Genomic DNA, 288,358 nt, shown 5'->3' on the forward strand with positions numbered 1-288,358 from the left:
GCTGTTCCTCTTGGACGCTTGGCTGGAGGGGCTCATCCCCACCATCCATGTCCCCAGTTTTCCAATTGGAATGGTGCCCCACATTGCTAATGGAGAACCTCACTGTTCTTTCTGAACTATCACAAACCGGAGGTAAGGTGTTGGGGTTCAGTGGGGGATGTATGACATTACAACGCATGCTTTTACATCGCATGCCTTTACAACGCAAGTATTACAACGCAGTCCATTACAACGCATAGTGCTTTGGGGTGCTGGATAGTGAATAGTTTAATTTACTATTCCAACTCCAGTCCCCGTGGACACTAGGGAAGGTTATTCGATAGTAAATTAACCTATTCCCTATCCTAGAGCGCCCCCCAGAGCAATGCGTTGTAATAGTTTGCGTTGTAATGGTTGCGTTGTAAAGGCTCTGCGATGTAAAAGTTGCGTTGTAAAGGTTGTTTACCTTCAGTGGGTGATGTCTATTAGGAGCACCTTGCACTATCTTTGAATTGGGTTCATCTGTGATACAAATCCCCTTTCATGATAAATAATGAGTATCCAAATGTGGCCCACTGGGTTAGGCAGGCCTCACTAGTGCCCCTCAATGACTCTTCAGGCCCAGTGCTATGCCCTTTCTACTTTCTTCACTGCGATTGGGCCTATAAAAATAGGGCAAAATGCTACTTCACTCTTCCAACATGGCAATCATCTTTGGGATTTGCTGCTGGAGAGCCCCTCCCCCACACACAACCGCTTATGATTGTGGCCATTTCTGTCTCTTATGCCCCCTGCAGTGCTACTGTTATTCTCTTACCACAGGGTGAGCTTCAGTTCAGGTCAATCAGTCTGTGTCAGACTTCATTCACTGTCAGACTAGGCTGAACTTTCAACTAGGTGCTTCTGTTTGCAGCGCCGAGTTTCATAGACTCAGACTGTTAGCACTCTCCAGCCTGAATAGTGGCCCGCTGCGTCCATTAATGAGGAGCAACGTCCTCTTCTATGCTTCCACAGTGCTGCTTTATTCTCTAGTGAGGGGGAGTACCAGCCATAGGAATCAAGCCATCCCCTACTGCTCCAATTCTCCATTCCACAGGCATCAGCCGTCTTCCTCCATGGCCCGCCGCATTAAGGCCGATCTTCTCAGAGACCGGCTACCAGTTTCACCCCGCTGCAGTGATGTCTATATGCAGCTTTCAATGCAGAGTGCCACCACCTCAGCTTATGCCTCATAAGGGCAGCAGGAACTTCTCTACATTCACTGGCACCCAGCGGTTCGGGCATCTAATATTTGTGCCCTCAGCAGATATTTTGCTCCTGGAAGTCCTCTGCTGGCCCTCAGCCCCGAACTGGCCTGTCTCCATCAAACTCGGCACCGAAAGTTTCAGCTGGGGGCCCCCTGTGTCTGCAATACCTTGATTTCACCTCGATCAGCAGCAAAGCCCCCAAGATTACCCATTGGGCATGTTCTACCCAAGTAGTGGCCAGGGGGTCAGTTATTTTGTTGGATTAGGCCAGGTGTTTCCAGCCTGCCGGACACCAATTGAATCGCTGCCTACCCTAAAAGCAACCACGTCCCTATGTGTTCTTTCTTGCACAATGGTTTAAAGTTAGAAGCGAATACCACAGAGAAATTCAATCAATAGTAATATATGTTCTACTATTCTGTTTTTTCACACCCCTCCAATTAAAGCAGTATCCCACTGATGCCACCACTACATTTGTTATCCAGAATGCCCTGTAAATGTTAAACTTTGGCTAGACTCATGCACTTTCCACATATTTCTGTGGAAAATCCCTACCACCCAGCGAGCCCACACTTCACCCAATAAAAGCAGTATCCCACTTGAGTGGTTGGACCGATTGCCCCGGACAGGAACTGATCAAAACATGATCAGGGTGAAGCAATGTAGTGTCAATGAGGTCTACACCTGGATAAAGTTTTGCCCCATTCCAATGGCATACATTAAATTCACCCACTCAGGAGACATTGTTTGAATTAGCAGAAGTGGTGGTAAGACTTTGACCATTGGTTGGAGGTGCCGGAGTTTTCTGTCACATAAATATGGGACAAATTGGCCAAGTTGACAAATACTGGGATATTGGCTGGGCATTTTCATTGAGAAAACATACTAAGATCCACTTATGCTACAAAACGCCCAGATTCCCATGGGTCTCGGGGGTTCAGAAATGGCCAGGGTGGATAGGGTTCCCACAGTTGTCAGCTGACTCAGAGCCCAAAGAGTACAGCCATTCACCATTGCAAGTGATAGGAAACTAAGATTTACATCCTGTAGCTGGCCAATTTGTCAAAACTATCACCTAAAGAATCTCGGAGGATAGAAAGACTGTTAGGGCTTTATGGGTTGCCAACACAGACAGCCCTCATCTCATTCTTTAAAAAAATATCCCTGGCTTCTAATGGTTAACCGCAGAGAAGCCCTGCTGAAGTGGGGGGGCTTTAGGACCTTTGAGCTTCTGTTTGGCCTTCCTGTGGAAAGACCTTTCAGTCAGTCTTGTGAAAGAGGGGTGCGAGGCAGCCATCAGGAAACCTTCACAAGACGTGGTAGACTCTATGTTAGCCCTTAAATCCAAGATTGGGCAACACGTGATTGAGGCTACCATGAATTTGGAGGCCAACCTGAAAATGATTAAGCAGTGGTATGACCAGAAGGTCACTCTGGTAGAGTACTAACCTGACCAAAAAGCATGGGTGATGGACCTTATGGAGCCTGGGGCCCTTCAGAACCAGTGGACAGGGCCCTATGAAGTCAAGGACAAGAAGAGTGAGGTCACCTACCTGGGGGACCCGCAGACTCCTAGCAACACTTTAAGGGTTGTGCATGTAAATAGACTCAGTCCACACTTTGAGAGGTTCAGGATAGCCGTGTTTATGGTGACAGATCATGGAAAAGAAGACGAAAGCAAGAACCACCCAGATCTCCTTACATGCAAGGAGAAAGATGGATCAGTAAAGGGAGTAGTCCTCTCACCAAAACCAAAAGAGCAAATTAGGGAATGCCACCAGTTGCTGGGACAATGCCTCATTGTTCTCCTTGGCCACAGGGCTCAGCACCTGGTGTACCCATGATATAGACACAAGGGACAGTATACTTGTTAATAATAAAATTGACAGACTTTCAGACAAGGTGGCGCTAACATCAAAGATGAAGGATCTAAGATGCTGCGCATGGGGCTGATTAAGCCCTCCAGCAGTGCCTGGTCCACCCACGTGGTCTGGGTACCAAAGGCTGCCCTTCTTGGTGGTATCTTAAAACTACAGTTCTGTTTGGGCTCCAGGGGACTCAATTCAGTCACCAAGACTGCTGCACATTCCAAAACCTGAGCTGATGAGCTCGTCAACAGGTTAGGGGCTGTCAAGGTCCTCAGAACGTTTGACTTGCACATTGTCCTAACTGAAGGCGCAAGGGATAAAGCAGGTTCCACTGCTGATGATGATTTCCACATCTGGGTGATGCCTTTGGATCAAAGAATGCTCCCGCGGCCTTCTAGAGGATGGTCAACTAGTTCCTGGCTGTATTGGAGGAGTTCACTTCTTCCGACATGGATGACATTGTAGTCTGCAGTTCTAGCTGGGAAGACCACCTGGTCCACCTTCTGGAAGTACTTAAGGGCTGATGAACAAGACATACAAATGGCACAAAGAGCAGGGTTCTGGGGTATATGTAGGCCTACAGTGCCACAACAAGCTGCAAGAGGCTATTTTCTGCAGTGCCCAGCTGATCAAGGCCAGTTGGACCTGACCTGGACCCTGCTTCTGGCCTCTTCTGGAGTCAGTCTTGACCCCCACGTACTGTGCCTGAGGTTCTAAAACTCTTGGCTGTGTCCAACCGGACTTCCCCTACCACAATTGAAACCTGGGACTTATAAACATTGTGGACTTCCAAACCTCCAGAGCACCTGGACAAACCCCCACCCAACTGATCCAGCCAATGTGCAAGTTCAATGGGCTAAGGAATCAGCAGTAAATTCAATTCAGAAAACCTTTGGTCAGAAGATATCTAGACTCGTGGAGATGGTATCTGACCTCATGGTACTCATCCTCAATACAGCCATAGCCTAGCCCTGCTTTAGGATTCAGAGTTCAAAAAGCAGAATAAGTCTGAAGATAAAAATCTTGGCCAGTTGAAGGCACCAAAAGTATCCAACTAGTGAGAGGTCTTCTCTTGGTGCAAAATTTTAATTTTTCACACTCCTGTGAAAACCAATAGCTTCAGCAGGACCTCATTCAATGCTTATCTGACTATGTGAGTACTTCTTCAAATACAGCCTGCTGCCTGGCCCTGATGAAGTATTTTGACTTCCATTTCAGAGCCAAAGTTCCAGGGTAAAACTTCGAACTTGGTCAAACCTGGTAAAGGGATATCCGACCTGTGCGCCATTGCGGTCAGCCTGAAACTGCGCCCATATCCCGGTCTAACTTGACCATGGACTACCATTGCTGCTTTCTGGCAACATTTTCCCTTAAAGCTTTAAAAAGTCATATGTTCGCTTACCCTTATAGAATTTTTGTTGTTTTGATGTCTTTCTAATTACTGCATACTAGCAGCCCGTCCCGACGTTGTCCGGGTATGAAATAGAATGTGTGTAATGTGTGTATTTGGCAAGGGCAATTTATTTTAAAATCTCGCGGTAGACAATATTTTTTGTTTCATTAGAATAGGGACGGAGAAGGCCCAGCTGCAGCCCTGGTTGATGTTAGCAGGCACGTGTAATTGGTGTAGTGATCCGCCGCCTGAGCCCGGCTACATCCCTGGTTGATGTTAGCAGGCGCGTGTAATGTCATTGAATGAGAGAGTTATCAGCCGTGGCTAAATCCGTTTAATGAGAGAGTTGAGTGACAGCGAGTAGGAGACGCTGCAGTAATTGTCCCCGCAGACACGCTCATTTGCGTGTTCCCCTGCTGGAGGCCCAGATGCAGGCCTGTTTGATGTTAGCAGGCGCGTGTTCCCCCGCTTGAGGCCCAGCTGTAGCCCTGGTTGATGTTATCAGGCGCATGTAATTAGTGTACTGATCCGCCGCCTGAGCCCGGCTAGAGCCCTGGTTGATGGTAGTAGGCGCGTGTAATTTCGTTGGATGAGAGAGTTCAGTAACAGTGCGCAGGAGAGGCTGCAGTATCGTTACTTACCAGGCCTCCAGGTGAACGCTTTGGTCACACCCCCAGCACACGGCCACAGCAGACGATCTTCTGATTAATGTATGACCCACATGGCATGAAGGGCGGAACGTAGCACACACCCCAATCGTTTCTCACGCCCCCAGCGTGCCACTGGATGCAACGCAATTGCATTCACATGGCATGAAGGCCGGACACACGCCCCCAGCGTTTCTCACGCCCCCAGCGTGTCACACCCCCAGCGTGTCACGCCCCAGCGTGCCCCTTGATGCTGCACAGCAACGTAATTGGCGCTTGTATGTTCGACTCACATGGCATGAAGGGCGGACACACACCCCGGCGTTTGTCACGCCCCCAGCACACGCCCACAGCCTACAATGTGATGGCCGTACCACACGCCCCCAGCCCACGACCACAGCACAACGCAGACACGCCCACAAGGGACTACTTTGCTGGCACGATTCTTTTACCTTTTAAATGTATAGAGGAGTTGGCCTAACGGCTAAAGCGCTCGACCTCGGACCTGGGGATCAGGGTTCGAGTCTTGGTAACGACGCCAAACATCCTGTGATTCTGGGCAAATCACTTAATCTCCCCGTGCCTAACAAAAATGAATGTGTGTCCTCATGTAACATAACTGATGCTATGTAAAGCGCTCTGATACCTGATACAGTTCGGGTCAAGTTTGCGCTATATAAAACTCTGCAAAAAAAAATATATATATGGTGGCCGTCTGCATAGCCTATGTCCTTCTGCTGCAACTGCCCTTTCCAACGCTGTATTGGGTGTTGTGATTGGTGCTGTGGTTACTGAGATTATCCGCCTCAAAGGTTTGGGCTCTCTTTATAATATTAGTATGGATGGATAGTATGGATTTTTTGCAATTTTGTTATACATTTTTTTATCCGTCTCCATAGCTTAGGTCCTTCTGCTGCAACTGCCCTATTCAACGCTGTATTGGGTGTTGTGATTGGTGCTGTGGTTACTGAGATTACCCGCCTCAAAGGTTTGGGCTCTCTCTTTATAATATTAGTATGGATAGTATATACTGCAGTGTTTCCCAAACTGTGGTCCACGGACCCCCAGGGGTCCGTGACACATTCCCAGGGGGTCCGTAGGCAACAGTTTTAAAAGCACAAAAACATTTCCTGTATAATTAGCAGCTTTCCAGCAACAATAAAAGTGTCAAGAGAATGCCAGTGATTAATGAACCTGCTGGAGAGCAAGGAGAGTTTTGTTCAGTGGCAGCTTTGATTTAACTAATGTAGCACAGAGGGTTAATGTGCCTACTGGAAAGAACGTGTAACATGCATCTTAAAAAGCAGCATTTTATGTGCCTAGGTTGGTGGTTACTGCTTTTGTCACAGAGATTCCTTTATTACTGTGCACTTCATAAGTGACAATTGTAATCTAGCAGAGGGACCTATAAACTGTCATCAAAGAGCTGCTTGCAAACTGCATGGTACCAGTTAGTAACTTATATTTTGTCCCAGTTATTCATTATCCTGATGCTGCTAAAAAGATATATTTGGGTGGAAATACATTTTTAATGATAAAGTCAATGCTAGCCACTGTGTTATGCTCTGAATCCTGAGTTTGTGCTTTTCCAGACCAAGCACTCTTTAAACATGTTATATACACACTGATTTACATGTATGATTCAATGTCTCTATATGTGTGTGATGTAAAGTGATCTGACATCCTATAATGGTGTGAGAGATGCTACAAAACAAATGAAATACATGTGACAGAGGGGCTATTACTTCAATATAAAATACTAAGGGCCAGATGTACGATCTGTTTTTATATGCGCGAACGGGTTCGCGAACCCGTTTGCGCATGCAAAAACCTATTGGGCCATGTACATAGCCTATTTAGCGGGTCGCAATTTGTTTGCGACTCTCTAAATAGGTTTTGCAACTTGCTATTTGGAAGGGGCATTCCCTTCCAAATAGCGAGTCTCAAAACCATGTACAAATGTTTTGCGGTCGCAAAACAGTCACAATTACCACCTACTTCAAGTAGATGGTAATGCATTCGCAAATGACCCCTTCCCCTTTGCAAATGCATGCAAAGTTATTTTTAAGGTCAGGCAGTGGTCCCAGGGACCTCTGCCTGCCCTTAGAAAATGAAACGAAAACGATTCATTTTCTTTTTTTTTAAATGCATGGTAAACAGGCTGCATTTGTTTTTTAAACTGCTTTATTTAAAAACGGTCCGAGACATGGTTGCCTGCAGAGCCCAGCAGGTCACCATCGCTGGGAGGGCTGGCATTCCCAATGGGCTCGCAAATTGCGAGAGGCTCATTAATATTAATGAACCTTGCAATTTGCGACCCCATTGGGAATCCCAAACAGTGTTAAACACACTGTTATACATTTCATTTAGTGACTCGCAATTTGCCAATCGCAATGTGTCGCCAATTGCGAGGCGCTAAATGAAATGGTCGTACATCTGGCCCCAAAATCCTGAGTATTTGTTTTGTGTGCAGATGTGTGTATTTTTTTCGAATTACTGTTTTAATGTTTGAAATTTAACTCATACAAATTGCTTGGGGGTCCCCGGCTTCCAGTGGTGACTCAATGGGGGTCCTCAGGAGTCAAAAGTTTGGGAACCACTAGTATATAGTATAGTATGGATTTGTTGCAATTTTTTATACATTTTTTATCCGTCTGCATAGCCTATGTCCTTCTGCTGCAACTCCCCTTTCCAACGCTGTATTGGGTGTTGTGATTGGTGCTGTGGTTACTGAGATTACCCGCCTCAAAGGTTTGGGCTCTCTCTTTATAATATTAGTATGGATAGTATATAGTATAGTACGGATTTTTTGCAATTTCTTTATACATTTGTTTATCCGTCTGCATAGCCTATGTCCTTCTGCTTCAACTGCCCTTTCCAACGCTGTATTGGGTGTTGTGATTGGTGCTGTGGTTACTGAGATTACCCGCCTCAAAGGTTTAGGCTCTCTCTTTATAATATTAGTATGGATTACCCTTTTTTCTAAATTTAGTTTGGGCTTTTTATTGCTTGGTGGTTTGACTTTATTACTGTTTAGGTAGTATATAAAAACTTTTCACATCACCCTAAATTAAGCCTGTGTGCTCTGTACCATTGATAGCGGGGGGGGGGAGCTCATGTTATTTAGTGACTTTGAAGGTTCACCCTGACAAGGGTTGTGATTAGGAACATTCACTGTTTAATTTGAGCTGGTGGTTTTCGGTGCTCAGCACCGGCACTTAATTGTCAATACCAGCACTTGACAGTCTGCCACAAGGTGGTGCTGTCTGACCAATTTAGAGATGACCAGAACAACAGTTATACAATAATTCAATTTGCATTAAAAATGACTATTACCTGCCACCCAAGCCATTCTTATAGCTTTGGGGGGCCTGAAATAGTGTGAGTTGTCACGCTTGTAGGAGTGCGATGATTAATAGTTGCGTTGTTACTATCTTTGGCAGAGCTGGGAGGGGCAATGTGCGGTGCAAGCTGCAGTGACCTCCTGACGAGAGCCCTGACCCTTATGTTTTTTTTTAGAAATTAAGCTCTGGGAATACTAACAGGCGTTCGCTCCTTCAGCTTCTGCCACCTACATCAAGGAATGCACTCTTACACCAGATTTGCCCCCCAGATTCACACTTGCCGCTGCAGAGGGATGTAAACAGGTCACAGAACTCTCCACCCACTTGAATAGTGGAAGATGGATGTCACTTTCACCTGTCCCCTTCAGACTGGTAGTATTCAGAGCTAAGCAGCCTGGAGCTTGAGGCCGCCAGCACTCCTGTCTGCACAGATAGCATATGTAGTCCAGGCTTGTCGAAGGATTGTGCTGCCCGTCAGTGCTGCATCTTCTGAGACGTGGCCTGGAGGTCCTCAACCTCACATCCATGATCCTCTTCATCCTAGAGGAAAGGCGCGGCTCACCTAGTGATGATGCCGACTTCCATGTCCTGCATGGGCCAGGAGGAGTGACAATCTCTAACACAAACTTGTATTTCCAAACATTTCCATGTCTGAATCAAAATCCACCATTGTAAATGAAGACAAGAGAAACATTTATAAATTAAAACTCGCAAACCTGGTTTAGAAGGTGTGTTCTAGCAATTTATGGTAATGTTAGTAAATGTCAGTAAGAAACTATATAAAACACGGAATAAAATAAATGTCCTGCTTGAACATTGTTATTGTTACTTTCATATTTAACTTGTCGGTACATTGTGAGCCTCTGCGCTCCCAAGGATCTGTACATCCAATGTGACAGGACCACATTAATGGGACCTATCTATAATGGGCTTGGGATAAATGCAAGAAAAGCCTATACAGCTATCACCAGACATTTGGAAATTAATAGACACATGAATATCATGAATTAATCTGAGAAGCATTCAAAAACAGGACGGGATGCAATATTAGTTGCAAACGTTTTTTTAATATACACATCTTACTCCTGTGTAATTACACATCACGAAACTCTACTTATAAACGTTTTGAAAGGGTGCAAAGTTTCACTTATCAACGCAGATTTACAGAATATGTGCAAGAAAATTGCTGGTAAAAAGCAGCATAATGGTAAAAAGATCCCCATCTCGAGGATGCAAAAATACTTCTTTTGTACAAACATTTGTGCATAGAAAACATTTCTTTTTCACATCTATCTAGAAAACACATATATATATATAATATATCTTTGTGCAATAACTAGTTCTAAGGATTGTTCAGGGAAACAGAGCATGTATATCTATAAATGTTCTATTTAAACAACTAGGTAACCATGACTATAAACACATTGTGGTATTACTACAGCACTTCAATAAGTTAGCACTACATTGCCTGTGGATTAGCTATGCTTATCGACTACTTTAGACAGTACCGGTGCAGGGTGGGCATTTTTCCACTCTCACTCCCTCACCTCTGAAAAAAACAAATGCAGGGTGTTCTTCATTTACAACAATTCAGTGATGGGAAAGTATTCATCACTAGGCCGCACAGAACCATCCATTTCATTTATCCTACTGCCTTTCATTGAGCTGGGAATGCTGTCAGCCCCAGGACACCCGAGCTACTTCAAGCTGACAGTGAGAGAAGAAAAGGGGAAAAAGATGGCTGACAGTGGTGGCTTGTATGTATCATGGGATTCAGAGATCTAGAGGGACAGGTTAGTAACTTGTCCGCACCACTCATCATATGTGGCTGAATTTCATAGATGGCAGCGGCGTTGCTGCAACTGGGCCCAGTCATCTGGCAGACATTTGTGAACATTTTCAGTTCCGTTCTGAATCGGTGCAAATGTTTTTGCTCCTGTTGGGAGCTGAGAGGGTCAAGGTAAAATTAGACAAGAACCAGTGCAAAGCTCTGTGATTCTGCTCATGGTGTTTGCAGATTCCACTCTCTGAACGTACTTTCGCACCAGTATCTTGGAGGTGGAAAGAAGCAGCAGGAAAGGCTTTGCAGCACTGCAGTGGCAGCCCAAGTACCCATGCTGGTAAAGTACCAGATTATTGATGCCAGAATGTGCTCTGAAACAGCACAGCACACCACGGCCTACACATCATCTATCAGAATATCACCCCACAGTTTTAAGCAATACTAAAGACAGACTATAAGTCTAACAGTATATCTGTATACAGTATTCTGACATACAACCATCATTTCTAGACTCGGGCCATTGAGGTTGTATTTACAGATGTACAAAGTTGTGTTTCTGAAAAAAAAGCAGATGTTGTCTGCTTTGATCTTAAGGCATAAGGGGTAATGAGGTCATGAAAAGTGCCGTGGTACGTGGTAAATGGGCTATAATGAGAATAAAGAAAAATACATGTTTTTGATGCAATACTCCCTATGATAGCTTTTGTGAAGAAAGTCCACCCCTCCTCCCTTAAATATGGAGTCAGGGGCCAAATGTACGACCCTAAATTGCATGTGCAAATGGTTTGCAACCCGTTTGTGCATGCAAAATACTATTTGACCATGTACAAACCCTATTTAGCGAGTCACAATTTATTTGCGACTCGCTAAATAGGATTTGCGACTCTCTATTAGGAAGGGGCACTCTAAGGGCGTCCCTTCCTAATAGCGACTCTCTACCCCGTGTATGAATGTTTTGCGACCGCAATTGCAGTCGCAAAGCACTCACAATTTACCGCCCCCTTCAAGAGGGTGGTAATGCACTCGCAAATGGGAAGGGGTCCCCAGGGGACCCCTTTCCCTTTGCAAATGCAGGGGAAAATGTTTTTTAGGGGCAGGCAGTGCGTTCTGTGTTACTATAAGGAAAACGGGCTGCGTAAAAAAAACTGCTTTATTTAAAAGCAGTCCCAGACATGGAGGTCTGCTGAGCCCAGCAGGCCACCATCCCTGGGAGGGCTAGCTATTCCCAATGGGGTCGCAAATTGCAAGTGTCTCATGAATATTGATGAGGCATGCAATTTGTGACCCCATTGGGAACCGCAAACAGTGTCTCAGACACTGTTGTAGATGGCTTTTTGCGACTTGCAAACTGCGATTTGCAATCGAGCGCAATTTGCGAGTCGCAAATTGTCATTGCCGTACATCTGGCCCCAAATGCCTGGGCAAATATAGGGGTGAACTTAATTTGGGTTTAGCGCCTAATGGTCTGGAAAGGCCAATTGGAGCAAATAGTTTGCATCTTTTGTAGCACTGCCCACTCACTCTCTTCCCCTTCCCTTCCTTTCCCTCTTCCCTTAATTAAATGAGCACATTGGAGTGGGTTAAATCCAGAAAGAACCTATCTCCGTTGCATTAAAAATATGCCAAGGACTCTGTAAAAGTAGTGTGGCTGGATTTTGGTGTTAATGCACAGTGACATTTGCATACTTTTTGGAGGCCAATTATGCGGCTTTCTAATAGACACCAAAATGCCACATACTTGATCCCTTTCTTTAAGGATGTGCTGGAGGTACCCTAGGGAGCAGCACCAATTATAATTAGTATCAATATTTTCCTACTGCATCACCTATATTTTATGAACGTCTTGGGTCTCTTAAAACATCGATTTCACAACAAATAAGAGAATGGTAGATAACAATCATAATTCTTTTTCCGAAGACCTGCAAGGCATCTTCCATAATATGTGCAGTGATATCCACTAGGTGGCAGTGAATAATCAGGAAAAGATGAGGAAATGTGTAATGATCAAAAATGACTATATATACACTTATTTTGTTATTACAAAACAACCCTAAATAGCTCTAGGAAGTCTTTATCACTGGATAAACAGGTTGTAGATCACACTGTATAGTTTTAAGAGCAATGTGGCTTGGGATAGGTTAATAAAATATTTGGAACAATGCAAACGAGAAATGTTGTAGTTCTTACATGTATTCCTACCTTCTTAGGCGGCTCAGTGAGCTAAACTCTTGCTGCTGTCATCTTTTTCAGAACAACAGTTTAAATCATGACACAGCCGACTCACAACATCAGCCTTCAGGGATTAATCAACTGGGAATTAATTAATTGTAAAATGGTAGGCACTGGTAAACGTTGGGGTGACCTGTATCCTACAAAAAGTTTGTCATGATTTCTTAATTGAAAGTGAGTTACAAAAATACTGCATCACTTAGGGGCATATTATCTAGGAAGTGGCGGTGAGAGGCGTTAGCCTCCTTGGCTTAACGCCTTCTCATCGCCACTTCGGAAATGCCAGACTGTACCATATTACCAAGGATATGGTGCAGCCTGGCATTTCCCCCTGCGATGGCGCTAAGACTCACGACTTAACGCCAACACAGGCACCCTTGCACCAAAGTGCAAGGGTGTCTGCGAGCAGGGAGGTTTGTTTATGTACAGGAAGGTGTCCCTTCCTGCACATAAACAAACCTAAAATGCAATTTTGTGAATTACATGTGTGCTGCTACATGCAGCACACATGAAAGTTACAATGACATTTTAAAAAAAGGTTTGTTAATGTATAGGAAGGGACACCTTTCTGTACATAAACAAACCTTGGCATTTTGCCATTTCCATGTGTGCTGCACAAGGCAGCAAACCTGGGGAAAGCAAAAACGAGGAGAAATGAAGCATTTCTCCTCATTTCGCCACCTTAAGACCAGGATTTTCCTGGTCGTAAGTTCGGCGCTGCCACCTATTATCGCCTCTCTTGATAATAGATGGCAGCGTCCAAGTGAATGGGTGTTGCGGTGGAATGCCCACCGCAACACCCACTGTACGCCCCCTTTCACGCTAAGGTTAGTGTGAAAGGGGCCCTATTCACAAGGCAGCGTTAAGCCAATGAACGTGGCTTTTAGCCACGCTATGTGGTTTAACACTGCCTTGGTAATAGGGCGCTGACCCTATCGCCACCACAACGTCACAAAAAGTGACATTGTGGTGGCGATAGAGGCTTGGTAATATGCCCCCATGTGTTGTTCACACAGTCCCATTTTAACGAGTGGATGATACAATAATGGTGATCTACATTTCTGTTTGCCAGCGGCTTCTCGAGTAAAACACAGCTAGAGACCCTTTTTACACGTTAAAATCACATACACTTTTTGTGAGCTACTTATGAAAGCAGTGCATACATTTACACTGCTTATTGTCTATTGCTCTTAGTCGTTCTGCACTGATCTGTCACAAAAAGGCAAACAGCTCCTAGGCTAGGGTTAGAAGGGCATTGCAGAGGCACCACGGAGACGAGTGTGTCACGCCTCTTTGCAAGCGCTGTTGTAGTAATGAGCTTGTTTTTTTTTTTGCTTTACAAAAAAAGGGAAACATAAAGGTATGAATCAATGGACTGTCTACGAAAAAATACTGATAGCAGTGATGGTCCCACTTATTTTTCTAATAGTCCAGATTTTGAATAGGCTACAGAAAAGCCCATATTTCAACCAAGTATTGAATTTCACGATGATAGTGGTATGCAATATTTTATCAGTGATCTTAGGTGTGGCTTCATGAGTGCCCTTGGTAGTGTCCACTCATGCAAAGGCTGCTGGAGAGTAAGCAGTAGGGGGCGCTAAGACATTGACTGTGCAAGAAAGGTTTGCAAGCAGAGATGAAGTCTGGATGTTTTACTGTGTTAATATGTCATCGGCTGTTACATGGATCCTGCAGTTTAAAGACATGCATGTCCACACAGTGGTCATGCAGTGGTCATGCTCATTCAGTTTGTCTCTGTGCAGAATACACGTGTCTGAGTCACAGAAGTGTGTATGTATTCCCTGTTTCCAATGTGAAGCAAATGGCCTGTTTTGTACAACAGCTGTTTATGCACTTATCACAACGTATTGCATACTTTCTTTGCTGAAAACTCTCTCTGGGAGTCCATCTATTGATCTTAAGAACCAAAATACCAGCGTGGGAAACGTATTAAATCCCTAAAGAAAAGCAAAACAAGGAAAAAGTCATATGGGAAACATTATAAAGATCAGTTTGCAGTTCTAGTTTTCATTTATTCTCCATTTGTAATCTGGATTGCTGCTATGTGTTGCTCACCCTGTATAATATGGGCCTAAAACATCAACCATGCAAAATGGTATTGATCAAAACCATGATCCTAAGGTGATACACGTGACACTAGGCATCTCTGCATGTTGAATGAGAGCCGCGGCACCTGTGTAGCCATTGCGCCTAGGTGATGTTCCACATAAGGGTGTTGTTTCCACATAAGGTTTCTTGTATGTGTTGTTTGTGGATATGAGTATCTGTTGCTGTGTTTCACTGTATGCACGCCACTGTGTCTGTGCCTTTATATGTATCCATTATGCAAACGCCAAACTAAGGGGCCTATTAGGATCGCGGTGAATCCGCATCCTCCGGGCCGGCGGAAGCCACCGCCGGCCCGGAGGATGCGGATTCACCGCTGCGGAGGCTCCAAAGACCCACCGCCAGATTAGGATGGCTGGTAGGTCAGGAAGACAGTCCGCCGCTTTTCCGCCGCGGTCGCATTCCGACCGCGGCGGAAAAGCTCTGATATGGTGGCGGTGTCTATCAGACACCGCCAGCCATATTAGGATGGGGCAGAAGACATGCTTTTCCGCGGCGGCTTTTCTGCCATGGAAAAGCATGTGGTCTTTCGTTTTTGTGGGCTCGTTGCGAGCCCCCAGGTTGTTGGGGGGTGCACATGGGGGGTACCTATGGTACCCCCCTGCATATGCATGCACAAAGCGGCAGGCTCCACGCGGTGCCTGCCGCTTTGTGCATGCATATGCAAAGCATGCACTTTTAACCTTGCGGCGGGCGCTGCTTCAAGCAGCACTCGCCACAATGTTAAACATAGGGTATGTGACCGCCAGGGTGGCGGTCACATCCTAATCTGCATGGAGGGAACGCCGCAGCCCCTGCGGACGTTCCCTCCACCTCAGGGGTGGCGGACGGACGCTGGTCCGTCCGCCATCCTAATAGGCCCCATAGTGGCTAAGTTAGTGCTTATTACTACCGTAGTTATTTTAGTTGAAATGTACATCATTTGAAGTGTTTTAGGCTATATGGGCACCAGGGTCTCATCACCAGCGGTTACTCTGGGCTGCTTCATCCAAGTGACCTAAACGAGGTAACCTTCCGCTAGCGCCGCCTTCGAGATAAGAGGCCCGAATCGTTGCAGCTTCCATCGGTTTCCGTTTGTTCTTGCCCATGTCTGAAAAATATATGCATTTGTAATTGAGTAAATCATAGCTTAATTGTCACAAAATTGATGCTTTTTATCATGGCATTTTTGCTCTGATATATTGAAAAACCTATTTCTTTCAAAAGTTCATTTGATGTGTCATAAATTACAAAGACATCCATGTGGAATTTCACGAAACTGAATTGAAAATCACCTTAATAGTTGACACCATATTGCTTCATCTAGTGCCATTTTATTTTTCGTATTGTGTGTATGTATTATATAGCTTGTCCTGCTCTCTCACTTCTGACATACATAGCTTGTTCTGTTCTCTCACTCCTGACGTTCATATCGTGTCTTGCTCTCTCACCGACATAGCTTGGCCTGCTCGGTTCTGACCATTGTATTTCTGTCTCTTGCTGCGTTTTTTTTACCTCTATTTTGCCTCTTTTTGCTCGTCCTCACCTTTATCTTGCCTCTCTCTGCTCGTTGCTGACCTTCGTTCTGCCTCTTTCTGCTCGTTCCTGACCTTCATTCTGCCTTTTTTCTGGCCTTTATTTTGCCTCTTTCTGCTGGTTTCCGACCTTTATTAAGCCTCTTTCTGACCTTTATTTTGCCTCTTTCTTAGGGTGACCAGAATTTTAAAGCCAAAAACCTGGTCATTTCACGAACATAGAAGAAGGACTATAATTTAACTTCAAGTGAGCGCACAGAATGACATTGCTTCTCAGCAGAGAATTACAGAGCAGGCAATTAGAAAATACATAAAATGCTATTTTTAAACCCAGTAGCTTACCTGTTAATTAAATTGCTTTCTTGAAACAACTACTAATTATCCCTGCTTTGTAAAATATAAAAAAGCACCTCCTGCCGTTTTCAGTCGACCCTCTCTAAAAACCGGGACAAGAGCTAAATTTCTTGAAATCTGCCAGGACAGGTGGTGTAAAACCGGGACCGTCCTTGCAAATGCGGGACGCATGGTCACCCTACTCTTTCTGCTTGTTTCCGACCTTTATTCTGCCTCTTTATGCTAGTTTCAGACCTGTATTCCACCTCTTTCTGCTCGTTTCGGACCTTTATTATGCTTCTTTCTGCTCGTTTCTGAGAATTATTCTGCCTCTTTTTACCCTTTATTTTGCCGCATTCTGTTCATTTCTGACCTTTGTTCTGCCTCTTTCTGCTCCTTTGTTCTGCCTCTTTCTGCTCGTTACTGACCTTTATTCTGACTACTTCTGTTTGCTTCTGACCTTTGTTCTGTCTCTTGCTGCTCGTTTATGACTCTATTTTGCCTTTTTATGCTAGTTTCCGCACTCTATTTTGCCTTTTTCTACTTGTTTCCGACCTTTCTTTTGCCTCTTTATGCTAGTTTCTGACCTTTATTCTGCCTCTTTTTTGCTCATTTCCGACCTTTATTATGCCTCTTTCTGATAATTTCTGACAATTATTCTGCCTCTTTCTGCCCTTTATTTTGCTTCATTCTCCTAGTTTCTGACCTTTGTTCTGCCTCTTTCTCCTAGTTTTTGACCTTTATTCTGCCTCGTTCTGTTAGTTTCTGACCTTTGTTCTGCCTCTTGCTGCTCGTTTCTGACTTCTATTTTACCTCTTTATGCTAGTTTTTTACCTCTATTTTGCCTCTTTCTGTTCGTTTCTCACCTTTATTTTGCCTCTTTCTGCTCATTGTGATCTTTATTTTGTTTCTTTCTGCTCATTACTAACCATTACTTTGCCTCTTTCTGCTCATTTCTCACCATTATTTTGCTTCTTTCCACTAGTTTCTGACAATTAGTCTGCCTCTTTTTAGCCCCTTATTATGCCTCATTCTGCTAGTTTCTGCCCTTTGTTCTGCCTCTTTCTGCTCGTTTCTGACTTTTATTTTGCCTTTCTGTTAATTTCTGACCTTTGTACTGCCTCTTGCTGCTCGTTTCTGACCTCTATTTTGCCTCTTTCTGTTAGTTTCTCACCTTTATTTTGCCTCTTTCTGTTCATTGCTGATCTTTATTTTGTTTCTTTCTGCTAATTACTGACCTTTAGTTTGCCTCTTTCTGCTCATTTCCTACCTCTACTTTGCCTCTTTATACTCATTTCTGATCTTTATTCTGCCTCTTGCTGCTCATTTCTGACCTCTATTTTGCCTCTTTCTGCTAGATTCTGACCTTTATTCTGCCTTTTTCTGTTTGTTTCTCACCTTTATTTTGCCTCGTTCTACTTGTCTCCAACCTTTCTTCTGCCTCATTATGCTCATTTCATACCTTTATTCTGCCTCTTTCTGCTAATTTCTGATAATTATTCCGCCTCTTTCTGCCCCTTATTTTGCCTCATTCTGCTAGTTTCTGACCTTTGTTCTGCCTCTTTCTGCTTGCTTCTGACTTTTATTCTGCCTATTTCTGTTTGTTTCTGACCTTTGTTCTGCCTCTTGCTGCTCGTTTCTGACTCTATTTTGCCTCTTTATGCTAGTTTCCAATCTCTATTTTGCCTTTTATCTGTTCGTTTTTCACCTTTATTTTGCCTCTTTCTACGTGTTTCTGACCTTTCTTCTGCCTCTTCCTGCTTGTTTCTGACCTTTATTCTGCCTCTTTTTGCTAGTTTCCGACCTTTATTATGCCTCTTTCTGCTTATTTCCAACCTTTCTTATGCCTCTTTATGCTCATTTCTTACCTATATTCTGCCTCTTTCTGCACATTTCTGACAATTATTCTGCCTCTTTCTGCCCCTTATTTTGCCTCATTCTGCTAGTTTCTGACCTTAGGGTCTGCCTCTTTCTGCTTGTTTCTGACCTTTATTCTGCCTCTTTCTGATCGTTTCTGACTTTTGTTCAGCCTCTTGCTGCTCGTTTCTGACTTCTATTTTACCTCGTTATGCTAGTTTCTGACCTCTATTTTGCCTCTTTCTGTTTGTTTCTCACCTTTATTTTGCCTCTTCTGCTCATTGCTGTTCTTCATTTTGCTTCTTTCTGCTCATTACTGACCTTTAGTGTGCCTCTTTCTGCTAATTTCTCACCTTTATTTTGCCTCTTTCCACTTGTTTCTGACCTTTATTCTGCCTCTTGCTGCCCATTTCTGACCTCTATTTTGCCTCTTTCTGCTAGTTTCTGACCTTTATTCTGCCTCTTCCTGCTCGTTTCTCACCTTTATTTAGCCTCTTTCTGCTCACTTACTGACCTTTATTTTTCCTCTTTTTCCTTGTTTCTGACCTTTATTCTGCCTCTTTCTGCTCGTTTCTCACCTTTATTCTACCTCTTTTCTCACCTTTTTTTGCCTCTTTCTCCTCGCCCTGGGATGCTGGGGAGGCCCTTATGGTCCCAGCCGGCTCCCCGCCTCCTGCAAGAGCCGGCATTGCTCTCAGACAAAGGGAGCTGCTGGAAAGGCAGCTCCCTGCATGGAAGAGCAATCTTTCATCTCTTTTCCTACCCGCTTGTCTGTGGACAGGAACAGAGATGAAATCTCTGCTTCCAGCGGGCAGGAGTACTTTGACAGCTCCATAGCTGCATATTGTTTCAAAAATGAACACTAATCATTGCACATACTACAAATGTGTATATGCCGCTAAATACCTACATTGTATTACTGAAATGTAGATCAATTTGCAGTCTGGGTACTGCCATCCTAGATTTCAAAGTAATATTTCAGAATGTTCACAAATGTTTAACTCTATCTTAAATCTATTCCTAAATGTTTTTGATCCATTTATCAAACTCTTTAGAAAACACCGTAACTATTTATCCATCAGCTTACTCCTAAAGTGTAGCAAATGGCCAGCATTTTAGGATTTCACAAACAATTCCTAGAATATTCTTAATAATCATATAGTCTCAGATTCTGAGGAGCAAGCAGATGTGAAACCATTTTCATATAAGGAAATCAAGCTGTCGTACATTTTGGCATGCAGAAATTTGAGTCAAAAGTGTTTTTGGATGTGTCAACTTCTTTTTTGTTTCTTCATGGGGAGATATTTACCCCGTTACAGAAACTATTTTCCCAAAATCCAGGTAAATTCTGGATGTGCACTTTCCCTATTCACACCCTGAAAACAGACAGGAGTAAATGTGCAAACATTTTTAAGGAAGGAACAAAGGAAGATGCATATTTGACTTTGTTCACAAATTGTTACAGGTGGACACACCCATCGACTCCGATAAATCCTGAAATGCAACTGGTTCTGCTCACAGAGAAATTCAATTTCACTGGTAGGATATACTTTCATGTCAGCAAATGTCTTTTGTGAGATTAAGATTCCCGCCATTCTTTACTGTTTATCCCTTGCAAATCAATTTATTTGAATATGAAAGTAACATCTTAAACCCTAAATAGAACTGTGAATATTTTTGTTCACAAAATACTCCCGTAAGTATCCACTAAAGAAACTAACCTGTTATGGCCATAAGCATTTTTCTTCTTGCACCAAATGTCGAGATTCCAAGTTCTCTCAAATCCTCATCGGTTAGTGTTAGAAAGGTTTGAAAATCAATCTGTGAAAGAATCACAGTGGGTGGTAAATTTGTTGCTATTTCTACCCATCCAAAAGTTTGAAACAAGACTAAATGATTTACAAACTCCATATTTTGTTTCAGAACCTCAAAATCATAACAGGCATTAAAGTGGAAAAGGGTGTATATGGAACTGAGGGAGGGAGCATGGGTAACAACTGACATATAAACAAACTTTGCAACAACCATTACTGTGAGTATACAAAACTTGCATGAAAAGTTCTCTCCCCCCCCCCACAGTCACAAATCCTTTATTACATTCATGTATGCTAAGTTCAAAGAAGCACTCCATGTGATCAAAGACCAACATCATGCCTGTCTTTTTGATTACATTAATCTATTTACCAGATAATTTAAAATGACATATCCTTTGAAGAGGTGCTTCAGTATGGTCTCATCACCTAAAATTACAGCAAACACTGTTACATGATTTGAAGTGTGGTAGATGATTGCCGTTCAGCATTCATTTTGGTCAGGGAGGAGATAATGAGACTCGATACATTAACAGACAGCTAGAAGTGGTCAGAATATAGAAATCCTGCGCTCCTCCAACATTGAAAGGACACTTGAAATCTTGAAAATCGGTCCAAAAGACAGAATTCATTCACAACTTCCCAAGCTAATAGCTTGCATATATGAGAACAGGATTTTCACTCATTTTTGACGATAAACGTTTAATTGCCTTCGGATCACACACACAGTGTTTGACTTAAAGGATCAATTGCTTGCAGTATTAGAGTTATGGTTGTTCCAGTGCATGAGCTACTACAGAGTAGAAGGCACAAACATGTGAGTTTCCCAGAAGACCACGTCCTCATCGAGAAGCAGAGTTCACCAGTGAAATATACCCAAGTTGAGTAGTAGAGGGCAGTGTTTTTTCTAGTGGAAAATTAGCCTCTAAATGTTGTAGTTCAAGTAAATGGCAGTTTGTGTCAAAAGCTATTTGTGTTTCATTGATGTCAACTTTCATCAAGAGAAGTTTTTATTAGGGACCCACAACATTGTATTGCAGCCTCTTAAGACAGCAATGATTATTAATAACAGCAGTAAGCTCATCCATTAATTGAAAGAAGAATTGTATACTATATACACTGAGCCACTGGCACACAATAATGAGTTATAAGCAGAAGCTGACAGATTCTATTTTACAAAGATACTGCTAAATGTTCTTGCTTCCTATACTGAAACGATGTCCTCAGCAGAAGATGTAGAAACTGCACAGTGTGGTCAAACTACCAACCCTGAATTAAGCAAAGAATGAAACTATCATTTCGCCATATTAATTCGTCAGGAATAAGATGTTGAACCTATTGATTCTTAAACATCACAACTTGTGAAGTTTACTGCCCCTCGAGACGCACATGAAGGAGGTAAAATGCAGGTGCAAGTTCTCCCTACGTAACAGATAAAACCTGTACTGATGTTTACTTGCAGTTTTCCTGGAGCAGTGATTGAATGTTTAACATTAATGGAACCAACATATGTCATCTCCTAGATGAATACCTAAAAATAACAATAAGATTATCCATTTCCAAAGGCACATTAGGGTGTGTGAAACATGTATTGACATTTAGCACCAGCATGCCATTTCCATAATCAATTACAAAGATCTGAAGCCTAGAAACCATTTTCGAATAAAAAATTACTCATAAGACCCAGACCATATCTGTAGTCAGCACATCCCAGTGCTTCCTCAGTTTAATGTATCATCTCTTTTCCTTTATCCACGTAAGAAAACTGAATATGATTTGTGGGAACTCGCAGAACTCTTGCGTTTATAAGCAAACTCACTTTAATTTATTCTGCCAAAACTCCTGCCGCTATGTGGTTCACAACTTCAAAGTGATGTAGAGCTCAATTCATTTCAACTGTAGGGTTGCATTATAATCACACGTGCAGAGTGCATCCGCATATAATCCTTTGTCGTGTTAACATGAAGTTTTAGGATTTTGAAATGTAATAACATAAAATGTGATGTATTTAGGATGTTACATAGAAAACATGAAGAATGAATGTGGAACTCAAATGTAACTAGCAGAAAACATTAACAGGAAGAATTTGTGTTGTGCAGCGGACGACCATTCATTATTACATGTGTTTATTAAACGTGTCACTTTATATGTAGGTAGGAATATTAACCAAGTTTTATATTCTATGAAATTACATAAAGCCCATGCTCCATTTTTCTTATGTTAGTTGAATCTTGTAGGCCTGAAATGCATTTCCCTGGAAGTTCCCTCTTCAGAATTAACAGTTTGAATTTCATGTGTGCTGTGGATTTCGTTCTTTTTCACGTTTGTGTTGCAGGTGGAAGAAGCGCACTTGTCAGTTTGAATAATGTCTTTGTTTTACGAATTAGGCAAGGAGAGAAGAGGATACATTGAGAGTTAAGCCCGATAAACAGAACTGTTGTATTTCCACACCAGAGAAGCCCTGGTAATCAAGGTCAAAATGTTCCTGTTCAGGAACAATGCCGTCCTGTGGAAAAATACCTATGAGAATGTGGTCAGAGTAGATGGCGTGACCTGAAAGGAATCCTGGGAAGATACTTGTGAAATTGGAATGTTGCAAGTAGGGAAAGAACCCCACTTCTTCTCTGCCTTTGGCGATAGAGCATTTTAGAACAAGCTCTGTCTCAGTAGCTTCATGCTAATTTACCCATTTTAGTGGAGAGACTCCTTAGAAAGACTCCACATGCTGATACCTTCTTATCTACTTTACCCTGAAGAACGCTTAAATAGGGATCACATGTTAGCATTAGTGTAGCGATAGATTGATGCTTTATATTCATCAGCCCCCAAATGAAGGGAAATTTGGACTCATGCTTTTTGATCCTCTGTATTGTACTTCTTGAGTTAATTGTCTTGTGCATTCTGCAACAACTCAACTTTATTCGCAGATTTGGATTATGTTGATTCCAATGTATATCTACACCCTCACCTTGAAGTGTCTTTTGTCCAGTTATTTTGAACTTTGTAATAAATTAACCAACCATTTTTGGTGGTCTGTGGTTACTACGCCCCTAGAGAAATTGCTTCTGAACTGGCTGACTGTAATCCCGCGCCTGCGACACCTAAGATGGCCACCACTGTGCCGCGGGAGGAAAAGCCGGTTTACTTGTCAGCAGTTCAGAACGCTGACCACGTGATCGCCGCGGCGTCTAAAATGCCGCAAGATGAGGACACGGAGAGAGAGAGGACGAGAGAACAGGAGGACGTGCCGGAGACCGGGACGCTGGAAAGGTGAGCTTCGCCGGACCAAGACACACTTCAAAAAGGACCGAGTGCCCCAGAAGACGAGCCCAGTAGGAAGGAAGCTGAAAAGGAGGAGGCAGACTGCAGAGACTGCAGAGGCAACTCGCGGGACAACAGCTGTCAGTCCAACCGTCCCCGGGGAGAAGAGGACGTTTGAACTCCTTCTGCCATGACCCAGGAGGGTCGTGGCCAAAGGCAAGTTCCACTTTTTCGCTATTTTGCGATTGGGAAGTGGTAGGGCATCTAAAGCACCAGAACACTGCATGTTGTACACCATCTATAAAGCACAGTCACTTGGGTGATAAGGTGGAGGCTTACTAGAATCCGGTAGCCCTTCTCCTAACCCCCAGTTGTTTTCTTTTTGTGTTCTCTTGAGGGAGAGTAGAGAGTATCGCCAAGCTCCGCCAGAGCCAATTGGGAACCAGAGGAAGGGAGAGAGAAAGGAACCTAATAGAGGAGGACTATTTCCCTTGTCTACGGACTCTTCCCTGAAGACCTCTTATATATATTTTTTTTCTTTTGAAGAACACCAGTGAGACAGAGTTCCCTATTTGTTTTTTTTGTCTTTTTGAGGAACCTTCTGTTTAGCCTTGAGTGACCACACTGACATTGGTAAATATTTCTCTCCCCTCCATGCTTTCATGCTGAGAAAAAGTACCATTGACTTGTGATTCTAGAACAGATCTAGAATGTATGAGCCCGGCCCTTTCAAAAGCAAGACTCTTACTAGTAAGATATTGTAGGACCAACTATTATATGAATCCACTGGCATCCAGTTAACCTTCAAACCCATCTGCCTTACTGAAAACTATATCTGTGGGAAACTAACCTTATAATAATCATAATAATAATAATAATAATCCACATTTGTAAAGCGCACAATCACCCGTAAGGGTCTCTAGGCGCTGGGGGCCATCGGGAAGATTAAGTGAGCTATTGCCCAGAGTCACATGGTGCTGGGCTAACCTGCCGCCGGAGCCGGGGATCGAACCCTGATCCCCAGATTCCAGCGTCAGTCGCCCTGGCCGCGGCGCCACACCTCTCCCCTCATGGATTTTAGTGTTACCTGTGCTGACGTCAGTTGAACTTGGGAGCAACAGCATAAAAGAGAGCATGGTTTACTGTATCCAAAAACTGATTCACATAGCTTGTTTCAATCTTCAGATCCATTTTGGACCACTGAAGGTGATCTTACATAATTCGCATCAGGTTGAGGATTTTATTCAACTTGGTTGCCTTCACTTTTCACAGCAGATCAAGACGTGCCAGGAGTTCAGAATTTATGAAGTTTGAATCTGGGTCTCTGTTTGCCTCTCTGTATTTGAGACTCTTGAGCATCCTCACTGTGTCCCTCTAGCTCTAGGGCTTGATCAGGCGGAACCTGCAGACATTATGTTGCGGCTCTACTTGTGTATCTTCTTCATCTGAACCCTTGTTCTGAGATGGGGTTCAATTCGATTAATCAGTAGCCGTTATCTTCATGTCTGCTACAGTTCGTCTCACTCTCTTTGTGTGTGACGCATGAATCTACTTTGACAACCCAGCACATCTCACAGCAGTCGTGGACACAAGGATCACCTGATGCTGCCCTTCTCGTAAGGCTCCATATGGGTCTTGTGAGCGTGTTTTTTCACCAAAACCCAGTTTCCAGAATTAAGGTTGAGGCACTGCTCCTGCCCTGCTGGAAGTGTCACCAAATGGACCTAACGAGAGATAGAATGCTCCACATCAGCCAGTCCTCTGAAATACTCAAGAACACTATCACCAGTGATATTTACAAGTGCAGCTGCAGGTACAGAAGGGATTCTCATGTCTCTCCCCATCTGCACTTAATGGGAGGAGAGTCCTGCCCTTTTGCTTGGTGTAGTTCCGAGGCTCATCAAGTGGGAGTGCATCTGGCCAAGTCAGTGAGGTGGAGGCGCACACCGTCGCAATCAACATATGGCTAACTTGCTCAACGACTCCTGATGCTTATGATCTATACCTACAATTAATTTCTGATCTAATATCAAAGCTATGCGGAGTCGCTCCTTGACAACATCCTTAAAATGTATCCCACAGTTCAATTCTAGAGATAATGGAATGCCAAAACGTGGGATCAATTCCCTCAATATTAGTTTGATATATTAAGTATATTGTCCTTTCTACTTGGGTATACTTCCGCTCATCTGGAAAAAATACAGACTACTAGATTGGTATATCTTAGCCCATTACAGATGGGCATTTCAACAAAATGTAACAGCAGTGTGACAGGTCATACGTCGACACGGGTAGCAGTAGCCCAGATTGGGACCCCGGGGGAATGGTCTACCTCAGGCAGCCATACTAGTGGTGGAGCAGACCACACCCTCTCATTCATGCATGGCTGCTTATAGGCTAACCCCTGAGACAAGAGGTCATCGCAACCAGGAAGAAGTGGAAGCGACTCGGGACAGAGAAGAGGCATGAACATGGGGAGAGCAGGAGGAAGGAGACGTTGGACGGCAAAACCACACAGTGAGGAGTTAAGGGGAAGAGGACACGAGGACCAAAGAGGCGAAGGACAGATCGGACGAGACCCATGAAATGGAGCAGCAATGGAGGATTACAAGCAAACCCCAGAAAAAGGCGAGCAGGACGAGACTGTTGTGACTCACGGGATGAGTCACGGCCTCAGGAGAGTACCAGAGAAGGGTTCTCACTGGATGGTCTCTTGGGCATAGGTGTGGGGGGTGCTATTGTGGTTCTGAGGATGCGAAGGGAGTTAAGAAGGTGGGAGCGTATTGGCACCAGCGAGCACCAAACCACAAACTGGGCTTAGGGTGCTACGCGTGAATAAGCAAAAGGATCAGCAGGGTAAGGAAGGACCATTTTCCGTGTTTCTTCTGCATGCCTGATCTTACAGATAAAGAGAAAAGTAATGAAGTGATCAATACCTACACTTTACACACTGCAAACCTTTTGCATAACCTGCATGGTGTGGTGGCAGCAGCGGTGGCTCCCCCTTTGGGGCGTTGGGGGCATTGCCCCACTGCTTTCTCGCAGTGCGAGAAGGCAGAAACATAGATGGTAAAAACTACCATTTTATGTTTCTGCTTCCTGCACAGCGAGCAAGCCGAAGTGCCTGGTTGGGGTTGGGCGGTCCTGCTCGAGGGCAGGGGGGGAGTGGCTTACCCACTGTTGTGCGTACTGACTGTTTGGTCGGTCCTGGGTGACTCCCCCTGCCCTCAAGCAGGACCGCCCACTCTCCCATTTTGCTCTCCAATGCGCCTCACCAATCACAAGGCTGCCATTGCAGCGTTGTGATTGGCGTAGGGGAGGGAGGCTGCCTTTCCTGCTGATGATGATGCAGGAATTGGAAAAAGCAGGATGGCGGGAGTCGGGAGTCGGACCCATCCAGAAGCTGAGGTGGCAGCGGCACAGTAAGTTAAGTTTTATTTTATATATTTTTTAATTAAACAAACCCCTCCTGCCTCCCCCACATCCCCCCGGTGCGACCCCATTTCCACCCCCTCTCCCCCCACCCGCCCGTCATGCCGGCCGCGTCTGCAAACTGCTCAGTTTCCTCCTAAATTGAATGTAATTAGACCGTAAAAGCTGATTTGGGAACTTGGTATCCAATAAAGTTATTTCACTTGTGTTCTTCTGGCCAGTGTATCCCGTACTTCTAATGTTTTCTCGCGCTGCATTTCCGGACTAATAGGTTTAGATTCATCTTGTACAAAAGTCCAGTTGTAATCCTACAAATACGGCGTGTTTCCTCAAACGTTTGTTCCTGCCTGCTAATCCAGGCCCCCTGCGTCAACAAAGGCTGAGCCAGCCTGCCCACTTTGGTTGTTGCGTCTTCTTGCCGAATCTGTGAAACCTTCACTGGAGTTAAAGCAGTGGCAGCTTTGGTTGGAGTGGTTGCTGGTGGAATGGTTCATTTTGATACGTGTATTTTATTGCATTAGATGCACGCCCACTTCTTACAGTCTGGGGGGTTCATTCTACCTTACATGTGACGTTTCAAAATGTCTCGGCTGTTCTGTCATGCTGTATGCTTCCTGAGGAGCTGTCTTTCAGTGTAATTGTATGTCTCCCCAGCCCTGGGAACTGCACTTTCTAAGGCTATACCTGAAATGAACCAAACAAACGTCTGCTAAGAACAAAAGTACAAACAAGAAGCATACCACAAAATTAGAAAAAAATATATGAAGCACAGGACCCTATTTACTGTCTTAAGAGTTGGATGCGTTTTAGTAAAAAGAGAGTATTTAGTTGGATCTGGGACTCTTCAAACCAAAGCGCTTTCTCGCTCTCACCCGGGGTCATCTGCCTGACATGTTCACTTGATGGGCATTCACTTTGCAGGACAGGGGGCATTCCTCTTTCCACTCATACAACCATTTCACATCCTTCTGGTATGTTTGCTGTCCTCATCTTTTACCTCCTTTCTGTACATTCGCCCCCTCATCCTTTCCTCCTCTCTCTTGTTACAGGGATCACCCCTTCTTCCCCTCTTTTCCACTGATGTGATTGTCGCTCTCTTGCTCTGGTCACAGTCTGATGTGGAAAATAAGTGCCAGTCACCTTAAGTGTGTGCCGGTGGACCCCACCTCCAACCACAGGGTCAAATTAAGCACCCACCTCTACCATCTTCTGGCACCCTACATGCACATACCTCTTCTTACGCCCTTTCCGTTTATGTCCTCTACTTTTATGTATAATGTCTTCTCACGGCTCACACCTTAGAACTTAAAAAAGTGGAATGAGCAACAAAATTAAACCTTCTAAAAAAATGTTTAAAGTTGTCTTAACGCTTCTCTTTCCAACAATGCTCGTAAATGTGTTTGAAGGTAAATGCTAGTCTAATTCCACGTACTGCATTTTTCTGTGTTACCAAAGAACTGTTTTCAATGTCTGTCACCGAGCATGTGGGAACATGAAACGGATTGGCAGCCGAGTACAATCGCTGCATATGTTAAGACATGCTGGCTGCCACCAATCTTTCCGCCTTTTCTTCTCCGGTTCTCCTGTGGTTAAAATCCCAGAAACACCTATGTAAACAGCTGCGCACATTTACATCAGCATAAGCAAAGATTGTCCTCTATAGCTAAAAATAAATTGGCAATTTCTTAAATGATAAATAATTCAATTGTATTGCTTTATTAACCTCCCTGCTTCCTCAAATTTTTTTGAAAATGCACCATTTGCCCACTCTTATTTTTCAAAATTTTCTCGGAGAACCCCTCCAAACCCCACGTAGGTTGTTCAGGCGCGCTCTACGCCCGCGTGCCGCAGTGCAGTACCACAATAATTTTACGCCGCACCATTTTCAAATTTTTTATAACAACAGTGGTCCCATGCAAAAGGAATGAAAGAAAGCAATCAATATAGACACAATGGAGACTATATTAAGTTGTATGACTTGTCCAGCCGGACAGACGTCAAGAATTTGTACTATACAATTACCAAATCACAAAAGATACCATCACATTTCATTTAGAGTAGGGCACAAGCCTGTACCCTAACACATACAGATTTGCATAGTGAAAAGGTAGTCAAGAGACAGAGAAAGATATTTAGGCAGAAGCTAAGGATTTCTGTCAATGAAACAATATCAGAAATTCAATTCACACCATTACAAACATATCACATTAGGTATACATTTCATTGTATATGGTGTTATAAAAGGTCGACGGCGTTTCGATCCCATTTACAAAATCAAAGGGGTCATCATCATTGCCTAAACAATATAAGCCACAATAGCCATGGAGCTTGCACTGAGAAATAGGTCAGGCAAAATTAGGAGGGAAGGTGGGTGTCTACTCTAAATGAAATGTGAAGGTATCTTTTGTGATTTGGTAATTGTATAGTACAAATTCTTGACCTCTGTCCGGCTGGACAAGTCATACAACTTAATATAGTCTCCATTGTGTCTATATTGATTGCTTTCTTTCATTCCTTTTGCATGGGACCACTGTTGTTATAAAAAATATGTTCCCCGAGGTCCTGTGCTGACTCGTATGGGTGCCCTTGTTGTGTTAGATGCACCATTTTCAAATGCCACCAGCCACCACTGGGTGGCAGTAATATGAACCAGAAATAGTCTGTACCTCATACTCATGATTGTATGGTTTAAAACATTACATCGCCTAATTGAAATATTTTCAACCACCAAGATTACTTGCTTGTATTTGGTCAATCAGCTATTAGTCATATGCTAAATTTGATTATGAGTCAGCAAAATTTCAACTGACTGGATGAACTATCACAATTAGAGCGTAACCCATTACAATCAACTTGCTCTGCTGAATGCCCACACAGACTGCTGTGACCGATTTCAAACAACCGGGAAGTGCAAGTGCGGCTGATCGGTAGGCCCCTGGCCATTTAATTTCTCCATGGGTCTAGACCAACACAGAAAATGCACACCCATCACATTAATGATCGAACAAAAAGAAATCTTTGTCGGAATCTAGAATTCCTAGTGCTGAGGTGCTACAGACTTTGTCTCTGAGCTCTAGGAAGACACTCATGTATTCTTCATCTCTGGGTACCAGATCATTCACATAATTGTGAATAAGTCTCCGTAGAGGCTTTGCCACTAGGAACAATTTAAGAATCAACTGACGACAGTAGCCAACCACGCCCAGGAACATCCTTACTTTTGAATTGTGGGTGACTGCATTCTGAGGATTGTAGAGATCTCCTCTTTTAAGACCTTTCTCAATCTCTTTTCAATGTGGTGTACCAAACATATGACCTCTTTATGACAGTACTGGACTTTATGCCGAGTCTTATCAAGAAGATTTAACAAGGCAATCATGTCTAATCTGCAGCTTTCCTTTGTTGTAGACCCCACCAATAAATTGTCTATGAATTGAATCAGCACTGAATTATAGGGCAATTGTAATGTCTCCAGATTTTTCTTCAGTATCTGATTAAAGATCAGGGAGCGTTCCATGTACCCTTGTGGAACTCTACACCAGACCAAAATTGTATTAAAAATTTTATTAAAATATTGTATAAAAAATTGTATTAAAAAATGAAAGTCGAAAATAAACTGAGAATCTGATTTAGAGTTCAGCAGATGGGTTACTCACAAAGGTGACGGATATCCCATCCATTGTATTACAAGTTATTTTATCCAAGGGCACTTGTAATCTGGCGGACAGGATATCCGTCATGATTGTGACAGAGTAACCCATCTGCTGAACTCTGAATCAGGTTCTCAGTGTTCCTTATGTAAGAGAATGGAAAAGAATGTTTGGCACAATTCAATGACTGTGAACTGCTCCACACATGACAGGATTTGGTACCACGAAATAAAATGAAAGTACAATTCTGTTTCTTTTCTAAGGTACAACATTATTCTCCATTTTGATTTGCCTTTTAAAGTCCCACAATTGGGGAGTTGCAGGGATTGCTAATGACTTCCTTTAAAATGCCCTGGTCTATCATTTGGTTGATCACTGGGGTCATTTCTGACACTGCCTGTGTCATATTGAGTTGTTTGGGGATAAATGGCATCTGGTTTCAACACTATTTTCACTGTCTCTACACCTTTTGTCAGTCCAGTGTATGAGCCTATACATTTTCAAACCTCCTTCCTTACTGTACAATTGAAATCAGGAGGCAAGTCATGAAAACTAGGTACTTGTGATTTTATTTTGAAGTCAGCATCTTCAACTTGGGTCTCAATTGCCACTCCATATGGTGTACAGAAACTCGTGTAATTCATCTTGCACACAAGTTCTCTTCCAAACAAGTTTACAGGAATTGTGTTACATATTATGAAATCATATGTATTTTAAATACAGCCAGTCTTTACAGGCACATATGCAGAAGCATTTTTAGTAATATGTTTTTTTATATGTCTGCAATGTGGATTTACACTCCCGAAAAAGGTAGGTTTGGAATCTCCATTGGACCAACCATGGAGCAGGTAGCACCTGTATCAATCCAAAATAATACTTGGTGGCCCTTCACATCTCCTGCTACATATGGGCCATTCTGGTCTCACTTTAAAACTGCACAAAGCATGCAATCTTCCTTCCTCCTCACGCACCATCATTGTGATTGGTTAGGGCTAAGTCCAGTGGGAATTTCAGAGGTCGCTGAAAACTGTGGAAAACTGTTCTCAGTTAATAAAAGGCTCTGCTGAAATTTAGGACCCTGCTGAAAATGAAATCCTTTATTTTGCATGGTTTGCTGCATCATTGAAGCTTGTGGCATTTTTCCATTGTGTGGTCTCTGATTATGCAAGTTCTGCAAGGTCCGTCAGGTTGGGGCTGCTGACTGCATCGCCCCCTTCTGAGACCTCACATTTATGTTTCATAACTGAGGATTCACCTGAGCATCATTCAATATTTTATCAGGATTCAGTTTGCACTCTGGTTTCCAATGTCCAATCTTGTTACAAATATGATAAGGAGAGCTCTTTTTCAGAGCACTAATGCTCACATTCACATTTGAATTATTAATAAAACCTTTAACTCATAGAGAAACAATGGGGCATATGTACAAGGGAAGTGGTGGAGCGTGTCATTAGCCTCCTTGACTTAACAACACACTCTGCCACTTCTGAAACGCAGGGCTGCACCCTATTTACAAGAATAGGGTGCAGCCCTGTGTTTCCCACTGCGCTGGCGCTAAGTTTAGCAGCTTAGCGCCAAAGCAGGCACCCTTGCGCCAAAGTGCAAGGGTGTCTGCGTGCAGAGGAATATTGTTTATGTACAGGAAGGTCCCCCTTCCTGCAAATAAACAATTCTTTGCTGCTTAATGCAGCACACACAGAAGTTGCAAAACTGAATTTTTTTAAAATAATTGTTTATCTGTAGGAAGGGGGACCTTCCTATACATAAACAATCATTGGCCTTTTGCTGTTTTCATGTGTGCTGCACAATGCAGCACACATGAAAACGGCACAAACGAGGAGAAATGAAACATTTCTCCTGGTTGTGCCAGGTTAAGACCAGGTTTTCCCTGGTCTTAATTCTGGTGCTGCCTCCTATTTACCCCTCCCTTGTAAATAGGAAGCAGCGTCAGAATCAATGGATGTTGCGATGGAACGCTCACAGCAACACCCATTGCCCTCCCCTTTCATGCTAAGCATAGCTTGAAAGGGGGCCTTATTTCCAAGGCAGAGTTAAGCCACGTTAATTGGCTTAACACAGCCTTGTTGATAAGGCAAAGCCCCTATTGCTACAGGAACGTCCTAAAAAGTGACGCTCACGTGGCAATAGGGGCTTGTACATATGCCCCAATATTTCCTGATTGTGTATACTGATCACAAACTTGAACACCCACATTCACACTCAAAACAGAGTAAGGACCTAAATCTGCCATGGAAGAACACATCTGTCAACTTCTCTGTGCCAGCTTTGTCTGTGGCACCATGCACCTTTCCTTAACCTTTCTTTGTTTGGCCTGCTGATTATCACACAGTACTTCGCAAACTTCAGAATCTCATCCACAGATTGTGTCTGCCAACACATCACATGCTGCTGTATTTGAGAACTAAGCTCAAGGAGAAAACCACATACAGATGCCAAAACAAATCCACTATGGCCATCTCGAGCTGGGTGTTCTATTCTGCTGTTCTAACTGTAAATTTACATTAAACTCTCATAATGACTCTTGCTTTGCTCTCATAATTCTGGACCAATTCACTTCTTTCTGGTGGAGCTTCAGTTTCAAATGCCCACTAACCTTCCTGTATTTGGCCATAACATGAGGCAATGAACCATTTATAGCAATTCTCAAGGGTTCTTGTGAGGGCTAATTCACGGCCTCTTTGCTCTCTATTCACACATCCCTAGGAACAAAAACCTCAAACAACATATTCAGATCTCCCCAAATCATTTGTAACACAGTTGCAATCCTTTCAACTTCTTCATAGCCCTTTTGACCTGCTGTGCCCCCGCTGCTGGTCGCCCCTCCCCTGGGGGAAGGAGAGCTGACGAGGAAATCAGGAGCAGAGCTGAGGAGGATTACATCCCCCAGCCTCCCTAGAGGCTTAACGTTTGCCGGCGACGCCACGGGACCAGCTGCGCCAGGAGGCACCTACAACTTCCAACAGGGGTTCGCGCTGCGCGGGAAGCCTTTTTTGACCTGCTGTGCCCCCGCTGCCGGACGTCCCTCGCCTGGGGCTAGGAGAGGCGACAAGGAATTCAGGAGCAAAGAGGAGGAGGACTACATCCCCCAACCTCCCTAGCCGCTTAGCATTTGCCGCCGACGCCACGGGACCAGCTGCTCCAGGAGGCGCCTACAAATTCCAACAGGGGCTCCCGCAGCGCTGGAGTGCCAGGGCCGCGCCCAGGCCAAGGGCGGGCACGTCAGCGGCCGGAGGAGACCAGGCTGGGCCAGGTCCCTTAGTGTCAGAGTCCCACAAGTCTTACCTTCTACTTGTGAGGCGATCCTGCAGAGGTGACATGAACCACCACCACCGTCTCACACCTTACCCTAGAAGATGTGTGGATACTGACCAGGATAGAGGGGGTACCGGGGGTAGAAGCCAGGCAAGGGGAAGTAAAGATCTTCTAGTAACAAAACTGAGGATCTCACTACGTCTCTGGAGTCTTTCTTGACACTAAGTCTGTAATAGATAATAAGGAAATAACTATTACTTCAATGCATCCCAAAACTCACTACTGCTCTAAGGACTGTCAAACCCTATTAACTATAAGATTACCTCATACGTGAGACCAGTGAAGTCATCAGTGGCAAACAGCCAACCAGCACTCCTGTGCCAGTATCAGGAAACAATGCGTACTACAGTGCACTTAATCAGCACGAGGAATTGCTCCTGCATGTGAGAACCAAAATGAAAAACCAGTGCTCCTGCGCAAATAATAAAGAAGAACTGCACAGTAGCCCACCTAACACACTCCTGTGCCTAAGTGGCAAGGGACAAAGGAACTAGGCTTCTACTGGGATGAACAGGCAAGTAGGACGCCTGCACGTAACAACAGTCTAGAACAGTCAACGCTCTTGCACATGAGAACCAAAATGAAAAACCAGCGCTCCTGCGCAAATAATAAAGAAGAAACAATATGTACTTCGCCTAACACACTCCTGTGCATAAGTGGCATGAAATAACAGCATTGACAAGGAAAATGCCTGCACGTGAAGGCAGTCTCATAAGCACAGCTTACATGGGCAACAGCACTTGGCAGGCAGCAGATTTCATGAGTACAGCGCTCCAGCTAGGGAGTCAAAGCCGGTACCAGATAAAGGAACTACTTCTTAAAGAACGATACCTGATGGAGGACGGTCTCAGACTCGGCGTGTCTTCACTGGTGGTATCGGCGTTAATCCAAAGCACCGAGGTTGCTGGAATCCCCGTCTGGTAACCGCGTACGCCCGGAAGTGATGAGGCACGGTGACGTCAGCTTTCAGTTCCGAGGCATAGACCTCTAACACGATTTCCCCTCGGGCAGCGGCAGTGATGTAATGCATGCGTGCTGAGGTCACGCTACCAGCCCATAACCATGACAGCACCCACCACCAAACAGGACCCCCACCCAACAGCCGGCAGATCACACAGGGGTGGCAGGGTGAGGACTACCGGGATGACCCACATGGAAGGCCCGAACTAACCGGGAAGCGTGGCGGACATGCGACAAGGGCTCCCAAGACCTCTCCTCAGGACCAAACCCCTCCAGTCCACCAGATAGAAGAGCCGTCCCTGGGCCCTCTGAGAGTCATGAATAGCCCGGACCTCGTATTCTACGTGGTCACCCCTAAGAACAGGAGAAGGAGGGGAAGAGGCCACACAGTCAGGGTGCGTAGCCCGCAGGAGGGAAACGTGAAAAACAGGATGGACTTTCATGTGAGGGGGCAGAGATAGCGTCATGGAAACACGGTTGACCACCTTCGCAATGATGTAGGGGCCCATGTATCGGGGCAGCAGCTTCTTGGGACCATGAGCGTTGAAATGCCGTATGGATACCCACACACTCCCACCCGCCTTGTACCATGGCTCTGTCTGTCTGTGCCTATCTGCAGACTGTTTGTAAGATTCCTTAGCCTTGGCCAGTTAAAATCATGCTTGTTGCCAGAAATCACAAAGGAAGCCACGGTAAGACTGTACTGTGGGTAAGGGACTGTTCAGAGGCACCTCCTTGGGAACCGTACGGGGATGACGCCCCTGGAGGCAAAAGAATGGTGACATGCCTATAGCGGAATGTTTGCTGTTATTGTAGGCATATTCAACCAACCACAGCACCTCCGACCAGTATTTTTCCACTGACAGCAATAAACAGCGGATATTTTGCTCCAAGGTTCTGATTAGTCCTCTCCGCCTGCCCGTCGGTCTGGGGGTGATATGCTGTTGACAAGTGCACGTCCATGTAAATCACATCACATGTTAGCAGTAGAATTATCTTTTAAGAATCATGCTACTCTGTTAGTGGTACATTTTTATAATTATTTTTCCAGAGGACATGATTTAGAACACTTGTTAGATCCAGAGGAGTTCCTCGAACACTACGAGGAAAGTAAATTATCCTATTATGATTTAATAATTTGAGGGTTTTTTAACATTCATCAGTGCTATTCAAATTGCATTATAAAGCCAGACCAGGGGGAGACTTCCCCTTTATCCAATCATTTTGGGAATACACCCTCCAGTATCTTCTTGGAAGGCTCATAATCTATATTGCCTTCAGCAAATAGATAGGCTTGTGTCAGCACCTACTTACTTAGGGAATGGAAGGCCCAGTACTATTGACTATATCTTATTGTCTGCACCATTAGTCCCAACCATTGAGGAATTAACTGTTTCCTGGTCATGTTTTAGTGACCACAACCCCTCACACTTATAATCTACTTTCCGCCATTGAAACTGAGGAGACCACTACTTGTATTACAAATAAAGATATCAGCGTTAAAGATCAAGCTAACAGGTTAAAATGGCAAAGGATCGCCCCAGATAGCTTCCTGGATAATTTATATATTGCTCGTGCCCCTGAAATTCAATTTTGCCTAGACCCGTCTACACATGGCCGAACAATCTTAGAAGCCTTTGAAATATTAACTAAACAAATATCATCTGACCTTACTGTCGTGAGTAGGGCCAGATGCTCGAAGGCCAAAAGATGGTTCGATGGTATATGTTCAAAAACCCATAGGGAGCTTTTACAGGCCATAAAATCCATCCCCAGAGGCAAAGCTGAAATTAGGGGCAAAAGAAAGGCTTATAAATTAGCAGTCCAGAATTGAAAGAAGCAGCTAAGAGAGCAGGCATGGGAGCCTATGGGTCAAGCCAGTGTATTGAAAGAGAGTTCTAATTTTTTGTTGGTAGTCAACAGTCCTTTTTTCTCTGCTTTTCTCCAAATTCAAACATCGACTGTTTAATTCCCGCCGACCAATGGGTACAGCATTTTGGTCATATTTTTTTGTGACATTAACTTGGGAGAAATGGAGGAGCACAGGGAAGGTGAGCAAGCTAGCACATCTCTCCATTTTAGTATAGAAGAGGTCCAGAACGCAATCTTATCTACATCAGGAGGAAAGGCTCCAGGCCCTGACGGGGTTCCAGCAGACTTATACAAGGCTGACCCCAATGTCTGGGCTAGAACCTTAGCACACTTTTTTAATGCTGCGTGTTCACATGGTCTTCCACTATCCTGGGGAAAGGCAGTCATTTTTCCCATTTTTAAAAAAGGCCCACAAGATGAGCCTGCATGTTACAGGCCAATCTCACTTCTAGATTCTGATGCAAAAATAATGGACAAAGTCATACTAGATCGCCTAACGACTAGATTGGACCATTTATATGTCATCTTCGATCTGCAATATGGCTGTAGGCCGGGCAAAGGGACCTTGGACCAATGCCTCAACTTAAAATCTAGTGCTAGGAAAGTACACCATCGCCAAAAAGGGACTGTTACATTTGGCCTTTATGGACTTGACACAAGCGTTTGACTGTGTAAATAGATCAAAATTATGGTCAACTGTAAGTGACATGGGTCTTGAACCAGAGCTGGTGGTCTTTTTACATACTATTCACGAAAATAACACGGCTGCAGTGAGGTACAATAAAAATGAAGATTTTACAAATTCTTGGGATGTGAAGAGAGGGATACTTCAAGGTTGCATTCTGGCCCCCCTCCTATTTAGGCTCTATATAAATAAGCTAGGGGATTTATTAATAGCTACCTGTATAGACATCCCTAGGGTTGGTGACAAGATGATCCCCGCATTATTATATGCAGACGATACTGTCCTGCTAGCCAGAACCCCTGTGGGCCTCCAACGACTTTTAGACGGTTTTATAGTTTCTATGGACTCTTTAGACCTGTCTACTAGAAATCGCATACTATGGCCATTGGCCCTCGAAAGCCCCTAAAGACCAAATAGTATTGTAAAGGGGGTAAATTAACTAAAGTCCCAACATTTCCCCACTTGGGGGTACTTTTCGATGAGCGAGGGTCATGGGGTGCACATATTAAGCAAAAAAAGAACACTCTAGCCAGAGCGACGGGGGCTACACTAAATTTTGCCAAAAGACTAGGGTCCAAACCTTTCCCTACCCTGATGAAGATATATAAAGAAAAGTGCATCCCTATGGCAACCTACGGCTGCAACATTTGGGGCTACAAGAAAGGAAAGGATATCAAGAGAGCTGAAGATAAGTTCTTATGTAACTTTTGGCAATTCCACCCACCACCCCGGCATTTATATTACACAAAGAAGTAGGGGTGGGTTACATCTCGGATGAGTTAGTGGTAGCCCCCTTGTTGTGCTGGCTGAGAGTTTGGGCAAGTCCTTTTGTTAACTTAAACCAATTAATAATTACTGACTGTGTAGTGCTGGACAGAGCCGTGCACATCTATTGGATAAAGCATATCATGGACTTGACAAAATGGCTCGGTTGCCCAGACTTGTACTATAGCCGCAAACCCATGGACAAATCTAAAAATAGAGCCATGATACTACAGTTTTTGGACAAGCGCCAGGGTCTCAGGGAAAAAAAGGAGTTAGCAAAACCAATGGTGAGAAGATATATCACACTACCTTTGTGCAATCAAGTCCAACCATATCTACTCGTCATTAGTAATGCCTTTCATCGCTTCGTGCTAACCAGATTTCGATTACATTTGATTCCCTGGCTTCTAGCCGTACCCCAAGGATTTACAAAACCTGTCACCTTATAATCTTGTCTTTGCGACAATTTCCCTGAGCAAAATACCTTACATTTTAATTTTTTCTGTGATTATTATGTTTTGTTGCATGAAAGGTTTATATTCCCATTACAGAGAGATTGTTACTTTACTCAAGTTAGACCCGCTTTGTTGTACCTCCAAATGTTATACTCCCCTATGGTCTGTTTTGGGGTTGCAAGTTTTTTAACAGGAGCCATTAGGGCATGTATGTGCGCCACATGTGCACACATACATATTTCAGGGGTGCAACAGGGTGTCCTTGCAACAACCTTGCACCCTTGAAATTTCATTCCCAATTTGCGAGTACCTAATGGGTACTCGCAAATTGCGAATGTCTTCCCATTCATTCCTATGGGCCTCTAGGCCCATAGGAATGAATGGGAAGGTATTCCTTAATTGCGATTTGCAGTTTGCGAGTCGCAATTAAGGAATATGTAGGAATCGCAATTATCATTGTGATTCCTACATACATTGCATTTTGCGAGTCTTTAATAGCGATTCCCAAAAAATCGCTATCAAGTACTCGCAAATCGATTCATATGCCCCAAAGTTCAATAACTATTTTATATGTGGCAATCTTGAATTTCTGCCAAAATAAACATAAAACATAATGGACCTAGTCACTACTTAAAATCAATATTCATTAACATTTCAGCATTAAATGTAAAGCACATTAGGCTTTACAAACAACACTGGACACATAATATGGTGAAACCATGAAGGTTTATTACAGGATTTAAATAAATGCAAAAATGTCAAAATTAAATAATAGCATGAAACTCAAAATAAAAGTCAAATGGCAGAATAAATACAGTTCAGCTCAAATAAAATAGTCATAAATTATAAGTCAGACAGATGTAGTGTTACCTCCTAAAAGGCAAAGACAGTGACCCCCTCTCCCCCTCAGCAATGGGCTTCTTTTATAATGTCAAATAAAATAAAATCCATATATGAATACAGATTGAACCAATCAGGTTAAATGGAAAGTAATACAGTTTCTAAAATTATATATCTCAGGACTATCCCACAGATTCACTTAATGCAGCTCCCCTCCCTGGTACTCTTAAGGCACAAATATCGCTACAAGGTCAAGGTTTCATGAGAATTACAACGTGGTCTCAATGGGTGAGGCTTTGAGAACATTTGCTCTCAGTAAAGCAGTGCACTACAGAGTCCTGAGAAAAATAAACCTCATTATGAACCGGAAAGGTGGCATTACATCTCAAAGCAATGTTTACAAAGTTACTGGTCCATGAATCGTCGGTGTAGTGAATATTCAGAAATGAAAGGATGACTGTGTGCTGAAAGATGGCTGCAAGTAAAAGTTTGCTATTATGGACGTGGGGCCTACATTGACTAACTTAAGCATTAGCATAGTTCGCTCGACATAATGTCTTCATTTCAATTGCATGTTAATTTTTTTATATTTTGCTTGATGCCATTATGCATACATCTCTTTGTCAGCTGCAGCAGGCCATCATGTCTCTGATCACTTTTTAATAAAGTGAACTTTTTTTCCAAATGCACCGCTTTCCTTAAAGGATACAGGGCTACATTCAAAACCAAAAGTTTACTTTTTCAAAAGTTTGTTTAAGAGTTGGTGGTGGTTCCCTTCCTGTCTGCCTAATCCACAGCAAACATTTTTTATATTTAATTATTAAAGGAGAATGGGCCCGAAGGAGACCCATTACCTCTCCAGCTCTGGAGTTGGTAAATTTTCATTGTTTTGTGACTGAATTTAATTTGCAAACCATTGATACATATCTCACTGATTCAGTATTTGGAAGGGGCACCTGCACCACACCTCTCTCTGCAAGAACACTGAATTTTACCAACTCCTACAATGGGATTATGTAGTATCCTGCATATTATACTGTAAGGTGTTTTACCAGCCCTGCTCTGCCAGTGCCTGTGCTCTGACTCATTAGAATGTTGGAGTCTGATGATGCCTCGGAATGTTGGGACTGAGAGAGGCAGAGCGACAGTTGGTCATGGGCTGAGCAGCTGACAGGCTGCTCCTGGTGGGGCTCTGATCTACAACATAACTGGAGTGACAGTTGGTCATGGGCTGAGCAGCTGACAGGTAGCTCCTGGTGGGGCTCTAATCTACCACATATCTACATGATGTCATGTACTTTACTACCTGTTGTCTTCATGAATAAATCATCCTGAAATACTACCTTCCTGAGTGGACCCTCATTACTACATATCTTGGCGACGAGGTGACAAAGAACCTACACTTACAAGCGGATCTACGGTACCTGGTAAACACAGGTGAACTTGGAGATGGCGCAGCTAACAGAAACTACAGTGGGAAGAAGAGGTATCCGGAGGCAAGATGGTGGCCGCATCCGTGGCCGAGTGAGACGTGGTGTGTGAGAAGTCCCTCGCGATGTCCGTCTAACCTGTGTTCCGAGCTCAGCACCGTGTGGGTAATCAGTTGTAGCGGCATACTGGAAGCTGCTCTGTGAGGAGACGCTGCAGTGTTTTTTGGCGGCGGATTCGTTCGAGCGGCGCTCGATTGCTTCGAGTGTCAGGGCTGTGGAGAAGCTGCCTTGGAGTAGCAGAGGAGCGGAGCCTGCCGCGCTCGGAGGCGGTGCCTGTTGGTCGTCTTCGGATTCACTTGAAGCTGCCTCAGCTGCCTCGGCAAGGCGGTGCGTTCTGGAGCAATTTTGTACTTGTTTGAGCGCCGGACACTCAGCGTGGCGAGAGGGAGCTGCTTTGCTTGTAGATATTTAAAAGCAGTTTCGGAGACTGAAAGCAGCTGGTTTACATTAAGGTATTGTGTTTGTGCTGGTTCGCTGGAGGGGACTGTACTCAATGAACTAAAACTGAACTGTATTGAAGTTTGTCTGAGAGGTTTAGCCCTCCCGGGCGGTACCACGGATACGCGTGTTGAAGAAGTACAAATGGCTCCAAAGGGAAGGGGAGCGAAAGCGATGGCTGCCGCCGCAGCTGCAGCCACGAGTGTTAACTCGATGTCTTCAAACGCTGTAATTAATGATCCCAGTACATCATTTACCCCCGAGTCAAGTAGTACTAATCATCATAGGGCCCTCAATGGGCAGACGGGGGGGCAAGTAGATACGGGGGTAAAAGAGCGTACTGTACCCGATATCTTTAAGAAAAAGAATGTGTCTGGCGCACAAACCACCGGACAAATTAACGTTACATCTACAGGCTTAGGCATTGGCAGCAAAACCGCTTTGGAGATAAATATTGAACAGAACTTACAGCAGAACCCACACTCGCAATCACCGCCAGCATCGACGCTAATACCTGGAGTATCTGGAGTATCTGTAGAGAGGGATGCGGATGATGAGCTAGCTGAGCTTTGTCAGGCGGTGGGAGAGGTCAGAGTCTCACCAAAGTCAATGATAAATTCCACCCAAACCTTTACAGATACAGGACTATGCTTGGCTCCTGGGACTGGTGGTACTGCGGGCATGTCTGAGCCTTCTGTAATAGCATCCCAAACGAGTGGGAAACAACAACATCTTAATAGTCAAGATAAAGACATAGGAAAGATCCCGGTGAACGACGGAGAGTCCGTTGGGTCTGGAGGACAATTCTATTACATGTCAGATGTCTCTCTCATTTCAGAGAATGAGAATGAGAATGAGAATGAAAATGACAATGAAAATGATAGACTGTCTCTTTCAGGGGATTGGGCGGATGATGGTAATATATCTCCTGAAGAGGATATTGTAAGTTTGGACTCCGCCGTCAAGTATGACGATCATGGTACAGTTCGTAAGATGCTTGAACCATTGAAGTCGCTTCCTCTCACTAGACCCAGCATGCTCGAGCAACCTCAATGGGATGCGATGCCTGGGTCGCAAGCCAACCAAAGAGAAGTACCTGCTAATGCTGAACCAGAAGGAGAAATTACATTTAAGTCTATCTATAATATGCAATCATCAATTTACAAAATTATTATGGTTCATAGAGAGGAAACTAAAGCAGAAGGGCTCCAGACCCAGGGGGTGGTTCGTAAGTTACAGAACGCGGTGCGTCGCATAGCCAAGTCATGTACAGAAGCCACTACTAGAGTACAGGAAGCAGAAGAGCGGATCTCCTCCATCGAGGATGAGTTGTCCATGCAAAAATCTTCTATAACTTCATTGCAGAAAACGGGGCAGGATATTGACTGGAAACTCACCCACATGGAAAACCGGGCTTGAAGAAATAACTTACGTGTTTTAGGCATACCAGAAGGTACTGAGGGAAAAGATGTTCGACGGTTTGTTGTGGAACTATTTACATTTGCCTTCCCAGATTTGAAGGACTGGATCTGGGAGAAGGAGATCATAAGAGCTCACCGGTTTCCGTTCATGCAGAGATGAAATATAGAAGGCAGGGCCGAGAAACCAAGAGCAATCCTTATCTATCTACATAATTATCTCCTCCGGGAAATTCTGTATGATGTATCTAGACCAGCACGGCCTAGGAAAGGCAATGGTTGGGACTTTTTTGTACGGCCAGATTTTGTCAGGTGACTGTGCAGCAACGGTGGCGCTTAAGGCAACTGATATCACCCATCCAAGCTAAAGGGGGACAGGCGTTTTTGTTAAACCCTGTCAAACTTAAGGTTATTTATAAAGGGAAAACAATGTATTTTCTTTCTGAAATCAAGGCACAGGAATTTTTGGATACAATGTGATGTACATTTTTGTTTATTGTTCTGCAACTTAGCTGGATAATTTTCCCTGTGCTTAGTTCACTTGTCAGTAGTACTTGGTTGATTATTTCTAGAGATTGGAGATACGGTTAAAGAAAATTATTACACGGAGTAGGGCAACTATAGGCGGGGTGATGGGCTGTAGATAGTAACTAGGACACAGGGTTCAGGCCAGACACAGGGGGGGACACAATCACTACACGACCACTCACCATCACTGAGAACTTAGGGCCCGATGTAGGTAATCCCAGATTACCGATTCTTAAATACCGAATCATACCGATTCGGTATTTAAGAACTGGCAATCGGGATGTAGGTAATTTTACCGAATTAATTACCTAATCGGTATGATTTGGTAATTACAGAATCAGTATTTACCGATTCTGTAATTGCCATTCATTCCTCTGGGCCTGGAGGCCCATAGGAATGAATGTCAATTACCGAATCGGTAAATACCGATTCGGTAATTGGGGGAAACATTGAAGGGTGGCAGGGTGTCACTTTGACACCCTGTTGCACCCCTCAATTGTGCATGGGTGCACATGTTGCAGACATACATGCCCTTAGGGCATGTATGTCTGCAACATGGCACTGTTTAAAAAGCAAAAGAAATGCTTTTTAAAGGGTTTTCATAATTTACCACCAACTTCTAGTTGGTGGTAAATTAAGTATTCTTAAACCCCTGTAGCACTGATTACAGTGCTACCTACATGTCAAAATACAGATTCGGTAATTATACAGATTCGGTATTTTACCGATTCGGTAAAATTACCGAATCTGTATTTTAACATGCCCCTACATCCCAAACTCCAAATAGCGGTCGATAACGGCCAAAATCGGCCGTTACCGACCGGTATTTGCCTTCCCACATCTGGCCCTTAGTCCTTACGCCTCTGTTGGATGGGTTCCTTGAGGGTGGGGGGGGGGGCGGTTTGGGAGGGGACTGGGTGGGAGGGTGGAAAGGGGTCTGGTGCATGGGGGCAAGGAAAAACAGTAAAATAATGTTTTGTGCAAATCAAGTTCAAAAGCTCGTCGTTTTTTTTTTTGTTATGATGCATTTATCTTTTTAGTGAGTACTTCTTGTATTGTTCCTTTAGGTGATCCTTTATTTAGATTTGATGATGGGTAAAATTATTATTTGTTCATGGAATGTGTGTGGCCTTAATGACAAAAGAAAAAGGGGTATAATGGCCCAAATATTGAAAACAATGAGAGTGGACGTATTATGTATTCAAGAAACCCATTTACCTTGGAAGAATAGAAGCTGGTTTAAAGATATGGGATTAGAATTAGTGGGCTGTTCTCGACAGGGTTCCACTATAAGAGGAGTAGCTCTACTAAAGCGGTATGGGTTCGGGCAATCGAAACGAGTTAAAGAGGATCCATTGGGTCGCTGGGTGATCGTGGAATTAAGATTGGGTGCTACATTGTTGACCATCTGTTCTGTTTATGGGTCTAACGCTGATGATCCGGCCGTTTTGAATCAATTGAGTATTGAACTAGCGTTATGGCCCCCTATGCTAGTTTTGTGTGTGGATTTCAATCTACATCTGGATGGGACATATGATATATCTAGTAATAGTCTTTATGTGGGTAGGAAGAAAAATGTATTTAAAGCTATTAAAGGTATCATTGATGAATTTGGATTAGTGGATGTAGGGTATGTAAAAGGGTGGGGTGTCCCTGGGAGCACTTTTTTCTCTGCTCCACATCGGAAGCATTTTCGGCTAGACTATTTTTTTGTGTCGGCCGGATTCGTTAATAACACAGCGAACCTTGGATTCAAAATTATCCCTATTGATTTCAGACCATAATCCTATAATTCTTAGTATAGATATTAATGTTACACAAACTGTGAAACCTTGGCCTTTTGAACGGAAGCTCTTGTACGACCCCCTCTATATTGAACATATGAGCAAATGGATTCCGGAGTTTTTTGAGAATAATAGAGGGTCAGCTTCAATTGGGATTATATGGGACGCATTCAAATAAGGGGTTCGTGGTGAAACTTTAAGTTATTCAATAAAGAAACAGAGGGATATTAGGAAAGTGGGTGAAGGAGAGATGACCAAGTTGCGAGATCTTGAGATTAAATTGATGTTGGCGTGTAGTAGAGGGACTTGTATTGAGAACATTTCAAGGGATTTAGCGGTACAGAAAGCCAGGATTCATCAGGGCTTTGCCACAAAACTGGCTCAACAAATAGCAGCCTACAGATCTGAGTTGTACAAAGTCGGGGAAAACTTGAGAAAGCTTTTAGCTAAAAGACTAAGACAGAAGGCGGTATCAGCTAATATAGACAAAATAACGAAGGATTCAGGGAAAATACATGATAATCCAACAGAGATATTGGGGGTCTTTCGTGAATTCTATCGTAATTTATACACGGATGATGTTGCTAGAGACATTGCAGGAAAGATAACAGACTTCATTGATCCATTCTCTAATTCCACTCTATCATTAGAAGAGGCGGAACAATTGGACCTACCCATCACTTGGGAAGAAATAGAATTGTCCTTACTTTCATTAGCTTCGGGTAAAGCTGTAGGACCCAATGCTATCCCGCTTGAGTTCTTTAGGGTGTTTCGCTCCATCTTAAAATATGAGTTGATTATTTTGTTCACAGCGGCCCAAAAAGGAACGGCTCCACCATCTTGGCAAGATTCAACAATTACGGTTTTTCTTAAAAATGGCAAACCTCCCCTGTCTACGTCTTCATTTCGTCCTATTTCATTGATAAATGCAGATAGTAAAGTTTATTCCAAGATCTTGGCTTCACGACTCTCTAGGATTATTACTCCACTCGTATCGAAATACCAGCATGGGTTTATTCCTGCACGCGATACAGCGGATCACATTCGCCGCCTGATTACTTTTCTGGATTGGGCTCAGGCAACCCGCTCAAATATCGGTGTTACCCTGTTGGATGCTGAGAAAGCATTAAACAGGGTGGCCTGGGCATACTTGTGGGACATCTTATCTAGAAAGGGACTTGGTCCGGGTATTCTAACTGCGTTAAGGACTATGTATGATACCCCTAAGGCATCTATCCGTTTAAATACTGAAACTTCGGCCCCTTTTGCAATTACCCGTGGTACGCGACAAGGGTGTCCATGCTCCCCTTTACTTATTGCATTGTATATTGATCCTTTTCTCAATCGTTTAAATTCGGAAGAAAAAACAAAACCAATTTATTTAGCCCACACAAATTATCGAGCTTTAGCATATGCTGACGACATTGTCGTCGTTACTACAGATATCGAAGCTGCGTTGCCAGCTATTAATGATTTAGCTGCACAGTTTGGGCTCTTCTCGGGGTATAAACTGAACTTCTCAAAAACTCAAGTTTTATATTCCGGGGATGACCCTCCTGATAATATTCCACTTGCTTCGGAAGTCACCTATCTTGGAATCAAGATTTCACTCTCAATCTCTAAAATCCCTGAATTGAATATTAATCCAGCATTGGCTAAAACTAATTCTCTATTAGAAAGATTAGACCACCTTCATTTATCTTTCCATGGTAGAGTTACCATGCTAAAAATTTTAATTCTACCAAAGTTCCTGTATATGTTTCGTACAGTACCCTCAGAATTTCCCCTAATCTGTTTTAAAAATTTAGAAAGGGTAACTTCGAGATTCTTATGGGGTTATAAATTCCAGCGTAAAGCCTTTAAAAAAATGATTCTTTCTAAAGAGTGTGGTGGCTTGAATGTTCCTTATTTCTTTTTCTATTATATTGCGGCAACTCTTCAGTTTATCAGCCCACTTATAATGGGGGATAGAGCTAATAGCCCTCTCTGTAACACTCCCTCAATTTATGAGTTACTTATGGGCGAAGGGATGAAAGCGTGTTTCTTGAAGGTAATTGAACCAAGTTACTAGAAGAAGACTAGATTTAAGACTCTAAAAGCAGCATATGGTGTTTGGCAAAAAGTTAGGCGACATCTAAGCATCCCAAAACTGAACACATACACACCTTTTGCGGCACCTGGCTTACTACCTTCTCCTATTTTCTGTGATTTAGTAGCTATTAGATGGGGGACTAAAGGAATACGCTATCTGGGCGATTTATTTATTGATGGCCGTTTGGCCTCTTTTTATGAGCTACAGATTAAGTTTTCTTTACCAAAAAAAAGATTTTTTTTAAGTTTTTGCAAATTCGTAGCTTTTTACAGAATACAGGGCAACCTTTAGATCACCGAATGAATAAAATTCCCCTTATTGAGTATTCAGCAAAAAAGACATCAATCGGTATGTTGTACTCATCTTTGATGCAGGAATTTCCCGAGGATCTGGAAAACTGTCAACTAAAATGTATAAATAAGTTGGGGATACCAGAAATAGATATATTGGAGTCAGTTATGCTTGCCAACAGAATTCTTATAACTGGGATGATGAAATCACAATACTTTATGTGTATACATGATTTGTATTACACCTCCAGTAAGATTTCCAAATGGAGTACGACAACGGGGACTAAATGCAGCAGATGGGGTCTCCATGCCGCTGATGCGGTACACATGTTTTTTCAGTGCCCTAAGCTTGTTGAATTTTTTCAAGAAATTGAACGGTTTCTGGGGGTGATCCTTAAATGTACTATCAATATAACTGCTGAGATGGTATTAATTGGCTGTAGCTCAGGCACCGTGGGCTATCCAAGACCAAAAGCTATAACTTGCTTTCTCTTTATCTGTATGGCTGTACTACGAGCTTGCATCACTAGAGAATGGATTAATCCTGATCCTCCCTCCTTTTTCAGTTGGCGTGAAAGACTTTTATCAATGTATAATTTAGAACTGGCTATTTACAAAACCAAGGGGTTAAAAAGGAGGGATATTGGAACCAAAATATGGGCACCAATTATTGAGTGGATTTAGGTTATGTGATGCTCCCGATATGATATGTGTCTATTTATATTCATAATTTGAAATATGTTATCCATGTTCGATGAGCTCAGGTACTTGATTGTATTTTTTGTGTAAAATCTGATTTGTTTTTTTCTTTCCTCTGTTTTTCCTTGCATAAAATAAATAAACTTTAAAAAAAAAGGGAAGAAGAGGTATCCACAAGAAGGTAATAACTGCAAGGGGAAAACGCGTTTTCTACAGAGTAAAATGAAGGCAACTGCAAAGAAGGAACAAGTACTACACAGAAAAGAAAAGAAGACTTCAAGAAACAAGTAAGCATGAAGCACTACGTCTTTAAGCCCCACAAGTGTCCTCACCACCGGACAGCCCTAGCCCAGGCATGTTGTGCTCATCCTTGTTACTCATTTTGGACTTTGGCGTTACATCCACAGCTTGTGCCTACCAGCACACCAACCTCACAGGGGAAATTTTCATCTTTGTCATGCTGGTGCATTCCCTGACAGTTACAGCTAGATTCAATAAGCTCAATTGCGCTCGCAAAGGGCCAGATTCTGAGAATCTGGCCCTTTGCGAGTGCAATTTTTGCATTTGGGATTCATCATCCCAAATGCAAAATTCGCTAATAAAGAATTCGCACATTTGCGAGGAAATGCATTTAAGGAATCTCTATTTGAGATTCCTTAAATGCAATTCATTAACCATTTCTACATTGCGAATTAGCTATTTTTGGTCGCTATTTACCACGAAGTCTGACTTCGTGGTAAATAGCGAAAAAATAGAAAAAAGCACTTTAGTGCATTTTTCTCAATTGCATGTTACACACACACATGTCCTTTGGACATGTGTGTGCGCAACACCTGTGTAAATTTACATTTCAGGGGTGCTACAGGGTGTCCTTTGGACACCCTGGCACCCTTGAAATCGCAATCTTATTTGCGATTAGCTAATTGCTAATCGCAAATAAGGAATAACTCCTTATGCATGCCCATAGGAATGAATGGGGAGTTATTCCTTATTTGCGATTAGCAATTAGCTAATCGCAAATAAGGAATCAGTGGGAATCGCAATAAATATTGCGATTCCTACGAGAATCCCGTTTTGCGAGTCTGTAATAGCGATTCCTTATGAATCGCTATTATAGACTCGCAAAACGGGTCTTTCATGAATCTAGCCGTTAGTCTACGAACCTGTGGAACTACAACTACAATGCAGCTTGTAATGAAGTCATGTTGCTGCCTACGCTGTGTGATCTTGTGCACATCTACAATACATACATTTCACCATGATTTCAAAACTAGCGGTAGGAAGATGTTGCTTTACAGTATGTTTTCGTCTACATAGAGCTGTGTGATCCTGAGCACATGCTGCCAATGCTGTGTGACCTTGTGCTCATCCACTTTACTTATTCTTGGACTTTGGAATAATGAGTACTGCTTATGCCATCAAACCCATCTAATTACTGCCTTTACATTAATTTGTGTATTGTATGTGCATCCCCTGCTAGAGACACTTCATGACCCTGAGTCTACCATTCCTGTCAGCATCTTTGGAAATTTGCGCTCTTTCATCATTTTCTCTCACAGCTGTGCTTCATAATGAACATTTTTCATTTCATCACGCTGTACAAGTTCTGGCTGGTGACTCTAGTAATTCTATTTTCGTGTGCATTCAGGTTAACTGGAGTGACAGTTGGTCATGGGCTGAGCAGCTGACAGGCAGCTCCTGGTGGGGCTCTAATCTACCACATATCTACATGATGTCCTGTACCTTACGACCTGTTATCTTCATGAAATAAATCATCTTGAAATACTACCTTCCTGAGTGGACCTTTTTCACTACAGATTACTATAGTCAAAAAAGCTTTTTACCTGTTGCATTAACATCCAGGTGCTTGTAATTGTTAAAATCCTTAGTACACGTGACCCAATCTGCCTCGTTTGAACTTTTCTTGTGGCTGATATTTTTTAAAATATTTGTAAAGTTCATATACCTTTACATTTTATAGTGTGTTAGAAAACATTTGATATCCTGAAGTCTTTCCTTTCATACTTCCTGAACCCCAACATGGTTCCCATTCCAAAATTCCTTCACTTTGTAATACATGAAATCTAAAAACCAATCTCCATATTAGATAATCCGCTGTTTGCCAGAAGAAATTGAATGGCCACTTTATTGCTCATTCCCCTTCTGAGCTCCTGAAATGTTGTCTTGGAGTGTGCTACAGCACGTCCTCCCGCACCCCCACTTCCATTGCTCCTGTTCCCTCACGTAACCACTGAAGCCTAGTCAACATTTGCTTGAGACACGTGATGCAAAGTCTACCTCTTGCTGCTGAAAGATGTCCGTGTACTTGCTTAGTCCCAGCTTGCTGAACAGCTCAGGCAGGTCAGTGGTCTGTTTAAACGTTGCACTGAGGAAATGGGAGCTGTTTGTGGAAATGCTTTCGAAGTAATTACTGCTGCTGAGTAGGTGGTCATCTATAAACAAAGTAGGAAAGGAGATAAAACATCAATATAATTTTGTGATGCAGTTCGTAAATCAGAATATTCCTCATTAAAGTCAGAGCCCAATTTTTACTATATCTTGTTTTCCTAACACGTCTGTGAAGATCACTGAATTTTAATAAAGACCTTGATATACTCAAGCTCATAAAGGGTCCAAGGAGGTAGTTGGGGATCCCTGGCCCTGAAGAATGCCTCAGACACAATTGGGCTTCTAATGTGGGCAGAAACATATTGGCCTAGCTACTGTGACGGTGTAAGACATTGCCCTCAACCAACCAACCCACTTGTTTTCAATCTTTCCTATGGTTCCCCCTAATAAAGGTAATTGACCAGTGGACTATAAGTTATTTTTAATACACTGATCAAGATCCCTATCTTATTCAGTAGTTTTTAGCTAATAACTCCCTCCTGCGCCGAGACCAACAGGAAGTCGAATCCACCCTTGTGGTATTGCCCTGCTGGGGTAGGGAGAGGTTACGGCTGATGAAGCATGACACAATTATGTGTGTGAGGCTTCCTCTTCCATAAGGAAGACCTACCCTTTCTCTTGCACTCGCACAGGAATTCCATGATTGTCCTATTGGGACCTCTGGATGTCTGTTTCAGGGTAGGAATACTGTAATTTGTATTCTACCTATAGCTGCCATGCTTTTTTCTGGTGACTATGTTTCCTGCAGCAGCAGGATAGTTGGGGGGACATGCTTGGCATAACGGACACAAGCTGTTCTACTGCGGTCTAGGAGTCCCATGATGTTCCAAGTTAAGGCCATGTAAGCCATCATATATCCTCAGTAAAGTTAGCATGAGGTATCATCCCACGATGGGGTGGCTGTGGGGCTGGGGGGCAAGGTCACGCTTGATAGCTCAGACTTCTTATAAGCGTTGCTTGTGGTGAGTAGCCATTGGCGAGACAATCAGAATAAAAACTGCAAATTAACAAACTCTCACTGAATGTATAAAAAACTTTGTAACAGTGATTCTTGTCAGGAGGAAAGATAGATACACTTAGTACAGGGAGAGGCTTCATGGGTGCAAGTAAGGGGACAGGCAGGCTCCCACACAGATTTCTAAATGTGGATTTAGCTGAATTTATTTCCTTATTAACTGGAATGGTAGGTTATGAGAGTGGCCATCTAAGGTATAGTATAGAAAATGAAATGAATAAGATACACATGTTAAAGCAGTGATTAGTTTCTGAGGGCAAGATGGAAGCAGTGGGTTCAAGAAGAATACCTTTTAGGTGTAAAGAGTGCTCCCTGTGGAAGAAAACGTTTGATGTTTGTATTACAAGTGACTATAAATATCAGCATGCTTGTCTGTACCTTGCGAAGAAGATGGAGGACTTTGGGCTGCTGTGACTGTGGATTCTTTACGCTCCCTCCAGTTCCTTGATTGACTTCCACCAAGTGTTTTGTCATTATTCCACACCTTAAAAATTGAAAAATTTAAACGTTACCATGATGTGATATTATAGGTCTTAAATTACTAATGTATTTGTTATAAATATAGCAATGGTACAGTAAGTCACTCCAGGTTACTGTAAACACGTGAAAATGGAAGGCTAGGTATGAGGTTGCAGTGAAAGAAGTGAAGGTGATATTTAAAATCAGAAAATATTTTTAATGCAATGTGTGGTGATTTAATAGGAATCAACTCATGGGGAAAATAGTACATTATTACAAAAATAACTGGAGTAACATGGTCTGTTACTGAGATTTAACTCAACTTAAGTCTCCAAAACTGCTTGGCTTCAGTGGTGGAGTGGGATAAAGCGAAGAGGAATCGCTTAAGAAAGCTGCTTCAGTTTGCCTTGTGTTACCTATGAATGTGGGATCTGTGACATGATGGACTATTTTCAGGCCACAATTAATTCTGTATTTTCTCATGAATGCAAGATAACTCATTGAGAAAAACGCTTGATGCTGACCCCAGCTATAATCTGCAGGTCACAAGCTTGAATCCAACCAGGCAAAGTCAATGCAGCCTTTCTTTCTTCTGCGGGTGGTAAATTGATTACTATTAAATTGGGTAATAATTACTTGTTATTTACATCGCAAACATGTGCCAAGATGTGTTCACTCAAAATGAATTTTTATTCTCACTATTACCTTACATTTGGGGTCCTTTAAATCCATTTGGTATGAGGTTTGACTGCTTTTCTGTTTCCCTTTACTGGGAATGTTGCTGAGGCTGCCCGAGAACCAGTCTAAGACATACTAGATTGATAAGTGAGGGACTGGTAGATTCAGGGTTACTCAGATGAGAGCCCCCGCTCCAACTTTTTCTACAAATGTAAATTTTCCGATTGAAATAATTATAGCACCAACTGCAGGTCAGCCTTAATTTTAGATCTTGCTCCCCGGGCAGTGTGACTTCACCGCACTCTCTTTGGTGTAGACAAGGAATTAGGCAGCACATACACTTCTTAGAGACTTGTCTCATAGGGGGCCGGCACCATATTTGAGCATGCCTGTGGTTGAGAGGGTTATTGATAGTCTGGTTCACAAATTTGCCTTTGGGTGCACCCTTTATAGCACATGTAAATCTTGTCTTTGCTAAATCCACAAACCTGTTCTCCAGGAAGGGTTTTGGTGCATTGGATAACATTGAAAGAGACTACCAATCTATACTCATCCTTACTCAAAATTACTCTCCCCTATCCAAGTCCTAGAGGCGCTAATAAATCCAGCATTCGCTGGACCTGCTTCTGCTAGCTTAGAAACTGGCAAGTATTTTAAGATATTTTTTTCTAAAAACAATGTTATGTTTCAAGGTATCAATCTGATTGTGTGATTTTAAAACACTTATCAGCCTTGGATGGAACTGTCTGATTACTCCATTTGGGGCTTATAGCTATTGAGAGAGGCCCGCAAAGGGAGCATGCTGTGTTGCCAGATCCCAACAACCCTCTGGTGTGCTGTGGGCCATGGGAGCAAGGTGGGAGCAGGAGCTGCCTCTTACCTTAATGACAGGTTATACAAAAGTCTCCATTCTGTAGAGGCCCTCCCTGAGCCTTTCCAATGTTCACAGATGACAGGCTGTCCAAGCCCCTACCCATACTTTTAATGAGAGAAAAGCTCAATCAACAACAAAAAGTAGGAAAACATAAGCAAATGCTTTGGGTGATTGGGCTTCTATCTCAGCCATTCAAAGGAAGGAGCTGCGACAGGTATCCGTGGACTGGTAGCTGAGAAAGCACGGTGGAGAATGAAGCCATTTTATTCAGTGTCTTTAAGATAAGAGGTATCTCCTGCCCCTGCAATGCCCCTTAGCTCTTTTAGGGGGAGAGTGGTAATTCCATAATTAGACTTACCAAAAAGGTGCAGGCAATAATTCCTACATGAAGTATGATTATTTAGCTGTATATTTATGTCTCGTCCACATTCGCTTTTTTAAATTATTCTTCCTTTCTCTTGCTCTTTTGAGGGATTAGCCTGTATAATCAAAATGAGTGGGAACCAGGCTACAGATATAACATTGTTTAGCTGACCTCACACTCCAATTATTACTTCTTTAACTATTCATAGTTTTGGATTGGACCAATGGGAACCTTTAGTGATCAAGTAAAATGTGAAGGAAAGTCTCCTGGTTAACTACAGCAATTCGGAAGGCGGAAGCAGAGCACAAGACTGCCAGATCTTTACAATGGATTATGTAATCAGATGGCAAAATACTGTTTTTTACTGCTACACCCTTGAGTGGATATGTGCCATAATCAATTTACAAATATTGTCTGGAAATTCAGTTTGGTTTGAATGACTTACAGTTCCATGTAAAAATATGTTTCTAAAATGAGCATGTACTGCCATGGGCTCAGAATGATGTGTATTCCTCTACTGGGCATGGAAGTGTGTCAGCTTAGCTCTTTTCTGGGTTTTAGGACTTGACTTTTGATGAGTGGGCTGCAAAGTACTGTCCCACACCCAATGTGCTTGGTGTTTCCAGCTCTTATGGAATTCTGCACAGTGACTAGAGATAAAGGATCTGGCATTCTAAGAGTTGTTCTTCTGGTCTTCTCAAGATAACCTCTTGGCATTGCTTGTGTCTTATTAATTCCTTTATCACGTAGAGGGGATCTACATACCAACTACTTTACTATGCTTCGTCATGGGTTCCAAGCCATAAGACTCAGAGCAAATAAGTCCCATGTCTTTTACTAACGCGGAATGTCTCCTGAGGGCAGTGTCAAAGGGTGGATAAAAATCGATCTTTGCATTAGGTAATTTAAGGATGTTCAGAAGATATTTAAGGTCATTGGTCATAGCTTGCCATTTTAACCAAAATCAAAAGGGCTCATGATGAATTAAAAACCATAAACTGGATAGTCAGATTTCCCTGGCTGGGCATGTACCCATTATTTTTAGCTAGGTGACATTTAGAACTTGCATGAGGGTTTTATTCCAGGCTTCCAAACATCTCTGAGTCCACTTTTGTATTTAGTTCCAAGTACAGAGGCAAGCCACAGGTGGAAGCCTACTATTGAAGTTACTTTCTGATTATAATCATATGAGCATATTAAAATGAATTATATCAATCTATTGCAATTAAAACTAAAACTCTGAGATATTTAGAAATGCGGTTTTTTGGGCTATGCTTAAGTAGGCCTCAAATAGGCCCCAGCTCCACCTTTAAAAAGATGACTGCTGTTGTCTCATAATTAGGACTCCTGGTTTTATGGTATATATGTTCTTGACATTTCCGTCTGTATTTATCCATATTTATTTTTTGCAAATTTTATCTGTATTTATCCATTTTTATTTCAGGTTTTACAAGACAAATGAAGCAAAAATAGTACATTTCCACATTTATTTAAACAATAAATGTATACTCTTATCTGAATGTCTGGCTGATTTCAATAGTATGATTTCCAACAGATGATGAGTGACCTCAAGCTCTAATGAGTTGCGCTCCTTTCATTTCAAAGGGAGAGAACGAGGAGGTCAATATTCCCAGTGATGTAAAGTAAAATAAGGCCCCCCTGCAGAATGTGATGAGGGCCCCCCGTTTTCCTCCATATCTCCCAGATATTCATTGGGCGGTATGGGCCCACCCTGAAGTGATGAGACTCTGAAGGTTTGTGGGCCCCTCTTCACCACAGGTGCTTCAGGGCATGTGTTCTGCCCTTGAATAGTTTCACAAGTGCTTCTCAGTAGGAGGAAATACAGGCCCAAATTTACTAACAGATTGCTTGGTAGGTTTGCCTCTTTTTTTATAGAGCCACAACGCAAAATGTGCTTCGCGATTTATAAAAACCATGCAAAGCTTGTGTAGTGTACCTTTGCGAGGCTTTCTAAAAAAAGGTACTACAAGGCAGCGCATAGCGTTGCCTTGCGTTACTTTGAGTCGGCAAGCATTACAATGGGTGGAGCTTGGCTATTTCTGTGCTACCACCCATGTATTTTGACACAAACCCAGATGTAATAAAGTCTGTAAACTTTGTATTGCAACAGAATGGTAATGAAAAATACATGTATTTCTTCTAGTTATTTCTCACCATATCTGCTGCATTCTACAGCAAGCATTCAAAGAGGAATACGCTTCTAAGAATAGGTTTTGTTCAGGAAAGTACCCCTTTCTGCACAAAAACTATCCTCCCCATAACGTAGGCATTTTTGCACCATGATGAAAGGATGCCTGCGTTGACGCACGCCAGGCACAAGTGTGCCAGCGCAGGGAGAGAGCTGAACAGCGCCCTATCCTTGTAACTATGGTGCAGTTCAGCACTCTCCTATTCAAGCAACACAGCAACTTGCTTTGCTGTGCTGCATTGCGTGAACTGTTAGTAAATCTGTGCCCCAGATGTTAAAACATTAGTGCAGAACAAGGACTTTTTACAGGTTCAGCCACAGAAACAAACAGTTGTCAATACATACAGTTCTTTGGCTTTCATCAATATTGAAACATTCAGTTTATAGAGTGTGAAAATTCCCTGCAACAAATGTTTATTATTTAATGAGTCTGGCTAAGTTTAATAGAGTAGTGAGAGCTCACTTTGGGAGTGGATTAGGAATTCACATTGTAGTTTATTATCATTATAATTATTAATCATTTGCTGTGTGTTTGTTGTCAGAGGGGAGCATGAGATCGACACTGAAACGTCACCAACCAGGTGCAGTAACTAGTGATGGAAACCCACTGGAATTTGAGCATCCCCAATTTAAAACACATGAACAGGCAAATCACATACCCTTTCCAAGGACTATTTTAAAATCCCAATAACTTCAATTAACAGCTCAGTTGCCCAGAAAGAAACAAAATACTTTACCTGAGAATTCTTTGCCAGATAAGAGATGTATCGTCTGCGGTTCACACCCTGGAGCTCCTTTACCGCCTCAGCAGGCATTGACTTAGAAAATCCAAGGCCGCTCCAAGTATCCGTAGGCGTCCTCACCTCTGTGACCACGGGTTTTCTTTGCATAGCTGAATACAAAAAGGGGAAATAATTACAGTAAAATGGGCCAAGAATTTTTTTTGCTGAGTTAAGAAATAAGCATGCTTAAAAAGGTGCAAGAAAATGAGCATCCATGCAAAAATTGTATAGCTGTTTTTGACAGACTCGTTCCACCAAGGGTGCAAAGCACTAATTTCTATTTGCACTGTTACTTTAACAAGGAGGGATGGCAGAAGCAGGCTACCCTTGCGGTATGCGCATTCCTGTTCCAGTATGTTCATTGTGCTAAAATGGCAGCACAGGGAGGGTTTTTTATCTGAGAAACTGAAACAAAAAACAATGGTTTATCGTCACTACAGGAGGACAAAGCCAAAATGGCAGTTGGGTAGGACATGCCTTCCCTGCTCTTCCGCCTGCCAGCGGCCAAAAGATGATCATCGAGCATGGCTGACCTCAAAAGTCAGAAATCGATCGGAGAACAGGGAAGTACCCAGAAACATTGGCCTGCTACAACTGACCTCGGACTGTGCTGCTTGCCTGGAGTGACAGGAGCTGTCCGGTATGCAAGATGGCGGCTGCCTATGGGTTGCCACCTGGACGGTTCTCTCCCCACACCACTGGTATTCTGCTGTCCCGGTCGGTACAAAAATAAGCAAAAACCCCTAACGTCGGTATTTTTAGCCCTTATCTGTACATACTTCAAACAGCAAATAAAAATAGAAAAAACTTTAAATATGTTCCAGAGCTACGTTAACAATCCCTGCCTAATAATTAAAGTTAACACAGGCAGTGTTCATTACAAATTAATACATTCGATTTTGTTCATAGTTCTATTTGGTACCGAGTCTAGGCATTTGCACACTCTTAAAACTATAACAAATGCTCTGTGTTTTTCTTTAGGAAAGGTGGCAAATGTTACAAGGAAAAATGGGATACATTATATAAAGACCATTACAGATCTGAGGCCTCAGACCTCCATGTGAAGCTTTCAGGTTAGAGACAGTTTTAGGCCCCTGTAAGAACACAGACCTCTGCACAGAAGCAGTGATGTGATGAATAACAATGTGCAGTAATAAACAGGTCACATCACAAGTTAAATGTCATGTAACATCTTGTGGATAGTTTGCTGAGCTGCTGCCCGTAAATAGATCATATTTCCCGTCAGTCTCCAGAGCTGTGGTTAGTGCAGATCTCACAAAAATAGGACACCACAATCTCCATCTGTAAGAGGGATCAGTCAAGATACATCAATCATGTAAGAGCTCACTTCTTCATTGTGATCTGTGGTCTATCACACCACCTGTCTTGATACCTACACAGGATATGACAAGCCTGGCCTGAACACATACATAGGATGGATGACGAGGTGCACGTCCGGCCTTGGAACATAATGACGCACGTGCCTGCTTCCACAGAAACCACAGCTTCACACTTAACTGGCTAGATGGCTTGGTGAAAGAAACCACGTGCAAAAAGGTCAGATAAGCTTGGCTAATAAGCGTGAGCAGGATATAACCATGCGCTGCGCAGTTAGATAAATATATTTTTGCTCCGCTTAAATTCCAAGAACCGAGACCCGCGTAGGGGGATTCCACACTCAGCATGTGAGGCTAGGCCCACCTACATGAGCTTCTGTTTCTGAGAAATTGCTACATCTACTGATGCTATTTTGTATGTCTTGTGTAAACATTGCTTATGTCAGCAATTACCTTGTAACATTTTCCTTTGTGGTTTGGGGGAATAAATAGCGCTGTTTTGAGCTGTACTTCAGACTTCAGGTTGCATCTCCATAGAGGTGAACTGATCACTCCTGTAGTGACTGATCTTCACTGCAATAGTTTAATAAACCCATATTGCCTTGTCAACGTGTTTTCTTGGTGTTTGTTCAACAGATTTTCCCTCCAACACAATCCTAGCTACACTGTAAACTTGGTCGGGGAGCGTTAAGCAGACCTATGGCTAAGCAGCCTGTTAGCAGAGTATGGGCACTCCATTGGAATGCAACTTACCAGTGAGACACTAGCTCAAATGGAACTGTGAGGTGGGGGGCAGCCTGATTACCCTCCCCCCATCTGTGGTGCAGGGGTGTAGAAGAGAAGCTGCTGGAGACTCAAAGAGGAATCACTCAAGAAATCGAGTTGTTCGATAATAGTATGGCAGTAAGTGGTATGCTTGCTACATCCCACCATGACTGTAAGTGCCTAGTTTTGCTCTATGTACTGTTTGAGGCACTAGAGAGGTGCTAGAGTGTGACAGATCTGCGCAAAAGGATATATAGCATTCATTTTGGGAGCATGACAGCTTGAACCAATTTTGCTCATTGAGTGTGGTGGGGCATGAACCACCGCCCCATTGAACTTCTTGCTTGAGGATTAGCCCATAGCCCCCACCCACCTAACATAGCATGGGAGGGGCATGACTAGAATCACATACTTGGCCCTGTAGGGTCCGAGCGGACTGTGTAGAGGCGAGCGCTCTGCTCTTCAAGTACTATGCCGGATTTGAGAAGCAGGGACTGATGAGCTCTGAAACAGTGTTTGATTGGTTCAGATGCTCCATCCATCACCACCCCCTTTTGTACCGCTTTGTTCGCCATAAGTTGGCAGGGTATGCTCAGACGTGAGTCCCTTGCGCACTTTGCCACAGGATTCAAGCAAGCCTGGCTGAAGACGGCTGTAATGCCAGAAACCGGTCCTAGGAAGCTTGAATCCGGTCCAGGGAAGGCATGACTTGGCAGTTCGGGCTGGACTGTTCCCATGAGGCACAGGGTCAGACTAATTTGCATATGGCCATGTCTGAACTGGGGTGGCAGAGTGGGCTAAAGAACAGTGATGGATTAAACCCAGATCTGTTGACTGGGTGTGAGTGTTTGATTGGTTCAGATGCTCCATCCATCACCACCCCCTTTTGTACCGCTTTATGAGCCCTGAAACAAAGCGGCTCCCAGGCCTATATTGGACGAGGGGTGTCTGGCTCAGAGCTACCTCCCAACCTGCAGGACCCAGACTAATAGACTATGGGGATGTTCGGTGATGGATGACCACCGCAATAGTATGAGTCATGACCACACATTAAATATTCAAGGGTACTCCCAAGGTTTTACCCCAGTACTGGTAGAATATTGTTGGCGTGGGCAATCTTACAACTGTCACTCTATAATTGCCTTCGGGTACAACAAAAAGGACGCTAACTTTCACCACATGCACACCACATCAGCGCAATAAAAACTTGAGGCTGCTCCAAGGGATCAGCTCCAGCAGTAGGAGAGGGATGACATCTCACCTTCAGAGACACTTGGGATGAAGACCCCCTCGTAAAATCCTTCCTAGAATATTCATTCACTGCACTCAGAGATGATTTACAGACAGTGAAGCAAGACTTTACAAAATAGCCCAGAGAAGTCAAACAAGAGATGATGGACATAGACACTAGAGTCTCGGAAGATACTAGTGCGGCGTGGAAAGTAGTTGTTGTAATGTTGCATCAAGAGATACTCTTGACATATGGACCTTCAGTCTCAAGCAGAAGATTTGGAAAAATGCTCCAGAGATAATATTTAAGAATACGGGGGGATCCTTCCAAAGCGGAAGGCTCTAACATGCTCCTGTATGTGCAGAAACTGTTTCAGCATATTTCTCCCGTAGTACATACCAGTGAAATTGAGATTAACAGAGAACACAGATTCAGGAGATCCGTGGCCAAGAGAAAGCAAGCGCCAGACGTAGCATGCAATCATCATTTCACAGTGAAGGAGGACATTCTCCTGTCAGCACTAACAATTAATTAATTTCAATTAGTTAATTAACAAATAATTATGTTAATTGCTTAATTAATTTTAGGTGTGTGTTGTGTTGTTTATATGTGTAAATTGTGTGAAGGGTGGTAAGTAATTACATTTGTTATTGATTATTTATTAAATACTTTAAAATTATTTACCATTAATTAATTAGTAATTATTAATTGTAATTGTGCAATTAATTTTAGGTGTGCGTTTTGGTGTTAATATGTGTAAATGGTGTGAAAGGTGGTAAGCAAATAATGTTGTATTGATTAATTAATAAATATTAATACATTAATTTTCATTAATTAATTAGAAATTATCAATTTTATTGTGTCATTAATTGTAGGTGTGTGTTGTGGATTTTATAGTGTTAAATGATGGGTAAATATTTTTTTATTTTCTTTGTTAATAATAATATATTTAAAATGATATATTAATTATGTTAATTTTGGAAATTTAATTTAATTAAAATGTTGATTGTTTTGTTTTTTATTGTTTTGTGATCCTGCGCTTTCCCTACTTTTGCACTCATTGGAGTGGCAATAGTAATTTTTACCCCTGCGCTATCCAGCGCTTTCCCTACTGTTGCACTCACTGGAGTGGGAATAGTAATTTTTACCCCTACGCTATCCAGCGCTTTCCCTACTGTTGCACTCACTGTCGTGGGAATAGTAATTTTTACCCCTTCGCTATCCAACGTTTTAACTACTAATGTTTTTATTTTGTTATTAAATGTTTGTATTATTTTTCTTTAAATAGTTTAATGTGTTAATTAAATATAGAATATTTTATTTTTATTCATTTATATGTGTTTATTTTATTGTTATATAATTAAAAAAGTTTATAAATTCAATAAAGAGTATAGTTAATAAAATGTATTTAAGTACATCTATGTATATGTACACTTTTTTGTGTTTATATTTAATAAATTAAGTTTATTTGTTATAATTATTTAAAATATATATTAACATTAATTTATTTGGTTAATAATATTAATATTATTTAACCTATTTATTTTTTAAAGTCTATATTTTTCACATATATACTTTTTACATCGATATTTTTGAGACAATATTACTGTACTTACCTGTTTAAGTATAGGGATTCGATATTTTTGTAATCGATATTTTTACATCGATATTTTTTTCATCAATATTTATGTAATCAATATTTTAACATGGAACCGTGAGCAGAGGGCATGCCCATGCCAAACATCTTTCACTTGGCAAAAAAGTGAGCAGTTCTTCCAAAAAAAGCCGACTGGATCATTCCATCATGGTGCCAAAAAGGAAAGCGGCATTGGCTAGTCTACAGTGACCCAATGCCCACCTGAAGACATGAAAGATCGAATGGAGAGAGCTGGGAGCACTTAGCGTAAACGTTTGGATGGGGAAAGCAGGAGAGTGCCTGTGTGGGGGTGCTGGTGAGTGGGGATGCTGGCCACAAGTCATCTTGAATCCGCAGGTCTCCGACCGAGATGCCTTTTCATTCAAAGTATTTCCACCATTGGGTGGACCTGGACTCTATACCATCACTGGTTTGACACTTAGGGTCATATTTACGAATTTAATGGTGCAGGGCAGCACAGCAAGCCACCTTACTGCACTGCCCTGCGTCACAGGGAAAGGGCAGTAATGCACCGTATTTATCCAATACGGTTCATTCCTGTCCTTTCCCCTTGCGCTGGTGCCATTTTGTCAGCCCAAAAACAACGCAGGCACCCTTGCACCATAGTGTGGGGATGCCTCCGTTGCATGCAGGATTGTTTGTGTGCAGGACTGGGCACCTTCCTGCCCAAAAACAATCCTGAGTGGCTTTTTCTTCTTTCTATGTGTGCTGCAGAATGCAGGAAAAAACGAGGGAAAATAAAGATATTTCTCCTTGTTACACCTCACCTGGGTAGGCTTAAGATTTTTACGCATTCCCAGGTTTACAAGTCCTTGAAAATCTGGGAATGCATCAAAAATAATGGGAGTTGCGTGTGAACACCCACTGCAAAGCCCTTGGAACGCCTCCCTTGTGGAAAGTAAGGCAGCACAGCAATTTGCACTGCATTACTTACTTCCAATTTTTTAAGCCATTCAAAGCCATGCAAAGTGACTTTGCATGGCTTCATAAATCTGCCTTAGAGGCATGCATCACGCATGTACCACTTTGCATGGTGCAATCGTGACGCAAGCATCTCATAATTATACACCTTAGTCAGTGCTTAATTTGTAAAACAATAAGTGCCAGGGCTCTAGTAAGGAGGCCAATGCAGCTTGCCCCACACCTGGCCCATTGCCATGCTGCCAATGATAGTAGCAACACAACTACTAACCATCACACTCCTACAAGTGTGACAATTCGGAATATTACAGGCCCTCAAAGCTATATGAATGGTTTGGGCGGCAGGCAATAGTCATTTTTAATGTACATTGAATTAATAATTAACTGTTATTGTGGTCATCTCTAAATTAGCCACACAGTGCCACCTTGTGGCAGATTGTCAAGAGCGCGGGCGTTAACAATTAAGTGCCGGTGCCGAGAACCAGGAACCACTGGCTCAAATTAGGCACTGCCCTTAGTCCTCTTTACTTGTTTCAATGTTTGACTTGTTTGCTGGAGGGGGAATTTGATTCATCGAGATGTCAATTGATGATGAAACAAATGAGATGGACCCATTTATACAGAGGTCAAATCTCCAGGGACAGCATGAGAGAAAGCCTCTGGTCAGCATATATTGCTGAAGGTTAGACTTGCACATGGGGCTAGTTCAAATGGGCAATTTCAATTTTAGGGGATTAAACAACCCAAGGAAATGCCAAGCAGTGTTGTCTATGCCTCCAGAGACTAATTGTGACATCTGCCTGATTCAGGAGACCCACCTTATAGTCAAAGATTGGCATAGTTTCCAAACCAAGTGGTTCCCCAGGCAAAACTTCTCCTTGGGTCCTACAAAATAAATGAGGAGGTAGATGTACAGAAATCTCTTCCAGATACACTGGCAAAGTGGGGGACAGGATGTGTGAAATTCGAGAGAAAGTTTTGGCTCTTAGGTGAAGGGTGAAGGTGAGGGATTCATAGTGGCTAGTTTATACGCCCCTTTTACAGGTTAACAACCATTTCTGACCCTGTCATTAGAAGACATTCTTCAGAACCCCGATATAAAGGTATTAATTGGGTGTGGGACCTTAACATCATAATGAGTAATGAGCAAAGGAGGTTGGGACAGATCGTCAGGTGCTCTTACAATAAAGGAACTGGAATGGATAAAAGATGTAGGCTTGATAGATATCTGGAGGAAACTCAATCCCACCGGTTCAGATGATACCTATTTTTCGACAACGCATAAAATGTACGTCCAACTCAATCACTTTCTGGAGACACAGACATTACTTGAGGAAAGAGTGACCATCGATATCCACCATATAGCAATGTCTGATAATGCACCACTCCCCATAGACATAGGCTTATCAGAAGTTCAATGGATGTTAGGTCGCTGGGTGCTAAGGGATGCTCTCCTAGGGAAGACAACCGTTGAAACTGCAATCCCATGCCTTATATCAGAAAATGATACAGGGGAGTTCTCTCACACAACATTGTGGGATACTTTAAAAGCTGTGCTTCAGCTGGAGTTGACAGCCATTGCAGCCAATTACATTAAGGAAAAGAGAGACCAACACTTCAAACTCAAGCTGGCAGTCAAAAATTAAGAACAGAGGCTTAAGCGTACCAGTGTCCCCAGGATCTTGGGGTCCCTAACGGCAGCCTGAGCCAGATTGACCTCTTCCAGGCAATTGCATAAACCCACAAGCTAATTTCCGTAGCTTCCCAAATACCAAAGCAGACTCATTAGATGCACTGATTACAAAGATGGAGGTCATATCTGCTACAGCTGGACTAAAACCTAATAAGTTGCCAAAACCCGAAGGGTACACACCCTATTTTTCCAAAACATTTTGTCATAGGCTGGCTCCGATCCTCACTGACCTTTATAACTCGTTCTTAGAAAGGGGCTCTCTGACACCTACCATGCTTAACGCCACAATCACAGTGATACCAAAACCAGTAAAGACCACTCCCAATGAGGCTCATACCGGCCCATCTTGATTATCAATGTTGATGCCAAACTGTTCATGAGCATAATGGCTTAACCCCTACATGCAGGGCTTGATTGACCCTGACCAATTCCTCTTCATCCAGAAAGACGATGCTCAGACAATTCTACCAGACTCATTCATCTGTCCATAGGGCGATCCCTGGTGCTGTCCTGCTAACTGTTGGCGTGGAAAAAGAGTTTGAGAGGGCCAGTTGCCCTAACTTATGGTGCAATAACATAGCAATGTGTGAATTAATGATATATAGCTTTGATTATAAATATCAGTGATTTTTTGACAAAAACAATAGGTCTGATTTATATATGTTGATTTGTTGACCCCTAGATTAATCGCACTCTAGCGTTCCCTGGTATGGTCCGTCCCTGTTAGCACTGCCAAATGCCATTTCTCTGGGCTGATTAGTTTCAAATTTTGAACATAGTTAGAGGTCTAACTATTACCTGACGAAGGGCTCGTTGGCCAAAATGCATTGGGATGGAGTAAAGGAAAGAGGATTGTATTGAACAATATAATGGATTTACTTATGATTGCTGATACCAAGCAATGAGATGAACTAAATCAAAGAAAGACATGTAATTATTGAAACACCTTCTATTGACTGAAAAAGACCCTGTGTTTCATCTATGTTCAAAATTTGAAAACTAATCAACCCAGAGAAATGGGGATTTGGAAGTGCTAAGGGGAACGGACCCTACCAGGGAACGCTACATTGCGATTGGACATTACACTCTCTGGTCAGAGTGTAATACCCCTTGAGCACTCTAGAAACGGAGTACATTGAATATCACAGAAAAAAAGTTTTGCATGTTGTCGTACTAGATAAAGCCACTGCAACGTCTGAAATAACTTCATTAATGACATTTGCCAAACATATATATATGTTCATTGAAACAAAAAAGTTAAATGGGCGCTATATATAGGTGAAAATATCAGTTAAAAAGTACCATTTGAATGAACAAAACCACTGAAATTCACCATTTATGGTTATCTCAAATGAATATATACTTTTACTTCGCATGTGTTATATCACATGCCTTTATGACGCAGTCGTTACAACGACCGCGTTGTTACAACAAAAACTATAACATCACAAGTCATTTCAACGACTTGCTGTAGGGGGCACGCTGGACTTAGGAATAGTATAATTTACTATTCCTACTCCAGTTTGTGCAACAGCAGGGAAGGTGTAGATTCTAAATCCAACACCAGTGTGCCCCCTACAGCAAGTCGTTGAAACGACTTGCGATGTAATGGTGCGCGTTGTAACAACGCGGTCATTGTAACAACCACGTTGTAAAGGCTTGCGATGCAACGCATGCTTTGTTATGGCTGTTTCCCTCTCATGTAACTATAATTAGTACCGTAAGGCAGCTTTGCCTTGCACACCGGCCTTGCACAGTTTTGACATCAATGATTTATTCACAAATATTGCAGTGATATCAATGATGCCATAGAACATGTCATGAGCGATGCAATACACACAAATCAGCATTTATTCTGTTTTCCAAATCAGGTTTCCTCCCTGGAGACTTTGAATGAACACTGATTGGTGGAAGAGGAATATAAAAGAGCGGGTTAGAAACCAGTTAAAACAGCAGACTTGGAATAACATTACATATACTGGAGCAACTTGGTGTTTTATCTCATATTCTAGAAGTTTTCAATAAACAAAGATCGATACTAGAAGAAGGATGGGCGCACAATATGGAATTTAAAGTCATATGATTATCATGAAATTATAAGGTAACATAATATTATTCATTCTATAGGGCAGAATTGAAGAAATGTAGGGGTCTCAAAACGTATACTATGTATATGATGTAAAATCAATGAAGCAATTATAATGGTCAAAATGGGAACATTGGGTTCTATGTTTTGGAACTAGCAACTGTATTGCTTTCAACTCATGAATGAGCATGTCTTTTTGTTTTTTAGATTGGATAGAGGTAGGGAGTCTGAACAAATATATTCATAGTGACTGATTTAAAACTTATGTTATGGCATGTGAAAAAACGATTATTGACTGGCTTGTTTTTAATTTAGAGCTCTGATTATGTGTAGGATGAAACGCGTTGGCTGGATAAATTGGATAATGTACCTTTGTGTTGAAAAATTGGATTGAATAATAAATTCAGAATTGGCTTTCCAAACAAGACTCTCATGGGATTTTCTTTGTTGGATACACAGAGAATGGACAATATATGAGCTCATTAATTGGAACGCTATCATTATTTTGATGAATCACACGCTCCTTTTGTATAGTTTGTAGTTACTGTTGGTGGCCCAGTGCCAGTGGGACCACGTAAAGTAGGGCGTGATCAGAACTTTGAGGATAAGTATCCCAGAACAGACACTTGTGCACACTTTGCTTGCCACCCTCACCGCCAGTTTGTGTATAATTGATAGTTTAAACGTAATGTGTACAAAAGAAGCTTGGATGATGTAATCTGTGATGTCATCAATAATGTCATTCGAGATTTCATCAGTGATGTCATAAATGATGTCATAGAAAATGGCATCAGTGGTGTAATATGTGAGGTCATAAGCAATGCATGGTGGGGCGCAAGTTATAGTTAACGCTGCTACCTATAACTGGAGGATTTCTGTGTTTGAGTTGAAAATGTTACTGTTGTCCTAATTATAATGTTCACACCACAACCTGGGCTTCTTTGGGAATTCACAAGGGCATATTATCAAGCCCCTTATCGCAGCTTTAGCTGCAGTTTCCTGCCGCTAAAGCGGAGATAATGTTATCGCCGTTCTTGATAATTTGGCCCTTAATTTGTGGCTTTTATTGACTTCTTGAATATTCTAGGAACTGTTTAGGATTATGAATTCATTGATATGAAAACAATGGATATGAAACTTTAGAAGAGCAGAAAATTCTGACTTCTGAACACTGAGTTGATTTAATGTTAAATTTACAATAGTATAACATGCTATCCATTTTGACAGAGATGATGACTCTGAATTTCAAAAGATGTGGATGAACTAGATGGATGACAAAGTCTTAAATAGTTTTACACTCACTGCAAAAATTTCTGAATTGAATCTGAGATGGTTAATAATTATTTTCATTTACCAGTCACTTACTCACTATGCATCCATCTCTTTTCCTTCTCGGTTTCACATAATCTCTCCAACCCCATTCCCATGTGTGTTATTTATAGATACTGATTAACCGCTTCTGTGCTCATGACAGCTCCACGCTGTCATGAGCCACAGGCGGCGTGTGCTCATGACGGCGTGGAGCCGCCATCCAACTGCCGCTCTGCCCGCGCGGCACTAATTCCCCGTCTGTGCAGGCGAATTAGTGAGTGGGCTGGGCCACGCCGGCTCCACACCGTCATGGGCACACACTGCCCGTGACTCATGACGGCGTGGAGCCGTCATGAGCAAGGGAGCTCCGTATTCGCACCCGCCCCCCTCCCCCTCCCCCCCCTCTGCGCCACGGCCGAATTTGAGCCGCGGCGAAGGGGTTAAAAATCTATGGCACGTTTGTTTGATTTTTATTGCAGTTTTATTTTATGAATCACTTGTTACAGTGAATCATTTTTTTCAAAAATGAAATAGACAAAATCCCTGTATGCTTTCTGTTCATATTATGTAAAACCATTTGATCATAACTGATTTTAGGATTGACTGTTTGCAGCCCACAAATCTAAGAACAATACTGTCATAAATGCGGCAACATACCAATGATGAATACTGGAATGAATAGAATATATAACATGTTTTTACCTTTGTTTGCTAAAAGCTTCTTTCTCTCATAGTCCTAGGAAAAAAATGCATATATTAATTTACCAAAACTTTACTCATAGACGGCATCATTCACAAAGGATTTTAGATGAGTAAATATATTTTACACCTGACTTAGATGTAAATCACTCAGGTATTTCCTGGGGGAAGGCAAATTTACACATTAAAAAATTCTTTGTACTTCAGGTCTAAACGTTGAGTTGAGTGTATTTGCTTTTAGTTAATTAAACCCATTTATTTTAAAACAGTTGATATTATTAATATACGTACAGACCAAGTACATAAACAATGTAGGTGCTTCAATTCAGAAGTAAGTCCAAAATAGCTAAAGATTGCGAAACACGTCATTGGCAACCTTAAAGTTGATGGCCAGTTTGTCCACACGGACATATGGTACTGTATCAAGTTTATATCTAATCCTGAGATGCATTTGAATTCTTTGTGCAAAATGCAAAGTTCTCTAAGTGTAAATATTAATGTTAAATTGCTGTTCATGTTATATCGCCTCCCGCTCTTTTCACTGATGTGCTGTGTCTGAGGGTACATTCATCCATAAGATGTGGGGATATGCTGCAGCAAAAGCATACTGGACTCAAATTCTGGCCTGTTTGAGCCAAGTAATGAGTTTACCCTTTTCATGGGAACCGAGGTTGATCCTCCTCCATATATATATATATGGCGGAATTTGAGGATGACTGATACACAACCATCTTTCTCTGGCTAGGCCTGACTGTGGCTAAAAGGGATATTGCATGCCACTATAAAGATACCACACTGCCCCAAGTCGGAGAGTGGATGCAGGGCTCAGACTGGTGCCTGAATAGAGGATGCCCGGGGATGCCTCACAAATATGTAAAAAATCTGGTAGCAGTGGGCAAACTACAGAGAGGGCATCACTGTGCGACCTGATGCACACGGATCCGGACTAGATCCGGAAATTCAGACTTATGGTGGTCTGAACCACTGACACTGTGTCTCGTATTACTTTGGGACTTACCTCCTTCTATGGTGAGGGAACCTGCAGGCGGTCTGTGGGTGGGTGTTATGCAAGAAGCATTGCGCCTTGTTGTTGTACGTTTATCACTTTGCATGGCGCTGCATTATTTTGTTGCTGTCAAAACCTTTACAAAAAAATCCTCAATAAAATGTGTTTTCAAAAACAAAAATTGCTGTTAATTTAAAATACATTTGAGATACGCCTAGAAAGACAGACCCCTATGAACCCAGGTTGACAGGGATAGACCATCCATATGCTGGAGAACTAGGATTTACCTGTACTTGTTAGTTCAACCCTAGTTAAAAAAACAGCATCAATAAGACATGACTTCCAGCAGCACCTCTAATACCCTATCAGCATGAATAATTTATTTGATAAATCTGGTGACCACTTGAGTATAATTGCCTTGCAGACAGAAGATGATGGCTTGTTGGCAGGTGCCTATGCTGTGTTAATTAAAGGTGGTTCATAACCGTAATCTGTGCTCACTGAGTAAGGCAGAACATGTACTATGTGGGCAGAGGTTTCCTTTTGGTCATTACAGAGCCGGCATTCTTTGTTGATTGGCTTTACCACCCATTTTGGCAGACAATCAAGGGAGTCTGAAGCGTAATTGCATCAATCTAATTATGTAATATGCTGCAAAGGTTGCTGATAGGTAGATCTGTGGCCGCAATTTATCTGCTGCAAGGGCATCCCGTTTTGCCATTTTATTGAGGAGTTTCTCAAAGCAGTCATATGACAGATCTTGGTCCAACAGAGCATTTGCTCCCAATGAGGTCAACTCAGTTGCCATATGTATGCCATCAATGGGTCCTTTATGTTGGCAAGACCTAGTTGCACCTTCTCCCAGTTGTAAAGTTTAAGGGTGAAATTTGGAGCATGGCGTAATTTTTAAAACATTTTTATTAACATTGCTCAAACAAAAGACCATTCTTTACATGATTTAGATATAGTCTCACATGGTACAGCTTTGACATTACCGCTATTGCACAAGGGATATACAGGGAATCGTATACGTACAATGGCTTCAAAGACACAAGTTAACCATCAACAACATCAATAGACCAAAGGCGAAAAGGCCCATCCACTAATCCCCCGCAATTCTTATATCCGAACATGACTTACGTGTCCTATTCATCCCCCAGCCTTTCTCGGTATCGGTGCCATGGATGCCATATTTTCTCCCGCTTTTTCACACAGCCCCTACTTTTGTACACTCTTTCTTTGCCACCAGTCCAGATCCCTTTCCCACTCTCTCAACGGTGGCGGAGAAGGCGCTCCCCACCTCCTCGCAATGTTTCTTTTAGCAATTCCTGCTGCCAAGGCTGGCCATACTCCCACATGTCTAGGCCAGTCAAGGTCTCCCTTAACCATCAGAAGTAGCCATTTGGCGTCCATTGGGACGGTCATTCCAGATACCCACAACATCACTTCTGTGACCTTCTACCAGAAACGGGCAATCTCCTGGCATTCCCATAGGATATGAAAAAAAGATCCCTCTCGTTGACAACCCCTAAAACATAGCGGTGTGTGAGTTTTACCTCATTTATATAAGTGTGTATGTGAGTAGTGAGTAGGGTGCAGAATCTTAAGTTGCACCAATCTAAATCTTGCCTGGATTGCAATTTCCCTTGGCCTTTGTATTGCCTCTAGCCAATCTTCATCCTCTATACTCCCAAGATCAGCAGATCAGGACGCACGCAGGGTAACCAAGGGGTCTGGCACATTATTTATTAACTTGCGATATATTGTAGATGTCCCCTTTCCGGGGATGGGGTCTAGTAGTAACCTATCTTCCAGAGAGGAGTGGCCAGGAACAGGGGTACCTTGTTGCCACAGGGCATGCATCAATCTTAGTTAATGATATCTCTGTGATTGATTTAGATTGTACTCCTGCCTTAGAACCTCAAAGGCTATAGGGGCCTTTTCCTTCCACACGTTACCCAAGCCCTCGATTCCTATCAGTTTCCACCTTTTCCTTGTGTGGCTACTTCTTTCAGTGTGTACCCTGATCACAATGGAGTCCGGCTGGTCAATATCTCCGTCCAGCCCAGGAATTTATATGCCTCTCTCCAGCACCTCACCAATGCACCAGTGTACGTCGGCCATTCCGATCAAGCCTTTCTGGAGTACAAGAGTGGTTCGCAGTTTCCACTTGGCATGTTGGCTCTGTCCACTCTATAGGCTGGCTCATGCGCATCAGAGTACACCCAGTCATTTATGACAAGCAACTGCGAGGCCCAGTAGTAGAGTCGAACGTGCGGAACCACCAATCCCCCATCGTACACTCCCATTTGTAATTCACAGAGCACTATCCTGGGAGAACCACCCTGCCACAGAAGTGTTCCAACTTCCTGTGCTATCTTTTTAAAAACTGCTGAGGGAACTGAACAGGTGGTATTTTGGAGGACGTACAGGCGGCGTGGCTGGGCCATCATTTTAAACAGGGCCGCTCTGCCCATTAGAGACAATGGGAGGGCACGCCAGTGAAGTACGTCAGCACTCAGCCAATTTATCTGGGGCTCCAGGTTCTTCCTCAGGAATGTCTCATGATCCCTTACTATGTATATGCTTAGGTACTTAAATCCCTCCTCGACCACTGGGGCCACACATCGTGTCGGTATTCTCGGTGGAGGACCTGATAGTGGAAAGATTACTGATTTTGTCCAATTAATCATGTATCCTGAGCAGCACCTGAACAATTAAAAAATGTCATCGAGTGGTACGGCCTTGCTAGGTACAGGAGGATGTAATCTGCATATAGCGAGATTTGCTCCTCCCACCCCCCAGGTCCCTCCATGCCCCAAATTATTGGGTCCCTCCAAATCCTGTGTGCCAACGGCTCTAGTGCAAGGGCGAACAACAGTTGGGACAGAGGACATCCCTGTCTGGTGCCTCTCCGCAGCTGAAAGGGTCTGGACAGCGCCCCATTAACCCGCACACGAGCCAGCGGTTCCCTGTAAAGCAGCTTCACCCAGTTACAGAAGTGAGGGCCGAAGTCCAACTTACACAATACCATGAACAAGTAGGGTCACTCTATACTTTCAAACGCCATTGACGTGTCTAGGGCCATCAATGCTGTCTGCTGAAAAGCTGGATCCCGCGTCATGTGGAGCACTCCGCACAGTCTCCGAAGATTGTGGTGGGTGCTCCTATTTGGCATAAATCCCGATTGGTCCACGTGTGTAATCTCTGAGATGACAGGCACCAGCCTGTTTGCCAGAACCTTGGCCAGCACGTTTGCTTCTAAGTTAATCAAGGAAATTGGGCGATATGAGGCACATTGGTCAGGGGGCTTCCCCTCCTTATGTATTACCACTACTGTGGCTGCCCACTGGTCTGCCGGAAACTGACCTTGGTCTCGCACCTCGAGCAACAAATCCCGTAATGGTGGTATTATTATGGAAGCCTGACATTTGTAATATCTCGATAGGGAGTCCGTCAGGACCCACTGCCTTCCCTGAATGGAGAAGTCCCAGGGCCCCCTGCAATTCCTCTTCTGTGAGGTCAGCCTCAAGGGCCTCACTCACCTCTTCAGTTAGCGTGGGTAAGAAAAAGTCTCTAAGAAGTTCCTCACCATCGCTTTCGGATCTAGTGCACACTGGTGCATAAACATCCTCCAGGTGTGCTGCAAATGTTTCTGCTATATCAATACTCATTGTTTTCAGCACCCCTTCCTTGTCACGCACCTGTCACCCATGATAGCTCTCTAATGCGCTTTTCCAACCATGCCAGAAGTCTAGATGCTCTATCGCCTACATAATATAGGCGATGCTGTGTAGCCATGGCATATGCTCTCGCTCCATTTTCGGCCAAGGCTTGCAAGTCCCTCTGCCCAGTGCCAACCTGTGGGGCAGGTCACCAGTGTCGTTACCTGATACCTCCGCCTCCATTCGAGTGATCTCTTGCTCTAACGACCTGATTTGTATAGTATCTTCCTTCTTTTTGGCCCAATTAAAGTCTGAGATTGACCCCTATGCACCGGCTTGTAGGCCTCCCACAAGGTTATATGCAAGTCCACTGTCCCTTTATTTTCCCGAAAATACAGCTCCAAGCTCTCCTGGGTTTTATCTCTCAGTACCGGATCCCGCAGGTGCCAGGGGTCAATCCTCGGGAATGCAGCTCTGTCTAGAAGAGGGCCCCTTAAGGTCACCCCCACTAGGGAATGGTCCAAGATGCCCCTTGTCATATGTCATGGGTTTAAAAAGTCTCCCACCCCACCGCTTCATGTGAGGAGGCGATCCAGACTAGAGAAGGATCCATGGCGCGCGGAGTAAAATGTATATTGCCATGCAAATGAGTTATGCACCCACCACAAATCTACCAGGCCGAGGGCCGTCAAGAATCCCGGTAGGTCGTGCTCCCCCCTCTGGCCCACTCTGGTCCCACATCAACTAATAGCATGCCCAAAGGTTGTGCAACCAGAAACGAGCTGACCCGTGGGAAAATAACATTGTGTAGCGTTGGGGGGATGTAGATTGAACACAATACAATTAATCACCCCTCCTATTTACCCGCCACTGCTGCACAGCACCCGACTCATCTACCCAGGTCCGAGACACAACCAGGGGCAGCGCATTACGGAGCAGGATTCCCACTCCCCGCGCTCCGGTTGAATATCCAGAGTAGTCCTCTAATCTGTATCCAAAACGATCTAAAACCTTGCATTTGCTCCCTTTGAGGTGGGATTCCTTTATTAGTACAACGTCCAGGGAGTGCCTCTTAATATGTTGAAGAACCAGCTTACGCTTTATCTTGTTCCCCAACCTGTTAACATTCCAGGTCCACACCTGTAAGTTAGCTAAGTCTCCCATGATTTCCAATGACCCCTCTCCCTCGCGATAATTTTGCATCAACCTGCTGTATTGTCCGGCTGCAAGCATGGCGTAATTTGAATGCATTCTTCAGAAATGCTGTTTACCGAGTCACCTGTTGGTCCATCAATCCAAATTCTAACCTAATCTGCACTGAGTGTTGTGTCAGTTTTAACAGTAGCTTGCAAATATTAAAAATAATGTAATTGAGAAAATGTCCAAATTTTTTGGGATATGGCTCCATGCCGTATGCTGCACCTGGAATCAGTTTTGCTTTTACTACTTTGAGTATGGGGTAAATGAAGGTTGGCTAGTTTTGCACACCAATGATTGGAAGGCAAAACAGAGTGAGATGGCCTTGGTGTGTGTGAGTTCAGGTGCTGTAATTGCCCGACCGCTTTCTTTCAGCCATACACCCAAGTACTTGTATTTAGTGATTCTTTCCAGCCACCTTTCACCAAGAAACCAAGAGCCAGGTTTATTGGTTTTTTCCAGAATAATACTACTTTTTGTTTTCAAAAGCTTGCTTCCATATGTTTAACACATAGAAAAGCTTCTGGAGACTAATCTCCATTTGATGTAACAGTACAAGAACGTCAGCATACTGCAGTACAGTGGGTAGCTGTTGGCCTAATCTTGGTGGGAGCAAGTTGGTTACGTCAGGTTGAATGCTCAAGTAGGCACTGTATACGTTTAAGAGCATCAGCACGAAGGCACAGCCTTGCTTAAGGCTTCTGTGAGTGTAAATATTTGGTGAGATGGTCCAATTTGTGCCCAGCTTAACCTGAACCCAAGAGCCTATAGATAAAAACTATATTGCCTGCAAGAGATGGGAAGGGATATGCCAATTCTCCAGGTTTTTACAGAGAACATTTCTGTTCACTCGATAGAAAGTCATGGAGAAATCTACGAAACAGGAATAAAAGAGATGCTTTTTAATTGATGGGTTATCATTATTATACTAACCAAATTATCTATGGTACTTGTTGCTGCCTGGAAGCCTCTTTCATTAAATTTTATAAAATGTCTGCTATGGGCCTAGGTCTCCAGGTTCTTCAGTTATAGATTGGCAAAATAGTTTGATTCTACATCCTGCAAAGAAATTAGCCCGTAGCTGATTGGGCTAGCAGTGGGGCGCTTTTTATAAATATGTTGCAATATTACCTGCACCCTGATGCTAAGATGGATTGAGTGGTGAGACAGAATGCATATAGGCTTCAATAGATTTTGGTCAGGCATCTGGGTCCTGTTTATAGAGGACATCTGGAAGACCATTTGTTCCAGGGGCGCTATCTGCTCAACTTTTCTTTATGCATATTTTTAATTGTTCCAGGGTGTAATCTAATTAACACAAGGAGGACTGTTGGGTTCTGTATTGATCTGTATGGAAATTTGTTGATTCATTATATGGGTCCTCCGATAATGATTTGATATGATTGAGTCAACCATCCTCTCTGTTACAGTTGGCCGGGATTGGATATTTTTCCATGCAGTTCACAATCATTCAGAACTCCTCTGGTCTTCGTTGTTGGAGGCGACAAGCAAATTCAGCCATTCTTTGTTACTTCGTTTCCTCATTCCAGATTTTCTCTTTGTAGGTTTTGCGTACTATATTCACCCACATAGTCGCACAAACTCATCTGAGAGTGTATTAATTTTCCTCATCTCCCTTATTTTAAACATATATTTTATTGATGATTGATGAATCTCCACTTTCTGTAACTGAATTCACTTAGATTGAGAAATCCTCTCAGTTTATAGGCATGAGCTGAAAGCGAGAACAGAAAGTACAGAAGAGGTCCATTTCCAAACATAGCTTATCAAGTTGACATTACTAAATGTAGTGGAGTTTAGAAAATAATTTGGATAGTGTGAGAATGAGAAATGTAATTAGCCAGTCAGTCACCCATTGATCATGCATACCAAAGAGTTTCAACCAAAAAACTCACCATTAATTAATTATGTAACTGCTGACGGTTAAGAATATGAGTGGTGTCAAGAAGTATGACCAATTTCCTCTATGTCTTCCAAGCATCTTTCCACAGAAAAACTCAGTTATACATCTCAGGAAAAGCAGTTGACCATGAGCTGCATGAGATACTGAAAGATTGAAAATCATTCTTTCATTCCAAGGTTTAAATTGTAAAAGGTCTGTTCCTAAAGGGCTAAGATGGCCCTTAGATCCTCGAATCCAAGTATCGTAGAAATTAGGGTTAAAAGAAAGCTTTTCCATTGTATTGTATTGTATTGCATTGTATACAACATTTGTAAAGCGCAGCTATCACCCAACGGGTATCTTGGCGCTATAGTACGTGAATTCTCATCAGACAGTGGAGGGAGCGGGTGTAGACAAAACAGGGCAGTTCCAGAGCTGTCAAGCTCTGGGAAAAAGTCATGTTTTGATATTCTTCCTAAACTGCAGAAGATCATGGAGCTGTCTAAATTCCAAAGGAAGGCTGTTCCAGAGCTTGGCAGCAGCCGAGCTGAACGCCCTGCCTCCAGACTTAGCTCTTCGAATTTTCGGAACTTTCACCAAACAAGCGGTGGCAGAGCGAAGACATCTTGGAGTATACCCTGTAAAGGTCTCTTGAAGAGGTATTGGTCCAAGGCCATGAGGGCTTTAAAGACCAGACATAGAGACTTAAATTGGACCCTCTGCATTATAGACAACCAGTGGAGCTCTGCAAGGGCCAATGAGCCTGCCGAGCGTCGTAATTTCAACAGTGCCAATTTGGCCGCCACGGTATGAACTCTTTGGAGGCGTTCAATCAAAAATGTAGGGGCCTCCAACAGTAGGGCATTACAGTAGTCCAGTTTACTAAGAATGATACTACCAATGACGAACGCTCTGGCCATCTTTGGCAGCAGTGGGAGGATCTTCCTTAAAGCTCTAATCAGGGAGAAACAATTCCCCACCACCTTATTTACATGAATTTCCATGGTTAAGTTGGCATCAAGCATGACTCCCAGATTACGTACTACTTTAACCGGAGCCAGAGTAGACGTGGTTCGAGAAGGCCAAAAATTGTCCGGAAAAGGGGGAGGGACCTTCCCCACAGTGCAGTATAAGACTTCGGTCTTATCTGAATTGAATTGAAGTGAATTAATTCTTAACCAATGGGCAGTATCATGCATGTAGTCATGAAAAGTTGCCAAAGAAATCGACTGATTTACCTCTAGGGAGAAAAAAAGTTGGGTGTCATAGACATAGTTCACCACTTTCACACCATGCGCCTTTATAATACCAATCAAGGGTCTCATGTAGATATTAAAAAGAATAGGGCTTATCGCCGAGCCCTTAGGAACGCCATGGTGGATGTTGGCAAACTTAGGCTGATACGGCGGAAGAAAAACCGCCTGACCTCTGTCAGATAGATAAGAGCAGAACCACTCTAGGGCCGTCCCTGACACTCCAACTTCTTCCAACCTTTTCAGCAGAATACCATGATTGACCGTGTCGAAAGCGGCAGACAGGTCAAGCAAAATAAGAATGCCCGATTGCCCCCTGTCTGCCCGCAAACGAAGATTGTCTAACACGCGGTTCCTCCATGGGGGCGTTTGGGCGCCGCCCCCCCTGCTTTCTCGCCATGCGAGAAGGCAGAAACAAATGGTAGTTATATAACTACCATTTGTGATTTGTTTCTGCCTTCTCGCATGGCGAGAAAGCAGAACACTTCCTGGTTTAGAGTGAGTGGGTGGTGCGTTACTCGAGGGCAGGGGGGAGTGGCTTGGGTGAGTGGCTTGCCCACTGTTGTTAATACTGACTGTTTGGGCAGCCTGAGGCCGCCCAAACAAACAGTATTAACAATAGTGGCAAAGCCACTCCCCCAAGCCACTCCCCCCTGCCCTCGAGTAACGCACCCACTCACTCTCCCTGTTCTCTGAATGCTGCAGCAGCAGCATACAGAGAAAAAAATGACGTAGCCTGGGGCAGCCGGCCGCACCAATGAAAAACGCGGCGGTGGAGTGGAGGGGAGTGAGGCTGCCTGCTGCGCCGCCTTCCTGATGACGTGCCGCAGGACGTTGAAGAAGTTGAAAACGAGGAAGGCGGGAGTCGGGACGAGTCTCCGGACGGTAAGTTTATTTGTTTTTATTTGATATATATTTGTGGCCTGTTTGTTCTAAAATGAAAGTCTTTCTGGCACATGTAGTGGGGAGACGGTGAACAGTGGGGTGTGTAATATTCTCGGTTTCCTTGATTTTTAAGCAGCCCTGGCCTTTAATTCGACTCTTAGCCAGACTATTAAAGGAAATTTCTGGAGCTGGACTATGTGTAACAGAGATCACTCCGAGATGGTTTAAACTCTGTGTGCCTGTACAGCGCCTTGAAATCTGATCTGAACCCGCTATGGAGCCATGTCTCATGGATATATACCAGCGCAGCGAGTCCTGTTCACCAGGCTGAGATTCAGTACCCCGACTTACCTGGTGCTGGCTCTGTACTGGGCCACTGTACTGGAAGTTATTTGCCAAACCACAGACACTTCTCTGCAGCTTTGTTTACTGAGTTTCCATGCTCGCAGTGACGCCCAGAAGACTGCAGACATGTTTACGGAATTGGCGCTTGTACTTGCCCGATGACAATTGGCGATGAGCTGGAAATCCACCAACGTCCTGACCTGGGTAAATGGGGGAAGGAATTGGCGAGATGGGAAGAGACTGTGAGAAGCTTTGGAAGTAGGAGACTAGGCGAGTGCGTAGAGTCCCGATTTTACCATCCTGTGATGCGATACAGGTGGCTTGCCCAAGACTGGATGCTTGGGGCAGTTATTGCCTGAGGTGGTGGACTCTGTGGTGCTCTCACCAAAGCTGTAACGCCGCTGTCCCCCTTCCCCTCCTGCCTATATTCAGGTGGGTAGGTCTCTGCTGAGCGAGTGTTATTTGCTTGCTTGCTGCGAGTCTAGGTGTTGGATGTGGCGGAGAGCCACTGTGGCTTGTCCCAGGCTCATAGCCTCAATTTCACACCCCTGAGCCAGGGCAATATCGAGAGCTGCTGCATCAGCTTTATTTTAATGTTCCGGCTTGGTGCTTTGGTGTCCCTTCTTTCATTGTTTTTCTCCCATTTTGGCACCTAAGGCGGCAACTATTACTCCAACCGCACACACCTGCCTTTCACTTTTATATTTATGTAAAACTGTTTACTTGAAAACTGTAATAAAAAGCATACTCTGAATTTGGGTTTCAGAGGGCATGTTTAAGCTCACATGAGTCGGAGACTATAGTACATACTTTATTTTGTCAGAGAAATGCTTATTTGGCATATCCTAAGTTGTATCAAGCCTTCAATAGAGAACAGGGTTAACAAGACACCTGCCAACTTTATATAATTGAATTAATAGATGAAAAAAGTAATTGTCTCTGAAATGTATGTTGATTTTTTGTACTGTATTCATCCAAGTTGACTGGACGGTGCAATGGCAAACATTTGTGTCATGAGATCTCTCATCATTGCAAATTATATGGATACCCGAGTGCAAATATTCTGATTGTGTGTGTGTATAGATAATGGCTTTTTCCAGGATGTTGTGTTTGTGTCGTTTTTTTTTTTTCGTGCACCGTTTTATTCTTGAAATTGTGATCTGAGTCGCCTCTAGGTGTCTGAATGAGAGCAGGTTGCTGGAGGATGTTTATAACGACCCAAAACTGCGACCTGGAGTTGAGGCTGAAGGGAGGCAGTGCGAGTTTCTCACACTGTCAGTGTGTCATAAACATTTTAGAATACCTGCTCATCCAATCCTTGGTCTCTCTGTATCTCACTCAAACCAATGGTCATATGTGCCAATTGCAACTGTGCCTGCGCAGTGAGGCCTTTTCTACATGCGGTACTGTGCGAGCGATGCAGTACGACAATAATGTTACGCCCCCACTTTCAAATGTCACCAGCCGCCACTGGTCACTAGAGAAGTCTCAGTTCCATGGCAAGATCGAAAACCGAACTGAACATCGTCCAACCTAGAGTTAGATTCCAGGAACTGAGACAAGGTATTGCTGGCCATTCGTTCAATGATTTTAATCGGGTAGGGTAAAAGAGAGATTGGTCTGTAGTTACCAGCGCAGGTCGGGTCAAGTGTCACTTTTTTCAAAAGTGGAGTGGCCACCGCCCGTTTCCTGCATGCTGGCACTGAACCCGAAGTTAGAGAGCTATTACAGGTCATACACAAGGTAGGGTAGGGAAAAGGGTAGGGAAAAGCTCAGAGCCCAGCTCCTTCCAGATTTTGGGGCGGAGAGAGTCTAAAGGGGACCCCGAAGACACACTCACAGCAGTTCTGTAAAAAACCTCCTCCGAGAGTAGCTCAATGTAGTTCAAGGAGGTCAATAGACCAAACTCTGCCCTTTTTTCCGCCCCTGAATCTAGTGTCTCATTGATTTTAGCAGTGGAATCTTCTTCCTTAGAAGGATTATTCCCATTCAATCCATCAATTATGTTAATTCAATTCAATTCAAAATAAGCTTTATTCGGTTGGGACAAAACAACCATAAAAGCACAATATATATATACACATAAATAAATAACAATTGATAAAAGGTCGGCATCCATTTTAAAAAGGGCGTACAAAATCTGGTTTCGTTAGGCATCGTACATTATATCATTACACTTATAGAAAACGGACAACAACTTAACAAAACTTCATTACAAAAAACAAAACAAAAAAAAACCTAAGGCACAGGGCATAGGAGAATGCAGTATAAAGTACGTAGATAACAGCATAGATCCTAACAATTAACTCATAACAGCATTACATGAATATGATCGCCAATGTAAACAATAAACACCTAACAGCTTAACACAATTGCATTACAATATAAAGTGCATATATTATGACCTAAATCCTGAGGGAACAGTAGACCCATAGCAAGATAACAGGTCATGATGGTTAGAACCAAATCACAAAGGTTTCAAAAAGTGCAATATGAAAAGTGCAAAGTTCTTAAACAATGAGTCCCCCTCCAGACATTATGGGGACAGTAATTTACATTAAAACAACATACTCTTCCTGGCCTTAATTGAACTTAAAAAGAATTTAGCAGTAATAAAACAAATTTCAGGTTCTTTCAGTGCAAAGAGTAGGGTCACAGCAGCATTAGTGGTTTTGGCTTCAAATTTTTTAAACAGTGGTTTAAGGTACACAATTCTAAAAGACAAGAACAGGTCACATGAAAGTAGAAAGTGTAAAGTGCTCTGTTTTGTAATCCCATCGCAGGAGCATGGGGAGGCCGGGTGCTGTTTCATCGTGGAGAACGCAACCAGATGGTGCACAAGGCCTAACCTCATTCTAGTTAATACATAGTGATGGGAAGATCTCGTGACAAATGAAAGATACACTTGGAAGCCCGCATGTATCTATATACTGATGGTAAAGCTGATACATGGTTTGTTTCCTGGCTATTTCCAACCTATGGTCATTCTTATGGGACATGAAGGTACTTTTTAACTCCTGTTTTGACAAAGTAGATAAATCATTGTAATTTCCCAGGATAGTGCGGTCAAATAAGTCCCAATAAGATTTAGCTAAATATTGTAGCCATGGTATCTTTAGATAATTATCCAAACTCAAGGAATCACTTATAATGGATTTGTTAAAAATAGTCTCCTCCTTTGACCATATCGAACTCCATAACTGGAGCGGTCTCATGGCTATCAAATCCATCAAATGGTTAAGACCAACCTCACAGTGAATAAGTTCAGAGGATGCTGAAACCGGGAGACATAAAAACTTCTTTAAAAAAGAGTTCTCTTCCAATTGTAAATCACCACATGATTGGTATCCCCATAGCCCTGCCCCATAAAGTGCAACCGATATACATCTAGCTTTGTAAATGTCAATCATATCTTTGATGCGTCGATCCCCCAAGTTAGTAGCAAATTTAAAAACACTGCATATGCTCTTCCTCAATTTTGCCCGAACATGGGACATTTCATGATTCCATTTCCCATCCGAGGAAAAGGAGATACCTAAATAACAAAAGGTGTCCACATTTTGTACTTTTACCTTCAATATAGAAGGGTTTCAGACATTTATATTTCGGGAAACATACCATTGTGAAAGTTTTGGTCTTATTTATCAACAGTTTCCTCTTATTAATAAAGGCAGCAAACCCATCGATTAACTTCTGGAGGCCTATCGGTGTTCTAGATAAAAGCACGGCCTCCTCCACATAGAGTAGGACTGGTACTTCCTTACCATCCACTAAGGGGGAGTCCGCCTGAATCGTTTTAAGAGCTGCATCAACCTCAAGATATCATTATCCAGGACCCACTCCTCCAATCTTAAAAATAACACTCTACTCATTATTTTGACTGAGGAGTCGAGTAGGAAGATTGGTCGAATATTTTTCGCTTCGGATTTGTCACCCTTTTTATAAATGGGTATAATAACAGATTCCCCCCATGAAGAAGGGCAATCCTCAATTACTGCAGCATTAAAAACTCTTGTGAGTATAGGCCCCCATAGTTCTGGTATAGATGTATATACATCTATAGGAACACCGTCGGCACCAGGTGTTTTCCCCCATTTACTTTCACTTATACCTATCAAAACGTCATCCAAAGTGATGTCCAGCTGAATAATAGGCCAATTGTGTGGGGTTGTTCAATCTGCCAAAGATGTATAACTAGAGTTAAAAATACTTGAAAAATAGGCCACCCATTCTTCGCAACTCACATAAATTAAAAGATCTGGGACAGATTCATTTTTAAGGAGTTTAAAATTCACCGTGTCCCAGAATAATTTGTTATTAGTGGTTGCTGCAGCAAGTGCAAGGTTGTCCCACGCCTCCTGTTGGAGCTCCTTCTTTCTACGTTTTAAATTAGAATTATATTCAGCTCTTCGGGCGTAGACTACTGCTCTAGTTCTTGGTTTATGCGATAGTGCTATTTTCAGGCGATTCAAGGAGTCAGTACAAGAATGGTCAAACCAACCCTTTGCCTGTGTTTGTTTCCTCGATGACGTCACAGTAAAAAGTTTAGAGATAGATTAATTGATTGTAACAAAATTGGTCAGGATCTTGATTGATTCGGTCCTATCCAATAAACTATCTTCTATTTCATTACCACAGGCCTGTACGATTGTTTAGACATTTCACTTGAATTAGCGCCCTTCCATTTAACTCTAGTACCATTGCGATGGGACGGGGCAATGTTATTCATAACAGTGCTTGACCCAACTTGCTCATGCCCCCATAAATACAGTCTCACTATGATTGGATTGTGGTCAGTCATTAGCAAATCAACAATCTGTGGGGTAGAGCATAAGTTCACAATATTAACAGAAACGATAACATGGTCAATATTACTATGTGCTGACCTTCCTGTAAAAGTTGGAACCACCTGCCCGTTCCCATCCTTTGCACATTGTAAAATATCCAGGTCAAATTCTGACAGGACTGCATTTAAGGTGTTACTGTAGGAGGTATTTGGAAAGTGTAGATAGTCATATCCTTCATTATTTTGGAACCCACAAGCTTTTGTCATCGACATAATGATGTTATTTATTTTGTCCATGAAGAAAATCGCTAAGCTATCACACAAAGCTTGGGTTGGCATACTTTTGGTTTGTGTACATTCGGGAACAGTCATGTCCTTCACTATTTTAAAGATTGTTCTGGAGTTATTTTTAGAATTTAAAATGATATAAGCAAAATATTCAGTAGGGGCGGATCCACAGCAGATTCTCACTTATACCATTGAATAGTTTGTGAGCATTATTCAGATTCATTATATATAAATAGATTTTGAAACTCCAACATGGATTTGCTCTCCCCACCTCTGCATATATGTTAGACATCCATAGATAAGTTTCAGGAAGAGGTTAAACCCCTTCTTTTCAAATAATAGACAATGTAGACCTCTACACGTTCTGTAAGCCTGTAATGGGGAATGCAACTTTACTTTTTATTTACTTGATATAAGTTATGTCATTGTGAGCTTTTCTACTGTTTTTTGTTGAACATGAGTGTCTACAATCCAACTAACTCTGAGATAATGAACTCTATCCAGTCTAAATTTTTAAACCTTGTCGGTGTTTTGTGTAGTTCAGCACGATGTGAGTGAGTAATGTAAATGATCTGCTGGAGCATATTCGTTGTATTGGTATTTTCCCAGCAGCTCAGGTCTAACCATGCAAGAAGGTGCATTATTCGTTGTATTGGTATTTTCCCAGCAGCTCAGGTCTAACCATGCAAGAAGGTGCATTATTTTAACTAATGACATGTAAAGTAAGCATTTCATTTTGGTCAGGCTATAGGCTTGTCACTCTTTAATCCTGTAAAGTTTGTATTTTATTTGTATTTTCCAAAGTCATGAGCACTGCATTAGTTAAACAAACAGAAACCAACAATTTTAACAAGAGGATTTCGCACTGTGTTATTGATGGCAACTTGAAATTAGACAATTGGCATTAATCTAAATGTGGCTACCTTGTGCCTACTCTGTGCTTTCAGGATTATAGTCATAAAAGAATGCACACTCACTTCCATTCAAAAGTGGACATTCTTAGATGCACCAAAAGGTTAGGAGATAAGTATGCAAAAAGACATTCAGCATGATTACCACTTTTCTAAATATGAAGAAAAAAATTAGGACTACTAAGGGGCCGATTATGATTGCGGTGAATCCGCATCCTCCGGGCCGGCAGAAGCCACCGCCGGCCCGGAGGATGCAGTTCACCGCTGCGGTGTGTGTGAAGACCCCCCCGCCAGACTAGGATGGCTGGGGGGTCATCGGCGGATGGGGAGACCGTCCGCCGCGAGACCGCGAGACCGCGGCGGAAAAGCTCTAATATGGTGGCGGTGTCTATCAGACACCGCCAGCCATATTAGGATTTGCCCTGGGACATGCCTTTCCGCGGCGGCAATGCCGCCACGAATAGGCATACAGTCTTTTCTTTGGGGGCCCGTTGCGGGCCCCCAGGGTGAAGGTGGGGGTGGGGTTGCACATGGGGGGTACCTATGGTACCCCCTGCATTTGCATGCACGAAGCGGCAGGCACCGCGCGGTGCCTGCCGCTTTGTGCATGCAAATGCACTGCTTGCAGTTTTAACATTGCGGCGGGTGCTGCTTCAAGCAGCACCCGCCGCAATGTTAAGAATACAGGATGTGACCACCAGGGTGGCGGTCACATCCTAATTCGCACGAAGGGACCGCCGCTGCCCCTGCGGACGGTCCCTCCACCTCTGGGGTGTCCGTCTGCCATCCTAATAGGCCCCTAATTTAGGGAAAGACAGGTTATTTGTGGCCCTAATAAGAAACTCATTTGTTTTCTTTGATAACTGTATTTATATAAGGAAAAGAGTACAGACAAATTGAATGCCTATTAAGGGTTCACCCAGAGAAGAGAGGATGAGTCCCATCACGATGCATATTAGCACAAGAAGGCTGACTTATGCAGATCCGTTCCACCATTCGGGAGTTCCACAAGCTCACCTACAGGGTGCAACAAGCACGTGGATGCCTCACGTGGTATCCAGTTACCCAATGATATTTTTTATGCATTGTACTGAACAGAAGCACCCGCTAGCACTGAACTAATTTCTTTTCAAATGTTTACCTTCTTCTTCTCACAGAACCAAGAGCACTTCCTTACCCCTCATTAAGGTAGGAAGCTCTTAAATTCTCATGTTTTCAAATGCATCTTTCTTCATTTTGGTTCATTTTAATTTACCTTAATCACAACTTTTTGGACTCTCTGTCTGATAAAGACCTGTTAATCTGCCCCCGGTTCAAAGCACACTACTTAAATTATTTTAAAAAGGAGGACCTATAAAACATTTTAATGGATCCAGAGAACAAAGTAGGTCTATTTGAATAGACTGCCATTACAATATCACATCGTTTCTCAAATGTCACCCTCTCAGGACTATATTTTTTCAGAACAGCATAGTGGAGTCCTCATTTATTCTCCAAAGAAATGTAGATTGGCTTGCACTTCCTACAGGGTCCAGCAAAACTTTGTGTTAACATTTATATGATTTTTTTTGTAATATTCCCTTTGTCTGTAAGTACAGATGATGTTCTTTATTAAACAGTGTGCTTCACACGTACAGTTGTACCCCCAGTGTGGAAGCGTTACTGTTTCTGAACAACAACTTAACAACCTCTATGAATTGGTTTTATCTGCAGCTGATGTTAAAAATGACAATGAAGATATCTTCTCAGGGAATATAATGCATAAAATCCAATGTATTGCTTTGTTTTCTTCCTCATATGAAAACAAGTATAAACGAAAAAGGAATAACTTATTAGGGCAACCGCTAACCCGAATTTTCCTATTTTAGTAGTCCCATTAAATTTATGCAGCAAGTAGGGATGTTTCTTTTTTTCCTTCATACATAATTACCAGACCATCTTGCAACCTTTTTTTATATTTCTTCATTGACTTTTTATTAATACGAAACAAAAACAAAGAAAGAACATAGACTCCCACTCGGCTTTCCCTAAATACAGCAACAACCATTCTACAGATTTCATTAATAGCCCTTTTTAGTTCTAAACATTTTCAAAAAATTAGCTATACGTATTTTCTCCTACCGCTTTTAACCTTTCCTCAATGTTAGCTGTTTCACTTGATGAAGTAGAAGCCATAGTGTCCGCTTGATTTTGTCTGCTCTTTGCCTCTTGCATGAAACACCTTTGAAGATCTTTTATATTTCTGAAAGCACAAGTAAGAAATTGACCTAGTTACATAATGTTAAAAATGACCTCATTCCGAAATATCAAACTAAACTCTGAATATTGGAACATTTTTCTCATTATTTACCATTAAAAAATGTTGTGGAATCTACAGAACATGTTAAGCTAAAAACATTTACCTGTAACTCTAACATTCCGCATCATTAACCAGACTGCTCTCATTATTTTAAAATGCTTTAAGAAGAAAAACATACAATCCTTTGGTTTTTTTTTGCGAGCCCACACAATTATTGAAAAAGATGCATCAGGGCAAACCTACACTCCAAATGAAATAAAGAAATAATTGCCTTGATTCATCTACCGTACCAGCATGTTCCTATGTGTGAGGAAGTCAAAACAGGAATGTCAAGTTTTAGAAAAACATGCATCATTTACAACATGGACAAAGTCCAGAGATGTTTCTGTTTCACTAACCATATAAAAAAGCAAATTAGATGTATTCACAAACAATCACCACTAGGGACTTGACCCTGCCCAAGAGCAGCATTTAGTAGATGGTGCCAAAAGCTGCAGACAGAATGAGACGGATTAGGAAGATGACAGACCCATAATTGACTCCCTTTTACTGGATAGTCAAAAATTCACTTTTCAAAAATCCGATGATTCCAATTTTCTAGAATAGTTCGAATTTACTTTGTTACAATTTTTTCTAGTGGTTTACTCATCTTATCCAGCTACTGTAATTTACACCAAGTTTTTTTTATATTGTTTAATAAATTGAGAGAAACCTAAAATAAGGCAAGACTCAATATAATTCACCACTACCAGCAATAGTAGATTTTATGACAGGAGATTAACATGAATGAAAGGAAAACTGGAAATGTCTATACCTTCAAAGAGGAGAAGCAGCTTTTCCTCCGAAAGCGGTGGCAGAGGAGGTAAAATTAATTCAGAAATGACAGAACAGAATGGAGAAATATCAATGCATAAATGCTTATGGTTGAGTGAAGGGATTATGTTTGCTAGTGATTTGACTGAATGTTATGTTAAGCCAATTTTCAGAGAAATAAATTGCATCCTTATCAGAAAATGATAGTGGGTTAGGGCATATGCAAGATGTAGGTTCCCGCTTCCATATCCATTGAGTGTCAAGAGTATGTTTTGAAAAGGAGGTGTCTATAAAAAGACTTCTGTAAGGCTTGAGTTAAAATAACATCAACAGGTATCACTTAAACATAGTAAATGCCCCTTACTATAAATAACCTGCTGGGATCCCTCCAAAAGGTAAGAGAACAAAGAAGCCAAAACCCAGTGGCAGAGACCATTAAAGGTATTAAGGGCCTGATTCCGATGTCGTTTGGAAGGCCTCCGCATCGGATTTAGCTTTTTCGGATCCAATTCGTAGCCCTTTTTTCCGACCAAATCGTACACAGATCCGGACTACCAAGTACGATGCGAAGATCACATACTCGTCGACCAAATCATTTCCCAACTCAATCCTGTCCATACAACTTGTTCGTAGACCAATCGTGCCACGCAATGGAGCTGGATTCCGAGCAATCAAGTACAATGCACGATTCGGACAGCAGTATCGACTCGGTCTCAGCTAAATGAAACGACTGTTGGAATCGGGCCGTAGCAGGCTCCCCTTCATCCGGGGCCCTACAAATCTGTCACGGGTGGGGTGCTCCTGATCCAAACATGCACAGTGTGGTGGGCAACATGGGGTGCCCGCCACAGAGTGAACGCTTTTCCCCACCCACCCCTTTTTGATATTAGAGCCTGTCTACACGTCCAGTATACAGGATCCCATAGAGTTCAATGGGAGTCTGAGCGAACCGAGTCCGGAAGCATTTGTATGTATCATACTCACTCGTCTGGACTCCAGGAGCACGATTCGCTTGTAAAGCCCTTCGGATCAGAGTCGTACGGAGGGCTTCACTAGCGAGATTAAAATCGGGCCCTAAGAGTTAAAATGCAGTATTTTAAGCGACTGTACTATACAGTACTTATCACTGAATGTCTTGAGATGATGCAGTGCACAGATCAAAGCACCTAAATTGATCATTAAGGGGTTGATTACGATGGCGGCATCGTTTCGTATTTGGGACCGCCCGCCTACAAGGGGGCAGTCTCACATACCATATTAGAGCAAGACCTTTATATAGAGCAAGACCTCTGACCTCCTGGTCAGGAAACTGCTCTCCCCTCGTGCAGCTCCGTCGTAGTGCCTCTGCCCCCAGCGCTGCTTCAGGCCGGTGTTGCAATGCTCCTGTTCTGCGCTTCGCTCCGTGAGGTCCTTTTGCTGAGTGTTCAAGCTCACTCTGTCTTCTTTTGCCTTTGCTCACCTTTGACTTTCTTTGTCCTTTTCTCACTTTGTCTGTTTTGCCCATTTCTCACTTTGTCTTTTTGCCTATTTTTGCACTTTGCCTCTTTTTATCACATTCTCCTTTCCCTCTGTTTCCCTCCTTTTCTTCCCTCCTCCTTCCTGCCACTGCTGCACTGACCAGGACACATCCTCGACCCCATCTTCACAGCGGGAAACTCCATCACCTTCAGCCGCACCTCGGAACTCCCATGAACAGACCATTGATGCATCCACTTCATCTTCAAAACAACCATTACCCACATACCTCCATTCCAGCTCCCACGCAGAAACTGGAACAAGATCTATGACTACCAGCTCACAACCTCCCTCAGCAGCTCCATTCCAACCATCACGGACGACGACCCAAACACTGCAGTCCGAACCTTGCACAAATTGATCACCAACTTCACCCACACCATTGCCCCCCTCAAGAAAACCACCAACACACATGCCAAGAGAGCTAGCTGGTTCTCCACCGAACTCCAAGAATCCAGACAAACCTGAAGATGCATCAAAAAGATCTGGAGAAACTCAAAAACAACAGTAGCACATGACAACTTCAAAGCAGCCACCAGCACACACACTTTTCATCAGAAACATAAGGAAGAAGGTACTCCAGGACAGAATATCTGCCCACGCACACAACAGCAAGGAAACTTTCAGCATCATCGAAGAGTTTACCCAACCCAACAGTGAGACAACAGACATTCCCCCCTCCCAGGACCTCTGCAACAAACTCAGCCCCTACTTCCACCACAGAATCAAGACCATCTGTGACAACTTTGATGACCAAAACCAACATGTGGAACCCGCACATTCCACTCCCGATACCACACAGCCAACACTTGACTGCTGGACCCCTCACATCACCGAAGATACCCTGAAGACAATGAAGTAAATCCACTCCAGGGCCCCCACAGACCTCTGCCCCCTCACATCTACCACAGAGCTGCAGACATCATCGCCCCTGAGCTTCACCGAGCCATCAACCACTCCCTCGAGACCACCTCCTTCCCTGACGACTAGAAACAGACCGAGATCAACCCTCTCCTGAAGAAACCCACGGCGGAACCCACCAACTTAACAAACCTCAGACCCATCTCACTACTCTTGTTTCTGGTGAAAGTCATCCGAAAAGCCGTCAACAACCAGCTTTCCTCCTTCATTGAAGAAAACACCATCCTCGACACCACCCAATCTGTCTTCAGGAAAAACCGCAGCACCAAAACTACCCTCCTCGCCGCAACAGACGACATCTGCTCCCTCCTCGACAGAGGCGAGACTGTGGCCCTCATCCTCCTGGACCTCTCCGCAGCCTTCGACACAGTCACTCTCTGCACCGTAGCAAGAAGACTCCATGGCGTAGGGATCCGGGACAAGGCCCTCAACTGGATCCGCTCACTCCTCTCCAGTAGAACACAGCGGGTCAGACTCCCACCCTTCCTCTCGGATTCCACACCGATCGCCTGTGGAATTCCCCAAGGATCCCTTATCAGCCCCACCCTGTTCAAAATATACATGGCCCCGCTCGCCCCCATTGTCAGATCCCATGGACTCAACATTGTATCCTACACAGATGACACCCAATTCATCCTCTCCCTATCCAACAAACCCAACATATCTAAACATAACTTTCAAGAAGGAATGGAAGCAGTTGCCAAGTGAATGAAGAGCAGCTGCCTACCACACAACACAGAAAAAAATGAAGTACTCATCATGGGCCCACACCCCAATGCCTGGAACGACATCTGGTAGACCCCTGCCCTCGAGAAACCCACCCAGCCCCATGGACCACGCACACAACCTCGGATTCATCATGGACTCCGAACTCAAAATGGACCACCAAATCAGCGCCATCTCATCCCCTGTTTCCACACCCTATGACTCCTGCGAAAGACCTTCAAATGGACACCTCCTTGAGCACAGAAAGACCTCCACCCACGCCCTCATCAGCAGAAGGCTCAACTACGGCAACGCTTTCTATACTGGAATCAACAAGAACCTCACCAGTAAACTCCAGAATGTTCATAACACATCCGCTGGACTAGTCCTTAACCTACCACGTCACTGCCACATCACCCAACACCTGCGTACACTACATTGGCTCTACATCGAGAAGAGAATCACCTTCAATCTTCTCACCCACACCCAAAAAGCCCTCCACAACATCGGACCTGAATACTTGAACTACCGACTCACATTCCACACACTCCAAAGATCCCTCCGCTCAGCCCAGCTCTTCCTTGCTACGGTGCCTTGCATCAAGAAGACCAGAACAGGAGGGTGTTCCTTCTCCTTCCTCATGACCAAGACATGGAACACACTCCCGCTCCACCTCAGACAAATGCCAACACTCTCCAAGTTCACCGAGGACCTCAAGACCTGGCTCTTCGATGGATCTCCGTGAACATCCTGGACCTGCGCTCCTCCCCTCCCCCCCAGCACCTTGAGACCTACTCAGGTGAGTAGCTGCACTTAACAAACCTATGATTGATTTATGATGGTGGTGGTCCCAGGAGATACGGTCAGCAACCCCCGCTGCAATACAAAAAATAGGGTGCTGACATATCCCTGAACTACGTGGAAGGCACCACTCGGTGCCTGCCATATGGTTCAGGGATATTTAGGGGGGCACCTAGGACCCATGTCCCAGGCCCAGGGAGTAGGGGAGCCCACTTTGAGCACACAATTCCATATCTGCCAGTTCTTTTGCAGCGGATTGACCACCACAAAACAACCAGAAGAGAGGGATATCATAATCCCTATACAATGCAGGGACTAGCGGTTGTGTCGATGGGTGGTCAAATTGACACTGCCCGTCTGGACCGTGGCAGTCGGTCTTTCCTACCGTAACGCTTCTGCCCGCCATTGTAATACAGCGGACGGAAAACCACATTACGATGGCAGAGGGACCGTCACTGACAGCCTGTTGGTGGTAGTCCCTTCACCATCGTAATCAGCCCCTAAGTGTTTTTCAAAACTGAAGAGTAAAATGGCTATAACAGTAATCTCTCATTTTAGAATTTTAGTTGTAGCCTTGTAAGCAACAAGGTTAACTAATCATGTTTTTGCCAACAAACCTCTCAAGTAGGTAACATAGAGCACTCACAGAGAATTTTACTTTGCTCTTGATACATATCACTACACAGCTACCCCCTCCTCCCTAAACCGAAGGTGTTATCAATGTGGAAAAGAGCACCAGAATGTAAACAAATCACTCCTCTGTAGTTCTTCGTCTGCCTATATACTGCCTCCTGGATACATTGGGGACATGGATTATGTGGTGTGAAACTTACTCCTAAATAATTCCAATGTGATGCTTGAAGATTTCAAGGAATGACTTGCAGATCAAGATAATAATTGTGCTTGATTTGTGCTCGATTACTTTGCAAACATCAATCACATGCAACCCATCCATAAGACTATGCTCAGTAATTGGCATTTTTGCACTGTCTTTGGCTCACAATATTGTCACATTGCATCTATCAATCTTTTAATAACAGTTTTTAAACCTAAAAGCCATTGAAAGAGCTTGAACTGGGTCTTCCATCAATCAATCAATCAGGAGTTTATAAAGCACACTACTCACCGTTAGAGGGTCTCAAGGTGCTGGGGGGGGGAGTGGCTCCGGATCAGTCGAAGAGCCAGGTCTTGAGGTCCTTCCTGAATGTGTTTAGGGTCAGGGAGTGTCTGATGTTCACAGGGAGCTTATTCCATGTCTTGGCTGCGATGTAGGAGAAAGCTCTCCCGACGGTTCTGTTTCTGAGGATGCGGGGGACCACTGCCAGGACGAGGTCGGCAGAGCGGAGGTTCCTTTTGGGTACGTGGAAGGATACTCTCTCATTGAGGTAATTGGGTCCGATGTTGTTGAGGGATTTGTAGGCGTGGGTGAGGAGTTTGAAAGCGACCCTCTTCTCGATGGTGAGCCAGTGTAGGGCTCGTAGGCGTTGGGTCATGTGTTCATGATGTGGTGTCCCGAGGACGAGTCTGGCTGTGGCGTTCTGGATGGTTTGGAGTTTGCGTAGAGGGCGTTGCCGTAGTCTAGTCTGCTGGTTATGAGTGCGTGGGTGACGGTCCTTCTGCAGGCAGAGGACGCGAAGGCAATTGAAACTAGTGGAGGCAACGGCATTGATCTGGCGGTTCGTGGAGAGTGAGGAATCATGGATGATGCAGAGGTTCTGAGTTTGGTCTATAGGGGTGGGAGGGTTCCCGAGGGTGGAGGGCCACCTGGTGTTGTCCCAGGCGGAGTTGCAGGGTCCGAGGATGAGGACCTCGGTCTTCTCTTAGTTGAGCTTCAGGCAGCTGGCTTTCATCCATGCTGCCACGTTCTTCATTCCCTCCTGGAAGCACAGTCTGGTGTCTTCGGGGTTCTTCGTGAGTGAGAGGATGAGCCGGGTGTCGTCGGTGTAGGATACGATGCTGAGCCCATGTTGTCTGACTATGGCGGCGAGGGGGGCCATGTAGATGTTGAAGAGTGTGGGGCTGAGTGATGATCTCTGGAGTACTCAGTTGAGCGGGAGCGGCGACGTCGCGCCGAAGTCAAGCCTAAGTCCTGCCCGTCTGCGCCCGTCCGCGCCAGCACGGGCCTAGGGCCTAACCCCCCTGTTTCTACTTTTATGTCCTATTCACGCTCTGCTTTATTGCAGATGCGAGGTTCTTATTGCCCTTCGCACTCTGTCATAAATTGCCAAAATGCGCCCTTTTCTTGCCCTCACTGCGCTCTCACTTTGGTCTCCCTCAAATCATGCACAGACAGCAGATCTTCCACGTTTTGGAATTCCTCGGTTCCTAGGTGTACCCCCACGCCCCTCCTTCACCATTCTTCCCCGGCTTTCAGTTTCATCAGTATTAATTGTCGGTCTCTCTCAAAACATAAGAGAGACATTTTTGACCTCTTGGAGAATGCTAGCCCCGCTGCCATGTTTACCACCGAAACTTGGTTAAATGATAGCTCGGGCCCTGACATAGCCATGGCTCTCCCCAACAATTACACCTATGTTGGGCGTAACCGTGTTCTCAAAGATGGTGGGGGAATTGCTATCATCTTCAAGAGAGAATTTTCTTGCAAGTGGGAAGATCTTGACTTTCCCAATTGCGAAGCTGGTCTGTTCAAACTCTCCCTTTCTCCTCAATTCACACTAACGGGCACTCTGATTTACCGTCCACCAGGCTCTGCTAGCAGCTGGGCAGCTGCACTCCCTGAGCTTGTGGCCCCATTCTTAGTACAGTCTCCCAACTTCACGATTCTCGGTGATTTAAATATTCATTTCACCTCGTCCTCTTGTGCTATCGCTAAACGTCTCCGACAGGATCTGGAAGCATTAGACCTTCATCTTTACAACTCCGACCCTACTCATAAGGCCGGCAACCTTTTAGATCCTATCTTCTCTAATCTAACTAGCATGTCCTATCTGTCGTCCACTCCTGTCCTCTGGTCTGACCATTTTATTGTTAATTTTGCTATTAAAGCGTCTGTGGCTGATTCCCCTAGGCCCGATCTTCCCCACAAAGCCAGTAGAAACTGGAAACGTCTTGACTTGAATAAATTAAACTCTCTTCTTGGCAACTCCAAACCCATGATCCCTAAGATTACTATTAAAGAGCTCCCCGATGTTACATCATGGTTAACCACTGCCCTGGATTTCTGTATCCCGATCCAAAATAACAAAGCTCAAATCCATCACCCCCCTGCTCCCTGGTTTAACGACTCTCTCCGGGCTGAGAAATCTAACTGTAAAAAACTGGAGCGCAGATGGCGTTCCAACTATGACCCCTCCCATAAAATTGAATACAAGTCCGCCCTTAAAATGTATCATGCGGCCTGCGATACTGCCAGAGCTGACTTTGCGAACAGCACCATTCTAACAGCGCAAAATAGACCCAAAGCCCTATTCAAAATAGTCAAGGAGCTCTCGGGTGCTTCCTCGGTTCCCAAGGATCCCTGTTTAGACACTGCTCAGTGTAATGTCTTAGCCAACTTCTTTCTCGCAAAAATTGATAAGATTTATGCTGCTTTTGACCTCACCTCTGCCTCCTCCACTCACTCTGCTCAAGATTCATGTAACTCCTCGCCTGATATCATCCCCGGTTCACTGCTCACTGCCTCCCCACTTCTTGCTTGGGATCCGATCTCCCCTGCGCTGCTAAATAAGTATCTTCAAGACATCAAATCTGGTTCCCCCATGGACCCTATGCCCCCTCAAATTTTGCGCTCCTTGGACCCAGTTTCCCTTCACATTATTTTAGATGTCTTGAATGCTTCCCTGACAGAAGCGACGGTTCCAAACGAATGGAAACACGCAATGGTGGTCCCTCTATTAAAAAAGGCAAATGCAGACCCAGACAACCCCTCCAATTTTCGCCCTATTTCTTTGCTCCCTTGCTTTTCCAAGATTTTGGAGAAACATGTTAATTTTTTACTTAACTCCTTTGTCGAATCCTCCAATTTTCTTCATGGCTCCCAATCCGGGTTCCGGGCGGGTTTTTCCACGGAAACCACCCTTCTGGGCGTGTCAGAGACCATCAGGCGCCAAGTGGATAAGGGGGAGACGGTGGCACTCATTCTGCTTGATTTGAGTGCAGCATTCGACACCGTCTCCCATTCCATCTTACTGTCCACGCTGGAGGGAGTTGGCGTCGGTGGTACCGCCCTGGCCTGGATTGCTAATTTTCTTTCTGACCGCACGTTCCAAGTTTTTTCCTCCACTTCTGTTTCATCTGTTTTTTCCTCCACTCACGGTGTCCCCCAAGGGTCTATTCTTAGTCCCCTTTTCTTTAACCTGTATGTGAGGCCGCTTGCTTTTTTAGCGGAACAGGCTGGCCTCACAATTTATTCGTATGCCGATGACACTCAAGTCATCTACTCCCTCTCTACCAATAAAAATCTCCCCTCGTCTTCTCTTAAATCCGGGCTAAAACAAATATCGGATTGGATGCTGAAGCACAAGTTAAAATTAAATGGGGACAAGACAGAACTCCTCCTGTTTGGCCCAGACACCTCACTCTGGGGCCCACACCATTGGCCATCGGAGATGGGTCCTGTACCCAATCCATCAGAGTCTGCACGCAATCTTGGGGTGCTCTTTGATAGCCAGCTTACCTTCAAGCAGCACGCTGTGAAAGTCTCCGCCACCTGTACCACCATCATCAGGTGGCTAAGAAAAATCACATGGATGCTACCGGCGGACACCTTGAGGACTGTAGTCCAGGCTCTTGTCATCTCCCGCCTGGACTATGGGAACATCCTTCTCTTGGGCGCCGCAAAGGAGGTTACCAGGAAGTACCAGGTGGTGCAGAATATGGCAGTTCGCCTCATCTGCCACCTCCCTGCTAGATCCCCGGTTACTCCCCATATGCGGAAATTGCACTGGTTGCGTATCGAGAACAGAGTTAAGTTTAAAGCACTCTGCTATATGCATAAAATCATGACTGGTAAGGCCCCCCATTATCTGTCTGCCTTAGTGCACCATTACGTTCCTCCCCGGACACTCAGGTCTTCTACGCAGAACAAGTACATGATTCCTCGCACCAACAGAGCCAAAATGGGGGGACGTTCGTTTGCCCTATTGGCCCCTTCCTTATGGAATGCCCTGCCTCAACTGTTGCGCTCCGAATCTTGCTTCCTTACTTTCCGTAAGGGAATTAAAACCTGGCTTTTTAACTCCTGATCCCCATTGTTTATTATTTTCTCTTACTTTCTCTGACCGCCTAGTCTGCCTCAGCGCCGGGAAACCTTCGGGTAGCTGCGCGCTTAACAAATGTAATTATAAAATAAAAATAAATTTGCGTGGGTTAGGAGAGGAAGGGAGGGAGTCGAATCCTCTGGGTTCTGCCGGAAAGGAAGGATTGGATCCCATCGAGGGCGGATCCTTGTATCCCCGCGTCGTGAAGTCTGGCTTCGAGCGTGCGATGTGAAACGGTGTCGTAGGCTGCGGAAAGGTCTAGCAGGATGTGGGCCGCAGTGTTCCATATGTTCTTTAACTCTTCACCGTGAATCACTGTTGGTGATCCTTTAATATTTTAACAACATTCGAACAGACTGATGACACACTGTCACCCTTGTGTTGCAGTTATAAATAGCCTAAAACACTTGAAACAAATTGTTCCTGGGAAAATTAAAGCATGTGTAAAATGTTGAAATTTAAGTAACCTATAGTTTAAATAGGAAATCGATCTTAACAAATCTACAGAACTGATATCATTGCTTTCAAAGCGGTCAATTTTGAGAAGCATATCAACTTTTACAAACTAATAGGTGAGGCTGTTAAGGCATTTAGGTAGTTGGAACAAACAATTATATCTCCCTGAGGTGAATGACACAAGTAGTGAGTCAAAAACATTGTGTGACATCAAGTAACAGAATATCAAGGTCAGAATATAATTTTTGTAATTGAATTTATATTTAATATAGTTTAGTTTTGTTGTTTTTATTAATGTAATACATATGCATTATTATATCAATGATCTATATTAATATTAATGTAATTATTCGTTTTTTAGGTATCGTTTGTAATTTAAAATGTGTAAGTACATTTTTTATATTTAATTATTGATTTAAATTTAATGCTGAGTTGTTGGGTTGGAAGTTAATAAAATTATGAATGACTGTTTTTTGCAATATGAATCAATTCTTTATTGTAGGTTAACTATTTATTGTATTATGTAAATGAGTTAATGATTGTGATTTGATTTATTGAAGTTTAAATTGAGATTTTTAATGCTTATTTTAATTTTGTATAATTTTATTTTTAATGTATATTTTAGTAGCAGGTTGTTGATAACTGTGTGGTAAGGGATTTCATTTACAATTGTTTTTTAATTATTTTTTACGTTGAAAAATATTAAATTGGTAATTAATTGTGTACATTTTCTAAGTGTTTTAATGAAAGTTATTTGTTTATTATTTACTAATTTATTGATATGTGTATTTGATAATACATTTTGTAAAATGTACTTTAGATTTGGCATAATTTTTAATTCTGTTTGCTTTATTTAAGTACTATTTTAAATGTATTATTGTTTTATTTCCATGTTAATTTAATGTGTTGAGTGTTTGTGTTTTTTGATGTAAAATATTAGTAAACTTTATTTAAATTAATTTCTTAATTTAATTGATAATTACATTTTGTATTATTATTTATGTTATTTTTATTTATATAATGTAAACTTTTTATTTTAAGAATCTTTTATTAATTTTCTGTTGTTAGGCATTTAAATATTTTTAAGAAGTGATTAGAAGTTCAACACTTTACCTGATTTTGCTTACCTTGGAGTGAGAATAGTAAATCAAACCCCTCTGAAGTCTAACACTTTACCTACTGTTGGGTAAACTAAAGTGGAAATAGTAATCTAACCTCTCCATAATTTAACACTTTCCCTAGTGCTGCTTAGACTAGAGTGGGAATAATAATCCTACCCTTCCGAAGTCAAACACCGTCCCTACTGTTGCTTAAATTGGAGTTAGAATAGCAAATCTAACCCCTCTGAAATCCAACACTTTCCCGGCGCTTGCTAAGACTAAAGGTGGAATAATAAACCTACCCTTCCAAAGTCAAACACTGTCTATACTGTTGTTTAAATTGGAGTTGGAATAGCAAATATAACTCCTCTGAAGTCCAGCAATCTCCCTGATTTTGCTTATGTTGGAGTGGAAATTGTAACTCTAACTCCTCTGAAGTGCAACATCTTGAATAGATTATAGTGGGAATACTAAATCCAACCCTTCCAAACTACCATTTGTTCCTTGTTTCGGCTTATGTTAGAGTGGGAATAGTAACTGTAACCCCTCCTAAGTGGAACAAGTTTTCTACTTTGATTTAAATTGGAGTTGACATATTTATTTTTGCTATTTTTGGTATTTAATTGTTTTTTATGTGTATAATATTTTATTTTTTTATTCAAAATGTAATTTCTTTTTTATATTATTTTATTTATTTAATTGTGAAATGTTTAGGTTAATATATGTTTTTTAATATGTTTAGAGCTTTTATTATTACTGAAAGTTCTTAATTAGTTAAATATTATTGTTATATTTTAGCATATAATATTTACATATTTGGTTTATAGTATTCACTAAAAGCATATATTATTTTTAATATTTAATTTAGGTTAGAAATATTTGTTGGTTATATTTGTTTGTTAGTTTATATTTAAAATGTAATATATTTTTAAAAAGTATAATTATTTTTTTATATTGTTTAAAGAATATATATATATATATATATATTTAATAATACTTATTGCATCTATTTAAATCTACTTATTCTAAATAATATTATTACTTACTACTTTGATATTTTAAATAAATTACTTTAATTGTCATATATGTATATATTATAAAAAATATTATTACCTTGTTTTGGAGATATTCTGTTCCACAATATGTTTGTAGTAAAAGATATGTAAACTTGATATTTTTTTAGGTGATAAGTTTTGACACTATAGTCGTGTCATTCGATATTGCCAGTCTCGATAGCCATACAACCCTCATTGAACTTTAATTTTCTTTTAGAACTGGATTAAAAATCTTTTGTTTTATTTCAATTATAATATCCATAACATCCATTATTCTGTTGAGTGGTGCTTCTTCTCAAAGCAATGGCGTGCTTGAGATACATTACAGTCCTATCCAAATCCTGCCAATTAATTCAGGGTTCAATCAATTTATGCTTACGGTCTGCCTCTGAGGGAAACATTTTGGATCATGCTCCTGATGGTAGCGGTTGCTAGGAATTCTAACATCAATTATCGTTGCATCAGTTTTTTAGTATGTCATACTCATCTATGTTCTTGCATTTAGTTGTCATTATCTCATTCAAGAAACAACATACATTTCAAACTACCCTTGGGGATTTGCAAACCAGATTTTTTCCCATTGCAGGGGTGGAGGGGATACATCATAATACATAAAACCCATTTTAGAAGCATTTGAAAGGAGAGAAGCTGCCATTGTTTGTAGCCTCTGAAACCCATTACTACTGGGTGTTGCTGGCCAGAGTTAAGGAATTGGTGGGTAGTGAGGATAAACAAATGATTGCTTTGTCTCCTTCCTAGCCATCTTTGAGACACCTGAAACAACTCAGGTGTGATGTAACTTGTGATGCCCCAAATAGTTCCTGGTTACCTCACTCTCTAACTTGTAAATCTGGCTGCTTCATACTTTATTTTATTTTATAATTTTCACAGAGGATGTTTCACACGTATGCTGATGATAAACAGGTGATCCTGAAATGAACAGAGCATTTTCATTAGCAACTGTTTATTATGATTGATGTTATCTTGAAGTACAAAACATAACGAGATCAAGCTGACTATGTCTGAGTGAACATAACATAATTCTTGTTGTGAGATACCGTTAATGCAATTGCCAGGGTGGGAGAAATATATCCAGCTATGCCTAATAAGCATCTGCAGATTAAGTTCACAAAGGTGAGGACATGTAGATGTATCTGGGCTCCACTTTGTCCTTGGATAAATTGGATAAATAAGTAAATATAGCTATTCTTTTGTGGAGCCATCAACCCATTTTTGTGAAAAACACAATTGTCTACTATATTCAGCTAAACATGATGGCTTTGGTCCTTATTATGATTACAGTGATTCCATTGGACCGCCATAGTCGTGGAGTCGGCCCGTGGACCGCCGAACCTGCGGTCCACCTGCCATATACGGACTATGGCAGTTGGACCGCTACAGAACCACTGCTGCTGCCAGGGATTCGCAACCCCTGTCAGTCTTGCAGCGATGTGAGGCTGGTAATATGCTGGCGGTGCCGCTGCCACACTGCCAAGCTTATTACTAGTTTCCTCACTGCCACAGTTTTCTCCATAGCCCCCTGTCCATCGCTATATCTACTGGCTCCCTCTTATTGCCTTTCATTTAAGGCGTTGTCCTTGGCCCTTCAAAGATGTATCACAATGTGTCCTCGTAGCTGAAAAGGCAGCCCTCACTACAGTTCCAATCAGCTCTAATGATAGTTCCCTAATTCAAATTAGCTGAATATAGAAGATTGTAGAAGCCTGTGGTTCACACCAACACCACATGCTGCTGTAACAGTTGATCTCCTGACTGTATGACTTTCAGGATACTTCTCTTTTACTGTCTCTACTTGTCCATTGTATTCAGTTGTGGTTTGTTCTTTGATTTTTCCATGTTTTCCAGGCCTAAATGCCCCTTGTGGGTGTTTGGATTTGGTTCAGGAGCAGGATATATGGAAGAGAGGATTGAAGAAAAGGCTGCTTTTATGTGGCTTAATATTTACTTCACAAAATGAGAATATTTAATAAATTGCCTCTATGCGGAAATATTTGCTTATTGTTAGAAAAGGAGGAGTATGATTGAACGCTAGAAAATACATCAATATTCCAGAGGTGAACTCCTAGTATTGATAAATCAAAGCACATCAACCCAAGAAAAGAGGTACAGAAATTAAACAAAGCAAACATGTGTTGTATGTCTAGTATAAGATAGAAGGGTACTTACGGTTCACCAGAGAGGGTTGAGTCCATACCTCCTCCACTTTCACCTTCCTCCTGCATGTTTTCAGAGCTGTCGATTTCTAGCTGTGTATCATCTCTCTCTGGAATCTCCTGCAAAGCTTCTCTTTCAGGTTTACGTAAGAATGTGTGAAATGGCTGTTTAACAAAACAAAACGTGAATGAGACTACTACTGCAAAGACAAAGTTATATTATCAGAGTTCACCACATAGACACAAAGCAGTTTGACTTAAATGGGTTCACTTCAGGCAACCTTGTTTTTAAACCCATCGGATCCAATTAACAGCAGAAGGAAATGTTGTCCTTCCTTTGACTATGTGGTAACCCAAGACAAGTTCTGTACAAAGGAAGTGGAACAACAAAGGAGCATACAGATAGAAATGGCGCATTGACTTTAGAGGCTCTTACTTAAGAGAGGAGCTTGTCTTTCACAGCTGGTAGAGCACACCATTGTCTGAAGGACAAGTGGCCTTTTGGAGGCCTGGTCAAGATATGCATCTGGCTGGAACTGGAATGGCTAACATAACATCACAACAATAAAAGCTTAAAGTTATGAGTTTCACAAATGACTGCAGATTCTGTTCATTTTTACTCCTTTCTACAAAGAATGGGGCAGACATTGGTGATTATATTATTTACATGAATTTGGAGAAAGCATACCTACACTGACATTTTGTACTCAGGCATAATTTGTTAATGTTTCAGAAAGATTGTAAATGATTTATGGACATACATAAGTAAAAAGGAAATCAGAGACCCCTGAGCATTTAATAAACATCTCAGTAAGTGGATAAAGATTTTGGAACATGAAACAAACATGATAGTTTAGAGCAAGACGAGTAACTGAATAATTCTAAAGAGCTCCAGAAGATCTTTGAGTTTCTAAAGCTAAGAATTCAGTTTAAATTCTGTCAAATCAAAAAAGACAAGAGTTTGTGGTTTAATTCAGCCAATAGACTTTCTTGATATGGATCAAAACAGCACATCGCCCAGTGGTCGAGGGTGGATAAAATCACTAGTACATGAACCTTAATCTTACTGGATGCTGTATGTAGTTCTTATGAACAATAAGAAATGATCTGAAGTGACCCATGAGGATGCCCCAGTTTATATAATTTAATTACACAAGATACAATTAGTTCATAGTAGTATGAACACATGAGCTGGCACACCGATGCACTCAGAGAGTCCAGGAGGCGATGTAAACAGAAAGAAATGGAGAACCTCACAAGGGCCCACCTCCAAGAAGGCCTACAAGACCTCACTCAGGAGCTACTACCACGAACTGAAAGAGACCAAGAAGAAAGCTCTGATCCAGAGGATTGAAGCCAGCAATAACAAATACAAAGAACTCTTTACCATTGTTAAGGAATTCACTCATCCACCAACCACCTCCAACTCCATCACCCCATCACTAGGACTATGCAACCAATTCTCTGACTTCTTCCCCAAGATATCTAACATCTACAAGATCTTCGGCCTTCAACCACATCCTACCTTACCTCCGACCTCCACCACTAAGGTAACCCCCCTCATGGAGTGGACCCCAATGACCAAAGAAGACACAATGGTTATAAAGGTATCCATCTACTTGGGGGACCACAACCGACCCATGTCCCTATCGCTTCATCAACCTAGGGAGACCCACGATAAGCACAGCATTCACAACCATCATCAACACTTCTATAGCCACCTTCTGGTTGCCTGGAGATGCGAAAAAGTCACCATTCTCCTAGAGAAACCATTTGTGGACCCTAAAGTCCTCAGCAACCACCAACCCATCTCCCTGCTCCCCTTCCCATCCAAAGTCATAGAAAAGGACATCAACCGTCAGCTCTCCCCTTGCCTTGAGCACCACAAATGCCTGGACAATTCACAATCAGGTTTCAGCTGAAGCCAAACACTGAGACATCCCTCATCGCAGTTTCAGAAGACATTTGCACCATACTAGATCGAGGCCACACTGCTGCACTCGTCCCCCTGGACCTCTCTGCAACCTTCGACACAGTCTCCCATAACACACTCATCTCCAGAAGCCAGGAAAGCTCCCTCAGTTCACCTGCGAACCCAAGGACCTCATCTGCGGAGTCCCACAAGGCTTCTTACCCAGCCCCACTCTCTTAAACATATACATGACTCCTTTAGCAAGCATCATTCGGACCCATGGACTCTACATCATCTCTTAAGCCAACAACACACAACTACTCCTCTCCCTCTTAGAAGACACCAACACCACCAGGAGTAATTCCAAAATGTGCATGACCAACGTGGCCAACTGGAGGAGAGACAACTATCTCAAACTCAATGCTATCAAGATAGAAGTAATAATTTCTGCAACAATAACTCACCCTGGGACTCCACCTGGTGGCCCACAGAACTATGCCCCCACCCCCTCACTCTCCGAACACGCCAGAAACCTGGGCATCGTCTTGGACATGAACCTCATCATGAGGCATCAAATCAATGCCTTCACCTCTGTCTGCTTTCACATACTTCACATGCACAGAAAAATCATCAAATAGCTCCCTTCTGACAGCAAAAAAAAGGTCACCTCAGCCCTCATCACAAGCAGACTTGTCTACAGCAACGCCTCCTACTATGGCATCTCCACGCACCTACTACACAAGCTGCAAACCATCCAAAATGCCACTACCAGACTAATCCTCAGCCTGGCTCCCCATTCAGAAATGCTGCAAGCTCAAGATGCTCATCTATACCTACAAGGCACTTCACCAGGGTCCCACCTACCTCAACCACCATCTATACTTCCACCAACCAACAAGGAACATCCACTCAGCATCATTCATGCTCGCCCACACCCCGCATGTCCATAGAAACAAGACAGGAGGTAGGGCCCTCTCTAACCTAGCAGCCAAATCCTGGAACAACCTCCCCCCGCACATTAGGTTTACCTTGTCACTTATGGATTTCCACAAGAAACAAAAAACCTGGCTCTTAAACTGATCCTTCTTGCAGAACCCACACATACTCAGCTGGATACCCTCACGGATGACAAGAGTCATGCTCTACAAATCCAGGTCACATTACATTACAACACCCTATTGACCTCCCTCTTGCTTACCTTTGCATGATGACTCAGTGCTGAGAGTTCTGGGTCCAGGTGCACTGATGTTTTATTGGGGTCTCCCATGACAGTTAGGCCTGGTGGAGACACATGCTTGTTTGTCAAAGGTGTCAAAGGTGTTTTGCCCACTTGTGATGGAGCTATTATGGGCATCTCAGCTCTCTGTGGAACATTTATTCCTATGAAGAAACAAAATGTGATTTTCCATGCATTACATCCAGTCTCTTAGAACTTCTAGTTTCATCATCAACACTCTAAATTGTTTCTTTATTTAACATGTGCTTATTTTTTTGTCATTTTGGCAGTGATAAAGACAAATTTCGGTATTGTGTGAATCTAGAAATAAAGTTCTCAAATTCTTGCATGGATATTGATCATTCTGTATGCATGTAAGACTGGCATTTTTCTAGAATGCATCTTTGTTACATGTGAATTACAATTACAACACAAAATATGAAGAATTTCAACAAGGAAATGTTCAGAAGAATTATCAACTTAGTTATGATGCATGCTGGCGACATTTCCTAGAAATTTGCGCTTTCAATTGGCCCCCTGAACTGATAGAGCTCTCCAAATATGAGCACGTTTTTACTTTAAATCATGCTCCCATCATTTCACACTTACGAGCCTCTGAATTGAGTTTATGTGTATTGTTTTTTTCCATAATGTCCTTTCAGGACCAAGACCTTGACAGAGAAAGAATAAAGGAAGAGTGGAACTCAAGTATTCTTCTCCAGCAATCCTCTCAATGTACGCCAATGTCAAAGACTCCTGCCTCATAGATATCAGCTATTTAAAGCCAGTCTACAACACTTTCCTTACAGAAACTCTCAGCCAGGCCTTGTATCTATGAGCATCCCAGAAAATCATCTTCCTGGAAAACGTCAGTATCTAAACTATGATAAAAGAATGAACACAAGGCACGAAACTTGTAATGAATACAAATGCTCTCTGACCAATAAGTGAACACCTCCATTCACAATGCTGGTCACAGCTGAACCACGTCTTCTTTCAAAACCTTGTAGTAAGCAACGTGAAAAAAAAGTTTTATCATGATCACCTCACTTGTTGATCACAGTCCATCTGGCAATAATGATCCACAGTTGTACACCTCAGGACAAAAAACTTTAAAATCCAACCCCATTCTGGCCATTGAAAATCTACCTAGCATTGCTCCCACTGTTGAACTTCCCCTTAGGACACACTACTAACAAAGTTATGAATACAGTAAATTGCAGTTAGAAGTCTGAGGTTGTATCAGGATAGATGATCAGTGGTGTACCACTCAGCAGTTAACCTGTGGCTAGAGCATTACAATTGTGCTACTAAGTAGGCTTAAGGCATAAGAATAATAGAAGAAGGTCTGGGTGGAGGCATCATAGAGAAGACTGAATCATAGAATGGACCCTTGAGGGCCATTAGCAAAGGTATGTCAGAATGTCGATGACAAAAACATTGTCTCACATACATTTTGTAGATTAAATATTGGTAACAACTTGGTGTAGATTTTCTAATATTAAACTCTATTGGGGCAGTATTTTTGTAAACAATATTTAGGACAAAATTGTTTGGTCAAGTGGGAGAGAATATGGGGAGCCTGGAACACGTATAAGGGGAATATCTGTACTCCACCTCGGACCGTATCGGATACAGCTTCTGACTGAGGGTGGCGGGTGGAAGGAGGCTGCTCGCAACTGTCTACCAAATATACTGTATTGAATGTAATGTGATCATGTGTAGAATAATATGAGAAGAGACGTGAAATGTTTAACATACTGCAACTTGCAACCGCTTGAAATTATGCCCTGTTATCAATACAAATAGTTAAAAGAAATTGTTTGGTCAGTTGCCAATATGGTCATGATATTGTGGTACAATACTTTTAGACCTGACATCCTTGGCGTGATATTCCCCCAAACCTTTTGCCGTTATGCTTCCTGTTTGCTCAATTAATGTTTGTTGGCTGCTAACCAGTGCTTAATTGCCTGTGCTCTCTCCTTCAAACATGGAAACATTGGCCTACACCTAATTGGCACATTTAATTTACTTGTAAGTCCCTATTAAATGGTACAACATGTAACCAGTAAATTACATTCTACCAGTGGGCCTGCAGCACTCATAACTCCACCCATGAAAGTAGGCTTTTTAAAAATATGACTCAGGCCTGTCACTGCAGTCTGGAGTCAGTTTTAAACTGCCATTTCGACCTGATTAAAAACAACTTTTGTCAGGCCTAAACCTTCCTTTTTTATACTTATGTGTTAACCCTGAGGTAGGCCCTAAAGGGTGCATTGTATTTAAAAAGTAGGACATGTATAATTAGGTTTTACATGTCGTGGCAGTGAAAACCTCCTGAAGACATTTTTCACTTTTGTAAGGACTAACAGTGGGTTACCCATACAAACAATTTAACACCTTGACCGCGGCGCCGAAGCCGCGCCCTGTGCTGGACATTCCAGAACAGGGCGCGGTCGTGACGGAACCGTTCCGTCATCAGCACAGCTCAGCCGTGACTGATGACGGAACGGTTCCGTCACCAGCATGGAAGGGGTTAAAAGAACTTGCAAATTGAGTCAATACCTCCTTTCCCATTAATCATTAGCATAATAAATAACACTGTCCTAAATTCATAATAAGATCTGCCCTCTTAAAAGACAATACAATCAGATAAACAACCACATTAAATCTCATTAAAAGTACACACAATAACAGATACAATCCAAATTCGTTCACTTTTGTTTTAAATTAGACTACTACAATCAAGGTGATTGTGTATCTGATGTATGTTTAAGTCTTACCCCCTATTAAAAAAGAGCTACAATAAAATATATAAATTCATTAGGCAACATTTGTAAAAAAAGTTAAGGCAGGTCTAATTATTTCCCTCACAACAGAGGTAAAATATACCATTGCCACAAGTATCTAAAGTGCCCACAGAACATTATAAAATGCATAGTTTCTTGATCGGAGAAGGAATTGTAACAACAAGGACCTACATTTTCAACTTTGTTCCAAACATGAGGCTCTGCCCAAAAATACATTTAATTTAAATCTTGTTAATGAAAATCGATGGTGTGGGTTTGTAACCACTGTAAGTTATGGTTTGATGGACGTAGATGGCTTCAGGGTAACCATAAGCTCGTACAGAGGCTCAGATGCTTTATTCATCCCCCTCATCTCTCTCTTTTCTTGTACTACAGAAATATGTTGCCTCATGACCCACAATAAGTCAGCACGGACCATCCGTTCTAGCAACCTGGATAAATCAGGGCGTTCCAAATCTGCAAATACCGAGCCAGGGAATACTACCAGCCCTGTCCAGATTCATAGTTCTTCAGTATAGCCTGATTCAATCCCAACTCTGTATTTAACCATATGGAAATCCATCTAAGCAAGAGTCGCAGAGTTAGCAAATCGGATATGTATCCTATCCCTAATTCTTCACGCAGGATATGAGAAGGGATGGATTGAGGCATAGATAATAAATGTCTCATAAATTTATTTTCTATTACTTGTAGATCTGTGGCCTCTTTGTATTCCCAGATATCGCTATCATAACGTGCAGTGGAGATGCATTTAGAATGATACATTTTTATCAGGGCTTTATTGGTCTATGCTCCTGAAAAGGAAGAAAAATCAAACACTGAGGTGGCTACCCTGGCCATTGTTTTTTTTAGCTCTCACTAATGGGACCCATTAGCCTCTCTCGTCAAATATGATCCCAATGTAAGAAAAGGCCTTTACTCAAGTAATCTCAGGTCCCTATAGGATAAATTTTTTTAGTCCCATGCTACTAGAGGACATAACCTTTTTGTGTGATTTGTTATAGTTGGTACTAAAATCCAAACTATTCATAAAAACTAACAAAGTACTTAAGACATTGTTGTAGGCCCACAGCATTTCTTGCTATCAACACTGCATCATTACCATGTAATAGGGCAGGGATAAAATGTGATGCTGCCGTTCTTTACATACAATACATAATGTTGCACCCAAATTATTTATATTTAGTGTAAACATGAGTGGTGCCAAGATATATTCCTGTCTCACCCCCTCCCCCGCTGAAACATAAGCTATAGGGTAGAGCTCCCATTCTGGTCATATCTTACTACAGCAGTCAAATTCCTGTGAAGTTCATGCAGAAAATTCACTATGTCCCTTCCAATTCCAATGTTAAGGAGGATTGTCCACAGTTTACTCCTATTAACTATTCAAATGTTCATGTGACGTCCATAAAAGCTAAATTGATCGAGCCAGCCATTGGCAATTGTGTATTTCCCTATTATCATCTGTAAATTCAAACATTGACCTAGGGTGCCCATTCCTGGCCTAAAACCATACTACAATTCAGTTGTTTTCATCCAGCCACATAGTTAACCTGGTGAGAATAATACACCCCATAACCTTAACCACTGAATCTGTCAACGATAAAGGCCTATAGCATTGCGGGTCACATCTTTGCCCATTTTTTAATACATGTATAATTAATGACCTAGACCATGACTGAGCAATATCCATTTTACAGGCGGCTTTAAAGATATTAGTTTTAAATTGACCCAATTAATAGAGTCAAATTCATACAAATCAGCAGGTCTCCATCTGGGCCTCGGGTCTTGTTTTTGGACAGGTAAATAACTGCCTCGTTCACCTACTCCTCAAAGAATTCCATGTTAAAGTTACATTGAATGCACTCCCCATTAATGGCTATGACTTCTGCAGGATCAAAACCATGTATCATTTTAAAAGGCTGCCCCCAGTTATCAGGAGCAATATGACAATCTACTGCTCCTCTACCCTCTCCTGTGAAATAAGGGTGATTAACCATTTCCTAAAACCTGACACTACATTTTAAAATATTAGGCTGAAGAGGTTGGTGTCATGCTTCTTTTCTAATTTAATATTTCTGATCTGTTTTTGCCATTTCATATATTTTCCGACACAACATGACCTATGAATTACTTCTGGGAGTTTATGTCAAGGCTGTCAACACATTTTGATGATCCTCTGAACATTTATGGTCAAACCATCTATGAATAGGCTCCTTATTCTTGCTATGCAAACAGCTTAAACACTTTGAAACTTGCTTACAACCCTGTTAAAGGCGTTTAATAATGCTTCTGGTTGACAGTCAGCCTCTAGACATACATGAATGCCCCATCCAAATGAAATAATTAAATTATCTAAAATGGACTCAAGGCCAACCATGTTCCATTTCAATCTGCGACCATGGTCAATAGTATTGATATCCTGGGTCACTGGCCCTTCTTTGGTCAGTACTTCCTCCTCTTTTCTCCATTCTATTCTAAGATATAATGGGCTGTGGTCACTAAACTGATTCCAAGTGACCCCAAATTACTTAACAAAGTAAACTAAATAGGCAGAGATAAAAATATAATCAATAGTGGAAGTAAGACTGCTACCGTTAAATGTAGAGATGATTTCTAAAACTCCCAGATCTTTATCATTCTGTTACGCAAACACCAGATTAAGATTAGCCAAAAAAGCACTAAGGAAATCTCCTGCTCTCGTGTGTTCTACATGTCGATGTTCATCTAAGGTACACTTTTCAATAGCTTGACATGTGGAAGGAGATGTAGCCTATTTTTAGGATTCGTTATCTAATGGGGATACACTGGGAAAACGTACATTTCTATCTCCATTTCTCAATGTGGCTCGATCCCGCTGGATAGGGGGGTCTAGGGTATGAGGGGCCTTGTCCGTCTCAGAAAATGAACCCCTTTATCCAAGACTCTTGTTGAAATGTACAAGGGTCTGCCATGTGTCATACTCCAAGGCATTTCTGTTTTGTTGGTACTGTTAGAATGGTTAATGTAGTGTTGTTTCTGAGCCAAATTGATATGATTACCATGGTACACATTTGCCAATTGCAAGGGAGTATGCATATTATAGCGTGGGTTACCCTATTACATTTAATAAGTGTTACCTTTGGATTCGGTGCAGAGAGAGATGTGCTGTTTAAGCTCAAATTAATTGTAATTTAAAACCTTTTTTAATGGTGATTGCAGATTTATAGTTACAATTCGGAAAATACCACTGTTAAAAGGTTGGCAATTCATGTCCTAACTAACTATGCCTTCCACTAGCCTTCCACAAGTGTCCTGGGACACAACTGTGAATGGCTCTGCTGTTGGGATTTGTGTATTGCTTCCAGACAGTAGCACAAAGGGGGCCTTAAGTGTGGACAAGATGGGCCATCTTGATAGAATGACTGGGATGGGGCTGTACCCAGCACCACTTGCAATTTGAAGGCCTTTTCTCCTGCACACACAAAGAAATCTGACACCAGGACTTCCCTGCCTTTTGCCACCCCCAGACACTGTGGAGCCTTGACAGGGAAAGGGGCAGACATTTCCAGAACCAGTTGTGGGGGTACGACATGGTGTCCCCCCGCCACACACACACAAAGTCTGGCACCAGATATAAATACTGGACCTCCTAAACCACTCGTCAAAACACTCCTAGACTTTTGGAAGTTGCAGAAGAAGGACAGCCGTGCTACCAGAGGACTCCGCTGCTGCTTGAAGGACTGCCTTGCTGTCTATGAAGGAGGATTTGATCTGCTTGCCTTCATCCCAGGTTACCAAGAGTGACACCAAGGGTCAGTTGGCTAACCTCCTTTGTGAACTGCAGGACACAGCAAGTTTTAGAGGCCTCCCTGCAATTGCCCAGCTGACCTTCTGATTGGACATACAAATCGGCTTGTCTGAGCCCTGCTGCAGGCCTCAGGCCTCTGCTGCAGTGAGGACGGATCCTGAGAGGTGCCCCTCAGATCCTGGACCCTTGGCTGGCATCAATGAGACTTTCTCCTATAAGAAAAGATGAAAGTCCTTAAACTTGGGTTCCTCACAACCACAACTGGGCCCATTCGGGCCAAGCCCCTGACATCCGAGACAACTGCCAATCCGGAGCTCCAGGTGGGACCTGCTCTTCTTATCAACAGCAACGACCAGCAACATGAGAGCTGCACTTCGCACTACAGCAGTGCTGCCTACAATGCCCGGCTTGCTCTTTGTGCTACATCAATGACCATCCACGGCTCTCGAACTGCTCCTCTCGGCCTCTTCCACCAGGAACGGAAACCTTTGCGCTGACTTAGAAGGTAACTTTACAGTGGGACTAACCTGGTCCCTGGGCTCCATAGTGGTTGGTCTATAATTGTGACTTTTTCCTAGTCTAGTGCGCTAATATGATCACGAGAGCAACTTTGTGTTTTTAGGTGCTACTGTCACTAATAAGGTGAAAATATAATAATCACTGTTCTAGCAATTTGTATTGTGTAGTTCTGGAATAATTTTATTTATTTAAATGTCCGCTCTGATCCAAATTGGTTTGGGATTTTTTTTGTGTTGTGTTTTCATTTTATATCTGTTTGTGTGCTGCCTCTAAGTTAACCCTGAGCCTGTGCAAGCTACTAGAGGGTTAAGCACAGGTTAATTTAGTAACTTTGGTGGCGCACCCAGACAAATCCCCCAACCAATAACCCCATTCCTTACACATACCATTTGCAGAGCAAGGGGCATAGCCAGGAAAATGCATGAAAACATAAATAAAGGCCAAGTATATAAAGTGTGGTGAAAGTAAGCCCCAAATCTGGGATCATTGCATAGTAAGTAGGCAGGGCCACATAAACCAGGTTCCTTAATGACTCACCCGGACCATTTACTGGCTTCAGTTTGAATAGAAATATATTACTGGCAGTGCTAGTACATAAAGAATTTCTGAAATAAGAAGGTTTTATCAATTTCCTCAATATTTTCTGGTAGAGGGCCATTCAAATTTTAGTAGCAGCGATCAATGTTGTGAGGCAAACCGTGAGAATAAATGGTGTAAGAGGCTGTATCTTCATGAAGCTCAGAGTTTGTAGATGTCGGCCATGCTTACTGGAAGTTCATGAAGGCTTTATGAAAGGAAGGTAATATGAAATGTTTTGCTGCACTGAAATGTACATCAGGCTGCCATGAAGACACCTTGGGCTTTAATAGGGTGCCAGTGAAGAAATGAGGAACATATTCATATGAAGAGCCAGGAGAGTGACACAAATAAATCTGTAAGCATCATTACTTGTTCCAAGATAAAGTGGTTGAAGTCTTTTAGCAGAAGATGATATCATATACTTATCACTTTGCCTTAATATGTAAATAAAAGGAAGCTTGATCTTCAGCATGAAGCCCAGTGCCTGTGTATTTCACAGATGGCTGAAGCCTAGTTCAAAGGAAGGGTTAGACAAAGGAGGACACATTTGAGAGGAGAGATTGGGTTATATAAGGATTTCGTTTTAGTCATGTCGCCTTTCTGCTATGTTTAAATATCTCTAAATTCTGACAATGTGAAATGATCATGCTTCCAATCAGACTCGCTAAACAGTTGAGGCAAGCTGTAAATAGGGCCAGTATGGACCATCTCATCAATTGCCTATTTAGGATTTTAGGGTATTTGTTGCCCACATGGTGCTAATGCTGGTAAGGGTTTCAGAAGCATAAGGATGTTAGATTCTATTGAGCTATTAAGTGTGCCACCCAAAACACATACGTAGGTTGATTGTGTGGTATATCATTACCACTAGGCTACCATGTTAAAGGTTTAAGGTACAATAATATTCAGCCCTCAACTAAAAGATTTGGAGACAGTTCTCTCTATTTTCTGGGTACAATGCACATCCGCTCTGATTGCTGATCGATGTGCTTTTGTGTCCATAATACTGGACTAATACCCATGACACCCACGCTGACAGAGCCAGCTGCATAAGTGTAGAAGTCAGGCCTCCCAGGTGTAGTACATCAATTACTTTCTTCACAACATAACTCACAATATTACATAGAGTTTTCTACTTCAGAATATTTTTCCACTAATTGATTCACTGATTGGATGGTGCAAATCATCAGTGTTACATTTGTATGACAGTGTGAATGTTGTTTTAACAATGATGAAGTAAGCCTTACAGGGAGTAAGGACCCACTGGCAAGTACATCGATAAACATCTACAAGTTTGTGTCAAAAACATGTCTACATATATCCAAGACACCACAGATTTCTTGATTAAACTTCACAATATCACTGTTCCCCCATATCAACCTATTATTCTATGCACCATAGATGTAAACTCTTTATATACATCAATTCCTCAAAATCTGGGATTAGAAGCTTTGGAATCTGCCCTGGTACAAACTGACAAACCAACAGACTTGCACATTTTCATTCTTGAATTAATGCAATTTACGCTGCACCATAGCTACTTCAAGTCCTCCAAAAATGAACATTACTTGCAACTATCTGGAGTGGCCATGGGCAACTGTGCCGCCCCAGCATATGCTAATCTATTCATGTACCTATTCCAGAAACAACACATATTGAACCATCAAGATTGGCAACCATTTCTATGTGCTTACTACAGATACATTGACGATATTTTCCTCGTTTGGAAAGGTGATGAAACACAGCTAATCAACGCCATTGATTCTCTCAATCGCGTAAATGACCGAATCCAATTCACTTACAGTCTCAACACCACAACTATACCTTTTCTGAATGTACAAATTTCATTATCCAACAACCAATTTGTCACATCAATATACACCAAGGCCACTGACCGCAACAATTATCTACATTATCGCAGCTTTCATCAACCAAGTCTAAAACGTCATTTACTATACTCACAACTCCTTCGCGCTAAAAGAATTGCATCCACATCTGATCTATATACTCAGGACAGTACCATGATTACCGCCAAATTTCACCAACGGGGATACCCAAGAGAATTAACTCAAGCTGCAGAAGACAGAGTATCAACGAAATCAAGACAAGATCTACTTAAAATGAAAGAAAAGCCTTCAAACACAGACACACGTTCTGTTTTTGTATCCAAATTCTCCACGCAATCTAAAAAAATCAAAGAGTCTATTCGCAAGCACTGGCCGTTACTACAACTAGAAACAGACTTCAATAAAGTGTTTGATAAACCGCCCATTTTTGCTTACCAGCGTTCCAAAAACATCCAATCCTTGTTGAAACAATCTACTACAGTTGGACACATTACCTTTAAAGGCACGATACCGTGCCATAACTGTGGACACTGCAGCAGCATCATTCCTGGTAACATACTACCTCACCCTACGCAAGGAACACCCATACATCTTCAAGTAAATGCCACCTGTGGCTCTATGAATGTCATATACATGCTAAGATGCCCCTGTGGCCTCCCATATGTGGGGAAAACAGAACGAAAAATCAAAACAAGATTGACTGAACATCTCAGTAATATCCGTACAAAGAATCTAAAATCCTGTGTAGCTGCTCACTTTGTTCAACATTCTCATAACCCAAGCCAAATTTGTTTCCTGATCCTTGAAGTAGTAGACAAACACATCCACAAAGACAACAACAAAAACCTGCTGCGACGAGAACTATATTGGATACACCGCCTTCATGCCTTGCACCCGAAAGGGCTTAATGACAGACTGGAATATAGTTGTCACCTATAATAATGTATATATATGGTTGATCTCTCTTTGATCTCTCTTTGTCCTTTTACTCTTTTTGTTCCATTACATATCTCACTCATCTTACGCTCCTGATTACTTGCACCATCTGTTCATTTCCAGTTTGCATTCCTCCCTCACTACAGTTTTGTATTCCCCTTCATATTCACTTCTTCACTCTTCTGTCTATCCTTTATTTCCATCACGCTCGCGCCTTTTCCACCATGTTTAGAGCACCCTGATGCTCCATGTTAATTTCATGGTAATCCTCATTTTTTCGTTATTAATATTATTCACTATCATTCTCTCTCCTTTCTTTTTTTCTTCCTCACCATTCTACCACAATCACCGTTTCCTTGGGTTGTCACGTCTTTTTTCCATCTTCCCCCATCGACGTCTAGTCCGCTTTCCATGAGCACCTTTTACATTCACATCAAGGAGCATGTGCGCATGCTCGGCGTCTTCCGGGTTGCCGTTTACACGGACCGGACTCCCCCTTCAACACTTCGTCGGACTAATCGTTGTTCCTATGGTCGGTAAGTGACCATATGATTGGCACCATTTATTATGTCCCTTAGACCCGCATGATCGTTTGTGCCACGTTCTGTTTTCACTCACCATATCACTCGTAATCATTTTCCTTGAGACCCGCATTATCGTTTATGTCACGTTCCGTTTTTATTCACTTCACTTTTTTTTTTCTTCAATTCTTTATTTACTTGGCACGTCCTGTCAACACTATTATTATTTTTCCAGGATTACCACATTACCTTAGTCACGTTAAGAATCCACTTAGAGATGCTTCTAATGATCACTGTATAACATCGACCACAACGTGGAGTGTCTTGCTCCCTTCCTTTCGTTGTTCTTTCTTTTTCACTTGCTTTTAGACACACCGTTTTGTAATACTTACTAGTTCGATGGATGCATGATTCCGAAGCACTTCACATCTTTTCTGCAGACACCAATCTTATGATTATATCACGAGTTCACTGTATCTTAGACTCCTGAATCATTTAGCGCCCTACAGACTCCTTTCCTTCTTTACACAGATTCCCCCCGAAGAAGTGCAACTATGCACGAAATGCATCGGGCATTACTAAACCTTTGGAACACATTTTCTTCATGAACTTGGGATGTATGATCGAAACTGTTAGGTATAATCAACATCATCATATGACGCAATATGATTGAAATGTGAAATTACCGCAAGAAATCGAAAATTGAATCGAATAAAAACTATTATGATCGTAACTACCTTTGGAATACTAGTATACAATTAAATAACACACTGTCGTGCATTGAAGAGTGCCCAGGGACAGTCCTTACTCCCTGTAAGGCTTACTTCATCATTGTATTCTATAGCACCTACTGGACCCAGAAGGTCACCTACCTGAGCACCTATAACCTTGGTACATATTTACCCTTCAACTCACTTAATTTACCCAGGAGTGCTGCGGTTTCAAACTTTTAAATGTTGTTTTAACACCAGTTGACAGGTAAACATTCCAACACAAAATACCCAACATTGGTTCAATCAAGGTACTTGGATCCTTAATCCTTAAGTAAATAAACTCTCTTATGATGTTCTTCGATTTTAAAAACCTCTTTCTAACTACTTTCACCACAAACCTTTAACCACTATGGCCAGTGCAACAAACTCATACAGGAAATTGCTATACCTTCATTCTTGTTCAGAAGAAGGCAGTTTTACTGCTTGTGCCATGGGGATCCCACCGAAAGGATCCTCCCTCTAAGTGAGCACTTTAGGCTTTTTAAATTTGAGCTACTTTTCAGTTACATGTTCTATATACCATACTTCTTGTCCATTTCTGTATTGCTTTATCGTGTTTTTGTTTGCAGGGTATGGTAAGTCAAATATTGAAACCTGTATAGAATACTAACGAATAGTTTCTTACCTGTCGGTGTAGCTTTGCAGCTTGAAGATCTTTCTGGATTCACTATGCTGTACATTATTCTGCGGTCTAGTGGTTGGGTCCGGAATCGTAGTCTTTTCTTTCTTTTTTATATTTTTCGAAGCCAAGGTGGGCGTCGACTTCGTACTTCGTACTTCCTGTCACGTCGGCACGCTTCCTGTTGAAGCTCCAACCTTTGGGCGCCATCTTCGGATTCTTTTTTCTTGCTTTGTGTTCTGTTTGTGAATCCTTTGGCAATGTTCTGTATTTCTTTTCAAGTAAGTGGTTTATCCGCTTTGTCCTTCAAGGTGTCTGCTTCCGTATTGTCCTTGTATTACCACCTGCTTCTCCAGCCTCATCTTTCTGGCGGAGGTGGGTGGGTTCGCTAGTGAATCCAGAAAGATCTTCAAGCTGCAAAACTACACCGACAGGTAAGAAACTATTCGTTTTGCAGCGAGAATCTTTCTGGATTCACTATGCTGTGCGTAGACTTTGTAGCGTTTTGTTAAGTTTGTGGTGGTTGGGTGCAAGATGAGCGTTGGTTGTTGAATATATGTTGAAGCACCTTCTGTCCTACTTGTGCTTCCTTGTTCATTTGTATATCCACACAGTAGTGCTTAGTGAACGTGTGCATTGAAGCCCATGTTGCTGCCAGGCATATGTCTTGAATGGGTGTGTTAGCCAGGAAATCTATTGTTGCCCTTTTTTTCCTGGTAGAGTGGGCCCATGCCCCTTCTGCTAGTTCTTGGTCTGCCTGTCTGTAGCAGAATTGTATAGTTTGTGCGATCCATCGTGCAATGGTTCCCTTTGTTACTGGTCTACCCAGATAACTGCTTGCGAAGGACACAAAGAACTGTTTTGTCTTCCTGTGTTCCTTGGTTCTTTCTATGTAGTGCATTACTGCCCTTCTAGCATCCAGAGTGTGCAGTGCCCTCTCTGCGCTTGTGGCCGGTTTCTGAAAGAAGCTTGGTATTTGTACCGTCTGGTTGATGTGGAACCTTGACACCACCTTTGGCATAAAATGTGGGTCAGTTCTCATCACCACCCTATTATTGTGTATTTGGATGTAGGGTTCTTGTAGCGTTAGCGCCTGTAGTTCGCTCACCCTGCGCAGCGAGGTGATTGCCCCCAAGAAGGCTGTTTTCATTGTTAGCATTTGTAGGGAGGCCTTATGAATGGGTTCAAAGGGCGCTTTCATGAGCTCTGTTAGGACTAAATTGAGGTTCCATGCCGGTGTCGGCATCCTTTTTGGTGGTGCGATCTCTTTGCCCCTTCCAGGAATCTCTTTACTATCAGTGATGTAAAGAAGCTCTTCCCTGTTTCTCCTCTTGTGTAGGCTACTATCGCAGCTAGGTGTACTCTTAGTGAGGATGAACTTAGTTTTGTCTTCAGCAGGTGAGTGAGATATCTTAGCACCATTGATTCCCTTGTCATCTTCTTGTGTAGCTTTTTCTTGCTGCACCCTTGTGTAAACCTCTTCCATTTTGCCACATAGCACCTTCGTGTGCTAGGTCTCCTTGCCTCTCGTAGTACCCTCAGGGTGCTCTCAGGTAACCTCAGGTGTGCAAACTCTATGTCTTCAGGAGCCATGCTGCTAGGCTGAGGCTCTCTGGCTCTGGGTGTAGTACTTCTCCATTTTGCATGGAGAGTAAGTCTTTCCTTTTCCCGAACTTGTGGGGTGCCCCCTGTGCCATTTCCATTATCTGTGAGTACCTAGTCTGCCTGGCCCACTGGGGTGCCACCAGGATCAGAGTCATGTTGCTGGTTCTGCACTTGTTGAGTACTCTGTGTATCAGTGGTAACGGGGGAAAAGAGTAAGCAAATGTTTTCGACCAGCTTATCCATAGGACATTCCCCAGGGATCCTTCCCCTGGTTGCCTGGGTCTATTGTCGGTGTTCCCCATCTTCTGAATAGCCTTTGCATTTCCTGGGTATTGAGCTCCCACTCGTGGGATGTCGATGTCTGCCTGCTGAGCCAGTCTGCTTCCACATTGTCCTTCCCTGGTAGGTGTATGGCTAGCAGGTCTATTTTTAGTGGGATGGCCCATCTCCATGTCTCCTGTGCTAGGTTCGATAATGGGGCTGATTGTGTTCCTCCCTGCTTGTTGATGTAGAACATCTTTGTTGTGTTGTCTGTATGGATCAACACTCTCTGGTTGTACAGTTTTGTCTGGAAGGCTTTCTGGGCGAGGAACACTTTCTTTAGTTCCAGGTAGTTGATGTGTTTGACCGCATCCGCTGGAGTCCACAGACTCCTCACCCTGAGCTTGCTCATGTGTGCTCCCCACCCTTTCTGGGATGCGTTTGTGGTGATGGTCACCGTTGGGGTCGGTGGTGTTAAAGGCTTCCCTTCTGTTATGTTCTCCTTGTTCCACCACGACATCTCCTCCTGCACTGCGTGTGTTACAACCACTAGATCTTCCCAACTTCCTGTAGCTTGTGACCATTGTTCTTGAAGCCATTCCTGGAATGGTCTAAGGTGGAGCCGTACATTTGGGACCAGATGTATGCAGGAGGCCATCATGCCCATTATCTTGCTTGCTGTCCTCACTATCAGAGCTCGCCCCTTCTGGTAGAGGCGCATCTCCTTCAGCAGGGCCAGTGTTCTCTTGTCGCTGGGAACACCCTGCTCTGTATGGTGTTGATCTGTGCTCCTAGGAAGATTTTTACTTGCTCTGGTTCCATTGAGGATTTCCCCCAGTGAATGGAGAATCCCAGGTCCACCAGTGTACTTGTCACACGCTGTGCGTGTTCTTTGCATGTCCTGTGTGAACTTGCCTTTATTATCCAGTCGTCCAGGTAAGGGTATACATGTATCCCTTCCCTCCTTAGGTGCGCTGCCACTGCTGCGAGGCACTTTGTGAAGACCCTTGGTGCGGATTTTAGTCCGAATGCTAGGGCTCTGAACTGGTAGTGGTCTTTGTTGATGGTAAATCTCAGTAGATGCTTGTGCTGCCTGTTCATTGGGTTGTGCAGGTAGGCATCTTTGAGGTCTATGGTGGCCATGAAGTCTCCGTCCCTTATCTGAGAAATGACCTCTTGTAGGGACGTCATCTTGAACTTTTGCGTTTTTATGTACTTGTTTAGGAATCATAGGTCCAGGATGGGTCTCAGTGTTTCCTCCACCTTTGGTACCATGAAGTAGGTTGAGTACACTCCCTTGTTCCTTTCTCCGTATGGTACTGGTTCGATGGCCTCCTTTTGAAGGGGTTCCTTCACTTCCTTTTGAAGTAGCTCTAGCTCCTTTCCTGACTGCGCCTTTCTTTTTGGTTTCCTGTTTGGCAGTGTCTTTTCCAGTTCTATGCAGTATCCGAACTGTATGATGTTGAGTATCCATTTGTCTGTGGTTATCTTCTTCCACTCCCTGAAGAAATGACTTAGCCTGCCTCCTACTGGTGTTACATGTTCGTTGATGTTTTGTCCGTGTAACCCTGTGTTGGTCTTGTCGTGCTCCACCCTGGGAGGAGTTGCGTGGGTGGGCACATATTGCGTGACGGAGTCACTTAGAGGTGGGTTGTTGGCCCCCTCTTTTATTTTGTCCACGTCTGTTCGCCCTCCCGCGAAGGGACTGGCCCCTTTGCTGGTAGTGCCAGGTTTGTTTTTGATATCCTTGTTGTGTTTGGCTGTCCCCGTTGGTGGGACTGTTGGAGAGTCTGGTGTGACGTTCCTGGCTGGTTTCCACCCCTTCCGTTCAGTCTCCGCGACAGAGTACCCCTTTTTGTCCCCTGAATTGTAAGGCCCCCATGGACCTTGCAGTTTCATTTTCTTTTTTGAGCTGGGTGAGCTTTTCATCGACCGGCGTCCCAAACAGTGTCTCCCCATTGAACGGGTGCTTAGAATGTTGTGCTGCACCTCTGGTTTGAAGCCTGAGATCCTGAGCCAGGCCTGCCTTCTCTCCGTGATTCCCAACATCATCGGCCTGCTGGACGTATCAGCTCCATCCAAGGCTGTTTTGAAGCAAGACTTTGCCACATTTTTCCCTTCTTCCACAAGGTGTGAAGCTCTTTGTTGGTACTCTTTTGGGAGGTGCTTGATCAGCTGTCCGATCTCGTCCAGAATTTGGTACTGGTGCCTGTTCAGCAGGGCGTTTGAGTTTGCCATGCGCCACTGCATCGCTCCATTTATTTCTATCTTCCTTCCGGTTAGGTCCATCCTCCTGCTTTCCTTGTCTGGTGGTGGCCCTGATAATGTTGGCACATTTGCCCTTTTCCTGGCGCCACAATAATGGAGTCCACCCTAACTGATCCTCGGATGTAGGGAGGTTCCTTAGAGGAGTGTTTATATTTCTTCTCCGTCCTAGGCGTAACTGACCTGCATGTTGCTGGTTCCTTGAACGCCTCCTTCCCCCCTTGGTTCCAATCTAGCCCTGTATGGTTCTCATGAATTTGAGAACAGGCAGTACCATCTATTCCATCATAATGAATGGATATAAGCGAGTAAAAGAAGGGACTGATATCGCGGGCCGGTGAAACTACAAAAATGGCCGATGTGATGTCATTTTGTAGTCCCGCGCATTGATTTTATGCCTGTTTTTTCGTTTTTTCGTTTTACATTGATGGTCAGCGATTCGCCTCGCAGCATCAGGAAGCAATTGACCACAAATAGAATGGCTCCCTAGAGGAAGAGTCGATTGCTCAGCTTGGTAACTAGCAATTATCTGACAAAAACGGGGCATATACACACGAAGGAAAGGTAGTTCCTTTTGTTTATACCAAACAAATACGCCCATTTTTCTCCAGATCGGTGCCTCCCCCAAGCCTCAGGATTGTTTGGTGGCACCGACGGAGAGGTAGGAATAACAGGCACCTTAACAAGCAGATGATATATGTAACTAGCCTTTACCTAGAGTTAAGAAGAGGGTTTGCCTGTGATGAGTTGATGATTGAATACATTGTTGAATCATCATATACAGTAAAAGAACCAATTTAACAGGGTTCTTCACATGGATAGACATTAGTGCTTACCATTAAATGAGTGAACTTTATACTTTATAATTACAATTTTGAAATGGATTGTGTGTGTATGATATAAGACAGGCATTATGTATTTGATGCAGGTCGAATGGGTGTGTATTGGAGACCAGGGGTCCTCTAGTACTGAGTCTATCTGTGGACAAGGATGACAAACATAACAGGGATTTGGGATAGGTATCTTTGGATTCTACTAAATTAGTGGAGATTTGATGTCTTCTCCCTGTTTGCATCTATTTTATCCATAGAGCGGGGCCTCGTATACCTGAGCACGGTCCAGGTGAGGTGAGGTCCGGTCCCCTGTCATTCTGGGTGAGTAAAATGTAATCATTTATTTATTATCAGACATACAAGATATTGTGGGGGCACTTGTATTTGCGACTATAGTAACACATGGTATTAATAGGATAATTATTTTTCCACAGATTGCTTGTTACATCCATTGACATGGAGGATTAGAACAAAAACTGTTGGTACAGGTTGTATCGTTTTCAACCTCCATTATCTGTAACTTTTTCACAATTTAGTTTGGTGCACTATTTGGTTCACATTTAGTTTTACAGTAGCAACAAGTTAAGAGCAGTGGCCCTGATGAAAGCCTAGGGACGTTTTGCCCGGTAGGCAGAAACATGTTGGCCCATATTGCGACAGATATTTGGTTCATACTGTCGTTTGCGCTGTTCCTGTTTTTTAATTAGGGGATGTGCCTTGCTTTTCATTAAAATAGTTCGTTTAAGACATATCACCCTATTTTAATTCACCCCTGGTTAGTTGCACTGTGTTTTCACAATTTCTGTTCTACCATCAAGAATTGGCTATCAGTTGGTGGTTCATAGTTAACTGTGGACCAGATCCAGTATCAATAACTTACTGTGTGGCATGTGGTCTCGATAATCAAAGGACCCGCCAGTTCACAAGTTGGACGGCCAAATGATATGACTGATTACCTGGTCTGTTTGATGGTTATCCACCAAGATAAGATGTGGATCTTGTCGATCAGTTTTTCAAGTAGTCTTACACTTAGTGTTCTGAGTCTATTACACATGTGTTTCGCCTTTCTCTAGCTCCTTCTATCTTTCCTAAACAGTGACTGTAGCACTCACTGACATAGTGCAATCAATGTCAGTTAGGCCGGAATGATTGGCTTATAGACTTCCTGGGTTCTTTGTGTTGGTTCAGAACAGGTCAGAGATCGTCTGGGACACCTAGGAGGACTTGAGCCACCAAACCCCAAAGAGCGTGAGAGTAGCGGTCCATCAGACAACAAGGATTAATGGACCTGAAGGCCAAGATAGTGGAAGAAAATACCCTCTTCCCAAAGATCTCCCTATCAAGGGAAGTAGTCAGAAAGGTATCCAAGGTCGTCCAACTGGTAGATGTCTGTACCACTATGCTTTCAGGGGAAGGGTGCTGAGACAAAAACAGAGGGTCGCCTGTGATAGGGAGGTGGCATTTCGAAATTTAGCGATTGGCTGGGGGGACAGAGAATGGGTTTGGCCCTGAGCCCTAAAAGAGTATCTGTGAGTGCCTCATTGAAGGATCGTAGGGGCTCAGTAGATGTTTGCCCTGTCTGGGGCACTTACCTCAAGACATTGGTTTTCACCTGAAAGGTGGGAAGCTGGAGGTCAAGAGCTTTAGCTGCCCTACTTATGCCCATTATGAAATGTCTTCTCTTCAGTGACAGGGCCTAGGGTGGAAGGAGACCTATAAAGGATCACTGGCTTCGTGTAGGTCGTCTAACCTATTTTCTTCACTGTATGGTTGACCTATCTCATCACCCTCATCACAGTCGTTGTCTGAATCTGTGTCAACTAAGAAAAGCAATGTATGGGTTCTTCCTTGTGAAGGTGGTATGTCAAGTGGGAAATATTGCGCTTCGATGGGAATCGAACACAGCCTTGATTGGGGTTGTAGTTGCACTGAATAGGAGTCAGAGAGCATTATGGGCACCTCATTCTCCAGCACCAATGGAGTCAGCATCAGGGCCGAAGCTTCATAACCGGCTTGGAGCATGGTACCAGAGGCAGAGTTGCAGTAGTAGCCAGGGGAGGCCCAGTGGCAGATTCAGAGGGTCGAACGGGAACTGAGGGGAAACCCGCCTGCAGTATCCCAGATGGAGGAACCCTCTGCTCCTTGGGTCCTAAAGGCGCACCAGAGTAAGGTGGTAAGGATCTGAAGAGTCGGAGCATGGCCTCGCAGTACTCTTCGAACTGGCTTGTGTGCCGCAAATGGCCCTGTAAAGTCAGGTTGAGTCAGGATAAGTTGAGGAATTAAGTCCAACGCCGACCGACTTCAAGAGCGAGATTGAGAGGACTTTGCGCCTTCTCAGGAGTATGTGAGTGGGAAAATGCCAAGTCCCACTTGGATTAGTTATGTTTTTTTTTTACTTTCCCGAAGACTTGGAGAGCGACAATGATCACCCACAGTATTGACACCTGTGACTTCTGGACTGGAAACAGGACCAACCGTACCACTTGGGCAGGTTTAATTGCAGAGTCTTTCACTTCATGATCTCCTTCGTTTTCATCAAACTGCAGTCACTTCAGGACATAGAATCGTGGCTAGACCCCATGCACTACAGGCAAACTTGATGAGGATCTGTCATAGTAATTTGTTTGCGACAGTCCTTACAGGGCTTAAAACCTGTAGTTTTAAGGATCCCAAGGACACTTTCACATCATGTAGCATCTGCTTACCTCCCTCTGTAATTCACCCCATGGCTATTCAGTTGGTCCTATCAAGGCGCAATGTTATTCTTCACCACCCAATTCTCATTTGTTTCTTACTTCCATGTTGTGTGTGGTTCCAGTGTTATAAAGTGGATCTCTCTTCTCAAAAGAATCTTGGTGTTGTGAATGCCATATAAAAGGAAATGAGACCTGGCATTTTCAGCTCAAGGGAACATTAGGCATACAAAAGACAAAACGAGGTGCAGCAAGTGTTTTTGTTAAGCACTGAAACCAGGTTTAAATCCAGATATATTTACTTGATTAATAAACAGTGAAGATAATGAAAATCTAATGATTTGAGTTTTTGTGACATTGGATTGTCTGTATGCCACGAATTTGAAGTCTGTAGGCAATTGTTAACAGAGGATATCACTTTAGGGCGTTGTTTTGCAGCCTGCTACGGAAATGTAAATGTTTTTATGAATGTTATCTTTTTTAGATACATTTCCGAAAAAAATTGCGTCACTTGTGCATCCCATAAGTAAACTTTGTACAATTACAGAAAATATTTGTGCACACTACAGTTGTCAGTTACTTAAACTTTAAGCAATAACAGTTTTGTTCAGAATAAAATAATTTAGGGAAACATGGCAAAATATGAATTCCCTTATATATGTCATGCACAATCAACTCTAAGATTGTAATAGTCCTTTCTTTTTTTTACAAACATTGCAATACAACTCAATATTGTCTATAATCATCGCGTGGCAGAGCATGTAGTGGACTTAAACGCCTCTTAGATGCGTTCAGGCAGATTTACAAGCCCCATGCGCCACATTTATGCCGCTATTGCATCACTTCTGTGACGCAGCGGCGGCGTAAACCATGCACCTCTTTGTGCCTTACTTACAACGTGATGCATCTACGGAGATGCGTCACGTTGTAAAGTCCTGCGTTCCATCGCAGGAACGCCTCGTAAAAGTGACGCAGTGAAATCTACAAGATTTCACGGAGTCACTTTTACGTCCATGCTGCGTCAATACCCTGCGCCTGGTTGAAACAGGTGAAAGGAGTGACGCAGCATGTTAGGTATAGGGCGCCCCTGAGCATTGCTGGAGTCGCGTATAGCTTGCGACACGACTCCAGCAATGTGCAGACCTTATGCCACAGGATGCGACACTGCATTGTAAATGCGACGCATTTGTGGTGGCGCAGGGAGGGAATTGCGTGTCGCATCTGTTCTGGCGCATCCCTGCTGATTTGCAGAGATGCGCCAGAACTCATAAATCTGCCGCCATGTCTTGCTCTTGGGTTGTGCTCAACTGACAATGAACATTGCCTGCATTTGTAAGCAAGGGTCACACACAGCAAGATGGCTTAGGGTGGTTGAGCATTAATGTACATAGATACCAAACATTTGTCATACTATGGTCAACGAATAAAACACTATTTACCAGTACGATGCTAACAATAAAACAAGGCACATACTTTGTTGTGGACATAATATGTTCTTACCTGTTAATGAAACTGTGTGGCTGGAATTGTTAAATGTTTGCACTTGCTCACATGCTTTCAGAATGGAACTTACACTCAGAGAATGAGCTGTAAAACAACAAAATTAGAACATTTTAGAGGTTATATTTTCTAGAATTTAATTCCCTTGCCAAATTTTTTTCAAATGTTATCCTGGTTTGCTCTTTGATCATGGGAAGTAGAACAGAGCTTATGGTTTTAAAGCCCATCCATACTCTTGTCTCAGTCTCCTTCGGAGTATAATTTCCACTGCCTATAATTCTTCTTGCAGAATTGTATTGAAATATACCTATTTTTCATGACTTTATTTATATAACATTTTAGTATGCTGGCTATAATTTGTTAAACAAATATTATTTGTCACTAAAAACTGCCATTTCTTGAAAATACTTGTTAACAACCAGAGGCTCTTAACATCTACATCAAGGTTATTCAAAGTTAGTCCATGAAAACAAAGTCTATATAGTTTGGATTTTTTTAAGAGGAATTTCTGAACAACAAATCACTTTGTTTTCAACCAACTCTTGTAATTAGTTTATGAATATCTATATTTGTTTTGGTACTAAATAGATTCATATGCATAAGAAATCAAACATTTGTATCTAAACTCATCTACTTTTCTGTCAGTTAGTTATTTTGTTCCAAATCTACTTATTACTCTTTTGGGGAAAAGGACTGAATCTGATTTATTTTGGCCAAAGTTGCTACAGTTAGGGTATTTGGCTCCATGTACGAATGGCCTTCAGAGCCACTTACACAACAGGGTGTTGCAGATTCCTATTTCGGAAAAGGTGCAGATTGTGGGTACAAACATTAAGCATCCATGCATTCGAAAGGTGGGGTGATCCTTTGGTTTCACTTGGGGATGGGCCAAGCAAATTAAGATTTGCCCTTCATCTTTATGCATCACACATAGATTTTGCATAAGTTACAGAAGTACAAGTATGAACTAAAGAGGCTCATATGGACGCACTGCATATCTGGAACCCATAGAAGGGTGTACTAGGGTGACAAACTAAAAGCTAGGTGAATAAACCGAGATGCCTCAACAAAACATAGCTATGGGTGTCTGTGTTCAAACCCTTTAAATACAAATTAATTCTGATTAAAATAAATTATTTTAATTTTTTCAATATTTCAATTATATTTATTTTTTATAAATCCGACTATCACAGACTTCTCTATTCATATTGTTGCTTCTTCAAATGACACCTTTTTCAGTTTCTCCTTCTTTTTTCTATTGAAAAAGAGATTGAAATTCAAAGGACCTGAAATAATCTATAAACCTAGGAATGTTTTTTCTAAAACAAGAAGTGATAACCACCAATGCTTAACATAATACTCTACTAAAGAATGTTATGAAGTATGTAAGTATAAAACTGCAAGAAGAGTGAGAGTTATGTGAGATCGCAAAAACTGTACATGGCATTATAACTCCTTAGACCCCTAATATCAGACCACATATTGAGTATAAATATGGAAATGCCCTATATTTTGGTTCTCCCACATGTTTAATAAATATGCACTAGACGATCGAAAATTGGCATTTTTTCCACCTTCTCTTTGTTATCAAAATAATTGAAGGATAAATTGGAACCATACATTCTTTGTCTTTCTTTACACATTAGCAGTCTACAACGTCTTCACATTCTGTTTTAGCTGACATGAAATAGTAATCTTTGAGGTTCCATGCTGAATTTCCTCCAGACAAAGCTTTGTCTAATGTCTTGTTATTTCTTCTTTAGAAAGCTGAGAATCCTGCTACTTTCTATACCTCTAGCATTAATTATTTCACTGATACTTGGGTGTGTTAGGGATCAGGGAGGGGCACTGATGTAAATTAAGGTAAGGAAAATTTCTCTTGAGACTCTGCATATGTGCCCCATCCCACCCCTTGTGACTTTACTCTGTACTAACAATGAGAAGGGATTGCACCTGAGGAGAGAAGGGAGGTGAGGAAACAATAGTTATAACCCAGAAAATTGGTGACACTCATGAACAGGAGGCCCAGCGCCTTCCACAAATAAGCACTTCAAGAATAGCACTGAAGGATCAAGTAGAAGTCCCTACAGTGGCGGAATCACTCTTTATGATGTCAGAGCATATAATCGGGCGACCCAACATATTAACATAGAGGATTGGATACATGCCCCGAGAGCCAACCCGGCTTTCTGATCAGAAAGATTGATGCTGGTCAACCCCGCATTTCTTCCTTACTTATATGGCAGCAAAAGAAAGGCACATTTTCTTTCAGCTACAAGGACATTGTTAGCAGCTTGAGGAAATCCACAAATTGCCTCAAATGAACAAATAATCTCACAAAAGAATCACCCCTGTTGTGAGGCAAAATGCTCAAGGAAGTCACTAAATTTAAAGGGAATTAAAGCATGGTACAATATTGAAATATCAAAGTTGGGCGATCTCCTGGAAGAAGACACGATTAGACCTTTTCAGAGTCTACAAGTATTTGTATTAGCCCACAGACAACTATTTAAAAACACGCAACTCAGACACGCATTACAAACAGAGGACCTGGTGTCGTCAGAGATTCCCGAATATGCCTCCCTAGAATGTAGACTGTTAAAGGGTGAACTGGGCAGAGGGGTGGTCTCTTCGACCCACAAAACCACCATCAGTAATATGCCAGCCAAGCTAAGGCATCTCAGGACAGAATTGGAAGACGACCTAATGGAATTAGAGGATATTGACCGGGAGGCAGCATTGATGCACCCGTAAATTAGTAATTAAGACAGGATTACAGCTAATGCATATGAAACTCCTACATCAAATGTAGTATAACAGGATCAGACTACTTACAATGAGACGTGCCTGCACCCCAACCTGCTTAAAATGGAACACTGCAGAGGGTACGTTCCTTCACACAGTCTGGGGATGTAATAAGGTACAGATATAATAGGCAAGTAAAGCAAGGAAATTAGGCTGGTTCCCTAACAGCGATATCCCAATGACACCCCAATTTGTGATTCTGGTAATACCCAATAAGGTCAAGCTGGAAGAGTCTAAGTTGACATTTTGTATGTTGGGATTGTTTGTGGCTAAAGAAGATCCAAGCAAAAATGTGAGGTTCTCACTAAATCCCCAAAAAGCTGGAATAACAGCAGGGAATGAATCTTTATATTGGGGCTAAAAACGTAATATATGAAGGTAGAGGCTGCCCTTACAAATTCCAAAAGATATGGGGCTAGGAGTTGAACTACTATTGAGTGGGAGACATCCCGTGGTAACAGAAAATGCTGGAGAAGAAACAGAAAAAGAACAACAACAGAAAGAGTATTAAGAGAAGCAGAGGCCATACATTGTCCTTCAGTGGTATAGACTCAAAACTAAACAAGCAGTTATGGTGTATAAATATAAAATGGTATTAATAACAATTGTAATTTGCACACCTGGGCTTGGACATGTGTCGCCCTGCTGCTGGCAGTTTTATATTACTCATGGTAAAAAGCAACATTAAAATAAAAACTTTAAAAATCAAAGGCAGTGAGATTAAAGAAGGGATACAAAGAGAGTGAAATAGAGAACCAGAGAGAGAAAATAGGATAAAGGAAGTGTTAACAATTGTGTAGGATGATGTGTACATGGACCAAGTATTGTGTGTGTGGGTAACTGAGTGGGCACACATGAGAGAGCAATCAATGGAATGTTATGGCTCTAAAGGAGAGCAGTCAAGTATAAAAGCATTTTTAAAAGAGATTAAGTAAAATGGCCTCAATTAGAGAAACCTGAGAAGATTGATATGCACAAATAAATGAGAAACACAAAAGTAGCCAAGGGAAGAGTTTATTAAAGAATTACTGTAAAAGTCCAAGAATATAAGTGAATGTATTATGTAGGAGATGCATGTACAATGAGTGAAATTATACCAAATTAAGTAACTCAACCATCTGTAAGAAAGGAACGTGCTAGATTAGGTGTGCTTTTGCTGTTTTTACCAGCAAGAACATTATGAATTTTGGGTGAATAGGATGTAAGAGGAAGGCATGCATTAGTATTAGAGTGAAAAGGTGTTCAGTGTCTATCTTTCTAACAACCACTGATAGTTTCATTAGGATCTCTGAATGATCACACATATGAAAGGCAACACAATTTATTAAAGAAAGGTTGTAGTCCAGAATATTGTATGCAAATATCATTTTACCACAATATCGAAAGCAAACCTATCAAGAAGGAAAGCGATACAGGTAAGGATAGATTTGCTATTCTTTACTCCACATCTATGAACCTTAAAGATATATGTCACCAGTGTACGTATATGTGGAGCTAAAGTACATTAAACCTATATGTACCTATATAACATTACTTGTGGATATTTTCGTCTTCAATATTTAGAACTTGAACATTTTGTTGAGGTAAAACAATATTTACCTCAAGATATGCTGGACCTACACCCCACAGATGACGATCTCATAAGGGGATGGGCCCATAATTACAGGATCGCTTTGCCACCTTTTTTATTGCCCTTTCGTAAGAATTGCACTAAACACCTTATGTGGCACTTCAGACCAAAGGTCAGAGTCAGATTGGTTTACATACCCTGGAACTGCATCTGGCCCTGGGGCTGTATTTGACTGCAGTGCAGGCTCCTAATGGCCTTCTCCACTTCATGGACTAAAATAAGTAAGACATACCTTCCCTCATGCTTGACCTTATCTTCCGGCTCGCACTTTACGTTGAAGTGACATTTCCATATGAACAGTTCCAAAAGTCAAACGGACTCACACAGGAGGCCGGTAATTTTCCAACCTGGGACCTAAGCTATGTAACGACCTTCCGTTAATCCTAACAAAGTCTACTTCTCTGTCTTCCTTTTGCATACAGCTGAAGTCCTGGATGTTTTGAGGTAGTGGGTTTTTGATTGATCTCCATCTTTCTCCTAGCGCCGGGTAACCTCTTATGGTTAGCTGTTTGCGCTCTACAAATTTTTATAAAATTTGTTTTAAATAATATTATATCTCAATGCATCCTACCACTACCCCATTTGGGGAGAAGATGGTAATCTCTATTATAAAGCGATTTAAAATGGTAGTGCCAATCACACACAGATATATGGCATTCCACTGTACATGTTTTTTCCTGGCATTCATAGTATTAATTGCCAAATATGTTTGTATTTTTATTGTTTGCTGCTTGTTTTATCTCTCCACATAACACATGCTGATATTCACACTTCTTCTGCCTCAAAATTTCCTTGTAATTTCTCTTTGCCGCTTTAAATATAATGTAATATGTGGCGCTATGGTGGCGTATAGATAGATAATGAGAAAAACGTTTCTTCCTTAGCCAATATTCATTATCAAACCGTTCAATTTCATGTGTAGTTTGGCTTTGATAGCTGGCTTCACTATTTTCATAAATCCAGATACTTTCTCCATCAATTGATTGAAATGCAACAGAATAGCTCCCTCTTTCCTCTTTTGTGCTTCACTTATATTGTTTATGCCCCTCTCATGAGCATGGGTGCCTTCCTAACATAAGAAATAGGAAAATAAGACAAGCAGATCAGTATATTAATTTGTCTTTTATATTATCTACAGAGAAAAATCAGAATGGTAAATTTACCAGCCCTGTACAAGTGTGGGAGCAAATCCATACCCCAAAATGATGACATCCCAAAATTGTCTTTAATTGGTTCTCACACAGATTATAGTGCGCATCAAGGCACATCCTCAAATATCAGCTATGCGGAGTAAAACAATTTCAAAAGTAATGGAACAACTCAATAAATGGGTTTGCATTCAATGAAAAGTTAAAGGGTTTTAAAGGGTTTTACTACAAAATCCAAATATGAGTGGTAGAGGGTAAATTTCATAAAGGCTCTCAAGAGCATAGTTATACAGAGTATGTGAAAATCAGAAATTACTCCAAGTGCCAAACAAGCAGTAAAATCAGTAAACAGTCGGAAAGCATCCCTAGTAGCACCAAGAAAAGCTAAAAAATCTCGGGCTCACCCCTAAAATCAAGGATATTTTATACACAATTCTTGCATAAAATTATTAGCAATCCAATACAATCATCATTGCGTGAGCAAAGGTACAATCAGAACACAAGAATAATAAATTTCAGCATCCAATTTTATTAAATTATTATCCAACACCACCTGTGCTAATGTCACCTGGAGATTTCTAACAAATATGAAACATTAAACAATAAGTCTTCTGTGAATTAATAAAGCCAGGGAAGGAATGGAAGTTATGTATACTTGTTGCAATTCCACATCCGCACCATAGAAGATTAAGGACTGACAGAACTACTTCAATGGAACTAAACCATTAGGTCTTCAGCCTGACTGTGCTTAGCAGAGCCTGTGGGGAAAGGATGTGAGTAGGGGGTGAAGCAGGGGAAAATGACGTAAATGGCAGTCATCTTGTTCATGATGAAGTTTGATATAGGCATGTGGCCTAACTAAAACATATTAATAACTTCACTTCTACATATCATAGGAAATTCATTTCAATTGCAGTTACGTTTATTCAATCTATAAATGTGGAATGGTGTGATAAATTCATAGTATGCTGTGTTATTAATGCACAAAAACCCAAGAAAACTTTCTATACAAGTAGGTACGATAAACAAATCAAATGTAAACAAAGAATTTTAAAAGTTAGATGAAGTTTTGGTTGGACATTCCCCTATAAATAGCACATAACTGTATGTGACCCTATAACTGGGTATCACATAGAAACACTGAGAAATGTATTGATGCCCAAAAATGCCTGTCTCCTTTTGTGATTCTATTTAACATCAATGATTGGCTCAGCACAATCAACGAAGCACTGAATGACTGGGCATACAGGACAAAAATAGGCTGGAGGTGAAAAAAGAAGGCATATGAAGAGGGTAATTAGAGAAATTGAAGAAAGAAAAACGCGACAATCGTACACCGCCTGCTGGCCAATTAGACTTGCTCTAGTATTGACCATGAATGACAGAGTATGAGTTCCCCAATGGTTACCAACAATCTCAGAGATGTTTCATCTCCACCACTACCCCAGGGTACTGAACCCTAAATCCATTGAAATCCTGTATGTCTCACAGATTTAAGGCCTGATGTGGTAGTGCGAATCGAGGATCCCAATATTAGAGCAATCAATGATGGCTAGACAGTGATACCCATGACCCACTGCAGGAAGAGACAAACCCTAGTCTAGGATCGCGACACCAGCTAGCTTGTAAAGATGATGTGAATAACAGATCACCAGTCCCTCATTTAGAGAATGCTGGAGACTGGAAACAATAGTTAAATGTGCAGTAAGTGGAATCCACACAATGAAAATCATTTTGTAGTCTAAAGTCATGGAATATTACCTCATAAATAATGTGATAATACACACTCTACACCATGGAACAGCCATGCATTTTACTTCAGCAAAAAGCTTATGTTAATTTTTCACAGTTATATTCTTAAATAATATGCAAAAAACACAGTTATATTCATAGATGGTGCCTTAAGAGGCCGGAGTTGATTGCCTAAACCTTTAATCTTACCAAAGTTAGTTATATTTTATGTTTTATTAACATATTGATATACTGTTTAATGCAATGCCACACAGTACACATTGCCTGCACTTTTTCAAAAATACGAAAAATATATTAAAGAAATAGTACTAAGCTTCGTTTTGTAGACGTTTTAACTTATCCTGCCTTGAAAATGTTTTTGTAATGAGTGCAACTCACCTGGCGCAGTGAGGCTTAGTTGCTGCAGCAGGATGTTCAGGTAGTGATTACTAAGCACGTCACTTGGTGATATCACATCCGGGTGAATCTTTGGCGTCACAATACTCTCAATTGATTGAAGGCCCAAAACAATCTGCCTGGCTGTATACATGTTCTCAACGTTTCTTTCCAAACCTTTGATAATGACTGACTGAAAAAGATATTACATTTTTAGCATGTGTAAAGAAACTGGAAGCAGGCAGGGTTGATAGCAGTTAGCAAGTTAACTTAGATTTTGAAGGCTTCACATTACCAAAATGCATTCTAATAATTAAAAAGACGTCTATTGTGAGGAACAAAGGACATACCTTTCTCAATAGCTGTCAAATCACAACATTATTTATTAAAGCCAGATGCACATTTTCAGCTAAATATGCATTAGAAGTATGTCATTCAGATGCAAACTATTCATAATACACAAGGGCAGGTCCAACTCTATCACCCCTAATCAAATTAAATATGAGACCATGATTTATGTTATGTTTGACTGATCTGTTGGAGAGATTAAAGATCCTAGGTTAAGGAAAGACTAGAGCTCTTGAGTCCTATAGTGGCAAACGCACATGCCCCGCCATAAACTCACACGGACACACATACAGATGTGCATACTCACAGACACATGAGTGTCCACGTACATACAGAGACTGGTATTAAAACATCAGCCTGCCAGTGCAGTTTAAATGATTTTCTCATTCTTCCATTTTTGGGGTTTGACATTAACTGCATTCTTCCAACTACCTGGTGGTTATGAACGCTACCAGTAAAGGGATATATCAGGAGACTGAGTAAACAAAAAAGTGCAGAATACTAAGCAGTGAAGGAAGTGAGACCAAAAAGGCAGGACACAATGTTATTGAGGATCAATGGCAAGAAGATTGTCTGTGTTCATGAATGGCCTCTTATACTTGCTACAATGATTAAACGCCTGAATATATAAATATGTATGTTTTGGCAGACCTTAATGTTGACTCAACCACCAGTATACTGCTTATTATTTACAAACAGGACACTCTGGATGCCTGAAAGTTAGCAAGTGTCACAAAATGTGCAGTAGAGTCAGCTAGGCAACCTTGATAAGATTAACCACCACAGATAGCACAGCTGAGCAGCAACAGAAAGTGGCCTAGCTAACTGAAACATATAGCATGAGGCCAGAAGCCAAAGATTAGTAGACCAACCATCCCTGCAGAAGGTTAGGCACCCAAATTACCCGGCATGTCCATGGGTTGTGACCAGGTACATTTCAAGCCACCGTACAGGGGAAACAAAGTGGGTGTGACATCTAATTTGTGATGAAACAATAATTAACCAGGAAACAGACATGGAGATAACCATTAAGTTGTAGCTAACGCAGAATTACAAGAACTAATTGTGAGTCTTTCTACGGATCCAGTAAGTTATAGGGTCCCGCACAAATTTACTACATCGTAGTGCATGTTCTCCCAATGTAAAGTAATTTAAAAAGGATTTTTAAAGCTTGGCTATGCTAAACAAAAGTGGTGCTAAGAGGACCCGAAGGGCTGAACAGAAAAAGAGGTGGCTCACTATAATCTTTAAGGGAGTGAAAAGAGACAAGTTTTAAGACCTTTCAGAAATCTTAAACGATTTGGTGTGGCTCGCAGAGGCAGTGGAAGTTAGTTCCATAACTTTGCTTCCAACACTGCAGCACAGCATCCTCCTCTTCGAGTCAGACAAAATTTAGAAGAGAGCAAGCGGTAAAAGCTAGAAGATCTCAGCAACCTGAAAGGTGAAAAACTCCTAACAGCTTCTGCGGACTGGAGGGTCCAGATTTATGTATGGCTCTATAAATGTGAGATAGAACCTTAAATTAAATTATTTTCTGAATATGCAAATAGTGCAGATCTTTACGCTTTCATGAAATGGAGCAGCAATTAGTTAGGCTGAACTAAAGTCTCGCTGCCAAATTTTGAAGAAGCTGTAATTTACTAATAAGATTATCAGGATGTCCCAATTAAAGAGAGTTTAAGTAATCCAGCCTGGACGCGATGAGAAACATGCACTACGGTTTTCCTGTTAGCCTGCACCCACATGCTTGCTCCCTCAGTATACCCCCTACCCGCTCCAAGAAAACATGCACTTGACTACCACCCAGTAGTACCATGTCTGCAAAATCTGTTCTGTAGCTATGGAATAAAGAACAAATGTGGGCAAAGGCACCATGCAGGCAAAAATTATAGTGATATCTCCTGTCTATTCGGCGCACGTTTTTGCTGGGGCAATCGCCGTTGAGGTGGACTTTCCTTTGGTTGTGTTTTAGTGATTAATTGGGTTTGTGTTAAGATCTAGGTCTATGGCATCTTTGATTTGAGGTATGCCAATGCAGGCTAGCAGCTAATCTAAATTTTGTAATATTATTCGTTGATACGCCCAAGATAATAATGAAAGGGAAAATGTGGGTCGCCAAAGATTTTTCATTTCTAAATTTAGTGGGTGTCTGGGTTACCCGAGATTGAGTGTATCCAGTGGATACGAAATAACATAACCTGTCCCAAGTACAAACTGAAAAAAGGTATTGTCAGAAAAACACACACTAAACAATGGCTCTTGCTGTAGCAATCATTTATTCAGTAGCTCACGTCATACACTCACACGTCAACATGGAAATGTTGGAATATTTTGACGTCATAACTGTAGCTGATTCATACGCACATACTGCGCCATTGTACACCACATTGTTCAGTGCATAAGACATTTCTATCTTTAAAAAAATGACATAATTATGTAATTTGCTTGATAAGATTTGTAATTAAAGTGAACCTTAGCAACTCCATTCGTTTCTCGCTCATAAACACTTTCACCGTGAGTCAAATCATATCTGACCTTGCTTGTCTGTTTTGGTTTTGGTTTAACGTTGATTAAAACTCCCAGTTCCTCCATCACTTGTTTTATTTTCTGTGGCTCAATTTGACTGTCTTCCTTTGCGTCAAATATTAAGGAGAGTGGCATGCAGTCCTGCAGGGAGAAATGTTTTTTGATAAAGTTAAGCAAAGCTTAAAGGGCAGCATTAATTGTAATTGCCTTTTAAAGCCTTCCTTTGTGTCCAACATTGCCCAAATAAACCACCATAGATTAATGGTAAACATATTTATTTTACAAAACTTTGTATAAAACGTAATATATAGGCATCTTCCCATAAGTTACACAGCTGTTTTGTATTAGGTGGTGGTCCTCATTACAGAGAAATAGAGGCTCACTGGTTGACAGTCAGTTCACTATAATTTAATTACAAAATACACCATAAAAGTCAAAATAACAAGCAACAGAGACATACAGTTTAAATAGAGAATGACTAGTCATTAAAGTTTAAATTAAAATTAAATCATATAGAGCATCGAAAGTCTAAATTATAATAACACTGTATTACAAAGCCTTAACACTGCTTTTAAGCTTTAAAAAAGGAACCAATCACTGTACATACAAGTGGGGTTATAAACGTTTGCAAATACATTAGAACAGGTCAGCACACAGTACATCTGCATTTAAAAAAGTAAAGTGCAACAACGTTTGCGTACAAAATTCATTATATGGGCAGCTTCATACTACTGACCCAGCCTTTAGGAAAGGACAGCTTATTCTGAGCAATACACAACCTAAAGCGACATATTGAAATCTCTCCCAAGGTTTTTTTTTTTACATTTGTTAATTGGTTTTCCATGTTGTGGTGTGCATCAGGTCATACCTTTACAGCACAATTCCATTTTTAAATTCAATTGTTATCCTGAGCAGACTACAATTTTGGTGTGTTTCCATTAAAATGTTAAACTGTTTACAACATAACATTGATTTAACAGGGAGAATAACACGTTTATCCTCACTCTCTGAGCTGAAACAATAAAGTTAGCCCTTCGTTCTGAACATCAAATAGCACACTTCCATGCTGCCTATCTATTCACTTTGGCAGCGCACACAGCTATGTGTTTCCATGGATGCATGCCTCTGCCGAGGCCCCCATTACTCAACTGGTGTCTGTCATATACTGCATTGTTTGGCCTGGGCAAATGTCAGCGGGGGGGGGGGTGAGGGGGCAGCCATATGCAAATCAGTCTTGACCCTGTGCCTCATGGGAACAGTCCAGCCTTAACTGTCAAGCCAGGTCTTCCCTGAACCGGAAACAAGCATCCTGGGACCGGTTTCTGGGTAACACCCTTCATCAGCCAGGCTAGCTTGAATCCAGTGGCAAAGTAAGCAAGGGACCCACGTCAAATCCCAGCCATATGCAAATCAGTCTTGACCCTGTGCCTCATGGGAACAGTCCAGCCCAAACTGCCAAGCCAGGTCTTCCCTGAACCGGAAACAAGCATCTTGGGACCGGTTTCTGGATAACACCCTTCATCAGCCAGGCTAGCTTGAATCCAGTGGTAAAGTAAGCAAGGGACCCATGTCTGGGCATACCCTGCCAACTTAGAGCGAACAAAGCAAACAAGGAAATGATGGACGGAGCGTTGAAACTTTTCAGACACTCACTTTCAGTCACAGATCTGGGTTGAATCCATCATCATTCATTAGCTCACTTCGCCACCTCAGTTCAGACCCAGCTATATGCAAATCAGTCTTGACCCTGTGCCTCATGGAAACATGGCACGGTGAGAAAAAAAACGATGGTATTAGGCCGAGATCTCTGTACTGGGGTGAGTGTATGACATTGTTCTGCATTTTGTCCATGAATTGTTCTTTTTGCATTTGTCACCCCGAGTGGGATGGGTATGCCCAGACGTGGGTCCCATGCTCTACATGCCACTGGAGTCAAGCTATCCTGGCTGATGAGTGCTGAAAGCTCGAAACCACCGGTCCTAGGATGCTTGTTTCCAGTCCAGGGAGGACCTGGCCTGGGAGTTCGGGCTGAACTGTTCACATTGGATGCAGGGTCAAGACTGATTTGCATATGGTTGGGTCCAAACTGGAATGGCATGGTGAGCAAAAAAACTATGGATTTAGGCCGAGATCTCTGTACTGGGGTGAATGTATGTCGTTGTTCTGCATTCTGTCCATCAATTGTTAGTTTTGCATTTGCCACCCCGAGTGGGACGGGTATGCCCAGACGTGGGTCCCGTGCTGTCCATGCCACCGGAGTCAAGCTATCCTGGCTGATGAGGGCAAAAAGCCCAAAACGGGTCCTAGGATGCTTGTTTCCAGTCCAGGGAGGACCTGGCCTGGCAGTTCGTGCTGGACTGTTCCCATTGGGCGCAGCGTCAAGACTGATTTGCATATGGCTGGGTCCAAACTGAAATGGCATGGTGAGCAAAAAACGATGGATTTAGGCCCCGATCTTTGTACTGGGGTGAATGTATGACATTGTTCTGCATTCTGTCCATCAATTGTTCTGTTTTCATATTAAATTAATAAACAACTGTTGTTCTGCTCATCCATAAATTACCTATGCAGTGCCACCATGTGGCAGCTGTCATAAGTGCTGGTGTTGACAATTAAGTGCTGGTGCCCAGCACCGGAAACCACCAGCTCAAATTAAGCACTGCATATGAGTGAATAAGTTATTTGACATTTTGTTTTAGGGCCCCTGGAATGTGATCTACAAAGTGGGCAATTACTTTCTGTTTCTTATGTAAACAGTTAGCAGTTTATTGGCGGTTTAGTGACACTTCTGTAAATAGTAAATGGGAAATTATAAGCATCAGTATGTAGTTATCAATATAGAAGAGAGAAGATTGAATAGCTACTAACCAAATAGTCTTGGGTATCACTTTTTAGTTATAAATGTGCAAGGGAGAATTACTGTAATCAAGTTAGAGAATATACAGTCAATGAATATGATTATGAGTGGCAGACTTGGTTAGCTAATATCTTAGTTTTGGCATGAAATGGTAAGTCTACGTAAAAAACAGATATGTGGACAATTGTAAGAAGGGTACAAGACCTACAGTCACATGTAGAGATATGGGGGAAATGTGGAAAAATAGAGAAATTTAAGAGATATGAGGACCTAGGGCCAGATGTACGACCCTTACATTTTGCAACTCGCAATTTGCGTCGCTTTGTGACTCGCAAAATGCAATGTGTCACAGGCACTGTTAGTAATTCCTAGTGGGGTCGCAAATTGCCTGCCTCATTAATATTCATGAGGCAGGTGCTATTTGCAGCCACATTAGGAATCACTAGCACTCCCAGGGATGGTGGGGTCAGCAGACCACCATGTCTGTGACTGCTTTTTCAATACAGCAGTTTTTTTTTTAAATGCAGCCCGTTTTTCTTAAAGGAAAACGGGATGTATTTTTTAAAAAAACTTTTTGTTTCATTTTTTTAAGGGAAGGCAGTGGTCCCTGGGTCCACTGCCTGCTCTTAAAAAATATTTTCGCACACACTCACAAAGGGGAAGGGGTCCCATGGGAACCCCTTCCCGTTTGCAAGTGGCTTACCACCTACTTCAAGTAGGTGGTAAACTGTGAGTTTTTTGCGACCGCACATATATTGCTGTTAGACTCGCTATTAGGAAGGGACGCCTTTGGTACACCCTTTCCTAATAGCAAGTCACAAACCATATTTTGTGAGTCGCTAATAGGTTACGGACTCGCAAAATAAGGTTTGTGCATGGGACAGACCAATTTTGAGGTCACAAACGCACAGAATTCCAGTTTATGACAGCAAAAAACGGCTGAACATCTGTCCCCTAGTGAAAAGGGAAAAGAGTAATGCAGGAGAAAAAGGTGAGAAGGAATCCTGGGGAATGTACTCATTAGTAGAGAACAAAGAGGTAGAGGAAAAGTGGACAGACACGAGGGGTTGGGATGGAAATATCCCCTGTTCTGTGAGTACATGAAATCACCTTATGCATGGTTATGTTAAAATATATTAACTACAGAAACATGGTGCTGCCAATGGGGATTTGGGGGGGTGGCCGACCAGCGGGAGGCTCGCCCCCCGGGGAAGTTTGGGGCACCAGAGGAGGGGGGGGGATAGGTAGCATGACTCTCGGGTCTCGCCGTAGCTGGTGTTCTTTGGGCTGGTTGGGCTGGTTGGGGGTTTTTGGGCTGCCTTTGGGCTGGCCAGGTACTTAACCTGCCATTTTGTGTCACTGCACACTGTTTGTGGTGCAGTGACACAGCAGCCAGGGTCGACGGTTTTTTGTGGTGATTTTGGCAGTAGTAGTAACGGGCTTAAGTGGTGGTTCGGGCCCTTTCTGCGAAATTTTGCAGAAGTGCAGAGGCGGTTGCTGCGGTGAGCGTGTGGTGCGCTGTGCTTTCGCGGTATTTGGTGGCGTGATGGTGGAGGGCGATGACCCGTGCGTGGCGGAGGCACTGCGGCTGTTGCGTGAGGCGGGCCGCATGGACGTTCTGCGGCCCGGCCTCAAGGTAAGGCTTGTGATCCGCCGCGGTCACGGCTGCGGCCGGCTTTGCGGGGAGGGAGGGGGGGCGGGGGCGCGAGGGGCAGTGCACGGCTTACTGAGGCGGCGCCACGGGGCCGAAAACAGGGTGGCACAAAGCGGACCGGGCGGAAGGGGAGAAAACAGCCCCTGGTTTTTGTGGAGGAGGTGGGGGGAGGGGCGGGGGCGGCCCGCAAGGTAGGGTTGGAACTGGGGGGACAGGGGGAGGGGGAGGAGGGGGTGAGTGGAGGGGTACAGGCAGCCGATCCGGGGGAGGGTGGGTGCAGGGGTGAGGGGGGGCGGGTGCCAGAGGATAGAGTGGAGCCTGAGGTGGGGGGGGAGGGGGGCAGGGGATGGAGGGGGTTCGAGGAACGTGGAGCTCGGGGGTCAGCCGGAAGGGGAGGATGGGGGGGCGGTTTCCCCTCTACTGATCGAGGAGACCGATGTGGAGGAGGAGGTGGGGGGAGGAGGGAGGCAGACACGGAGCTGGACTGGAGCCCGTCTTCGGCGGAGGAGGGGGGGGCGGGCGTCGGGGCGGCTCGGAGTCCCCGGGGATGCGGGGGAGGGGTGGAGGGAGGGGCCGGGTGGAGGGGCGTGGCGGATTGGAGGCGGTGGGGGAAGGGCGTGGAGGTGGCGTCGTGTCCAGTGGGAGGGGTGGGTCGGGTAACAGTGGGGGAGTCGGTGGGGGTAGGGGAGGCGTGGTGGGGGGCGGCGAGGGGGCGGGGGCGGCGGCGGGCAGTGGGCAGGTTTCGGGGAAGGGGTGGGGAGCAGGGGTGCAGCTTGGGGGGGGGGGTCCTGGACACGGGGGAGGTGCAGGGCCGAGTTGGTGTTATGGGGGATGGGGTGGGCCGGGGGGCTGGACCGGGGAAGGGGGATGGGACCTGGGGGGCAGTGGAGTCCCGTCGCGGCGCGGTGGTCATTCGGCGGTTTGGGGGAGGGGAGGGGCGATGGGGTGGGGTAGTCGGGGAGGGGGTGGCGCGTGGGGGGGGACGGGAGTGGTTTTTACCCTGGCATGCTGGACTCCACCTTTTTTCCTTGGCAGGAGCTGTTTGCGAGGCGCTCGGGGGAGCAGCATGCGGCTCGCACCCACCGAGTGGATGGGCCGGCTCTGTTTGGTGCGGACGGCCGTGCTCCAGCGAGGGACCTACTTCATGAACATGGCGAATGGAGGCGCGGTGCGTCTCCGCCAGCCCCGCCCCGAAGGGTCTTTACGGCCGCCGGGGGTAGGGGAGCGAGGATGGATTTGCATATCTCTGATCTGAATGCGAGTGCGGAGGATGGAAGGGCGAGTGTGGACCTGATGGATTTGATGCGGGTGTGTCGGGAAAGAGCGGGTTTGAGCCGGCTGGAACCCCAAGTGGGGGGCCGGAGTGGTGTGGAGCCGGCTATTGAAGAGTCGGAGGAGGAAGGGGAGCTTCGGGAGGACGGGGGGCTGGTAACGTTGTTGGAAGTGTATTGCAGGTGCCAGCAAGGCAGGAAGCGCCCAGAGTGACGGCCCCCTCAGCTCAGCTGGTTAGGTGGCGGGATCCAGCAAGGACGCCGACCTTGACGCCAGGTAAGACAGGTGACGGTGAGGGGGGTGCCAAGAGGCGTTGTGTGCAGGTTTCAGTGGGGTCGGGGGCGATGGGGAGGATGGGTGGCGGCTGGTGCGGGGTCGGTATGTGCAGGACGTGGGGGTTGGCTCGGACGGTGCGGCGCCGGGCGGGGGGGGCCAGCGCGGGCGGCGGGGCAGCAGCGGCGGGTGAAAAGGAGGCGGCAGGGGGAGGAAAGGAGAGTTGTGTGGTTCCGGTGCGGAAGTTGCCGTACATGGGGCTGACCAAGCCGCTGGGTGCCCACCTTTCGGCGGCGACGAAGGAGAAGATTTGGAAGGGGGAATACATTGATATCTTGAAGCTGCTGCACAGGGAGTTGACGTCTAAGGAGGGGTCAAAGGAGGAAGAGCAGGAGTTAGCGAGGCGCCCAAAGGTGCCCCTGACGCTGGACAACTGGTCAGCAGCTTTCCTCATATACGCGAGCGTGTATTGCGAGAAGTTCCCGGACCGGTGCGTCGCGCTGTTTAAATACATGGATGTGGTGCGGAGGGCGCAGGTGACCTATGGTGGGTATGCGTGGTCCCACTGCGACGAGGAATTCCGGGCGCGCATGGCGGGGGACCCGGAAGCGCAATGGGGGGAGCTGGATTCGGACCTGTACCAGCAGACGATGGGAGGGGCCAAGTTTGGCTGCACCATCTACACAGCAAGCGGTTTGCCGCTGGCGTCTCCCCCCTTTGCGGCTCGCCCCACCCGGGGGGGGTGGGACTGGGAGCCTCTGGCAGCCAGGCCGCAGTCGGGGCCTGCTGGGACTTTAATAGGGGGGCCTGCGGGTGGGCGGCTTGCCGTTTCCGGCACGAGTGCTCGTCGTGCGGACGGAACCACCCAGTGCTGCGTTGTTGGGGGCTCGGGGGCCCACTGGGGCAGCTTCCCGCGCAGGGAGGTGCTCCTGCCAGAGGGGGCCGGGGGGGGGGGGGGGCAGGGGGGGGGTAGAGGGGGGGAACCGGGGCTCTGGGCAAAGGCTCGTACGCCGGTTAGGATCGAGCGGATGGAGCCCTGGTTGGCGGCGTATCCGCGGGCGGAGGATGCTGCAGTGCTGCGTCGTGGTTTCCGGGAGGGTTTTCAGTTGGGGTACGAGGGCCCTCGGATTGCTCGCTGGGCGGACAATCTGAAATCGGTGAACGCACACAAGGGCGTGGTGAGGGAGAAACTGTTCAAGGAGGTCAGGGAGGGTCGGATGGCGGGTCCCTTCACGGTGCCGCCGATGCCGGGCTTGATAATTTCGCCCATCGGGGTGGTGCCCAAGAAGGAGGAGGGGCAGTTCCGACTGATACAGCACTTGTCCTGGCCGGAGGGGGAGTCAGTCAATGCCTACATTTCGGCGGAGTTGGCGTCGGTGACTTACTCGTCGGTGGACGTGGCGCGGCGGCTTGTTGCGACGGCAGGACGGGGCGCGCTGATGGCAAAATGCGACGTCAAGTCGGCCTTCCGGCTCCTTCCGGTGCACCCGGCGGATCACCAGTTGCTGGGGATCCAGTTCCAAGGTCTCATCTTTGTGGATAAGGCGCTGCCGATGGGGTGCTCCATTTCATGGGCGCTGTTCGAGCGTTTTAGCTCATTCCTACAGTGGGTCTTTTCCAGGCGCACAGGCTCGGAGTCAGTGACGCACTGTCTGGATGACTTTTTCCTGGTGGGGCGGCCCGGTGCGGAGGACTGTCAGCGGCTGCTGGATGGTTTGGCCGGGTTGATGGGGGAATTTGGGGTTCCCCTGGCGCCAGAGAAGACGTACGGTCCCAGTACGGTGTTGTCCTTTCTCGGTATCGAGCTCGACTCGGTCGCCATGGAAGCACACCTACCGGAAGATAAGAGGTCTGCGATGTTGGTTTTGGTGGATGGAGTGTTGTCTAGGAGGAAAGTGACAGTACGGGAGGTGCAGGTGTTGTTGGGGCATTTGAATTTTGCATGCCGCGTGGTACGGGCGGGCCGAACGTTCTGCCGGCGGCTGGGTTTGGCGTTGTCCGGTTTGCCTTTGCCCCATCACCATGTGCGCCTTTCCTTCCGCGGGTATGAAGGAGGATCTGCGCATGTGGCGGGCGTTCCTGGAGCGGTTCAATGGTGTACTGATGGCGCCGGCGGAGGACTGGGAGTGGGATGTCACCATGTACTCGGATGCGGCGGGCGGCGGCGGATTCGGGCTGTATTGGGACGGAAAGTGGTGTGCGGAGCAGTGGCCGGTGCATTGGCAGGCAGGTGGGAGGAGCATCGCGTTCTTGGAGTTGTTCCCGTTGGTGGTGGCAGTCACGGTGTGGGCAGGGGCGTTGGCGCACAAGCGCGTGTTATTTCGAGTGGACAACATGGCTGTCGTGCAGGTGGTGAACAGGCAGTCGGCTCGGGACTCACAGGTGCTGAAATTGATGAGGGTGTTTGTGCTGCGCTGCTTGGAGAATGACATACTGTTTCAGGCGCGCCACGTACCGGGCGTGGACAATGACATTGCCGATGCTTTGTCTCGTTTGCAGTGGGAGAGGTTCCATGGGCTAGCCACGACAGCGGAGGATTTCAGGACGCCGGTGCCAGAGGACCTGTGGTCGGTGGGCGAGGCCGGGTCTTTCAGTTGGTGAAGGCGTCGGTCGCTGTGTCTACATGGAAGGCTTACGAGCTGGCATGGGAGGAATTCCTGCGGTCAGGTGCGGTGAGGCAAGGGGACAGGTGGCGGCGCGAGGATCAGGTGGTAAGGTTCATGCTGGCGCTCATGGATAAGGGTCTGTCGCGGTGTGGAAAAGTCAGCCCATAACGAACCGGATGCCCAGGCTGCTGGCGCAAGGCGCCTCTTAGTTTCCATCGTAAATAATTACCAAATGAAGAGACGGGCACTGGAAGTAGGAAAACAAGAATAGAGTTTTATTTCTCATGAGGAGAGCATGTCATTTGGGACACTCGCATAGTGTCTTCGGGAGGTGCTCTAACTTGTTTCTCTGAGGCTTCGTCTTTTATACACAGGTTTTATGGCACACACATCCTTCATTACAATCAAGACATTGTGAAGTGTGAAGATATTCCAACACGTGGCTACAGTAGGGGCCCTTATCCTCCATACAATAGGAGGGCCTGTCACGCAGCTGAGTGTTCTGCTGATTCCTTTGGAATGTGTGCGCCTGATCGAATCTCAGGGGGTGGGGTGGTCATGATCAATAGTGGCTCCTTTCAAGAGAGGCGAGTGCATACAGTAGTGGGCAATAAACTGTATCCTCAGGCTAAGGGATGACCAGCGGTCCATGTGGACAATTAGGTTCAGAGGAAGAGGTCATCAAAGGAGAGATATTCATGAAAGGAAGGGTCAGTGTGGAAAATCGAGCGTAGAGAAAAGGGTTTATCAGAAGAGGGGTATTCACGGAAGGAAAGGAGGTGTTGGTCAGGCGCGGGGTGTGATTCTCAGAGACAGAGTCATGCGGGAAGGGAGGGCTCGTGACTTGTGCATGTGAGAGCGGGGCGGTCAGGGTGCATGAGTGAAGCTTGCAGGGTCAGGGAAGTGTGCCGATGGTCGATCGTGAACAAGGAGACCATGATACCTAAAATGGCTGTCGTGTACGTGTGTGCATGGGTCTATGCTAGCGGGATAACACAGTCAGTGTTTTAGCGATATCCGTTCTGCTTACAAAAAGGGGTACAGTGAACACAAATGAACGCCGCTTATGTACATACACATTGCTATTTTCAACAGTCGCCGCTTTTTTACATAAGCAAGTTCAATTTCTACATAGTCGATGCGATAGGCAGAATGCACTACATGTTAATTTACATTTGTTGGGTTCTTCATACAAGCCTAGAGATCGGCATAATGTTTAGTCGGTGTAGAATCAAGGAAGAATGTTCCGACACATTAAAAATCAGGTTCACATTTTCTCTCCAGTGACATCAACATACAGGAAAAATGCTCTGATACCTTCGAGCCTTGTCAGTACTATAAGAGACTTTTGAAAAACTAATGAGTGACCGATGAAGCATTTTAGAAGGCAATAGGAATTCAATTCGATACAAGCAATTAGTCAAGGGGTGAGTAGAAAGTTCTGGAAAGGGGGAGGGTCTTTGTCGCAATGTCTTTTAACAGAGTCCGTTCTTCTTTTGTTGGCGCTGCTGAGCACCGGCGGTGGAGCTATAGGTCCAGCTCGGATTCATCCTTACACGTTGCAGGGTGCGATCAGTCCTCTGCTGTTAGATCTCAGTCCTGTTTCCTAACTTATTTTCTTAGGGGTGCCTCAAGCTGGGCACCTGCGTGTCTTTTCTTTTTCCGTGGCAAAACCTCATTCTATAGTCAAAAGTTTATGCGAAAAGGGTGAGTTTGTAGGATAATCGAGGGAAGAGAGGGCGGAGTGGGGCCAGATCTTTGAACACACCAAGGGACCAAGGGAGCAAAGGACAATGAGCAGGCAAGCCCAACAGTCGGACTCAAAAGGGGACGGGGGACTTCAGGCACGAGTGGGTCAGCGAGTCGAGGGCTTCAAGGCAGCCCTTCATTCCTCCATCTGCTGAGTTTGAAAGTTATGCCTCGTCCCGCGTCTCGTTGCTCTGCAGTTCCACCTTTGGTTGTGGTCACACGTGCTCCATGATCTGTGGCCAGGCTGTGCGTTACGTCCAGCTCCTCTCCTCCGGTGATTGTATCTTTGAATGGGTAGAAAACAAGTTTTTAGAAAAACTGGCAGGAGAAGACATTTATACATCTCAATTCCGTCCCCAATCCTGCGTAGGTGGGGGATATGTTCATCGATCACAGTCAGAAGTCGTCACTTATGGAGTCTGTAGGAGTGCATTGTTATTGATTTCATGGACCTGTGTGGCGTTCATGCGCGATGTATGGTGAGAGGAATTGGACTTTTATACATGGTGTATTATCTCATTACTCAAAACTCGAGCCCCTATGTAGAGACTCGCCCTTTTTCATTGTAACCCAGGTACTGACAGTCTTACACTTCCCTTCGGGGTCTGCTAACTCTTGCAAGCAGGGGCGTTATCGTCATGAAGAAGGGGAGGGGGCAGATGTTAAACATGGCTTTCCTGGGGAATGACCGTTAATCAAGGTCATCAATTACGTTTCGTGGGTAGCTGACATGAGGCTAGGGTTAATCGGGGGCGTGTGGGTGCTTTGGACAGGGAGCTGGGGTCGATCGGGGGAAGTGGGGTACTCTGGACATCCGCACTTAGGTGCAGGGGGGTGGGGCAATCGGGGCATTGGGGATCGCATTTCTAACGAACTGAGAAACAGAAGACCATTGACGTTATAGTTCCCTTATAAAAGGCCAGATTAGGGGACGTCCATCGTCTTACCTGTCCTTTCCTTCATTACCAACTCGGGTTCTATCGTTTTGCAGAAAGGAGAGGTAGTAATATGGCAAGTCACAATTCGTTTTTGGTTTTGGTCAATTTTGCTGAACACCTTTGCGTTCGAGGAAACCCAATTATGTTTTGTGCCGAGGGGTACAACGTCATCATACAAGGAAAGAGGAAACAGGGGCTTGAAGAGAGAGAGAGAGAGAGAGAGAGAGAGAGAGAGAGAGAGAGAGAGAGAGAGAGAGAGAGAGAGAGAGAGAGAGAGAGAGAGAGAGAGAGAGAGAGAGAGAGAGAGAGAGAGAGAGAGAGGAGAGAGAGAGAGAGAGAGAGAGAGAGAGAGAGAGAGAGAGAGAGAGAGAGAGAGAGAGAGAGAGAGAGAGAGAGAGGAGAGAGAGAGAGAGAGAGAGAGAGAGAGAGAGAGAGAGAGAGAGAGAGAAGAGAGAGAGAGAGAGAGAGAGAGAAGGAGAGAGAGAGAGAGAGAGAAGAGAGAGAGAGAGAGAGAGAGAGAGAGAGAGAGAGAAGAGAGAAGAGAGAGAGAGAGAGAGAGAGAGAGAGAGAGAGAGAGAGAGAGAGAGAGAGAGAGAGAGAGAGAGAGACCGCACCCTAAACGGTCCATTCGGTACACGTATGACATGGAGAGAGAAGGAGAGAGAGACGTGTACAATAATGGGCCATTCAGTGCGCGCACAACACAGAACACCAGGGGTTAAGTAACACGGATTCACAAGCGGAGGGATGACGTAGATCCATACATCACGTACACACAAACTCAGACGGGGAAGACAGTACATGTATTATACAAAAATCCAAGACAAAACATAAAACAGTTATTGGCCAAAATTATCCTTTTCTGTATGCTGTGCATCCTTGTCATCCTAAGCTCTTTTTACCTTTTTCTTCTCTTTTATTCGTCGGCTGCCCTTACTGGTGGCTTTGATTGTACATACTTACGCCGTTGGCAATTGGTCATGAACTGACCTGGTCGGGCTAATGCTCACGGCGGTATTTTCGAGTCATTTTAGCAAATGTGTTTCCAGGCTGAGACAACAGTTGGTGTCAGTTGGAGAACAATGGGGCAGCTTTTAGTTACTTGTCTATGAGGATGCGAAAAGGAGGTAGTAGGTCTTTAAGTATCAGCAATATTCCTAGTCCTCCCGTCGGAGGGTACTTGTGTAATCCTTACCTCGGAATTTTCCTTAAACTTTCCCTATTTAGTTAAGTGTGGAGGGTTTAATCATGTGTGCACATTAGTTTAGGTTTGTATTATTCGGAGTGCGTGGGCACCATAATCGAACGCCTTTATCCCGTCTCTTCGTCCGTTAGATCACCATTTTCTTTTTTCGTATTTTTAACCGATGTTCCAACGTGACCTGCAGAAAAGAGGGAAAAAGAAGGGGGCGGGGGCAGCAGTTAAGAATACATCAGCGCGCATAAACCCGAAAAGGCTTTTACTTACTACATACGCGGTCTATCTCCCCGGAACGCAGCTCTTGCCAATTCGGCATTTGAGCCCAGATGAACCTTTTAGTGTGGGAGAGATGATTATCGGAAGCCGGTGGATAGCATAGGTCACCCAAGTGTGGTATTACGGATCGTATGTAGGAAGACCAGATGGCACTCCTTCGGAGCGACCTAGGGGCATTTTAACACAATTTTTCTGATACCGGTAGCATATAAAGTATAGACTGAATTCCAGGGTCTTTTAGCGGTTGCTTTAAGCTGTACAAAAATGTGCAAAGTACATACAACAAAAACCTGTACCATTCATTTTTGCAGTATCTCTGCGTACTATACTTTTTAATCCTTAAACAGTGGTCATTTATTCGAAACTTACTAATTCACGCGTGACAACTACGTTTGCTCTTTCCAAAAATCTTTAATAACAATGTCGGTGCATAAATATGGGCCTACAACCCCATGGGCCGGCCACGGAGCAGGCTGGAACTGTTATATGTGGGGATACTTATTAGCAGAAAACTTTAATGGAGTCGGTGGTCGTTTATTTCATAATAAAAAGTGCGACAAGTGCAATAAAATCATGTCAAGACTTCAGTGTGAGCGAGTGTCATGAGTGTTGGGCTTCCAATTTTCAATAATCATGATGCGCCAAACTTAACAACAATTCATTGTCCGAATGTTCAATTACTACCCATCTGATGTCAATTTACCGTCTGAACACATAATCAGTACCCATCCAATATCAATTCATTGTCCGAACATATAACCAGTACCCATCCCATATCAATTCATTTCCCGAACTGACAGTACACATCCTGAATCAATTAATTGTCCGAACATATAATCAGTACACATCCTATATCAATTCATGTGGTTAAAAAAACCTGCATATATATATCTCATGACACCAGGGCTGAACAATCGGGGTACAACAAGGAGTTGAAAGTTTCATTTGCATCGGCGCCATTTTGGGTGCAGTCAGGCAGATCCAGGCATAGTCTAAATCTCCACTAACTCGCGGTTGGCCCAGAGCTTCTTTTGGCAGTCCAAAAGTTCCGTTAAAGGGCAAAAGAAAGGATCGGCGGTCTGAACTATCAGTCAAAAAAAAGGGGAGGGAGGCAACAATTTTTCCTACCGGGTCATACTGGGTTTTCACCGGAACTGATCCGAACTGTAGTCTGCAGGATTCTAGTCATTCAAACTGAGGCTGGCGCCAGCATGGGAGCGCCGACGTCCTGCGGCTACATTTCCATCGTTCCGTGGGCAATCATGGCAGTCATTCCCCATCGGGGGTATCTGCGGGGGTCGGGGACTCCCGCGGCTCCTCTAGAATCTTCAAGGTCGTGGAGAACTTTTATGATGGTGGAGTCAACAAGTGACCGGGCCATTCCTTCATGCTGGGCCCGCTCTTGCAAGGTCGACCGCCATGTTGAGAGTTCGGCAGCTACCGGCGATCGCGGGGTCAAATGAGCGGACGGGCTCCAACCTGCCGGGCGAGGTGTCGCAGCATTCGCCACAGTGGATGAACCCTTTTTCAGGGCGCGTGGAGCGCCTAGGGTGCAGCTGGGGAGCCTCCACCTGGGGAGGTGGGAGAGGCTTGTTCGCACCGTCTCTCCCTCCCAGTGCACCCCACGGCGTCTCGCTTGACATTTGTTATGGCCGGACCAGGCGATGAGGACGAGGGGGGGGGGTCGGAGGCATGTGCAAGACATCCCCCCCCAGGGTTGTCGCAGCCATTATACAAGAAAGAAGTGGCGCCTGGCATGCTTTCGGGCCGGGCCTCTGGTTGATGGTGGCCGGACGCTTTTTTTTCTACGGCCCCAGGAACGGGTCCCTTAGTCCATCCTGGGGACAGGCCTTGGCGTGCGGCGCCGCCTTCGGGCTGTTGGCGTAGCGGCCTCTCCACCCCCAGACCTCCCATGGAAGCCGGTCCAGACTGGGAGAGAGAGGGGGGGTCGAGGACATGGACATTCCCCCCCCTGCAACTCTCCAGTGTTGTCGTAGCAGCCACCGCGGCCGGATCCCGTCGGCATCGGCCTCTTATGATCTCCGGCCGACGGTTGGCAGCAGGACCCGCCCTACATGTGTTGCTGGGCGTAGCCGTAAACCTGTTGCACTTTGGAAGTTTCCAGAATGGGGGCGGATGTCTGCTGACTTGTATCTTTCCCAGGTTACCGTTATTTGGGCGTGGCAGGCGGTGGGACAGACATGTTTGGAGCAGTGAGGGGCGGTGAAGCCTCGTTGCCTCATGGCCGTCGCAATGTCAAGCTTGGCTTCTCTTATAATTTTCAGGTTTCTTATTACGGGCTTATTTCTAACGTTTCTTGTTTCTAGGACAATAATAGGTTTTATCATTAAGTATTGTTATTGTTTCCTTGTTCGTTATTTAATAAAAAGTTCATCAGTGGCCTACTGATTTCGTCTATTCCTTTCTTTCCAGGTTGTTTCATGCTAAAGTTTCTGTTAACAGGATACAGTGATCACTTCGTTATTATTGTATATGTCCTTTTCACTAGGGGTGCTCTCTGGTCGGGCCAGATGACCTACCTCTAGTAAATGGTCCGGGTGAAACTGGCGTATCAATCAGTGGGGAGTAGATAGGCATGACAGATTACAACGGGGGACAAAGGTCCGCATTACCTACCCTTCACTACTTGCAAAGATTTTCCTACGTTATTTGCAAACAGGGAATACCTCCAAGAAAAAGAACCAATTTCCAAACAGTCAATGTTCGGACAAACAATCAATCAATGAGGAACGAAATAGGCATGACGGGTTACAATTGGGGGCAAAAGCCTGCGTTACCTACCCTTCACTATCTGCAAAGGGAGAGAGAATATTCCTATTCTTCCCCGTTTGTAGGCAGAGAATGATCCTTAAGAGAACCAACTTCGAACAATTCAATGCTCGATTCAAACAATCAATCAATGGGGAGAAAAATAGGTATGACGGATTACAATGGGGACAAAAGTCTGCATTACCTATCCTTCACTATCTGCAAAGACTAAACAGAGTATGGCGACTCTGTGCTTGTTTGCAAATAGAGAATCTCTCAGAGACAATAAAGTGAGTAATACTAGTATTTTCAAACAATCAATCAATCAATTTCGCAATTTGTCGTGTGTCACGACCTTACCCGGACCGGACCATGTGGACAGTTCTTCGCCTTCCTTTTTCCAGCGCCCGATCGTTCTCTTTCTCCATGTTTTTACCGCAGCATTCCTGTGGGATTCCAGTCAGGACAATAGGTCACTTGAGAGAGGTCCGTTCGGAATCGGTGAAGTTCATTCAATCGGCAGCCGGACGAGGGCCCTCTCAAGGCAGGTATACTCCAATCATTTAGATGTTCACCCCATCGTCTGGACCTCTCTTACCGGACCTCATGTCGCTGATGGACCCCGCGTTGGGACGCCAATTGTAGAAAAGTCAGCCCATAACGAACCGGATGCCCAGGCTGCTGGCGCAAGGCGCCTCTTAGTTTCCATCGTAAATAATTACCAAATGAAGAGACGGGCACTGGAAGTAGGAAAACAAGAATAGAGTTTTATTTCTCATGAGGAGAGCATGTCATTTGGGACACTCGCATAGTGTCTTCGGGAGGTGCTCTAACAAGTTTCTCTGAGGCTTCGTCTTTTATACACAGGTTTTATGGCACGCACATCCTTCATTACAATCAAGACATTGTGAAGTGTGAAGATATTCCAACACGTGGCTACAGTAGGGGCCCTTATCCTCCATACAATAGGAGGGGCTGTCACGCAGCTGAGTGTTCTGCTGATTCCTTTGGAATGTGTGCGCCTGATCGAATCTCAGGGGGTGGGGTGGTCATGATCAATAGTGGCTCCTTTCAAGAGAGGCGAGTGCATACAGTAGTGGGCAATAAACTGTATCCTCAGGCTAAGGGATGACCAGCGGTCCATGTGGACAATTAGGTTCAGAGGAAGAGGTCATCAAAGGAGAGATATTCATGAAAGGAAGGGTCAGTGTGGAAAATCGAACGTAGAGAAAAGGGTTTATCAGAAGAGGGGTATTCACGGAAGGAAAGGAGGTGTTGGTCAGGCACGGGGTGTGATTCTCAGAGACAGAGTCATGCGGGAAGGGAGGGCTCGTGACTTGTGCATGTGAGAGCGGGGCGGTCAGGGTGCATGGGGGAAGCTTGCAGGGTCAGGGAAGTGTGCCGATGGTCGATCGTGAACAAGGAGACCATGATACCTAAAATGGCTGTCGTGTACGTGTGTGCATGGGGGCGTGGCCTGGAGCCGAAGATGGTGGACGCGTAGTTCCAGAGCTCCGTCCACAGCCCAAAAATACTAGCGATATATCCTGCAGCCCCGTACGGCAGCCCATCTGATTTCTACTCCGGAAGCCCCCGGGGGGGTGCTGAAAGCAGCGGTGAGGTGTTATTACACTCGGCCAGCAGCGCGAGACCGCTGCGTCACCGGCCCTTGCAGCGGCCTTCGGGACGAGGCGGAGCCCCGGGCTCAATTGGGTGGCCTGCCCGACTCGCACTGCACCATCAGCGCGGTCCAGACAGGGCCCCTGATCAGAAGTGACTGTGGACTTCAGCGGAGGCTCCGGAGCACGCACGGACACCCTCACATGTCCGTGGCCCTGCTGCCTGCCTTCCAACACTGCGCACCTTCCAGCTTCCCTGCTGTGAGGCCTGCGGGACGCGCGGGAACCTCACCGGATTGGTTTGCCGGCTCGCCCTTCGTCCTTGCGGCGTCTGCCCTCGGCAACTCTGGTTGAGCCTGCAGATACAGTGCTGCCGCTCCCTGGGCCAGCGGACCGGAGTGCCCGACCCTGACTGGACCTTTCTGAGTACACCGGGGCTGTGGTATATTGACTGCCTCCGGCGCCATTTTGCCAGCACAGCCGGGCAGTACCCTCGGCGCCCTGAAGGTGAGACGGGGCCTTAAACCGAGGTGTTGCTCCCCCCGGACCGGACATTTTACAAGGTAGGACACACCACTGAGGGCCGGAGGACCCGCGCCGGCTCGTTGCGTGGAAGTGCGACGTGAGCAATACCGCCTGGCCATATACTCCCAGCATAGCTGCTCATCACGCTCCTGTTCAGGATTTCGAGTCGTGCCTAACAACACCTAGGGCCACACGGTCCCTATTCTTCTACTCCCTGGAAGCAGGGGAGACGACTGTCTGCTGCCCCCAGTAGACTTACAAGCACCCCAACTACAGTGCAGCGCGCATAGACTATATATACGCTCTGCCCTCTTTGACCACTACATCCTGTATCCCCGGTGGCCGTGGACTGCGTATTGGTTGGTCTCCGGAGCAGGCAGCGGCGTCCAGAGGTATCCACTGCTGCGTCACCCTGCACACGAGATCCATGGGCAAGCCCAGAGGCAGGGCCCATGGCCAGGGAGCCGCGATGGACGTGCAATCCACGGGCTCTGAAGACCCACTGGCCTCTTCCAATGCGGACATCATCCCGCCGACCGGAAGGGACTCCCAAGATGCAAAATTGGACCTCATCCTAAACGAGATACGCGCGACGCGCGAAGCCTTGGAATCACGTATAGATACTATGGCGACGGGACTATCATTATTAAGGGCTGATCACAACAAACTGGCAGAACGGGTAGCGGAACAAAAGATCACACTGAATGACCTTGTACCGCAACAGACGGAACACTCCACTAAGTTGGAAGGTGTGGAGAAACAACTTAAACAACTGTGGGATAGGGTGGACGATGCCGAAGGGCGGGCCCGCCGCAACAACGTCCGCATCCTAGGTATTCCGGAAAGAAGCGAGGGGAGGAACCCTACCCAATTTGTGGAAGACTGGCTGCGGCAGTTGGTGGGCCAAGAAGATCTCACTGCCCTCTATAGTGTGGAACGGGCACACAGGATGCCGCCGCGGCCCCCCAAACCTGGAGCACCCCCTCGTCCTCTTATCGCACGCCTCCTTCACTACAAGGATCGTGACGCTGTCCTGCGGGCAGCCAGGGAGAAGGCGCCGATACGTTTTGAGGACAAGAACGTCTCGGTCTACCCTGATTTCACTCCTACAGTACAGCGTGCCAGGTCCACCTTCATGAATGTAAAACGCAAACTAAGAGACAGAAACATGAAATATGCGCTCCTGTTCCCTGCACGGCTCAAAATTCTGCACGCAAACAGATCCCACTTCTTTGATTCGCCAGAAGAGGCAGAAGAATGGATGGAAGTCACCCTCTCACCGCCGGCCTCACAGGACCCGTTTGAAGATCGCCAGGGCGAAAACCGTGGAAACCCTCCGACTCGACAGGACAAAGGCCCCAGCCCGGGACAACACTCTTCCCAGGGTGTACCAGCGCAGCCGCACCATTCCGGTGCCCTCACAGGCAGACACCCATCTTCATTACAGCGACAACGGCTAACGGAGGAGGCCTTGGCAGCGCACGACGCGGTAGCAGCTGCAGACAGACACACCATCTCCACTGGCACCCGTACTGAGGTGTCTGGTTCGGTCGACAGCTTGCCGCTCTTCCCGAAGGTCACAGCCCAGATGGCGGAGGAGTTCTGAACTGCTGCAAGTATGCTCCCCTCCGGGTGGTAACGTATGACTGTCTCCCCCCCCACTTGTATGGTAGGCGGTGGGTTGCATGAGGGACCTATCTCTGGGTGGGCTGTTGAACTAATACAGGCCGTAGAGAGAGAGACTACTGACAGAGGCCTGTCACCCCCGAGATGCATACAAACTTAACTGACTTGTGCCCACGTTGGGCACCATGGTTTGGATCTCGGGCACGTTTGCCTGGGAACCCTTTTGTTCAGGGAATCCAGGGTTGTAAGACACTCTCATCCTTTCACGGAACCGGACTACCATGGGTACCCGGGTTTATCATCCGGCTGAGTCTCATAGATGGAAATGGGGCCGCTTAATAAATACCAAATGTGCACTTGGAACGTGCGTGGCATGGGGGCGGTTCATAAACGCCATAGGATATTAGCCCAACTTAACCGCAGGGGGACACAGATTGCTTGCCTCCAAGAGACGCATTTGAACGCTGCTGAGAACATGAAACTCCGGAAGAAATGGAGGGGACAGCTCTTTGCTACCTCCTATTCTGCGTTCTCCAGGGGGGCGGCGATCTGGTTCCGCGGCTCTGTCCCTTTCCAGTTACTGGAGCACAGAATCGATACTGAGGGGCGCTATGTATTTGTGCGGGGGCTGCTGGACGGGGAGGCTATTGTGTTTGGGTGTGTGTACTCGCCGAACTCGAATCAGGCGGAGTTCTTGTTGACAGTGAACGGGGTCCTTGCAGACTGGGCGGATCATAGATTGTTGATTGGAGGGGACTTTAATGCTGTGCTTGATGTTGCTTTGGATAGGTCACATCCCCCTTTGCAGGCGGCTGAGAGCAAAAAACAGGCAGAGGTTTTAGCGAGATGGTCCGAGGGATGGGATCTGACAGACGCGTGGCGTAGTGTACATCCACGAGACAGGGAATATACCTTTTTTTCACCACCCCACCAGCTCCATACCAGAATCGACCACATTTTCTGTTCCCGTTCCCTAGCGGCTTCCATAGTCCGAACCCAACACATGGGGAAAACTCTGTCTGACCACAGTCCTGTAGAACTCACCTGGCAGTGGGGTAGGCGTTTGACCCCCATCCCAACTTGGAGACTATCTCCAGATCTACTTGAGGACTCTGTATTTCGGGCCTCCCTGTCTGACACTATAGTTTCATACTTTTCCACAAATACTAACACGGCCAGCTCCCGACTAGTGGAGTGGGACGCCTTTAAAGTTTGCCTGAGGGGGGAGGCAATGGCTGCTGGGACGGGTAGGAAACGTGCAGTAATTGCCCAATTGACGGAAGTGGAGAACTCACTTGCGCCCTTAGAAAATGAGGCAGCTGGCACCAATGCACCCTTCACGCCACTACAGGAGGCTCGCATTAGGCAAGCGGAACTACTGGAAGACCTGAGGCTCCTAGACTACAAAGAGTACACGAACAGGCAGCATACACAGGCGGATAGGGCCGGCCCCCTGCTAGCTCGCATTCTCCGTGACTCCCCAATTCATCATCCCATCCTGAATATTCTGGATCAGGCGGGCACCCCAACTAACACCCAACTCGGGATTAATACGGCGTTCAAGGACTACTATATAACACTTTACAGCCCTCCGCAGCCCCTACCCGAAGATGCATTCGAGACCTTCATGAGGGACCTGACTCTACCTCAACTCACTGAGAGTCAGGCCAAAGACCTGAAACGCACCATTACGATCGCTGAAATTAAGCAGGCGATAAGAGCTCTCCCCAAGGGCAAAACCCCTGGTACGGATGGCCTACCGGCCGACTTTTATGCGACATTCGTAGACCTCCTGGCACCGCGCCTGCACACTATTTATATTGAGGCCTTACGGACGTCGTCCCTTCCACAGTCGTCAATGCAGGCGTTGATCACATCTATATTAAAGCCTGCCAAGGAAGGGCTGCAAATGGCGGATTATAGGCCACTTTCCCTCCTCAATACTGACTCCAAGATATTGAGCAAGGTACTGGCAGCGAGACTAGTGCAATACGTGCCGCAACTGATCCACCCGGATCAATGCGGTTTTATTCCGGGTCGTAGCACGGCCATGAGCCTTAGACGTTTAGCACAACTGATGCTCGGAGGCGGTGGAGACGTACACTCAGAGGGCTGCATATCTCTGGACTTGAAACAAGCGTTTGACTCCCTTAGGTGGGACTTTATGTTCGCCACCCTGTCCAAATTCGGGATACCCTCTGAATTCCTTGACTGGGTCAGATTGCTCTATACCGTCCCCACAGCGAGAGTACGCACCTCTGGACTTATATCGGCTCCTATAGCCATAGCAAGGGGCACCAGGCAGGGCTGCCCGCTATCCCCCCTCCTTTTTGTCCTTGCCCTTGAGCCCATGCTTTGTCGGCTTCGATTGATGGCTCCCCAATATGGAATACGCAGACACGGGACTGCACATATTGTATCTGCTTACGCAGATGATATTATATTGTATTTCCGAGACCTGAGGGGAGATCTGAGCTCTGTTTCCCAGGCCTTCGAGGACTTTAGGGCGATCTCTGGTCTGACCATAAGCGAATCTAAGTCCTATGGCTACACATTTGCGGCAACGGGCTTGATTACACCCTTACCCTTCGCCCCTCATGCATTCCAGATGGCGGAAACCACCTTTAGATACTTGGGGATGCAAATATATAGGGAGTCCGACCTGATGATTGATGGAAACCTTGGGAGGGCCTGTAGAAAGACCAGACGCTCTGACGGTGTATCCAAAATTGTTGGCGTCCTGTGCAATCCCTAAGGAGCCACGTGCACTTTTAAACCCGTTGCAGCGGAACACCATGATGCTTCGGCTGTAGTCTCGGTTTTGAATCAAATCGGCAACAACGCACAACGCACGACGTGGCATCTAGCGGCTTTCTTTAAATTAGGAGCCCATACCGCTTTTGAACAGAACACACAAAAACACAGGATGTTCGTACCTTAACAAGCTGCGCACCCGACACACGCTATTGAATTTGCGCCACGTCTCAGCATTACCTAAATATATTTTGGACCTGTCTCTACGTACCGGAGGCCCTGCAACTTCACTTAAAAGGAGTTAAAAAGACCTAAGTAGAAAGATACAAATTAAACCTTAAAGGGATAGTGTGATAGGCCTACATCCCAAAAAGAAACTTAGGCGAAGGAAATCTTGAGTGACAACTATCATAAATAAAAGAATATTTAACTGAAGTTTCCTGCCCCTCATTTGTGGATACAGTTTAAAATACAGCCGTCCTGCAGTCTAAATCTTTAGAGAACAGCACTGGCCTTGTACTACGGTACAACTTTCGAAATTGGATGGTTAAAGTCCCGATGAAGGCATAGTGTATGCCGAAACGCGTCGGACCGGATGCCACCTAACCTCCTCTCTTTTAACTAAAAAAACATTTTATGAATACAAATGTATCATTCTAGATCTTTTTATCAATAATGATCAATGTACTGTTTTACATTTAATCCTTTTTTTATCAAATTAAAAATGTATATGTTTTGAAACTGCACTAGTTTGTTTGTTCTATCTATTGGTTGTTGCTTTATTATATGCCTGGGATTGTTATTTCATACACATTTCATACACAACCTTGGGAGGGCCATCAGAGCACTGAAATCACAGATTCAATTCTGGTTGACACTCCCACTTTCCATACCCGGCAGAATAGCGATATCAAAGATGGTGATGCTTCCCCGTCTTATCTATTATTTCACCAACTTACCCTACCTGATCCCAGCTGCGACATTTAAGACCCTGGACACTCTCCTTACTGAGCTCATATGGGGGCACGGCCGCAGACGTATAAGCTTGTCTAAGTTGCAACTCCCCTCTGGCGCGGGAGGTATGGGCCTGCCGGACTTTAGAGCTTACAACTACGCATGTCAGCTTCAATGGCTGGCTTACTGGGTGGCTGGCCGTAATCTCCAAGAGATCAACATGTCGGCGGAGGGCTACGGTGGAGGGAACTTGCACACACTACTCCTACCTAATTCGAACATACCGAGGGATACCCCACCACTACTTAGACTAGCGATCCTTTACTGGAGGAAGGCTCTGAAATACACTTCGCCTAAGTCTTCCTATGCCCCCACTATTCCACTTCTGGGCATCCCATTGGGCACAGGAGCTCTCACGATGACCGCACTAACCACATGGCATGACGTGGGAGTATCGCATGTAGGTGACCTGTTTACTGACGGCCACTTGTTGTCCTTTGAAGACTTCAGAACCACACAAGGCATACCCGGGGGATCATTCCTTCTGTACGCCGGTCTTCGCAATTATATCACACATACATGGGCACCTGAGGGACAGGAACCTGACACAAACCCCCTCACTAAGATGCACTATCTAATGGGACCGGGTGCACATCTGACGAGATGGCTTGCTGCGGGCATCAGAGAAGGGAGGACATTCCCTCTCTCGTTTCTCAGGGAGAAATGGGAGGAGGATATTGGTAGACCCCTGAGAGACAAGGAATGGGACCGAATACTGCAGTTTCCCAGGAAAGTAGCCAGGAACCCCAAGTTCAAATTTATACAATTAATGCTGTTACATAGGGCCTACCTGACCCCGCACCGCTTACTTACGATGTTTCCTGATGCTAAAAGCAATTGCCCCCGCTGCGACACTGAAGATGCATCACTGATACACATGGTGTGGCAATGCCCCAAGTTAGGATACTACTGGACCACGGTCCATGCATCACTTGAGAGCGCAGGAGCCCTGTCCCGATCTCCTACATTAGAAGGCACGTTATTAGGGCTGAGACCCTCCCAGCGCAGTAGGACAGTGGCGTCACGCTTTGCGGATCTGGCCTTATTATTGGCGAAGCGAGCTATCACAATGAGATGGAAGTCACCTAACCCACCCAACCCTGAATTATGGAAGGCAGAGGTAGTGCGCTGGAGCAGGACGGAGGGAGAAGCGCTGCAACGCGAAGAATACAGAGGGTTGCGGAAAAGGCCGATCTCACTAGACTGGTTTGCCATGCTGGGGGACTTTGAAACGGAGGATGATGGGGAGGAAGGGGATAATAGTGACACACCGAATATGGAATAAAATGTCCGAGGCCGGAATTTCATCTTACACACTGTCACCGGCTGTGTTGCAAAGTTATGGGTTGAGGACCGTCCAATCACTGGCTTGCTGCCTCGCACCGACTAAGTGTACTGAAAAAGAGACTACATGTTGTACTAATAAGGGTGACCCAGATAAATGTTCGTTCTATTCACTTCATTTGATAACTGCAAAGAGAGTGTCGGGTGGGTTGTTCGAGGGTGGTGGGAGGGTTTCTAAAGATGGGGGTTTGTTTAACTGCGACAGTTCTGATCGCCGTAAAATGTAAAATGTGAAATCAAAATGACAAAGCTACAGATTTGTTTTGAGCGGATATCTCCATGGTTTATATTGATGTGCTGAAATTGAAATGTGTGTAACTGCTTCACATACTTTACTAATAAACAGATTTTCAAAAAAAAAAAAAAAAGTGTACGTGTGTGCATGGGTCTATGCTAGCGGGATAACACAGTCAGTGTTTTAGCGATATCCGTTCTGCTTACAACAAGGGGTACAGTGAACACAAATGAACGCCGCTTATGTATATACACATTGCTATTTTCAACAGCGGGTGTCGATTGCGGGCAAATTGTCGGCGGTGGCATTCATGGGCAAGATGTGGTGGGGGTATTCCCCGTCGGCGGGTGAACTAGGGACCCGGCTGCTGGAAGGGTGGGCGAGAGAAAAGGGTGCAAAGGTGCGGCTGCGCCGTCCAATCACGGTGGACTTGCTAGTAGGCGTAATTGGTGCGCTTCCAAGGGTGTGCAGGGATGGAGGCGAGGTGGTACGGTTTTCTACCTTGATGTCCTGGCTTTTCTTCGGGGCCTTTCGTGTGTCGGAATTGCTGGGCGCAAAGGGGAGGCGGGGGGTGTTGTGGGGGGACGTGGAGGTGCGAGTTCGGGAGGTGGCGGTGTGTTTGCGACGCTCGAAGACAGACCAGCGAGGGGTCAGGACCTGGGTGGTGCTGGGGCCGGGCGGACGGGAGGGGGTGTGCCCGGCGGAGTGGGGTAGGAGGTTGATGGCAGGCGGTGGCGAGTCGGAGAGGGAGGTTTTTGGACGGGGGAGGGGGACGGAGTGACGGCGTCTCAGGCTTTGTGGGTTCTGCGGCACGCCCTGCGGTACATGGGTGAGGACCCTCTGGCGTTCGGGACGCATTCCTTCCGGATCGGGGCGGCGACGGAGGCAGCACGGAGGGGTTGGGGCAAGGAAGAGATACAGAGGCTGGGGCGGTGGAAGTCGGATTGTTACCGGACGTATGTGCGGTTGAGGGAGGCTGAGGGGTTGTAGTGATCATTGTGTTGCCCGATTCTCATATGTGTGTCTTTACAGGTGCTGTGGCGGGGCCGGAAGTGGCTGTTCTGAATGTATATATTGTGGGACATTCATTCATCAAGAGGGCAGAACAGGCGGAGTGGGACAGGCATCGGACACTCAATTTGGGATTGGACGTAGGGTTGTACCGTTGTCATTGGAGGGAGAAAGGGGGTAGGCGTTGGCATGAGTTGTTGCCTTTGTTGAACACGGTGGTGAGAGGGGGAGTGTGCCCGGATGTGGTGGTGATTCATCTGGGTGAAAACGATTTGGTGCAGTGCAAGGGGTTAGCGCTGCTCGAGCAGATGAACAGGGACCTGAGGGAAATTAAGAATCGATGGGCGGGCTGCCATATTATCTGGTCTGAGTTTATTCCCAGGCGGGTGTGGAGGGGGGCGGAGCGCCCAGGAGCCATTGACAGGGCTCAGAGGAAGATTAACTGGGAGATGCGGGAATTCTGTGCCAGGGAGGGGGTGGGGAGGATGGAGCACCCGGAGTTGCGCTATGGCGCAGTTTACTTTTTCCGGGAGGATGGGGTTCACCTGTCCAGGTATGGCATGGAACTGTACATAATCCAGATGAAGGAGGCGCTGGATGCAGCTTTGGGGGTGCTCAGGTATCCCAGGAGTCAGGAGTCCTAAGGGGGGGTCGAAATTCGTAAGCGACTTTCGAGTGGCGCTTTCCTAAGGAGATAGGGTGGTTTTGCGGGAGGCCTGGGACTGTATGGTAGACGGGGGTGAGGTCATGGAGGTCACTGTGGCAGTCAGTAGAGGGGTAGGTTGTGAGCGGACGTGTGGTATTACAGTGCAATGTTGGGGTTAAACATTAGGGGTGGGGGTGCGGGGTTGTCAGGAAGTTGTTATTTAGTGAGCAGTAGTTTTGTTCGGCACAGGCCAGGTGGGAAATGTTTTAAGTGCACCTGATTCCATTAAAAGCGGCCTTTTTCACACATTTTGGTTGTCTGTGTCAATGCTTCCCCCCCCCTCACCTACTGGTGTGCCCCAATGGGGATTTGGGGGGGTGGCCCACCAGCGGGAGGCTCGCCCCCCGGGGAAGTTTGGGGCACCAGGGGAGGGGGGAGGGATAGGTAGCATGACTCTCGGGTCTCGCCGTAGCTGGCGTTCTTTGGGCTGGTTGGGCTGGTTGGGGGTTTTTGGGCTGCTTTTGGGCTGGCCAGGTACTTAACCGGCCATTTTGTGTCACTGCACACTGTTTGTGGTGCAGTGACACAGCAGCCAGGGTCGACGGTTTTTTGTGGCCCGCCCTCTCTCCCTCCCTTTATTTTGCTGTCCTTTTTTTTGGTGTCTGGGGGGGGGGGGGGCCTGGTCTTGAGGAGCTTTGTTTGGGTGAGGGTGCACTGGTTAGGGTCAAAGTTGTGTTGTCGCTGGAACAGGTGCGTTGCTGGGGGCGCTATCCTAAGGAGATAGGGTGGTTTTGCGGGAGGCCTGGGACTGTATGGTAGACGGGGGTGAGGTCATGGAGGTCACTGTGGCAGTCAGTAGAGGGGTAGGTTGTGAGCGGACGTGTGGTATTACAGTGCAATGTTGGGGTTAAACCTTAGGGGTGGGGGTGCGGGGTTGTCAGGAAGTTGTTATTTAGTGAGCAGTAGTTTTGTTCGGCACAGGCCAGGTGGGAAATGTTTTAAGTGCACCTGATTCGATTAAAAGCGGCCTTTTTCACACATTTTGGTTGTCTGTGTCAATGCTTCCCCCCCCTCACCTACTGGTGTGCCCCAAAATAGTGTGGACAAAATGTCAAGGACCAAAATATTGAGAAAGCCACATGCATGTAGGTAGAAATAGATTTACTGTTTTTAACTGCATATCTATGTACCTTTAAGCTGTATATATTGTCAAAGTAAATATTTTGTCCACGTTATTCTGGACTCAATATTAAGGTGGAATTTCCTTATGCACATTTCATATCTTTTTAAAATCTTCAGAGTAGAGTATTCAAACCGTTTCAGGTTGATAGTGCTAATGTGTGGTTGTTTTATGTCAATATCCCCAGCCAAACTGAGAACTATGCTGTCTGAAACTGCAATACTGTATCAAAAATTGCACTGTTACTTGTTTGCACTCTAATATAATACTCAAATCACTAATGGCATTTTTACGTTGAAGATTTAGTATATTTTTAGATATTTTCATTTGCTACCTTGCTTTACCGCTGTTCCCAAGCATGAGTATGAATGTGTGTTACCTCTTAAAAGCATCGGAGGTGCTAATAGCATACATGCAAACCCTCCCGATTCAGGTGGGAGACTGCCAATTACGAAGCTAGACTCCCGCCTCCAAATTTCTGCATACAAAAACCTGATTCCTCGGCGGGCTACAGATGGCAGGGGCTGGCCTTGTGTAACTTGGATTATGCACTGCCAGAAACATGTTCCTGCAAGCAAGTGCACAACATTTTTGTCACACTTTCTCTGCCTGCCGTAGTGATTTTCTGTACTCCTGACAGGTATTGAGAAAACTCCAATAGACACGATGCATGCAGTAATAGAAGTCAATGGGAGAAATGCATTCTCCCGATTATTTTTTAAAAATCTACCAATTTCCTCTTCCAAAATGTTGTCATGTATATAATAGAAGCATCATTAAAATGGACGTTGTGAGACATATCAGTTAATATGTCGTCAATGTTCACTGCATTGTTGGATGCTGATGTTTAAAATAGACAGAATCAATCCAATCTTGTTCTATTTACCTTTTCACTACTTACCAAGAGCTGCTGCTTGGCCATGTAGACTGAGTCGATGGTCCCCTGCATAAGCAGTGTTGTTTTCGGCTGCAAGTAACTCGGATCTGGAAATATGACTTGGGCTTGCGTTGCCTGCATGATATTCAGAATATGAGCTCCATTTTGGCCAATCAAAAAAAGATGCTGCTGCAGGGTAATATCCAGTTGTGTGCTGACTATCACATTGAGGTCTGGGCCAACAAGAAGTTCAATCAGAAGAAGAGTAGCTTTCTGGGAAAAAAAACACACGTTTTGTTTTACCCTACTTCAAACATCGTTATAATTTCCCCAGAAATGGGGTCAATAAATGCAACTGGTAAATAAGAACACATCCACATGGGTAATTACTGGATGCTGCATTACCACCATATATTGCTTTCTGCTCCTCAGACTGCGGCCTAAAGTCGTAATACTGAAAGTCGTCCCCCGTTCTAAGATACAAAAATCAGAATGCGCTTCATTCGCACATACATTCTGCCAGATTTGAAATAGTGACAGCAGTGGTTAATTTGAGCTGGTGGTTCCAGTGCTCGGCACCTGCACTTAATTACCAACACTGGTGCCGCTGTTTGTGTAATTTAAATATAAGCAGAACAACAGTTATTTATTAATTCAATATACATCAAAAACAACTAATACCTGCTCCCAAGCCATTCGTAGAGCTGTGGGGGCCTGGATCAGTCTGAATTGTCAAACTTGTAGGAGTGTGATGGTTCTGTCATTGGCAGCGCTGGCAAGGGCAATGGGTGGTGCAAGCTGAAGTGGCCTCCTGAGTGGGCCCTGGCACTTATTTTTTTTACAAACTAAGCACTGAGTGAAAGTAGTATTGGAAAGGGTGTAGTATTATAAGACCACTTGTACCACACGTCCTAGAATGAGGGCCCTTGCAGAGAAAATCCTCCAATGTAAATATAGTAAAGTATTCCTTTAATCCGAAACCAACCTTCAGTGCGGCACAGTTCCCTTGGATCCCCTTCACAGAGCAGACAGTAGTCAAGAACTTCGAATGTTGCTTGAATGACACAGTCACCTGGAAGGACTGGCTAATGTGCTGGAATATTGGAGCATTCACATCCGGTGCGGACTGCGGAGCCCGCGTCACTGGTATCTCAAACATGAGAGTAACAGGCTGGAGCTCCTGGCAACAACACAGAAAGAAACTTTTTAAGCCATAAAAGGGGTAGAGTTCATGTGAGATGCCTCTCACTCTTAATTTAATATGCAAGGTGCTGTCACAGAGTTCTCTGAATATATGTTGAATTGTTAGGTTTTTCATTACATTACCCTTATTTGTCTCCTGGCAGACTCAACACTCGAGGCCACTCCTGCGATTGAGACCTAGCAAAAAAAAATATGATTATTAAAGCCATTGAAATAAATGAGTAAATATTGCTCCGCTCTAGATATGATTACAGCTTTCAAAGAAACATTATTCATTGCCGTACTTCTGACTTCGCTACTTTCTATTTCAGAAATATTGTGCTGCAGACCTGCCAACTCTCATGGTCTCACTGTGTGTCACAACATATCAGCTCCCTTCACTCAGTCACTGGGCGAAGAGCCCATATCACACAGTTGCAGAAAATCGGGATGGAAATCACTGCAAAAAAGTGTGTTTCCAGCTCCTCTTTGGAGGTGTGAAAACACCCCAGGTCATTGGCGGCAGTCTCAGCAAGGTTTGTTTTTTTGGCTTTATTTGATGGACGAGGTCAGTAGGGTGTGCTAGCAGGACTGCTTCTTAAATAGTTCTCTGCACAAGACCACACCTCTTCCAATACCCCACCATCTACTCACATGGCAAAATATTTTTATGTTAGCAGGTCTGATGCTACTACACAGCAAAACACATCTCACATATCTACACAAAGGGCCTCATTTAGGGGCTAATTACGTGTCGAATCACGGGGGCACAGCGGCGGCGGTCTACCAACCACCCTATCACAACTAGGGCAGTCGGGCCACCGTGGGACCGCCACAACTGCCAGCGCGGCGGTCTTGAGTCCGCAATATGCTTGGCGGGACAAGCATATTACGAGTTTCGTCTCCGCTGCCGTTTTCATGGCGGTTCCAGCTCCAGGAAAACCGTGGCAGAAAGGAAACTAAGGGGACCCTACAAGGCCCCCTGTTGCCTCTGGGCCTGGGCTTGCAGGCAGGGGAGCACATATTGTGCCCCCCTGTGTGCATGCACCCCAGTACCAGCATGGCATGGACTGCAGCAGTCCATACGGTGCAGGTACTGATTTGATGTTCCCAAAGGCACCGCCGTGGGAACGCCAAATAACCATCCTCCAGATTAGGAGAAAACTCCTAATCTGGCAGGCGGTTCAACCACGGATTAGGTGGTGCAGGCGATCCCGCTCCTGCACCGCCAAACTTGTAATCAACCCTAAAAGGTTAGTGGGGCAAACCACAGTGGCTCCCACCACACACAGTTTGCCTATCTCATTTAGGTTTGTTTGCCTTTACAAATCTTTGACCGTTGGCCCATCTGCCACTGGACTTTAAGCTGTTGTACTTCAGAAGATCTGTTCTATTTAGAGAGATACTGCAGGTGAATGGATGGATTGTTCTTATGAAATAAATTAAATATATTACATATGTCCCATCATATCACAAGCACTTAGTTACAGAAAATGAAAATTGGAATCCCAATCGGAAATTGATTCATGGAACAACATGTTAATACATGAGGATAAGAACAATGCTATAAAAAGAGACATCAATAAGATCAAGCATCATGGGAGTGCCTATTGTGCATACAGAGAATTGCTTTGGCAGTAGCCCATTTTTCCTGAGTGTGCACATGTGTGTAAGTAATTTTGCAAACATGATATATGTTCACTATCTTTGCTTCAATATTTTAGGCAATGTAATATTTGAGAAACTTGCAGTCCGTTATGAAATATGTTATGATATACAATTATAACATATTTAAACTGTTATTCTACATTAAGAGATGAGTATGCAATAGGATGGGTATTAGTAGGAATAGCCTAATATCTAGTAATGAACATTTTGGAATAACATGGAAGCTTTTGATTTGTAAGAACAACTAGTTTACAGTCTCCTTAGTGACCTGAATTCTTACATCAAGATACTTTTCTGATGCAGGAATGATTTTTGATCTGTAAAATGGTAGTCTTGGGCTCCAATCAAGAATATTCTGGTTGCTGTGGATTCTGATTTATATCATTTTCATTTTTACTTTACAGTCTTGCTAAAATGGAGTGTAACGCAAAACACGTAGGCTGTTACCATAAATTGTGACATCGGAAATGTTTTAATTTGAAATATAAAGCTGCATCTTGGTCTTGCAGCGCTTGGACGCCCCAGGGCAACAACCGCGCTATACAAGTCCCCTTTTCATTTCATTTCATTTCACATTAGAAATCACTTCCAGTACAAAATTATGCTTTAATTCTTTTACTTTGTGTGTGTTTCGTACAAAGAGAAAACCTTCTCAAACCTTAAGCCTGTCTCAAAAGAGGTATACGTTTTTGGTGCTTATCTCTGTGTACCAATGTTAGTAAATAGGGATTTGCCTCAAAATCAGTGGCAACTGGCAAGGAATGGGAGTGGTGGGGCAGGGGGGGGGTGGTGAGACAAAAGACAAAACAAAAAAAAGACTTACCTTTTGCCAGCAGACCTCTCTCCCCTTTGGTCCCTTCACACGCCACCTTCTCCCCTGCTTCAATAGCGGAAAGAAAAAGGAAGCACACAGGCTCCCACCCGTAAGCCAATCACAAAGTGGCAATGCAGCCTTGTGATTGGTCTGATCACCGAGGTTCGGCCCTCAGACGGGGAATGAGAGCGTGGCATTTTCCTCACCAGGCTCTGTAATGCAGCCTCGTGGGGAACATGCAAAGTGCGCATGACTGTCTAGCCGGCCCAACAGGACTGGCCAAGCTGTCATGCAGACTTGGAGTGTGCAAACCACTCCTCCCCCTGTAACTCCAGCCCCGCCCCTCTCTAACCCACCCTGTAGTGAAAAATAAAATGATAATAACGAGGTTATTATCATTTTATTGTTATACTGCACTGCTCTTAAAGCAGTAGGGCGACACTCCTCTGCCTTAGCGGAGGAGCCGCCACTGATCAAAATCCAGGAATGGTTGATGAGAGTGTCCAGATACCACACATGGAACGTCCATTTGACTCAAAGTAGATCAGCGTAGTACACAGCACTACTTTGCATTATTTTCTAATATCAATTAGGATTTGCTTTGGGAAATGAATCCCAACACACCATTTAGCACTGGGTTTGTATTACATCTACTTTGCAACCCTGGCACAAAGTGTTGATAAGTTTCTCCTTGGCTTCTTTGTCTAACTTTCATGTATATTCCAGTTATCCATACTAATATTATAAAGAGAGAGCCCAAACCTTTGAGGCGGGTAATCTCAGTAACCACAGCACCAATCACAACACCCAATACAGCGTTAGAAAGGGCAGTTGCAGCAGAAGGACATAGGCTATGCAGACGGCCACCATATATATAGTTTTTTTTTGCAGAGTTTTATATAGCGCAAACTTGACCCGAACTGAATCAGGTATCAGAGCGCTTTACATAGCACCAGTTACGTTACATGAGGACACACATTCATATTTGTTAGGCACGGGGAGATTAAGTGATTTGCCCAGAATCATAGGATGTTTGGCGTCGTTACCAAGACTCGAACCCAGATCCCCAGGTCCAAGGTCGAGTGCCTTAGCCGTTAGGCCAACTCCTCTATACATTTAAAGGGTAAAAGACCGTGCCAGCAAAGTAGTCCCTTGTGGGCGTGTCTGCGTTGTGCTGTGGACTTGGGCTGGGGGAGTGACTAACGCTGGGGCGTGTGGTACGGCCATCACATCGTGGGCTGTGGGTGTGTGCTGGGGGCATGACAAACGCTGGGGGCGTGTGTCCGCCCTTCATGCCATGTGAGTCGTACATACAAGCACCAATTACATTGCTGCGCACCATCAAGGGGCACGCTGGGGGCGTGACACGCTGGGGGCGTGACACGCTGGGGGCTTGAGAAATGCTGGGGGCGTGTGTCCGGACTTCATGCCATGTGAACGCAATTGCGCCGCATCAAGGGGCACGCTGGGGGCATGAGTAACGCTGGAGGCGTGTGCTACGTTCGGCCCTTCATGCCATGTGGGCCGTACATTAATCAGATGATCGTCTGCTGTGGCCGTGTGCTGGGGGCGTGACAAACGCGTTCACCTGGAGGCCTGGTAAGTAACGTTACTGCAGCCTCTCCTGCGCGCTGTTACTGAACTCTCTCATTCAACGAAATTACACGTGCCTGCTACCATCAACCAGGGCTGCAGCTGGGCCTCAAGCGGGGGAACACGCACCTGCTAACATCAAACAGGCCTGCATCTGGGCCTCAAGCTGGGGAACACGCAAATGAGCGTGTCTGCGAGGACAATTACTGCAGCCTCTCCTACTCGCTGTCACTCAACTCTCTCATTAAACGGATTTACCCGCGGCCGATAACTCTCTCGTTCAACGACATTACACGCGCCTGCTAACATCAACCAGGGCTGTAGCTGGGCTCAGGCAGCGGATCACTACACCAATTACATGCACCTGCTAACATCAACCAGGGCTGCAGTTGGGCCTTCTCAGTCCCTATTCTAATGAAACAAAAAAATGTTGTCTACCGCGAGATTTTAAAATAAATTGCCCTTGCCAAATACACACATTACACACATTCTATTTCATACCCGAACAACGTCGGGACGGGCTGCTAGTTGTTTTATAAAGTAGATTGCATGTGATAAGGTAAAAAAAAGATGCACTCTTCTCGATTTTGAGTACATTTCCTCCCCTTTTGTGACATGGAGGTCACAAGGCCATTTGTAAACCCATGAGGCACAGGGTCAAGGCTGATTGGCATATCTGAACTGGAGTGGTGTGGTGAGCAAAAAAACGATGGATTTAGGCCCATATCTCCGTACTGGGTGAATGTATGACATTGTTCTGCATTCTGTCCATCAATTGCTGTTTTTGCATTTGTAAACCTAAGGCACAACATGCACTCAAGCAGTTGTGCCCTCACGCCAGCAAGGATTTTTCAAACATTGGGTGGGCCAATTTACTGCTCTAACTCCATTATATACTCTTTTGGTGGAAAGGGCAATTTTCATCAAAATAGCCCTGGGGCTTATTTAATATTCCGTCTCAAATGCTGTAATATTTTAGGGTAAGATGAGCATTCTTTGAATATTGTAAAACAGCACAGAAATGCTGTAATTGATCTTATCAGCGCAATATCGATGCATGCCACCCTGAGACCAACACAAGCACAACAATAAGGAATATAACTAAATATGCACATGTCATTAAATTATCTTGTTGTGCTTAGCTTGTCAAAGATAGTTAATAATATACTTACTGACAGGGCAATTGATTGTGAAAGCATTTTTCACACTACTACAATAACAGAGCTGCTGTATGATTGCTTATAATGCAGTCAGAAAACCCGTTCTGAACAGGCTGCACTGGTTTGACTCAAGGGAGCAATGCCAGTTTGTGCATAGAGTCTAGAATGCTACCGCACCTGCCTGCCTGCCAGGTAATTTACACATATTTGTCTATTCAGTGACTTAGGGCCTGATTTAGAGTTCAGCAGGCAGGTTACTCTGTCACAAATTTGATGGACATCCCATCTGCCGTATTACAAGAGCATTATATTCAATGGCACTTGGAATACGGCGGACGGGAAATCTGTCACACCTAACTTTAAATCAGACCCAAGATATGCTCATAAGAAGTGGTCTTGGGTTCTTCACCTGAAGTGAAAAAATATAAAAATACGAACATTTGAGTTTAAAGTAGTAAGATAGATTTTGAAAAAAATCCAGGTCTACTTTCTTTCCAAAAAGCTGCAAACACATGGCTTTTCAGAAGTGATGTACTTATTAATATACCCTATTCTCTGATTCCTAGGCACTAAAAAGCCTCTTTGGAAGAATGCATGAAATCATATTGAGTTTGACAATATCGACCTGCAAAACTATTATATCTATTATCCTATAGTGGTTATTTTTTTGTCACGTGATATATATATATATATATATATATGTATATATATATATATATGCAAGAAAACTCCTTCCGTGAAAAAATAGAACAGAGACCCTTGGGGAAATTCTGGGAGGCTTTATTGTGTCCATATGGCGGATGCATTTCTGGCTGGATGTTTCGCCGTCGTCAGCGCCTCAAAGCCTCCATGGGTAAGTGTGCACTCCGGCTGCAGATCCTCCTCTTTTGAACCTGATTGCTCAAGTCCGCCCCGCCCCCAGGGCATCAAGGCAGCACACCTGAGTAGCTTCCCAAGTACTAGGGGAACAAACTACAAGTCCCATAGTCCCCCGTCGAGAGTCTATGGTAGTTGTTGCTGGGGGGGTGGAGTGATGTTACACACCAATGTGCGTCCGTGCGGGGATGAACCAAAGTGCGCCCTGGAACACACCACCAACGTGATGATGCATTCCCAGCTTCGCTGTCCACAACGCAGCCTCCCTCGTCTCCCCTTACCGCCTCCGCCCTTGATTCCAGGCATCAATGTAACAGGGGCTTCAAAACAATGTCTGTCGCCCTACACGAGGTTAAATAACCTCGCAACCGCCAACTATTCTTCCTGGGTTTCGGGGCGGGCTCGGGACCATCCAAATAACTTTGGCACATGAAGAACTGGAACCAGTTCGAGCCTGCGAAGTCCTTTGCCCTGTGGATGAGGCGGGGTACTCTGGAGCGCGTCACAGGCCGACGCGTGGATATGTGCAAGAAAACTCCTTCCGTGAAAAAAGAGAACAGAGACCCTTGGGGAAATTCTGGGAGGCTTTATTGTGTCCATATGGCGGATGCATTTCTGGCTGGATGTTTCGCCGTCGTCAGCGCCTCAAAGCCTCCATGGGTAAGTGTGCACTCCGGCTGCAGATCCTCCTCTTTTGAACCTGATTGCTCAAGTCCGCCCCGCCCCCAGGGCATCAAGGCAGCACACCTGAGTAGCTTCCCAAGTACTAGGGGAACAAACTACAAGTCCCATAGTCCCCCGTCGAGAGTCTATGGTAGTTGTTGCTGGGGGGGTGGAGTGATGTTACACACCAATGTGCGTCCGTGCGGGGATGAACCAAAGTGCGCCCTGGAACACACCACCAACGTGATGATGCATTCCCAGCTTCGCTGTCCACAACGCAGCCTCCCTCGTCTCCCCTTACCGCCTCCGCCCTTGATTCCAGGCATCAATGTAACAGGGGCTTCAAAACAATGTCTGTCGCCCTACACGAGGTTAAATAACCTCGCAACCACCAACTATTCTTCCTGGGTTTCGGGGCGGGCTCGGGACCATCCAAATAACTTTGGCACATGAAGAACTGGAACCAGTTCGAGCCTGCGAAGTCCTTTGCCCTGTAGATGAGGCGGGGTACTCTGGAGCGTGTCACAGGCCGACGCGTGGATATGTGCAAGAAAACTCCTTCCGTGAAAAAAGAGAACAGAGACCCTTGGGGAAATTCTGGGAGGCTTTATTGTGTCCACATGGCGGATGCATTTCTGGCTGGATGTTTCGCCGTCGTCAGCGCCTCAAAGCCTTCATGGGTAAGTGTGCACTCCGGCTGCAGATCCTCCTCTTTTGAACCTGATTGCTCAAGTCCGCCCCGCCCCCAGGGCATCAAGGCAGCACACCTGAGTAGCTTCCCAAGTACTAGGGGAACAAACTACAAGTCCCATAGTCCCCCGTCGAGAGTCTATGGTAGTTGTTGCTGGGGGGGTGGAGTGATGTTACACACCAATGTGCGTCCGTGCGGGGATGAACCAAAGTGCACCCTGGAACACACCACCAACGTGATGATGCATTCCCAGCTTCGCTGTCCACAACGCAGCCTCCCTCGTCTCCCCTTACCGCCTCCGCCCTTGATTCCAGGCATCAATGTAACAGGGGCTTCAAAACAATGTCTGTCGCCCTACACGAGGTTAAATAACCTCGCAACCGCCAACTATTCTTCCTGGGTTTCAGGGCGGGCTCGGGACCATCCAAATAACTTTGGCACATGAAGAACTGGAACCAGTTCGAGCCTGCGAAGTCCTTTGCCCTGTAGTTGAGGCGGGGTACTCTGGAGCGCGTCACAGGCCGACGCGTGGATATGTGCAAGAAAACTCCTTCCGTGAAAAAAGAGAACAGAGACCCTTGGGGAAATTCTGGGAGGCTTTATTGTGTCCATATGGCGGATGCATTTCTGGCTGGATGTTTCGCCGTCGTCAGCGCCTCAAAGCCTCCATGGGTAAGTGTGCACTCCGGCTGCAGATCCTCCTCTTTTGAACCTGATTGCTCAAGTCCGCCCCGCCCCCAGGGCATCAAGGCAGCACACCTGAGTAGCTTCCCAAGTACTAGGGGAACAAACTACAAGTCCCATAGTCCCCCGTCGAGAGTCTATGGTAGTTGTTGCTGGGGGGGTGGAGTGATGTTACACACCAATGTGCGTCCGTGCGGGGATGAACCAAAGTGCGCCCTGGAACACACCACCAACGTGATGATGCATTCCCAGCTTCGCTGTCCACAACGCAGCCTCCCTCGTCTCCCCTTACCGCCTCCGCCCTTGATTCCAGGCATCAATGTAACAGGGGCTTCAAAACAATGTCTGTCGCCCTACACGAGGTTAAATAACCTCGCAACCGCCAACTATTCTTCCTGGGTTTCGGGGCGGGCTCGGGACCATCCAAATAACTTTGGCACATGAAGAACTGGGAAGAAAGTCGAACTTGGCAAACTCTTTCAAAAGACGACTGCGGACCCAAAGTAGAGGTGCATTTCGTTTATTTGTGCTGAAAACCCCCGCACCTAGCCATGACGTGTTTCGGGCCTCCCTGGCCCTTGATCACATGCATATATATATATATATATTACCTACTGGCGGTCGCCAGTAGGTAGTTATAGTTAGGATCGTTTTCCATAGGAAATCCGCAACATTCTATTGGGAATAACTTTGGCGCCGAATGAGGGATCTGCCTGTAGTTTTCCTTAACTTTGCCTCGCTGCGCTGCGCTCCTTCCCTGAAAGTTTCGGGGGATCCGTCAAGCAGGGGCCGAGATAAAACAGGGGTCCCAAAACATGTTTTCCCCATGTTAATTTCCATAGGGCGGTTGGACTCACTTTTAGGCCGAACGGCTGAATGGATTTCCACCAAACTTGGCAAAATTGTAGGGACTGGTACCCCGATGTGCCTTTGCTATGTCTCTAGATATATGCTCCAGTGATTTTTACGAAAATTAACTTTGAAAAAATATATATTGGGCTACATTGGGCTAGATATATGTTAGAGCCCAAATGTAGCCCAATGTAGCCCAATGTAGCCCAATGTAGCCCAAAGATGGCCACCAGAGACAAAAAAAAAACAAATGTAGCCCAAATATCAGCCAGATGTAGCCCAACTATAGCCCAATGACAGAATGTCCCAGAGTGTTCTAAAGAACAACTAGAACGCTAACAGTCTTACTTATGACAAAAGTATGGCACACCTGAAGTCATCTTGATTGGAATAAAGTGTTAACACTTAAAACATTTAATTTGCAAAGGAACAAAATGAGGGGGTTCATTTTGCCATAGAAATTATGATTAGTGCTGAAGAAAGAAAAATTAGGGCACATTTTGAGTGACTTCTCAAATCCTCTTATATTTCATTAAAAAAATTCTGATATGCAGTCTCCCAAGATGGCCACCAGAGACAAAAGAGCCCAAATGTAGCCCAAATATCAGCCAGATGTAGCCCAACAATAGCCCAATGACAGAATGTCCCAGAGTGTTCTAAAGAACAACTAGAACGCTAACAGTCTTACTTATGACAAAAGTATGGCACACCTGAAGTCATCTTGATTGGAATAAAGTGGTAACACTTAATACATTTAATTTGAAAAGTAACAAAATGAGGGGTTTCATTTTGCCATAGAAATTTTATACATATATATATATATGTAAAAAAACTCCTCTCGAAGAAAGAAGCAGAAGCCACAACGGGGGTTTCAGAGACAGCATCATTTATTCCGTCAGAATGGCGAATGCATTTCGGCCGGTGTGGCCTTCGTCAGCGCCTGCGATGAATGAAAAGGAAGTCCTGATGTGTTGCAGTTGAATGCACCCAAGCCGCACTATGGTATGTGCGAGTGTCCGCTCCGCCAATCAGCACTTAATTACTCAGGTGAAAATACATCCGGTCCGCAGAGATCTGTGGACTCAGTATCCCAGGAAGCAACAGTGGCACCCAGGTGAGTGATGCACAGGGTCGAAAAATAGCGGGAAGCTGGGTGGTCTGCAAAACGTTATGGAACAACGCACTGGGAAATAAAAAAATGCTGTCTTAGATCCCCAGAACCTCCTCCACCATTAGTTCGAGCTGCAATTCACGTGGGCAGGAGGACAGTGCATCCCGCCCATATTCACTGAAAAAACCATAGGTTTCACACCAGTTATAGTTAGGAATTAGCATTTAAAAAACCTATTAAATTCACTGAAAAAACCATAGGTTTCACACCAGTTATAGTTAGGTGGAAATTTTACTCGCATAAAACCATTGAAATTCCCACGTTATAGTTAGTTGGACTCACTATAACTTGCGCGTGCAATGCACTGCTGATGACGTCACATATTACATCACTCATGACATGGTCAGTGACATCACTCATGACATCACTGATGACATCTCAAATGACATCACTGATGACATCATCCAGTGAATGTGTATCTTTCTGAAAAATAAATATTTTTTATATATGTATATCTAAAGGTTGATGGAAGAATAAATGGGTAAATAAATGTCTAAATGGATGTTTTTTTGTGTAAAATTGATTGGTTAACTGACTTATTAAATGTATCTTAGTGAATACATATATTAGCGAGTAATGTTTAAATATTTAAATATCTGTATCTGTGTCTCACTTTGTGTATAAGTGGCTGCATGGGTTGGTGAGTAGCTACATGAGTGTGTATATGGGTTATTAGTTGTTTTTTTGAGTATCAGTATCAGTGTCTGTATGGTTCGGTGGGGGATATTACTTAGAGCACAGATGCATGAATGAGTGACTCACTATTTGTATGTATTTTGAAGACAGCATGTGTGCAAGACTGTATGGGTGGATGATTGTGTGTATGGGTGGGTTAGTGAGTATGTGTTTTTATAATTGATTGTTTAAGAGAGTAAATATGTTTCCGTTTCTGTAGAAGTATGTGTAGTGGTGTGTATATAGCAGAATAATCAAGTAAATGTTTTTTTGATAGTTTATTTGCATGTGTGAATTTGTGTGTGAGTAACTATATGGATGAGTATTAGTGTGTAACAGGATGTATAGGTGTATGAGTACATATGATGAGTAAGTACATGCATGAGTGACTATATAGAACTGTTGGTGAATGAGTGGATGTGTATATAGATGTTGGAATTACCTAATAAGTTGTTGTAATTGGTATTGGTTTCTCCTTTTTTAAGAAAATGTTAGTTTCTATTTTTGAATGTGTGTGTCAAAGGTTATTTTATGCTGATAGGAGGTCTGCCACTTTGTCACAAGGATGTTGTCATCAGTGATGTCATTTGAGATGTCATCAGTGATGTCATGAGTGATGTCACTGACCATGTCATGAGTGATGTAATATGTGACGTCATCAGCAGTGCATTGCACGCGCAAGTTATAGTGAGTCCAACTAACTATAACGTGGGAATTCCAATGGTTTTATGCGAGTAAAATTTCCACCTAACTATAACTGGTGTGAAACCTATGGTTTTTTCTGTGAATATATATATATATATATATATATATATATAGCATGTAATTCAGCATGTATATACTGTTTGGACATTCAATATAAATCCAAAACTATCTACAACGCCCCACCTGACTTCAATACACACCTGGTTGCTTTTTTCCACATTGTTGTTGTTTCTGTTTGAGTCAGGAAAGTGGATATGGCAGCCCGTGTCCTCCATGACTCGCTTGATGTTATTTCCTCCCTTTCCAATGACGTGTGAATGTTCCGTATGTGGTACATCCATTTTGAGCGTAACTTTGTTAACCTGAAAGAAAACGCTCAATTAAAAATGTCATTTCCTTCAGGCACAATAAACTTTTTACTACTTCAATCCTTGCTGGAATTTTCAAAGTGAATGAAATGGGCAAGAGGACTGGCGTTTTTATGGTGCAAAGCAAAAAGCAACTGTCCATTAACACAAGTATCTTTCTACCACTTGTACTTTCTTTTTTGAAACAATGTATTCAGTAGTATAACATGTTCAGGTTAGTTGGGAAAACATAAAACTAAAATAATGTTTAAAAAAACTTTACAGCACCATGTATCTTTTTGTGCTTAGGAAATTGATCTGGTTGGAACCAACAAAATCTAAAACGACTCCTCTTCAGACTCATTATAAGACATTTCCTTCCATATTTAATTGCTGCTTTTCTTGAGCACGTAATGTGGAAGAATAGAAAATTAAACATGAAGGCCAATAAATTGTATATTTTTAAATGTATACTTTTAGTTGCTACATGCCACCTCACCTACGCAAATATTCAATATTGATGTATGCATTTGCAATCCACACAGGAAACGAGAAGTCCTGCCAAGCACAGCCAGGAAGGAGAACTATTATTTGTATGCTGCCAAAGTAGGTAAATGCATTACAAACTAGCTTTAAAGCAGAAGATAATATACAGCATTTATCTGAGGGAGTATCTGAGCAAGCATTTTACTCAATGAATTTGCTTTGAATGGGCCTTCCTTTAAATTAATTACATGCTAATCACAACCTGAGTCGCTCAAGGACATGAGGTCACCCAGCCGTTGTGCAGGAGGAAAAGTTAACAACAGCTGTCTGCTTCACCTGTGAAGGGTAATCACCTACGTAGCGATTAGTGAAACTGCTTTGCACCTGGCCATACCCGTTTTGCAGGAAAACTTGTGTGAACCCCTAGCTACCTCCAAGAAAATCAGGGGGCCTCAGTGCCAACCTCTGGACTGCGAAAATCAGGGAGGTAAGTGGTTCAAATCCCACTCTTGTGTGTTGCCCATGGAATCCATGTCCCTGGATCAGTGGGAAACTCTGGTGCTAGAAATATCCAACAATAATTGGTGTCTCAAGAGTTTCAGGGCTTGGACCCCCAACTCATCTCCTGGAGCGCCACTGAGAGCAGCAAACATTTTAAATTACAGAGACAGAGACCGTATGCTGCAATGGGCTCAGTAGAATGACGATCCCAGGTTTAAGGGTCGAGTCATTAGAATCTCATACAAACAGTCCAGATCCAGAGACAATCATTCTTAGCTGTGAAATAAAAGTTGGGAACACTGAATATTAGGTACATGTTACTGTTTCCGGCAAAGCTGTGTGTGGTTCAAGAAGAGCAGACACATTTTCGACAAGGCTAGAGGATGTTTGGTACTGGTGGGAGAGTGGACATAGAACGGCCATACCTTGGAAATCAAGCAATGAGCCAGGAGAGTAGGGATTGGACCAGACCAAGTGGACTAACAGAGAGACGGAGGTGGGATATGACATAGATCCGGCTCTGTCCCCACATTGCTTTTCGGACATTGTGGAACGCTGTAGGTCGACGTCCCTGGAGATGGCCCATAGCTTCACCGCTGGTGAGACACCGAACAGCACTTGCACGTGAACCTGTCATGGGCCCGGCAGGAAGAAAACCTGAGCAGCCATAGAAAGCTATTTTTTGCTATAGGCTGTTAATTGTACACACAGGTCTTAGGCCCACAGATGTTGTAGTAATTTCTGTAAGTGATATTACTGTTGGGTTAGCCGAAAGATACACCCAGAGTTACGTACTGACTTGAAAAAAGGTAGTCTGATCATCTCTAAGGCTAGGGGGTTGTGCTATTTTGGGACATGCAAGGCAGGGGAGTTGGTGCAGACTCACAAACACAGTATCAGATTATGTGTAAGATATTGGGACTGTAACCCAGAATTTTGGTTAAGATATAGAGTGTCATTTTTGGTTAGAGAGGCTGGGGAGTTCAGCGCTTCACAACTGGATTAGAGTTCAGTTGGGCTCACAGTACATGGCGGTGGCGAGACTCCCCTCTGCAACTATGAGACTAAATAATTAGGTTCACTGGATTCTATAAAAATCAGAGGTTGCGTTCTGAAATGTTGAGAAGATGGGAGGTAGCTATCTCACTTGTAGTTCCATAAGGGAAATATCAAGGTCACATGGTTCACGGTGTTTCCCATGGAAGAGCTGAAGGGGTAGAGGATTTTCGATTTTGCTGTTAACTTTATTTTTCTGGGTTTATATCACTAAGATTTAAATTATTGGTCAATGCAGATGTAAGAGGGGGGTCTACAGCGAATCTTTTTGAGTCACAGTTTATAAACGAAAACAATGAACAAATGTAGTTGGAAATGTAGAGGTAATATCTTGGAATATTAGGGGCATACATGATTATACCAAGAGATACAGAGTACACACCTACCTTAGGCACCGTAAGGTAGGTCTGGCACTCCCATAGCGAACCAACCTGGTGGGCATAGTAGCAGATAAACCACAGAAAGAATGAAAAGGGCAGTTCTACTCCTCCACATACTCAACATACACACAGGGGTTTCCATTTGGATAGTTTCTGGGGTACCATTCCATTACTGAGAGGCCCAAGCTGATGTTGCTTGTAGATATATATTGGGATACGGGCTGTTAGATGGGACAGAAATATGGCTGGTAAATATATGTTCACCTAATAATTATGGCAAAGCTTTCTTTTTGCTGGTATTAGATGTAATAGCACCATTTGTACAGATCCCCTTTCTTTGGGTGGGAGATTATAACTGTATAGTAGGCGAAGATGTAGACAGGTCACTTACAAGGCATCAAACTAAGTCAGGCATGATGGGGGCACTTAAAAAAGTAGAGTCGGGTGTACTGCATAGGCACCTGGAGATCACTACAAACTATACAAAAGAAATTCACATTCTACTCACTCATACACAATATGATTGGTCAAGGTACGTTGGGGGAAATATACAGTCTGTGGAGCACCTGAGCGGGTTCCTTTTGGATCACGCACCTCTGTGGCTCACCTATACTTGGGCCCAATGTGATACAGGTGTTCCCATTTGGCACTTTAGCTCAGAAGCCCTCAAGGATACCTTTCATGCAGATATTAGATCTATAATTGATGGATACTTTGAAGAGAATTGGAGAACATCCTCTACATGGGCTAATGAATGGGATGCCCCTCAAGTCATCCTGAGAGGGGAGTTCCTTTGGAAAATATGTGATACAAGATGCCAATTGAAAAGGGAAATAAAATATTAGGAGGAGCGCTTGGCTCCCTTGCAGGCATATTCCCTTGCAAATCATGGCGACCCACATACTACCAGGGACTTGCTTTAGGTAAAAGGGAAACTCTGGGACATATGGGACACATTAGATAGCTTTAAGATTTCCTCTTCTGGAGAATAAGCAGAAATTGTGCCAGGACAGTGACAGGCCGTGGTGGTTTATTGGCAGGATTTTAAAACGGCAAACACCCACACCTATGATCATGGCATTGAGAGGGTGAGATTTCCTGATGGCAATGATACAGGCACAAATTAATAGCATTTCACGCTAATAATTAGCAAACCTATATTAGCAAGCAATACAAAATTGAGATACAAAAATTGTAGATTTCCTGAATAAAATGTAACTCCCAAGTTCAGCAGGGGGATGAGACTGCAGGAGGAGGACGACAAGTGCTTAAAATGTGAAAGAAAGAGTGTCAGTGCCCAAAGCTCTGCTCAGAAGCCCATGATTGGTGCATTTTAAACGTCTGCACACTGAATACTAAAGCTGGAAGCATTATATCCACCACCACACACTCCCCACTCCTTTATCTCACTCTTGCCAGTTCCTGCTTTCTCACGGCATGATGTTTTTTCTGTCTTTGGGCCAGATGTAGGATGGCAAATACCGGTCGGTAACGGACGATTTCGGCCGTTACCGACCGGTATTTGTTGTTTGACATGTAGGGGGCCTAATATTTACAGAATCTGTATATTTACTGAATCAGTAAATTTACAGATTCTGTAAAATACCGAATCGGTAACTTTACCGATTCGGTAAATACAGATGTAGGTGGCACTTGAAACGGTGCCACAGGCCCTTACCGAATCATTATTTACCACCAAATACTATTTGGTGGTAAATAACGAATACCTGTGTACATGCACATCTGTGCATGTACACCTGTTCCATGTGGCACACATACATGCCTTAAGGGCATGTATGTGTGTCACATGGCACACAAGCCAGAAACAGGGGTGCAACAGGGTGTCAAAGTGACACCCTGTCCCCCTTGGCAATTCGGTAATTTTACCAATTTTGTAATTACCGAATCGGTATTTGCCATTGATTCCTATGGGCTTCAAGGCCCATAGGAATCAATGAAAAATACCGATTCGGTAATTACCGAATCGGTAAATACCGAATCCTACCGATTCGGTATTTTTTACCGAATAATTACTAACATTAGATTTACCGATTCATGAATACCGAATCGGTAAAATTCGGTAGTTATGAATCGGTAAATCTAATTTACCTACATCTAGCCGTTAATCATCCTACAGCTTTCTGATTTGAGTGTTTTTCCCTCTTTTGCCCTTGGTAATTATCTGAGGCAAAAAAATAAATGCCAGTCCCAAAAAATAAGTGCTGTTGGCCCCCCACCAGAAACCACTGCCTCAAACTAAGCAGTGTAACAAAAAATAAGATGATGCAGAGGAATGAATAACGCACAAATTCCGAGCAGGAAGAACACAAATTAGTTCCTACTTACAAGTACTCAGTCCCTCAGTATTATTCGTGCTTATCTCTATAATCACATACCAAATCTAAATCAAATATAGTGCAATTCCTTATCATTTCTAACAACATAAAAAGGATCGAAACCATAAACACAAGCATATAGGCTTATACAATCACAATTCCTTTGTACCCATTCTTTCTAAAGACTGGTTGCTAAATATAAGCAAATGTTTTTCAACCCATTCGAAAAAGAGGTAGTTCAAAACACACTTGAAGGGGTAGATCAACCCTCCTACTCAGTCCAGGTGAGTGCGTATTTAATTTCTTTATGTGACACTAATGTTCTGTCGGACTCCTCTGCTCTGTAGGGTCGACGCGTTTCTGCCCACTAATTAGGGCAAAGTGTATGTGATATAGGCATAGATGCATCAAGGTCAAATCCGCTCGCAAAGGGGTAGATTCTCAGAATCTGCCCCTTTGCGACCGGTATTTTTGCATTTGGGATGCATCATGCCAAATGCAAAAATCGCAAATTAAGAAATCGCAAAATTGCAATTACTTGCATTTAAGGAATCTCAAATTGAGATTCCTTAAATGCAATGCATTAAAGTTTTTTAAAAAAAAGATTTCGCTAATAGGGCTGGCAAATTACCATGAAGTTGAACTTCATGGTAATTTGCAAAAACTTTGAAAAATGCACTAACATGCATTTTTCAAAGTTTCATGTTGCGCACACACATGCCCTAAGGGCATGTGTGTGCGCAACATATGTGCACAGATCAATTTCAGGGGTGCAACAGGGTGTCCTTTGGACACTCCTGCACCCTTGAAATCGCATTCTCAATTTGCAATTCGCTAATTGCGATACGCAAATTGAGAATGTCTTCCCATTCATTCCTATGGGCCTCTAGGCCGGATTTTGCAAGAAGACCGTCGCTCCCAGCTTTTCAAAGGGGGCGAAAAGTTGTCGCAATCGCCATTGTCGTTCTACTGTTGCATGCGCAAAATCTGGTCTTGCAAAAAACTTGAATCCCTTGTATTCTCTTTTAGCCGTGGGTCTAGCCAAGTCATATATAGTATCACGAACTAGAAAGTTTCCAAAATTGACCAAAAATGCTCTCGGATATTGCGGTTATTTATCTGAACGTTTGGGTAATGACAGAGGGAAACGGTGTGCTCGGCAGACTTCTCTATCCATTTCCCAGGAGTTGAGTTCCGGGAAGGATAATTTTAGAAGATTGGACATGAAGCCTCTTGGGTCGCTTCCTTCTGAGCCCTCGGGGATCCCAAGAAATCGAAGATTATTTCTTCTTGCTCGATTTTCTTGGTCTTCAACCTTTGTCATTAAATCCTTAATTGTTCCTTCATGCTCCTTTGCCTGTTTTTGTAGCTTACCAACATCTGATTCCAAGTTTTCAGCCCGGGCCTCTACAGAACACATTCTGTTGGAGATCTCCAAACATGTACTGCCCACTTTATTGATAGAACCTTCCAGTTTTTGGATAGCGACATGATTCCTTTGGCTATCTTTTTTAGCATCTTGATGGAAAGTTTTTATTGAATTGAGAACTTCACTTAATGAGGGCTCTCTATGCTTCATCTTCTCATCTTCATCCGGGATATCGGAAGTATTCTTATTTCTTTTAGATTCCAGATTCGGTTTTCGATGGGGGCTTTTGCGTGACAGTTTAGTTCTCCCTGCGATATATTCTGGGTTGCTTCCTGGATCTGTAGTTTCATCTTGGATTATTTTTGAGTGTCTCTTATTTCTGTTTCTTTTTTCCCCCAGTTTTTTTACTGGTGTGCTGTCATGTATGAGGGTGTTTTTAATTCCAATATCTGTCGAGGAGGTTACCTTCGTGTGATGTTCCTCCAGTCTGAGATCTTCACTCGAATCACTCTCTTCGCTTGATTCGCTGGAAATTGATACTCCAGTCTCATAGATCTCGGACTCAGATCCATCTGAGATTTCTACTGGAGCCCGCACTTCCATCGCTGGGCTTATATTCGGCATTGAGTCCATGTTGGGGCCCGATCTGCTTTCTTCCCTCGTATCGGCCCGCTCAAGATACACTGCTTGGGGTGCTTTTTGAACTGAAGCGGCGGTGGCATCATTTTGCACACTTTGTTGATCCATTGCGGTTAATACTATATCGTTGGTAGAACAAATCTGTGGTCTCTCTTTGATTGCTGGGCTAAATATGTTTGAGATCCTTGGTTGGGAATCTATCAAGTGACCGGTAGTTTTGGCTGCAGCTTTTAGGTTCTTAATTGTTTGTAGTCTTTTGGCTTTTTTTTCGAGGAGATCAAGATTCTCACTGCTTAACGGTTCTTTCTCCGCCTCTTTCGCTTTCTCTTTTTCCTTTGTTTTTCTTTTCAATTTTTCCATTCCCTTGTGAATTTTCTGTTCATTCTCAGTGGCTCTATCTCTCCCATCTGGTTTATTAGCTCTTATGTTGCCTTCATTATTTTCATCGTTGATTTCCGTTGCCTTATAACCCCTTGTTTCAGGTCATCTTTGTATTTCTTTTGTTTTCTGAGGTCCTTGAAAATTGTGGGTCTCTTTGATATTTCCTCTGCCGTCTGAGTTCTCTGTCCTCTCTTGGCTTTCTTGTTTCTCTTGATCTCCCTCTCCCTCAGTCTGGGCCTTTGTATCAATCTTTATCTGTGCCTGAATTTGAGTTTGGGCTTGGTGCGCTATGTATTGCAATCCAGGAGGGTCCGATGCAAACAGAGTATCCTTGTCTGTGACATTATTCAGTTCACCTGGGCCATCGGGCCCCCAACTACAACTGCACCATTCCCAGCACCATTCCCAGCACCAGTTTGACCACTGCGACTTGTGGATCCTGTCTTTAATTTATTTCCAGACATATTTGATGTCAATACAGAGACTGCTATCCCTGGTATCTCTGGAAGTAACAATAATTTTGAAGGTCAGATTTGCTGCTTAGGTTGTATCGTTTGAACCTTGTGGCTTTTAGCTCTTGCGTTTGCTTTAGCTGCAATTATAACCCATATAGAAGGAGAGCAAAGTGGAGAACAGGGTAAAGTAGCTACGATTGACGTTTTTTGTGAGGCCAAAATCTCAATTCTAATTTTGATCTTGATCAGTGTGGCGATAGCTACCGGTACTGCACTGGCACTGGCAGCAATATCTCTGGTTCGAGCCCAAGCTCCGGTTCCAGCTCCCCCAGCTCCTCTGACTCCTCTGGCTGCTCTGAGTGACCCCGAGGTCCGAGCACCTGCTTTTTTCCCAGAAGTCTTGGCGCATTTTTTTCTCGAGTGTATATCTAAACAGTCAAGATAGACTTTGTGAGTTGCTGCCAGATAGCCCATATATGCTTTTATTACCCTTCTATTGTCCTTTTTTTGTCCTGTATTGCTTTGGTCTTTTTACCCCAGAATTTTTTTTTTACAATTTTAAAGATTTGTAGTACTTAGTATTTCAGGTTTATTTTGAGTTATATTCAATTGTGATGCTGACTGACAAGCGCCCATAGCTCAGGCCCTGGACCACCCCCTTGTTGCTGATTCAGAAGTGCTTGCTTGCATGCGGGAAATCTCGAGGTGTGACCATAACTTGTATCAGATTCTCATTAACAAACATTACTCAGTGACTACACAGGTAGAAACTACGGCCTATTGCCAGGAGGCGCCAGCTCTTCAATACACAGATGAGGACTTGACTTCTGTTATGGAGCACCACGACTGCACTCTTAGGAAAGTTAGATTAAAATTCATATATTTTAAAATGCCGCATAACTGGCACTGGTCTCCATTCAAGCCGAAGAGGCCATGTTGGCACTAGACAATTTTTGCTGGCAATGTGCGAAACTGGAGTGCGACATAGGACACGTTCTCTCGTTCTGACCTTGCATAAATGCATACAGGCAGACCGTTTAGCATACATTGCATGCTACCATTCACGGTCATTTTGAGCAGTCAGCCAAACTGGCTCTTTGAACTATCTATCTGACACAGAGGACAATCTGCATATTGGCGCAGATGGATGGCGACAGCAGTTATAGTGGCGAAGATGTGTGTCCTTAGGCATTGAAGAACACCTGTTGCACCTAAATACGAGGAATGGATGGCAGAACTTTTCAGGCTGGCCACATATGATAGGCATATCTATAAACTACAGGGGAGGATGTGGATCCCATTCTTACATCTCGCTGAGCCACAGGCTACAGATTTGTGAATGCAACGCAGTAACGCCTGGCGGTGACGGATACTGAAGTCTGATGGGAGAAGTAACAATGCGGAGAAGCGGCTTCGCGAACTTCACCCTGCAATATGAACGAATTGAGAACCCCCTATGGTGTTATGCATCCACGCCCTACTCCTGCACTGCAGATCCACAACTTCCCTTAGGAGACTTTGCCATTCTGGCTCACTCAGATAATGATGCTGGCAGGCAGTGTTCCTATCCTTGGGTTTTATGGCCACTAACTACAGGTTGTGTGGCTCTGGTTGGGTGGGTGTGTGAGGTACGCCATAGCACATCTCGGAAATAGGAACCAAAAGACCTGCTGGAAGTGATAACGGAGGAATTTGTTGATAGAGAAGGATTTTGTTTGGTTGCATACTGTCCTCATTGCTACTATGTGCAAATCATATGTTCTGAGTACAGGGGTATGCGAGAGATTAGGATGCCCAAAATTATATTTGCCGGATTGTTACATGGGACCATTCATCTACACTGTGTATGTTTTGTGAAATGGAACACAATAAAAGTTTATAAAGCAAAAAGAAAGTATGTTTATCTAGTTGGTATGCATAAAACGGATGTGGAACACCATACATATGATGTCAAGTTATTCAACTGAGTTTACAAGATACTTGTAATTGTTTGCGATAAGCCATATCCCTGGGACTTGATGTTTGATTGCTTAATCAGATGATGCTCTACTTTGTGAATTATGCTGGTCAGTGCGAATGTCTGTAACTATAAAATCAAAATAAAGTGTAAAAAAACTTAAAATGAAATGTATTTAATCAAATATAATTCTAGGTAAAACATACCTTAGTTTCAAGCACAGATAATATCATTTTCTTGGCTTCTAGTACATCTTTTCTTTTTCCTTCCACCTTCACAAACGGATCTCAAAAGAAATGAATAATTACAGTTGTACTCCATTTTCTATATAAAAGTTAACATGTTGGTGATGCTTTACAAATTAATTATAAGACTCAAAGCATGCAGAGTTACTTGCATTTCAAACACTCACAACTCGCATTGTGGAACATGCAGTGTCGAATTGATAAATACATCAAACTGTCTAAAAACACTTGAAAAGAGAGATCTCTGCATGTCACATCCAGAGAGAAGAAAACGGCTAAAAAGAGAAATAAATTAAAATGAGAACAAAAAGACAGGAAGAGACCAAGCGGTCATGCTCACAAAAGTACTAACCTTCAAATTAACCTGTCACAACTGACAACAGAACACAGAAAACAGACTACGGTGTATGATGGAATCCCTGAGACCAAGACGTAAAAGTATCAGGACTCAAAGCGCCTCGGAGGCCACATTAATTGGCACAAAGACGCAAGTTATGGATGATATAACACACACTACATAGAAGGGGGTCCAAGGGCTGGCTTAAAGACTCAAATTAGATACATGCCCCTAATTACTGACCCTTCAAACTTCGTAGACATCATAGTTGTTTTGTTCTCGCAGTTTCTTTCATACTCTGGCGACTGTGAGTACATCAACTCCTGGGTAAGGAGAAACCCACATGATGATAAAGTGGTGGCACAGATCGACAACTGATGGGAATATTTCTACCTACCCTTGGGTCTGATTTCCCCATTCAACACGCACAATTTGACTTCTAATATATCAAGTGGTGTGTTCTATCTTTAGAGGTTTGCCATGGGCCTGTTGATGAATTGAGCTGTTGCTTGTTCCTTTTCTTTTCTTTTCTTTTCCTTCTTTTTTTGACTCTTAGATACTCTTTTTGTGTATAAGTTATGGATGACCAGAATCAATATCGGCGCAACAGCTCCCAATAATTTCGTCTTATAAGTAATAAATGTCTCCAGTGTGATTCAAACAGATTGGAAGAGCAGCCACCCAAACTCTTCAGGTGCCAGAAAAGCTTCAACAAAAGTCAGTGTTCAGTATTTGTCAGCGCAATCAAGGAACACACGTCAAAAGGTTAGTTTAAAGTATTCATGTCGAATTTTTTTTCTGGAATTCATCTGGCCTCTAGCCAACACTCCAATTCGAGCATTGTCGTCCTCATGATCATATTGACAGCATCATTATAATGGAGTGAATATAACGAGTTTGAAGAAGAAGTTGTAAGCATAAAGCCCTGAGGAATTCTAAAAAAAAAAAAGCCTGAAGAAGGTACGGTACGGTGAATTAAAGAAAATTTAGGTACAGACGCGGACACTTCAAGCAAGACGTTTTATATGTGTTCCTTGATTGTGCTCAATGGCACAAGACGTCCACTGGCCAGAAATCCCAGCATATGTGAAGGCATGGAGGGGAGGTGTTTTCCAGAGTTCCCCCAAACCTGATAAGGACAGAAGAGAGAGAGAGAGACCAACATGGGAGTGATAAACCCCTTAATTTATGGGCACAACCGACATATACATCACACTGAGCCAGAAATTAAAATGTATATCCTCTTAAACATAGTTTGGATGGACTTTTATTCTGCGTCCACAAATTTTCGGACAATTTTAGGTGCTTTAGAACTAAAGATCAGTTTCATCTCGAGGTTCCTTCTTTTAATATTCTTTGAGTCTGATATAGCGCTTTTCTCTAAGGTCAAATTAAATTGCTTCAGTCGGAGCGGTGTTAATTTCTTAAGGATTGTTTCGCGCCTCATCTGGACCTGGTCAACATATACCTTCAATTTCCAGCAAGATTTCAGAATTAATTGAAACCCATGTTAGGCTTCACAATAAAGACTGACAAGTATTACAGTCAAAACCATGACGGTTTATGGAAAAATTAACTACAGGCATTAGAGAAACAAAATAAGTGGAAAAACGTCCCTCTGTGAGGGCCCGTTTTTTTTTACCCATTTCTCTACAAGGATGGCGGAGTAAATTACTCCTTCTTCCTGATGGAAGTCCTGCCTGCCAAATTTTGAAATGTCTTCTGGCTCAGTGGATATTTCAAGCATTGAGAGGAACTGCCATCAGGGTGGTTCCTTTTGATGTATTGTAAGTTTCACGGGCAACATAACAAGCCGTCCTTCAATCTTACAATTTTTTTTTATTTTTTTTCTCAAGGGGAGATTTTCTTTTTGAAATTAAAAAAAAACAATGTGCACTCGCCATTGGAGTTTTCTTCCATGGCGAGGGGGACATTGATCACTTTTTAGTGTCCCTTACTGCCAGGGATTTTACTGGCGGTGACAGGCATTTAAACCACTACATGTGCACCCATCTAAATAGCTCAATCCATTGGGCGGTCGGAGGAGTTTGACCATGGTGGAGACAGAGTAGCCTCCACCATTGTCAAACTATTGTTTGCCCAAATTTAAATCTGGTGGGCAAACCATTATGTTGGTGGGGAGGGAATTCTGTTGCTGTTGCCACGGAGTTTCCATTCCATCAACATATAAATTGAGCCCTAAGTCATTTGGCATCTAAAAGCAGCTAAAGCACAGGATAAAAAAGCAAAATATGAAATTACAGAAAAAAGTGTTTTTTATGAAGAAACATACAAAGGACACTTTAGATGAATACAGCTGCATTAGGACCTCATTTACTAACCCAATCAAATTAAAGAATGAATAATACAGTTTCTAGAGTCACATTATTCAAAGCTTTCCTACAGATCCACATCACACAGTTCCCATGCCCAGTGGTCCTGAGACACCTTAGTAATTAGTGCACATAGTGCCACTATTGTGGTCCAATAGGTGAGACCTTAGAAAATTCTCATTTTGCTAACATAGCATGAAAACAAAATGAGCATCAAAACGAAATGAGAACGAACCATCATGTTTTACTCGAGAAAGTGTTTTAAAACATTGTTTACCAAATAGTTATTGCGTGCTGCGTGCATGGTGTGAAGAGGACAGCGAGAAGGGGAAGATGGCTGCAGACAGCAACAACCCTTTTAAAATCGAGGCCTACATTTTCAATGTGAAAATAAATATTGCTTCTCAACAGAATACCTTGAATTCATTATAAGTTTATTACGTTGTGTTAATACAATTATTCATTTTATCAAAAATTATTTTTCAAGACTGTGAAGCAGTCTTTCACTGGCTGGGGTGCTGATTCCACTTTGGCTGAGTTTGTGAGGATCTAAATCATTTGTCCTTTCAAAGAAAATTAAAAAATTGCCTTTTTAAAGTACAATGTGCCACCGGATAAATTATCCTTTTTTAATGTTTCTAGATGGTTCGTTTTCATCGACCCCCAGAGCAGGGTCGCAATAAATGGTTTATATAACACAATCCTATTTGTACCTTTTATTGTAATTTTCAGTTTTTGTCTGTGGTACTTTGTTCTATCATCTTGGGTCTACACAATAGCTGTACCCCTTTGGATAGCAATTTCAATAAAACTGAAAAAATAAAATGAAGATATCATTGTAATTCCCCATACTATGCAAATAGATGTGTGCTATTAAGCCTATGTATAAGATTTTCTTACTAACGCTGTATTTTGTGACCCATGTGGATGAGTAAAGGAGACCAATGAAGATGCTTCATGTGTTCTTCAAGAGAGTACATAGCTGTGTGGAACTGCGTGTGAATCCAGATGTACCTCCATCTGTGGTTACTTTCCCTTCAGCAGGCTTTCTAAAGGCAGGCAGTTGTTGGTGGCTCCTTTTTTCTTTCAGATATATGGGCAATTTAACCGGTACCCATGAGATAAAGTTGCACTGCTCGTGCTCTTCCTCCTCTGAGCATGTAGTGTAGCTGTTCTCCTTTGTGGTACGCAGGGAAGGGTGTACTGGAAAATAGTATTCCCTTTAAATGACTTGTTGCACAAGATAGTGAGCCCTTGCATCAGACCTTACGTCACTCCAGCTCCTATGCCCTGGGAGCAGGTACCTGTACCTGTACCTGGAACAACCTTTAAGAGTTTTATCCTAGTTTTATTTTTTGGGGGCTGCAGTTCACTTTCTGCCCAGAGTCCTTCCTGGAACAGTGCATTAGCTGAAACGTCTTGCCTGCCCTGGCAGCCACACTATCTGATCTGTCCAAAAACATCTCAGCCCCACTTGGGATTCCGGCCTGGGATATGCCAATGCACTTATAGCTGATAAGATTTTGCATGCTCTTCTTTCAGTGTACGATACCTGCAAAATAGCTGCAAAGCTGTCCTTGTCCTGGCTGTCTGAGGTTTTAGATTGTGGAGGTGGAACACTTGTTCGGATTGGGACCTGGCTCAAGTTTCAAGTTTACTTTAATTTATGCTATGGCACTCCGAAGAGATCCACATAAAACACTTTAGGAGATATACATATACTCATAGTACACATCATATGCATAGAAGCGCCAATCCACATAACTCTATCATACTATAATGAAAATAAAATTAATATACATTCACGCATAAAGGGACTAATGGGCTTCTAAGACGGATCGTAAAAATAACTGCAGGTACATGATCAGTACTAAAATTATATAAAACAAAAGTTTCTTTACTAGGCACATAAAGTGATTATAGTGCTTCCAAGACTGATCGAATAGATAACTGCACATATATAATCAGGATAGATTTAGAAAACACTTACAAAAGTTAAAAATTCTATAACAAAACATTTCATTAGAAGGCGCATAAAGTGACTGTAGTGCTTCTGAAACTAATCATATAGATAAATGCTGGCAAATGGGCTCAACTATGTTCGATGATATAATAAAAGCACTGGACAGACAAAGAGAATATGGTTCAGGTCTTGGATCCCGTTATGGCATAAATTACATTTAAAGGACGTTCCATACCATTTGGCCATTATAAGATAATGCAGGATCATACCCAACCTCAGCAATATCGAAAAGCGTCTCAACCCATGAGGCAAATTCCAACCAATGTATGGTTGTGCTCTATTTGTTGTGATGGAGTCAGTTACATGCTGAAAACCCCTTTTTTAAGGCACGCATCCCTGTCCAAGTGAAAGCTTAGCACCTACGTGGCCTGTTTTAGTCTAGCTTTTAATGATGGCACTGTTAGAGTAAAGACAAGTCTGAGATCTAATTATAACTGATCAACAGCAAAGAGAAAATATCTATAAACTGATGACTTATCTTTTTTATTGTTGTATGACAGAGGCACGGATGGCTAGACCATGCGTGCCTGTATAACGCTGCCCAAACAACGTATGCTCTGAGCAATGCATTTCTTTACCATGCATGCCTTTACTACGAATGCCTTTACCACGCAATTTCATGATAAAGACATGGTAAAGGATTATGTGTGGTAAAGATCACACTCCAGCCCCTCCGCCCTGAGCCCTAAAAACTAGCCCGACCCCTACAAATTAACTTGAACCACCCACCTGAGCCCTAAAAACTATACCCGACTCCCCCTGAACCCTAAAATGTACCCCAACCCCACTGAGCCCTAAAATCTACCCCAAACCCCCCTGAGCCCTAAAAACTAGCTCAACTCCCCCGGGCCCTAAAAACGACCCCGATCCCAGAGCCCTAAAAACTACTCTGACACCCCCGAGCCCTAAAGAATACCCCAACCTCCCCTGAGCCATAAAGCCAACCCTGGCTTTCCACCCCCAGCCCTGAAAACTACCCTGACACTCCGAGCCTTAAAAACGACCCCAAATATCACTTGAACCCTAAAAACTACCCAAATCCTTAAAAACTCCTCCCCTCCCCCCCTGAAACTTGGCCCCAGCCCCACTTACCTGATCACGTCCTCCCCCGATCTGTCTTCTTCCTGTGTCCGCCCATCCCAGCATCTAGACTGCACACTGCCTGAACCACGCACACGCGTGGTTAAGGTATATACGTGGTTAAGCAAGCGTGGTTCCGCTTGCAGGGAAACGGTATGTGTGGCTCAGCCTGTGTTGTAAAGGCCGTTTCACCTTTTTTTCACTTTTAGAATTTCTTTCTTCATAAGTGACCTTAGTGAGTCTTCATCGCTCCTTGCTAGGCAGGCAACACAGCATACCCCCCCACCCCCACCAGGCCCTAAATATAAGCACTTAAAACCAATTCCAAACATAAGGCAGCCGCTGAAGTCGCTAGGTTAACAGTAGAGATATTTCTTAATATTCACCCATCCACCATATTTAGGAAGCCTCATTTGGCTACTTCAATCTTCTCCACACCATAAACTAGTGAGACAGAGATTTTCACGAGATAAACCTCGAGAAGGTAAGAGAAATGTCTTCTACCAGTTGCCCTATAAAGGGCACCCAATCCTCTCTCAATATGGGCCTTATCACTAAGATTGCCACATATTATCTTCCCCCGAAACATATAGGAGTTTACTAATTCTAACTTTTGGGAGCCCAAAGACCAGGAGCAATTAGTGTATTTGAGTTTCTTCTTGCTATGGAAGCACATGATTTTACTTTTCAAAGTATTCATCTTTAAGTGATGGGTATCAATAAATTGTTGTGAAGCCTGCAAACGATAATTTAGGCCTTTAGGGGTAAGGTCCAAGATTATGGTATCATATGCGTATAGTAGACAGGTTATTGCTTTACCGCCGATAGACAGCGCTATATCCTCACTCCGTGATAGACAAACTGGGAGATCCGAGATATATAACGAAAAGAGTATCAGGGCTAGGAAGTACCCTTGTTTTAAAGAATTTTGAGTTGGTATTTTCTCAGAAAGGTCCGATCACCACCTAGAAGTACTCTACACCAGATAAAAGAGTGTAGTGCAATAACTAATTCTAACAGGGTGCCTAGTATACCCAGTCTTATGAGTAAGCTCCACAGCAGAACTCGATGCACATTATCAAATGCTGTGGAGAAATCTATAAAGGCTGCAAAGGTCAATCATCCTCTTACCGATACATATTTCTCATTAATCAGCTGCTATATTGTCCCCTGTTCCATGATTTCTCAGGTACCCAGTTTGCTCCATAGGTATTATATTATTAGCTTCTGCCCACTCACTTATCTGAGTCAGTATGTGTTTTGTAAAAACTTTGCCCACTGCATCTAGAAGAGCTATCTGTTGGCAGTTCCCAGGCAATTTTCAACCTCTCTTCTTAAATAGCGGGACTATAATACTTCCTGTCCAGGAAGGAGGAACTCTACTAGCAGTTTTCAAAAACCAGGTACAATATTTTCTCCAGAGAAATGGTTCTTGTTTTATAGCAGAAATTGGGACTTCATCTGGCCCGATTGCAGCAGAGGTACACATCCCTTTGAATAGCCAGTGCAATTTCTGTAACTGAAGGGGGGTCATGAGTCTGTGTACCCATTTCTAGATTGTCTCATTCACCCTCCTCTTCATTTGCAGTATACAGGTTAGTTATATAATCAATCCAGCTAGCCTCCTCAATGGCCAAGAGAAGGGTTCTAGCTCTTGACCCACAACCTTCTGCTACTAAAGTCCAAAACGACCTCATCTGTCCCTTAACTGCTGCCTCTCTCAGATCTACCCATAGCCAATCACACTCCTCTCTTTTTAGATGGGCCCTAAGCCTAATCCTTCATCTCTTTAATAGTGAAACCATAGATTCCTTGTCAGGCAAATATACCGTGTATTGTTTCCTGACTAGGAAATGTATTTCTCTATTCAGCAGAACAATCCGGAAGCGAGGTGGGCTTAAAGATACTCGCAGTTGATTTTCGATTAACCCTTACTAATAGCTGTTTCATGAAATTGGAAAAGCGTTTGAGTTCAGCACCCACCAAGAAATCTAGATTTTCAAGTGTGGTTTCTACTTTGTCCTTTAATTCAGGGATTCTCCTATAGTCCCACAGTGCCCTTCATGTTTTTTTGTCAAATTTGGAGGAGGACCCATCAAATCTCCAGGAACAAGTAAGGGACATACTTAAGCCCAGGGACAAAATCCGCAAACTATGATTACTAATGGGGGAATCCACTACCTTTATATCCCCCAGTAAATAAAAAGAAGAGCAGCCAATCACCACATAATCTAAGATTGCACCTGCACTTGAAGGTTTACATGTGTATTGGTGGGGGAGTCTGAGGGTAGTGTTCTATTTGCAATAATATAATCATTGCTTTTCCATTGATCAAGTAGAAGCGACTCTTGCTTATCAGTTCTTAACTTTTTGGGGAAAGCAATTGGGGAGATTCGTAGAGACTCCTCTTTTTCCACGTCCCGAAAACAGTACAAAACGTAATGAGATATTTCACAAATTAGATCCCCTACCAAAATCACAAGGGGAATCTGATCCCTGTCCATATGTTTTTTGATAGAAGAAAAAACCTTATACATAAAGAGCATCATAAGATGCATCTGGCGGGATATAAGCATTTACTAATAAGATTGGTAATACACCCTGCTCCCCACCAGGATGGAACAAAGTTACTGCCATGAATAAATCAAAGGAAACTCTGTTGCAGTTATACTTCCACTTGACTCTTTGGACAGGAGAAATGCTACTCCCCCTTAGCGGGTTCCCTCCTAGAGGGCCTAGCTTTACAGTCAGGTATAAAATAATTGTCACATTTAAATTTCCTGTCACACCATGTCTCCTGGAGACCAATCACATCTCCTTTTAGGGAGCTTAGGAAATGTAGTTTCTCCCAACTATTCTTTACTCTCAGTGTGTTCCAGAAGACAACCTTTAACTCATTGCTGGTTATAGGGCAACAGAGGGCGACTGGTCACACATGCACTATTTAGAACGGCAGACAACCAATTTCATCTCTGCATTTCACCAGGTGCATTTTGGTCAGAGCTTAATGTAGATTCCCTGTATGCTACCCATTTACTATTTGTCTGAGATGTACTTGCAGCCCCTGTGCATCCCCCATCAAATCACCGCTACAGTCTCCAACCCCGTTAACTCCCCTGGCATCGATTCATGCTTGCTTTCAATTCACCCCTCTCTTCCAACACTGGACAGGCATCAATACCTCTACGTTGCAGGCTTTCAGAATTTTGCAAAATGTTGACAGACGATGACAAGGGAAAATTGATTATTTATTTAATTTTCCCTCGTCACCGTCTGTCGAAATCCTCCCTCCCCCCAGCGCTCTTACCTGCACGGACCGCGGCGGGTTACATATGAAGGGCCCCCATTAGGGAAGCTGATTGAAAAATATGTCGTCAATACCACAGGGGTCGACTTTGTAACTGTTCTGAGCTTTGTGGGAGATCTACTCCTTCTTTGAAATGCAGTTTTTGGTGCCCCTTGTTTGTAATCATTCAGTTAGCGATTTTCTTCCAACTCCGTTTTTTTTAGATCCTCATTCGGTTTTGACTAAATGGAGCACGGCTCTCCCGCATTTGGGTCCAGCTTGGGGTGGGATTTAAAGATTGAAAACACTTTCTTTTCCATAGGTGAGATTTTTTTCTACTACTCCTCTTGCTGCAGGAGCAGCTGTATCAGTATTAAAGATGTATTTTATAGAACAAGTTGGACTTTCCACCATAAGGGATACTTTAAAGATGGTTTTACAATTCGATTTTCCTGCTTGAGAACCGAAGTCGATTTGTGTCTGTTCCTTTTTGCGGGCATCCTCTGCGGTTGTCAATAAGATCACCTATGGCAAAACTGTTTTGCCGGGGTGATGGGCACAATTTTTGCAGCACTAACTCAGTCACACTGAATTAGCAGCCTTCCTTCCACCCTTAGTGACAGAGGAAAATAGGATGAATGGTAGAGTAATCCTAGCACCTAGGATTATTTGCATTATTTCTTTCACTGCATTATAAATAAACATCAGGGTCACAGAACTGAAATCATGTGCCCTCACTGCCTGAGACCAGTGTACATAAGGTATTTGTTTCACCACAGTAGTTTGTTTCCTTGTACTGCAACTAGGGTCATAACTCAACACCAAAATATGCTTCTGACGACCTTAGTGTCCCATATTTCCACTTCCATTCCTTTTCCATGTGTAAATTGAGATGTAGGGTCGAACTCAGGAGCATAGCTTGGTCAGTAAGATGGGAGCGGGTGTGAGCTTCAGTTTTTCCAGCGATATAATATTATAATACATTATACCACAGGCTGGATGCATGAGAGGGGCTTAAAAGGCAGTGAAATGGGAGAGAAATGTGGATTGGTAGGGGTACTAAGTGAGAGAAATCACAATATTTTGTAAAATAACCAACATTTTTGAAGACTTTCGAAACCGAGAGATAAATAGAGAGAATATATGTGTGCTTTTGTCTGTGTGTGTAAAAAGTCCTGGTGAAATCCAACACCTCACCAAACTCGACTGAAAACATCTGTACCTAACTATTTACCAGAATTATTTTTTTCTAGGAGGTGTAACACCCCAAAAACACCCATGAAGCTATGCCCCTGGTAGAACTTTCGTACACAGGGCTGGCTTTGGGGCAGTGCGACTGGTGCATCCGCACTGGGTCCTGAACTTGGGAGGGGACACTGACCTCCAGGGGTTGTTGCTAAAAAGGGCTAGTTTGAGTAGATATACATTATTTTTAGTAAATCCTGCCTTTACCAGTGCTTTAAAACAAATTAAATGTATGTGAGAGAGGTGCTATTGAGAGATAAGGGGTACTAATATATTATATTGGCCATAGGGATCATGTTACGGAAAATTTTACTATATTCGAAATGAATGAGAATAGGAGAAAAATATATTTTAAAGGGCAAAAAAGGGCTAGACACTCTAGTTATGCTACAAAACTTTGAGAGTGAGATCCCTGAGGAGAAGTGGTTATTTTACATAAAACACATTAGTAGTTCTTGTGTCTGTCTTTCATTTAAAAGGAGAAGTGCCTTCACCGACACAACGTGGCATGCTTCATCATCGGGTCACTCGTTGTTTTGAACACAAGTCCTCAAAATGCCTAGTTCCGGTTCTTCTACCTGCCTAGAAGAGCTGTGATAGACTATGCATGCCTACTACCCTACTCTATTACACACTCTCAAAGAACCTTTGGAGAAAATTATGTAGTGGGGGGTTTATTTATTACTGTCCCCACTCCCACAAGATGAAAAAACAAGGATGAAGTTGGTTGATTATGATCTTTTCTATCTGTCAACAATAGTCAACATGTTTCTGTCCTTACATAAGTTTGATGGATTTGCCAGGACTAGAAGTCCTCTTCTGATAACTAGGTCTGCCTGTAAAAAGTCTCATTCAAGGTAAGTTAAATATTTTTGACAGTGCTCTTAGGTCTGCCAGCAAACATCAATATATTTGAGGTGCTTCTTCAGACCCTTGCTCCTAGGCTTCAGGATGGGACTTGCCATAGCTTTCGAAGACTTGTTCTAAAAGTTTTAATCCAGCATGTACCTGAATGAAAATGCTTAGCCTCCAATTCACCAGGTGGTTTCCTTCACGCCTTTTTAGGGCTCTCTACCCTCCAACCTGCAAATGGAACCTCTGGGAGCACCCCAAGCTGATCTCACTGTGATAGTTCAACGAGGTTCAGATATATATGATTGAGAAAATTCTATTTGCAAATGAAAAAATAAACATACATCTCATATTCAGGGCCTTTAAATATTCAAAGCAGGATGGCCAAGCACAACCTCAAACTCAACCTTAATCAGAGCCACTCAAAGACTAAACATCATTCATTGACTAACCCACAACCGAAACAGTTTGTGATTCATCAACTGTGTTGTGCCCAAGCAGGAGATACATTTTGCAGCTTTCTTGGTTCCACAATTTGTAACAGCTTTCCATTGGAGCTTCTTCAGGCCACAAGTCCGCCTCATACCCGAGGTGCTATGTTTTCATTTTGTTAAGCAATATCTCTGTTTTGCTTCAGTTTCACTTTTTTTGCTTTGTATCTCTCATCGTAGCACCACAATGCTACAGGTTGATAGTAGTGCTTTATATGTGAATAAATATATTTTTTAAAGTAAATAAACAGCCATTATTTTCTTTCTAAGTGTTTAGGAACCTTGATCACATATACAAACTGCAGACCAAGCAAAATAATTTAGATTTATTGCTCTATTAATACTTTCAGTAATGTTATATAAGACATGGAAGCAGCAAACTATCTCCTACTCCTCTTGCGAACATGTCCTACACTCCAAAGACAGTACGGAGACTATGATTCATCCATAGAGTATGGAAATGATGTGATCAAATCAAGATTGTCCCCATTAATGAATATCCTCCAAGCCACTAGCAGACATATGAACTGAACACAAACTCTAGCAGCATCTACATTAGAGAAGACCTACATTAATATTCTCAGCATTCTCCTGGATCATATAGAAAGCTCTGTAACAAAATCATACAACCTATCTAGCCAACAAACTAAAGATGTCATGTGAGCTCATAAAACAGCAGTTAAAATAATGTAACAAAATGTTCTCACCTATGCGACAAAGAAAATAAAAAAACGATTAGATCCTTCTTTTAGCACACCTACTCCATGTAATATGTTCTCCGTATTCCTTTTCCGGCATTCAAATCTTTTTTGCATACAAAATATTTTCATTTATAATATTTATTTGGACAGTTTCTGGAGTCAATCCTAGTATGTAAGCAAACTACATTGTCACTACTGCAAAAACAGCCTCACAAAGCACCTGACAGCTTTAAACAACAAAGTATGATATGCACCAGAATCATATATATTAGCAAACACAATCGTTCTCTACTGCTGCTGGCGATGTATGTGTATGTAGATAGCATTTCTGTTGCTTACATGTTCTTAAGTCTACAAGTATTTTTAATCATGATCTAAGTCACTCTGAGACCCTCACACTAGAAGCTGTCAACATTATATAACATTGAAAAATAGGATTTACCTTTCTTAGATTTTGCACCAATTTTCAGTTTTGAAGGCCATTTTATGTCTGTGTTGGTTTCATCCATGACCTGTACAAAATGATGCAAAGAAATGTTCATATCCAATGGTTTCTGATGTGAGATTCATCTATTTTTTAAGGATGCATTTAAATGAGCTATTATTGGTTGTAAGTCAGTGTACCTAGGAAGTGTGATAATATTACTTTAGTAAAATAAAAGAATAAAGTTACCCTAAGAGTCATTCCATTACATTTAATCTTTAAGCTTTTCCCCATGATCAAGTTCTGGCCATCCCCTTGCGCCTGTTGGTAGTAATGGAACATGCTTCAGTAGCTGTTTAATAAAGACCCCTTTTGTGTCAACACTGCACAAAGACAAATACATCGTTACATTAGGCATGCCCTTTACATATATGTATGCACGCATTCACCAGTTGCCTTTAGTTCAATAAAGACACCACTCAGCGAGGGTTTACTTAGAGATAAGACAGCTTTGGCGAGAGAATCTTTGAAGGGAATAACTTTTGCATAATAAAGGTCCTTGCTTTTTCCTATCCTTAACTTGTAAGCACATTTCACTACAAATGAGAGAGAGAGAAGAGTAGAATAAGGCAGTATAGGCCACTCAAGCCTAAGTGAAACGGTTCCACAGAACCTCTTGGTTAAATTTAGCTTTGCAACGGTGGTAAGCCTTAAAACATACTGATGACAAAAAGCATGTGGCATAGATATCTGATAAAGAGTACAAGGTAAGTAGCATTATATGAAAACTTTCAGTTTTGGGAAGTCACCGTCACCACAGGTGTTTTGGGGAATAATGTATACATATTCACACTACACGGTATCAACAAACATCACCTACAGTTGCAAAAGTTTGTCATGCACCGAGTTTGGTAAATCATTTTGCAGTCATCTTTGGTAAAGGTAACAACTGGGTGATGGTTCTTAGGAAGTATCTATATGTATGACGAAGAGTCATTGATTAAACTGTTTGTTTTTGTAGATTGGCCCCTGAGGAAGGGACTACTACATCCTGAAATGCATTGGGCATTCATGTGAAAGTTACAAGAATACAGTCAATCGAGAACTATGTCAAATAATGAATGATTCTATGTATGAGAAATAATCATGTATTTCATTGAAGTGAATTTTTTTATTTAATTTAAGATGTATCATTGAAAGTATTGGCAATGGTATAACCAAGTGAACATAAGTGCTTGACTAAAGTAAATTACATTTGTTGATATTCAAGTTTAAATTGTTCATTGTGGTAAAACATTGGGAGTCTGACTTATACTCAGTGCACAGTGCGTTCACGTTCAGTACTTGTAATAGCACCTATAAATATCTGACAGACACATGTCTGTAGATGGCCACTGCCGTAGCCACAGCCTGAGCCTTATTGGAGGATTTCCTGGAAATGTTCTTGGAGTAGGCATAACTTTCATGTTCTTTGAGAAGAGATTTATGTGACAAAACGTCTACTACTCAAAAATGATAGCCTCAGACTGGGCAGTGGGGGTAAGTAGTGGAACTCACTTACTCGCTCAGAGGACAGTGTATTGACGCTGTTGGGGGAAGCAGACTTTGCATATTTATAGAAGGTGAAGAAAATTCAAATACCAGACCTGGTGAGGCCAGATCGAGGCCACCAAGATGTAAGATGTGCATCCTTGACCTTCTGGAGAACCCTCAGAATTAGAGGTGTCGGGTAAAAGGCATATAGACATGAGCGCAACCTGTCCCTTATCAGACTGTCTCCCAGGGTACCAAGTTCCTTGTCCATCCGAGATATGAACACCTTACATTTGGTGTTTTGGGACATCAAGAGGGTGCCCATGGGAGGTTGACAACAAGCCTCGTAGATGGGGTTGACGATTTCTTGGAGGATCTGCCACTCATATGATGAGTGGGGTGCAGAGCTGAATTATCGACATAGAAATATCAAGGGACATAAATATCGCCGCAAAAATATCATGGAGATGAAATATCGACAGCAAAAATATTGTTGACAAGAATATCGACTGACAGGTAAGTAATATCGATTTAAAAAATATCGACGTCTTAAATATCGTTTACAAAAATATAGTTGACAAAAATATCGAATTATTAATAATGTTATGTATTTTAGTGTTTTTAATGAGAATTGTTTGTCATTTTATTATATATTTTAAAATGTTACTAGTTATTAATTTATTTGAAGTTTAATTTTGTGTTTTTAGTTCCGTAGCGGTTTGTGTGTTTATAGGGGAATAGGGTGGGAAGTAATTTAATTATATAGATTTAAATTATTATTTATTGTAGTTCATATCGCAGATCCTATTACTTTTGTTCTTATATATCGCCCTCCCCTACCCATGCCTCAGTTTGTAGCTTCCTTGCAGGACCTGCTGGCCACTCTGGCGGTTAATAACTCGTCAGTCATCCTACTCGGAGATTTTAATTACTGGCCTGATGACCCTAGAGAAAATTCCTCATCTAAAGATTTTTCTGCCACCCTTCAGTCCTTAAATTTCATGTCTCACATCGCTACCCCCACCCATGTCAAGGGCCACACTTTGGACCAAATTTGGTCATTGCGCCGCGAAGTTTCCCCCCCATTTATTTCTCCGTGCATTTGGTCGGATCACTTTACCATTTCCTTTAGCATTTTTTCTGCCTCTCCCGTTAAACCCCCCCCTACTCAAGAACATGTTAGCCCGTAGCTGGAACCAGATGGACCTCACTCTTCTTTCGTCTTCCCTGACCTCCTCAGCGCCTGACTTGACGGACCTCTCCCTCGAATCTCAAGCTAATGCCATCAATATTTGGCTCTCTTCCTCTTGTGATCAGGTCGCTCCACTTAAGAAAGTCAAATCCGTCCGTCCACATGACGCACATAGATGGTTTACGAGTGAGCTTAAAGACCTTAAACTCAATCTCAGGCGCTCGGAACGCCACTGGAGACGAGATTATTGCCCTCTGCTTCGTGCTAAATACAAACGTATGCTCAACAGCTGTAAGAAAGCAATCCTGTTGGCCAAAACAAACTATTTCACGGAGAAAGTTGCCCTTTCTGTAAATAAATCTCGCGAAATTTTCTCCCTTGTTCAACAACTTGCCACCTCCGATCGCACGAGCACTAGTCCTGCCCCCACTCAATCTTTCTGTTTTGCACTTAATGATTACTTCATTGACAAGATTGCCAATATTAAAGCTAACATCCCCGCAGTCTGCCAACCCCGCGCTACTCCTCCCCTTTCCCCGCCGTCTTCCTCTCTGGATCACTTTCCTTCTATTTCCACTGACAGATTCCTCCACTTGCTCTCTAAAGTCACGTCCGGCTCTCCGGCCGATTGTGCCCCGGCCCGGATCCTCAAAACTCTTTTTACCAGCTGCCCCGCCCCCCCCCCCTTACTTTGCTCAACACTTCGTTGGCTCTCGGTTCTGTCCCTGTTTCTTTTAAAACCGCTATGGTTCTCCCTATCATTAAAAAACCAGGCCTGGATCCCTCTTTCCCCACCAATTTCAGGCCTATCTCTCTTCCTCCTTACTTGGGGAAGATTTTGGAAAGTCACGTAACATCTTGCCTGTCCTCGTATATCGAGGAAAATCGCCTCTTGGCCCCCCATCAGGCGGGCTTCCGTCCGGGCCACTCTACGGAGACCGTGATCACCGCTGTTCTGGACGAACTCAAGGGGAAAGCGGACTCTAACCTTCCCCAAGCCTTGGTGCTTCTCAACTTGTCGGCTGCGTTTGACACGGTCGACCATGCCATTCTTCTCGACCGTGTCAGCGCAGCCGGCATCAGGGGAGCAGCACTCTCCTGGCTGGCGTCCTTCCTTCAAGGCAGGTCACAGGCCGTCCATCTTTCAGGCTTCTCCGCCCCCCGCCACCCAGTTGTGTGCGGGGTCCCCCAAGGTTCTTCTCTTTCCCCCCTTCTCTTCAACCTCTATATCTATCCTCTCATTCTTTCTCTCCGCAAGCAGGGGGTCTCCGTGTACAATTACGCGGACGACCTCCAGCTCGTCTTTGATCTCTCCACCTCTCCAGATTCCCCCCTCTCTTTCTCAGCTCCACTTTAGTCTTTATCTCGGAATGGATGAGCATTAACCATCTTAAGCTCAATCCGGATAAGACGGAGCTTGTCCTCACGGGTGGTCCCTCTAACCCTTGGTCCCCGACTCATTGGCCCCCTTCCTTTGGTTCCCCCCCTTTACCGGTTTCTTCTGTTCGCACCTTGGGCATCAAGGTCAGTAACAACCTTACCATGCATGCCCAAGTTAGCTCCGTCGTTTCCTCCTGTTTCCTATCCCTCCGTCTCATCCGAAAAATATCCCGGTACTTCTCCACGGACGCCCTTAAATCCATAGTCATGGCCCTTATCACTTCCCGCCTTGACTATGGGAATGGCCTCTACGTGGGCATACCGGCTTTCGAAACTCGACGGCTCCAGGCCATTCAGAACCAGGCAGCCCGTCTCATTTTCCACCTTCCCAAATCCTCCCACATCACGCCTGTACTCAAGTCTCTCCACTGGCTCCCTGTGCACTTTAGATCTTTTTTTAAATTGGCCTGTTTAGTCTTCCGGGCTTATACCCATTCTGCCCCCCTTTTTATTGCTTCTTTAATCACTCCCTACACCCCGGCTCGCACCCTCCGTTCTTCATCTCTCTCTCTTCTCCAAGTCCCCCGTTTCCGCAAATCCCGAACAGGGGGTACCCGTTTCTCGGTTCTTGCCCCCCAGTTCTGGAATAGTCTTCCCCTCTCTATTCGTTCTATTCTCACCTACTCCTCTTTTCGCAAAGCCCTGAAAACATTTCTTTTTGCCCAGGCCTTCCATTGTTAGCCCTCTCGGATGCTCTGTAGAGTCAGGCACTAGTTCTCAGCGCCAGGAAGCCGCTTGGCCACAGTGCGCTTTAGCAAGTTCCTTTTTCATTTAATTTAATTTCATTTTTCATTATTTTTTTTTTTTTAAATAGAATTTTGTGTTTTTAGTTCTGTAGCGGGTTGTGTGTTTATAGGGGAATAGGGTGGGACATAATTTAATGATATGAAATGTATTGAATAATTAATGTTAATTGATTAATTAATAATTGATAGTTAGTTGTTAATTAATTTCAATTACTCAATTAATTATGTTAATTGTTTAATTCATTTTGGGTGTGCGTTGTGCTGTTTATATGTGTAAATGGTGTGAAGGGTGGTAAGCAATTAATTTTTTATTGATTCATTTTTAAATATTTTTGAATTAATTCCCATTAATTAATAAGTAATTATTAATTGTAATTGTGTAATTCATTTTAGGTGTGTGTTGTGGATGTTGTAGTGTTAATTAATGTGTAATTAATGATTGATTTTTTTATTATCTTTGTTAATAATAATATATATTAATTTATATATTAATTATGTTAATATTGGAAATTAAATGTAATAAAAATATTGATGGTTTTGTTTTTTATTGTTGTGGGATCCAGCACTTTCCCTCCTGTTGCACTCACTGGAGTGAGAATAGTCATTTTTACCCCTCCACTATCCAGCGCTTTCCCTACTGTTGCACTCACTGGAGTGGGAATAGTAATTTTTACCCCTCCGCTATCCAGCGCTTTCCCTACTGTTGCACTCACTGGAGTGGAAATAGTGATTTTTACCCCTCCGCTATCCAGCGATTTCCCTACTGTTGCACTTACTGGAGTGGGAATAGTAATTTTCATCCCCTCACAATCCAACGTTTTCACTACTATTGTGTTTATTTTGTTATTAAATGTATATTTTATTCATTTTTTATTAGTTTAATGTGTTAAATAAATATAGAATATTTTATTTAATTATAAATTATTTATATATGTGTATATTTTATTTTTATATAATTTAAAAAGTTAATAAATTAAATAAAGATAATGGTTAATAAAATATATTTAAGTAAATATATGTATATGTACACTTTTGTTAGTTTAAATTTATTCAATTAAGTTTATTTGTTAGAATTAGTTAAAATATATTACATTTGATTTATTTTGTTAATAATATTAATATTATTTAATTAATTTCATTTAAGGTATGTACGTTTTTTTAAGTCGATATTTTTTACTTCTATATTTTTTACATCAATATTCTTATGTCTATATTATTGTACTTACCTGTTTATGTATAGGGAGTCGATATTTTTGTTATCAATATTTTACATCGATATTTTTTTCATCGATATTCTTAACATCGATATTTTAAGATGGATCCGGTGAGTGGAGAAGCCTGCTCATGTGATGCCTTCTTCTCTTCTCCACATCTTCAATGTGGAAAATCTTTCCTTGTTGTCAGACTTGTGCAAAAATAAGTAGCATGAACATTTGCAGAGGAAAGGTGTTGTGAAGTTTTAGGAAGGGGCAGAGTCCTCACATCGTTTTCCTCACAAGGTCAAAGTGTGAGTAGTATCCATGGTCCATTTATGTGATCAGGGCTGCCTTGAATGCTTGTAAGGAAAGAAACCTCACTGCTTCTTTCAAAAGTGTGTCCGGTGCCAACGGCGCTGATATGCAAGTAGGGGAAATCAGGTGGCCTCGATGCAGGAGGATGTGACTAATATTGAGCATATCCCTTCTTCATCCCCGAAAGGACCTATGTATCTTTGGTTATCTGGGTCCTGCGATAGCAAAGGGGGAAATGCTCCTCAACCCCCACTGACATTTACTATGCATCCTGGCATGTTGCGAAAGAGGAAGCTGGTCCATGAATAACTCACTAGGAGCTCAGACGTGGCTCAAGCACCTCCATTTCACCTGCCTGCTTCCTGATGACAGTAGCATCAGAGGTACCAGTGAGACTTCGAGGTCAGCAGTACACACACTGGGATTTAGCTGCAAGAAGCCTTCCATTAAATGAATCCAGAGTTATTGATATGTTTAAGTTTAAGTTTAGTTTGCTTCTAAAGTGCATCTTTCACTCCACTGGGGTATCCCTGAACTACAAACAGGTCAAAGCACATTCTTATTGTAGTTTTCAATGGCAACATAAAGTACAGAGAAAAGGTCGAGGCTTGAGCCTTCTCTTAAAATTCAAGAGGTCTGAATTGACTTTGAGTAGATCTGGGAGCAGATTCCAGTTTTGCCTGGCTATATCTGAAAAGGTCCTGAACACCTGTTTAAAACAACACCTTGGGGGTGACCTGTTGGGTAAATAAATTGTGTAGTGAACCAGACAAAGAAACATAAACACAATTCTCTCTTTTACAGTCAACCTATGGAATTGCACCAAAACTGTAGAGATGTGAAAACTGTGTTGGACTCCGCTAGGTAACCTTACTGCGAAATTTCGGTCCAGCTGTAGGTTCTTGATAAAAAATGAAGGTAATCATAGATAATATAAAATTACAGTAGTCCAGATGTGAAGATATAAAAGCATTTACGATTGTAACTTTTGGGAACTCATTGAATGGGTAAAACACTCGCTTAAGACAGTGTAATTGGAATAAACAAGCCTTAACCACCATTGACTCCTGTTCAGTTAAGGTTAGCACACTATCAATCTTGGTGCCCTGGTATTTTGCCACTGGGACCGAAGAATGAGAGGAATGTAGGCTAGAGGACCAACAACTGTCTAGGACCGCCGCTTCTGGTTTTTAAATGAGCCCAGGATCTTAGATTTGGATATTGCTTAAGATAGCGAAAATTAATCCAATGTTGAACTAGGCAGCTGTACAGATTAGACGGCACTGTGATGTCACCCTTCTTAAAGCTAGCGATTGTTTGGGTGCCGTTTGCATAAAGAAAACATTTTAGGCCAAAATATTCAATCAAATGAACGAAAGGGGTTAAGTACAAATTAAAAAGAAGTCGTAAAAGAATGGAACCTTGAGGGACATGACAGGAACCTTGCCTATGAGAAGATTTGAAAGGGATCAATCTTACTTGAAAGCATCTATTGGTTAAAAAATCCTTGAGCCAGCAAAATTAGAGCCGTATGTGTATCTGAATCCACTAATAGTTTCCAGTCTACCGAAACAGAGACAGTATTATGGCCCGCTCAAAGCCTATCAAAGCAGCATACAAAATGTTACAGGTGCCAACAAAACTGGACGGTTGGTGAAACATTGCCCTTTCCAGAACTTTTCTCAGAGAAAGTAGTTAAGACACCGATCTGTAGTCAGAAAAAGCATTGCAATCTAGTGCTGGGTTTTTCTAGTACTGGAAAAACAATGTTGTTTTATATGGTTCAGGCACTAAATGGTGGTGATACAGCTGTCGCAGACCTCTGGATAGTGTATCCTGACGGAAGCGTCTTCGACATGTCTCTTAGTTTACGGATGACATACTAGCCAGGGTAGAGCAAAAATTCTGAGGTCCGTGATAAAAGGAGTGCAATAGCAAAAGTCATATAGCTAGGGTTACTGTGAAATTTCAAAGTAGTAGTAATACGTTTATTGCTTTTGATGAACTGAAATCATTACAAAATATTAAAGAAGTAGGCTAAATGTCTAGTAACATCAACAATTATGTTTCATATAAATGAATTAACTAGAAAGTAATAAAACAAAAATTCAGCATAAGCAAAACAGAGACCATCAACAGAATATTGCCAAGATGCAATAACATCAAGACGAGTGTTTAAGATGATTGTAAAAGTTTTTTTTTTAACTATTTGAAGTTTTTTTGTTAAAAAGGAAAAACTCTGAAATGCTCTTTGTATTGAGCCAATACCTTAGTGCATCATTGCAACATGTGATTTTGTTCACAAGAATGATCAGTTTAAGATAGATTTTCTGCTCTAGCTTGATCAATGGACCGTAGTATAGAAGGTGAAGTTATGATTCCTATTTGTAATCACAAAGCCTACATCTTGGATTTGTGAATGGTTCAGCAGACCAAGATGATCTGAATTCTTTTATGGAAAAAAGCATGAAACGATTTGGAGTATTTTTTGTTGGAGTGGACAGTTATAGAATTCCATGATAAAACTTGTGAATCTATTTTTAGTCATCTGAGTGATATTTGTTACGCGGCTGAACATTATAGTTAGTGTGTGTCCTAATCTCCAGTTTAAGAGCTAGTCTTGTTGGTTTGTTTCTCCAGATCGTGTCTGTTTCAAAAGCTTGGATCTCCTCTGATAAATTCTGCTCCAAAGGAACGTTGGTATAATTTCTGTCCTCTACAATTAAACTGATAACTTGTTTGAAACTGCCTTCTTTTGAGTTGGTGACAAAATGACAGTACTTCAAGAAGGCAGCTTTGCGTGGTAAATCCTGCCTCAAACTCCAGGTGTAGCTGTGCTCTTGCGGTACGCTTTGGCAGACTGAAGAGCTTTCTAAAGGTCTTACATTGCATCACGCCCAAAGTGGATGCAAACCAACCCGGGAGTCTTTGATGACCCATCATCAAGGTAGGCAGAAGATTTACTCTTGTAAACTTGAGGAAAATTTCACAGTATCCCTAGTCACATGTTATGATATAGCTGCAGATTGCCAACCACACTCAGAAGCAGGGCATACATGCCATGAGTTATGGACCCTTATTGCTCAAAATGTTAAACAGACTAGAAATGTATTTTGGTTTCTTAGCTACAACAAGGCAAAGATTTAGTTAGGAAATGTGCGATACAATTCACATACCTTCTGAAAGAATTCTTCACCACAGAGGCCACTTTCATCTGAGAGATTTAAAAGAAAGAAGAAACATAAACTAAAGGCAACATGTTCACTTGTAATAACAGAATACAGCTGATAAATCATGAGACACTCATGAAAACTTTGTGTTGCTCCTGGATTATTATGATTACAACATGTTTTAAATCGGACGGATGATATACGAGTGTGCAAATCAAAAAGATCATGCATGCATTGTAAAGGGCATAACTGTTGACTTAGTTGGTCATCCCTCTGCCATATGTTTGGGCAGACTGGTGTCTGAAATACAGGAGAAGCCAAAGCAGCTATACTTTACTACTTTAGGCAGTGGTAGATGGGTGATCTCCAGTATGGGTTCAGACCTGGCAAGGGGACTGCTGAACAATGTTTAAATCTAGCCCTACTGAATTCAAAGTACACTCATGCAAAGTGTGGGAACCTTTTTATTACTTTTATTGATTTAAGTTCTGCCTTCGATTGTGTAGATCATGATTTTATGTGGGACACAATGAGTGATCTGGGGGTTCACACCCATCTTATTTCGTTTATAAAGGAACTTTATAGGGGAGCTGGTGCTAGGGTAAGGTACGGATTGAAGGGGGAGTGTTCTGACAAATTTCCTATAAAGAGGGGGGTAAGACAGGGGTGCATCTTGGCACCCCTGTTATTCACCCTATATATAAACTCAGTTGGGGACCACCTAAAAGAGTCGCAGTATGATTACCCAACTATTGGTAGGACCCCCAGGTCAGGGGCGCAACTAGGTCTTAACTTCGGGGGTGGCTAACATAGCAAATAAGGGGCGTGGCTAAAGGTAATCAAGGGGGGCGGAGCTAAAATGGCAGACAATCAGGATCAGGTAATACTCAGGCCAACCTGAGAAACAGAAGCGGCGATTCCGCATTACAAAACTGCACCCTGGTATTCATCATGCACCGCATGGAGACGCTTTCCACAGAGGCTCAAAGCAAAGACAACACTCTTCCAACCACACAAGCATAAGGTGTAACCTGCTACCCGCATGGATAAGTGCTTCAGCATCGCACATAGGGGTAGTAAGTGCTCTACAAATACAATATAATACGCCCTGCCTTGTGTGTCTCTCTTGGAACACAATGACTATGTGAGGACTGTGCCTGCCCTCTGCATTAACGTATCTCAACTATTGATGAAAAGTGTCAGAATTGGTAGGACTGATCTGTCCCGTCGAAGGAGAATTCCAAACAGGCTATGGCTGAAGGATGCACTGGTTGACAGTATAGATTGGGGTCACAAAGATGGAAACACTCATGGCACAGATTTGGTAGAACACTGGTTATGGGAGCACACCCAGGAAGGGATGAGCAGAGATAGAATAAGAGCCACAGTCCCCTGAGTATTCTCACCTGCGACAGCAGCTGGTGAGTTACCTTCACTCCACGATGCTCTATCACATGTTTGTGTCACCACAGTTTTATTTTGTTCCGTATGGGGTTGGCTCTGTGGACCTGAATCTGGAGCTTGCAGCTACTTCACTTCTATCTATGGGGTTGACAGTGTCTTCCACCTCAGCAAAGTATCCTGCCTTTCTTCTCTTAGGTTCTCTGGCTGGATTCAGGCAGCTGGGAGACTGGTGTCACTCTTGTTCTGAATGTTAGCAGTAAAATTCTCTGTGCTAATGTAGAGATCTTTTGGTTCACATTTCTTACTTTGTATTTGATCATATTTTCTCTAACTTACTCCAGACTTTCCCTCTGATAGATGGACCATGGCAAAGCATTGATTGGCGCCTCCTTGTGGTGTTCTTTTGGGGTCCTCCCTTTTCTCTCTCCCTTATCCCTTTTAACTCCCAAGGGTCAGTGACAGACCTCACCTCAACCATTGTTGATATTCACCATCATAGGAGACTGAGTGAATTTGACAGCAATTATGCAGGCTCGTCCATACTGAATCTCGATCCTAACACCATGCCCATGATGTCCCAGGTGCCTTGACGCTCATGAACCGTTGACATGTGCCCAAAACAACATGCACCACCTATCTTCAAGCATAGATCTCCGTCTGGGGCCAATGTTCCCCTCAAAGCAGCTGCTGCCTTGCCTTGTTAAAACAGCTGAATACAAATTCAACACACCAAAAGTGCTTAGGTGAAATCCCTGCATTCAGTCAAGGATATCACCTCGGTGGCAGCCCGTCTCAAACAAAACAAGAGGTGTGGGGCAGGGAGGGTTGTTGAAACCTTTCAGAGGCGGGCTGGCAGGGGTTGGTTCTGGGCCTCTCCGAAAGGGTAATTAAAATCACATTCTCGGATGCTAAAGCATCCATGCTACACGCAGCCTAAATAGAAATTTAACTGGGGAAGAAAGGTTTCCATGCTTTAATTATTTTAATGCGTGTCAGTAAAGTGTCATGCGGTCATGATCATCTTAGCCTGGCAGATATACACTCATCTGTAGCTGGGTACTTTCATTTTGCACTGCCGTCCCCTGGCCATTCCACCAACAGCTTCACTATTCCCATTCAGCAGAAGACGTACATTCTTTTTATAGTGCAGCTTTGAGAACACCCACTTTTTCACAACTACTCGTGAACGTGGATTGTCTACAAACAGCAGAAGTTCTGCAGATAAAAGAGTACGCTTCCTTTATTCCCTTCTTTGAACCTCAGCAATTTACACAACGTTCAAGCAGGTTTCAGGCCTCCTGTTTTTGTGCGCGAGTAGCTTTTCCAGTTAATGTTTTTCTGTAAATTCAGGCACGTATAGAAGTGTTCATCCCGTTACAAATTTAGGACTACAAGAACCAGAATGCAGAGAAAACGTTAACTGGACATTTCTAGCGCAAGGAATGGGGAAACGTGAGAATACTGCATAATTTCCTTTTTTTTTTTTTTTTTTTAAAGTTCTAAGGCAACAAGTTTAATAACTATTATTTCTAAAGCACTGACTGCCACGAACCAGTAGTTGTAAGAGGACTTAAGCAGTCTTCTCAACGTGGAAAAACAGCACAGCGGTTGTCATGGTATCTGTGCTAGGTAAAAATGTTCATACGCAACAATTCAAAATGAACAATAAAACATTACTTCCAAGACCACGGTTGAAAGCAGCCCTCCAACAGGGTTTGTTCTAATCAGAACGGAGATGGAGAGGACTTATCTGAACCCTATTTTCACCATTTCTAGATGTCTAGACGTGCGTTTGGGTAAAATCAACATCATTGTTCAGTCAATGCAATTTGGCACAGAGGGCGGTGTGACCATTTTGGAAAGATGTTTCAGCTTTGTCTGCTTCTTAATAAAAGGGCTGTTGTAACTTTACGTCATTCAGTCTATCTGGACGTATATGAAGTCCAATTAACTGAGGGGTGTGTGGGGGAGGTAGAGGATTCATCCCTGTATCTCCTTGCAACTTTTACAGATTTCCCTTAGAAGTGTTCTTTTGCATAGGAGTATTTGTATGTTAAAATAAATACTAGTAAGGTAAATCATTGCCACTTTATTGCTCTAGTTCCTCTCAAATCTCTGGGGGTAGCTTTCTGCTTTGATGTTAATAAACCACCTGTCATAGAACCACTTGAGGAAATACATTAGTGATTTTTTGTTGGTCTTATGACACAATGTAATGCCACTGAATGGTAAATGGCATTTACCAGTTGTTGAGTGCATTTACATAAATTGTTTCTTGGTTTTAGGAGAAGCAATTCCATCCAAAAGTTTGCTTGGACACCTTGCCTAATCATATTCAATTTTTTTAAGCGTAATGTTAAATAAAGATGGCCACCTTTTATTCTGGGTTTCAATGCATTCCCAATTCCCATCTGCCTCCTGCCTAGAAGCTTTTTAATAGCTCAGTTTGCCAAATTTTCTTGCCTTTTCTTTCTATGTTTAATCGATATAGTTGTCAAATTGATTTCAGAAACGTCAAAAGTCTAAACATGTAGTTGGGGAAAACTTAAGTGTGTTTGTAACATATTCTCTTAAGTTTACTTCTGGATAGTATTTGTGCTCATAAAACCAAAGCCCATACCTTTCTGAGGGGCATTATTTTTTTTATCGGCGGCGCATAACTCATCTGAACTGAAAAACGATACTTGCTTCAACATCTTAGCCTCCTTTCTAACAAATGTATATTTGGTTGAGATTCATTCAGTAGGACGCCTGTGTCATATGTGGGTAAGTAAGTGTAACCTCCCACCCCTATCCCACGACTTGCATTCTTTCAGCAACTATTGCACCCTGTCCATTATATTTTTTTAGTCTGCGGAAATAATTGGGATGGTACTTGAAATGTCATATTACCATCTACAATATGTCGTCCTATAACCTCTTATCTATATGTTTAGGTACGCACTACTTCCAGTAAAAGGCGCACTAAATAGTGTAGTCTGTAGCCTTAAGAATTGTTGCTCTGGCCAGAGATGAAACCCCTTTATTAAGCAACCTTTGCTATTAAGAACCTGAACACAAGGGAATGTTTATTTTTAGAACAAAATAGATTCAGCATCATCAAGCAAATTTGACCTGTTTAACTTGAAGCAGAATACTGCATAATTTCCTTATTCACGTAATGCCTATTGCCTATTTACTACGAGACAGCTTTCAGGACATTCACGATTCTGGGTAGTCACATTTTTTTTCTTTCCACTGTCACGTTAAAACCTTCACACCTCCCAGCAAATAAAGTCTCGCTTCACGCCATCAGGCTGGGTTTACAGTGCCCCAGAGAATACCAATCCCACTTTAAATAATCAGCAGAGGTGTGTGGGTGGAGGCGACTACAGGAGGCAGGCGGGCAACTAGAGTCAAATTTCGGGGGGGGTGGGGGGGGGGGCTAATTCTTCCGGCCGTAACCAGAGTGGATGTAAGAAGGGCTAAACACATAACAAAAGCCTCATTTACATTTAAATGGTCTTTTACAGACCTGTGAAGTACTCTGGTGCGGCTGCAATTAAAACGTCGCCAGCCGCGAAGCTGTGTCAGCCCGGGCTGACACACACGACGGGGGGGGCTGAAGCCCGGTGAGCCCAATGGGTGTTGCGCACCTGAGGACCCCTACACCGATATTGTTGTACGCGGATGACGCGGCATTACTGTCGTGCACCAGATTAGGACTGCAGAAGACTGTGGATAAATTCTCAGGTTATATAAGGGCTAGAGGCCTAAAAATTAACATATCAAAAACCTACACAATGTCCTGTGGGAAGGGGCCAAAGAGGGTGCCGTGCCCGATTTACCTCGATGGTAAGAGAATTGAATCCACGGATAAGTTCTCTTACCTAGGGGTAAATTTTGATAGGAGGGGAACTTGGAATGCAGCCATACATGCCACGCATCTATTCTTTATGCGTTCCACAGGCGCCTTAAGAAACTTTGCTTCAAAACTAGGAGGGAAACCAGTAAAAGAGTTGATTTATATATATAAAGCCAAATGTGTCCCCGTAGCAACATATGGAGCGGGTCTGTGGGGAGGGGAAAAAGTTCAGGTCCTACAAACTGGTGAAAATCATTTTATTTGTCATCTTTTGGGCCTCCCTAAAACGTCTTCTACATACATGACACACATAGAACTGGGTCTCACCTATATATTGGATACCATCAGGATCGCCCCTATACTCCTTTGGCACATGATCTGGGCTACCAGCGAGACCGCCTGAAACAGAGACCTAATAAAGGACTGTTTATCTCTGGATGGGGTCTCTAACATTCCATGGCTCTCCTATCTCAGATATATGTGTAACGAGATAGGACATCCAGAATTCTTCGAAAACCCTGCTAGTTTAGAGATGGTGTCAAGAGGTTCTTTGAAAAAGATGGCTTTAGACCACTTAGAAGGTGTTAGGTGGAACCTTGAAAAAAGGAAAAATACCACCCTCAGATACTAGCAAATTACTGCTCATGAGGGACTTCAAAATTATCTTGTGGTTGAACCTAGTCCGTATGCTCGTACATTGTTGACCCGGTTTAGGCTAGGCACCTTTTTTCGTTTAACTACTTTTCCCCAATGTAATAATTGGTCAATGGACAAAATCCTTTGTCCCTGTGACGATATTTGCTACCAATCAAACATGCATGTTATTTTGTTTTGTAAATTTTACCATGCACCACGAAGGGCTTTCATAGTACTGGTCCTTAAATCTTGGGGGATTAGATCATATTCTGCAGCTTATATTAAGCTCCAACAACTAGTTGAAGACTACGTCATTCTTGCAGTTACTAGTTTTTTAAAACTTGTGATTAAATTTCGGAACACAATGTAATATCCTTTTTATCAATATTTATTGTTTTAAAGTATGACTGTCTTTTTAGCTTCATTGTAGATTTGTTATATTTTTTAACCTAATAACTAAAGACTATTAGCCATAAATATGTAATGTGGACGGGCTTTTTGTCCGATTGTTGTCAAACGTTTTAAATACTATGTGCTTTTATGATTTGACATTTTAAATCGAATAAAGCTTGTTTGGATTGGATTGGGTGGTTGACCCTTGAACTTCAAAGGAATGTGCTGTGTATGACAGGTAATGAAGAAGCATTTGATGACATCTCTAAAGTAATTACAGAACACAACACATGAGCATACCGCAAAGCGAACTAACAATACAACTAAAACAGGACACAATGCAACAAAGCAGATAAACATGAACATAAAACAGCACACAACGATAGCACAGTGCAACACTGCAGCACAAAAACAAAGCATCACAAACAAACATCACCACCTCAATAGAATGCAATGCAACGAATATGCACAAATATTCTTGCCACACATTTTTACCTCTACTAAACAGTTTTCATAACACGGTGGAAAAAGGTGTAACGACTTTTTTATTTGCTGGATACAATATCACTAATCTTTATCATCATCATCATCTTCGTTGTTATAATCATGATCTTAATAACCATTATTTGATACACAGTAACATTCACATTATTAAAAATGTTATCCAGTTATAAAACGTATATAAAACAACAAAGAAAAATAACCCCATTTACAAAAAACAAAAATTTAACCTACTTCAAAATTTCCTAATCGAGTGCATTCTGGCACATGGAAACCCTACATAATGGAATGATCGGCTGAAAATGGGTAAAATAAATAAGGGTACCTTTAAACACGGTGTCATAGACAACATAAGATACCCAGGCCACAGGAGTACCTGTCTTCATTTCTATTGACCAAAGAAACAACCCCCTTCACTTCCACCCGGGGTCAATCCCAGTCAGAATTGCACTAATTTATCACGCTATTACTTGTCTGGAAGGCAACATAAATCCTTAACATAAGTGTCTTTATCTAACAAGCATTTGCAATGCAATAGGTCTCGCATTATTAAAGTTTGAGCTATTGGTATTGCATTATTTAGCAATGCCAATAGAACAAACTTTAATAATTCAAGACCTCTTGCATTGCAAATGCTTGTCTTTCCATGCTTCAAGGTTGACATTTATCAGCCGTACACAAAACAGGCGCATTCTCTCCGATTCCATGCAAAATAGAAAGGAGTGGGTGGAATGGATGAATATATTGCCCTGGTTTTATTGAAACAAGAAAAATATAAAGATTAGATTCAATAAAATTAAAAAATGACAGTGTCAAACAAGCGATATAAATCTTGGCAATCTACACAGGATGCATTCAGCAATGTAAGATATCATATGGAAGTAACTCTGAAACTCTCTAGAGCTAGCCACAGCCCTGAAATAAAATAAAATGACCTCAGTGCACATCTGCTAATTCATTCCAAAGAGCAAAAAAAACAAGAAACCAAAAGAGAGACTTTGAAAAAAAAACAAAGTATAGTATCCCCAACCTACACTTGATGGCTAGAGAGCGCACAGCAGTCAATCTACAACAATACAAGCGCAAACAATTCGGTATTCACAGCTTGTCTCTTTCAGCTCCATACTAGGAAGCTGTGTTTTAAAAACAAAATGGTCTTGCATGAGTTTGAGGATATTTCCTCTTTGTTACACAAGAACGGGGCTCTGAAATAAAGCTTAGAGCTATGTCAGAAGATATATTAGGTTGCATTATTATTCTGTTGTTTACTGGCGTGTGCCTATATATGTTGCCTGTGTTGGTCACCTATATTGGTCTGTGGCGTTTCATGTGTAGTCTGTTTTTCCCGATGCATTTTTTAAATGTAAACAAAAAAAAGCATTGACATAGCCAATAGGTCTCGCCTTTGGGACCTTATAAGTATTTAGCTATGCAGCATAATATCCTTGGTGCAACAACATCAACTGTTGCATGGCTAAACACTTATACGGTCCCAAAGGCGAGACCTATTGGCTATGCCAATGCTTGTTTGTTGTGCTTCTGTGTCCCTATTGCTGATAATAACTGAACCCAGTACAGCTCTAACATGGTAGTCCTTGCTGTCTCTCTAGTGATGATGGCACTTTCTGTATGTTCGTTTTTGTTTCTTAAGGTCTAATGTCGTGTTGATGGCACAGTGTAGCTCTAATATGTTTGTCCTTTCCGTTTCTCTGGTGGTGATGGCACCTTCTGAATCTTGGTTTTTAGGTCAAGCCTGGGCAGCGAATGTGCTGCTCTGCGAGGCATGCTGTATTCAGGTAGGGACTTGAAGCTCTGCCCACTCTCCACCATATTTTACATTGGCTTGCCTCATTGTTCAATAGTCGTAGTAGTCCTTCCTTAGTAATGCCTTTTCTCATTTTGTAACCTCTAATGGTGACACCCCCTGTTACGTATGTTGTTACTGGGTAGGCTTTAATTACAGCCTCCGAGCACTATTTTCTCAAATACCTAAGCTCTCTCCTAACGCTTTTTAAAAAGTTTTATAGCACAGGCGCCAAACGCATTTACAATGCAATAGGTCTCGCATTTGTGAGAGTTGAAGCTATTGGCATTGTAAATGACAATGCTTTTTATTTATCTGTTTTAAAAACAACACATAAATAAAAGGCATTCTCACTTACAATAAATTATTAATAGGAGAGGCACACCTTGATTTATTAAAATTCAAAATATATATACTGCTTTTTCAATGCGTGCTACTGAGGTACGCGCAATGCCCAAATTGCGCCAGTAAACATAAAACAATATAAACAAGCGAAACCGCTTGTCCTCAATGCACTGTTGCAAATCTTGTTTGGGAATATTAGATGCGATTCGAAAAAAACTTAACCCATGAACTCATATGAAAACATCAGGCAAAACAGTTATGTCTTTTTGTTGATTCAATGCTTTTTTACTAGTAATTTTATAGAAGTCAATCAGAACATTATTCAAAAATCATAACATTCCATAAATGTGCATAATGCAATTCTTTTTTTAGAAATCCATTTTCTCTCTCACAAAGGTGCCCATGCCCAATGCATTTCGGGCCACACGGCCCTTCATCAGGGGCAATACCTGAAAAACATAAGAGAAATATACGTGTTCACAATATTGAAGAACCTCCATCGTCAAAGTTTGCAGTTTTAAACATTGCAATTTCATAAGAAACATGAGGAATATAGATTTGTTCTCATAAAACATGAAACATGACCTTGATGTGCATTTAAACTCTAAAAAACAAATTTGTGGATTGTAAATAAACAAAGGTGGCAAAACACCGTAACCTCGTGATGCTTAATTGTAAATCACAATAACTCAATAATATCTACTCACTTGTGCGTATCAAGGGATCATGGTCCCTATGATCAAGAAGTCAAGTGAAGGCTATTGATCGGTCCCAAATAATCCCACAAGGACTTGACCGTTTTCTAGGGACAAGAAATAAACTGTATGAATATATTAATCCACGTGGCGAAAAAATGAATGAACACAATTAAAAAAAAAAACAGAAGCTCGCAACACTGACCTAAATGAAAAAAAGCGACGCTGCTGTGAGCCAGGATATGTTCGTCACGTATAATGCCTAAAAAAGCATGAATATATCATGAACATCGTGCACTCGTGAATGCAACGCATAAATGTCAATCGCTAACGCGAACTAGCCGAAGTTAACGTGAACTGACCTCCTGGACGCGAATGTGTTCGGTATATCCTCCCTACGCTCGGTTACAAACTCCGTGTTTCATCTAATATCAAACGTTTTCTATCCGTAGATGTAGGTTCTAAAACAAACCGATTACAAAATGACTCAAAGTATGCAAAAAGTATTCCGCACAGTTAAACAGTGAAGAGATATATAACGGTTCCGTATTTTGAAATGTAGAAATGTCATTATTACATTTTTGGTTATTTTCACACATGTTTTTATGTTTGCATTCATGCTCTTAGATCACATAACTATGGTCCCTTTCATCTAAGGATTGATTTGGATTATGGATATTTATCCATTTGGTTTCTTGCACCGCGTTGGTTTGTGACCGTGAGCTCGTAGTGGTGTTTTTCACGTTCTAACATAGCGCACATAATCGACATAGAACTAATGGTTCTTTCTCAGTAGTGATAGTCCCTTTTCTATTATTACACTCGTTTCAAAATACGCATGCGCAACTCAGGGCTTTGTCGAACACACCGGGCGTGATCGCGGACAACGGCGTTTGGTTTTACCGGGCGATGTTAACATCTCGCTTTAAGAGGTACGGTGGAATAGTGGGAACCGTTATATATCTCTTCACTGTTTAACTGTGCGGAATACTTTTTGCATACTTTGAGTCATTTTGTAATCGGTTTGTTTTAGAACCTACATCTACGGATAGAAAACGTTTGATATTAGATGAAACACGGAGTTTGTAACCGAGCGTAGGGAGGATATACCGAACACATTCGCGTCCAGGAGGTCAGTTCACGTTAACTTCGGCTAGTTCGTGTTAGCGATTGACATTTATGCGTTGCATTCACGAGTGCACGATGTTCATGATATATTCATGCTTTTTTAGGCATTATACGTGACGAACATATCCTGGCTCACAGCAGCGTCGCTTTTTTTCATTCAGGTCAGTGTTGCGAGCTTCTGTTTTTTTTTTAATTGTGTTCATTCATTTTTTCGCCACGTGGATTAATATATTCATACAGTTTATTTCTTGTCCCTAGAAAACGGTCACGTCCTTGTGGGATTATTTGGGACCGATCAATAGCCTTCACTTGACTTCTTGATCATAGGGACCATGATCCCTTGATACGCACAAGTGAGTAGATATTATTGAGTTATTGTGATTTACAATTAAGCATCACGAGGTTACAGTGTTTTGCCACCTTTGTTTATTTACAATCCACAAATGTGTTTTTTAGAGTTTAAATGCACATTAAGGTCATGTTTCATGTTTTATGAGAACAAATCTATATTCCTCATGTTTCTTATGAAATTGCAATGTTTAAAACTGCAACCTTTGACGATGGAGGTTCTTCAATATTGTGAACACGTATATTTCTCTTATGTTTTTCAGGTATTGCCCCTGATGAAGGGCCGTGTGGCCCGAAATGCATTGGGCATGGGCACCTTTGTGAGAGAGAAAATGGATTTCTAAAAAAGCATTGCATTATGCACATTTATGGAATGTTATGATTTTTGAATAATGTTCTGATTGACTTCTATAAAATTACTAGTAAAAAAGCATTGAATCAACAAAAAGACATAACTGTTTTGCCTGATGTTTTCATATGAGTTCATGGGTTAAGTTTTTTTCGAATCGCAACTAAGATTCCCAAACAGAATTTGCAACAGTGCATTGAGGACAAGCGGTTTCGCTTGTTTATATTATTCTCACTTACAATGCCAATAGCTCAAACTCTCGTAAATGCGTGACCTGTTGCATTGCAAATGCTTGTTGTCACTCCGGCTCAGCTGTGTCTGTTGTTGATGGTGCAATCACCCAGTAGCTGCTGGTGATAGTACTTTCTGTATGTTAGATTTTGTTTCTCACATTCTGATGTGCCTGTCGCTCATGGCAGAGTGTCCCAGTACAGCTATAACATATGTGTCCTTGCTTTGTGGCTGTTGTTGATGACACAGTAACCCAGGCCAGCTCTAATACTCCTCCTGTTTCGCTGGACTTGCTCTATGTTTTTGCTTCTCACACTGTCATGTGTCTGTTGGTGATGACAGAATTCCCAGTCCTGTTACAGTTCTATGTGCCTCGCTGGTGGTGATGGCACTTTCTGTATGTATTTTTAGTTTTTCACAGTCTGTCGTGCTTGTATTTGATGACACTTTTGGTCTCAGAGTAAACCTAACGTGTTTACAAGCGGGTGCTGTCTGTCTGGCGGCGATACTACTCTCAGTTAATTTGTGTTTCTCACGCTCTGGTGTGCCTGTTGGCAAAGCCCTCTCTGTGTCCCAGTGCACCTGCATATGTCAGTCATTGCTGTCTGGTTGTGATGACTCTTTCATATTATGGTTTATTTGCTATGTGCCCTGCTATGTCTGGTGGTGGTGTCATGTCTGTCTCTCAGCCTTGGCTTTAATATTTTCAATTTCTAGTTTTTTCGTGGTCTTTTCTGCTGGACAATCGGATGCCCCATGTTCCGATACATGCTTTGTGTGTACGGCTCTTATCACAAGTTCATGCTCCGAGGAGCAGTCTTTGAGTGACCGACTGGCAGGAAAAAGTCTCTGTTAAACTGCCTTTGTTTGAATGCCCTTGTTTTGTTAAGACTTTGAATAATTCTGTGCCAACGTGAATTACCTGGCCAAGGAAGCAAATTGGCACCTACAACGTAGCATTGGAACCTTGGGATTTCTGGCGCACGATGTGTGACTTGCGTGGGTGGAGTATGGACAGTAACAAGATATACATGGCTTCTTTCTCCAGGGTGGAGGTGGGAGGGGCATCAAGCATGAGTTAATGACCCGTTTTCAGCGCCTAGGTGTTTACAATTGCTTATTATTCAAGCAGTTACCTGCACCACGAGGCTCAGTCATATCCGCATTGGGCATGCATGCACCTGGGGCACGTATGCAAATGAGTGATACAAATAAGGGACTTGTGGGAAAGAGGTATATCTGTGTCATGTCCTCGTAGCCGGACTGCCGATACACCACACACGGGACACAGGTGAGTACATGCAATCTTCTTTATTACATTTGCAGCAGCAAGCCTCAGCACGTCCCGTCCCCTTGGTCAGTCCTCTGGTGTGTGTGTCCTTCCTGTCCCCTAACAGGATGTGGTGTCCGGTGACCTAGTCACCTCCCTCATGACCCACAGGGTCCTAGTGTCCCCTCCTGTCCAGTCGCCCATCTGTCAGGTCACTACAATCTGGATGCTGAGTACCGATGAACCCACCCTGCCTTTTACTAACGATTATCATTGGATTGAATCATGATTATAATTAGCAAATGAGGTCAGAGCGCAGAAAGGAAGCACCTGTGCAAATGGGGGACAAGTGTGCAAATGAAAGACGATACAAATGAGGGGACGCGCGCCCAACTGAGAGGAATGTTGGCAAATGTCAGCGCGCAAGTGAACCGCATGTTTGAAGGTCGTTTGTACAAACGAAGTACAATGTCTAAAACGAGAGACATACGTCTGGTGTGAGACGTGTACCTAAACGAGGGTGTGGTGTAGTGTAGTCAGTGCTTTAAATGGGGAAAAATAAGTGGAGGTACTCATTAAATTGAGCTAGGGCGTGGCTTGTGGGCGGGGCTAGAGGCGGGGAGAAACATGGTGATCGACCTTTCTATAGAGTATTCATTTTGCCCTTACATTTCCGTTGATAGTAGTTTTGAGCTTCCCATATCTGCAGATTAACATCTGGATATGCTAAAAGAGGGTGGTGTGAAGATCTGCTGGGAACAGGCCCTAACTTATAATAAAAGGAGCGTTTAAATGTATGCAAACCAACAGCACTATTCAGGTTAAATTCTGTATGCCTAGGAACAAGAGACACTTTAGAATAGCAGCATTAATAATGGGTGCTACACCAGTTGCAGGACATATCAAAACGTGAATAATGTTTCGATATAACAAAACGTGTTAACTCATAACACAAAATAAAGGCCAAACACAATATGTTAATCGTTCCTGGTTTTGCAATATTTGCAGCTTCTTACTATCATACTGTTCTTACTTGGATGCATTTGGCACAATACCTATATATTCTAGAGTGCACACACATTCACACAGAAACAGGCAGACATGCACACACAAAAGCATTCCACGCATTTCTTTGAAACAACCTCCTGAGAGTGTCCCGATTCGCTTCCACACGCACGCACACAAATACTCTCAAAAAAGGTTCGGTTGAGGTTATTCCTGAGATACTTCACAGCAAGGACAGTGTGAATGTGATTGACAGAGCAGGGCCTGAATGGGCCTGCTCTATCAAACACAGCAGGACGGTGACATTTTCAACACCCGGGCATCCCTTGCATAATGCAAACAAGCCGCTGCTGAATGGTTCAGTAGTGACTCCGCTAAGAGCTAGGGAGGCGCTTTGGCTGTTAGAATACCGTACAGATCTGCTCCGCTAAGATACCCTCGAGCCCAGCAGCACGAGCATCAGCGATCTTCCCTTCATGAGTACCGGTACTCTCCTTGGCAGTGGAGAAGTGCCGGTACTCAGATCGGTAAAAATAAGAAGTGACAGTACTCAGTACCGGTGAATACCGACCCATTTAAAGCACTGGGTGTAGTTCAAAAGCGGCTCCCATTTGGAGGGTCTCACTCGATTTCACGTACAGCCAAAAATGGCCACTTTCCGAGTCCAATCCCCTTAAACTATCACAAGTACCCTAGTCACAAAACCGCCACATTGAGAGCTACAGTGAGGCGCGTGAGTGCAAACGAGAGACACTTGAGCATACAAGGGTCATGCGTGAAAAGAGCCAATAGGGGAAATTAAGAATATGCCAGCTAACTATGCATGTACAGGCGCAATAGATACAAGGACGTAGCTTCAGTGGGGTGTTTGGGGTACTACACTACCCTAATAAATGTTTTCTGTAGTAAATATTTGGGTACAAGTGCTTTAGGTCGGGTATAGCGAAGTGTTTGCCATATTTCACTTCGGATTTTTACATGCAAATTAAAACCCAAACACACACCCTAGCTCTGTTTTAAAAAAGTGACAAAATTGTTATCTTACAAAATATTGAGTTATAAGCACCCCTCATAATTCCCACTCCACTCCCTTCCTACTGCTTCTTAAGCCCCACTCCTTCCCTGCTTTACGTATATTTCACATAGTGTGATTGATGAGAAATCTGAAGCCCCCCCACACACACACCCTCGCAGTCATAGACAAAGCTAGGCCCTTGTGCACACGTGGGCATGTGTCAATGACGGATATGTGTGCATGCAAGGCATGTGCAGGTAACCTGCTATGCATAATGTGAGAGATATGTGCGGAAATGCAGAGCAAGTGAGGAAAAGTAAGAGGGAGGATGTGTGTGGGGGAAGTACTATTGTGTGAGCACGAGAGGGCACCTTTGCAAATAAGGAGACTTCTGTACAATTCACCAAAGTGTGCAAACAAGGAAAGTTAGCTAACTAGGGCACGTGTATGTATGTGCACATATCAGTACATGCGTGCAGAGGAGTGACGTGTGAAATAAAAGACATGTTTCCAAATTATGGGTATTTGTATCAAAAAGCGATGTACGTCAATGTGACAATGCACTTGATTCACAATGACGTGTACGAAGGGCACATTTTGGGGATCCTAGTAACATTTTTAGGGGCGTTGAGCTTCCATGGACAACGCCCCATAGCAGTTGCCGTTCCTCCGCACCACCTTCCCTGCAAATTTCATGGCGGTTAGCGAAGCAAAAGTTCCCAAGATTGCACGCGTGGGAGAGTGTGCAACTGAAGCGCGTGCCATTGCTCATTTTTAGGTCTTGGCCTGCGTAGGCTGCGCTTGTGCAGTCTCGCCGGCGAGATTTTAAGTCTCTTAGTGTGGGGCTTGAACCCGCCCCTCTTCTCCACTGGCAGGCTTCCTAAACGGAGGCCAGCCATTGGAGAAGGGGGGTGTCTGTCCGTTTAAGCCCCGTGGTTTTGGGATTCGGGGGGGTGTTTTTTCATGTTCTTTCTCTTCTCTTCCCATTGGCTGGAATTTTCACATTCCAGCCAATTGGAAGAGGAGAGAAAGAAAAACATGCCCCCGAATCCCAAAATGACTGTGCGTTTCTCTGAGGCATTTCTGCTTGACCTCGGAGAAACATGGTGGTGTTTCAGGAGCTGCTCGACTCCGCTCGCCTCCCCCTTCCCTCTGCCCGCAGCCCTCCCCGTCCCGCTCTCGCCTCCCCTTTCCCTTTGCCCACAGCCCTCCTCTGTCCCGCTCTCACCTCGCCTCCCCCCCCTTCCCTCTGCCCGCAGCCCTCCTCCGTCCCGCGCTCGCCTCTAACCCCGATATGCGATGGTAGTGAATACTGTGGGAGCGACTCGGACCCGGGTCAGCCGGACGTACTGTGGAGGCGGTGGGAGCGTGGCCCGCTTTGAGGTGAGGCAAGAAGTGGATGAGGCTGTGACCTGCGCCGTTAGCCCGCTGTGAATAGTGGCGGTGGCACGCTGCTTCAAAGAAAAGGTTGCGGCCAACTCGGGCCGCCTCTGGGAATCACTTGCGGCCAGTCCGGGCTGAAGACCGAGGCAGCGCGACGAGGGAGTGCGATGTGTGGAGAGCAGTGGGACGGAGCGCAGAAGCTGCGGTTGTGCCCAGAAGGGTATGCCTAAACTGTCTATAGTGGGGCTTGGCGCAGGCATTGGGACAGGCTGGTAGATCATAGGCTGGACTTACTAGTGGGATCTGCTATTAATCACAGCATCGAGACAAAAGTACGGCTTGAGGGAGTGGCATGAATTTCAGTCTCCGAACGAACAGGTGCTGAAGACAGATGGCGGGCAAGGCTGGGTACCGTGACCAGAGTGGTGAGTGTGCGAGCGTGAGAAGGGGAGCACACTGGTGTGTGAGGGGGACCCACCATAGGACAGCGGCTTGATGGGTGAAGGACAGTAGCACACTGACAGGACAGTGGAAATCCGGGGTGAGGCTTGGACCTCATACAACATACGCTCATGCCGAGAGGGAGGAAGGGAAACACGGTGGCTTCTGGTGTGCGCAAGAGAAGGAAGGCCCTCGTTGATGGACATTACCGTGCGGGATAACTATTGTCTCATGAGCCTGTTCTGGGAGCGAGACGGATAACCAAGGTCTTGGTGTGCAGGGAGGGAGAGGGTGGCTGCTGGTTCACCACTGGGGGTGGGGGTGGGGGGGAGTATTTGGCCACTGAAAATAGTTGCTGGACTGAGGTCATACAGAAGTTGAGAGGCTGGTCCAGAACATGCCCACTGAACACCTTGGTGGGGGGACTGGTGGTGGGCTGCTCACGTTGTTGCCGCTAGGTGAGTTGTGGGGTCTTGCTTGGTGCCTGGGTCTGCCCTGCTGGACATTCGAGACAACTGGTGTACACTGGAAGGCCTTGCTGTACAGATCTGTTCCCTGCTTGTGCTCGATTTTCTTGCTTCTGTTCCCTGCTTGTGCGCGATTTTCTTGCCTCTGTTCCCTGCTTGTGCTCGATTTTCTTGCCTCTGTTCCCTGCTTGTGCGCGATTTTCTTGCCTCTGTTCCCTGCTTGTGATCGATTTTTCTTGCCTCTGTTCCCTGCTTTTGCTCGATTTTCTTGCCTCTGTTCCATGCTTGTGATCGTTTTCTTGCCTCTGTTCCCTGCTTGTGCTCGATTTTCTTGCCTCTGTTCCCTGCTTGTGATCGTTTTCTTGCCTCTGTTCCCTGCTTGTGCTCAATTTTCTTGCCTCTGTCCCCTGCTTCTGATCGTTTTTTTCCTGCCTCTGTTCCTGATGGGCATGTGGCTGATCTAGACTGAGGGATGTCTGTGTGTGTGTGTGTGTGTGTGTGTGGCTCTGAGTGTTTTGGGCTCTGTGTGTGTGTGTGTTGGGCTCTGTGTGTGTGATGGGCTCTGTGTGTGTGTTGGGCTCTGTGTGTGTGTGGGGGGGCTCTGTGTGTGTGGGGGGGGCTCTGTGTGTGTGGGGGGCTCTGTGTGTGTTTGGGGGGCTCTGTGTGTCTGTGTGGGGCTCTGTGTGTCTGTGTGTCTGTGTGTGTGGCTCTGTGTGTCTGTGTTTGTGGCACTGTGTGTCAGTGTGTGTCTCTGTGTGTGGCTCTGTCTGTGTGTGTGGCTCTGTGTGTGTGGCTCTGTCTGTGTGTGTGGCTCTGTGTGTCTGTGTGTGTGTGGCTCTGTCTGTGTGTGTGAGGCTCTGTCTGTGTGTGTGTGGCTCTGTGTGTGTGTGTGTGGGTGTGTGTGTGGGTGCAAATGCAATAGGTCTCACATTTGCGAGAGATTAAGCTATTGGCATTGTAAATGACAAAATGCCATTTATTTATGTTTTAAAAACAAAAACATAAGTAAAAATAATGTCATGAGCAATGCCAATAGCTCTAACTTTAACAATGCCGAGACCATTGCATTGTAAATACTTGTTGCAAGGTGTGGTGAGCAGATCGGAGAAAGAGTGCCAAAGTCCATTTGTGGGGGCAGCAGGGTGGACAGGTAGTACAAATGAATTGGGCGGACTTTGCTGTCTCCGTGCGAATGCACCCGTCCAGCTGGTCCCACAGCCACTCAGCCAGTTCGTTGCGCGCGCCCAGGCTCCGCCTTGCCTCCCCTTCCCTTGCCTCGCGCGCCCGATCATTAGCTGCAGGAGCTGTGAATGTCTGGTCTGAGAGCTCCCCCCCTGGTCCATCCCTCGCCATGTCTCACGTTTAAAGCCAGATCCGTGGCAGGCTCCACTCTAAATTTGACCTCTGCTCCTCCCCGTCTGCAGCTGCCCCGCCGCTGCCTGTTCCCACTCTGCCTGTAGCGACAACAGACAAACAGAAAGCGCAGCTGCTGTCTGGAGGGGCAGACAGACACCTCCTGTCCCGGGTCAGTGAGCGAGGGGCTAGCAGCCCAGCGTCATCACAAGCCAGTACTGCACAGGTCCACTCGTTACAAAATGTTTCTTACACAAATCGCATATGCGCCTTTAACAATCTCAAGTATATATTTGAAAAGTCACACAAGCTAATTATAAAACATGTTACTTAATATTACGAATCGACCAGGTTTAAAAACATTCTGATATATATAAAACTTTGAAAGAATTGTTTCAAAATGTGAAACTTTTGCATCAGGCGAATGTGAGGTCATATTTAAATATCTGGACCGTGCTATTTTGGTGAGTGGTGCGCGCGCGCGCCACAGCGAGCCATGGTTTCAATTATCGCGCCCGTGTCTTGGCACGATAATTGAAACCAGTTGGCCTATTGGTGTCTATTACGCGCACCAAGCCCGTAATAGACACCAATAGGCCATGGGTGGAGCAATGCGCCCGCCTTTGGCCAATTGCGTGCAGTCTTTTATAAAAAGTTGCGCGCAAAGGTCAATGGGGTAGCACAAAAGGAAAAGCACACGCATGAGCGTGTGCGATTCCTAGGTCAGTTCTAAAACTCAGTTTTTCACTTACTAAAGGTCTCGCGCTACGCGTGGACTGCTGCACAGTGCAATGCTAGGCGCGAGACCTAAAAAGGCTAAGTATATTTCTTTGGATGATTTAGATTTCAAATTGATTATTAGATTATATCCTTAGACCAGTGCTCCTCAAACTTTGGGGTGTGCCCTACGCGCCCTCGTGGGGGAGCTGGGTTAGTGCCACGTCAAGGATGACGTTCAAGATCCATAGAAAAACAAGCATTGGCAAAGTCAACAGGTCTGGAGTTGTCAGATCATTTTTTACTTTGTCAATAAGTATTTTACTTTGCCATGATTTTTGCAGATGTTATTATAGGGGAAGCTGCCGGGAAGCATCAATCTAAAAGAACTGGCTAAAAGCAAAAACAGTTTTTTACTCTCAAAATGCACACGTTGTCGTAGTACTCCCTGGCACTGAAGGGAACTACTTGGTATGTGCTCCATGTGAAAGGACAAAATGCTCTCAATCACAGTAAAATTAGCCAATGGCTGAAGTTGACTGACCCACTACACAATAATGTATTGGTTAATGGGCAGAAGAAAAATGTGAATAACCCAATAAGAGTCACTAGATGGAGAGGTCTGGCTGAAAGCCCCTATAAATAAGTATATTGTACATATAATTTTAGTTACATTAAGAGGTCTTGTCTCACTCCGGCTTCTATGAGCACCTAATTGATGCATTGCAGACTATATCTATACAAACAGAACAGAGATTAAGTTTGCAAACGTGAATCAATGTTGTATTGCACCTCATTACTTCTAAATAAGATACGTGTTCAAGGTCCCTGAAAAACGGATTTACGGGGCAAAAGTGAGTGATGAGGTCAGAAGAATAAGAGGCATAGTAGATACGCTGCATATTAGCAAATACATAATGGCACGGTGCAATTGGTTATGCCACCGAACACAAATACCCAACTTAATGGTAGTATTTTTATCAATGAACAAGGAATGTCATCTTGTAACAGTTGAACATTATGCAACCCAAACTACATTCAGATAACTGCAAAAGTTACATAACTCATTGAACTAATCCCACAGAATCAGAGCTGGTGATCTGCAGGTTCTATGAGCAGTTCTACATGAACTGCATGAACCTACTGACATAGCAAAGTAGAATTCGAACCTGGGACCTATGGTATGACTATCCTAACAATGGCATTAAAAAAACAAATTCAAATATTGACTTAGCGTCTGGATTTTGCTTGAAACTCCATAGGAACTGCAGATCAGTGATGTGCCTGCTGAACATGCCTGCAAGTTCTTCGGGGGTCAGAGGAGGGCTGCGGCCAAGCCACTGTTGATGTTTTCATGGTGTGTTTTGAAAGGTCTCCTTCAAGACTCTGTAAAGCACATACCCCTCCAGTGAGTTCATATAGCAAGCTCTATAGATTTGTTACCTCCTCCTCAGCACAGATGGTTATCATGAGTGTGAGCTGAAGGATTTTTTGTGATATGAAACTTGGCCCAGAGCATGACTCTGTGGTTTAGAAGGGCACCTCAAGTGTTCCTTCCTTATCTAGCTAGACTATTGTTAATTATCTGGGCTGTGGAGGACTTCCAGTGGTGACAGTGATTAGAATATTGAAGCAATTACATGCCTTTTTTAGGTCTCGGCTAGCGTAGGCTGCGCACATGCGCAGTCTCGCTGACGAGATTTAATGTTTTAGAGTACGTTTCACTCGCAAGGTTAAGCCCCGCCCCTCTTTTCCATTGACTGGCGTCACCGTTCATGCTAAACGGTGGACAGCCATTGGAAAAGAGGTTCCAGTGATGTACTCTTTTCTCTATGTAGTCCGTCCCATTCGGACAGACTTACCCGACTTACTGCTGGCGTAAAAGGTTTCATATCTTCTTTATGGGGCAAAACAGATGGCCCCACAAAGAAGATAATAAACCTTTTACGCCAGCAGCAAGTCAGGCTGATGCCGTCCAAGTGGGATGGCAGAAAGAGCAAACTGTATGTCATGGTGAGCGCTTGTTATAACTTTAAGTTTGTGAAGCGGGTGGGTCAAATTCCGTAGACGCTATGTTAAAGTCAGTTATCGGCCGCATGGGCAGAACAGAAGATACATGCAGTGATAAATCATACGGCCTTGAGATTTTGCCTGATTCGACAATGGCTACAATGCAACGCACATTTATACTGTTTTCACGAGTCAAACACTGACATACAGGGTGCTGTATTTGTTATTTATATGTTATAGCCTCACAATGTTATGATACAATATGCCTACAAGAAAACACATCAGTATGTTCATGAACCGCTTTTCGCTGCGAACTCTATCTCATGTGCAGTTAACGTTCATAAACCACCACCACTTGACTTGCGCCACCTCTGCCTTGATGCCTCCTTTCCCGATCCAAGATGGCGACCGGAAGTTAGTGGCGAGAAGTTGTTTGCACCAGGGTTCCCGGCGCATTCCAGGAGAGGGGAAGGTGTGTGGGAGGGGTGGCCGTGAGACAGCGCGTGCCGTGCCTGGAGAGGAGCGGGTGTGCGAGAATCGGGGACATGCACTTCTCCATCCCAGAGACCAAAACCCGCAGCGGGGAGGGTGGATCCTCCTATGTGGTGAGTGATTGGGTCCCTGAGGGCACCCTGCGCCTCTCACCCCTCTTCTTTACTCTGTTCCCTTGCACCCGACCCATCTCTGGCTGTCCCTCTATCTGTCCGCAGGTGTTGTCACTCTCGCCTCCCGTGTCCAGCTGGCATTCCTCCTTTTTATCATCCTGCATCTCTCGTGCCGGTCACCCCTCTTCTTACTCCGTTCCCCATCATGCCGGTACATTAGAATCCTCCTGTCTGTACCCCCACCCCTCTGCGGGGTCAGTCTTCCTCTCTGCCCCGCTGCCTGTACCCTTACCCTCCACACGCCTCCAACCCCCTGTATCCACTCAATGCATCTCCTGTACCCGCTTGCTTTTATTTGCGATGGCCCCCATTTGCCCTGGTTGCACCTCTTCCACTGCCCGTGCCACCCCTTCCCTTTAAATTCTGTAGCCCCAATGTCTCTATAGCCCCCTTGCTGGGGGTATCCCCTGTGCTGTCAATGCCACCCCGTCCTTTGTACCAATTCCTCGCACAGCTGTTTCAAGTACAGCACTATCCTACCTGCCTGTAGGAACTTCCTACCCATCACCCTGCTTTGCCCCTTACCCTCCATTTGGCTTGTCTCACTTTTCTCCTTCCTGACTCTCTGATCTGCACCACCATACCCTTCGCTTTCCTACCCGGATCACTGCCCCCTCCTGCCTGTCCGATCCCCACAACCCGCATTGCTCCGTGCCCTCCTGTCTAACACCTCTACGGTGCTGCTCCCTGTACCCCCCCCCTTGTCGATACAACCCTCTTTTTCCACATCACCCTGCTTCTGTGTCCCTCTGCATCTATCATCTCTGTACTGTTCACTTTCCTGCCTATACTACCACCCCGCAAGCTTCACTCCCTGTACATGCCTAAATTCCTCTAGCACCCTCCTGATGGTGGATGTATGTCAGTACAACGCGATCTTTTAGATCGCGGTACATGACAACGCTGCCATTACAACGCAAGTCGTTACAACGACTTGCGTTGTAGGGCGTGGATTGTGGAATATTATAATTTTATATTCCAACACCAGTCCATGTAACAGTAGGGAAGGTGTTGGAATATAAAATTGCAATATTCCTCATACAACAGCGCCATCCAGCGCAAGTCGTAGTAACGACTTGCGTTGTAATGGCATCGTTGTAAAGGTATCGCAGTGTTTTCACCGCGTTGTAAACGATGTTCCCCCCTGATGGTCTACTCCACCTTCCGTGCCCATTGCACTCTGCTCGCACTGCCACCCACACTCCAGGACCACCACCCTCTCTCCAGCACCACCACCCTCTCTCCAGCACCACCACCCTCTCTCCAGCACCACCGCCCTCTCTCCAGCACCATCACCCTCCTTCCAGTACCACCACCCTCCTTCCAGTCTGTGCCATTTATATTCTCCTCGCAGTACCTCAACCCCACAGTGCTTGTGCCAGCCTTCATTCCTACTATAAACCCCTGTCTCTTACTTGTGCCACCCTTCATTCGCTTTATATGCCTGTCTGTTACTTGTGCCACAATTCTTGGCCATATTACCTTGCTCTACCGTGTCTGCACCACCCTCAACCTGTCATTCCACTCAGCAAGCCGTCATTTCCTTTGTGACCTTGCACATATCCCATGTACCAATTTTCATCACTCGACCGCCCTATTCGCTACACCACTGCCCCCCCCCCCGCTATGAACCCCTTTGCCCCCCCCCCTCCCTTTTCTGGATGTTCACATTGTTTGTACCCTCACGTTGTCACACCTGCGCCAACCCGCCAGTTTACCCTTTGCAGGGAGGCCCATCTTTGACCCATCTCTGTTAAAGTGCAGCAATGATGACGATAATTAGCCTTAATTTTCAAGGACAGAGTTGTGTGACGTCGCCTTGTTGAAAACATTTCTAGCTATAAGTTGGAGTGTGGAAATCGTAGTTTATCTTCAGTATATATGCATATTTCGTTAGCCCCTGGCTACTTTAGGTGGAGTGTTGTTGCCTTCTTTAGATGCAGTTTTGCGGTGGCCTCAGCCGCTGAAAAATGTCGGACTTGTGGGTAAGGGAAGTTGTAGAGTGATTCATATAGCCTGCTCTTGTGTTCTTAAATGAACCCTTGTCCCAGTCCTTTGTTCGTGTCCGTTTTATTTTTAATTTATGTGTGTTGTGCAAAGGTTCCGTAAAATTGCTACATAAACTGTTTTCATGTGTTCCAATCTTGTACACTTTTATATTTGGAGACACAGCAGCCTGTGACACAGTTTACAAAACAACATATGAGGGCTACAAACAGTTAAAACTACAGCAAGCGCCACTGAAAATATGAGCAGGGAACAATTATCCCAAACATGAACATACCAACACCGGCTTAATGACAAGTGATGGATGTATGTTTTCCTTACAGAGCGGCAGGAATGAAGCACAGAGTGTATTGTAGCCTTTAAGTTAAAGCCATTTGCTTTGCTAATGGCATTGTATAGCAAAGCAAATGGCTTTAACTTAATAAAAGGCGAGACCTATTGCATTTTCAATGCTTGTTACTTTTCTCTGCAGGGAGAGCTGCACACTGGCCCTTCCCAATTTTTTCTAATTGGTCTGCCAGTCACCTGCAATTGTGAACTGTTCCGATCCAGTTGGACAGGGCCACTGGATTTATGCGATTGTGTGGTCACCGCATCTTATGCATAGGTATAGATTTGCAGCATCTGCCACGTAATCCATCATCTGCTGCATAATCTGCAGATTTTAACCAAAAAATAGTTTCTGGCTCAAACGGTTCAAAAGTTGCTAAAAACACAGTGACACATGTTGCTGCATAGTGGAAGACCCTATGTAAAGGTTGACTGGTCACATTTTTGCTGCTTATTGCTTTATTTGGGTGTTAAACTGATACTTACTAATGAGGTGCAACCAATGCTCAGACAGTGGTAACAAGTGGGAAAATTACAAAATAACGAAGTAATGCTATCACAAAATGTGCCACATTAACCAACAAAATTTGCCTTTTCTAGCCGCATAATTTACTAAACTCTGTCACAAAATTTGGCCTTCTCCCACCACATAATTCGAGTGGCCCTGCATTTCGACATTATTGTTGCATGTGTAAGCATGTCTTCTGTGTGTGAAGGTTGTATGTGGAGTACAAGGAACACGTGTGGCGATGGGCACACTGGAACCCATTTTGTTTACTCACATTACAGTTTTACCTAAAATGAAGGGTGGAGAAGACACCAAACAGCCGATGTGAATTGGAGGGCTCCAGGACATTCCAGGGGCTTTTTGTCGTGGGTCAGGCTTTTAAGTGTAAAGGAAAAGCGACAAAAGCCCCTTTTAAACCATTCCTAGGGAGTATCTTCAGCCACTCCCAGCACCATTGTTCACTGCAAGGACGACACTCCACAGGTAGTTAATTGGAACAATCGCTTTCTCTTATGTACCCTTGTTGTGGGGTTCTCTTGAAAGGACTCTATCATTTCCACCCCACATTCCTGCTATCACCGGACAACAAAGACCAAGGCTGGACCAGTCAGAGTGGAATAAGGCAGGAACTTCCCACAACCAGTTTAAGAGCTGACTGTTGGAATACACAACTACTGTCTGAAACTCAGGTATGCCATGCGGTCTCTGCCAGAATACAGGGTGGCCACAGCAGTAATGACCAAGAACCTCTGTGCTCCATGGTTGGGGGGCTACAGTCAACTTCCCTTTCCAGGCTTGAGACCAGAAACCTAAGCCTAAGGACTTCAACCTAAAATGAGTGGATCAAGCTTCAAGTGAGAGAGCGCTGGAGATGCCATTTAATGGGAACAATGCAGATGAGAAGGAAATGAGCCATGAAGGAACTGAGGTGTGGCGAACCAAAGTTGTCTGCTATAACATGAGGGAAAGATCTTCACTGCTTTGCAAGAGCGAGGCCTGACAGTGGGAAGGTTTCCCAAAGCATGGACTTGATTGTGTACCACTGTAAACAGAGGATGCCATTGAGCTCGGCGCTACACAAGTTCTAGTAAAGAAGTCAAACACCAAGAAACATCAGAGTACAAGAAAATCTGGGTTGTAGCTCATGGTCTCCAGATGAAAAAGAACCAGTGTCAGAGAAATTCCCACATTGCCAAAGAGACCTGCAACAAATACTGTGTACTTACTATCCAGGGGTGGGTTTTGTAATGTGGCCCCAAGAGCAACCCAAGCTGCAAGATCCACTGAATCACAAGCACTACATATTCAGATGTATCTCCCAAATCTGCTACCAATGCTGCCTCTTCTTGCCTGGATAAGGTGGTATATATGTCATAGACGAAGACCACAAACAAATCAACAAGGCCTGGGCAAGGGCACAGCTATCCTTGCTGAGCTGCTGACCAAAGAACATTGCAGGGACTGCCTAAACCAACAAAATATTGAAACGGACAATAGGTATTGTGAAGATGGTGAAGATACCGATAGGGGAAGAAGCCCATTCGAAAGGAGAGGGAGTATTCACCAGATCTGACCCATATCAGGTCAGCCTCACCAAAGACACACAGTGACTGGATACCCAAGTGTAACACAGAAGTTTGGTCCACATGACCCACGTAAATACCAAGAGTGTTATGAGAATAGACAGTATTAATTGTTGGCTTCTGAAATGTTATGCACAATATTGTATTCCATGGGAACTTGTAAAGTAGTTACTCTTTTTAAGACTATGCACTCACTGGGACTTGGATTATTATGTTATATTAAGAGACTTATTGAGTTCTGTTTCTCTAACCAAAACCACCTATCTGAGTAAGCCTTGAGCTGCTCATCTTCATTACCATTGTTTATAAAGTGCTAAATAGGGGTACTTGGTGTTCTGTTTTTGGCTCAGTAGTAAAGTTAAGCCCCAGGACACCAAACATAAAAGACTCAGATTGTCAGCGTGAACCCAGGAACCCCTAGTTGCCCTGGGACTCCTGATAAAGTTGCCGTAAAAAGGCAGATGACTAAAGTCTACTGGGGACTGAGTCCAACTACAAGTTGCGGTTGGGTTCAACCACAACTTCAATGTATGGAAGAGGAAAATGGTTCAAATGATTCCAGAATCATAGGGGCCAGCTTCAGACAACAGGGACCTACCCTTACTTCTGCAGTGAGGAAAAATACATTGTCTCACAATAGGAACAGATAGTTATGGACTCCTCATAAAGTAAAGGACAGTATGGGGTAGTTGGGACAATGTCGATTCACTGCACGTAAAGTCCATGAATGCCATAGGCAGGCCTTGGCTGTTTGTTCACTAAAGACGTCCTATACTTGGTTTGGTCACAAGGGCTACAAAGTCCTCAAGGCTTCTGGGTGGCACAATTCCTCAAAAAAGCCTGTCAGCAAGTGCCTTGTCTTTTATACTTGTTGGTGGTTGACCCTTTCTCCGTGAAATGCTGCACAGTTCAACTTCTTCTTCTTCAGGGTTAGGTCAGAACAGCATGGCCACTTTTACAGTCCTAGCCCTGTTCCTGGCTTTGAGGAGATCAGACCTGTGCTTTGCAAATGTCTATCTGAACTGGTGCACAAAGCTCCGTCTGGAAGATCGGAAAAAGTACAACTACTGGCTGGACGAAACCAGTATTTATCATGCTTTAGCAGCACTGGCAGGAAGGCAGGGCGGCAGGGCCATCAAACTTCTACATACTTTCTTTAAAATGTTGCTCATCCTCTCTATGGACAGTGCATCTTCTCATGCTTTATTGAAAGGAGAATTTGGCAAGGTGACTTGGTGGCAAAGCAACACACAGCAATACAATACAAAATAGTACAAAAAAGTAGGTGGGGAGCTCAAGCTGTGCTAATGGACACCAGGAATTGGTTGAATATTCTGCCACTTGCACAGATATGTCTACACATTACTGGCACTGATCACCAGAAATCCATAACTTTGAAAACATCATCCCACTGAGTTAATTTGCATGCCACAAGGCTCTACTGCCATGTTGGGTGCCCAACATAGAGAAACCCACACCGAGCTGATGCCTCTTAGGTAATCCAAGACAACTGACAGCATGAAGAGGCAGTGTAAATCAAAGATGTTGCGATATACTAGAATTGTCTCGCATAACATACATAGCTTAGCACTGCATAACATATTGTTACTAAAACAGCATTACTTTGTATTCAACTGAACTAAGTGTACTGAGATGGTGTTGCCATGATTTCTAATTTCTTCTGATAAATTCGCCACTAGATTCAGATCACCTTGACTCACCAATAGATTGTAAAAGGGAAATGCCTTTCCTATCTCTAAGTCATTGTCCGAGGATTGTCCATACTAGAGTAAAACCAGAAAGCAGAACTCTCGGACTAAAAGAATAATCTAATGTTAACCAAGTAAGATGGACTCCTCCAGACTTTAATCCCTTCTCTTTGTTTGTAACAGGTCTCCTCTAAACTCATTGGCTTCTGCTGACTAAATACCTGTGACTCTCTAAGAGGCTTGTAGCAGACAACTTCCTTGACGAGAGAAGGCTCAATGCTTTCAGCCACTTTTTCACACCCCGTGGCAGCACCCACTAAGCCCACAAAACAGGGATTGGCAGGTATTTGCTCAATTCACACACAAAACCTTCCCTGCCTCCCTTATTCAATTCAGCCATTTTAACAGGAGAGAAAATAATCCCAGCTAATCAACTCTGTCTCCAGCCACAACTGCAGATGATAGCATTCTTCTTCCTTAGAAAACCTCCAGTTTGGATATGGAGCTCACAAAGTAAACGAGAAAGGGAATCTGTTCCCCCTCAATATGAGGGTCATGATGACCACCGTTCTTCAAATGACAATTTTCAGAGTTACCACAAAGCAGGAACCTGATTGGGCAATTCCTTGCCTTCTATACTGAAGTAGAATATTAGGCATTTAATTGTTGATATTCAAGGCATGGTTTTTTTCTTTCCATAATATCTTTTTAATAAGAAAAGTTCTCCGGCTGTGAACACAAAGGGTCTGATAAACCTTTTCTTTGAATTTCCTGCTACATATTTTTTTAATGTTGATCTCTTCAGATCACAATGCACATATATTTGAATAATCATCAGTGTATGAATTCAAAGGTTAGACGGCATGGCAATACGTCAGCATTTATATATCTACAACATTCTAGTGGTATAGAAAGGGGAAGTGGCATCAGAAGAATAGTGCTTTGCTTCTTTAACATTCTGTGTGACTGAATAGGAAGAATGAAAAAATAAGCAGGTTAAAGAATTCCTCGACAATGGTGGCATGTGCCGCTTGAGCGTGTGGACCATGACTCAAGGTCCTACTCGCCGCGTGTGAGGCGAAACGTGCAGGCGCACATGGTGTACTGCACTCTGCATGACGAGAGCTGCCGGCACATGCCCATGGCCAAGTGAGGCTGTGACGAAGTGCTCACAGTCCTGACGGTGAGAGGTATGGTAGGGGAGGTCTACAGTGTGTTGTAGACAATAAAACACGTGCAAATAAATGGGGAAGAAAACGTAACTGTCCTGGCATTGAGACACAGTGATGATGATGCGCATGGCTGAGGACTAGTATCTCTAACTTGGGCATCACTGGCACATTGGATGAGTGCAGGGGAGTGGGCACCCCCGTGCATATCTACAGACCCAGCAGGCCTACTGGGGGCACAGGATACTGAGCCATCGCCACCTGTATAAACCATCCAACCTCATGTTCACACAATGTTGCACCAACAACAGCAACATATTTACCTCTATGAACCCCTGCTTTGCTCACCCATTCATAGGTCACAGCCTGGCCACAATTCAGTTAGTTTGCAGACCCAACGACAGCCACCCTGCAATGGCGCTCATGGGTCAGGAGACTTAAGCACTACTTTCGTGCCGCAACAGAAACAGATGGGGCAGTGAAGTGATCGCTTTTTATTCACTTTGGAGTGGCAGAACTGTATGAATTGTTCGAAAATCTGCTCAACATGAGTGATCATGAAGATTTTGTCCTGCGGTGGCGACTTTGGGGAGACACTTTGACCCCCAGCTAGACCCAGACTATGAACAGTTAAAGCTGCGACAGGCCAGACAAGCTGAAGACAAAAGCGTTGACTTCTACTCACACATCAGGCGGCTGGGGAGCACATGCATCAACATTGACCATCCCTGCGAGAACCGGGCACAGCTAATACAGGGGTGCAAAATGACCATCCGGTAGGGGCTTATCCTACAACAACCAAGCATCATGTTAGATGCCTCCAAAGATGCCCCGCTCCCCCATGAACCCACAACACTCTATGCCAATCTGACAGCTGGTACGGGAACTGTGACCTTGAACACCTGATGCCTGACATCTGCCCTGCCCATGGGCGCACATATTTTCACTGCGGCAGCTGTCCATCAACGAAGAAGAGCGGAAGACACACCCCCATGGAGCAGCCCATTTGTCCACCATGTGAGGGAGAAAAAAATACAAAGTTTTTATTGTCTCCTTCTCTGGCAGTGAAAGGAATCGGAAATGACCACCGCCCATGTGCACCGTGAAGATAGGGGACACACTTATATAGGCCCTGATTGACGCAGGTGCATCAGTCAATGTATTGGATACTGCTGAGCTTGACAATAACTAATCCCCTCTAGAGCAACAATCTACATGTATGGGGGCACAGAGCCACTGTCACTAGCAGGCATGGTGGATGTGGTGTAAACTGGGGACAAGTGGCACAGCTTTGTTTCCTTTTGGTGACAACCATCGTCTGCACAGTTTGAATCTGATCTGGTCTGGTAGGGGGAATGGAACACGAGATCGTCCCTATTAATGGATTTAATTGCTTTACCGAACCTTTTTGAGCACAAGCACCGCTTTAGAAGCATTTATGAAATTGCTGTAAGGTGCACACTGAAAAGAGTCTCAGAATATAAAAGTTATTTTTAACCCCATTGGTGCCTCACGCTCATTGCAAATTGTCTATTGATAGCATTGCCAGAAGGAACCTGGAGAAGTTAGCTTGCTGGATGATTTTGTATCCCTGGTATGCCTAGCCTTTTATTGGCTCATTACTGTATACACATATGACATAATTAATGAATAAAAATTCAAACACACAAACAAAATGTGCGCCCCCTATTGCTCATGCATTCTCAATTTGTTTTGCACTGCGTCCCATTGCCACCCGCCCACACCTGTCCCATCTGTTGCATGACAGCACAGTTTTATCTATCTGCTAACGCTGACTGAAATGAGCAAAGATAATATATGTCTGATTGGAGTGTGTGTCAGTCATTATGAGTGACACCATTTTGTATCTTCAGGTCTAAGCCCACCTTGTGTTGAGAAGACCAGCTAGAGCATATGTTTTGCATTCAAGTCCCAGGCCTCGACCTTTGGCAACTCTGTTCCCTTTAATGAAGTTTATGAGGTATTTAAAACCATGTTTATAAATGCAGCATTTTGGATGCAGCATGAATAGATGAATGAAGTAATTGCATCTGTGTATGGGTCAAGGGTAGTGGGTGAGTGTATGAATGATGAATCGTGAGAGGGCAGTGTGGGAAGTGAAAGCAGCATTGGGAGAGTAGAGAAAGAACGTTGTATGAGGTAGAGGCAGTGAATGGGTGAGTGATTGAGTGCCGAGATGAGAGAGTGACCCATGGATGGATGGTTCAATGGTGTGCAAGGGAATTTTAATGAAGGTCCACGCGGGCAGGGTGTAGTTTAAGTTGATTTATTGAAGTAAGTTACATGTAGATCAGATCTTGTGAAGCAGCCCCAGCAGGAGCAGTCTGCCTGCTGCTCTGCCCATTCTCCCAACTGTCACACTTCACCTCACAGGCACCCAATATTCCAATACGCATAATCACTCCAACATTCCATGCAGCAAACAGCACATTCATACTGTCTGAGCAGGGGGAGGGATAATGGCAGGACATTCACATTAGCAGGATACTACACAGCCCCCTTTCTCATATAACAGAATCAATAAATATGATAAACTGAAAGAAGGTATGTAAAGGAGAACCATAAGAAGGAATGAATGAGAGGAACACAAAAGCAGCAGAATAAGAGCAATGAGAAAGAACAAAAAGGAAAGAGCGGAAAGGTAGGTGGGAGTGAATGAAGAGGACGCAATGGGAAAAAGTAAACAGATATATATATAATCCATCCTCCCCTTCAATGAATAACAACAGAAAAGAATACAAACGTCTGGCATAAAAAACAAAGTGATAAAAGATAGACGTAAAAGCACCAATGACTACCCCCAAAACACGCCCAGTGGCCAGACAGGCAGGAGAGGAAGCAAGACCTAGCACAACACCAACTAAACACTAGACTACAACCAGACAAACAAAGTGGAGAAGGAAGGATCTCCTCCTGAACAAGGAAGAAAGAGAAACAAACTACAATGATGGAAAAACAGTGGACAAAGGAAGACAACAACCAATATAATCCAGATACCAAGGCTGAAAGGAATATGTAACATAACGAGGAGAATTGAACAGGAGAGAAAACGGATGTATGACGTTACAACGCATACTTTTACAACGCCTACCTTTACATCGCAAGTTTTACAACGCATACCATTACAACGCATAATGCTTTTGGGCGCTGGATAGTGAATAGTTTAATTTACTATTCCAACTCCAGTCCCCGTGGACACTAGGGAATGTTATTGGATAGTATATTAACCTATTCCCCAGAGAAAACATAGAAGATGACAAGAAAATACAATAGGTATAACTCATCCTCCCCCATTTTCAAATTGTCAAATTAATAATATAAGCACAACATAAGGTATAACTAACATCAAAGTCTTAGTGTAGACTCAAAATAGACTGTACCCTAAATGGGGATAGATAATGTAGACGGTGGGATTGAACCCAATAAGACACACCCTGTGTGAGGGTAACAGTGTACGACTGGTACGTGAAGATGGGACTAAAACCCATAACCTACCCCAACATGAGGGCGAAAGCTAATGTAAATGGGACTGACACCCACGACCTACCCTCTGACAAAATGGTGGTAGCTACTGTAAACTGAACTGACACCCAAAACCTACCCCGAGACAAAAAGGGTGAGGAGGTACAGTAAATGGGACTAACACCCATATCCTACCCTAAGACATGTGGGTGGGAAAATTAGTGTGAATGGGACTGTGACCCATACAACGATGCCCTCTGTGATGGTTGAAACCATCATTAGCCCATGTAGGCAAATGTGCTATAAGACAAAGGGACTGGAACCCATTCCGATCCCTAATGTAAGGAAAGAGTAAAGTTTAACATATGTACGTGGGAAATAAAAAATGAACCCATTCCCAAGACCAAGGTGTGTACCCAATGTCCAGAAAAGTAAGAAGCCAACTCATCCCACTAAACAATCCCAAGGAGGATAAGTGGGGTGCAGGACAATTCCTTTGTGGTATGGTGGATAAACTAACCATAGACACTCTGCTGTAAACACAGCCTGGCACACAATAGGCTTCTAAACGGAATGACAATAAATTAATGCTGACTGTCAAAGTTTAGGGTGTGCGTGTCACTGTAACCTTGTGACACACACCAGTGTTTGTGAGCAAACAAACTTTGAAGATATAGCCCGAAGCTGACAATGACTAGTAAGATGCTTGTGCACTAATAGGTAAAATCAAACGTGGAAGGAGAATCTGCTGATCACCCATGTGTAGTGCCTGCTCATGAAGTGGTCCAACAAGCATAAAGGGTCCTGTTGTTGGCACCCAAAAGGAAAATGCTGATGTAGTACTAAGCGAACTGGCAGTGGGCTCGAAAACCAAGCTTAGAATGTACTCACGAAATTCACCCTATGTCCATGTAATCACCATTTTCGTGTTCCTGAGATGTGCTAGAGTCGACAGGAAACATGCAAACAACCTTTTGGGGAGCACCCACAGATGACTAGATGGCGCTGGTGCATGGCCCTTTATCCGGTTAGGAAAGATGGATGAAACCATGCCCGTCGTTTCTGTGTTGATGCCAAACGCAAGATGGCGGACACGGTACACTGTGCCGGATGGCTCTTGGTGTGCTTGAGCGCCAAACACTGTCCCTCAGCAAGTGCCAGCGTGTCATCATAGAAGGACTCTCCTGGTGACCCGCGCAGCTTAAATCATGAGGTAAAATGCGCGCGCAAATTTTTAATTACAGCAAAAAAAACGGTTTAACACAACATGTGCCCCCCTGTCTGTATAATCCCAGAGGTCCAGCACGGTTTGGACGTACCCCCTGAATGTATCCCCATGGCAGAGGGGTATGAGGGCCCTGCAGGATGCCGGTGGCAGAACTTGTAATATGCTTAACGACTGGTCCCTGGCGCAGACGGTCATTCTCGGCCACAACAGCTTTTCAAGTCTTTATTTCTTAATCTAGTCACCTTGTTTTAAATTTGCTATTTCCCAGTGCTTCCTTATTCATGATAGGTACGCATTAATTATTTTTCCCAGAACACAATTGCCAACAAAAGGATTTCAGTACTTGGTGATCACCTCTTTATATGGCCAGCATCTTGGTCTATCAGAATCAGGCACCCATTTGTGTTTTCCTCATCCCACATGTCCACTTCCAAGAGCCAGCCCTTTCTGAGTTCCTCTCCTTTGTCTTGATCATTCCCTGGTGACCAACATGTACTATCAGTTTTTGCATCCAGTGAGCCTGTAGTGTAGTTCCTATTATCCCAATAGGCTCTGCGCATTGGAATAATACCTCCAATAGTATAGACCTAGACCAGACGTTAACTAGGTCTTCTACTGTCGATATTAGACTTAAAGTTTTGGGTTTGCCAGCTAGCTCAGAGTTCACTAGAAACTTTCTCGAATAGACAAGGAGGAGTTGAACCTCCCTGGATAGACAAGAAGGGATTTAGTTTCTGACAACCATAGAACATGACAACTTTGCTCTCCCCTAATCAAGAGTGTATCTCTAGAGTCGTGTGAAAACAAAAGACAACTTATTTTACTCAGTCAGTATGTGCATTCTTAGTTTCACCAGATTGTAGAGAAAAGGAAGAGACGGGCGTGTTCAATAAAAGATGTTATTTATTGATCAGTCTCTTTTCTCGTACAAGAGAAATGAATCGATATTATTGCAATACTTATGGTTAAGTAAAGTGCATACAATAAAAGCCGAATTATAAAATAATACTGTAAAAACATTTATATGGTTTCTAAGCCATATGGTGGTTTAAAATGGATAAAATAGATACATACATATAAACATTTGACTAATCGTACTCAACTGGTGCTTCTAACTACGCCTACCCCAGTGTACCTGACCTAAGCCTAATACGTGGGCGGGGATAGAAAGTAGTAGTTTAAGTTAAGTTTGTTTTGCCAAGTGACTGATTCAAGAATTCTCTGCAAGGGGTTATTCAGTTCCGTACCTTGAATCTAGGATGATTGAGGGATGGTATCTCTCATCTTTGGTCTCGATATTCCAGGCTGCCTGCAAGGGCTGCTCGGAAGCTCCGGAGCTGGATTTCTCGGCAGGAGAAAGGCAGCGTCTCGTTCTCAGCGCGTCAGGAAGGCGGGGCAGCGTCAGTGGGCTTCGCTCTCTGCTGAGCTTCGGCAAGTCTCGCTGCTCCGATCTCGTCACCACCGCGTGTGTTTGCTTAAGGCAATATCGGTAATATTTATACCTGTAAGGTGCCGAGATTGACGTAAGGATGGACATAGATACGTCAATAAGGATGTCATACGAGCTGGTCGTTAGCACATTCTTTTACTGAAGTTCTCGGTGAAATCAAAACAATGGCCGCAGGGTTTTTCCCAGGTTGTCATAGGTTTGATTTGTTTTGAGAACTCCGTATGCCTTATCAGGGGCTGGAGGAATATTGCTTGCCTAATTAGATGGCAAGCGTTATGACCTAATCAGATAACGCGCTCCTGTGCCGTGGTCTGGCGTAATCAGATAACGGTTTCTGCATCATGGGATGGCTGCTAGTTAATTTGTTAACCAGAATAGGGTCAGGAATAGGGGGATCGATACAGAACCTATAAGAATACATCACACCCACTCCACGCTAACTATGGCCATATTTACGAATCTAGGCATAGTAAAACATACTGTAGAGTATCGTGTATACCTTACCACCCCAAAATACACATAATGCATTTTGAAATTATGTAACATACGAGAAAAAAATAGTCATATGTACTTATATGCACTCAAGCAGTAGAATAATGCTAAAATAATCACGCATATGTATACATTATTAGTAATTGAATATTAGAATTACACATGAAATGGCTCTTAATACAGAAGAAAAGTTCGAGACCACTTCATCACAGTTCAAAAATATTTATAAACATACCAGCGGGCAGCTAATGTCTATGAAGTTTCTAAAAATAGAAATTAGTTCTCTAAGAATAGTTCTTACTTTAAGCAGAAGAAAAGTGTCCCGTAAAATTTAACAAAAATATTTTGGGGCTGCTAAAAAATTGCTGTCCGTGAACTGGAGAAAAAGTCGATCTTGCTACTTTATTATTAAAGTTGAAGGCCAAATTCAAGGTGTCGGGAACGCCGTGTGCTAGCTTGTTCAAGAGTCATTATTTCTGCTCTGGTGAGAACATCATATCGTTGAGACTGCTGAAAAAGCTGTCAACAGCTTCCTGTGAGAGTTCCACTAACTCGGAAAAGGATGTAACCATGCATTCATGTGCATGATTGTCTCCATTGACGTTTTGAGTAGTATTGCTGACAGAAGGTTGTACCTGATCGATGCTGCTTTCATCTTGATCTTCACTACCCCTTAATCGTAGTGGTGAAGTTTTCCACGAATGCCGTCATCAGGATTGGCAGCCGTTGAGGGCAGCACAATGCATGAGCCTTTACCGGACCCAACAATGTTTCTGCATCCATTGGCGCATCCGATTGTAGCGTCCGACAGGTGTCCAACACGCGTTCTTCTCCGCACAGCATGCACCTTAATACAGGTAAAACACATCTTTGCCATATCGGCCGAAATGAAAGAAACCAAGTCATGTTCAGGTCTCTAAGCCGGGTTAGTCCCAGGATTTTTGATATCCGGTCCCGGTATCCAATGGCTCAGATTGTTTCTTCCCTTGTCGCAGGTGTTTTGTCTGTGACATGGTTTGCCATAACGAAATATAAGGACTAAGAATAGGATTCCTGCAATTAGTCCCAGAATGAGGGGAACTCCTCCAAAAATCGAATGGACGAAGTCTGGAAAAATACCCAGTATGGCTTTGAATGGTGTTAATGCCATCGAAAATACTGTCTTAAATACATTTGAGACTCCACTGGTATCAGAAATATTTAAGATTTCATTCAGGATTTCTGCGAAATGTATGGGGGAATTAGTTGATAACAATGAGTGAATCTCTGCAGTCGTCCTTGCGACTAGGAGATCATACGTTTCTTTTGATGACGTGAGCCTGGTCGGCGTCTGAAGAAGCACTGTTTTCATTCTGCTTAAAGTATCAACTCGAATAGAAGTAATTTTCAAGTTAGGCCATGCCCTTGCCTCCCTGTCTGGAAAGGAGCTGGGGAACAATAAGCGTCCACAGCACATGACCTTCGCAGTCGTACTAACGAGATAAGGAACCCCGGGCAGTAGACTACAACATCTGCGATCCACAATTAGAATGTAACTCCCGTTATAGAGTCTTTTAAAGAATGGTTCTATCTCTGTTGCAGGTGTGCCTAGCTGGTGACATGAAAGGTTATTTGAGTTCCCTTCACAGGCTCCATGCAAACTAATTCCATTACACAGAAGTGTACCGCTTAGTGACATCGCACAATTATTGCCACTAAGAAACACTTTCTGTCCTTTATTACTTACACATGCATGTGAATAGGGCAAGTTCCATGTTGTCTTAATGTACCCTTTTCCCAATTTTTCGTACATGCCAGCCTGTATATATTTTTGGCAGTATTGAAACCTGAAAGTAGATCTCGGAATATTAATTATCCCATGTATTATCCATTCAATGACAGGTCGTTCTGACATTGTCAATGGTAATATCTCGAGTTTCTCAATGCTCAGGATTGTATAATCAGCACCCTTCTGTGCCATACTGATCTGTTTATCAGTAAGGTTAAAGATATTGAATAGTGACGTTGTGTTGATTAAACGCCAAGGCACATAGCCTGAACGCAGATTTTGTAACGTCCAGCCAAGCTGTACAATAGAACGCAATTGAGACTGACCGTGTTGTAACAACAGTAAGTCTTGCGATATTATGTCGATTGCTGATGACACAATGCTGTCCAATGAAAAGATTCTGGAGGACAGAGTCATTAACCCATTGTCCACTACAGAAAGCGATTTTTCCAAATTAATACGGTCAATTTCCCGTATACTTTCTGCTGTCTCAATTTGAGTTATCTTCCAGGCCTCGTTGTAAGCTGCATATGTAGAGGCTGCTATGAAGCGTTTTTGACGCTGTTTGCGTGGTCCCATAATGAAATCACGCAAGTCAGCACCATCAGTAAGTAAAGTTAGGTGTTGCTTAATTTCTGTCAGTGTGGAAGTTTTTAGCCAATGAAGGCAGAGTTTGCCCACACTGTAGGTGGTGATTATCCCTGGGTGTTGTCTTTGGGAATATCTTGGGTCTGGCCTGGTCAATTTGAACCCCTGTGTTTTGTTCAGGAATCTGTCTTGACAGTTATTAGTATCTGTGGGCCAGATCAACCATTGTTTCCAATCAGGATTTGTTCTGTTTTGGTTTAATACATAGTTTACGTCTATCTCTTCATCTGCAGAGTTATTGCTGTTCATTGTTGGTTTTGGAATAGACGGTTTATTTAAGTCTTTAATTTTGGCTAATCCAAGACAGGTAGTTTGTTGAATAGTTTCATTCAAGAATATAATTTGTTCTGGGATCATGCAGGCTCTAAACAATGATTCTATACCTTGTACTTGCCATTCTTTTGTACCCCAAACACTTTTTACTTCAACATTTTTGTCCCAATAATCAAAACCAAATGTATTCATTTGTTCAAAAAATGAGTCCGAATATATCAATTTTGTGTTTGTAAGCATGGTTTTTGTTCCTGTCTTATTTGACAATTTGAAATAAAATGTTTCAGCATTACTTGTGTTGAACCCTGAAAAATATGAATATTTGTCATAAACGGTTCTTGAGCTTCCTTTTGGAGGGGTTGCACAATGTTCCCATTGATTATAATTTAAAACATTTCTAGGTTGTGCTGATTTATGTAAAAAATGGTTACCATAGTGGTTGTAGCAGTACATACTATCATAATTAGACGAACCCTGCAAATAATCATGTTTGGTAAATTTAGCAGACATCACTAGGTCAGACATCATGTCATTGATACTTTCAAAGTCCCAATCATCAGCAAATGAGTTTGGTTTTACAAAGTCACTCAACGAGATCTTGATTTGGTGTGGATATTTGAGGATTTCGACCGGACCATAAATTTCATAGTCAGTTTTGTCCCATGCTACCCCACCCGGTATAGGATTAGCTGTGAAATTGACTGAAGAAAGTTCTCTTTTCTTGACGTGTGAAGACGTGTGTGGCTTGAGGATCAAGTTGATTTTCTGGCTTGCTGTGTCCATTTTAGCATATTTTCCCTCAATGAAGCGTCCCAAACATAGTATCATGATGAGTCAAAGTATCAGGATAAATACACCAAAGGACACCGAAAATTCAATCCATGGAGAAATCAGATAGGTTTCTTTCAGCTGTTTCCATATTTCCTTAGCTTTATCTTTAAAAGTTTTTGTTGATGGCTGTGTCTTTGATTCACTTAGATTTTCAGAAGAATCTTCAAAGTTGATGAAGTAGCCGGATGCCGTTCTGTCTATTGTTCCAATTGCTTCAGGATTACTGTTTCTTGCAGCTTCAGCATATTCATTTGTTACTTCATTGTAGGTTGGTGTGTCTCTACTAAATGTTTTTATTTGGGTTTTCAGAGGTGTGAGTTCCATTGCATTGTTGCATAGTCCTTGTTTTTGTTCTGTAGGCGTTTCGAATGTGATTAGCCTTTTAGTTAGCACCTCTGTACTTGTAGCAAACCTCGGTGTTCTACTACTTATCGGGAGTCCACTTGGCCTACTGTTTGTTATCAGCAACATGATTGTGGTTTTACCAGGTCGATGGATACAACTCGGTTCTCCTTTTTACCAGCAAGTGGCGGTAGTACAACTGATCTTGTCCCGTTGATGGACAAGACAGGAACTGCTTTTCTGTAAGAAGGCCCAAATTCCTTCTTTACCGCGATCTTTTCTCTGACTAGATCCCCGACTTTTGGAATCCAGACAGGTCTTGCTGGGACAGGTGGTGGTTCTTCAGTGGTTGTTGGCTGCTGTTTCAACTTTATGTTGCTCAGGTCTTTTCTTGTTTCGTTTAAGTCCTGTAAAATAGCCAAACGATCTTTGATATCAAAGCTTTTTTCTTTCACCACTGAAGTCTGACTGTCAAGATCTAAGACTAACATCCTAGTTCCAAACAACAATTCGTACGGACTGAATCCCCTCAGAGAATTTCTTGGCAAGTTGTTTAGACTACGTTGGACACTTATTAGATGTTTGACCCACCCAGCTCCCGAACCTAATACCTTTGCTGTTATAGATTGCTTTATGCCTTGGTTTTTTCTTTACACCGTCCCGTATCCCTCAGGAAGGAAGTGAGAAGAATCCCGCTTCGCTATGCTCATTTGGCCGTGCTTTCCCACAAGCTTGAGGGCTAAAGTGAAAACATTGGTCAAACGTAGCATGCTCCTAGCGTATATGCCATTTAGACTCGCAAATCTTTGTATAACAGTCCCGACGTCAGCCGAGTGCTGGGGTCTACATTTATAAGTGGAAACTAGTCTTTATTTGTTAATGGGACGCATTATTTACACTTGTTTCACTGATTATTGTTTAGCCCTTATTGAGTGAAACGCCATGGTATTACCCCGTTCCTCTCGCCGCTGCGATCTCTGTTGCAGGCCGGGCATTTTTTTACAAAGATGTGATGAGGCAGGCTCATGCCTGGCCACCAGTACACTGATTGTAGTTCTTCCAGAGAATCTTTTAGTTTGAGGTGTCTGAGACCCTCGCCCATATGTGCGTCTGCTATTAACAAAGTTCTCCTGTCCTTGTTTGGAATTACTCTATCCCCCACTCCAGGGATTCGAGCAAAAGGAACGGAGTTCGCATCGATTATGTATGTATATTTGAGTGGGTAACTGATCGGTAACGCTGAGCAGTCGCCTTTTGATGACGTTTTCACCGCCAGCATTGTTTCACCGTTAATGTATTTTACTGCACGCTTTTTTCTAGCTACGGAAGCCGATTCAGTTGCTACCGCTGTGGCTTTCTCAGCCAATGAATTCCCTGCAACGTGAACGCCATCAAGCTGATGACTCAGTGAGTGTATCACGTGAGTCTTTGGTAGTTCTTTTTTTAACAGAACTATTTGTTCCCAAAGCAGTTTTTGTTTTATTGTTGCACCTGTGTCATCTTTGTAACCGTTTTGAATCCATTTCTGTAAATCGCTGTTATATGATTTGACGCAGTAATACGAATCGGACACTATGAGTGTCGGGAATTCGCGATCTGCATTATCTAGCGCCATTTTCAATGCTATTATTTCAGTCTGTTGTTCTGAATTAGTTTCTACTGAGTGTGTTTTTGTTAATAGAGGTCTTAGTATACCTCCGCGCCACACTTCTTTTGTAATCTCACATGTGGGGTTGTATGCTTGTTCCCCCCAAACGGATGGTTGAGCATGTCCGTCTGTATAGATTACACAAGCGTACTGTCGTAATGGCAGAATGTCGATTGGCAGAGGGAATATTCTTTCATATTCTAGATATTTTAGTTCCTCTAGTTCTGGATCAAGGTGTCTGTAATCCAAAACTAGACGATATGAATTGTCTGGTTTGGACACAGGAAACAAAGGGTTGCTCATTTGTGAGGTGCAAGTTTCAATCACCCCCTGGTATTCTAGTTGATCTAGAATTTCTTTTACCTGTTTTTTAGCTTCTTGCTTGATTGGATACTGCCTTTGTGCAGTAGGTTGTGATTTTAACTGGATTTTGTGAGGAGGAGAGTCCTCATCCCATCCTACATGATTTTTATATAAAGCAGGAGCTTGAGCTACTGCCCACTTTCTTGCAAGTGTATATTTTTTATGAATTGGAATATGATTTGAGAAGGCAGGCATAATTATTTCTTCGCCATGTGGGTACTCCCTGACGAACTCTGGTTGCCAATCTTTTTCAGCTAGAAGGATGTCATAGCCCTTGGAGAGATTATCCCAAACAAGCATTAGAAATGCAATAGGTCTCGCAGCATTAGAGTTAGTGCTTTTCGAATTGTTAATGGGTTTTTTTGTAAATCTTTAGCATGAGGTTGAGGGTGAGTGAGGGTGAGGGGTTGAGGGTATGTGAGGGTGAGGCTGAGGGGTTGAGGGTGAGGGTGAGTGAGGGTGAGTGAGGGGTTGAGGGTGAGGGGTTGAGGGTGAGTGAGGGTGAGGGGTTGAGGGTGGGTGAGGGGTTGAGGGTGAGTGAGGGTGAGGGGTTGAGGGTGAGTGAGGGTGAGGGTGAGTGAGGGTGAGTGAGGGTGAGGGTGAGTGAGGGTGAGTGAGGGTGAGGGTGAGTGAGGGTGAGTGAGGGTGGGTGAGTGTGAGTGTGAGTGAGGGTGAGTGGGGGTGAGTGTGGGTGAGTGTGGGTGAGGGGTTGAGGGTGAGTGAGGGTGAGGGGTTGAGGGTGAGTGAGGGTGAGGGGTTGAGGGTGAATGAGGGTGAGGGAGGGTGAGGGGTTGAGGGTGAGGGGTTGAGGGTGAGTGGGGTGAGTGAGGGTGAGGGGTTGAGGGTGAGTGAGGGTGAAGGTGAGTGAGGGTGAGGGTGAGTGAGGGTGAGGGTGAGTGAGGGTGAGTGAGAGTGAGGGTGAGTGAGAGTGAGGGTGAGTGAGGGTGAGTGAGGGTGAGGGTGAGTGAGGGTGAGGCGTTGAGGGTGAGTGAGGGTGAGGGTGAGTTAGGGTGAGGTGTTGAGTGTGAGTGAGGGTGAGGGGGAGTAGTTGAGGCTGAGTGAGGGTGAGTGAGGGTGAGTGAGGGTGAGTGAGGGTGAGTGAGGGGTTGAGGTTGAGGGTGAGGTGTTGAAGGTGAGTGAGGGTGAGGGTGGGTGAGGGTGAGTGAGGTGTTGAGGGTGAGTGAGGGTGAGTGAGGGTGAGTGAGGGTGAGGGGGAGTAGTTGAGGCTGAGTGAGGGTGAGTGAGAGTGAGGGTGAGTGAGGGGTTGAGGGTGAGTGAGTGAGGGTGAGGAGGTGAGGGTGAGTGAGGGTGAGGGGTTGAGGGTGAGTGAGGATGAGTGAGAGTGAGGGTGAGTGAGGGGTTGAGGGTGAGGGGTTGAGGCGAGACCTAAAAACCTGACGATCGTAGGGTTTAGCAAGATTTTGGGGGTGAATGTAAAGAGGCTTGATGTGTGCATAAGTGCCTCTCAGGCAATACTTAGCATGAGCCCCTTCCCCTCCAAGAACACACCCCCACAGAGTTATTTTAAGTTTGCACAGCTGCATTTCATGTCCAGATGAATACTGAGAATGATAATTTTTCATCACTGAATAGAACTGATGTAGCTTATGAAAATAACACACAGTTTAAACAAACTGGAGATATACCAATAAAATACATCTATATTATTATAAATAACACCACTATTGTTTCATGGCGATCATGTCCGTAAAGGAAAGTAATTTGTGTTACAGCATAAGCGTTTAAAGAGTTTGCAATTGTTTCAAGACTATTTCTATACCATAACTGTGCAACGTTTCTCTACACGGACATAACCGCTTTACTCGCCATTAGAAAGTGACACAGACTATAAGGCAATGAAATATCACACAGGAGCACACTGAAAACGTGCAAATGTCACACTTAAGACTGAAAACTTGGCAACTTTGGACAATGCGGGGGTGGGGTGCCGTGCAGACTGAATACCTGTACCAGTCAGATCCTTCAAGACTGACTCTTCGGCTGTTAGCATCAATTTGCAAATCCCCGCCTCAATACCTCAAGTGATTGTAACATTGTTTGGACACGGGAAGTCTTTTTGCAATAAAGCTTATTTGATTCTACAGCCACGATTTCTACTGAAGACGGAGGGAAGAGAGGGGAGGGGGGAGGAGAAATGCGACACGGCGGGAAGGGGAGGGGGCGGAGCTGATTGGAATTGAATTGGTTGAAGTGTGAATTTTTTTAAGTGGGTGAGGGAATGTAACACTGGTTTGGCAGGAGAGACCACTGGGACAGAAGCAACATAGCAGGGCTGGGGGGTGTTGTAAAGCAAACGGGTGACCGAGCAGTGAGGGGTGGAATAAAGCAAACTGACGAGCGAAACATGAAGCAGGCAAGGAATACTACTGGCAAGAAAGCAACCTGGAGGAGGTGAGGCACAGGAGTTCCAGCAGCGCATTACTGAGGCAGGTGAGGAACGGGAGCAGGCAAAGCCCAGGTCAAGCAGCGCATCACTGAGGCCGGTGAGGGAGAAGCACATGGGTGAGCAACATGTCGCATGGCAGAGGGGGAAGAGAAGTACATGCGGGAGAGCAACACCGAGCATGGTGGAGGGGGACGAGAAGTACATGCGGGAGAGCAACACAGAGCATGACGGAGGGGGAAGAGCAGTACATGAGGGAGACCACTGCAAAACACTTGCCTGCATACTGGCGCTTAAATAAATGCCTGTTTCGACCCTGGCACGGGACGCTGTCTGGAGAAGGCCGCACCGCCGGTGCATCATCCGCTCGCCATTTTGGAATACTCGAGAAGTCGAACAATGTTATGACAATGTTTATAACTTTTACAGTCAGGCCTGGCCGCACATCTGCACAGCATCAGACCCTGGTCAGGCCCACTGAGAGGAAACCATTCTTTAGCTGGCAGCAAAGTTATGTTTTGTCATACTTTAGAGCTAGCATGCTACTAAAATCCACATGGCTCACTAGAAATCGACATGAAATAACAAGACGGACGGACGGAGGAGAGGGGAGGGGGGAGGAGAAATGCGACACGGCAGGGGAGGAGAGTAGGAGGAGGAGGGGGGAGGAGAGTAGGGGAGGCACGGCCTAGCGGCAGGCAGGCAGGGGAGGAGGGGGGAGGAGAGTAGGGGAGGCACGGCCTAGCGGCCGTGCAATCAAGTAGTGAGGGGGCGGAGCTGGGGGAGGCTGTCTCAGAGAGTAGGCAAGGCGACACGGCGGGAGGGGGCGGAGCGGGTAAACAAAGACGGACATGCACGCGCCCGTGACTTTTAAGGTCAATGCGCATGCGCATAAGCTTAATGTGCATGCGCATTGACCTTAAAAGTCACGGGCACTGCAAGGAATCGCCACGATTCCTTGCAGTGTGGATAAAGAGTGGATGAGCCCCTATAGTCTCGCTTGCTCGATGCGCATGCGCATCGACAGGCGAGACCTAAAAAGGCCCATTATTTTTCTAGTCTTATCCCCTTCTATACGTAAAGTTATTTCATATATTTTGTGAGGTTTGCTAACTCTGGTGTCTGCAGTTTCCACCTGAATGTATTCATTCGTGTCCACTGTCTCCAGATGATTCATAAGGACTTTGCGTGCTATGCTCACTTCTGCTGCGCTGTCTAGCATTGTCTGAGCCCACTCTCCGTTTTTCAGCTGTGTCCTCAGTATTCTCGGCATTGTTGAATACTTTAATACTGGCTACCTTCTTTTTTGGAAACTGTAATTTTTTATTTGGATGAGCAGGTTCCTTGTCTTTGGACTTGACGTGCCCTTCCCTGGGTTCCGATCGTCCTCTTCTTTCCGATTTCTGCGAGGAAGTCTGAAAAGATTGAGAGGGACGTGTATCAAAGTCTTGATATCTATCAGGTTTCTTTATATTATCCATATTTCTAAGGTTGTATTTTTTCACAGAGGGCTCCCTTTGGGGAGATTTGGGTCCTTGGTCCGGAGATCTTTCTCTCCACCGAGGAGACCTTCCTCTGGACTGGAATCTCTTTTCTTTTGGATTGGATTGTTTGTTTCCATCCCAGTTCTTCTTTTGACTGTTTAGATTATTTTTAATAAATATTTTTTCAGGACTTTCAATTAGTTGGGGCTTTACTGGTATTCCACCCAAACTATCTCTACCTAGTTCTTCATAGGATTGTTCTATAATTCTGGCAATTTCAGCTGGTTGGTCTGCTATATCTGTCACTTTTAACCTCTGGCGGATCGCCACATTCGCTGCTTCTCCTTTTATGTTGGCTAGTAATATTGCCGAGACCTGCTTGAAGTCTTTTAGTAATTTCATACCAAGAGTTAAAGCGGGTTCTGGACCGTATTCGTCTTGAATTTGTTTTAGCACATCTGGTATTACTGACATGGATGGAACTCCATGTGTTTTTGTGTAAATGGAAGCAAAGACTGTACCCCAAGTGTCACAGTCCTCCACGTGTGGTGCGATTCCCATTGGAAGACAGGTAGTCAGAATCCTGTGTTTATCCACAGGGGTGGTGTCTGGAAACACCGCCTCTATTTGGGTGATTTTTTGTGCTAACCAGAATGGTATTTGTTCCCGTTTAGCTGGTACTTTACCTAGGCAGGACTGTATGTTCTGTGGTGTAATTTTATTTGTGTTCCCCTGATGAGGGGTCAGCTGTGGGATTTTAACTACAGGTTGGATGGTTGAAGTCCGCATTACATATTGGACTAGTTGTCTATATATTTTAATTAATTGTTTTAGTTGTACTAAAACATCTGCTGCAGACATTCTTTCGATGTCTGGATGTGGTGTGTATCCGGCTAGGACCGGCCACGTTGCTCCTGGTCTACCTAGTGGACCGAGCCTGGTGATGTGATTATTATGTTTTAGGGCGCCATTAAACAAGAGCAGGTGCTCTTGGAATTTAAGTGGTACTTCCACTTCCTCGAAAGGAGTGTAGGTATCCGGAGGTTCCTCTATTTTATAACAGTGGAACTCCTTTGTTACAGCATTTGCTGCTGGAAAGTTTATCCATGAATAGAATACCTCTGTCTGCCGATATTCGTGTGCCTCAATTACGAATATGACTGTACCACCTCTTGGTGTCAGTCCATTGTCTATAAGTTTTAACGTTATAGATCTTCTTATGTTGACCGGGATGAGTATTATATCCGGGTCTGCTTCTTGCATAGTATTATCAGCTTCTATTACTTCAGCTGCTACTCTAGCTATCTCTCTTTCATCATCACTTTCTGGCATTTTACTGTCAGGATGGTTATTCTGTTTGTTTGCAGATCAGGTTTCTTGTGGAAACAAAGATGAGATGCACAATATTTTGGAACAGTGTATCCTTCAACGTTGATTGAACCAAGAACCATACATAGGAGTTCCCTCCTGCGAGGTTTGGCGGATTTTACCTCTCACCCACTCCAGACGTCTTTGGAGTATTATGGGAAAAAAGGGGTCTGAGTGAAAAAGCACGACTGAGTTACTCTAAAGTCTTGCGTTAGTTTTATCGCCTATCCAAACACGCTGGGCGCCATGTAGTGTAGTTTCTTTTATCCAAATAGGCTCTGCGCATTGGAATAATACCTCCAATAGTATAGACCTAGACCAGACGTTAACTAGGTCTTCTACTGTCGATATTAGACTTAAAGTTTTGGGTTTGCCAGCTAGCTCAGAGTTCACTAGAAACTTTCTCGAATAGACAAGGAGGAGTTGAACCTCCCTGGATAGACAAGAAGGGATTTAGTTTCTGACAACCATAGAACATGACAACTTTGCTCTCCCCTAATCAAGAGAGTATCTCTAGAGTCGTGTGAAAACAAAAGACAACTTATTTTACTCAGTCAGTACGTGCATTCTTAGTTTCACCAGATTGTAGAGAAAAGGAAGAGACGGGCGTGTTCAATAAAAGATGTTATTTATTGATCAGTCTCTTTTCTCGTACAAGAGAAATGAATCGATATTATTGCAATACTTATGGTTAAGTAAAGTGCATACAATAAAAGCAGAATTATAAAATAATACTGTAAAAACATTTATATGGTTTCTAAGCCATATGGTGGTTTAAAATGGATAAAATAGATACATACATATAAACATTTGACTAATCGTACTCAACTGGTGCTTCTAACTACGCCTACCCCAGTGTACCTGACCTAAGCCTAATACGTGGGCGGGGATAGAAAGTAGTAGTTTAAGTTAAGTTTGTTTTGCCAAGTGACTGATTCAAGAATTCTCTGCAAGGGGTTATTCAGTTCCGTACCTTGAATCTAGGATGATTGAGGGATGGTATCTCTCATCTTTGGTCTCGATATTCCAGGCTGCCTGCAAGGGCTGCTCGGAAGCGCCGGAGCTGGATTTCTCGGCAGGAGAAAGGCAGCGTCTCGTTCTCAGCGCGTCAGGAAGGCGGGGCAGCGTCAGTGGGCTTCGCTCTCTGCTGAGCTTCGGCAAGTCTCGCTGCTCCGATCTCGTCACCACCGCGTGTGTTTGCTTAAGGCAATATCGGTAATATTTATACCTGTAAGGTGCCGAGATTGACGTAAGGATGGACATAGATACGTCAATAAGGATGTCATACGAGCTGGTCGTTAGCACATTCTTTTACTGAAGTTCTAGGTGAAATCAAAACAATGGCCGCAGGGTTTTTCCCAGGTTGTCATAGGTTTGATTTGTTTTGAGAACTCCGTATGCCTTATCAGGGGCTGGAGGAATATTGCTTGCCTAATTAGATGGCAAGCGTTATGACCTAATCAGATAACGCGCTCCTGTGCCGTGGTCTGGCGTAATCAGATAACGGTTTCTGCATCATGGGATGGCTGCTAGTTAATTTGTTAACCAGAATAGGGTCAGGAATAGGGGGATCGATACAGAACCTATAGGAATACATCACATGTATGCATGGGAATGTGTGATCTCACAACTTCAGGCCGACTTGGTCATCAGGCAGTTGTCATGTCAAAAGTGGGAATCTGTGAAAGGTGGTTCCTGCAGTAGTCCTGTGGCTGGAAGGCAGAGTTTTATATCTGATGTGAATAAGTACTGCCAAATAAAGGATCGGCGAGTACTTAATCTCTGAGGAAATCATTCAATTACCATGGAAAATCACTAGTGTGGGTGTTTACAGCACTCACAAAGGGCTCCATTTGACGATCACAGCAGATGAAATCTCTAGTTGCCTTGACGTCGAACTAGTACACAAAGATCAGAAGTTGACCTATTGGACAATCTAAGAGACGGTGGGCTCCCCTCACAAGTTCATCGTGGTCACTGATTCTTGTTACTATGCCAATTGATACAAGCACTGTCTAGAACACCATAAGTAAGCTCTTAGAAGCATATACTATGTGTGCTCAGTGATGCCCAGTAGTAGGCCTTTCAAATATGCCCTTGAGGGGACAACTGTCCAATATTGGACTAGCTGAAGCAGTTACTCCTTTGGGCAACTGGCACTAGGATCAAGCTCATTGATACTCTATATGGTGCCATCGATGCCTTTTGCAAGGTCATTTGATACATGCACTGTGTGTAGCCTCTGTCAAATCTGATGTGCTCCACTGATGCATGCACTCTTGCAATGGGTTGGGTTATTGCCATGTCTATCATTACTGCACTTATACCAAACAAAACACACCTAAGATGTTCCAGACCTATTGGCTTTGCCGTTGCTTCTTTTGACATGGCTACATTAACTTTTACTGCGTGAAAGAACACTCAGTTAACTCTATTTTGAGCACACACACACACCATACATCCGGAATTCTTCCCACCATAATTATCATGGATTGAGAATAGGACCTCTTACTCTGAGAACCCATGCAATGTTCTTCAGCATAAAATTGGGGAATGTATAAAGTTTCACTCATTGCATAGCATAAGAAGCAATTGTACAACAAACACTTGGTAGCAGGCCGATTGACAACTTAGCAACTACGCAGTTACTGAGTGTCTTGTTACTCTGGCATTTGATGTAAAACAGTGCTTGATTTGAGCCGGTGGTTGCAAGTGAGGCCCACTACCACCCACCTTTGGGGACTGGTACTTACTCTTCCTCATGAAACTTTGACCCAAAGCAAGATACAACAAGCATTTGCAATGCAATTGGTCTCGCAATTGCGAGATTTTGAGCTGTTGACTTTTTAAATGACAATGCCTCTTATTTATGTTTAAAAAACCTGCAATAATAAAAGGCATTTTCTTTTACAATACCAATAGGTCAAAGTTTCTAAAATTCTAGACCTATTGGATTGCTAATGCTTGTTGTTTACAAGCGCCCCATTCGGCGCTTTCACTGTAATAGAGTCCATGGCCCTTTCTTTAGATGAGCCGTATCTAAAGAAAGGTCCACGGCCGCTAATAAAGTGTAAGCACGGTATAGGGCGTTTTTGTTTGTAAAAGCGCTCCGTGAAAGCGTGGATGGCTCTCTGAATGCGCAGAATGCTGCAGGAAAGCATGTAGTGCCTGCAGTAGGAGAAACCATTAAAGAAAATAGTGCTTACAGAGTAAATAAGATGTACCGTGTAACAACCGAAGTAAAAGGGCCAGTCCTCATGGGAGGTTACAAATGAAAACAAGGTGGTACTAAGGAGGGACTAACAAGCCTATTAACGAATCAAAAACTAGCATTTACAAAGGACAACAACACAAGCCAATGACAAATAGGGGCGGCGAGTGGGCGGGGCTTAAAGTCCATACTCCATAGTATGGCTCGCAGAGCAGCGCATGCACTGCCCAGGCTCGACCTAGAAACAAAAAAAAGGAGGAAAGGAGGAGAAAGGAGGAGAAAGATAAAGAAAGAAAATCACGGACAAAAGGGAGAAAGCAAGGTCGAGAAAGAACCCACAAGAGTGAAATAAACAAGCGGGGATTGTACGTGTGTGGAAGAAAGATGCATGAGGGGGAATCAGTAATACCCAGCCTTAGTAATCGGCAATCCCGACGTGCGTCAGCACCAGATGCGGGCTCCTGAGAGAAACTGTGGGCACTGGCACTTATTATTTTACAAGTCAAGCACTGAATTGTAAACAGAACCAATGTGCCATGCGCAGTGCAATAAAGGCACGCACGCAGTACTTGCAATGGCTACTCCACGACAACAGGGCCTAAAGAATGTTCACTGCGGCCTTCCCATGATGCTAAACCAAACCCCACTTCGTTTCCACGGTGACCAGACAACAGTGGAGGCCCCCTTCTTGCGTTTCAGAGACTTAATCAGAATTCCTGCACAACTACCCTTTCGGCGCGCTGGAAAATCTCTTTACTTGAAGCCAACAAAAGAGAAACCGCAGGGAGAATTCTAAGAATATATGTTTTTCACAAATGTCTAACCAGCCCGGTGTACGTTCAAGGTTGTTTTCCACACATCATAGAATGTTGAACAATACATTGTTTTATTAAGGCAACCAATTCTTGGCTAAAAACAGAATTTCTAGGAAATGAATTCACTGGCTTACAAGAACGAAATGGACGTTTAAGGACAATCATTGGAATGTAACTGTGATGTGGGAGGCACCAAAGAGCGACCCTAGTTAGTAATTAAACATGGACATAAAGAGAATTCACTCAAATGGGACAATCGTTTTCCTTTTCAAGATTCCGAAACAAAACGTAAGACAGGTTTCTTGTGTTTTCCAGAAAGAGTTCCCACATTTTACTGTTTTAAAAAAGAAAATAACATTTACGATACTGAGTAATTCACACAATGTGCCGTAAAGCAATTGGTTGCAGGTTTTATTTTCAAATGAGAGCTGTTTTTTTCAGTTTGTTACTTGTGGTTCGGTCGTTAAATTATCAAGTATTTTTTATCTCGAAGTTTAGAATCATAAACTCTGTAAGTAGAGTCTGAAAAATTCACATCTTGGTGTATATATACAGGCTGCAGAGGGCCCTCAAAACCTGGCCTGCAATTGGCGTTCTAAATATTCTAGATCACCTTCAATTCAGGGATGAAGTAAAGGCCTAGTTCTTCTCAAACAGTTGATGCATGATAACACTGACCAATAAAATGATTCAAAGGATGGACATGTGATGACCCGGGGCCCTCTTTTTATACACTAATTGGACTGCAGCCTGATGGAGTCCTGGGTGCGGGTGGACAGAGAACCACTGGAGATAGTTAGCTTGTCTGCGAGATTAGGGGTGTGCTAGACGTGATGGCTTGGTAAATGATGCAACTAGTTTTGAAGACAGTGTGGGGCCGCAAGGGGAACCACTTTAGTTCCATCAGGATGGGGGTGATGTGATCATATTTCTTCAGGCCGTGGATTAGATGTGCTGCAGTGTCCAGGATGCCCTTAAGGCAGGGTTGGATTGGGGCAACAATTAGGCTTGGGCAGCCAAAATAAGTGGCCCACATTCACAGATCGCAACCTTTTGCAATAACCTGCTTGGTTACAATAATAGAGCTAAGTGGTGGCAAACATGTGGGTAGTTAAATAATTCTAAGGCTTATATGGCCAGTACTTAAATTGGAAATTAACATTCCAATGGAAAAAATATACGTTGGAAGCTCAGTATCATGAAAAATACTTATGTTTAATTGTTTTTCTATCTAAACATTTGCTGTAAATGTTTTGATTCATGCTGCTGGGAAAAGGAAATGGCACCGACCTAGACTGCCTTTTACACTCAGCCTGGGCTTTTAGATATTTATTTTTTACAGTACTTAAAACAGGCGCTCCAATGCTCAGAAACTGGTGACAGATGTATCTGGTATTTTTTGTTTTGTTTTACTGTTAACAACATCACGTGTAATTTCCAATAAAGGGAACGATGCTGGTGTGTAAATGCAAAAATAAATTACAAAAATAGTGCCCCTTTCCTCAAATACATGCAGTTTTATATAGCATGAAATTGGCCCAGAGGCATTGGAGCACTTTACATCAGTACCAAATAACATTAAAGATGATCAGACTCACTTTCTTTGGCTTGTGTAGATTAGTGATTTGGCCAAAACCAAAGGATGTTGAACTGACGCTGCGTCTCAAACCTGGTTTTATGGCAGGCAAAGGAGAACAGCAGAGATTAATTTGTATGGAAATGCCTGTTCCATGCAGGGGAGGGAGACAAAAATATCTGAAGAGCCCTCTTGCTGGCCCTCACCAACCCTCCCCCACCCGCTCTAGTGCTCTGCCCTGCCCCAGTCCCCTGCAAAGCAAGTGCTAATGGCTTCCCATCAGCAGCTCTTTGAGGCCACTATCACACCTGGAGGGAGTCAGAGGCCTGCCATACCTCACACTGTAACAGCTGGAACAGCCCATTGTCATTCTGCCTCTCACTGCCTGACCTTAATGTGCATCAGGTCAGGCTCATTATATGTATGCAAATACTTTAACTACAGCCTTTGAGGTTGTACCCTTGCACAGGAGACAGAGTGGGCCACCTAAAAAAAATGGACCACCAATGGGCCTATAGCACAGGAACATCAGAGATCACATGTGACCCCTTTTATTTTTCACACAGCCCCTATGCTGCACAGACCTTCCACTTTTAGACATTTCCAGAGTGTAGTACAGACAGGAGCAGAGTCATTCTATGCCTCCCATAAGACCTAGCAAAGAATGATTACACGGCTTTCAGAGACACAGTTTCACCTGGTTGTGGTGTAATTTACAGAGAACCAGTAGTTCCCTCTGCAATGCCTATGTCTCCTGCTCCATTGTAGCAGCTGTCTTATATCTGCTTCTTCTCATACACTTTAAGATACTTATTAGGTTGAGCCTAGCGCAGCACGCATGCGCTACTCTAGGAGAGAGTCTCTTTGAATCACTCCAGACTTTCGCTAAACTCGTATGTGTGGCTTTTAATTTTCCACACATTCTATTGGCCTTTGCGAGTGACTTTCAAAAATGAAAGCACGCAATTGGCCATAGGTGGGTGCATGTCCCACCTTTTCTGTAAATGTTCACTCCCACAGCCTACAGCTGTCGGGAACGAGCAGCGTTGCACAGGGTGCCAGCTGCATTACTTTGTGGATCATTAAACACAGTGCGGTCACGTGCAGCTGGAACCCGACAACTTGTTTTTTTGTTGACTTTCGCTTTTGAGCTAACACAGGTTTCCTTCTCATCAGACACATTCCGAGGGTGCCTGTTCCCTGCACTTCCCCCTCCCGCAATGGCTTTAGAGGTAACAAACACACACGCAGTTGTATTTCTTTGTTTATCAGATGAGTTCAAAGGGCGCCTTTACCATGAATTCCCTACCCCGTCTTGTTTCTCTTCTCAGGCGTTGATGTCTTAAAAGCAGTTTCCCCCCTGCCTGAACATCACTGGGAACCATTTCTCCTCAGTCCCTTTTCATAGCTCCTGCTTGCAAAAGTTGGAAACGCGTCTCTGTGCCTCTTCTAATGTGCACCCCTATTTGATGAGTTGTGTTTTGACTACGAGCGTCTGTAAGAAAAGAAGGGTGCTGAAAGGGAGGGAGTGTGGGAGGAGTAGTGTAGCCTTGGCCTCTCACTCCTGTTTGCCGCTCTGTTGCTCTTCTCACACTCGGCCACGCTGTGCTCAACCCTGTCCTGTTGTAGTTATGCCATGTATCGGCTGCAGGGAGTGCTGGTTCACAGCTCTGACACATGGTAGCCTGTAGGTAGGTGCCCACGAGACCCTGCATGCCAGGGGGTGACGAGCTCTGCGCTGTCTATCGGAGTGTTCACCTTCGGCACTTGCCTCCTGATGGCATTAATTGTACATTTATTGATCACAATGGGACAGAAGGTGGGCACATGGTTTTGTAAGGGCTTTCCAAACTGTGTTGTATTTGCTGCATTGATTTTTGTAGCGGGCACATGAACCCTGTCACATTTTACCAGTTGGAACAGGTCTCAGTGTTGATCCCGCATGTGCCATATGGATTTTCTACTTGAATTATGACTAGTTACACAAAATACCCATTGTAAGTAAAGTCGTTTTTGTGCGGCAGACATTTTGTGATTGTAACAAAATTTACGATGAACTCTAAAAACAAATATACATAACACTGTTTGACCACAACTCTTGCTTAATCCAGTCAAAATTCTCAGCGATCACACAGTTAAATTGAACCAAAACTGCGTCCGACTTATCTTTGGCAATTACTATTACACAGGTTTTTCGCAACAGTTGTTTGTGATTGCCATTATTTGGCACAGTGGATCTCTTACGCTAATAACGTGTTATGACTCGTAGCTGTACATCCTGACCTACCCTGGCATTCAAACTGGAAATGTGGGTTTGATGCGTTTGATGACAAAGAACGGTAGAAAGCACCGTCCACAGTCTGATCGGTCCTGCTTCACAAGAGCCCCCTGACTGTGAGAGCAGGAAGAGCAAGCTTTAAAATATTCCTGAGGGACACCTTATGATGAGCTTAGGCATTCTTGGTTGCTGGGCTTTTGAGTTCTAGTTGCGGAGCAGCATGCGGAAAAGATGCCTCTTGGTTCGGTAGGTGGCTTTCGGCATTTGTAATATCAGCACATTCTTAACATTATATGGCTAAATAAGTTTGAGGGTTTGTTCCATTCGGAGGTCAGTTGATTTGATTTTTGGTACTTATTTGTCTCAATATTTCCAGGCTACATTTGCTTTTTCATTATCCGAAAGCCCCGAAAACATATCTGTTAAATACTTTCATTAAGAGTAACATTTTTATGAAAATTACTTTGTTTTCATCAAATTACAAAGATCTTTTCATAGTGCAAGAGCAACATCGGATGTTGTGCTCTTCCTAAAAGGACAACAGCATTTATAATAATTAAAACAACCCCATTTTTAAAAAATGGGTGTACGTAAATACAATGTAAGTTAAAAAACTCAAACAGTCTAAAACCATGCTCTTTGTAGTGCATTGCCCTGGGGGCAGCATGAGCAAACTGAGTTTATTTGATAGCTTTTCCTTAAATGCCTTGAGTCATTTCTGGGTGTACCTGAGCCCCCCACCTCAAAAGCAAATCGCGTGCTTCTCTGAGTGTGGAGAGATATCAAGATGGTCCAAACAAAAAATGAAGTTCCATAAATTCTCTTCTATTATAAAGTGATGAGTTTAAACAATGGTAAAAGTATTTTGCAGTTTTACAGGGTCATAGCTACGCAGGTTTTGATAATTAAGCACTTAATACATGGGTACTCACAAACTTTCTCTCGGGGGCCACATTTACAGTGTGGTTTGTGTCCGAGGGCCGCACCGGTGGGGGTGGGGTCAGTGGGGAAGGGGCGGGGCTAGAGCAACAAAAAAAACTGTGACCATGAGGTTGATCATAGGTCCCTGAAGCGGACGTCTTCGTCCACTGAGCCACCAGACCCGGCATAGACACACATCTCTCCCCCTCTCCCTCTCTCTCCCTCTCTCTCCCTCTCTCTCCCTCTCTCTCTCTCCCTCTCTCTCTCTGTCCCTCTGTCCCTCTCTCCCTCTCTCCCTCCCTCTCCCTCTCTCCCTCTGACTCTCTGGCTCCCTCTGACTCTCTGTCTCCCTCTGACTCTCTTACTCCCTCTCTCTCCATCCCTCTCCATCTCTCCATCTCTCCCTCTGTCTGACTCACTCTGACGCTCTCACTCCCTCTCTTCCTCTGTCTCACTCACTCTGACTCTCTCACTCCCTCCCTCCCTCTGTCTCCCTCCCTCACTCTGTCGCCCTCTCTGTCTCCCTCCCTCACTCTGTCTCCCTCCCTCACTCTGTCTCCCTCCCTCACTCTGTCTCCCTCCCTCTCTCTGTCTCCCTCCCTCTCTCTGCCGCCCTCCCTCTCTCTGTCTCCCTCCCTCCCTCTGTCTCCCTCCCTCTCTCTGTCTCCCTCCCTCCCTCTGTCTCCCACCCTAAGTCTCCCTCCCTCTCTCTGTCTCCCTTCCTCTCTCTGTCTCCCTCCGTCTGCCTCCCTTTCCCTCCCTCCCTCGCTTTCAATCCCTCCCTCGCTCTCCCTCCCTCGCTCTACCTCACTCTCCCTCCCTCCCTCCCCTCCCTCCCTCTCCCTCGCTCTCCTTCACTTTCCCTCCCTCACTTTCCCTCCCTCATTTTCCCTCTCCCTCTCTTTCCTTCCCTCTTGCTCTCCCTCCCTCTGTCCCCCTCTCCCTCCCTTTTCCTCCCTCTGTCTCCCTCCCTCTGTCTACCTTCCTTTCCCTCCCTCCCTCCCTTTCCCTCCCTCCCTTTCCCTCCCTCGCTTTCCCTCCCTCGCTCTCCTTCCCTCCCTCGCTCTCCTTCCCTCCCTCGCTCTCCCTCCCTCCCTCGCTCTCCCTCCCTCGCTTTCCCTCCCTCCCTCCCTCTGTCTCCCTCCTTTTTTTTTTTTTTTAAAGGCTTTCTGCAACCAGAGCTTGACTCAGAGACTCTACTGCCTGTGGGGGCCGGGCTAATGGTCTTTTAAAGACCTGTGAAATGCTTGGGTGCGGCTGTGTGCGCGCGCCTGGAAGCTGTCACAGCCCGGGAGGGGGGGGGGCACACAGGCACCCTGCCCCCTCATAATACATGATATGGGGGTTGCAAATCAACAAGGAACTCTGACTATCCAGAGGAAAGAGGCGTAAGGCTGAGTTTCTTTATGAGGTCAAGGAATGCTTACTTACAATAATGTCATACTGTATGACAGGGAGTATTTTATTCCGTATAACACAAAGTAACACAATCACCTTCCCCCAACCCTCTTTTAAATACTTGTTCTCATGTGCTTTCTCGTTTTAGGTTGAGAATAATTGCTGAATCTGTACTATGAAACTAAACATAATAAAAACAGCTTAAAATCAGTTCTGAGGCACCTTTTACGCAGTTTTCATAAGTCACTTCTAAACTGTCTGTAGTTCCGAATGTTTGCCAACTGCTAGTCTGGTGGCAGGCATTGTGACGTCTCAACTGTACTTTTTTCATTATCATTGAGTAATCACACGTTATCATCAAGAATACAACGAAATGACGCCTTGAGATGCAAAAATTCAAATTTGAACAGGATGAGTCAACGTTTCCCATGCGAAATCATAATGTAACGTGAAAATTCCGACTCGTTTACACAAATTAGGTGTATTCTGCTTTTGCAAAAAAAAAAATAATAATAATAAACTATAAGAAAGAAAAAGCAGCCAGCCTTATGAAAACTAAATCCGAAAATATAGGTTTGCAGGTGATGTGTTGTGTCCAGTTTGGCGGAACACAAAGGATCTCCTTGTTGGTGTGTGATGGGGGAGGTGGGTGGATTGTGAATGAGGGGAGTTTACCTTGCTGGCATTGCCAGGTTATTGATGGCAGACAGCTCGTAACTCGGATGTCAGAGCTGTCCAGACATGCGCCGGGCCCCGTCGGTGCCCCGGGGCCCCTGCCTGCCCTCGTGCTGCGATGCGACCTCTTCCAGGGAGATTCAGTAACGTGCATTTTCGCAGCTTTCAGATCAATATATCGCGGTGTGGTCTGTTCTTGTTCTGTCCCGTCCTGTCTGGAGACGGACAGCAGAAGGCACGGAGTTCGGGGTCTGTGCGGCGGTGTCTATGCGCCTTGAAGCCAGGCGGCCTGCAGCAGAGAGCGCAGTGGCCGTCTCTGGGCAGGTGAGTCGGGCAGAGCACCTGAATCTGAACGTCTGTGATGCCGAGTGGTTTTCGAGATTCAGACCGGCCTGATGTCGGCACTGGAGGCCACTGTGAAGGACCCGGGCCTCCAGTTCCTCCCCCCTCCCTCAAGGGCTGTGACAGCTTCCAGGCGCTAACATGCTAATGGGCTTTAAAAGACCATTTGCATGTTAATGAGGCTATTTTCACCTCTCAGCGCCCCTGCAGCCCCACTCAGACTACGGCGGAAATCGCCCGGCACCACAAGCAGCCGAGTCTCTGAATCGAGCTCTGGTTGCAGACAGCCTTTAAAAAGCCCAAAAAACTCGGGTACGATGTCTGTTAGGTCCGCGGGCCGCCAAGGAAGGCTTGCCGGGCCGCCAGCGGCCCGCGGGCCGTACTATGAGTACCCCTGACTTAATAGGTTGTTTCCTCATAAGTGTTAACACAAGCTGATTGGGTCCTTCCACTTTTTGAAACCACCTGTATGCCCTTACTGTAGCTGTGTTTGTTGGCTGTGACCCGTAAGTTCAAACACGGTTTTTAATTTGTAAATGCAAGTTAATGGTCACCCATAGAATGTCCTCTTCATCACCTGGAAGCAGTTGCCTCTGTGACATCAATATCAATATTTGTTGTCTACATTAATGTACAATTACCTTACAAAGGGATTTTTTTTATTGACCTTATGGTTGTAAAAACGTTTGTTTGGTTTTACTGCTAGTGTCAAATATACCCTCCCCACCCTAACCATCTTTGACAATCATCACAATTTTATATGCTTGATATATGGCTGACCTATAAAACAGCAAATGTGGTTTATGTATTCCAATTAGACGTTTTTCAAAGTTCTGAACTATACTGCTCTCTTGGTCACGATCATTTTGGCTGCATGATGGGGCCGCCCGCTTTTGCATATGTTTTTTTAGAGCGCTGTGCTTTTCAAAAACACTACTGCCTACTTGTTAACAGTAGTCCACTTATAGGGTCCCAAAGGCGAGACCTATTGGCTATGCCAATGCTTGTTTTTACTTTTACAGCTGCAGCACGATTCAGCACAGGCACTCATCACTGTCATAATATTGTTAACATTAAAATCAAGAAACAAAAATATTGTGTCAAAAATATTGTTTGCGAAAATATCATGATCCTATACTTATGAGGTAAAATACAAAAATATAGGGCATCATTAATTAGGATGGCGGGCGGACTTTGTCCGCCCCCCATCCTAACGGTAAAAGGGACTGCCCGCCATAAGGGCCGATGTCCCGTGGGGGCAATTAGGATGCGCCCTCCATAGTGGCGAGCGCATCCTGCATTCCTGGCATTGTGGTGGGGGGTGCACTCAGCACCGCCCGCCACAATGCCAGGAAGGCATGATGTGTACTTCCATGCACAACGTGGCAGGCACCGTCCAGTGCCTGCCATGTTGTGCATGGAACTGCTAGGGGGTACCATAGGTACCCCCCATGTGCCCTCCCGAACCCCCCAACATCCTGGGGGCCCGCAACGGGCCCCCAAACTCAAAAACAGCATGCGTTGCCGCCACAGAAAGGCTCCCTCCCGCCTGCATCCTGATATGGATGGCGGTGTCTAGCAGACACCGCCACCATATGAAACCCTTTTCTGCCCGGTCAACTCGTTGACCGGGCCGAAAAGCGGCGGACGGTCTTCCCGTCCACCGCGGTCCCTCCGCCATACTAATATGGCGGGGGAAATGGGTGGCGGCCGGGCTAGGATGTAAGGCGGATCGCCACCGCCATGCAGGCGGTGGCGACCCGCCCTACATCCTAATGGGCCCCATAGTGTTAAAAACACCATTGACAAGAATATTGATTAAAAATATGCAAAATTATCATTTTTTCTAATAAATATCGACTTGAATGCAATGTTTTTAAAGCAGTCGATCATTTAAAAATAATATCTTGCTTATTTAATACATTTAATGCATTTTTTAAATAATGTGTGTGTATATATAGAGATTTTATAACAAATCATGCAGTGTTTAAATGTCGAAAGAACCATTACAAAATGGCCGCCACATGTTTTACATTGTTACTTCACTTATGTGGTGTAAGTCCCATCTCTATGTGGAATGTGGGATAAATATGGGTGCACACATCAAAACGGCTGAAACGTGAGCAAGCCGTAAGGTGAAACGCATTGTTTCCGGCCTAATAAATTTTGCGCACAAGAACAACTCCAGGTGTCCGAGTACGTGTGTTCTAACGAACGAAGTTCTCTTCTTGGGTGTATATATATATATATATATATATATATATATATATATATATATATATATATATATATATATATATATATATATATATATATATATATATATATATATAATACAGATATGCATATCTAATATATTTATTATTTAAAATATTCTCTGCAATAAATAAACAATATTTAAATTTCTATTTTAAACAAAATGATTCACAATACAATTAATTAAAAATTGACAAACATATATACAAGCAACAAAAATATTTATCCTAATTAAAATATTAAAATAAACATATACACTTATTTGTATTTATTTATAATATAAACTACATTAAGAAATCATTTTTAACATGTATTACTTATATTTTAATAAATGTAGAAATGTTAAAAAATATTATTAGAAAACAATAAACATTCCAGTGGCCCATAGGGGCCCCCAATGCCCCTTTCCATCTGCCTTTACATGGCGGTGGTACCACCATGTAAAGGCTGAGGGAAAGAGACATCCTAATCCCTATGGCGGTGCCTCCACAGGACCACCCCCATTGTAGGGATTAGGCTCCAATCGCCTTCATGACAGGCTCCTTGAGCCTGTTATGAAGGCGGCAGTCATTCCCCCCACCCAAATTGCTCTGACCAAAAGAATTGTAATCCAGCGATCTGACTCATACACTAAATGTCAGGAAGACCGCCACTGAAGGCCTGTCGGTGGTGGTCCTCCCGATATTGGAATGACGCCCAACATTTTTTCATATTTGTTACTTCATTGGTGCAGCAGTTTTAGAAGCTCTGCAAAGTTCCTTGTATATCCAACAGTTTTTGGGCAACAATAAAAGTGTCAAGATAACTCTGGTGATTAAGGTACCTGCTGGAGAGAGATGGGGGTTTCATCTTGTGGCAGTTTGACTCATCTAAGGTAGTTCAGAGGGTTAATATGTCTGCTGCAAAGAACGCGTACCATGCATATCAAAGAACAGTATTTTGTGCATAGCTTAGTGGGCTACCGCTTTTATCACAGAGATTCTTTTGTTACTGTGCAGTTCATAAGTTAAAATCATAATCGCGCACAATGAGCTATGAACTGCCATCAAGAAGCTGCATGCAAACTGCATGGTACAAATTAGACAGTTCTGTTTTTTTCCCAGCCTTTCGTTATCCTGATGCTGCTAAAAAAGGTTTTGTTTGGGTATAAATACATTTTTATCATTAAAGTCAACGTTAACCACTGTGTTATGTTCTGAATCCTTAGTTTTTGCTTGTCCACACAAAGCACTCTGAAAAAATGCCTACCAGTATGGATGACGTGAATTCTAAGCCTACCCTTTGCCTTAAGTAACATTTCCTATACACTGATTTACACATGTATAATTTATTGTCTTTATATATGTGTGATGTAAAGTGCTCCATCATCGGTGTGTCTTTTGCTAAAGCGCAATCAGGCAGTGACCCAGAGCCTGCTCTGATAGGTCAGTGTGTGGGCCGTTTTTTGGCTGTTTACAGCCTGTTTTATGGTCTGCTGGGCCGGGTTTTGTTATTTATTAGTTATTAAAAAAAACATTGCCTGCAGCGAACACAAATCCATGCAGTGTTCTATACCTTGCAAAACACTGACAGAGCCAGTCTTCAGTTCTAAACTGCCACAATTTGCAAACACGGACCGCTTTTTAGGTTTTGACTAGCGATGCATGCGTACGAAGTACGCATGCGCTAGCAAAATCTAATGATATCCTCTAATCCTCTATGTGGGGTCGGGATCCCGCCCCCTCCTCCCATTGGCTAGCTCCATAAATGGAGGCTAGCCATTGGGAGCCGGATCTGTCCGTCAAAGGCCGGACCAGATTCGGGGGCGTTCCCGAGAATTTTTCCCTTTCTGCTCACGTCATGTAGACGTGTTCACTCGGTGGGCGGGGCATTTTTTCGGGCTCGTCGAGGTTTGTTTAGGCCGGCCGAGGAAGTCCAGGTGAGTCTTCCCTTTCCTGTCCCCCCTCCCGCTGTTGGTTCGTTTCCCGCCCCCCGTCAGTGTGTGGCCGTTCCCGCCCCCCTCCCGCTCTCCCGTCAGTGTTTGGCCGTTCCCGCCGCTCTCCCGTGGCCGTTCCCGCCCCCCTCCCGCTCTCCCGTCACTGTGTGGCCGTTCCCGCTCTCCCGTGGCCGTTCCCGCCCCCCTCCCGCTCTCCCGTCAGTGTGTGGCCGCACCCGCGTAGCTAGGGGGGGGCGAGGGGGGCGGTCCGCCCCAGGCGGCACTATTTTCAGGGCGGCGGCCGTGTGGCGCTGATGGTCCATGACACAGTGTCCCCAATACTTTATAGAGGCCGGCATCATCATGGGACATGAGTGCTGTGCGCCGCGCGGTCGGGTCGCCACCCCTACACTAGGGAGCGCCGATGTACAGTGCACCCCCGCACACACTTGCGGCTGCCTGTGTGACTGTTTGGGCAAAAACCGCGAGTCGGGCGCAGTCGGCGGATGCTGCTGACAGCTGCAGCTCCCAACCTTATAGAGGGCTGTGGTCAGGCGGGAAACAGTGGATTGGCTGGCCGGGCGGGGCTGGGATGTCGGCGTGGCCTCTGTATATCGGCAGCCTATGATCGGTTTGTAGAGACCGGAAGGCCTAACTTTGTTAATTGGCCCCATAATCGCGGAAGCAGATGGCTGCAGACCCCCTGGTGAGGCATCCTGCTATGCAAGAGTTCCGACCGGAGCGGGTGCGAGCCCCTCCCGCTGCCTTGCCAGAGTTGAGGTGAGTGAGGCGAGGCTCAGACTAAGGGACACGTCACACGCCGTAGTGGTGCCCAGGGATCTGGCGGTCAATGCCTGTGTGCAGCCGAGCGCATGAAGGATCGAGTGAGCACTCAGCTGCTCGATGGCCCAGTTTTAAACACTATGCTCTCTGGCCTCGTTCTGACACCCGAAGCGCCCTCAATCCTCTCACTCTCGTCCCTAATAACTCTCCTAGGTCTAACCTTCTCATTTGAACACGGCCTGGCTCTGACCTCTCATCCATGGTGGTCTCGAGTTGAACCCTCACTCCGCGCCTACCATAGTTCCGCTTCCGGTGTCCCACTGCGGGAGCAGTTCCTCAGCCCCGGCCGAGTTTTGAACAAGACCCTTCCTTGGGCTGTGCCAAATCCCGCCGCCACGTTTATTTACCCACAGGCTATGCTTTGACCCCCCACTCCTAGCATTCGACTTGGGGCCTCAGATCGTGGTGCCTCCGAAGTGGGCCTCTCGTCTAGACCTAGCTGACGGTACCCCTTAATTTACCCTTTTTCCTCAGTTCACTCTGATCTGTCCTCGTAGCTCTTGGTGCAGTGCAGAGTTGTTAAACTTTGCAATTACTGGGAAGAATGCTTCAGGGTTCCCTCGTCTACAAGCGCAGGGCCGGGCCTCCCTCCATTTCACTATGGTTTTTGTTGCTTCAACAATCAAGGTAGGAATAGTTTGGTTTTTCTTCTAATATCAAAAGTATTGTTTGTTTCTGCTGTAGTGGTGCAGGTGCCCGGTGCACATTGCGTGCGCCAGTTTTACTTCTCCTGACTGTATTTCAGTTTACTTTTACTTCACTTCAGGCAGTGGAGAGGCCTGTATGTGTGTGCTCTTTGTATTGTAAGCGATGCAGTGTTGGCCCGCTCACTTTTCTTTTCGGACTCCATCTGCGAGTCAGAAGCATGCTACCATGGTTCATGTTCTCCTTTCTCTTTGCTCAGTCTCTGCCCAGAAACAGCAGATAAGAGTGCCAAGGCCAATATCTGTCTCTGTTGGCGGTCGGGCCGCTAGGGAATCGGCTCTTCAAACTAGAATTATGTGGGGACCCCCTCACCCCTGAGGTGCTGTGCACTCTGGAATAAAACCACCTTCTGCTAAATTTCTTGTCAATCCAGGAAAATATTTAAATGTCAAGATAACTCTCGTAAATAATGTTCCTGCTGCAGCCAGATAAGCGATTTGTCTAGTGGCAGTTTCACCCATCATGAAGTAGCGCAGATGGTTAATGTGCCTGCTGCATAGAAAGTGTGCCAGACAGATCACTACACTGCATTTTATGTGGCAAGCTCAGGGGGTTACTGCTCTTGTCGCAGAGATCCTTTTGTTACTTGAAGTTCATAAGTTACAATCCTATTATATCACATATACATGTGAAACGCAATCAATGAGCTTCATTTAAACTGCACGGTATAGGTTAGAAATGTATTTTCCCCTCAGGTTTTCATTATCCCAATGTTGCTAAAAGGGTTTGCTTGGGTAGAATTATATTCTTTTTAATAAACCCAACCACAGTGGTACGTTTATAATCCTGCGTGTGTGCCTCTTTTGGACCACACACTTAAAATATACTGCCTGCTAAAAAGGATGACGTGTGATTCCTACAACTTGTAAGCCTCAATGTCTTACCTAACATTTCCTATAAACTGATTTGCACATGTATGATTTGTTCTCTCTGAATGTGTGTATGATGTAAAGTGCTCTGACACCCTACACTGGTATAAGGAGTGCTATAAAACAAATGTAACATGTGAAAGAGACAGATTATGGCCCTTCCATTTCAGGTGCTTTGTAGCAGTTTAAAGATTTTACAGTTTTTCATTGCATTAAAACAAGCTGGCACTCAATAGACCACGTAGCTCCTCTACCACAATGGCTCTGAGAGACCTCCACTAGCTGCCCATAAGGGACAGAGTCACATTCAAATCTCTGTGTATTGTCTATAGAGCTTCACACAGTAGGGGCCCTCTACCCATGCAGGAAAGATTCATATGGTACAAGCCCACCAGGTCTCTTCTGGCAACAACTACCAGATTTAAGAGATCTAGGATGGGAGGCAGGGCTTTCTGTACAGTAGTGTCTCGGCTGTGGAACGAGCTGCCTCAGAACATCAGGCAAGCCGACTCTCTGATAGGCTTCAGTAAGAGCCTAAAGACCTTGCTATTTGCCAAAGTCTGAGACCTTGGTGCCCACTACCCAGCCTCTCTATCTGCTGTTTCCATCAGATTAGGTTTTTTTCCAAAGCGCCAGGATACCTGTAGGGTGGCAGTCTGCACTATATAAGAGCAATATACAATACAATTCAATAAAATTTTGTGAAGGGTCTGGCCAAGGACACCCAAAACGGATCAAACTGGCCTTCATTACTCTGGCTCACTGACACACCATGCGGGATATTAGCGCAAAGGACTGGGTGCATAAAAACAGAGCTTTACACAAGTAGAAGAGAAGGCCTCTACTCAGTGACTCAGATAACAAGCATTGGAAATGCAATAGGGCTCGCTTTAGGAAAGTTTGAGCTATTGGTCTTATAATAGTTTTTTAGGTTTTGACTAGCGATGCATGCGTACGAAGTACGCATGCGCTAGCAAAATCTAATGATATCCTCTAATCCTCTATGTGGGGTCGGGATCCCGCCCCCTCCTCCCATTGGCTAGCTCCATAAATGGAGGCTAGCCATTGGGAGCCGGATCTGTCCGTCAAAGGCCGGACCAGATTCGGGGGCGTTCCCGAGAATTTTTCCCTTTCTGCTCACGTCATGTAGACGTGTTCACTCGGTGGGCGGGGCGTTTTTTCGGGCTCGTCGAGGTTTGTTTAGGCCGGCCGAGGAAGTCCAGGTGAGTCTTCCCTTTCCTGTCCCCCCTCCCGCTGTTGGTTCGTTTCCCGCCCCCCGTCAGTGTGTGGCCGTTCCCGCCCCCCTCCCGCTCTCCCGTCAGTGTTTGGCCGTTCCCGCCGCTCTCCCGTGGCCGTTCCCGCCCCCCTCCCGCTCTCCCGTCACTGTGTGGCCGTTCCCGCTCTCCCGTGGCCGTTCCCGCCCCCCTCCCGCTCTCCCGTCAGTGTGTGGCCGCACCCGCGTAGCTAGGGGGGGGCGAGGGGGGCGGTCCGCCCCAGGCGGCACTATTTTCAGGGCGGCGGCCGTGTGGCGCTGATGGTCCATGACACAGTGTCCCCAATACTTTATAGAGGCCGGCATCATCATGGGACATGAGTGCTGTGCGCCGCGCGGTCGGGTCGCCACCCCTACACTAGGGAGCGCCGATGTACAGTGCACCCCCGCACACACTTGCGGCTGCCTGTGTGACTGTTTGGGCAAAAACCGCGAGTCGGGCGCAGTCGGCGGATGCTGCTGACAGCTGCAGCTCCCAACCTTATAGAGGGCTGTGGTCAGGCGGGAAACAGTGGATTGGCTGGCCGGGCGGGGCTGGGACGTCGGCGTGGCCTCTGTATATCGGCAGCCTATGATCGGTTTGTAGAGACCGGAAGGCCTAACTTTGTTAATTGGCCCCATAATCGCGGAAGCAGATGGCTGCAGACCCCCTGGTGAGGCATCCTGCTATGCAAGAGTTCCGACCGGAGCGGGTGCGAGCCCCTCCCGCTGCCTTGCCAGAGTTGAGGTGAGTGAGGCGAGGCTCAGACTAAGGGACACGTCACACGCCGTAGTGGTGCCCAGGGATCTGGCGGTCAATGCCTGTGTGCAGCCGAGCGCATGAAGGATCGAGTGAGCACTCAGCTGCTCGATGGCCCAGTTTTAAACACTATGCTCTCTGGCCTCGTTCTGACACCCGAAGCGCCCTCAATCCTCTCACTCTCGTCCCTAATAACTCTCCTAGGTCTAACCTTCTCATTTGAACACGGCCTGGCTCTGACCTCTCATCCATGGTGGTCTCGAGTTGAACCCTCACTCCGCGCCTACCATAGTTCCGCTTCCGGTGTCCCACTGCGGGAGCAGTTCCTCAGCCCCGGCCGAGTTTTGAACAAGACCCTTCCTTGGGCTGTGCCAAATCCCGCCGCCACGTTTATTTACCCACAGGCTATGCTTTGACCCCCCACTCCTAGCATTCGACTTGGGGCCTCAGATCGTGGTGCCTCCGAAGTGGGCCTCTCGTCTAGACCTAGCTGACGGTACCCCTTAATTTACCCTTTTTCCTCAGTTCACTCTGATCTGTCCTCGTAGCTCTTGGTGCAGTGCAGAGTTGTTAAACTTTGCAATTACTGGGAAGAATGCTTCAGGGTTCCCTCGTCTACAAGCGCAGGGCCGGGCCTCCCTCCATTTCACTATGGTTTTTGTTGCTTCAACAATCAAGGTAGGAATAGTTTGGTTTTTCTTCTAATATCAAAAGTATTGTTTGTTTCTGCTGTAGTGGTGCAGGTGCCCGGTGCACATTGCGTGCGCCAGTTTTACTTCTCCTGACTGTATTTCAGTTTACTTTTACTTCACTTCAGGCAGTGGAGAGGCCTGTATGTGTGTGCTCTTTGTATTGTAAGCGATGCAGTGTTGGCCCGCTCACTTTTCTTTTCGGACTCCATCTGCGAGTCAGAAGCATGCTACCATGGTTCATGTTCTCCTTTCTCTTTGCTCAGTCTCTGCCCAGAAACAGCAGATAAGAGTGCCAAGGCCAATATCTGTCTCTGTTGGCGGTCGGGCCGCTAGGGAATCGGCTCTTCAAACTAGAATTATGTGGGGACCCCCTCACCCCTGAGGTGCTGTGCACTCTGGAATAAAACCACCTTCTGCTAAATTTCTTGTCAATCCAGGAAAATATTTAAATGTCAAGATAACTCTCGTAAATAATGTTCCTGCTGCAGCCAGATAAGCGATTTGTCTAGTGGCAGTTTCACCCATCATGAAGTAGCGCAGATGGTTAATGTGCCTGCTGCATAGAAAGTGTGCCAGACAGATCACTACACTGCATTTTATGTGGCAAGCTCAGGGGGTTACTGCTCTTGTCGCAGAGATCCTTTTGTTACTTGAAGTTCATAAGTTACAATCCTATTATATCACATATACATGTGAAACGCAATCAATGAGCTTCATTTAAACTGCACGGTATAGGTTAGAAATGTATTTTCCCCTCAGGTTTTCATTATCCCAATGTTGCTAAAAGGGTTTGCTTGGGTAGAATTATATTCTTTTTAATAAACCCAACCACAGTGGTACGTTTATAATCCTGCGTGTGTGCCTCTTTTGGACCACACACTTAAAATATACTGCCTGCTAAAAAGGATGACGTGTGATTCCTACAACTTGTAAGCCTCAATGTCTTACCTAACATTTCCTATAAACTGATTTGCACATGTATGATTTGTTCTCTCTGAATGTGTGTATGATGTAAAGTGCTCTGACACCCTACACTGGTATAAGGAGTGCTATAAAACAAATGTAACATGTGAAAGAGACAGATTATGGCCCTTCCATTTCAGGTGCTTTGTAGCAGTTTAAAGATTTTACAGTTTTTCATTGCATTAAAACAAACTTCTTTATATTAATAACAAGCTGTAGGTTTTTGGCGCGATAGAGCCAAGCTACACGGTTGACTTCATTGGGGGCTCCGGAGCAAATATGTCCTTTTTCCCGAAGCCACCTCCCGCTATCGGCCATGGGCGGCAATCTGAGGGATAGCCCCGGGCGCCAGAATCTCTAGCTACGCCCCTGTGTGGCCGTTCCCGCTCTCCCGTGGCCGTTCCCGCCCCCCTCCCGCTCTCCCGTGGCCATTCCCGCCCCCCTCCCGTCAGTGTGTGGCCGTTCCCGCTCTCCCGTGGCCGTTCCCGCCCCCCTCCCGCTCTCCCGTCAGTGTGTGGTCGTGTGTGGCCGTGGTTTTGGCTCACACTACTCGTGCTGCACAGCAGTTTCACAAATAGGCCGCCTCTGTGATACCTGTACTCATGACCCCTGGTTCGAAGCCCACACCTCCCCCTAGTTCATGTACATCTCAGAGATATTTAAATACCTGCCACCAGCACTATCATCTTCTTTATCTTTTCTACATTTAAAACTTTACATCTCCCATCACGTGATTTCTGGTGCATATTACACCATCTTGGAGTATTAATTTTGGACAACATGCAATCTACTTTTATGTTCCTGCCAAGGTAGCTCCGTAGAAAAAACACAACCGTCAAAGCGTGGCTAGAGAAATTGCTTATACAATGGTAAATACCCAAGTTTAGGAAAAACAAAATAAAAGACGTTTCCTTAACTGATATTCAGCGCAAGATGCAAAATAATGGCATTTAGACAGGGCAACCTTTTGTACCATGGGGTAACAAATATATTACAAGGAAAGGAATATGACAGACTAACCTCTCTAGTTTTATTGTATTGGCCCCTCCTCCTCCTTTAGCTCTCCCCTATCCCACCATCCCTCCATCTGCAGTCCGCTAGCAGATTCATAATGAATATTCAAACGTTTGATGGGTTCAATCAAGAGCGTGATGACAATCTAAATGAAGCGCATCTTGGCATATAGAAATTAGGGCATTCCCGAGCACTATTATTCCATGTAAAAATAGTTTACACAGCCCGGGAGACCCATTTGAAGGGGGCAGGTGAGGTTGATAAGGGTCAGTCAATGTCATCAAAAAAGAACTTCACCGTTCCATGTAAAGAGGAAGAGTGGCTCAATTTTTCCTTATAAAACTGCTTCCATAACATAAAGGAAAGACATTGCGAACTTTTTTTTACAAATTAAAGGAAACCCTGTGTAATTGGATTTAAATGTGGCTTCGTCTTATGTCTAGTGCCTGACAGCGCAAGGGTGACATGTTATAGTGAACCAGAACAATGTTATAGGCAAACTGTGATTATTTAGGATATTTAGACTCTTGTGCTGCTCTTACAATGATAGTATACATTACGGGGAAGACCATCTCAAGTAATTCTGAAGAACGCTAACTATGCTTGATTGATCGGATAATGAGATTACAAGAACTGACAGGCTTTGATTATTAAAATAATGAGCTTGTAAAGATGTCAGCCTGGAAGCTCTGACACAGATCCAGAGGGGAAGTTAATAAGAAGCCGCTTACCCTCGGTCACAAAATGCTCCTTTTGTAACCGAGAATCGTGTGCACATTGAACAAGGTTTACAAAAACAAATTTGACAATCAAGGATCCAAACAAACAAGGTTTTGCAACAAATCCCTCTGTCAATGTGCCTGTGTCATTGCTGCTCAACTAATTAGAGCCCCAGGTTATCCCAGGTATTAATGCAGCGTTTTCCAAGGGAACTTTTAATTCATAGCTGGATGCGTTTCCTTTCTTTCAGTGAAGTTTGCTATTTTAGAATATTCACACAGTTTGCATTTGAATTACCCGGAGGTGTCCTGGCGCTGATTATTATTCCTCCGTGTGCCCCTGTTGCCTGCTTGTGCCCCTGTTGACTGCTTGTGCCTCCGTGTGCCCCTGTTGCCTGCTTGTGCCTCCGTGTGCCCCTGTTGCCTGCTTGTGCCTCCGTGTGCCCCTGTTGCCTGCTTGTGCCTCCGTGTGCCCCTGTTGCCTGCTTGTGCCTCAGTTTTCGTGCCCCTGTCGCCTGCTTGTGCCTCCGTGTGCCCCTGTTGCCTGCTTGTGGCTCCGTGTGCCCCTGTTGCCTGCTTGTGCCTCCGTGTGCCCCTGTTGCCTGCTTGTGCCTCCGTTTTCGTGCCCCTGTTGCCTGCTTGTGCCTCCGTGTGCCCCTGTTGCCTGCTTGTGCCTCCGTGTGCCCCTGTTGCCTGCTTGTGCTGTGTGGGTGTCTGTGGAAGGCTCTGTGTGGGTGTGTGGAGGGTTCTGTGTGGCTGTGTGTGTGGGGAGCTTTGTGTGGCTGTGTGTGTGGGGGGCTTTGTGTGGCTGTGTGTGTGGGGGGCTCTGTGTGGCTGTGTGTGTGGGGGGCTCTGTGTGGCTGTGTGTGTGGGGGGGCTCTGTGTGGGTGTATGTGTGGGGGGGCTCTGTGTGTGTTTGTGTGTGTCATTTGCGAGAGATAAAGCTAGTGGCATTGTAAATGACAATGCCATTTATTTATGTTAAAAAAAAACATAAATAAAAATAATGTCAAGAGCAATGCCAATAGCTCTAACTTTAACAAAGGCAAAACCATTGCATTGTAAATGCTTGTTTAGCTTTCTAACTCACTAATAGAGGCCGCTTTTATTTTGGTTCATGGGCATATTTTCTGCCCCATGCCAACCCTGCACGTGTTTCATTTATTTCTATTGTGCCTTTTTAAAGAACAGCAAACTGGATTGTCGCCGTTATTCATTATTGCTGATCATTGCGTTTCTCTTCCTCTCCCAGTTACACCAATAGTTGTTGCGACATACATTGTGGAACGCTTCTTAAACAAGGTAACTTGACAACTGTCCCAGCTTGTGTTAACTCTGGGGCGGTTTTCTGGGTTCCTCCGTCCTGTGTGAGGGTCGGGCATTGGGCAGTGCATCTGCATGTGTGGGAGCGGGGGTCTGCTTGGAGCCTTTTATGTTAATTCATCACCAGTCCAACCCTGCCACTGTCACATCCGCCACGGTTGTTCCAAAATGCAAGTGAATTTGAGACAGAGACTATGTGAGACTATTTCCTTATTCCACTGACTGCTCAGAGACGAGCGATATTTCCTCGGGGGTGGGGGTGGGGGGGCAGTCACTTTCCTGATTCTGCTGCTGCGTAGTTCCCCTGGGGAGCCCGTTCCGATTGCCGGAGGTGCTAATGAGTTCTCTCGCCTACCAAAGTAACTCTTGGCCCAAGTGTGAACAACCCCAAATCCGTCAAGTAGTTGCTAACACTGTTTACTTCCCCTGCGAGCGACCAGGACGGTTCATACGCCCCCGGGAGTTCTGCCCTCAAGAAGATGTCGGACCTGGGGCTTTGAGCCTGGAGGATACAGAGGCGCCAGGTTAGCGCTTTCCAGGGGAGAGACGAGAGACAGGGATTCCGTTGTCTGTTAGCCCTTTTGTGCTCCGGTGAAACGAGGTTCACTGCCTCAGGGTCTGCTACTGGGGTATCTGTGCTTCTTTTGTTGGTCAGGTGGGAGAAAAGTGATGGGCTCCGTGCAGCATTGTATGCTTCTCCCATGCTGCTGCAGAGGGCAGGTGGGGCCTGGCTCTGGGCTATCCTCTGCCCCGCCCTCCATCATTTCAAATGTTACATATCTACACCGAGTGGTGCAATGGAGTTTTGGAATGGGTGGACCTGAGATTTCTGGACCTGGAGACACCAGGCCGCTCAGCATTGCAAGTAGTGGAATTCCTCCTGGCGTTTCTGCCACTGATAATGAGGGTCACGGAAAGGAGCTCGTAAATATGAGCTAACCGTGAGCTCCGCAGTCAGTTCAACAGCAGGTGGGTTTTAAGAAATCTACATGTGGAGCAGGGTAACCAGGCACCTAAGAAAACACCCCTTGGAACATTCAGGGCTTAAGTTGCTGGAATATGCCTCTAAGGTGAATAAGATGTGTGAAGAGTTGCCTTTTCAATCACCGGCATTTCAATCAATATTCCTTACCTTTACCAAATGAGTCAAGGAACCCCAAAGTTCATATAAGGCATTAGTGCTGCAAGACAGCAGTTCTTATGATAACATAATTCAGCATGGAGATGGAGGTGTCTGAGCTAGGGTATATGACGAGCAGGGGGCTTTAATAACTCCAAACTCTGAAACCCCCCTGTACATGGCTCATTCTTTGTAAATGGCCTAGGACATGTTTGTTGTAATCCCACCACAGCTAAATTCCCTGTAATAATTCGGAGCCCAACCTCCTTTTCAACTCATCATTACCAGGCTCAGTTCCCCTCACTGGTCTAAGCAGCACTGGCCGCATCTTTATAGCAATTAACACGGGATAACCTGTTTCTAAGTACTCCAAACGACTGGACTGACAATACTGAGAAAGCCCTGCTAGCCTGAGGACAAAGGGGCCGTGCTTAGGGATTGATTGACAGAGTGATCATCAGTTATCTAGTCTGGCAAATATTCCTCAGGGAACATACCATTTTTCCTTCATCATACAGTTTAGTCAAATGCAGAAGCTGAAATTGGAACTCAGGTCTGTGGATTTCACAGTAGTCAATTTTGCCATTAGACACACTGATTTCCAGGTCCTGATCATGCTAACAGCTACATCTATTAACTGCAACCCTAGAGTCAAAATGAACCAATGTGATCATGGCGTTAACTAAAGTGCCCTCCTTTTAACTTTTTGTACAGCAGTACATTTTAGCCATTTATTTTGTGACACTCTTGATGACATTATAGATCTGTACCAGGCGGCAACTAGAGCCACATTTTGGGGGGGGGGGGGGATATTTCGGGGGGGGGCTAATTCTTCCAACTATAGACAGAGTGACTGAAAGAAGGGGTGAAAACACAACATAAGCCTAATTTACAAGTAAATGGTCTTTTAGAGACCTGTTAAATACACGGGTGCGGCTGCAATTAGATGGTCGCCAGCCTACAAAGCTGTGACAAACACGACGGGGGGGGGGGGCTGAAGCCCCGTTAGCCCAATGGGTGTTTCGCGCCTGATCTGTACCGTTTCTATAACGTGGTTTCCATAATTTCACGTAAACGCTAAAGTAATCAGTTGTAAGGCAGCTATAAGCATATGCGAAACAACCTTACTGTTTTGTCCTGAAGAAGACACAGAACTCACTGCTATCAATAGGACGTAACATGTCAAAACGTCTTTGATGGAAGTTATTATTCAAAGCTAATCTCTGAATTGTTGTTCCAGCCCCATACTAGCAAACCAACATATGGACTTCCACTGCATAATGAGAAGCCTTCCTATAGGACATGATGCAGTGCTCTTTTTGCTTCCAGTTCAAATTTCTGAAAAAGAGCAAAAAATAGCGTGGAACCATGTAAAGATTTTGCTATGTTAGGCTAACTGTTGCTTAATATCTCTAATTTTATGTTTCAAATAGGTCCCACAATGAGGAAGCACTAGAAGTGATCTATGTGGTCTTGAGAGCTAGCAACCTAAATACGATACTATGTTAAGGGTATAATTCCTGCAAGATTGCTTGATGTTTTTCTGCTGTTTCTGAAAACAAACACTCAACTTTCTTCTAGCTGCGGCAAGATCCCTTGTTTAATAAATAATTTGCCTTTTGCTGAAGTTGTCTGTAAGAGTTACCAATTGCATAAACAACACCCATATTTGTTAATAATTATATAACAGCACGTCACTTGTATAAGGTACCTTAAAATTGGATTCTAAGTCATTTCATCGACCACTCAAGATTTGCTCTCATTGTCTTTTTCATTTCACTCAGAATCCGTTGATGAAAAACAGCACCATTATTCACAATTAGATCCGGTGCACATTTGAACTTAAATAATTTTATGGAGTTTACTTGTTTTCTGCCAAGTAAGTTCATTCTTGAAACATAGACTCGGAATAAATACATCTGTGAAACTGTTTCTTTCTCATTGTCACCCACTTTTGGCAATCTTATTCTTTGTTTATGTCTGAGTTGGCAGCATAGACATCTGCAAGATTCATAAATATACCGAAAGTTGCATTTACCCTTTGGCTTCTTTTTTGTCAGCCTCTTTCAGCCATGGGCTTGAGACATGGCAAATCACATCTTAAGTCAGAACAGAATTTCGCTCTCACATATATGTTGTTCGATGTGTCATTCTTCCTCTAATGGAGTGCTTACTTTTTAGGTCTCACCTGACCCATCGCATGCGCTGATCTGGCGAGACATTTAGTGAGGGCTCAAAAATGCTACCATGGCCAGCCTGGAGCTACAGTGCATGTGCACGGGCGCGCGCTTAGGAGCCGAGGCGCCAAATGGCAAACCTCGTCATACTCATTAAGCACCCGAGATCACTTTCGCCCGTGATCACTTTAGCAGCGACCCTTTGATGTTCGCCTGCGATCCCATTCGTGGTGCCCCTTTGATGTTCTCATTCAAAGAACAGCAAACATCAAACAACACAGAACATGTTGTGTTAATGCTTTGCTGCTGCCCATTTGACATACACCGTGCTTTCTCTTTCCACACACACAACCACAACCACACACACAACCACACACACAACCACACACAGCACCACACACACAACCACACACACATACAACCACAACCACACACAGAACCACACACAATCACCCAACCACACACACAACCACACAGACAACCACACACAACACCCAACCACACACAACCACACACACACACACACAACCACACACACAACCACACACACATGCACAACCACACACACAACCACCCACAACCCACACACACACCACACACACACACAACCACACACACAACCACAACAACACACACAACCACAACCACACACACAACCACACACACACAACAACCACACACAACCACACACACAAACACACCCAACGACACCCAACGACACCCACACAACCACACACACAACCACACCCACACACAACCACCGTCAGTGCACACTTTCACCAGACACAGACACCATCAGTCGTCAATGCACGCTTTCACCGGGCACAAACACCACCAGCTGTCAGTGCATGCTTCCACCAGGCACACACCACCAGCCGTCAGTGCACGCTTTCACCAGGCACACACACACCACCAGCCGTCAGTGCACGATCTCACCAGGCACACACACCACCAGCCGTCAGTGCACGCTTTCACCAGGCACACACACCACCAGCCGTCAGTGCACGCTTTCACCAGGCACACACCGCCAGCCGTCAGTGCACACTTTCACCAGGTACACACACCACCAGGCATCAGTGCACACTTCCACCAGGCACACACACCACAAGCCATCAGTGCACAATTTCTACAGGCACACACACCACCAGCCATCAATGCACACATCAATTGTTAATGAATCCACAATTAACTATTGTAGCAATCGCAGTATGGTGCACTTTACTTTTAGCTCTGTAAGGACCTGGTGTGACCAGGTCTGACTGGGAGCTCAAACTGGGTCCATTAAAGGTTTCAAGAGTTGTGTTAACCTAATTTATAAACACTTGTCCTATTCAACAACATTTGACATTCAAAAGTTCTGGTTCAAAATCAACGTGGTTTTTACTGTATGTAATACATCTTATACGTTTAGTTTCAACAAATACAATAGTTTTGATTGAGTCATACAATTTGACTAGTACAATGTTAAATCACATATGTATCTTTCATTCTTTACATCTATTCAAAAAGTCAAATGATAAACACTCAAATGAAAAAATCAAAACATATCCCAATGCATTTCGGGTCACTATTGGACCCTTCTTCAGGGGTGGTCCTTTGTTCAAACGATTTAAATCCTTGGTATTCAGTGAATGTTCTGTGTATAAGCACTTCAAAGTGGTATTTCCAACACTGTAACGATAGTAATCGCCATGAAAATAATATCAGTATTTACATGTGGAAGTCTGCATGGTGTCTAAAGTCGTGCAAATAAAGAATAAGTGAGTCATAAAGTTAACAGCAGCAAAACTAAAAAATGGGAGGGAACTGGTCGGGGGAGTGAGTTATGGGTGCTGAAGTGCAACCTTATTTAAAACACCCTATTATCGTGTGTGTGCCTGACACCAAACACCGCGTGGTCAAAAGTACGTGCAACTCAAATGCACCCAGTATCGAAATTCTCAACTTACCCGCCCAACAATCACAATAGTGGACGGTTGCAAGGATTCAACTAGCGTATCCGGCTCTGTGAATTAAATGAGTACTTCTGTCAATTTAAATGGTAAAAAACGTTATGCGAACACAACCGTCTCTCTAGCTCAGTGTTTGGCTCGCCAGCTTACCAAAAGAAACGAATCACGAAGGTCGAACTCATGTCTCACGCGCTCTGTGGTGTAGCATAAACCAGTAAGCCAAAGACTCCCTGTAAATACAAAATGCGAGTACATCAGTCTCTCGCCCACGTTTTCCCATGTGATATTATGTCATCAGCGCGGCGAGCGCTTCCATCATGCCTACCTTCTATGCCGTGGCGTCCTCTGACCCTCGACCTGGTGATTACTTCCGGAAACAACATCCGGTGCATCATGACGTGCTTTAAATAGTCGTGCGCCCTAACCTCAGCCTAGCGTCCGGTTCGTGGTGCGTGTGCTCTCTTAAAGCGATAGGTGCTACTGATAACAAACACCTATTGGAAGATAGTGGGGTCTGCCATAATATGGACTGCACAGTTTGTTAAAAAACGGTATCGCAATGTCTGGCCAAAGCCGTAAATAACATGAAAGGTCTAAAAAAATGTACATGTATCTAAGTACCATGAAGAGGTGTTTGATT

General features: G+C 44.0%; 1 protein-coding gene across 1 annotated transcript; it reads right to left on the reverse strand.

Annotated features, from left to right (window-relative positions):
* Nucleotides 1-15,481: 15,481 nt before the first annotated feature.
* LOC144767042 (protein bicaudal C homolog 1-A-like) lies at nt 15,482-210,887 on the reverse strand. The gene is made up of 19 exons (XM_078650679.1): nt 210,857-210,887; nt 201,277-201,346; nt 188,448-188,527; nt 178,535-178,696; nt 166,927-166,980; nt 166,586-166,780; nt 165,625-165,873; nt 137,184-137,315; nt 134,304-134,493; nt 126,591-126,677; nt 105,022-105,203; nt 101,925-102,076; nt 86,975-87,095; nt 68,618-68,651; nt 56,870-57,024; nt 51,927-52,032; nt 50,423-50,577; nt 20,043-20,142; nt 15,482-15,707 (listed from the first exon to the last, which is right to left on the reverse strand). Exons 2-19 carry the CDS (start codon nt 201,341-201,343, stop codon nt 15,577-15,579), a joined length of 2,352 nt encoding a protein of 783 aa, XP_078506805.1. The 5' UTR covers nt 201,344-201,346; nt 210,857-210,887; the 3' UTR covers nt 15,482-15,576.
* Between the last annotated feature and the right edge of the window lie 77,471 nt (nt 210,888-288,358).

The sequence above is a fragment of the Lissotriton helveticus genome, chromosome 7 (assembly GCF_964261635.1).
Source record: "Lissotriton helveticus chromosome 7, aLisHel1.1, whole genome shotgun sequence".
Classification (NCBI taxonomy): domain Eukaryota; kingdom Metazoa; phylum Chordata; class Amphibia; order Caudata; family Salamandridae; genus Lissotriton; species Lissotriton helveticus.

Excerpts from the sequence above, each read along its gene's own strand:
- LOC144767042 (XM_078650679.1), bottom strand. The coding sequence starts at position 201,343 with ATGGATGAAACCAACACAGACATAAAATGGCCTTCAAAACTGAAAATT. Across the intron at positions 87,096-101,924 it reads TCAACCCTCTCTGGTGAACC|AAATATAAAAGATCTTCAAA; the intron begins GTAAGTACCCTT and ends TTGTGCTTTCAG. Across the intron at positions 20,143-50,422 it reads ACATCTTTCAGCAGCAAGAG|ATTGATTTTCAAACCTTTCT; the intron begins GTAGACTTTGCA and ends ATTCTTTCACAG.